The 288,358-nt window shown below is 37.6% G+C and overlaps 3 protein-coding genes and 1 long non-coding RNA gene across 4 annotated transcripts; 2 read left to right on the top strand and 2 right to left on the bottom strand.

Annotated features, from left to right (window-relative positions):
- Positions 1–3,713: 3,713 nt before the first annotated feature.
- On the bottom strand, positions 3,714–7,270 carry LOC149947425 (uncharacterized). The gene is made up of 11 exons (XM_090172261.1): positions 6,522–7,270; positions 6,405–6,459; positions 5,944–6,089; positions 5,808–5,884; positions 5,533–5,702; positions 5,383–5,472; positions 5,188–5,296; positions 4,405–4,477; positions 4,147–4,203; positions 3,991–4,066; positions 3,714–3,913 (listed from the first exon to the last, which is right to left on the bottom strand). The coding sequence occupies exons 1-11, from the start codon at positions 7,100–7,102 to the stop codon at positions 3,779–3,781; spliced, it is 1,569 nt and encodes a 522-aa protein (XP_090028387.1). The 5' UTR covers positions 7,103–7,270; the 3' UTR covers positions 3,714–3,778.
- Positions 7,271–103,510: 96,240 nt separating this feature from the next.
- Positions 103,511–234,239, top strand: LOC149947423 (carbonic anhydrase-related protein 10-like). The gene is made up of 9 exons (XM_090171782.1): positions 103,511–103,778; positions 158,905–158,952; positions 185,494–185,630; positions 196,153–196,344; positions 202,865–202,960; positions 230,146–230,212; positions 231,943–232,097; positions 232,715–232,846; positions 233,880–234,239. Exons 1-9 carry the CDS (start codon positions 103,709–103,711, stop codon positions 233,940–233,942), a joined length of 960 nt encoding a protein of 319 aa, XP_090027908.1. The 5' UTR covers positions 103,511–103,708; the 3' UTR covers positions 233,943–234,239.
- LOC149947424 (uncharacterized) lies at positions 190,193–191,202 on the bottom strand. Its single transcript, XR_016480319.1, has 3 exons — positions 191,114–191,202; positions 190,319–190,448; positions 190,193–190,236 (listed from the first exon to the last, which is right to left on the bottom strand). It is a non-coding gene; the product is annotated as an uncharacterized LOC149947424 (long non-coding RNA).
- A 37,168-nt stretch (positions 234,240–271,407) lies between the features above and the next one.
- LOC149947422 (uncharacterized) lies at positions 271,408–273,515 on the top strand. The gene is made up of 4 exons (XM_090170894.1): positions 271,408–271,482; positions 271,556–271,892; positions 271,946–272,171; positions 273,059–273,515. Exons 1-4 carry the CDS (start codon positions 271,468–271,470, stop codon positions 273,498–273,500), a joined length of 1,020 nt encoding a protein of 339 aa, XP_090027020.1. The 5' UTR covers positions 271,408–271,467; the 3' UTR covers positions 273,501–273,515.
- The last annotated feature ends 14,843 nt before the right edge of the window (positions 273,516–288,358 follow it).

Genomic DNA, 288,358 nt, shown 5'->3' with positions numbered 1-288,358 from the left:
TTTCTAGGTGAGTTTTGATGTTTAGAATCTTGCACGTTACTTTTTAAAATGTTAACATTTTAACATTCTTAATTCTTAAAGGGGAACGGCCAAGCTTTTCCAAATATGGCGTTATTTCCGTATCAAAAGATAAACAAGACGTTCAATATACTAAAACGTACCTTTTTTGCCTTGAAAAAAAAAGCTTTTGGCCCAAAAAGTTGAAGCGAAAAATAACGCCAAGTGTTTGGGTTTGAATTTTCGCCGCCATCTTAGGGGCTGCCGCCAGCGCGCCTAACCCCGTATGAGCGATTTGCGAACTATCCTAATTTTTAAAATCGCGCAATTTAAGCTTAGGTCTCTTATAACTGGAACGCGCCGCGCGTACAAAACATATTTTTGCGTCTTCAGCAGCGTGCGCTTTTACGTTGTTTTTCTGTCTCACCGACTTCTCACCAGGTGTCGCGGCGGACGCGCGCTTTTAGATTTCCCGAAATTTCTTTATTTTATTAAAAATTAACCACTCAATATTTTTTGATGCGGTTTTCGCCATAAATTTTAGTTTTTAATGGGCTATATGGCTATCTAACTGGTTAAAGTTTGACCGTTCCCCTTTAAGAGATGAAAATAGAACTTCCTTTGTCGTGTCTTTGGCGTTATTGCGCGAAGATGCGACTACTCTTTGGTTGAATCCGCATCTTCAGTGAGAACGGAGTGAGAGCGAGGGCGGTCCAATTCAATTTGGTGACCCCAGGAAGGATGGCAGAAGCGGAAATTTCTTACCTGTGGCGGTTTTTGGCAGGTACCTAATGAGGTACGGCAACCGGGAAATGCATCCCGGGAAGTTTGTAATGCACCGTGGGAATGAGTTGATGGCTTCCGCCTACCTCGAGATAACCTCGTCTAGGAAAGGCCCCTCGTTGACCCGCAACGGGGGAAGAAAATCGAACTTCATTCGCTATCTTCTGTCAGCGTTAGCCGCGTGCCAGTTTGTAGCAGTTGATTAATTCTTTGCCTTTCGATCAGAAAACATTCTGAAAAGAATGGCCTTCATTGGTTGCTTAGAAATTGGTTTTGTCTTTTACTATTAAATTGAACCCGTTATTTAGCTCTTACTTTACTTATATCAAAAGTTTATAAAATACCTCTTACGAAAGAAGTTTTCTTCGTTCAATACTGCTAAAAGTTATTCTCTTGAAATACGTACCTTCTCAAGTTCTCAAGCTCCCTCTGAATTTCAAAAAAAAAATTACGAAGAAAAAAAGTACGGTGTTATTACTGAAATAAAATATGATTTGTAAAAGATTAGAGATATATTTAAGAATGTATTTATTTATATTTAGGAAGAATGATTATGTTGCGACAATCGCCGGGCACGTTGAACGCCTTTTCCCCGTCTAGCGCGGGGGGAAAAACAAAACGTCACCGGCGTTTGATTACCATCGCGTTAGGTGACGTAAATTTTAAGCAGCCAATGAAATACCGGGACTATTCGTTTTATTTTAAGCGGAGGAGCGTACTGGGGGGACCAACGGGTGGATTGAGAGAAAGGCTTAAGTAGTACAATGAACAGTAAATTCTTAAATGTTACGTATTATACAGGGTGTCTCAAACGGTTATTCAAAAGATTTAAAAAGTTGTAGAGGGTGAGTTGAGAGTATTGCCTGTTTTTTTCCCCATTTTCCTACGATGAGTTAAAAAAAACGCCAGAGAGCTTCAAAGTGCAAAACCAAGCAGCAGGGACTTTAAATACTGTTTAAGTTTACTTATTTACGCTGGTTACCTCGATTTGTTTACAAAGTCCTTTTTTAACTATCACAAGAACCCAAACCTTAATGTTCGCATTTCACAGCTGATTGGTTTTTCGCTAGTTGCAGCCTACTTCCAGGAGCTAGTAGGCCACACTTTGTAGCTCTCTGGCGCTCTTTTAACTAATCGTAGGAAAATGGGAGAAAACAGGCATACTTCTCAACTCACGCCCTACAACTCCTTCAAATTTTTGCATAACCTTTTGAGATACGTACCCTTTAATTGACAACAGAAACGGATGGTCGCCTTTTTTTCAACCAAATTATAAAGTAAATTTCAATTTTAAGTAATGTTTATAGCAAAAACAACCTCTAATCAAGAATTTCAAGGAAATTATATTAAACGAGGTGATAATAAAATATCATTTAAAGAGATGCGGTGTAAGTTATAAACCTTCTTACAATCAATATTGTCAAACCTTAAATTCTAGGCGTAAAGCATTCGCGTAAATATCTCTACCTTTTGACATTGCAGGTGTTTTCGATATAAGAAATCGAAGCTTTTTTATCCATCTAGCTAGCGTGGATGCGACGATATTCGGATGAGGCTCTGCGAAAGGCGAGATGTCTGTCTATGGCGCGTGAAAGGGGACCAATCGACCGCCGACATTGACCGATGCATTGACCATGGCCGCCTTAATAGATGGCCAATTAGAGGGCTCGGGGCTTCGTGGAAGGTTCTGACGTCATCGGGATGATAGCTCCGCTAATGCCTCGGAAAATTTCCGCCATCCATCATTTAGCGCGCCAGAAATGAAATGTGCCAGAAATTTGGCCAGCTCGCGCCCCAAGAAAACTTAATTGTAATGTATCGGCGCTATTATTTCGCGCCTCATTTTCAATTTCACCCGCGCCTTATTCCCCGCCTTCCATTGTGCGAAATAGGTGGCTATTACCGAGTTATATTTTAATGCATTTTGTCACGGTGGGGAAGCGTCAATTATTTTTTCTCGTTGTTATTATTAAATTGAGGATGACGTAAATGGACGTTAAGTAATTTATAAAGCTTAATGTTTACTGAACGCTTTTCTTAAAACTAAATTATGGAAAATGGAATGTCAAATTGTTTAGGGTTGAATTAGCGCTCATCGAAGTGGTAATCGAGTAATTTATAGTTTATTGGGTGTAGTCGCGCTTAATTGAGGCTCTAAAGAGGCCAGACTCGACCTATTCTTATTTCATATTAATTCGGTTTTCTGTTGAATTTAAAAATTGGCTTAATTGTTGCTGCAGATATCGATATAGTTCGAATATTTTGATCAATATGAAGCGTTAGAAATCTCATTACAAAACGGTCAATTGAAATTAAATTAAGCTTTAATTTGTTCACATTCAACAAGTGAATGTTCGTGTATATGGAGCTCTTGGATAATGCTCTTTTATGGCGACACCTAGGAGCAACAAACACAAGGAGAAAGCAGCTAGCCTTTAAACACGCTAAAGCGCCGTGTTGTGTACCAATTTCATTGGACGAACCTTTACGCAGAACGTTTTACGGCAGCAGGCGCTAAAGCGTCTAACCAATAAAAACTGTACGCAAGAAAATGGACGACTTTAGACGGGTTGCGTTCTCCTTGTGTGGGGTGTTGGGTTTGGTGCTCCTAGGGCGACACAGTGCAGAACGGAGTAGGTACGATCGGTAAAAACACATAGAAATTATTGTATAATTTAATATGTAAATTTTTTAACACTAGTTTTTTTTCCCGTTTTAATAATTTTTCGAACTATGTAGATATATCTGCAAAGTGGTCTAATTTGGACCATTTTCTAGTTTTCGAACTTACCTTGAAATATTTACATTTTACGTGAAATTCCTAAATTACGATCGAGTAAATTGCAAAATCAAATTTCAATTTAGTAAACTAAGTTAAATGAAAATTTTAAAATTTCTTTATTTGTTAAAGCTTTTTTTCAATATCACTCGCAATGTCCTGGAAGTTCTCTTTTGTACACAATCTTATTAACATTTGGAGAGCCCTTCAGTATTTGAATTAACTCTGTTTATTCCATTTTCTTAAATGATGGAAAAAGGCCACCAAGAACGTGAACTTGTCGAATGCCACCGGGATGCTGATGCCCAGCCAGATCCCGATGAACCCTCCGACGTAACTGAATACTTCGATGGGCTGCGCAAAGAGAGATAGACGCTGGCGTTACAAACACCCTGTACATACGGCTGGCCTTGGGTATGTCGGATACTTACGGTAAACTGTGGTTTATGGTTGTATTCTAAGTGGTATACTTGACGTAAATCCAAATTAAATATGGTCATATTTTCGCTAACAACACAAAGAGAAATGGGTCGATTTTATAATTTACTCGTATAAGTGTCTGGAGGTTTTGCTCAAATGCAACTCACGTATTCAAACGCCTCTCGTAATCATTTCGAAATATAGTGAGTTTGTAGAGGGTTATTCTGAAATAAAAAGGAAATTATATTTAAAAGCTTTATTTTGCGGTTTACAATCCGAATGATGTTTGGTTGCGGTTGAAATGTCGTTTTTGACCAAAGTTATATATATCCCTACGGTTGTTCGATAGGATTTATTTTTCTTGTTCCGGGTTTCACGTTGTTGCGTGCCAATAAATGACTAAACTCAATTTTCCTTTCGCTTACCTGCAGCTTACTGGGCACTGAGCCTCGCAACTGTCTCGCAGATTTCCAATATCCACTTCTCGTCTACATTTTGCTTATAAATAATCAAAATTCTATTAAATTATTATAATTATATTAACAGTAACGGCGATAGAAATGTTTGAAAGATAAGCTTAAAATTTTGTGAGTCTTTTATAATCTTATTTTTCTTCCAAATTAAGACTAATTTTTGACTTAAATACATGGAAACTAAGATTAAATGTGCATTTTATTAACTGTACTTTTATTGAGCGTTTAAATTTTTTTAAATTTGTTTTAGTGAGCCTATGTAAATTTCATTAAAACTGAGTGATTTTTTAAATTTCCAGGTATCCTATAGCCTAGCTTAGCTTACCGTTAGCATCGCTACTATAGGTTAAATAATATTTAGCTGATATTAGGCTAAATCGTATCAATTTAATACATGATAATTACTGTATATTTAGTAAAAAACTAAATAAATTGGCACATTCCATTGTAACGGTTTTCTCGTTAGGAATTTAATTAATCCGTATGTCTTAATATTGAAGTTTTTTACTGGCACGGTTCAAGAAAGTTACAACTTTCAAATTTGAAAGAAAATTGTTAAAGAAAATACTACCAAATCGTTAATAAACGAAGGAACTAAAAATACTAGCATTTATATTTGTTCAATCATAATAAATCCGAATTTTCTTTTATAAAATATGCAAGTTTTAAAACATATTGTATCTTATTCGTTAGACAAATGAAATCTGACTTATATCTAAATAGATCGCGTGTTACCTTCTTGACTATTGTTGCAAGCGCAATATTGCTCCATAAATGTTATTGTCTCCGGAATACACCCGCAAGAATCGTTTAGACTTTTCCAAAGACATTCGTGGTAACATAACTAAGTAAAAATATTTTGAACTTGACGAGAAACACTTTTCATTTGGCGCTAGCGCCGATTCCCGAGGTTCTAATTGGATCACTCACTTCTTCGTGTTTTCGTTGACTATCATCCATTATTCTGGTAATGTTTTTGCACTTGGGCGGATATGGTGCCTGAAGGTAGTTGACCACTATCTGCCGAGAAGTGTATTCATGGTTAAAAACTGCACATTATAGCTTACGCGAAAGACTTACTTGTTCTACGAATCCTCTGGAGACTTCCAAGTACGGAATGGACACGCTGATGTCCCTTTCGATGTCGGGAACTAGATATCTGCTGTGAAAATACACCCAACCCGCCGTGGTGTGCTGCGTGAAATCGTAATCATCCAGGTGAAAATCCAAAATTAGTTCGAACAAATATTCTAAATTTGAAAGATAACTTTGTTACAATCTATTTTAACAATAATTTCGAGTAAGTCCGTGCTATCGTTAAAGTTACTCTTCTACGTTCGTTTTGATTTTTCTACCTTCAATTTTTTGGTTGTCAACTGGTGGCGCTATGGTCCAACAGGTAGACGATCCGTCGTACACCCAGTTCGAGTTGCTAAAATACGTCCAATTACGTTAATTATCTGTTATTTCAGGCAGACTAGGAATTAATACTTTCTACACATATCCGTAAACGAAGTGTGGTTATAAAGCGTGTGGATAGTACAAGATTTCAGCAGGTCGTTGATATCAATGGTGTATTTCTTCATATCCTTCGCGACGATGTTCAAAATTGCCGGATCACGATTTGTAAATGAACTCTACAAAGAAAGAAGTGCAGTGGTGGGTTAGTTTCGTTTCTGCTAGGCCCCAGGAGCAAATGTATTTGAAACTCGCAATGTTTAGTTTGTTGAATTGTATGAGAGTAAATCAGCAGTTCAATAACAGAATTGTAATGTGTGCTTAAAATCTTAACCACCTTTATGTGCATGATTCAGTCAGCGCTGCGCTTTGCAATTTAAGTCATATTTAGCGTATACTTAAATAGGGCAATATCTTATGATACTAATACTATAGGTTTACGTAAAGTCAATCGTTAATACGTAACCACCGAAGAAAATGTCAGAAATACGCACCTGAGTGCTCCAGCATAACGAGTCGTTCACTTTGCACAGCAAATTTTTCCTAAATCTGTAAAGATCGTGACAGTATTTCTCACTTAAACGGTACTATTCAAAGAAAATATGACTTACGCTTTGGCGTTGCAGATGGTGACAGATTCGAAGTCGATGAACCTTCTCCTGACCACCTCGACATCCACGGAAGTCGGAAACTCGAAATAGAAACCCAAAAAGTAGACTAGTTGAAAGATGCATGTCCCCGTACACAAGAGCAACACGAGTCCGCGCACCATCCGATTGCCTCTGCTACTTAAGCAATAGTCCACCGGATTCGTGGCGTTTTCGTCGTCATTGGTGACGGAACTTTTCTCGACGACGTTTGACAAGGTTTGGCGCAAGACGCGTTGTCGATTTAGCTGTTCCCGAATTTTGAGACGCAAAGTGCTCAAAATGAAGTTGGGTTCTTCGACCGCGTCACGCCAAGCGTGGTTCGAAGCGGTTTCTTCCGTCGCGTTCTCCACGTTGATTTTCGTGGACGAATTGCGTTGAATGTCCGGCAACCGAACTTCCATTTCTTTTTCGAAGCTAAGTAAATTCGGGATGTTACGCGTATCCGCTTTTCGGATACTTTTCTCCGCATAGTTCGGTCTAGTTGGAGGTTGATGCTGTTGGTTAGGCCGATTTTCCGGTTTCTGCCTCATCACGGGAATCATATGAAATGCACACGCGTGATTCGTTGCTTAAGTCGTTTGATATTCGCTATTTTCTAAGGCAAGTTACTTGCGCGCCTAAAATGATCACGCGATAACTTCTATTAGAGCCTACGAAAAAAAGGGTTAATAAACCCTTCGTCCTATGCGAAATGGCAGCGTCAAACTCGACTATAGCTTTATTCGGAACGGTCATTAACGCCTACTTTTGTCTTTTCAATAGCTGAATGCTCAGAATTCTCTATTTCGCATTAACATTTACAGCTCTACGTTACAAAGCAATCAATAAGAAGTCCTTGAATAAAGACTTTCAGTCGCGTGTGTTCATTATTTATATTCAATTTCCACGAGGCGGTTTTGAAATGAAAACTTCCTATACGTGCCTAAGCGAGTAATAAAAGTATTTATACTAACCTACGTTGTCATAGAAACGAGCTATTGACGAAGCTTATCCGAAGATATTAGATTATATTCTAGTTGTTTTTCGGTGAAATAACGACAAGAGCCATTTCTCTTAATGGCACAAGCTTTGATGATCTCTAAACGACTCGTCAAATATTATCCGAAAGCGTGATAGAAAGTTAGCAACTGTCCATAAGAACACTGATCTTCGTGACAGGCTGCAAATTGGACATTGTATTGATTAATTGTCAAGTGCCTTGTTGTAAATGTTTGTTTACTGAAATACAGATTTATGGCGTAAGCTACCACTATACTCTTTGTTATTCAATATTACCACCACATTCCATTATAAATTGTTACTAAATTCAGTAGCACTCTAAGTTTTGGTATAATAATAATAATCAATAATACGTAGTTGACTTTATTTTAATACTTACTCGGACAAGGCACACTTACAAATATTTATTTTAAGCAAAATTTCTAAAGAACGTCTTGACACGCACGCGCTAATTGTACAAGAATCGATGCCCTTCTAAGTGTGCCATGATAAATCAAATTAAGAAAAATCAAATGTTATTTGCTTTGAAATTGGTGGAAATATAACTTCACTTTATATCAGGGTTTATAAAGTTTAGTTTTCGGTTTTCTAGACAATTTTTTGGAATTCTTTCCTACCGTCTTTTAAACGATCTCTTCCTTCAGAACCACGATGGTTCTACTCGTATTTCATTTTCTATTTCGCGATGCATTGACACCGCATAGCGGTTGCATTAATTTTTAAATAAAAATGCGGGACACGCCATTTCTAAAAGCTGATGATCCCGGAGCACGTTAGACCACCTCTAAAAAATAGGTGGGATTTGTTTGACTTTTCTTTATTCCCGAGATGTGCTCTTTCTGCGGCTTGCAAATAACCTTTGAATACGTCTATACCTATTGTATGGCGGCGAAGAAACGTTACAGGTCATTATTGTGTATAGGTAAACGGAAAAGTGTGCTAGCTTACGCAGGCCAATTTATTGACCGCAAATGGGAAAAAGAAACCAGTTATTTTAATACAATCATAAATATTACGTCGCGCTGTGAAGTCAGAGTTGCGTAAAATAGAAATATTACCGCTACCTGCCTTGAATCTAGTTCGACTAGTTTCCTAGAAAGGCTTTTCCGCGTTCGCTTACATATAGTTCTATTCATGACTCATGCCCCATTTTCAAAGTATTGACAATAATTTCCCTTATTTTTTGTCTATTTCGTTAACAGTGATCCAGAATGTATTTAGTTAGGTTTAACCCTCATCCGTCATACTGGTTGGCCAAAAGGCAATGATGAGAGCCGCCCGGTATACATGTATAAACTCTGTATAAGAAATTTTACCAAGTCGAGCTACCCTTTTACCAGAGAGTGTAAAGATTATGAGAGGCGTCTCTTCCTATTCCCGTAACGTTAAAATTTCGTACAAGATTTTGAGAGCGCGCGCCCATAGGAGAGGTTACGTTACTATCCGACACACGATGTCGCTACTGGAAAATTTTTAAATTTTGTAAACATCCGGAAAGTTTTTCATCAGTCATGGCTGTTAAACATAGTTGAATTATGCTAATTTAAAATTAATAAAATTCAATTCCATGAAAAATAAAGAAACGTAAGTACAAGAAAGCGGACTAATTATAATATTTTGATACTTAAAGAATTATTTGTTTGATTAGCCAAGGAAATTAATTGGAAATTTTATGAAATGGCTGAGGCTTAACGAGAACAGAGTGGTATAAATTAAAAAATACGAGGAAACATTGAAGTTGGTAAAATGAGATTAATGTTGTATTTTTAACAGTTTCCTATCTAATCTTTTCTGGGTTTTCATGTATTCATGGTTGAGATCTTGTTTTTTAAGGGAACTATGTATGCAGAATTCTATGAAAAAAGATATCATGTTTTGGTATGCAGTTGCACATGGAGAATCTTCATAAGCTTTAAAATATTTATTGTCAATTCTTTGAATGATTAATCTCTCCAAACGTCCTTTAATATTTGTCATGTGCGATAAAAGCTTAAAACTGGTGTCAAATACTTCATTTGTCTCCGTTACAAATTTGAAGAAACTACCAGTTGGTACGATGAGGCTGCTGAGCAGCTGATAGAAGAATTCTTTGCTGTTTTGAAAGCTTTAAAGTAAAAGAGCAGATTTGTTGGGTCAACAATTGGATTGTCATTTTTGAGTTGACTTATGCAAGAAGAGCATTGAAGGTTTGAGTAGCAGCGGTGAATTAGATATCCTGAAATGTAACTAAGAACATTTTGTTTTAGCAGGTTTGGACTTCCAATAGAATTGCAAAATTCTAAGTCTTCATCGGAACATTGCCCCTGGCTTTGCGATACTACAAGATTTTCAAAATTAGAATCCGGTGGTTTCAAGAGATTATTCACAGAGGCCGCCCTGTATGCAGCTCGAAATTGTTGTGGATTGGGATGATCACGGTTGCCTCCTTTCTGTCTTATAGATCCAAGAAAATTATCTACAAAATCTTGGCTAATCCTGTCCGTTAATAAAAACTTAAAACCAAAATTATCCTTTAGATCATCCCAGAGGAGTAGCAAGGCTTGAATTGAAATTACCATTTTCTGAAATTTCCAATGGTGTAGAGTCATTAAGACTGAAAATTGTTGGCACAGCGGATGGTGTGAGCCTATTTTTAGTTCTAATATTCATGAAACTGGCAAATTCTATGGTTAACGTGTAAATATTCCGTAGTTTTATTTGTAAGCCCATCATTTACATTTTTCAGTCACAAAATAGAACTAAAATTTATATTAAGTTAATATGCCAATAAGCCTATCTAATGAAAATGCGAATTTACCAGTCTTTTTCTTATGGAAAGTTATAAAAAGATAAACAAGGATTTCTTGTTTTCGATATTTCACAATTTAAAACGGAACAATATACCCCAGACACACTAAATTATTTAAAAACCTTGTAAAACTAGCATTAAAAATCTGGAAAGTTTTTGGGTCTCTTTTAAACCTAACATCGAAACGCACGCGCTGTGAGAACGGCGCCACTGGTGGCGCCATCGCTCTTACGGTAGTAGTGGACATTTTTGGGAAAAAAAAGTTAGTACGCTTTTTTGAAAGAGAGACGCCTCTCATAATCTTTACACTCTCTGCTTTTACCTTTTAATTTATTCATGAACAGGTAGAATTTGGAACCCACAACACAGATTAATCAATTATTTAAACTTATGTTGAAATATAAAACTCTTATTCTGATTTTAACAATATTCTTCTGAAGAAAAGCAAAAAAGAGATAACACCTAAATTTGTGTAATTTGAATTATAAAATTATTATAAAAAATTAAAACCTTTTTACACCATCCCATATTTCCCTGCAACTAATTGATTCACCTTTGAGTTGCTTTAAACAGGACTTGCTGACAAATTATATTATCCAATTGCTTTTGACACGGTCAACCGCTTGAGGCAACTCGATTAAAATAAACTTGTCGATACAAAATTTGTCCCGTGTTAAAGGGCAGGAAGTGACACGCGTGTTGAAGTTAATTGGCTAACATGATCTTGTTGATAATTTTCTAATTAGATCAAACCTTTTTTTTATTGTTCAATAAGGTCAAGTGCTAAAACGTGAGAAAATCCTCGAAATATATTTTAGCGATTCGGCGGAAGTTTCGTTGGGCCAAGTACTCGTATTTGCCTTATTCAGCGTTAAAACTATTAGAAGGAAGAAAATTCCCTTACACCTTGGTCGTCATCAGCAAAATTTGCATAATCTCTCGTCCCCCCTAGCGTTAAAAAGAAGCATTAAGAACTCATCTTTAGTTGCTGCAGCGGGTGAAGAAGATGAAGGCCCAACTTTTCCTTTGAAAATTCTTGGCGACTCTCTTTAAAGAATCTGGGAATCTCTTAACTCGAGAGGACGGACGGCTCAAAAGTTTTTCTCTCTGCCGTTCTTTTTTTTCAAAAAAAGCTTGGCGTCCCTGACCTATAATCTTTTAAATTGTAAATTTTGCTTGTTTTACAAATTACCTTTCTTCTGAAATCGATTTTAGTTTCCTAAATAGGTCCCCTCCACCCTCTTTTCATACGAAATCCTTTTTCGCGGATGAATTTTACAAAGTAACGAAATATAAGTGTTTTCTATTTTTTATCGCAAATTGCTTTTAAGCCGATTTTACGAGGAGTAATTGAACATTTTTGGTATAAACAACGCGTTTATTTGCGAGGCAAATTCTTCACGAACGGGTTTTTCGACGCAATTTATCCTCACAACGTCGGCGTTTGAGCTTGGATTTTTCAGATCACTTTGTACCGGCATATCGTTAAGGGCGCTTAAAAACATCCTAACTTGAAAAATCGTAAAATTTTGGTTAATCTAATTCAATAAATTTTAATATAGGAAATCTTAAAATTTTATGACAAAATGTATCGTAATGAAATCAAGTATATTATGACAAAGATCAACGCCAAATATTCTTAACATAGTTACGATAAAATTAGAGTTACGATGGTTTTACAGTCTGGTAAATTCGGAACATTTTATAAGCGGAGCTGTCGAAGATATTTGCACATGAGATCTCGCTTTGCGAAGAAATCTCTCAGAATTTGCAAGTATGAACTGCTAGTTAGGCCACCTTCAGCCAACGTGCTATATTAACGCATTAAATTTCAATCTCCGCAAAAGGGTATTTTACGTAACTTTCAAATTTTTATTTAATAGTTCTTTTTATAAATAACGTGGCCTTCTTGTTTTAATGTGGCTCTTACGTCACAATCTCTTACTTTTACAAGGCTACGAGCGAGCGCTACAATCGCCAGATGAATATAGGTTTTTCTAGCGCGCGTGCAGATCGAGCGTGCGAAGAATATACTACTAAAGCTGTGTCTTGTGACGAAAGAGCAAAATTTTAACAAGTTGGGGAAGAACATTTTTTACACACAATCCAAGGGATTTGTATGTATCGGTTTCACGTACAGTCTAGCCGGTGACGCCGATGCCGCCGTGTTGTACATACCTATTTACCAGTTAGGGTTATAAATTTCAAAGATATCTAGTTCGACGCTACATTTACCGGCCTCGGTATCCCAATAAAAAGTTAAAAAATTTCCATTTAAGTGGTTTTTCTTGATTTTCGACTTTAAATCTACATACTTTTTTTAAATTAAGACAGACTTGATTGAAATTTATATTTTTAGTTAGTACTGATCTACGTTTTCAGTTTCATTATGAAATTTTAATCTTAAGTGAGATTTCTGGCCAATAGACGAAGTATAAAGTAAATTTGGTCTTAACCTACTGGTTAAAATGGGAAAACAAAATCACGTGACTACCATTTCACAGCCAACTTAGATTCGGTAACCCGTGCTCATAGTTGGCCGTGTGACGGAAAAGGAAAAAAATATTATTTCCAGGTATTGCAGACAGCTAATTAACTTACACCTTTCCATTACAAAATGTTTTAAATAATAATAATAATTATTATTAGATAATTTAGATGAATCGATCCAAATTTAAACCGCTATTAGCAAAATAAAATGAATAATAGTTCGAATTTCGTAGGATAGATGGCACTGCAGTTCTCCACAAAGTCACGTGACTACCATATTTTCAGCCCCCCTGGACTTTACAGTCTCACCTTTTCGCTGGACCTCATAACCAGGGTTGGACGTAAGGATATTTTTTTAGTAGTCAGCCTGACTAGTGAGCCTAATATCTTAATTTATTTTAGTAGTCACTGACTAGTGGGGGTAGAAAGGGGGTATAAAAACAAGAAAGACAGCCAATATTTTGCTTTACCCGTCAGAATTAAAATTGGAATTTATTATAACTTGAGTTACATGACTTTGGCAGATCACATTTTGTTTAATAAAATGGGATTGATGAATGAGGAATTTATGATACGCCATATTCGCCATTATTTATGAATATTTAGGTAAATTTTTCACTAGTCAATTTGACTAGAGAGCCCCCAGATTTAGATTAATTTTAGTAGTCACGAGCATTTATTTTAGTAGTCAAATGCCGTGACTAGTGCCTTATGTCCAACCCTGCTCATATTTGAATTTCGTAACAATGATACAAGGTGGTTTTTTTTCGCCTGTCCTGGGTTTTTTGAGCAGGTTTAAAAGTGTAGCCCTATGACGTCAATTTACTCCAATTAGATCTTGACGAAAAAAACGAGTTGGAGTAAGAAGGGAGTAGTTAGAGGTTAAAGGTTATATATTTGTTTTGTTTTTAAGATGGCGACCGGTGGTGAGATCATCAATATAGGACTCATTTTTCTTATTTATTTAATAATAATAATAATCAGCTAGGCTAATACCCAAGACACCACCTTAGGTCTAAGTCATCAAGCAACTTTTAAAGTCATTAAATAGCATTTAACAATTGGATATTCGTTATTAAAAGCTTGCCACGTGTGAAGATGTTCAAAACCCGTTATGTTTTCGTGAAACAAAATTTAAGCAGTAAAAAGTGTAACGTTTGAGCTCTGGAACAAGCGAACAAAATTCGGGACAGGGTAAATCTTACCCCGAGAACAGGCGAATAAAACGTTTTAGGGTAAAAAGTTTACACTTTTTGTCCTGGGACAGGCGAAAAAAAACCACCTACTGGCAGCATCTAACTCCAACATGGCTACCTTATTTCCAAAACCAGGTAATTCTAAAAATTCGGTATGTCTAAAAATTAATTTAAATTAAATTTTTCGCGTTTCACTACCTTATTTCCAAAACCAGGTAACTCGAAAAATTCCTTTTCGATAAAATTACTGTTGGGGTTTACTTAGTTGATGGAAAATTTGTTGAAATTGAAATTAATATTTAAAATATAGCTTTAACATCGGGGGGATTGTGTATAATTAAATTTCCGTGAAATCTTGTTATTTTCTAAAATCAACTATTTCGATTAAAATATATTGGTTTATAAGGCCAAAAATTTCAAATTTCATAATTTAATATCGATTAAAATGTATTTGTTTACGAGGCAAAAAAATTTCATTTATTGATTACATATTAATTAAGCTAGAATTTAATTTTATTCAATTTCAAAATTCGAAACGTCGCAAACCTAAGCACTATCTGTAAATTCCAAATTCTGAACTATCTAGTAAAATTTCGCAACGAAACTCGCCTAACTTGTCCACTCTTTTAAACTTTTGGCCACGTCCTTATTGTCCTTAATACCGAGCGTCTTTAATAAGTATAATGCTTACCTTTCTAAATCTTCGTTGCAATTGTACCCTTGAACCGCTAATAATGATATCCGGGAATGTGGTTTTTAGAACAAAGGTGTTGCCGCTCAAAACATGCACAGGATTTGGTAATCTGCACCGGCTGTTTCACGTGGCTTACATCACCAAATGCAAATCTAATACTTAAAAGTTGACTAGATACCCTTTTTCCGTAAAAACAAAACATTCCTGACTAAAAATTCCTTCCTGAAATAGAAAAAGTTCGATTGAGAAATTGAGTTCGAGATTGACGCACTTAAGAGAAATGGCGAACTTTATTTTATCGATCACGGGCATAATGTCATGTTGAACTAAAGCGAATCGATGTTCGTTTTCGTCTGTTTGAATTTCTACGCATTGTCTAAGCCGCGATAATATCTTACCGCGATATCAATGCAGGTGGGCTGTCCAGCAAGCGTACGTACTAAAAAATAAAACAAATCGATAATCAGCAAAATCGGAAAGCACAAGAGGCGTATCCGTAAACCGGTCTGCTCTTCGTCCGATTGGAACTAATCGCGGCTTCGATAATTACCCTCCTCATCCGCTTCTAAATAGCCACAAGGTTTGCCGATCGCTTCTAAATACAATAAAACCTTGACCTATCGAAAATACGAAGTCACTATCGATTTCTTGTCTCCTTTTTTATTGAAGGTTAAAGTTGGCATGTAGACGGTTTTAACGCATTATATAGAGCGAAAACAAGACCAAGGAGAGACGTATAAACAGAGTGTTTCAAATACCTTTCTTTAGGTCGAAATGAGCCCAACAACTTATTCACCAAATTCGTTTATTGTTAGGCCCATACCTCCGAAACACATTGGCTCATCAGACATTTTATTTTATAAATTTAAACTTAATAAAGAAAAAGCAACCGAAATCGTGCGAAATGGTTCAGAAACCCCCTGTATACAAAAATACACTTCAGAATGAGAGGGCGGAACACTGTTCGGGATAAAAGTTACAACATATGGTATGCTTTCCCATTCTTCTCAAACAAACACGTTCTTTATAAATATGCAATTTTTTTTATACAACTTATACACGATATACATGTAATTGTCGATCTAACGCAATCTTTACAGTGTTGGCGTGATAATTTCTTGGTGTTTTCTCGAAGCTAAACAACCTTCAATTTAACATTAATATTTTTTTTCATGTCTGTATATACGAAAAATTAGACTCAACAAAAATGTTTTACGCATAAATAATTTCAGGTATTAAGGCAATTAAGACGTCTCCCATAGCGGAAACTCGTTTAATGGGCAAAATTAGCCATCTAAAATTAGAATATGAGTGTTTATGTATTAAATACCAATATTCAAAAACTATATCTTCTAAAATTTTGTATGAATAATGTGAATTCGATAATACGGCAATGAAAATAGCTATTTTTAAACTCTAGTATATTATTTATAATATAATATTGCGCCGGAATAAGTTTTGAAACAAAAGCAAACGAAATTTTTCAAGCAATATAACTCAACGGAGAATCTGTAATATTTTGAAGGAAAAAAAGGTTGGCGCACGAAACAGCTGAGCGATGAAAAAATAAAAGTAACACTCTGTATTTTGCAGCTTTTCCTCTATTGTAAATTACCAATATGGAACGCGAGACCGTATTTCGACCTGTGTGGTTGTTTAAATTATTGACAAATTGATTTTAATCTAGCATAAGCTTTGGCCGTCTTTGGAGAAACTGTAGCATTCATTGATATAATTATAATTTAATATTATCGGTGAAAACTCATGTTTCCTTAACTAAAGTACAAACATTAAAAAAATGTTGAGTCAAAAATCTTGTACAGATATCATAGCTTAATGACAATAGACGAATTCAGAAACTTAAAAACCAACCAATCTCAAGAATTCAAAGGAAATAATGGTGAACTAGATGAACAATTAAAAATAATAAAAAAACGGAAGACCAAATAGGCCTAATTGAAAATCGTCAAGATAGTATAGACCAAAAACTAAGTAAAATGCAAGATACATTAAATGAAGTTCCAGATTTAAAAACAAGGTACGACCAAGAATGTATTTATTTATATTTAGGAAGAATGATTATGTTGCGACAATCGCCGGGCACGTTGAACGCCTTTCCCCCGTCTCGCGCGGGGGGAAAAACAAAACATCACCGGCGTTTGATTTCCATCGCGTTAGGTGACGTAAATTTTAAGCAGCCAATGAAATACCGGGACTATTCGTTTTATTTTAGGCGGAGGAGCGTACTGGGGGGACCAACGGATGGATTGAGAGAAAGGCCAAAAACCGTCTCCCTAGGTATAAATAAATACATTCTTGGTACGACCAATTAGAAAATAACCATATTGCTCTTAAAAAAGATCTAAATAGTAAATTCGAACAGAATAGACTTCAAATAGAAAATTTAGAAATTAAAACTCGGCGAAATAATCTAACTATTAGAGGTGTTAGTGATATCGAACATGAAGATAGAAACCAACTGGCTCCCAAATAACAATAATAATAACAGTAGACTTATAATTTTCAAAGCCGATACGTATGATACCAAAATGAAAATATTACCAAAAATACTAAGTTAAAGGGCTCTAATATATATATAGAACAAGACTACACCCCTAACCAATCTAAAGCACGCTACGAATTGAGAATGTTCGCTAAAACCAAACTTCCGCTGAAATTTAAATGGGTAAATACGAATTCGATTTCTATTGAAAATGAAGTTTTCAGATACGATTTTCAAACTAATAAAATTAACAAAAAATAAAATTTTATAAATTCTCTGCTCTTCTGTTAATCAATTCTAATCTTAATGATAAACATTATCTCCCATAATATTCGAAGTGCGAAAGCGAATTTTTTAGATTTATACTCTAACTGTATAAATCGATAATAAAATAGATATTTTTGTTCTTACAGAAACCTGGACTCACGGGGTCTATTACGACTATTATGAGCGCTATGATTTTGATGGTATTGGTAGAGATGGTCGCCGAGGTGGTGCAGTCGTATTTCTGATTAAAAAATATATACCAATAGAGATAGTGAATTCCTTATGTGAAATTACAGATTCATATGAAATATTTACAATTAAAATTAATAATTTATTTATCGGCATTAACTACTGGCCGAATGGCCCTTCCAAAGACTATCTTCTAAAAATTGAATCTTTCCTGAAGCAAATGGGTACTCATAAATCTACAAAGATACTAGTAACCTTAATCTTTTTGATTCAAACAACGAAACTAATAAATTTAGAGATTTTATGGCTAGTCATAATTTAAACCAATTTTTTAATCAACCAACTAGAATTTCTGGCAAACTTATTGATATGTGTTACACAAATTTGAGTAAAAATTCCATAGTTTGCGAAATTTACTCTGACTGGGATATTTCGGACCACTTCCCAATTTATGCTCTAAACGTAATGGTTTTCGAGAGAATTGTAGTATGACCTTGAAGACATGGTTTAAGGTCATACAATTTTTCTAATATTAAAATCCCCTACCATGATGCGATTGTCTAGCAAATTTCGATAATGTAGCACAACTTGTTTTGGAATAGCGCTGTCTTGCAATTTTCCCTTTTACGGCCTTTGTGATTTTGGTAAATTTTTTCTCAACTTACTATTGATCGAATCCGATCATGTTCACGCTACGTAGGCATAAAACGTGACGGGGAACACTTTTCTATTTGCTACCAACTTTCTAACACTTACGGTTCTCGAGATAGTTTTTGGATGACCTTGAAGACATGGTTCAAGGTCATCGAGGTTATCATTCTTCTTTGGCCCCCTGCACGAGCTACGTAACATAAAAATTTTAAATTCCTAGAGAAAACCGTTTCTGAGATATTCGCCCTGGATCGTTTTTTAGTGGACACCCTGTATAAATATATACCACGCTTATTCTATATCAGGCGCGGTAGGGCTCAAAAGTCTGACTGAAGACTTAGTCCAGCACTACTAAAGCGATGTAAGCAACTTCTGTAAATAAATTATTATTATTATTCAGAAAATATTTATTTAGAAAACTTGATTTGATTAGAAAATTACGGATTTCTATTAGACTTGATTATATTTATTTTACATCATGATATTTGAATCGCGTGACGCTAAATATTATCATCCATAAATAAATCCTTTAAGAGGAAAGTTTAAGTTACATTTCTAAGAACATCTATAATTTAATAGTTGCACTTAAAATCTTTATTTCTACGTATAGATCAATCATTATTTTATTGATTTTTAGTTTATTAGTTAATGAGGTATAAACTCATAATTCAAGGCTAGTTTTGATAGCTGAAATTTGCTACGTTACTTTAAGGTTAAAATATTTTGAATTTAAAATGGTTAAAACTGTTTTAGGCATAAGACGAAGGTCTATTCTACTGATACAAATTAATATTACGAGTGTTTTTAGAATAGTACTTGAATCTTGAAATAATAAGGATACAAATTATATAATTAAATATTAGGTAAAAAAGTACTTTTCCTCAAATGTTGAGCAACAAATGCGTAAAGAAAAAAAACTTTTCGCACTGAGCAAGGTTTGATTTTGATGCTTTTAGTTATAATTTCAACTTCTAACAGAAAAAAAATCGTATAAAAAAGGAAACAGGATACAATAATATTTTCCCATTAGAATTTCTTCTATTCATAACACAAAAATAAACTTTATTTTCGTGAGCCTAGTATACCTCTTTACCTTTGGCTTTAAGACCGTCATTTCTTCAGTTTATTTGGGGGTTTTTTTGAATAAAAAAACAAAGCTTTGATTATCTGGTTCTATCCGTTTTACTTAGATAAAGAGTAGTTCTAAGATGAAAAAACCCTAGTTTTATAAAATTATAGTGTTTTGGATAGAAGCAAAAAATAAGCCTAGAGACGGTTTTATTTTATTCCAGATATAAAAGAGAAAAGAAGCGAAACAAGCGCTGTTGGGAAAGAAGCGATTGAGGGGCAGGGAGGCGGAGGCGGAGGTGGAGGCGGAGGGCTAGGGCCCATTGTTCCGCTTTCTGTCCTCTTTCCCAAGCATAAAAACACCGATTTGGGTTTTGAGTTTTTGCGCCGGGACTTTAAGCTCGTTCTCGGCGTCTGGACCCTTTCTCGGGTCATCTCTCAGTTCAAATCTCACCCCCTCCCCCACCACCGTACGCCCAAAGTTCCCGTTGAACTTGTGGGAAAGGCGCCAGGTGCCGTACGCTCCTTAATTCCCAAAAATAGGGGCCTCCCCGCCACTGCGAGACTAAAGCAATTTAAGCGGAGCCTTAACTGGCGAGCCAGCCCCCGAAACTGGCGCGTGCGGGAATTAAGTTTCCCGCAAAAATGACATCGTTATCGTCACGTGCTCCCTCGTCCCCCCCCCCCCCCCGCTTTATGGTTATGGCCTCTGGAGAAGGAATAAAAGCCTCTCCTCCACCCGGTATAAACCGAGAGTGATCGACTCGTCAACTGATTGCCAACGTCAATACTTGAGCCGGCAGATTTTACCCCTTTATCCGAACCAAGCGGCATTGTCAAGTGAATGGTAATCGTTGAAGAGAACAACGCGAGAAGAAAGAAGTGCAACAGTTGGGCTGACTTCAGTTTCACTCCTTCTAGCTCGGTTTCTCAAAGAAATTGCCTCGGGCCATTTAGATTTGGATTCTTTAATTATTAGTCGAGTCTCGCGTCAAATATTTAGTTCTGTTAGTCCGGGATGAAGTTGAAGCGGCACTCGGCTAGATGGCGCTTTTAATTCCAATCTCATCAAGATTTCGTAAAGGAAATGGGTCGACTTAACCGGATTGTTCGATTTCCAATGGCAAAACGAGTAACCACGATCGGCTCTATTTATGTAAATGTAAAATCAATCAATGGTTAATGTATGCGTTGAAAGCAATATAATTTATTGCCATTCGGTGTATTTCTATTTAGAAATTTCACTTTTAGAAATTCGATTTCTAAAATATTCTGGCATTATAATTTAGGCTGAATAAAAGACCTTTCCATAAAGTGTTCGTTACGGTAAGAGGGGGAAGGAAAACTGTTTTTGCAAGGATGATTAAAATCAACGTTATATATATTACTCCTTGTTTTTACCCTCGGTATGTCGTCTGCTACCAAGTGTAAGTATTTACAAAACACGGCGGATTAAAAATTAATCCAAGTTATATTGTTAAATTTGTTATATCAAATGTTTAAAGTATAAAAGCATTTCGTTTACTTAACTAGTAATACAAGGAGAGGATTGAAATATTTAAAAAAACGAAAAATACAGAGCGGTTTCGATGATGTTAGATGTTTAACAGTTTATAGCCTCGTGAACTAAGGCTTAACATTTCAATGACAGCCACAGTAGTGTATCCGGTAAAATACTAGCTGGTAAATATAAGCATTAACAATACTTTCACAGAGTTGATATGAGTATTGCAATAATAATTAATTTAATTAGTATCGAAAATAAATTAAAATTAGTTTGAACTCCGAAGTCGCTAAGCCTCACGGAGCCTCCGTGTAAAATGTTTGGGGGAAATCTTACCGGAAAATGCCAAAAGTACAGCCAAATTTTTGTTTAGTTTTAGCGAAATTGGTGGTGGGTGACGTAGAAAAAAAGTGAAAGCACGTAGAAATATTTTATGGAACGTTAAGTACTTCTATTCCCCTGAATAGTATTCTTCGGTTTCAATGTTTCGTATTGTATGATAATATCTAGTCACGCCATCTTTCTTCGTAACTAACTATTATTTATTTTATCGTGTAAACCCAGCGCTTTTTATACAAGTATAATATGAAATAAATAAACTGCTTTTAATTTAATAATTATAAATAAATTAAGATTTTTTACTAATATTTCAAAATGTTGCTGCTTCTTATGTTCAAAACTCCTTACAGATGTCGCGCAAAACATGGTAATATCGATATACCGTTCCCAGTATGAACGCGCGTAACGGTATCCAATCGATATATCGACCTAAAACATTTATACAAGGACTAAGCCTCTTTTCGTTTCAAATTATTTATAGGAACCATTATCGGATTAAAACTTATAAATCTAGATAATGCTGAAGTAAAAATATATTAAATATTTTAAATTTCACATTAGCTTTAATAATCATTAAACGTCTCGCCATATCCGTCCGCCGCGAGCCGCTTTCTCTGTGAAGAAAGTGTCGATCGATAAATATCGATTCATCCTATATTATTGGGGTTCTTATAAAGAAAAGGCAATTGGCAAAGTCTGGTATTAATTTCCGAAATTATGTTAAATGTTCGTATTAAACTAAGGTGTGAACGAAAAACAATTAGACTAGTTTTCTCAGTTAATTATCAGGCAAGTTTGGCCGCAATTACGACAAATTTGCATACTGGCCCGGGTAATTTGGCGAAACCGACCCGTTGCGTATCTACTAGGTTGAGTGCGAAATACGGCATTAAAGATCGTAATATCGCGGAAAGAGCACTTTATTATCCATTCAGTAACGGAGCTCTTCCGCGGCGACCTTTGTTGCGTTCGTTTGGGGGGTTCTATTCCTTGAATAACATTAAAGGATCGTGTATCCGCTCGTAATACTAAATAGACTCGAATGACCCCAATTTCGAGTGCAAATTGGATTGAATCCGTGGAAATTGGCGAAACTTTTCCCTTTACATTCGACGCGATTGGTTCGATATCTTTCGGATCGAGCGTCAAAAACGTTCGTTTCGGCGAATCTTCGGTAATTATAAATCGTACGCTCGCTCAGCAGTTTCCCCTTTTAATCAAACCCCCTTTTTTGTTTGCTTACGAATGTTTTACGTCCAACTTTGCAAATTAATTTTGTAACTAACACGATTAAGGGTAATTGGCTAGCCTATTATAATTGGCCGCGATAAAAGCTGATTTCAATAAAATGACCGTTAGACAACGACGCGTCACCTTCTATAGCTAATTTATACTTTGCTGAACATTCTTACGGCGTTAATTAAGAGGTTAAACATAGCTCCGTAAAACTATCAACGATAACTAGTTAGATGGACTACGCGTGTCAGCTGGTTAACCTCTATGTAATGTTTTAGTACATTCGCTTTATATTAGAAATAGTGTTGTAATCTTCATTCGCTTCTTTGTTATTATCAAAAGTAGGAGGCCACCAACGGTCAATATATAAGAATTAAACGACAAAACTGGTAAAAAAGACCGTATATTTAATAAAAATAAATCGCAGTACTTCGGCAAAATATGCCTTCAAGGCGGTACAAGATTTGAATCTTGTACCGCCTTGAAGGCATATTTTGCCGAAGTACTGCGATTTATTTTTATTAAATATACGGTCTTTTTTACCAGTTTTGTCGTTTAATTCTTTGTTATTATGTCAGGCTGGAAATACATATAGCTATACTTTAAAACGCGAGAAAATATTGATTTTGAGGGTGCTACGCCACATTAGTGGCCCACCACTTTACGCGTATTTTTAATGCTTTTTGTTACCTACAGTCACACATATTTTTATTATAAAATATTTTTCATTTTCCTTGAATAAGAGATGTTGGACACCCCGGGAAGTGCTAGTGAGTAATGGTATTCTCATTCTAAAGCGCACCAAAGCCGCGCTAAGCATTCTGGGAAGCCTACGGTGGCATTCATAGAGGAATACAGTCTTCACTATAGAGGTGGCACTGGGTGAAAACTCGGAACAACTTCTTCCGCGTTGAATTTGACAGTTATTTCCCTAATGTTTAAAGGAGTTTTCCGCCAAGTTCTTCAGTTTCCCTTTCCCATAATATATTGTTGACGTTAACGTTAATAGTAAGTGTTGGGAGCTGTTGGCTCGCGTGGCATGAAGTGCTTGCCACCACCCTCCTACGCATTGTCACCCGGCCACCTGAATTAAAGGCATTAAAAGTCGCTAGATGACTTAAGTATTAACATAGCTGATTATTATTATTATTATTATTATTATTATGACGTTTTCATCTACACATTTCTCTCCTCTAAGGATAAGCCAATCATATTGTCAATTGACGACCATAATCTATCGCATTGCCATCTTTCGACGGCCGTCGAAAACATTGAGATGTGACAATATTATCCGCCAAATCGTTAGATAGGTTTTTCTACAGCGGACGTTTCACGCCTTTTGCAAAGGTTGGAAGGTCACCTTTAGTCGGTTGCGAATAAAATAAAGTTCTATATTGATGGTTTAATACCAAAACAAATCATGATATGAACGGATGTATTTTCTTAAACCAATTCATTGTCGGCACTTGATATTTATCGGTCGCTTCGGGACTTCGAATGCCAGAAATCTGAACTCGGAGAACTATACGTTTGCGGGAACCAAAATTAATGAACTTGGATCTCGAGGGCTTACTTTGGTTGCGCGCTGCGAGGCGTCGCAAAAAATAGGGTCACGTTTCAATCTGAATAACTGTTTGGAAATAATAAACGTGTTCTTTTCGTTGTAGCATCTGTATAAATTCGAATATACGAGCGGATCTTTTTTTATATCTTCGGTTGGCAGCGCGGTCTCGCGGGGATCTTCAAAGTCGCTAAAAAATAAACGGCCGATTGAGAATTCTTCGAAATATAAAACTAGCAAAGAGAGATCCTATTCCCTTCGGTGTAATTTATATTACTCAGCGTAAAGCGTGTCTACATTTATATTAGAGAGGTTAAGGGACGAGAAATACGTCCGGAAAATGTCCGGGATATCGGTCTTTTTCCAGCCATTTCCTAAGCCTAACGACTACACGTATTTGACTTAAGCCTTGATAAAAGCCAAAATTAATGGTGTATTTAATTTAACGGTGATCTTATTCTTCCTATTACCAAGAACGTATATATGTATAAGAACGTTGAACAAAAGGCATCGCTTTCAGAATAACTCCGCCCAAAAAACCGCGTGCGGCGTGCGCTAAAGGTTAAAATAGTTTCTAGTTCAAGTGCGCGCTGCACGCGGATTTTAGGGCGGAGTTATTCTGAAACCGATTTAGTCATGGCCAAAGCGATACCGTTTGTTCAACGTTCTTATACATATATACGTTCTTGCTCTTACCAACGTATAGATGCAAAACGTAGACAGGATTAGTGCTCGGAATTGTTAATTCATTATCCAAAAAAAACTCCGATTTATTTAACAAAAGTTGGTAAAAATAATATAATTTTAACTTATTTAATTTGATTTTTTACGCAACCAAGCATTTATTTGAATTAAAATGGTATTTATTTAAATAATTGTTTGTTTTGCTTAAATAATAGGCTTATCCATTTTCGATTATTTAAACATTTTACAATTATTATTCAACTATTGGTTATTTAAATAAATATAATTTAAATATCGCCGAACTTATTTTATCCATGGATAAAAGTTAACCGAACGCCGATCTCTAGACAGGATTTTTGTCGTGACGCTAGAGGAAAAACTACTAATATCTTCCGGGTTTTTAATATCCGTGTCAGTGCTGATATTATTTTTGACTTCGCGTTAAATCGTTTAATTACGGCGGAAATAATTAAAAATTAATTATTCGCAGTTGGAAGTGATGGTCTTCTATCCAATTAGAAATTAGAAGCGCGCCGAGCGTTGGCGTCCCAAAACCTTGAGACATACCGCTTGATGGATGTTGTCATCTGGGAGCGGCGTCTTCCACCTTGGGTCGTCTGCCCAACTCGCTCTCGGTTGATGATGTTGACGGTGATTAAAAACACGCCCACCGAAATTTCTTCAAAGTAAATTAACTCGTGATTTTCTTATTTAAACTCGCGTGTTAATTTTAATATTTGTAAAAACGGTTGGTTTGCGTTCTCACATTTACGAATAAACAGTTAGAATAGTTTTAGTAGACAGTTTGATATTGTAGGTTAGAAATTATACCATGATTGAGTTTCAGTCTGGAAGTCATTTTCGGTAGTGGTAAAATAGATGATTTTATACAATAAAAAGTGGTCTTGCCCAACTTGTTAAATGTTGCTCTTACGTCACAAGACACAGCTTCATTAATTTAGTATACTCTTCGCACGAGCGATTTGCACGCGCGTCAGAAAAACCTATATTCCACTGGCGACGGTAGCTCGCGCGTTCGTAGGCTTGCAAAAGTAAGAGACTGTGACGTAAGAGCCCCATTTAAACAAGAAGGCCGCGTTACTTTATAAAAATAACTATTGGTTTTGTTAAAGGCCAAGATTTTCTTCTGCCTATCACCCTTTAAATTTACTTTCCTTCCAAACAAATACCCTGGTGGTAGGCCAACGTGTTTTGCTGTTGGCCTACCACCAGGGTATTTGTTTGGAAGGAAAGTAAATTTAAAGGGTGATAGGCAGAAGAAAATCTTGGCCTTTAATTAATTTATTTCAAAAGTGACATAATAACCAAATCTTATCCTAAGTTTATTTAATTTTGGGTAGTTCTAAAAAAAATCCTTAAAGTTGACACTGGCTGTCAGCTTGCTAACGGCCTAAGGTTAGCAATTTCCAATAACAGTTTTCGAATATCCTTCGGCAAAGTGGTTGTTTAGATATATATAGACGCTTACCCTTTGGATTGTAATGATAAAAAATATATCTATAATGTTTTAATATCGAAACCATGTTACAAAAGTCTTCGAAAAAGAAATAGGAAAAAATTCCGAAAATGTTTTAGGCGAAAATTTCTCGGGAAGGTGAACGGGATTTTGATATATATTGGCCTTCCGTATGTATTTTTTAAAGTACCGGTACAAAGGATGGGTTGGCTCGAGTGCGGGAGGAAGGGGAGAGTATAGGTAAGTGGGCAGAGTGAGTGAGGCCGGAGGAATAGAATGGGAGAAATCGGAATTGGAAAGGATGGTTGAATATTTCTTCCGCAGTCTCAATATCAGTTTTGGTCCATTTGTCAGGGCTTGCACTGGGGCTGCTAGCAACAGTCGCTTTTGGCGCCAATCTCATCCGCTAGGGGCACGCCGTTTTCTCTCTGAAAAAAAAAGCGCTTTAAAGAGAAAGTGAACGCTTCGCTTGAGCGGAAAACTGCTTGGGAATCCTCTCGCTGCGCCCGTCGCGCCATCTACACTTTAAAACTCTCGCCCTCTTCTTAGGTGCCCCCCCCCCGGACCATCGCCCATCTCTGGTGGCGCCCCCTATTAGAGGTGTGTTTCACGCGCGGGGGGCAGCACCCACCCGCTCGTATTTATGTCTTTATTGTTGCCTATCAAAATATATTTCTTCTCTCTCTATTTCTTATTTATTTTTGAGCCGCTTTCAGTTTCCGCTTCGATATTTTATTGCCCAAATTTCGCTCACTTTTCTCTCAACAGTCTCGGCATGATTACTCGGTATCATTTTCAAATGCACCTCAGTCCTCGCCGACGTCCTTTCGAGCGCTAAGTTTCCACTTGCCTACTTCAATATGCAAGAATAACCACGTTATTTAATACCCCTTTGATGATTTCAAAATTTACCGTCTCCCTCTTCTCACCCACCCCCCACTCCTGGCTACGGATTGGCGGGTAGGGTTATTTCGGGAAGGCGAAAATCCCAGCTTCAGTCTGCCAGTCTGTCTATTCCAATAGCAATATCCAAAAGAAAAAAAACTTTAAATAAGATGAAAATCCTCCTTCAGTGAATATTACGTTTTGTTAAGAACGGGAAAATGCTCAACGTGAGCTACGATTGGTCAACTCGATAAACTATCAATCTAATAAATTCTAGGAATATAAATATGGTAATATTTGGGTTTATTTCCAAGTCTATTATAAAATAACAATTTTTTGCCGAAGTTTACTTATTTTAAATACTTAAATGGTGTTTTTTTTTAAACCAATCTAATAAGGATGACATAAAACCGATATCATATTGATATCGATAATATTCTCTTGGAGAAAAGGACCCACCTTCTCACGATGCTCGAATCTTCGACGAATAAACTACCGGACACTACCGGACCGGAATTTATATTGCGCTGTTGGTTCTTTTAGAGCAGCTTCGCTCGTAGCGCCACGGTGTCGGATATTGGAAAAAGTTCCACCCAAATGTTAAACACGTGCGCGAAATAAACGAACGAAGCTAGGACTAATACCTTTAGCTCCTCATCTGACGTTTTGGCGTACGTGCTTTGTATTTTGGTGGAAACGTTTCGCGATTCTCTCCTTAGAAAAGCTGGCGGCCGATGCAATTTGAAGAGTGGGCTTTATGTTTATGATTCGGGTCCTGTTGTTTATTGGTCTAAACTCGCAGACTGGAACGGCTAGCGCTTTTTAGTGATCCCAAAATAATCATTACAAAACCGCTTTTGACGCCCTCTTTATTTCATTTGACAAACAATGAAACATTTTCTGGTCAGACCAGTAATGGCAACGGGACCTCGACCGTAGACTTAATAGCTCTTTCAAAAGGTAAATATGTAAAATTAATGAATATAAAAACAATTACGAAAATCGGTGGTGGGGAATTTGTCGTCAAAAATGTACATTGAATGTTCCAGCATAGACGTTGTATTGAGGGAACTAGGTACTAACTTAAATTTAAATTAATTTATTTATTTTATATTGTTAATTGAAAATATAGCTGTGTTTCAGTTCATAAGTTATGAAGTTTACTCGATGTCGACACCAATAGAATTTCGTAAGTGACCCCCTACAGATCCCTGAAATTTTTGCATAACCTTTTGAAACACTCTGTATTTTCTTTAGGTACCTGTGATTTTACAGTTGATAGGCGTAGTAATAGTAGTGCGTTGAAACTACCTCCAACATGCGAAGGTACACTTTCTACTTTTATGTCTTGTCTCCTAAGAGTTTTATGATATTTTTATGATTTAACCGAAACGAAGCTCAAATCTACTCTTTAGGTAATACAACTATTTGTTTGAGCAAATCATTTTTCCTACACTCCCTTAGTGCACCGAAAAAACCTCTTTAATGAAAATTCCTCCTCGAGCGACATGGTAGGTTTCGCTTCTTTCGATTTTTGTAAAAGTGTTTTACAGTCAATTTAAGTTTAAAATTAAATCCATTAATTTGGTCTATTTCGTGAAAAATGTCGCGTTTCGTTATTTACTTATTGGAGGCGTGTTTGGTAAAAGGATCTCCGCGGAGAAAGCGAACTTTTTAAAAATGAATCATTTGGCCGTTCGCTCGCTCCTAACGAAGATGAAAGGCGAGGAAAACTAGCAGCGGATTTCATTGCAAAACTTATTTGTGGAAATATTTTATCAGTCGGAGTCAGCTTGAATTTTTTTTCCCTTGTCTCGCTTTTCGCATCGCCGCTCGCTGGAACTCCCCCTTTTTTCACTTCCTTTTCAGAAACTGAAATTAATTTCCAAAATATATTTTTTCCCGGACCCCTTAATGCGTTTTTGTATAGCCTTTGTGATCGAGAACGTTGTCGGTCTTATATCATCCTAAATAATGATCCCTTTTTTATTTAAAAATAATGCGTAGACGCTATTTTACGCAAAGAGCGAAAATTTATTTTAGGGCCGATCTTTCCCAACAGAACTCGCGCGCAGGCCAGCCGGATTATACGAATGTTTCTTATACAATTTAAATCTTTACGCGTTGATTTTATTACATTAGGCGTTATATTCCGATTTGAGTTTGCAAGGTATCTCCCCAATGGGGTTTTCCCCGAGTTCTCAGTTTCTCCTTTCCATAAAAACCTGATAAGGTTAGTGATAATAGTAAGTGAATGAAGCTGTTGGCTCGTGTGGCATGAAGGGCTTGCCACCTTCACATTGTAACCCGTCCACCTGAATTTTGATGGGATTAATGATAATAGTAAATGAATGGAGCTGTTAGCTCGTGTGGCATGAAGGGCTTGCCACCTTCACATTGTAACCCGTCCACCTGAATTTTGATGGGATTAATGATAATAGTAAATGAATGGAGCTGTTAGCTCGTGTGGCATGAAGGGCTTGCCACCTTCACATTGTAACCCGTCCACCTGAATTTTGATGGGATTAATGATAATAGTAAGTGAATGAAGCTGTTGGCTCGTGTGGCATGAAGGGCTTGCCACCTTCACATTGTAACCCGTCCACCTGAATTTTGATGGGATTAATGATAATAGTAAGTGAATGAAGCTGTTGGCTCGTGTGGCATGAAGGGCTTGCCACCTTCACATTGTAACCCGTCCACCTGAATTTTGATGGGATTAATGATAATAGTAAGTGAATGAAGCTGTTGGCTCGTGTGGCATGAAGGGCTTGCCATCTTCACATTGTAACCCGTCCACCTGAATTTTGATGGGATTAATGATAATAGTAAATGAATGGAGCTGTTAGCTCGTGTGGCATGAAGGGCTTGCCACCTTCACATTGTAACCCGTCCACCTGAATTTTGATGGGATTAATGATAATAGTAAATGAATGGAGCTGTTAGCTCGTGTGGCATGAAGGGCTTGCCACCTTCACATTGTAACCCGTCCACCTGAATTTTGATGGGATTAATGATAATAGTAAGTGAATGAAGCTGTTGGCTCGTGTGGCATGAAGGGCTTGCCACCTTCACATTGTAACCCGTCCACCTGAATTTTGATGGGATTAATGATAATAGTAAGTGAATGAAGCTGTTGGCTCGTGTGGCATGAAGGGCTTGCCACCTTCACATTGTAACCCGTCCACCTGAATTTTGATGGGATTAATGATAATAGTAAGTGAATGAAGCTGTTGGCTCGTGTGGCATGAAGGGCTTGCCATCTTCACATTGTAACCCGTCCACCTGAATTTTGATGGGATTAATGATAATAGTAAATGAATGGAGCTGTTAGCTCGTGTGGCATGAAGGGCTTGCCACCTTCACATTGTAACCCGTCCACCTGAATTTTGATGGGATTAATTATAATAGTAAATGAATGGAGCTGTTAGCTCGTGTGGCATGATGGGCTTGCGACCACCCACCTTCGCATTGTAAGTTTGTAACCCGTCCCTCTGAATAAATAGCATTAAAAGTCGCTAGATCACCTGGTCTTAAGATGGTGCCTTGAGCATTAGCCTTGCTGATTATTGTTAACAGTTAGATAATATAACGTACAAGTTTTACAGTATTTAAATACTTGCAAACTGAAATCTTCATTCGATTAATTTTAGCGTTAAAAATTTGGCGAAATTGTTCCAAATTTTCAGTTATTTCTGATCGTAGTTGCGAGACATAGTTGCTATAATGTTAGCGCGCCATTATTAATATTATTTTCCATTCTTTCGTCGAGAAACGGGAGAATTCCCATTTGTTGTTAATTACCAATTCCCATCTCAAACAAAACTAATAAATACGGCTTTTCGGAATAGCGTTGAAGATTGAAATGAAGCTGCCGATATTATTTTTCGTGAATACCGCGTTGTTTTGGCCAAGAAGAAAATATTTGAAATAATGACGCTGTTTCGTTTCCTAATTATATCGTTTCGGCCGCGCGTATAGGTATGAACCCCGGCCGTTTGAATTCTGGGCGAATGACGTACGTTATTCCGGATCCCTCTCGCGCTTCATTCCCATTTCTTTCTCTTTCGGAGAGGTTCATCCACAACGCTCTCTCTCTCTTTCATCCTTCAAGCGGATCGCTCCGGCCGAAATTTTTATAAGAATTCGAAGTGAAAGTGGATGGAAAGACCTTCGAGAGGAGAGGAGAGGTGGGAGAGTGAGAATTGGGGATGGAGACGATACGGAGAGAGGGAGGCTGCTGGGGTGTAAGGAAAAGAGGCTGAAGAGCGCGAGTTATGGTAAGGTGGGCAGCGCCACCGGCCGTCGTATCTTCGCAACACACCGAGAGCGAAGAAATTTAATGAGGCACGCTTGGCTCGTCGTCGGCAACCTTAAAAGAAGATTTGTCAAAAGGAGGAGGCGGGAAACGGAGGAGGGGGGAAATGAAGGGAATCCAGAAATGATCCTCAGAGGCTGCGCGCGTGTGTAGGGCGATGGGGAGGCGCGGGAGGAAGACCAAGTACTCGCGGACAACGACGACGACGCTTTTCGTCGGATCCCTGTGCCATCCTCATCTTCCTTCTCTCTTGATGTTTTTGGTGCTCTCTCTCTCTCCCTCGAAAGTGTTATTCCTCCTCACCGCTGTCTTGTTTAGGCCGCGTCAACTCTTTTCCAGCAGACCCGGTCGCCTGTCCCGCCGGGGCGAGGCGAAAGTTAACAGAAATCACTTGACCAATAACGGACAACAAGCGTAGTTCGCATTAAGGCCATAAGTAGTCTTAACGATATCATCGCGATCGAGGCCCCGCTGAGAGGGGTTTCGAAGAAAGGTTTCATATTTGCGCTGATGGCGAAAGGCCGTCGCCAAAACGAGACAGGGAGCTCATCTAATCCCGGGTTATGAGGCGAAAAGGGAGACGGTGCACCGGGGGGCCGAGGGTGCTTCTCCGTGTCATTGCCTTTATCCGGTATATCCGCTTTCCGGATTGGGGACGAGAGGATATTACGGTCGGCGCGTGTTTTAGAAGTTTAGGTCGTTAAGAAATTTTGACAAGGACATAACGTAGCAATTAGAACGCGTGTTTGCAGCCGACGCTTTTCGAATTCTCTTTTAACAGAGCACCTCTAAATCGGAAACCGGTTCGCGATGTCAGTACCGGGACGCGTGTCGTGTCTAGATTCCAAGTTACACGCGCCACGCTGTTTCGTTTTATAAGCGATCTGTTATTTAGTGTAGCGTGACTGATGTCGTCATTGACATGAATTTCGTAATACTCTCGTTGTTAGCTTTTAATACGCAATTGGTCTGTAAATCCCGAATATTCCCCGATATTTACAGTATCTTATCGTCGAATTTTTCAACATTGTCGATCATTATTCGCAAAAATGGTGAGCATTTACTGATAGCTCAGTTCACGAGCAGCTCATTCTAGCTTGGAATAATTGTTTCTCTTACTCTCTGACCACACCTCAGTTATGACGCTTAACAGCTGGTTTTTTCTAGGGCAAAAACGTGGTATTAGGCTCAATGGAATTATTTTTGCGCCGACGTTCACCATCGTGGTGTTTTAGCCCTAGTGAAAACCAGACCTAATATAGCTGATAGGAACAAAATTTTAGCTCTAAGACAAATTATAAATGGTGGGATTTAGTTGTATTTTGCGGTGAAATTAAACTACGTCGCAAAATCAGTAAGTTATAATAAGGGCATTAGGTTTATCATTAGCATAATTTTTCGAGTGAAATTTAAAGCACTTCTTGATGATTTAATCCTTGATCTATGACGTGTCAAGAGTGTGAACTCGTCTCTATCCGATTTTATTTTTCTTTGGACGGGAAAATGGCTCTGCCGTTGAAGGGGAAACATTAGAGAGAACGACAATAGATGGAGAACGGCGCCGGAGAAAGGGCTTTTCACTCATTGACTCTTATCAGTTTCCATTATCGTTTTAATAAGAGATCCGCGTGGCCCGTTCTCTCCCGAACGGGCCCGATCTGATCCATATTTGGACTGTTCAGCCTCTAATCTATTTCTAAGTCGATTCTTTTTATCGAGGAACTATTTTATACCGCGTCAGCGCGAAAAGGGAATTTTGCCAGAGCAGCTTACCGTTATTTCTGCTTCCAGGCTTGGCGTAAAACACCATCAATAAAAAGAGGCCAGGACCCCTCGCTATAGGAGGTCAACCTTTCTTCCTGAGTTTTGCGTTTTTATTTTTTTTACTGGGATACAAAAAAATAGTTGAAATATATTTACTTTTTCGGGTTTCCGCGAAGGTGACCGATGCCGCATTTCTTCAATAATTGAATCTAAGAGGGTGGTAAATAGGACCCGTATAGGTCAATTTTGGAAGACAACTGCTTCCGAACATTTCTGGTTAGCGAGCAATTCGGTCCGCTATACTCGGTACGGTGTATAGGAACTAGAAAGAGAGAGAGAGAGATAGAGAGAGAGAGAGAGAGAAAGAGAGAGAGAGAGAGAGAGAGAGATAGAGAGAGAGAGAGAGAGAGAGAGAGAGAAAGAGAGAGAGAGAGAGAGAGAGAGAGATAGAGAGAGAGAGAGAGAAAGAGAGAGAGAGAGAGAGAGAGAGAGAGAGAGAGAGAGAGAGAGAGAGAGAGAGAGAGAGAGAGATAGAGAGAGAGAGAGAGAGAGAGTGAAAGAGAGAGTGAAAGAGAGAGAGAGAGAGTGAAAGAGAGAGAGATGCTGGCGTCATGGAGCTGCTTGAGTATCCTCATTTGCATAAATTTTCCTGGCATCCCGGTCCCTCTTTAGGCGGCGGCGCCCCCTTTAATAAAGTTTAATGAGAGAAACTTCATTAATAAAAGTCTGTTTTCCATTTTTCTCGTTGGAGCTCTCTTCTCGCGCTGATCATCTTTCTTATTAAAAAGCTCTTAAGGCTATTCTGGACGATAATTCATCGAAAAGAAAGAAAGCCACCGCAGCGGCAGCGACCACAGCGCCTGCATTCTTCAATTTACTTTCATCAGCCACCGATAGATGGCTCTTCTCTGATGAAATATTGGGCTTGTTCGAATAAAAAGTTCATATCTGTCATTTCCTCTTTTTCTCTTGTCCACCTACTTTCGCTTCTCCGCATTCTGCCGTAGAAGACTCACCCGTCATTTACTTGCGACGAAGAATTATTGAAATTTATGTTATTCGAGGCTCATTTGTCTTATCAGTAATTTTCTTAATATATCCAATAAATTTAAGAAAGTTAAATATTAAATTAGCATTTATTTTCAAATATACTATTATGAAATAAGTTTCATTCGTCCAAAAGTAGCGTTGTTTTAGAATGTAAATATTTAACTGCAAATTATGATTTTATGTCAATTTTGCGGAAATAAAATAAATAAATTCTAATTGCAAAATATTACAGTTTTTATATATTCCCTTATTAACATTATTAGAATTTTTTAATTTAGTACCTATTTCCCAGAATCTTACAATTCTTTACTCCCTTTAAACGGAATGCAGTAACTCTTCAAACTCATTCTTAAACATTTGTTTTTATTTTCCTTTATAAAGCTTCAATTTTACAATATAATATTTTATGTATTTTTTATTTTAAAGTTAACTTTAAAATGGTTTTGATGGTCACTTCTAGCCATGTGTGCTGCGCGTGGGTGCTCTACAACTCGCATACGCGTGCTCCTGACCTCTGATCCTGGGAGTCATCAAAGATTATGTTCCTGCTCTTTTCAATTACAGCCAATGGAAGAACTTATTGGCTGTCCCAATTTACAAACTATTCGACTCGGATGAAATAGGTTACTTGACCTTCAGGTTAAAATCAAAGGTGCGTGGTCTTTGGTGCAACACAGATCAGATCTGATCGGCTCGGATGAAATAGATTACTTGACCTTCAGGTTAAAATCAAAGGCGCGTGGTCTTTGGTGCAACACAGATCAGACAAGATCAGATCTGAGACAGTGAGAGCCGACAAGAAGAATCCTTAAAAGAGAGTTGCTGGTAGTGCAGGTCATGTGGGACTTAAAACTTTAACGAAAGCGCTCCAGATTTGATTATTTTAAAACTGTGCACGAATTCGTGTCACCGGTCACCGGTAATGGAAGACTCAAGGCGTTGAACTTAGAATTCTAAGTATTAGTTCGATATTTTAGGCCTTATGGCCATTGGAAGGAATAAGCTCCCCATGCACTTTAAATTAACCTTTGCTTAAGCTCCTTAAAATATCCTACTAACCTCAATAGTGAAGTTACGCGAGTAAACCGGGAAACTGTCAATTTGCGTATGGGTTTTCGTCTTCCTAATGCTCTGATCTTAGCACAAGCACAGACCACCTACCACGAGAGGGACCTGAATCGCTGGTAGTAAATATTTCTTTATGTCTTGAATGCAATGCAGCTTTTTTCAGAGCGCCTCATCTCATGGCAAGTAGAGGCAGTTTTGAAGTTAAAAGTCGAACACGCGTGAGAATATAAAATGTATTGTAGAAGCTGGGTTGCGTACGACATTTTTATTTTTATTTCGTAAAATAAAGAACTTTCACGCGTTTTTTTTTGCTGCTTGCAGCACTTTTGATACACTTTTTTTTAATGTGGATGCGAGTCCTTCTTGGGGTAGGTGGTCTGTGCTCCAAGTCATAAACCCGCCTCAAAATATACGGGTGAAAATTGTCTACTGCTGGCGTTCGTTCGTGAAAACAACCGATTAACAAGAGCATGTGTGATTGGCGTCTGGGGCTTTTAATATTTAGAGGCGAGTTATTTTCCAATATAGGGAAAGATTCTTAGTTATAAACGTGATGGCCCCATTTTGTTTAATTAAGGTTATCAGTGGATATTTGTTGATGGGTAGAATCGGTTAAGAGAAAGGCTATAGATTCCAGAAACTGGTAATAGACCAATTGCGATGTACCTTCGATACGGTAGTCTTCGAGTAAGTCGCTTTATCGGGCGTTTAAAAGCAACCGCGAAAATGGCCCCAAAAATGATAGTTTGTAATTAATTTCCGCGGAAAATTGATTGTCAAGCATCAGGGAGCAACGACGATCTCCGGCGCTTTTTTAATTTACATAACGCGGCATCCCGGTTAATTTCGACGATGAAAACTAAATTTTCGTCTTGGGACCTCATTACGGTAATTTATAGACTATTAAAAACTCGATTACCGTATAGCTCTTCTCATTGTCACTAGGTGGCACTTTCTGGAATTAATTTCTTCGCGGCAAAATCATGAATAGTAATTAGGCCTAATGATAATAGGTGCGCGATGGCTGATGGAGGCTAACTTTTAATTAGTCATTTGTATCCGCGATAGCGGAAGAACTAGTTTTCGGCCGCTTCAATTAGGGAATAGACAGGCGAGAATTATGACTGAAGAGTGGCAACTAGCGCTTAATGAACGTCTGGTGCGGCGGATACCGCTAACCGCGCCCGCACGCCTCGATCATTTTATATAGATCTAAATAGGGAGAAATTTCTTCACTTTACTTTTAAAACGAAGTCGACCAATAGAGCGTTGCCTAGATAAACATTGCCACTTTCGTCAATTTATGGTTTGACTCAAAACGTATTTGCGAATTATCTCGGCGATCTTTTTGTTTGGTGCCAAACTCTATTTTGTTTTTGGAATTTAAAAGTGGAATGTTTTAAGCGGCCATACTTTTGCAACTATAAATCATTGGCGGGCTCTCCCCCGTTATTATGGAATTTCGCATCGTCTGCTTGTACTATATCTCAACAGTTGAGAGATTTTTCACCGTCGCGACTGTGAAATTCAGAAGCCGTGTAAAATTATCGCATTGCGGGTTCAAATAACTTTAAAACTGTTCCTCTATCCAAAATATTTAATCGGAACCCCAAACTTTCAAATACACTTGTCTATTAAAAAATCAAATCACATCTGAAAACATTTTTTAAAACTCACGTTTTTTAACCTTTTCACGCGTATATTCAAATCTACGATAACAACACTACTCTTTATTATACAATTTTGATAGTAAGCAAATAAATAACGTACCAATATTTTGCCTATTTTAGTAAATAACTACCTCGAATTAAAAATTAAAGTTTTGTAATTAATTGTAAACGGAAATTTACATAATTTGAAAATTTCCTCCTTTCGTTATTTTGTTAACAGACTGAAAACTTTCAAACTTAACGCGAAAAGAGTGTTTCCCAGGTTTTCACCCATCGCCACAAGCTGAGTCAACCGCTTCGGTAATGAGTATTAACAATAATTTGCATTAAATATTGTACTTTTCTTGAAAAATTTTCGAACATTCCCAACAATATTTTCATATAATGTTAGATGTCTGTTTCAACTTACGAAACACTTTGGGTCAAGACACCATTGACACACTTTGTATTAACCATCGGAATATGAAATGAGGTTGATTTGTCTTCGGGCGATAAAGAGGGGGAATAAAACGAGGTTTGTTCTAGAGGTTCATCGAAAACCAGCGGAAAGGAAACATCTCGCGAAGGTAGAAATGATTTTGGATTTTTCGGGTGTTCCTAAAATTGGATGATGGCGGTATAGAAAGGGTACCGCGGCGTGTCTCTGATTCAGGGGCACCGTGGTGCAAAATTACTTTACGTGTAGGGCGAAATTACCAATAAAAGTGCAGGAAAACGGAGAGGAAGCGCAGTAAGGTCAGCGCTTGGAGTCAGTGGGCGTCGGAGCCGCGCTCAAAAGGAATGAAGTAGAATTCGAACTCGTGGAACAAATAGAATTTGTTTTTCCATCTGGCGCGGTTGATTGGCCGGAAATGACGTTTGTGACGAGCCCGCGGAGATTTTCCTCACTCGCCACCAGGTTTCGCGGTTGACCCCGCACCGGCTGAGGAGAGCGCTTTCTACAGAATGTCTGAGGAAGGAGTCCGCATTATACGGAACAGGCGTCGATATGAAAGATGGGAAACTACTTGGTGGCTTCATTTACGTATTCCCCTTTATGAAAGAGCTGGGCTTTATACATATATTAGAAGTTAATAAGACTAGGGGAATTTTCTACGGGGTTCTGGATTGAGCCAATAAGCTATAGTTAAGTGAAAATTAGACTTCTGATAAATTTAATTAATTGTGTAGGAGTTTTAAATATGCATCGGGAAATGTTAAGCAATGCTACGGATTAACGTATTTTTATCGTAGGCTTATTTTGACTATAATAATAGCGTTATTCATTAGAGTGCTCGAAGATTGATCTAGATTATCTGTTAAATCATGGATCTAGCTCCGAGCGGGCAGAGGTTCTAGATTGAACCGATCCCAATAAAATTCGAAGATCTTACAGAGCGGTGTATCATACGCTTTCTTTCGACAGTCAAGCAAAAATGTATTAAGTTCGTAGCTTCGTCTCGAAAGACGGAGCACCTCGAATTAATAGGGTCAATGCAAGACGTGAATCAGTCTCGGAGCAGATATTTTCTACAAAACGGAATTCGTTTTTCTGGATAAATCTGAGAGCGCTTGGTGCAGCGCGATGGATAACTCCGAAGGTGCTTTCAACGTCAAAAGATGTCCTCTGACAGAGTCTATCTTGCTCGGCAGCTTGTGACGCCAAAGAGCGCGTTTCAGCCCACCCAAAAGATTCCCTTAAAAATGATGGTGCTGTAAGTATTTTTACGAACCGAACTGTTGTTACATTCTGTGACATTGAAAGATACCATCTTAAGCAATAGCAGCGTCTGCACTTGATTACCCTACCTCCAGGAGGGTCCCAAAGAGATCCAGCTTTGGGGGCTGGTGGACTATCCGAGAGCTGGTGTGACACGTAGTCTGGAGGGAAAAAGATGAAAGGCGTCCGCTCCTGATGGCAATTAATAATCAGACGAATCGAACAATTGAAACTTTGAAAAGAGCCGCGACGGTACGGGTACGACTGCTAGTGTGAGGGGGTTTATAGTTAAGCAAGATCTCGTCTGTTCAATGATCCAATAGCAGTCTTAGATTAGTCGGGGGCTCTCTCCCCGGCTGGGGTCTCCACGTGTTAGTTGGGGATACGGGAGCGATTGATCTCTCGAAATTTAGAGTTACAAGCGTTAGGCCCGACAGGGTAGTTACCCCTCAATCTCGTTCTCCGGCTTTCCCTACGTCTACCGACATCCCCCCCTTGCCCCCCCCCCGCCAAGTAGCCAGCCAATCTAAAAGAAAAAGAAGCCTCGCGGAACGTATTTGAAATAAGGAGTGTTGTTCACATTGTATTCTTTAAACAAAACAATACCAACTAAAAGCCGCGTTTATCCGCCTAAGCGAACGACCATCCATTTAACTTACTTTAATTTTCCGTAAATAGATCTAGTCAGTTTGGTCGTATCCCTGTAGAAACGTTGAATTTCCAGGGTCCTTACAGGTCCGTAACTATCGAAGGTAATTATACATTTTAGGGGAGTGGTATAGCTCGATTGTTCCAAATCGGGCCCCCGAAGCTGCGCGGGCCCAGGCAATTTGTACTGGCTTCCGCCGTCTCTTGTCGCGCTTGATTGCCAGTATTTCCAATAATGATACGGTTAGATCTACGTATTATTTATTACATCCAGATTCCTTGGAAAGGTAACGTAAGACCATCTTACTCGTTCCATTTCCTTAAGTACAAGTACTTTATAAATTTACCTTTGACTCGGGTCTTTAATGTAAAAGTGACGTATTTTGTACCGTTAAAATTGGTGGGCGGTTTGCGGATGGGAACGAAGCCCGACTCGGCATAGCTCTGTAAAGATTTTATTTCTCGGGCATTATTTTCCCCTTTTGAGGATTCAATTCCGTTTGCCATCCCCCCTGGTAACTTAATCCCCCCTTTTTCCCGCTGAGGATCTTCTTGGGTGTCTCTCAAGCTCACCCCCACCCCCCGGCTTTCTTTAGGCCCCACCCCCGCCGGTGTATTCGTGCCCCTTTTAATACTGAGCCCGAAGTAGCCAATCTAAAATCAATAAAAGACCAATGAAGTGAAGGAAAGAAGTCAAAATCACTTTAAAACTTTTTCCTCTCTGATTTCTTTCGACTCTTACAGGAATTTAGACAATGGCGGAAGGCTGGCAATCTACGGGTCTAACGACGTTTCGCTCAATTCAAATCCGAAACCGAGGTTTCGGATCCCGCTCGGAAGCCGAACCTCCTTCTCGCTCAACTTCCGCCGACCCTTTTTCTTTGGGTGGCCAGAGGGGGGCAGCTTTCTTACAAAGAAATACTTACAATCAAAAAGTATCTATTAAGCCTCATCCCGGCCCTCCCCCATTCCGAAATTTGTCCATTTAGAGATTTCAAATAAATGGAGGGAGACTTTTCCACGTTAAATGAGCCTTGCAAAGGCTTAGAAAGGCTTTCTCGGTTTCGTCTCGAAGCTATTACATCCTCCATTTTCCTAATCTTATTTGCTATACGTAATCGAGAAAAGACGGGAAGACCGTCTGCGCGAAGACGTCTTTTTATTCAAATAGCTCGAATACTTTCGCAATAATTCCCGGATCATCCTCGTACGTCTCGCCATTTATACTTTCCCTCTAAGCCTAGGACATTTTTCAACGTTAAATCGTACCCAGTCTACCGCAACGTTTCGTAAAATGAGCCGACATTTTTCTCGACGTCGTAACCGATAGAGAGCTAAAGTAGACGCGCTACCCCGACCATCATCGTATAACGCCCCCTAAAAATTTAAATGCAAATTATTTAAATTTAAATTATTTAAAATGCTTCGCGAAGTTTTTCTCATTCGGTCGTTGAAAACTACTTTTGTAATAACAGCGATCTATCACGAAACCGCAACGTGGGTAATGGATTAATGGCGCTTCAAAAAATATCATTACGCAATTTGTCGTTTTAAAATTTATTAACTTTGGGTAAAAATTCGGAGCGTAAATTGGCGTCTATGTAATTTGAAGTTCCATCTTTTTCGCTTAAAGGGATTATTATTGGTTTTATAATGGGCTAGCCGCTTTTGTTTTGGGGGATTCGCTGCAATTTGGAACTCAGGGAGGGACGGGTGAAGTAACGCGGTGAAGTGCTACAGCTAGGGGTCGCGGATTCGCCCCCCACAACCCCCCCCCCGGAAGATGAACGAGTTGAAAATAATAAAAAGTGAGTGCTTCCAGCGGCTGCCCTTCCCTCTTATTAGAAATTATACCTGGTGGGAAATGATGATGATGAATTGGGTGCAATCCTCCCTCTCCGCAATCGCAGGCCGAACCCGGCCCTCTTGACAAGATTCAAAAAATCACTCCTTCGCAAATTAAGTGGGTGGCCCCTTTCCTTAACGCTACAACGAATATCTCGAATAACCCGAACATTATACGAGGTATATATAGATAACCCGATCATATATTTGCTAAATTATATCTTTAATATTAATACGCGTCAGGTAGACCTTCGGAAAATGACATCGCCGGAAGGAAATAGCTATACTTTCCACAATATTATCCTCATTTTACAAAGTTTAATATTTTCTAATTATAGTTCCCATTCGCTAAGAGGTAACATTTACGAAATACTGAAATATTCGGTAAAATAGGTTTACATTTTGATATACGCTAATAGGCCTAATTTGGAAATTTATGAAAAATTGAAATTGTGACCCAACCAAAAGTAAATTAGCGGAAGTTACCGTACTGGAGGCATTTTCATCACGAGATTTCCTTGACATGCTCTTTTCAAATTACGCTTAAACTTTTTGAGAACGCAGTTGGAATTGCGTTGAGCCGTAAACTTGAAGTAACTAATTAACTGGGCTTAATTTTGCATGCATTTTTATTTAGTCTTAATAAATAATGTATCAAAAGTCCCCATCATTTGGTGGTACGCACATTTTATATGACGGGAAATAGGTGCAAAGATTTACGGTCATACTAAATCTATTACACAAATGTAGGTCAAGCTATTCAATGAAAAAAGGTACTATTCAATTTCAATTTTAGTTTATTTTATCATAATATTGATGTTTACAAGTCTTAAAAGGCTTTTAGGCCTAGGATATGAACTAGCTCGCATTTTGTAGGGCATTGCCCGGCTTTTATTTGTGTAAAAGGATGTATACGAACGTAGATATTAGTGAATATAAATTTGTCGACGACTTATAACCGCCATGCTTCCTTAGTAAGTTTTTTAATTTCTTCAAATTTGTTTAGGATTTAGATATATTATCCCTTTTAATTATGGACTAATCTACTTTTTCGCGTATTTTATCATCCTTCTCACAGTCCATAGGTGGTCTCTTCTAACTTAACTTATCGTATATACTATTCACCACCACACTCCCCCCTTTTCGGCTTTCCGTTGCTATGCAACGCGTTTTAAAATTTTTAATGTTTAGGCTTAGTTTCTCTTTTCGATATAACAGTCACCAGCCAGATTTCCCGCACGGTACTGATGAGTTCCAAATAGAACGAAACCGGTCTACCGTTGGAATTTCTGGCTATTTTATTTAGTTTTTATGTAGTTTATTACTCGAAGATCTATTTGATCCGAGATTCGCTCGAAGACCTATCGGTACGAGTTATTAGTAAGTTTTTTAATTTCTTCAAATTTGTTTAGGATTTAGATATATTATCCCTTTTAATTATGGACTAATCTACTTTTTCGCGTATTTTATCATCCTTCTCACAGTCCATAGGTGGTCTCTTCTAACTTAACTTATCGTATATACTATTCACCACCACACTCCCCCCTTTTCGGCTTTCCGTTGCTATGCAACGCGTTTTGAAATTTTTAATGTTTAGGCTTAGTTTCTCTTTTCGATATAACAGTCACCAGCCAGATTTCCCGCACGGTACTGATGAGTTCCAAATAGAACGAAACCGGTCTACCGTTGGAATTTCTGGCTATTTTATTTAGTTTTTATGTAGTTTATTACTCGAAGATCTATTTGATCCGAGATTCGCTCGAAGACCTATCGGTACGAGTTGTTAGTAAGTTTTTTAATTTCTTCAAATTTGTTTAGGATTTAGATATATTATCCCTTTTAATTATGGACTAATCTACTTTTTCGCGTATTTTATCATCCTTCTCACAGTCCATAGGTGGTCTCTTCTAACTTAACTTATCGTATATACTATTCACCACCACACTCCCCCCTTTTCGGCTTTCCGTTGCTATGCAACGCGTTTTGAAATTTTTAATGTTTAGGCTTAGTTTCTCTTTTCGATATAACAGTCACCAGCCAGATTTCCCGCACGGTACTGATGAGTTCCAAATAGAACGAAACCGGTCTACCGTTGGAATTTCTGGCTATTTTATTTAGTTTTGATGTAGTTTATTACTCGAAGATCTATTTGATCCGAGATTCGCTCGAAGACCTATCGGTACGAGTTATTAGTAAGTTTTTTAATTTCTTCAAATTTGTTTAGGATTTAGATATATTATCCCTTTTAATTATGGACTAATCTACTTTTTCGCGTATTTTATCATCCTTCTCACAGTCCATAGGTGGTCTCTTCTAACTTAACTTATCGTATATACTATTCACCACCACACTCCCCCCTTTTCGGCTTTCCGTTGCTATGCAACGCGTTTTGAAATTTTTAATGTTTAGGCTTAGTTTCTCTTTTCGATATAACAGTCACCAGCCAGATTTCCCGCACGGTACTGATGAGTTCCAAATAGAACGAAACCGGTCTACCGTTGGAATTTCTGGCTATTTTATTTAGTTTTTATGTAGTTTATTACTCGAAGATCTATTTGATCCGAGATTCGCTCGAAGACCTATCGGTACGAGTTATTAGTAAATTTTTTAATTTCTTCAAATTTGTTTAGGATTTAGATATATTATCCCTTTTAATTATGGACTAATCTACTTTTTCGCGTATTTTATCATCCTTGGGTTTTGTAGTGTTGCTCGGTTGCTATCTAACATCGATGTTAGATCACCCGATCCAAGACTTTTCATCAGTTAAAACAATTGTACCTCTTGCACTGCCACCTTGCATCGCTGACGTATCATTTCAAATTAGCCAATAAAAATCGCAAGTTCAACATCATCAAAGTTTACATTGGCAATTAGCGAAACGTTTTCCCATCTTTGTACACGTAGAATATTTGTGGAATACATTTTTCAGTTTAAACATGTGGTTAGCGCTTTCGCCTCGCAGTAAGAAGAGCTAGGTTCGAGCCCAACTTGTGGCACTGGTTGAAAACCCGGAACTACTCCTGCGTTGAGTTTGCAAGTTCTCTCCCCACTTTTTATAGGGGTTTTTCCCGAGTTCTTCGGTTTCCCCTTCTCATAAAAACTTGTAGAGGTTAAAGGGCAACGCAAGTGAACATGCAGGGGGGTAAATTATCTTATAGATAAAAAGAACGACTGCGCATGCGCTATCTGTCATAGCCTTTCCCTCTGTGAAAAAGCAGAACCATATTTGCCGAATTTATTTGGTATAAATGCGCCTCTCGCGGTTTTTATGCAAAATCCATGCATTCTTTAGTCTCGAAAATGGCCGACGAAAGTGAAATTTCCGAGCTTACCAACAAATCGGATCCTTTACACAAAATATATTTAATAAAACATAGATAAATATTCTGTCGGGGTATAATGATAGGAAAATTGTTAAGGGAGACGGGATATAGGACCAAGTGTGTGAGGCCTTGGATTTTCTTAATCCAAAGTGAGGCTAGCGGCAGAGATTTACCGCGTCCAAAGACTAAGGTTTCTAGCTCATTTATACAGGGTGTCCACTAAAAAACGATCCAGGGCGAATATCTCAGAAACCGTTTTCTCTAGGAATTTGAAATTTTTATGTTACGTAGCTCGTGCAGGGGGCCAAAGAAGAATGATAACCTCGATGACCTTGAACCATGTCTTCAAGGTCATCCAAAAACTATCTCGAGAACCGTAAGTGTTAGAAAGTTGGTTTCAATTAGAAAAGTGTTCCCCGTCACGTTTTATGCCTACATAGCGTGAACATGATCGGATTCGATCAATAGTAAGTCGATAAAAATTTTACCAAAATCACAAATGTCGTAAAAGGGAAATTGCAATATAGAGCTAATAACTCCAAAACAAGTCGTGCTACATTATCGAAATTTGCTAGACAATCGCATCATGTTAGGATATTTTAATATTTGGAAAGTTGTATGACCTTGAACCATTGTCTTCAAGGTCATACTAAAATTTTCTCGAGAACCATTACGTTTAGAGCAAAATTTCCAATTAGAAAGTTGTTTCGTCACATTTTATGTATTAATAACTTTAAATTATAATTTCTAATTGGAATTTTTGATCTAAACTTAATGGTTCTCGAGATAATTTTAGTATGACCTTGAACACATGGTTCAAGGTCGTACAATTTTCCAAATATTAAAATATCCTACCATGATGCGATTGTCTAGCAAATTTCGATAATGTAGCACGACTTGTTTTGGATTTATTAGCGCTGTCTTGCAATTTTCCCTTTTACAACCTTTGTGATTTTGGTACCACTGTTCTCGACTTACTATTGGTCGAATCCGATCATGTTTACGCTATGTAGGCATAAAACGTGACGGGGAACACTTTTCTAATTGGAACCAACTTTCTAACACTTACGGTTCTCGAGATAGTTTTTGGATGACCTTGAAGACATGGTTCAAGGTCATCGAGGTTATCATTCTTCTTTGACCCCCTGCACGTGCTACGTAACAGAAAAAAATTTAAATTGCTAGAGAAAACGGTTTCTGAGATATTCGCCCTAGATCGTTTTTTAATGGACACCCTGTATATAAAAATATTCAATTGGCAAATAATTTTATTCCAAAACATTGTTAAATCAAATATATCAACGTCAAACTCTCGGAAACTAACTCAGATCTTTTCTCCATAATAAATAAATTAAACTAAGGTTAAAATCCTGGGTTCGTTCATGGACTGTAAATTTTAGAGGACGAGTAAAGCGTAGCCTTCCCCTGTAGAATTTTATTTTCCCCGAGCATCAATCACTTCGAACTAGAGAGAGAGAGTCCGTCAAGGTCATTTGTACCACGCATAGAGATAGACCCCCCCCCCCCCGCATTTTTTCTGGAAATCTGGCCGACCGAAAGACACGCCCTTTAGTTTTTTTTGTGACCTTGAGCGACTCCCGTCAGCCTGATCGGTGAACGGGGCGTAAAATACCTCTGGAATACCGGTCCTCTAAAATTTACAGTCCGTGGTTCGTTGGTGGTGAGCTAAGAAAATCGAGAAATTCGCGAATGAGAGCGAAATTGCGCCACGTGGCTACACCAAGGAGAACAAGGTTTTCGCGCTGTATAAAATCCTCCTTGGAAAAGCAACTTACGACTTGTAGAAGAAAACATAGTTCGAAACTAAGCGCCCCCCTACATGGCCCTTTAACGGTAATAGTTAGTGTAGGGAGCTGTTGGCTCGCGTGGCACGAAGGGCTTGCTACCACCCTCCTACGCATTGTAACCCGGCCACCTGTTTAAAAAGCATTATAAGTCGCTAGATGACTTAGGCCTAAGGTGGTGCCTTGCATGGGTATTAGCCTAGCTGATTATTAAAATGTTTCGCTAGTTAATTATTCGTAATCGTAAGAAGAAGTGATACGGGGTGGAAGAAGTGGGAGGCAGTGACATTTTATGGAATAAATGCTTGGTTACGAAACAAATAAGTCGTAACGGGGGGCGCGGTGGAGGCCATTGATAATTTCCTTCGGGTCTCACTCCGAGCCACAGATTGCGCTTAAAACCCGCCAGTGTGTAGTTTCGCAGTCTGACATTATTGCTATACCGAGAAAACGTCTTTGCAGGCGGGCTTCGTTCGCCGGAAACAGAGGGTATTGCTTATGAAAGAGGTTTTGCCTGTTAAGCTCGCGGGAGAGTATTGGTTCCTATTGTTTGACGAATCGATTTTGGCGGGAGAAGGGCCGGGATTGCCGCTGGCGAGTGGACAGGGGTCAAAGCGGTCACCTGCCAGCTCGACAGGCTTGAATGAAATCAATTATCCCCGGATCTACCTTAAGGGGGAACTGACTCCAACGCCCCCCCCTCCCCCCAACTTCCCTTTCAGTCTCGAGCCTCGCGTACTCTCTTTCTCAACTCTTTCTCAGTAAGAAATCGACATTAAGCCCCATCTATTGGCGGAAAAATGCGATGTATCGAGCTATATTCGCGGAATGTTCGTTAGTCATCGGAATGCAATCGGAATTGTATCGACGAAAGAGAGTAGCGAGAATTTTTGGAATTTCATATCCACTGCGTATCGCGTGGATTCAGTACATCCATATGTGAGCTCGGACCCTTTTTGGCGAGGGAGGGGTGGGCGGAATTGGTTTGGATGCGAAAAGGAGCGTTGTTTCGATGGCTCAGTAGTCACAGGCCCTGTTATAATATAAAGGAAAGCAAAATTGAAATTATTGGTTCGCAGTAACAACATGTCATAGCATTTCTGGAAATTGCGTTACTTAGAGCAGAATTTACTTACGCCTACGGAACATATAAACTTTTATTTAAAAATTGTGATTCAATAAAATCTCTGTTCCTTTGAATTTATACCAAATGTGTTGTTCAATTGTGAACAAATCAACTTAATTTGTAAGTTTTTAAGTGTGCTCTACAATGCAGGGCTTGCCACCACCCTCCTACGCATTGTAACCCGGCCACCTGAATTAAGGGCTTCAAAAGTCGCATGATGACTTAGGCCTAAGTGCCTTGGGTATTAGCCTAGCTGATTATTGATTATTATTATATTTTTTTTTCATTGCAATGTTTTGTTTAACACCTTCCGATGAAAAACATAAATAATTTAAAATCACGAAGCTTAGAAAATTGAAGAGTTAACCCATTCTATAAATTTCTAGACCAGCTGGCAAAACCTTTCACAAAGACTTCAGTAGGATTCACAGCTGGACTAATTTTTGGTTTAAAAACTTCGTCTTATGTTCAGTACAAGCTCGTATTTATTGCATATAGCTAATACGTGAAGAAAGTAGTTTTCAAAATATAAATTTAAGAAATAAATAAGGTTTGTCACTAATCCGATCCTCCCTGGTTCAAGAATCATTTGACCAAACCCTCGTTCCTTCTCCTAAAAAGGGAAAGCACTCGGAGAGGAATTTATAGAAAACATGTAGTCTGAAAAATGTTTAATTCTAGATTATTTACTTTTGTGAAAAAATGGCCGAATCGAGAAATTTTAAACGAAGTTCAGCTTCCATTCATTATTGACATTTGGCTTAACTCATTTAAAAATTTTACTAAATTATCGACTGCAGTTATAAATATCATCTGAGTTAACACGGTTTCTTGGTCGACAGACTATATCTATCGCGACTTGTATTAATAATATGGTAATTTCTATATGCTATATTAGAAATAAACCTTAACTGTTACTTATATTAAAAGCTAGACGACCCTTGTATATTTAAGCTTTTAATTTCGTGTAAACTTTATTTCTAGCGATTAATACGGGACAGCCTCGACCCGCGCAGCTTATATCATTCGCGATAAATTACTCTGACTTATTAAATTTTTCGCAAATTTTCAATATATACCTCGTAATCAATTCAGTTTAGAAAGCAATTTTATAAAACCATACACTTAAATTGCCGTATCGCGTCTTTCATAATTACGACGCGTTTAATTACGTACTACTAAAATGAAAGTATAGCCGGCGACGCTTGAATGAAACCCGCGGCGCTTTCGAAACGCCTAGTGTATTTAACTCGAGTAGTTTATCGTGTTTTAATCTTCAAGGTGCAAGGCTTACAAAATATGGACGGTCGCGGACCAAGTTTTCCCAACCAACAGTATATTAAAATAATTAAATAATTTGACCCAGGAGGCTTAAAACGAAAGTTTAAGGGCGCGCTCTTAGTAAAGGACGAGCCAAAGCATCAAAGTTTATAGTAAATGGTTTTAAGAAATCGCATCACTCACGCGTATTGCTCGCGAAGCCACCGCGGATGATCGTAAGCCAAACCGGAAAGACCGCGCCTTTGCTTAGGCTTCGCTTTCCAACGGGAAAGAAGCGCGCTGGAAGGTGCCATTTAGACGTTTCGCAGTGTCGAGGAGAGTGTAGAGCGTGAATGAAGGAGCGTCCGGGTTACTCTCTTCACGAAGCGAGAGACTCGAAATGAGCTTTCGCCTCAACTACTTACACTCAAAACTCAACGAACCTTACAGGGAAAAAACTTTAGTCAGTATACGTATGGGGGGTAAGAGATACAAGCTAACTTGTTTTTTGAAACATTTATCACGACCAGTTTCGCGCTCTAATGGCCAGCTGGCAGTAGCGAGTGGACAGGCGCCACGCGCCGGGGCCGAAGAGTGGGAGGGACGAAAGTTTGAATCATTAATTTGGGAAGCACCCCCTAACGGCCGCCATCTTATAGCTTGTACTAAATTTCAGGCAGCGTTTTCGTTGTTGGTGAAGGTGGATGTGTGGGAAGAATATGCAAATATGAATAATTTTTCACGGAACGTCGAGTGACGGTGGCGCTCCCTATCCACTACGCTGGCTCCAGAATTCCGCCAACTCGGGTTTGGATTAAAAATGTCGGGCGCCTCGTCTTGAATGCGAAATTTTACGGAAATGTAGACATTAACGTTACAAAATTGCCCTCGTTGTAAGATGAAGGGGTCAAAACGAATATTACACGTGTTTTGTTTAAAGTTGCACGCGTCCCTTTCATCGCAGGCAACCAGCTAAGAAATTCTAGCTGTTTGGGAGCGAGGGAGAGAGAGAGAGCGATAGTTATTTCGGCTTAATTAAATCACATTTTTAAAGAATCCTATAAATATAATTATCATACGAACAAAGTCCTATAAATCAAATTTTACAGACATTAAATTGAATATTTTTATTTGAATTTCAGTGGTTTCTGTGAGATGAGATATGTTGATGGTTTTATTTTTGAACCACGCGTAGACTGCGAAAATGTTAAAGATCGATTTGGTCATAAGTTAACAACGGAATTTAATTATGTAGGCAATGATTTCGTGTAAAATTTCTTCGAAAAACAAATGTGACATATAGCTCGTAGCCAACGGTAAGGTAGTTAATGGAGCTGACGTTGTGTCAATTATGAGAAACAAAACAAGGCGGCTTATACGTAATATTAGTTCCACATCGACATAGAAATATAATCAATGACCAAATATCTGGCCCATATTTGCCCAAATTGAAATTGTGACCGTGAATGCTTCACATTTCCTATTTATTAATGTATCATTTATATGTCTCACCTTAACGGTTCCAGGGATATGTAATATCCAATTTTATGGGCCCCAGCATCCAAATGGGTATCACGATCGAGATAAATATTCATACATACTGGATATATCAACGCATCGTTTATATTTGTGGCCTAGGTCATTGCTAAGAAAGCATAGCCCACATTTGTTGTGCCTTGGTGCGATCGAGAGAGATTTTCATACCCTACGTATTGACCTATCCTTATATCTGTCACCTTAGCGGTTGCTGAAAAATCAAGGGCACCATAGGATAAAACTCTCCGAAAAATACGGAGAAGCCACTGTTTTAGCGAATATGGCTGGAGGGACTCAAAACTTCCACTCAGAAAAATGTCGCTAAACGTTTTTACCCATTCTTATGGCAGGCACTCGCACAAAAAAACGCCCGTGACTTATACCACTCGACGGGGTTCGCTGCTACGCTTGAAGGCAAAAATGGGTACATCGGCTTAACTTTCATAGAAAGAAATCGACCCAAAATATTTTTGGGCGGTTTTGGGTACATATAGATTCCCTTCAGCCATTTTTCCCAAAACAGTGGTGTAAAGCCAAATTTTCGTTGCCTTTTTGCTATGGCAATTTTGCAAAGGCGATCATCAAAGTAGGACAGCACTTAACAACAACAAACACAACAACAACAACTACTACTACTACCACATTTCGGGTAAAACAAAAGTCCCATTCGAAATATATTTCGATCTGGAACTAATTAGAGGTTCGAGTCTAATTAATCAAAACGTTTCCCTTTTGGCGAAAATTTTAATTTAAATTTCCACAATTGTCATATCGAGAATCCGTTATCAATTTGTTTATTTCTTGGATATCAATATTTTGGTTATTTAAAACTTATTTTGGTACAAACAGTAACGTATTTATTTCTACTTAGGGATAATAACTAAATTAGGCCTATTTTAAGCGTTGCTCTCCATCTCCCTCATGATCGAAGAGTAAGCAACTTACCCCTAAAAATGCCAGTTATCCCCGCATCCAGAGATGGGCACTTTTTTGCCTATCTATCTTTTTACCTCTCAAAATCATCATTATGGCGCTAATATCACTATCACGATCATTTTTTTAAACCCCGCAAAGTTTAAATATAATTTTCAAATCAAAGATGAATAATTTTAATCGATCAATTTTTTCTCTCAATTTTTTTAATATAACGCGACTATCACTATATTCCGATCAATTTTTCTATCAATAAAAATTCTTGGAATCACAACCAATCAATTTGTACAGAATTGTTTTGGTAAAAATCGTATCAAAATTGAAAGAATTATAAGGTATATTTCTGAAATCGACCAAAAAAGTATCAGTTTCAAAAAGGTATGATAGTGCCCATCTTTGCCCGTATCTCATTGGTTCCGAAACGATGAATCAAACACCGGAGAATCCCAACTTACGACGTTAGTAATTCTTATATAAAGAAATACATTCTTGGAATAAGTGAAACAAAATCTCTTCAAACACATCGTGCATAATATCTGGAGTTAGGTTAATTCAGGTATCTGCTTTTTTACCTTAAAATAGAAAACTTAATGAATGGTCTAAAAATTGTTTACACCATATAATCCACCGACCTTTTCGTAGTTTTTATCTAGCGCAAATATTAATGGCGTTCTAATCATCACATCGCTGGACTATGCATTTAATTTAATTAATTTATTACGATTTTTACACGACTTGCATATTTAATTTATTATTAATGAATAAAATTGGGTTTCAATTTGATAGTAACTTATGTAAACAAGCATAAAATTATTTCCGTGTAGATCTTTCTCTAAAAATTTGTACTCAATTTTATTTTATGCTATACTTTAGATCTAAATGAACGAAAACTGTCATTTATAAGTTCTGGTTAGATTAAAACCTAATACTAACTAATATTAATAATAAGAGCTTAGGGGAATTATCCCTGTTCCAACATATTTTATTTAAAGCCGCGATAGTAGAATTATTAATGATGTAAGGTAAACCTTGTTTTAAAAACTATAAATATACATATACTTTTATCCGAAATATTGTTGCGGGGCTATTTATAATAACTTAATCAGCCTTTGAACTTATTAAACATATCATATTTAATAGCAAAGCACAATCATTAATTTAGATTTTGGACGACAAAAACAATGAAACTATTATAAATATAATGAAAACACTATACGGATCCAAATAGAGGCACAAATTAAACATTTTTGAGCGAAGCGAGCGTAGCTCTCTTAGCAGCGAGTTCTATGGGAAAGTTTTGTCCGTCCGTCCGTCCGTCCGTTAGTTAGTTTCAAAGGAGGGGGGTGGAAGAGAAAGAGGAATGGTATGAGCCACGGGTTGCGAGAGAGCGAGAGGGTAGGGGGCGCTAGAGGGGGATAGGAGCGAGTTGTACGGAAACGTTTTGTAGAGAAGATGGTAGGGGTGCTAGAGGGGGTGTCAGAGGCCAACGTATAGCGTTAGCAGAAGAGAGACAGAGCGAGAGCTGGTAGAAATTTTGTCCGTTCGCGCTCCGAGGAGATGCTAGAGAAAAGACTACATAAAACCATTTCGAATTTTTAGATTTTTATTCTACGATTGGATTACACATTTATTTACACTCTTATCTCAACTTATTTAAAATAAAACTCATGACATCTAAAACTTCAATGGGTATACCACCACAGCAAGTTTCCTCCACCTCAACTATTCTTCTCCCTAATTTCATCACAGTTTCACCAGACATTAAAGCGAACGGTATCGAACTGGCCAATTTGTCGAATTCGTCGTCACTGGCGACGTTAAACTCCAGATCTTCCGAAAGGTTTCTCCTTTTAGAATAACGTTATTTAATAAACAAACACATATTTTAGAAATTCATTAACGGGAAAAATAGTTACTTTACTGGAGGGGCGGCTGCCTTTTTAACGGGCGTCACTGTCGAGCTGGTACGAGATATTGTATTATGTAATCAAGAAAATATACAACTGAATTTTGATATAAATTTCTTTGTCTTTGATTAAGGTATGCCCCTTATTTGATTGAATAAAAAGGTTTTTAGTAAACGACCACTTGAAGAAATGTGTCATGTTGTAGCTAGACTTTCTTTCAAGGGGCCGTTTTCTAGGAAAAATCTGTTATTCTATAACTTTGCAAATTTAATTATTAACTAAAACATTCGGGGAAAAATAAACAAAAAGACTTTTATATTAATTCAAAGATTTTAGTAAAAATTATATAAGAATTCCCGAAGTGCAAGAGACACGAACAAAACAATCTGCAAAGATGAAAGCTCTCCTAACCGAAAATGTTGAAAACAATCAAAGAAACACATCAAGTGAAACGGAAGAGAAACAATCAAGGGAAAAGGCAAAAACAGCCAACAAATGGCAGGAAAGAAAACTGACAATAAACTCGGGGAAGTGAGAAAACAGCCAACTAATGGCGGGCAAGAAAACTGACAATAAACAGGGGGAAGTGAGAAAACAGCCAACTAATGGCGGGCAAGAAAACTGACAATAAACAGGGGGAAGCGAGAAAACAGCCAACTAATGGCGGGCAAGAAAACTGACAATAAACAGGGGGAAGCGAGAAAACAGCCAACAAATGGGATAAATAAAACTGACAATAAACTGGGGGAGGCGAGAAAACAGCCAACAAATGGCGGGCAAGAAAACTGACAATAAACTGGGTGAAGCGAGAAAACAGCCAACAAATGGCGGGCGAGAAAACTGACAATAAACAGGGGGAAGCGAGAAAACAGCCAACAAATGGGATAAATAAAACTGACAATAAACTGGGGGAGGTGAGAAAACAGGAAACAAATGGGGGAAACAAAACTGACCATTATCTGGGGCAGCCAAGAAAACAGTCAACTATTGGGAGAAATAAAACTGACAATAAACTGGGCAGGCGAGAAAACAGATACCTAATGGGGGAAATAAAAGTTATAATAAACTGGGGGAGGCGAGAAAACCACCCAAAACCTGGAGCCAGTAAACAACCAACCAACAAACAGGTTGCAAGAAAACAGCCCTAACAGCCCAAGATAATAGTGCAGAAACTAATCCTTTTGGGTTCCTATAAAATATTCAGAACACATCCAAGTACAAAGCAAAAGAAATGTTTCCACTTCTAGGTAAACGATTGAAAATGATTACCAAATAACAACAGTGTTATTTTCATGATCATTTCATTAACAGCTTAGTCCAAAAGGGGCAGATCTAGGTTAATTTTTCCCAAATACGCTGAAAAGATTTGTGATTTAAAGATTGAAGTCATTGTAATTTTCTTATATGTATCTTAAACTAACGCTCCTTTTTCTATATTTTAGGCATTAAAAATTCAGCAGGATGTTTTAGCCCAAAAAGGTCTATGTGTATCGCAGTAACGTAATGATATTTAATATTTAAATCTATCTATTTTGATCGTCATTCAATTCTTCTGGCAACAATACGATGGTGACGAAATATTATGCAATAACGTTTTCTACTTTTAAAGAATGTAACTGGCGCAAATGCGCGTTACTTTTCATGGTTTTGTATTTACGTGTAAAGCCTAGTTCCCACTTAGCGAAAAAAACAATTTTCGAGCTGAAAATTGACGCTCGCGAATAAAATTTGCGATTTTTTTCAAATTCGCTTCTCCGCGGTATCTAGCGAATGTTCAATTTTTTGACGTCCACACCTTGGCGATAAAAAGCTTCAGCCAATCAGAAAACGCGTTTCCTCGATTTATTCCGCTCCCGTCCGTCACTTATTAAGCCTAGGTCTTTAGAAAAGCGGCTCGGCCAACTTGACCAAGATACTGAAGTAAAGGTAATTCTCTCACGAATAGAATCGTTTATTTATTGAAATTATCAACAGGAACATCCATTTGGTTCATTTGGAACTGATGTTTTATGTTAGGCCTAAAACATTACTAAAAACCCGCACGAGTTGTTTTCAGCGTTTTTAAATTTTCGCGCTAAAGTGAGAACCGCTTCCCCAGCGACCGAAAAAACGCGTCTTTTTTCGTTGTGCGAAAATTTTATTCATCTCGAAAATTCGCCAAGTGGGAACTAGCCTTAAAGAAACGTTTCGAAAGTATCAAAAGTTAAAAATAATTTATTTAAAAATTTAAGGATTAAAAAATTTGTTCGATTGTTTTTTTATATAAACAATGTACGTTGAACCATTTAAAGTTTGAGCTATTATTTTATCAAATTTTATGAATAACTTATAAAATAAGTACCCAGAACATATATTAGCTTGCTTTCGGTGTTCACCAACACCATTATTTTATCTTGATGGTGTTAGATTTTTTTTCATAAATGTTTAGTGTTTGGAGTATTGTTACAATTTTTTTTAGCTCCATGGTCTCACGTTACACCAATGACAACAATTTTAGACAGTAAAATTAGTTAATTGATAGTGTTACATTACAGTAATGGTGCGATTTTTACAACCTTATTTTACATTATTGGCGGTATTTACAAATGCCGATAGTTTTTAAGTTTCTTGGCAGTAAGATTCGAAAGACTAGTAACAAATCGTGGAGATTGGTCAGTTGGTAGCCCCTTAATGACTTATACAGTCATCATTGAAATAGCCTATCATTAAAAAAATTACCTTTGGCTATTTTGTTACTTATGATTGCAATAATATATATAAACATTTTTGGAGGTGTGAAATGTGTCACCGAAAACACTGAATAATACAACACTGTTTTAGACCGCAGAAGCAAAGTATATGGTACAATCAATTAGGATAGAGTTTCGATGGTCATAATCCCGTAGAAACAGCAAACGAGAAAGATATCGGCTGACTACGTAATTTGTTTCGCGATTGTTAGTAAGAGCTTTATCGGAAGAGATTTGGGGATGAAAGGATTTACTTATTCGCTGCTCCCGACGAGTGAAGCTGAGCTACTTTTTTCCAGTGAACTTCTTAACGAACTTACCACTTGAGGGAAATATTCTTTGAAGTTTTGCCAATTAAAAATTAAACGCTAGGGACGAACATTCCACGTTCCGAAGTCCAGTATCTGGAGACTCACTAGAACTTAATATATACGCCTGCGTTATGCATTTACATTATTCAACTCTTCATTTAAAGAGTAAGTTGCAAATTGATTTTCGGAATAGAAACTTAACTTCTTTATATTTTCCTCTTTCATTTGATGATGGGTTTTCCGAAAATGTAATTTTAATATTAAAATGAAATTTACGTGCCGAGCCCCGCTGCGGCTTTTATTCGGTACGATAATTTTATCGCGCCTAGTTTGGACTATGGTTCTTTCTGAATATTTCCCACTGCATCTGGTAGATTATATAGTCCCCACTATCCTACCAAAATTATTCTAATAATATCATTGCTAGATAATATGGCGATTCCAATTTAGCACACACTCTAAGAGTTAAGCGTGAGCGCGTGTTTTTAAACTCTATCCTAATTGATTGTACCATATACTTTGCTTCTGCGGTCTAAAACAGTGTTGTATTATTCAATGTTTTTGAAGCACCCACGTACAAATTCAGTAGCTTAATCCTATAATTCTATAGGAGATTTTTCGTATCTAACCACGGAATCAGTAGCTTCTACATTTTGTATCCAAGCCTAAACTCTATGTTGGGATAGCGGCCTGTGAAAAATAACTTGTAATCAATGACGTCAATCACCACGCTAAAATTATTTTTTTTGGCGTACTACTATTTATTTCTAATTAACTACGAAGCGGAAAGCAACGAAACTTTATATTTGGGTTTAATAACTAAATTAAGGCGGTAACGAATAATTTGCAACTTACTCTTTAAATCGCATATAACCTAACTTAACCTCTCTCCTTGTTCCGTAATTTGGGATCTGTCCTCTGTAAGATCAAAGGAGGCGTAGCGATAGAAATCATTGGTAAAATTAATTATTCGTTGAAATGTATACCAGATATTAATTTGTAAAATAAACACAGTTGATAAAAAAAAATCCACGATTGATTTAAATCGACAAAAACGGCCTAAAATCCAACGTCCTTCGAAGATAAGTGATCAACATCGTGGAGGGCCCTGGATTTAAAATATTAAAATGTACCCTCTCAACGTTTTTTTAAAAAGTAGTCCCGTAAGCGTCTCTCAAACCAGTTCTCAAGAAGAAGGAAAGCCGTTTTAAGATCGGATGAAGATTCTTCCGGAAAACGTTATAACGAAGATTCGAGCAACGACTATAATCTTAGCTTTTAAGTTTGGAAAAAAATAAAATTCAATATCCTAGCCGTATAGAAAGCGCGGGAAAGGAGCGCAACGCTGAATATTTGGACTGTAGTACGAGGTTATTCTTGATAGCCGGATGGGACCATTATATTGGAAAAGGCCGCTGCAGTTGGCTAATGCGCCTCTTCTCGCAGCTGCGGGCTGGCTGTTGGCGGACCCGAAATGGCAATTCGAAATTGCAGCTTTACCCCTTCCACATTCGAAAGCTCTTAACTTGAATAATGAATGAGAAGGAAGAGTTTTTTCTAGCCCCACGCGAAAGGCTCGCTCTCTCTCTCTCTCTCTCTCGCGTTTTAGCCCGCTGGGTCAGAAAAGGGACCGAAATAAAGAATAGCTATATTTCTCTGGTCTTTATGAAGCTTTATTATAATAGGTGTACCTGGATAAGAGGAGGGAAAAACATAAGGCGGGAAGCCTCCTGTTTAAACATTAACGTTGAATACCTCTCAGGATAAATGATCTCGGAGTATACTGTATATGATTATTACTGTTCAGGTATGAAACGTCCACAAATCGACCAACGCTTTTTTTCTTTCCAGTATTTAGGAAAGAGCGATCTTATGTACCCCGTGTTTTTAGTTTCTTTGACGAGTGATTCATTTCATTCAAAAAATCCACTCCAGTTAAATTGTACGGGATTAATCCATCTAAGAAACAATTTCTTTTTGTATCGGTTGAGTCGAAGAAAGTGCTTACTCACACCACATGTAACATAATCACTAGTAAGTGTTCCAAAAAAAGCATTTTCTTTAATGAAATCTTGTTCACGTAAATTATATCACTTTCAACTCCGTGACGAAAAATGCGTCATCAACTTTGTACAAGGGAAACGGAAGTTAGTGAAGCGGATTCAGAAAACCCGCAATTTATAGGTTTGATCATTCCTCACGGTTACGTGATTTCGTTTCCATGGTAACCTTTTCAAGGATTAAAAGAATTTTCCATTTTTGGGTCCGCTTATTGTATGTTCCACGTGAAACACGGTCTCATTGAATTTTTTCTGTGATAATGTTATACAGAAGCACACTTATGAGTAATAATGTTACATATGCTCACACAAGTTTCATTTATTCACATTATACTCGAAAGACAATTAAATACCGACACTCGAGATGTTTAGAAAATAAAACCCAGGGCCACGTTGGCAGTTTTCAGGCCCTCGAACTGTAAGAAAACCTAATGTTCGAAATTGCCCATATTGCGGGTTAAACTAATTTGCCAAAGCAAACCAAATTTGGAAACTTTACCAAAGCTATGCTATTTTCAGAAATAGCCACAGGTTGGCAAACTGGTTTCCGAAAATAGCGAAGTCTGAAAAAGTAGTTTGCAAAAAGGTTCTTGGCAAACTAGTATCTGATTTGCAAACTCTGGTTATGAAATAAGCAATGTTGGTAAAGTTCGCAAAAAGTCTTCGGAAAATTAGTATCTGATTTGCAAACTATGGTTATGAAATAGGCAATCTTGGTAAAGTTTGCCAAAAGTCTTTGGCAAATTAGTATCTGATTTACAAACTATGGTAATTGAAAATAGCGAAGTCACAAACCAGTAGTTTGCAATAAAAGTCTTGCCAAATTAGTATGTGGTTTGCATAACTTTGGTAAAGTTTGCAAATTTGGTTTGCTTTGACAAATTAGTATAACCCCTTAGGCAGTAATGTGGCACTGCTTATACCATAAGTATATAATATTGTTACATAAGTGTGACGCTTCCTATTCTTCACTGAGAGCTATTCACAAGCCAGACTGCATTACGGGCTTCGGCGACGTTTTGCGTCAGCTTGCTAACGCGTTCACGTAGCCTTAGACAGTGCCTCGCCAGGTCGAGATTTCTTCTTTTGATGACGTCACTCCGTTACTAGCTCTCAGTACAATATTCCCCAAAGTGACAAATTTATGAAACAATATTAGAGACTTATTATTATTAGAGATTTGGCGTCTGTTTGTGGTCGTCGAAGCAATGCGGCCAAATCCTTTTGCCCTTTTGTCTCGCTGTTTGTCACGTGGATTCATTTCTTTTCGGACTCGTATTTCTTTTGGTATTTTGCGGCGTCAAATGTCAAGTTTGATTAGTTAGCGAAGTAAGTAATGGTCGAGCGGTAAGTCCACAAAAGCGACTCTGTCCCGATTTCGACCAAACGGATAAAAGACTAAAGAATGGCTTCGCGCAATCTCTTATGTCGAGAGTAAATGAACCTTTCATTTGATTTATTTTCAATCTTTATGTTAATCGACGAGAGGAATTAAGGTAAAGATTTATTCAGGGTATTTACCGAATTAGCAGTGTTTCCTTAAGGTCTGCCCTAATGTCGTGTGGCGTCATCGTACGTCAAGATAATGTTACAAGCTCCTTCATCTTTTGTGTTTGGATTTCGGTTAGTATTATTGCTGTTACTATGCTAAAACATCTATTTATTAAATTATTTATAATATTATAATTCCTTGGAAAATATGATCATTTTGTAATTTCTTTTTAATTAGTTATCTTAGAAAGCAGATTTTAGATTGACTGTTTTCCAAAATCTCAGTTAATAAAGGAAGATGTTGGAAATTATAGCGACGACGACGATAACAACAACACTTTGGGTAAATCAATATTTCAAATCAAAATATATTTCGATTTCAAACGTTTATTTCTGTTCCTCCGATAATTTGCAATTAAAAACTTTTATTTTTAGGACATTCAAATCCACAAATCCCGCGAATCTTGAAAAATATTGCAGGTTTAAAAACTCGAATATTATGAATCCTTTCCTTAAAATCATTTTCAAACTTTGGATAGATGAAGTATATATTTTGAAAACATTATTATTTAATTTGATTTTTCATTAAACACTGATTAAAATTATACTTTAAAACATCCTTTATTTTCTTTTTTCTTATAATTATTCTAATATGAAGGATTTCAGATATTCGAAAGAATTCGTGTCACCTCTACTTATCTCTAAGTAAAGCCTTTTTTAGAGTTTCAATTTCTTATAAAAATATTATTATCTTACGTTATTGCTAATTGGGCGGCAGTCTATCTATCCTTATGTTTATTATTAAATTATGTTTATTTACAAGTTATAACATACAAAATTAATGATTAAAATGAATCTGTAATAAGTAAACATTGAAATGCCATCTATAGTTGATTTATCTCTAAAGAAAATATAATTATTAATTTGGAACTAAATCTAGAGCAGCATCGGGGTATGTAGTTTTTTAAGGACCTACTCAAATGCCAAAACCTAACCAAGATTAAGCTGGATCAGTTAGTACTGCCCACAACTAGTGAAATAGTACTATATGCACGCCGTTTTTGATATCAAATTACACATTGGATAAATTTCATCGTTTTCGAATAACTCGAAGATATTGAATATTCGAACAATCTGTGACAACTTTCTACTATCGAATGTGTTGGATTACTGCCGGAAATATGGCTACCAAAAGGAACCCACGTATTACTTCCGGTACAGCGTGAGGAAACTTGATAGAAAGTATTTGAAATGAAATGGATGAATATAGTCGAGAGCAGTAACTGAACTTGACTCATTATTTTGACAACCTAGAATGGACAACTATTTTAATTTTAAACTCTATAGAAACTAGGCGACGTCTCCAAGATTGAAGAATATTTGATGGTCAACTATCCAATTGTATATAAAAATACCTATGAATTATTTCTGGAAGCATATAACCCCATAACAAAAAGCCAAAGCGTTTAATAAAGCGAAGAAGTGTGAATGGTCAGTTTTTCTTTAATGGAATGGTACCACTCTTAATTAGCAGGCTGGACTGACCAAGACAAGTACTTTTTAGGAACACAGACATACAAGGTTTTGATGGTTTTATTCGGTTGTAAAAGACAGGATTTGTTCGATAACACCGCAAAGCATAGTTGGAAACCTCTTGGATGACTTCACGTCGTAGGCATACTTCTAGCTTTAGGATTCTTTATTGTTAAAGTTTTTGAACGAGTCTCCGACGTCAAACCTGGAACACTTTTGGAAAGCAGAAAATTCTACAGAACAATCGTTTTTCTGAAATAATAGACCAATTTAAAACTAAATGTCACTGTCATCATCGATGAAAGAATTAACATAATTTGGTCCGTCGACCACAGAAGCCAACATTTGGCAGTTGCATTATGAAAAATCAATAAGAATTTAAGTGACGTTTTAATCATTTAGTGTTTATTTACTGTAATAATTCTATTTGAAAGATTAGAAAAACCATAGTTTTCTGAAAGTCAATTTGTTGCTAGTATTTAGATTATATTCCCTTTACGTCACACGAATTTACCTCGTGTATGTTTCAATAGTAGGCGACTAACGTCTACTGGCTAACAAAATGTTCACGCCTACTTTAACCGAGCCACATTCATCCCATGGGCTGTAGCCTCGGATCTGAAATATCACATTATACTTGTATCACGGACAACTTAAGTAGAACCTATTTCTTGGCGAAGGTGGTGGGGGGGATTTTGGGAGGGGAGGGATAAAATCTTTCAGATGTTCTTTTTCCCATCGCTTAGTCCTCCTTCTCTCCCGACCACCCATGAAGAAGAAAAAAAGATTTTTTCCTACGTATTAGCCCTTTCCTTTATCGGCGGCGGCGTCAAAATAACCTTCCATCACTCGGTGCACCTACGAGCATTGTGTCCCTCCGTTCTGTAGCGTAGAGCCTTCACGGAGTAGCGTAGCTGTAGAGCATCGCGCAAAGTGGTCGGCCAATATTTTCCTGGGCCCAAAACAAAAAGAGAAGGACGAAACACCTCCTGGAGACAGGAGGGGGAAATAACAGTTGATATCTAACATGGCGCCCGCTAATCTAGAGATAAATCAATTTGAAGCGATGCCCCGGCTACTCTAATGCTATCTGCCGCCCCCTCCTCCTTACCGTTGGCGAGACCTATTTGTTTTCTTGTCGGTTTTGTTTTATTGGCTGGCTGCGAAGCCATTTCTTTTTGCAAGAGAGCAAAATTGAAAAATATATTCGTCGATTATTTTTAAGCCTAAGAACCAATTTAGAGACGATTCGCGAATGTTATATTGACTTACTAGTTGGCTTAAAAGGTCTTACCGAAATAAACTCAGGCGTACCTAATAATCAGGGGCGTATTAACGTTCTAGAAGTTGGAGGGGGCAAGGAGAAAGGAAAAGGGGTCTGGAGAGTGCTTTTGAATTTTTAATGGCGTGTAGCTTCTCCGAATGCATGTGTACTTTTTACTACTATGTAAGTTGGCGGGAAAAGCCTGAAATTTAAACACAGTTGACGTTCTATAAGCTTTATTTGCTTTTAAAATGAAAATTTGAGCCCTTTGAAGATTTCAACTGACCAAAAGGTTGGAGGGGGCAATAACATTAGTTGCCCCTCCCAGCAAAATTTTAGGGAGAGGCATTGCCCTCCTGCCTCCCCACCCGGTTCCTACGCCCCTGCTTATAAGTAACCATCTACGATGTAAAAGTAAAACGTGTATTTTCGTAGGCTCGAAGCAGTTTTAAAATGGAGCGACTTTTAATTTTGAGGTAGGAGGGTGGTGGAATGCCCCTCAATCCCCCTTGACCCTACAGCTCCTTACACCCACTAGAATCATTAAAGTTTTTATGGAAAGGGAAACCGGAGAGCTCGGATAAAACCCCTTTAACCAGTGAAGAGATAGCTTGCGAACACAAAGCCTGATTATGTAAAATTTGAAGTCCCCAGGGATTTTTATTTCCTTATCCCATATTTGTTATATAACATATTCTTTTCAAAAGGTTAATTTGAAAAATCCGTTGGAATTTCGAACGTACATATTTCAAACGAATACCATTAGCAGTAGAGGATGTAGGATCCTTCGTGAAAATAAAATATACACTTAAACTATTAAATATATATTATATGAACTACTAATTAGGTTACTTAATAACTATAGGTGGCGCTATCTCAAATCGTGACGTTTACGTTTGGTAATATTGCGAGGGAAGATGAAACAATTAAAACAATGTTACACAGGTCGTGAGGAATCCCAATTCGTGAGATTTCACTTCTGATCCGAGATCTAAGACCATTTCAAACAATGAATGTAGGAAAGTTAATAAGATAAAGCTTCTCGATTTTAAAATCTGAAAGACGCTAACGGTTCGATTTTATTATACGAAAGATATATTAATAGATGTTTTTAAAACAATAAAATGAATGACACGTAGAAGTACTTTATATTTATTTGTATAGTCTCGGCACGCTCGATAGAAAATAAGACGTTTCTTGCGAGTTGTAAGAGTTAAGGATAGTAGCGTAAGAGCTACAAGAAAGCTTTAATGAAAGGCCCATTCCATTTGATTTTTGGTCGCGTGCGACGGAGACATTACGCGTTTCGAATAATTATAATAATATGGTATTATGAAGATTCAATATTGAAAGAAGATGAAACTATTTCAATATGATTGGTCTTATCAACGATATCTCATGATACAAACCTCGAATGAATAAAATAATCGAAAATTTGTAGGAGTTTCACTAAATTTAATTAAAGAAAGAACACCGTATTTTGGTCGATAGGCCTTTTAGGCGAACATACGTCTTTCAACTGTGGTTTTCAACAACTACTTTTCTAATTGGCGCCAAAATTGGGTCATAGGTAGAATGCTTACTTTCACCGATGAATTTTTTAGTATTTTAGCTGTAAACGAAGAAATCTGAAATCACACGTAAAAATGTGAACCGACTCAAATGAAACTTCGAACGCAGTAAAGATTGACCAAGAACTAGGTCAGTATTTCGTAGGGAAGTGACAATTTTTAATCATTTCTTTCGAAATTTGAGATGAAAGGTTTAACAAAATATAAGAAAAATGTTTTCAAATGTAAAAATTGTTGTTTAAAGGTTTAACATTCAATTCCGCTCTTTAGTTCAGGAAAGACTGTTTACATTTAATTAATAGTGATAAAATACGCGAAAAAGGATAAAAAAGCTAAACCCTAATCAAAGTTGAAGAAATTTAAAAACTTACAAATAGCTCGTACCAATAGGTCTTCGAGCAAACAAAAAGACGCGAATCTCGGACCAAATAGATCTTAGAGTGAAAAACGTAATTTAACTCAATTTAACGAAACGTTCATTATTTTATTTTAATGAAGTGCCTTTAAACGTTAAAAGAGTCTTATTTAATATTATTAAAACCTCGCTGAATTAATAATAAAGTACTAATTGGAAGAAAATTATGGAACTTCAATATACGTGAGGTACATTTAGTTACGGAAAGGGCCTTTTTAATTAAAAAAAGGATCTACATCCACAACGTATTATTATTTGCTTTCACAATAGCCTCGTTCATTTATGAGTGTACCAAAAATAGCGGCCCCCGCTCAGCGGCTCCTTCTCACCACGATAAACAATATAATCATTATCAGCTAGGAAAATACCAAAGGCACCACCTAAGGCACAAATAATCGAGCGACTTTTAATGTCTTTAAACAGGTACATATTCCCGGTAAAAACTTCATTTAAAATCAAATTTATTAAAAGCAATTGTTAACGCTTAGGCTTGACTAAAAAATATAATTTTCAATGAATCGCACTTGAATTAAGAAACGTGCGTAAATTTCTAATCAAAGATCAAAAATAGCTAAATAACAACTATGAGAAGCTCCCAAGTTTTAGACCCGGTATTGTCTTCGTGGTACATGTAATTAATATCAGAAGCCTATAATAAGAGAAGCCTCTTACTCGCCCAAAACCGTGAAACGTCTCGTTTTCAAACTAGAGGTATTCGGAGGGATACAGATTTGTTAAGGCGATATGTGGCCAGAAAATATAGTCCTCTCGATATATTCATACCGAGGGACTTCAGGTGTACAAATCAGCAGTTAAATCACTTGAAATCAAGTAAATTTAGTAGCTTTAATAACTTTAATCAATTAAATATTGAAATCACTTGAATTCACGCAAATTTAGTAGCTAACATTGGAATGATTGGATAGCCCCTCGATTCATACGCGAGCAGTAGCGGAGGAAACATTTTAAAAATGCAAACAATTCTTTACATTTTAGCTCGTAGAATTCCCATAGGATTTTGCTGGGGATTTTAAATTTGAGAGACTCGCCTCGTTTTGATTGAACTTGGTAATTTCTACAATATAAAGTTAAAAAATTTTAAAACTATTATTTGCTAACCTAAATATACGTACTAATGAACAATAATCGTGATTCTGAAGGCGATATCTCCGTACAATTTTCTCAATACGCTTTGAAAAACCTTAAAGCCTGGTTTTCACTTGCCGGTTTTTGGGCGAAAAAACCTGGCGTCAACGGAAAATGGGCGAAAATTTCCGTCGGTTTTCGGTTTTGTGTGGCGATTTTCATTTCTATTTTTTTCGCTCAGTTGGGCGATTTCGCTCTTTTTCAACCAATCAAAAACCATTATCGAAAGGTGACTGTGACGTCAGGGGGGATGGTTACTTTCCTGCCTCTTGCATCCGGAACTCGGCCACGTGCTTTTGTGTGAATTTTGGAACGTGTTTTTTTATACCCTTATTGCCTTCTTTTCCTGTATGTTTCTTTCACCCAAACCGATCTTTCATAACTCATATTTCTTTAAACACGATAGTTCATGTAAAATAACATTAAATTTAAAAGGCTTACATGAGCTTTAATCAATAGTTCACTATTATGATCAGATAAATCATCCATTTTTAGGCCTAAGCTGAAATCTCCACTATCAGACGAAAACCGACGAGCTCGCTGCCAGAAAAAAAAAACGTTATATTTCCGCCCTAAAAATCGCCAAGTGAAAATGCTAAAACGCCGACAGTGAGCGAAACGTTGAAAACCATATCGCTGACGTCGAACTTTCGGTCGGTGATTTTCCGCCAAGTGGAAACCAGGCTTAAGCCTTGCCCGCCTTTCGCGTTTAAACCGCTCGGTTTAAACATTTTAAACCAAGGATGATCTATACCTACGTTTCAGGTTTGCCAACCGACGTTTTGGAGAGCAAACTACTTTTTCGCTAAAAAGACTAAATATAGCGCTCACTAGATTCGCTAGTCCTAGACCACGTTAAGTTCTTCTTTGCTCCGTGTTGAAAACCAGACGTTTCAAAAGTTTTACGTTGGTGGTATAGGGAGTTAGAGGCTTCTCTTATTATAGGCTTCTGGTAATACGAAAAATTTCATCTGGTATTGCGTGTAAAAAAATTGTATCCATTTAAATGGCAGATAATTAGAACATTTGGCTCTTTGTTTCAAGACTACAGTTTTAATCGTATTCATTACTCCAACAACGTGGTACTGTTCGGGAGGCGGTAATGGCGCGTAAATTTGAACTCCCGAAAGTTAACTTTGCCTAAATAGCCCGTGATACGTTCGACCGATTGCCGAAAAGAGAAACAGGATGAGCGGTTGGCTAAGTTATTTTTTGTGGACTAATTTCTTAATTTCTTATTGAATTAAAACTTGAAAAATGTTCCGAGTTCTACCGGGCCGAAACTTAATTATAAAACATTTTTTCTTCTTTTATCTTTCCCGACTTTCACTCCTCCCAAGATTCTCTCTCGTACTTTCTTTCTCTTTCTAGTTCCCGCTCGCAGCGTGCCGTTAGTTTTCTAACGGTATGGTAGCGGCTAATTGATTTTATTGCTGACCTAAAGTCGGCTTCTCACGGATCGATTAGACAAACAAAAACGCTCCGCGCCCGAGTCTTGGTCACACTCGCTGTACGCTTCACCGTTGAAAAAGAGAGCAAATCTTTCGGCTTTAGCTTTAAGAATATTCTTCATGCCGGTAACTACGCCTTTGGAAAAAATGTTCGGCGCTCGGTTCATATAGAAACCTTTACCGGGTTAACTTGACCTTCGATTACTTCGTGATAGATTAAATCATGTTTTCATTTATATAGTTATGGCGTTAGGAGGATTAAGGCTCTCGTTTACCTCGTAGTTCATTTAAATACGAGTGTTCCTTCATGATAGATTAAATCATGTTTTAATTTATAATGTTCTATGGTTTCAATGCGAGTGTTTAGGAAAGATTTCAATTTCCCTGATGAATCGGGCGTTTTCTCATGTGAAATAACTTGGTTTCTTCCTTGAAATTGGAAAGGCTTTCACAATAGCCTACTCACCACGATATTCAATAATTTTTACATATTTCCTGTAAAAACTTCATTTAAAATCAAATTAAGAAACGTGCGTAAGCTTCTAATCAAAAATGGATAAATGACGAATAGGAGAAGCTCCCACGTTTTGGATCACCTATTGGGACCAGGAATCGTCTTGATAATGTTGATGTAAAGCTTAGGAAAATGTCTTTGAAAAGTGAAACTTATTGCTGAGTCTTTTTCGAAGAAGAGCAGCTGCTGTGAATATATTTTGGGGTTAGGTTACGATAAATCTTCAAATAGAACTTGTTTCGTTACTGTTTAAGTAAAGTTAAGATGGTGTCAGGAGGAAATCATTGTTTTGGTCCATACGGCTGGAAAAGAGGTCTTGGTTTGACCTTTATAGATAAGGTAAAGAGATCTTGGTTTTACCCTAATTAAAATGGACCCGGTAAAGAGGTCTGGGCTATACCCTAAACAGACCAGCAGAGATCTTGCTTTTAGCCCAAATAGACCAGTAAAAGAGGTCTTGGGCTCTTTCTAATAGAGGTCTTGGCTTACGTAAGATGTAAAACTGGGAAAGAGGTATTGATTGGTCTTTTCTCTGTGTAGATCTGGAGAAAAGGTATCGTTCCAAGTGAAGGGGAAATTAAATTGGCTTTCTTCACGTTATCCTACTTGAAGACTTATTTCAGTATCAAGAATGTAGAAGCGACTCGAGGAGATTCCCGGAGGCAATTTTCTAAATTACTTCGATATTTAACGCTTTTGCTATTGGGGTTAAAACACTTAAATATTTGCTAAGAAAGGCTTTAAGTACCGATTTTAGCGAAAAAGAAAAGAACAGTGATGTGAACAAGTCGGATTTCATTCTCTCCTGGTTTTTTTGCGGTTGTCCTGAGGGGCTTTATCCGTTCGCGGGGAATGGTCTCGCTAACCTTCCTTACCTAGCTGCGGGGATTTTGGCCCCGCAAAGCTGACTGAGCACTTTAATTTATGAGTGAAAAAACAATCGGATCCGTTTGACAAAGGAATAAAGAAAATATTCCCGCGCGCACCAGCTCGAACCTTCCGCGTTTACGAAAGGCGCCCACCGTCGCACGTACCGCGCACTCCTTCGAGTGGGTATTAACATTTTCCAGCCCTCTTCGGCTAAAATAACTTTCTAACTTCTTAAACTTGGAAGTTTAGGCCCACATTCAGCGGCCTTCACACCCCCGACCACCTTTTTCTCTCTTAGCTGTTGCAGCCAGCGTCCTTTAACTGTTGCTAGAGCAGTCTCGAGGTCACTACTTGTGGTCAGATTCGCTGGCCTGGCGCGATTTTCATCCTTTTTTGCTAATTTCTTTAGTATTGATTCTTCTCGAGTTTCTGGGCTTGGCAAGTCACCATCTGTCTTCGGGGAATTCAACCCCCTTCCTCCTCAGCGCCATCGGGTGGTTCTTTTTTTGCGGTTTCCGTATCGGTTAGTGCGTCGTTTTCACTATGGCGGTAAACTCTCTCGGTAAATAATACATGTTCTCGGGTCGATTTGTCAAAGCAATTCAATTCCTACAAACTCGATAAAGAATTGAGAATTTAACAAAAAAATTATCTCTTGGGGTTGGAGTCCATTAAGGACTATAGACTGGTATTATTTTGTTGTAGACGACGGGTTTCTTGGGAAATTTATTATGTCATTTCGCAATTATATACTTTGGAGACTATTTTTTAATTTAGTTTATTTTTCATTAAACCGTAACGTTATTAGGATATATAAAAATTTAACTCTATAAAGCGGAACACATTTCACATTATTTGTTAGGGTGAAAATATCATCAGATTTTCATAGGGTGTACTTTCAACTCCCCCATTTCTAATGACCATTAAAGTTGACAGCATTATGAATATTTTAAATATATAGGGCACCCGGGAGTTTTACCGATATCGGCAGATTTCCAAGTAAAGCCAAAGTTCCTACACAGTACTGATGAGCCCCAAAAGTGCGAAACCGGTCTACTGTTGGATTCTCTGGATGAAATTTGGACATTTGGTAAGTATTTTATTTATTACAATAATGAATATTTAAGTATTTTATTTATTACAATAATGAATATTTAAGTATTTGAATTTTTACAATAATGAATATTTAAGTATTTTAATTGTTACAATATTTAAATTTTTTAATTTTTACAATAATGAATATTTAAGTATTTCATTTTTTACAGTAATGAATATTTAAGTATTTTCATTTTTACAATATAGAATATTTAAGTATTTTAATTTTTACAATAATGAACATTTAAGTATTTTAATTTTTACAATAATGAATATGTAAGTATTTTAATTTTTACAATAATGAATATTTAAGTACTGTAATTTTTACAATAATGAATACTTAAGTATTTTATTTTTTACAATAATGAATATTTAATTATTTTATTTTTTACAATAATGAATATTTAATTATTTTATTTTTTACAATAATGAATATTTAAGTATTTTAATTTTTGACAATAATAAATATTTAAGGATTTTAATTTTTGACAATAATGAACATTTAGGTATTTTAATTTTTACAATAATGAATATTTAAGTATTTTAATTTTTATAATAATAAAATATTTCCTTTTGGTGATTGGGCTAGGCAATTTACCTTAGACAATATTATCTAAGTAATATTTTCAAGGAATACGTTAAACTTCCTTTCCAACGAGCGTTGAAAGATTCCGCAGTGTATTCCTCCGCCAGACAAACAACATTGACTAGGGTCCACGCCCGTAATTTCCCCAGGAGCATTCAAGTGATTGCCACGCCTTCCGTAATAGCGGTTTTCTTAGTTCTATCGAGGTTAAGCCTCAAAAAAGGCGTGGGGAAGGAATTACAGAATTGCAATGATAACGCTTATAGCTTTAAATGAGAAAGGCTCGAAAAACTTTTAAGCACATCCATTAAGAAGCGTACACGCCGAGTTTATCCGTTCAGACTCGCCACTTTTCGGGGGTTTTTTTTGGGCGTCCTTTTCACACTTTTTCTCTCTTCCTTTTGAAATCTTCCAATTTTTCAAAGATGGATCTTTTTTTAAATCTGGTTCTGGGCTTATGACGGGAAAAGGTTCCGAGAGGGTGCTACGCGGGGGGGGGGGGCGAACTACGATAAGGGAAGAGGAAAGCAGCGGGGAAAGGGGGAAAAATAGTCTGAGCAAATCCACGGATATTGATCCAGCACTTTTGAGTTCTCGAGCCTCCGTCGGATGTGAAGGAGCAAAAAAACAACCTTTTTGAGAACAGCTTCGAATAATACAGATTTTGTTTGTGCCACGTGCTCCAAGTAAGAAAAATTAAAATAGGAAGATCTCTTCGCCTTTTGTTAAATGTATTTTGGTCTGGCCGTCAATACGCAGCCGTTTTGTTGAAAGTTGGAATCTATTTGTTTAAAACTTCTTTCGTTCGATAGTAGACTGAAAATTATGACCATTATCTCCGTATAACTTAGCTTTCGTGCCCCTTCTCCCAAAATCTTTTGTAAAACGCCATATAAAAACTTTACTTTTAAAGGTTAAATTAAATGGGAATTTACAAAAGCGGGGCTATTGAATTTGTTCTGTATATACAAATATACTTTGCACTTAAACTTTGCCTGAAAATGTGAGCCTTTTAATAAGGAAATAAAAATTGAACTGCGTAACACGACTTCGAGGAATCCAGCACCAAAAATTAAAATATTTAGAAGCCAAAATTAGAAAATCTTAGTATTAAAATCCAATCAAATGAACCCAAGGTAATTAAAAGCTCAACAAATCAAAATATTTATTTTGTCGAATAAAATCCATATAAAAAATGTAAATAGTTTTGTACAAATTTCATATTCATTATCTAAATCTAATTGTATGAGAAATTGCTTTCAAAAAGTTTGGCAGGAATCCATATCTCTACTTGGAATGCTTATCCTGGCGTAACGCGTATGGTAAGATCACTCTGACGGCTTTGCCCCCCCCCCCCCCCCCACCACCAGGGAAAAAATCTCCTCTGCGTGCGCTCCCCTCGTAGTTGTTTGTTAAGTTAACGTAGTTACGTCAAAACAAAAATCAGCCACATCGAGACGAAAATCTGCCGTGATAAGCATTCCAAGTAGAGGTATGGATTCATGAATTCGGCAAATCGCGAGTTTCTTTAACATATTCTTCAATCAAAGATTTAAGTTTCTGTTGTACGTTGGCGTATAGTGACCGTTGTCTTTTCGGCTGCGACCTCCAAGCTCATTTTTAAAAAAAGTGTCCACATTACCGGGTGTTTGTGGGAAACTGATTTCGAGAATATGTGGTTCCACCCGTCTCATTCGTTATTTGTCTTTTCTTCGTCAGTTGGTGTAGTTTCATGAACGTTCCAAAGTTGGGTGTATATAGTGACGAAACATTTCGAAGCTAATAATAATAGTAATAATAATAATAAAAATCAGCTAGGCTAATACCCAAGCGACCAGAAACTACTGCAAGTAATTGACTGATTATAATATTAATTTACAAGTTAGTAAAAATACCACTACATGTAATGAGGAAAAGAGCCCAAAAGATCCTATTTGACTATAGGCGTAGTTTGTATGAACTCTAGGACGAATTAACATTCCCTAATTGAGCTTTCAATATAGTTTTGGGGGAAACTATTTTACCTCCCAACAGTAATGGAAAGTCATATTGATCATGTGAACTTGTCCTAGCTTCTACGTACTGTAAACAATTTGAGGTATCGCGGCGGACTCTTCCACAGTACTGATGAGTCACACAAGGGCGAAACCTGTCAGTTGTTAGAAATTCTGTCTCTATTTCTTGATAGATATTAAAAAATGGTCAAAACGCCTCGTGATAGCCGTAAGGTAGCCGTGTTGCCACTACCAAGTGGTACATATCGTAAATTTTCGCCTCGTGTGGATCATTAATTTTATTAAATAAAAAAAGGCTTTGATCAAAGCAGTTGAAGGGTTGATTTAAGGGGAAGTAGTTGGAATCTATGAACACACAGATATTGGAAATGTTTTAGAATTAAAGAGTTATTTTTTGGAATTATTTTAAAAAGCAAAATATATTTCTAAAATAATTTCCATCGATTTTCCTCACCTTTTATATATATTAAAACCCTTTCCTTAAATTTGAGCCTTGAAACTGTGCGACGATTATTTCCGTATAACTTAGCTTTCGTGCCCCTTCTCCCAAAATCTTTTGTAAAACGACATATAAAAACTTTACTTTTAAAAGTTAAATTAAATGGGAATTTACAAGTTAATAATATTAAAGTGGTAGTTGCACGAATCCCAAACGCAATAGATCTTTATGAATGTAGGTTCTATTTAAAGCGCTGAATATCTTATTTCGAAATATGTAACTTACAAATTAAAATTACGCCGCTAAGTTTTTAATTTTGGATTTCGAAACTGAATTTTCGCTCCCCGAAATCCAAAACATTTGCACTTTCAGAGCACGAGCCTAATTTTCCAACCCCTGACGTCACGGCTTTAGAGTGGAGTCTGAATCTTACTTCTGTCATAGAAGGATATTGAAGTTGAATATTTTCTCCCGAACTAGAAAATTTAAACCTATTGAATACGCGCGAGCGGCGCGCGTAATATTTTGCTTCAATCGCACCCTTTTTGTAGAATTAGAATCCAAAAAGTTTCCGCTTTTCTCAATATCAGAATTATCATTTTCACTCTCACCAAAGGCTGAATAAAACTTTCATTTTCACTTTCAATCTCCATTACAAATAAATTATATCGTAGACGAAAAGTTTCGCTTCCTTAAAAAACCTAATATTTGGGCCTAAAAAGTTGACTTTTCAAAACACGCGTCGTTAGCTTGCGACAGAAAAACAACTTAAAAATTTCCTCTGTGGGTGGCTTTAGGTGAAACTAAAATCCTGTTCTAATATCGGAAATGTATTGAAGTACTATAAGTTCTATAACCAAACATAGGTATCCCATCTCCGGGCGTCAGCGGCCGAAAATTGATTAAATAGCTCCCGAAAACCACTTCGACTTCTTTTGTTAATAAATTAACGGTTCTACCAATTTTTATGAAATTTTCAGTACTCATTTATTGAAATCGGCTTTATCTTATGAACCAAAAATATAAAAAAAAATTATTTTACGTGCAACTACCAATTTAATTTGAAATTCGCGCCATCTCTCGAGAGACTGAACTAAACTTTCACACCTTTTTCGACCCATAAGAACTAGACCCCGACGCCGCGAAAAGTTTGTCGACGGCGGCGGCGGCGGCGGCGTGAGCCGGCGTTTCTTTATAAAAAAAAATATTTTTTCTACTAGAAAGTAGAAATCAACCTACCTGTGGTCCTGCTCCTGGTTTAATTTATTCCAAGTATAGGCTTATTTTATTTACGCTAGTTTAGAATAATAATTAACAGCATATGTAACATAATTACTCATAAGTATGCCACTGTACCTTTATTCCAATCAAAAATCTTCACTAACGGTTTGTTTCACCACGAACCAGTAAAAAGGTGGACTATGTTAGATTTTAACCTTTTTATTCATCCTAGTAATTTTGGGAGTCACACTATTGGCTACTAACATATGTATTTAAGCCAATGGAAAACCTCTAAATTGAGAAGAAATTTTTTGTATCGGAATTTAAGTCAGCCCAATGTAGCTTTATTGAACTCGCTCGGTTTTGGCGGATGAAGTTAAATAATGAGTAGTTTAGAAAAATAAAAGGTTGGGGAAAATGACCAATACGGTTCAGAGATCGCTTACATAAATGGAACAAGTTGATGTTGAAGTGGGATGGATATTCCACCAGCTTTATTAAAACCCATACCAAGCCTAGAAGAGTTAGGCCTAGGCTCAAAAGAATCTGCAAAGACCCCAATCTTGAAGATGTCCCAGAAAAGCTAAACCTGAATTTTAAATATTTTTTCCAGTAAACCTGCTTCTTTTATTTGCCCTTGGATTATTAAGCCAAGATTTGACAATACAAATTTATTTTAGAACCTGAGTCTCCGAAAACTTCATAAATTTGCATATTAATTGTATTAACAGCACTTGACAGTATATTGTAGTTCATTTTAGCTCTTAAGCCTTGGTTGTTCAAACCTGTTTGTTTACTAAAATAGTGGCCGCCGGTTTATCAAACGTAGAGCTAATTGTGCGACGGCATAATCGGCATTTGAGATTCGATGACGTCAAATATTACGTCAAATATTACGTCAAATATTACGTAGGATACGAATGACGCAATATCTGTGAAACAAACCGTTAGTGAAGAAATAGAGCTAGTGGCATACTTATGTGTAATTATGTTACATATGTTAACAGCATATAATAATTCCGTCTTCATAACGTTGCAATTGTCCAAAGTAAGTCCAAGCTTCACTACTGCTGAAAACCGCAAAAACCGCGTGGCAGCATTTTATACAGAACTAATCGGCGTCGAGCTAAAAAGTAATCAAGGCGGCGGCGCGCCAACTAAAATTTAAAATCGGCGGCGGCGTTGAAAAAAATCGGCGTCGGGGTCTACTATGAACGTTCACATTGTTGACTTTGTTGTTGTCGCGTAGGAACGTTTCTGATTAGGGGGGGGGGGGGCGGTACAGTTTGAATATTTAATTTAGTGCTCCATTAAACGTAATAAAAATAACCAAAATAATATATTTTACTATCATTAATTAAATAATAACTTTTACAAGTGTACCTGTGTTTAATTAAAAAATATTTTCAAACTCCTCGTGACGTATCTATTTTATATCGGCGTCATTCATAATTACATGCGCTTCTATGATTATAATAGCAACGGATTCTTTTTCTCAGTAAACAAAAACTGACAATCTGATCTACGTCTATCCGCGAGTTAATGTATCTTCGTGAACTCAAGTGCAAGGGGCGTAGAGAAGCAATTAGGTTTGGGGGGGGGGAGAAGATCAATTTCTGCCAACTCAAAGCCTAAAAATTGCCAACTTCGTGGAATATATATTTCACTATCAACTGTCTAGTTAAATTCATAGTAAATGACTTTGATTTAATAGTTTCCCTAAAAATAAAAAAAACTAATGGAAATATTTGGTGTAAGCCCAGTTCTAACGCCTATGGTTTGATAGAGCATTTTCGAGGTATTTTGGCGCTAAACCAGGGTACATGAAGAAATGAAATGTGCTTAGACGAGGATAAAACAATTATAATAAAAAGCTCATAGGACCCTAGCCCTCCCCCTAGGATAACATTAGGCTCGTGCCACTACTTTCAATTAAGTAATATTACTATTGTTTTAATAGCTATAGTCTTAAACCCATTTCAAGCCATTTATTTTAGTCTCTCATATTATTGTGTGTGTCTTTTATGTAGTCGAAGTAGCCGTACACGGTAGGCCTACATCTTCTATATAATGGGCTCAAATTTACTTGATACGACCAAAAACAGTTTCAACGATGGTACTACTTTGTCTATGGAAATTAAATAAAAAAATAAAATTTGTACCCAACACTTTGTTAGCGTGTTAAAAGACTAGCTGCGTTCTCCTTGTGTTTGTTGCTCGTAGGTGTATGGAGCTGTTGCCTCGCGTGGTATGAAGGTCTTGCCAACACCGGCCTATGCATTGTAATCCGGTCACCTGAGTTAATGGCTTTAAAAGTCGCCTGCGGTGGTTATTATTATTATTAATTTTTATGCACAATTAAGTAGCCACAAATAATTTTGTTATTAAAATGTACTAGCTTTTTCTATCAAATGTTATGTTGTTTTCTATAAAATATACTGTTTTTCTATAGACTATACTGGTTTTTCTATAGACTATACTGGTTTTTCTATACAATATACTTGCTTTCCTATAAAATATACCAGTTTTTTCTATAGGTTTGCAATGAAAAGTGTATAGAAAAATTACCCAAATTTTTTATAGAAAAAATGTTTGTATGGATTTATAGATGTTATTTTCACATCTAATATATATCGACTTTCGAAGTACCTATTTTGCAACGAAACTACGCGGCGCGTAAAGTTTAAGTAAACTGATTTTTATTTTAAAAACATGATCGCGTAAGGAAAAATCTCCGAAGAATACTTCAATATAATGCCAATTCGGAAAGAATAGCTAAAAAATGAGCTATGAATTGTGACAGAAGCGACTAACACCATCTACTGATCATTTAATGAAGCTCAGCGGAATTTTTATAATGATAAATACCCACCATTTTAGTAGTCTAAAATAAAATTGATTTCGAGTTCGTAGGGAAATATAAGGCGGTATAAGCCTTTGACTGACCGGGACTATTTGTTTGCCGTATTTATCTCGTTTATGGTTTTATTTTTTGTTTGTGGGACGTTTATTAGGCCAAAGAGAAGATGTTATTCACCATAAATCGAGGCCTACCGAGACCCCGCCCCTCCGGTCAATTAACCAATTAGATCGGGCCATTCTAATTTCACCAAAGGCGCTTTCCTCGCCGAGCAGATAAAGGTTTCGGCTGGCGCTCCTCTCAGCATTGAAATTCGATTAATGTGGCGGACGGGCAGTAAATTTGCGAGGCCTCTCTTATTATATCGGTCTGAGCGCGATCCCCGGTGGCCAGTAAACTGCCCGTCGGACTATAATAAACGTGACCAGCATGGAGACTGACCGCTGAATATCATCTAGCCAACCCCAGCTCGCTATCATTTCTAGCGTTACGGCCGCTTTTAGCGCTAGCCTTTTTCTAGCCCTCGTATTATTCCGTTGTTTATGAGCGTTATTGGGAATAGATGGTAATTAGCGCTATACCGCCAGCCGGATACGCGTACCACGGACTTACGACTATTGCGACCTAAATTAGATATCTATGCGAACGGATTTATAATTATATGTAATTTTGAAACGACGGAAACTTTTTACACTTCTGACGTTAGAACACGTAGCTTTTATCTAACTACAATTACACGTATATGTATTTATAATCAATTTTACTCCGACTTGTCAAACTTGTTACAGTGGCATGTAATAATAATAATTTTTTAACGCAAAAGAGTTCCGTGGGATTAAGTTGTTACATTGTCAGTTATTTCTGATGACGCGGCAAATAAATAAAAATATTTTCCGATGAAAATTCAATGATTTTCTCAAATCTTGTCATTTTAACTACTTAATAGACAATAATTAATATAATTATAGTTTCTAATCTGCGGCAATTTGAATGAATATAAAGTAGTTTTGAACTGGGTAGGATTTGTTACTTTGTTAACTTTGGCTACAAATGTATTTCAAAGTCAGTTGCTGAAATTTAATAGGGTGGGTTGGCTAGTTATGTAATTTTTTTACGTACTGCAAATTTTTATATTCACATTAGGGTTTTACATTACACATTTAAAATAATGGGAACCGGAGCGTGCATGATTATAATTATCTAAGATTATTAAGCTTTTAAAACGAAGTAATAAGCTTTGTAAAGCATCAAAAGTAACCTCGCTTAAAAAGTATGAAACTGAATATTAAATAAATTAAATAAAATAAAATATTTGGTTAAATAAAAACTGCTATACCACGAGTACAGCTTCACAAAACTATCCATTTCAAAATTTAATTTCTTACCGGATAACATTTAATCGATTGCTACCAAAAATAGAGTAATATTTTTTTTCCTCATCGTAGGTGCTTCAATAAAAAACGTTCGCAGGGGATCGCTGAATAAAATGTTTCCGGTTATCGGCTACCAGATTTACCTGGCTAGTCAAAGAAGCCTACTGCGATCCAATCCCAAGCCAAACCAAGACAACTAGGTTGAACATTCACTTTATAAACACCATTTATACTTATTTCTGGTTTTAATTTTTCAATATGAAAAAACGGCGTGACGCAAAAATCGCCGTTAGGCCTAACACAAGTTTTCGCATCAGCCTTTTGAAAACGAACCTTGACAAGGACTATATAAAGAGTAGCTTGCGCGCCCAGGCTCTTTGTATTAATACTCCCTAGCGAATCGCTGAATGGGTTTTATGGAATCGTCTGTATGGGAATTTTACATTGATAAAATGTATTATCGAAAACGAAACATTTAATTTCGAAGGGCGAGTAGTTTCCGAAGTCAATAATAAAAATACGAATGCGTATTTTGCAGTGAATAAATGATTAAGGAATAAAATATTTCACGCGGTACGCGAAGATGAAATATCCCGAATTTAGTCATTTGAGCTTGTTTATATAAATCGTTTGAAAAGTTCCGCACGTTCTAGACATGTATGACGTATAGAGTGCCTACCAACCCGGGAGAGGTAATGGGGGCAAGACCCCCGAAGCAGTGAAACGCGTCTCTCATTCTGTTAAATAAATTAGGGTTTTCGAGATATATTTTACAAAATACGAGTTCGTGCCATATTTATGGCCCCTCGCGCGATGTTTTTCCTTCTCACTAAAAGTGCCTAGTACCGACTCTCTCTCGCGCCGCGCTCTATGTAGAGAGAGTCCCTTTTGAAAACTGGCGTTTTGATATGCGTCTCACGGCGCTCTGATATAATAGAAGGGAATCTCGCTTCTGGAATGGCGCCGGTGGATCCCTCCTGTTTCTGATGTAATAACTAGTTGCGCAAACAGGGAACGCCATTCTTTAAGCTGTCACGTGACCGCGGGCTATTTCGCGCTTGAGAGAGCCCATTGGTCAGCGCCCTCCCTAAAGTTTCACGACATTCGCGCCATCCAGCGTTTCAAATTTTGCTCTCAATCTCTTTATTTCTCGACGTCCCACTCGATTTTCGACAGCCAAATTTTGGTATGTATTACGACCCCGTACTCTCGTATTTTTTTGTTATTAATTTTCCAAGTTTACTCTCTGAGTTTAAAAGGGAACGAATGAGCTAGATAGAGAGAGTGAGTGGTCCCAAAATCCCCGAGGCTCTGGTAGCACGCGAAACTGACTAAGGCGATGAACCCGCCTGTAAATCCCAGCTCGCTATTTCCTCGTCCGTTTCAATATAGCGACTTTTATCAAGTTGCGGGTTAATTAGTTGAGAATAACTTTACAGGTTGAAATTTAAATATACACGTATATCTATATACTCCCGCTGTAACGCGCGCGGTTACATCAAAGTGAAATTACTAAAGATTTATTTTTACGTATTCGAAATCTTTGGACCGGTTTATTTTTGCATAAATTCGAAAGGTTAATTTCCATCAATAAATTTTCACTCCGCTATGAAAGCACTATCGTGATTAAACACTTCGAAATAACAATCAGTTCATATTTCTTTCTTATGAAAATGGAAAGTTAAAGATGGTATAGCGAGTTTTTAGTTTAAGTAGTTTCCCGCGCCAACTCCGGAATAGGACTGAAAAAGCATAAAATATGATTAGTCGGATCTACTATCAAGAGGTGTACTCGGTTTTAACTCGGATTTTACAAACAAAAGTGTGGTCCTTTAGATATTAATACAGATTATCCATTAATTCCACCTGCGTTTTCCCTTACCATTGTTGCATTTCGCAACATTTTTAAATTTGGATACAATATTTCTTTTAAATGAATTCAGTATATCCTAGACGTTTAAGTGGATTTTATAAAATTTTCTTCATTGTTATATCTTCTAAAAACAAGTATACAGGGTGTTTTAAAAGGTTATGCAAACATTTTATGGAGTTGTAGGGAACGAGTTGAGTAGTATGCCTGTTTTTTCCCATTTTCCTACGATGATTTAAAAGAGCGCCAGAGAGCTTCAAAGTGTGGCCTACTAACCCCTGGAAGTAGGCTGCAATAAGCTCAAAACCAAGCCGCAGGGATTTTAAATACTGTTTAAGTTTACTTTTTTACGCTGGTTACCTCGATTTGTTTACAAAGTCTTTTTTTAACTATCACACGAACCTAAACCTTAATGTTCGCATTTCCCTGCTGCTTGGTTTGCGGTTTTTGCAGCCTACTTCCAGGGGCTAGTATGCCACACTTTGAAGCTCTCTGGCGCTCTTTTAACTCATCGTAGGAAAATGGGGAAAACAGGCATACTTCATAACTCACCCTCTACAACTCCTTAAAGTTTTTGTATAACCTTTTGAAACACTCTGTATACCATACGTTATTATCGTAGCCCCAAAAATTCTAAAGCTTGTTTTCCACTTGCGCGTCATAATGTTATTTTCTTTACGCGCGTAAAAGCTGAGAAACGCGTCGTTCCGCGCGCCAGTGGAAAACAAGCTTTAAGGGCCATTTTCATGCTCACTGGTAGCGGATAAAAATCGTCAAAATTCGCATCCGCCACTCGCAAGCGTGAAAATAAAGCTAAAATATCTGTTTGTAACAGATCGACGCGGAAAGTGAAAAAGTGTGTAGCGGAAGCGGATTTTGTCGATTTTTACCCGCTACCAGCGAGCATGAAAATGGGGCTTACAAAGTATTATTTTTATGCAAATTTAAAAGCATAGATGGTAACATTGGCTCGGTTCTTGGCACCGAAATACACGAAATAACAGAATCTTAAATTGATTAGTCTAATTTGTGGCTATTTGATTTTCGTTTGATTTGTACGCCATCTATTAACCAAAATATAAACAGGATAATTAATAATTCTAAGTAATTTGATCCTTACCGAAAATTTGGCTGATGCTGATAACTTTCTTATGGTACCAATCTTTTCGAGAAATTCCATAGCGAAATTATGGAAATTTGTAAATTTATTAATGCGCTATGAAACTAAGGTTATTTAAATTTGGGAGTGCATTCAATTAAGACGCTCTTACCGGGAATATAAAGCGCGTAGGCCTGTAATTGCGTTTGTCAAATGGATGATAGCGTATAGGCTGCAGTGTGCGCGTGGAGGGGCTTCGAGAAAAAGGTAGACATCGAAATTAGGCTGCCTTCTTTGCCTACAGCCTCAACTTGAAAGTGCAAACATTAATTACCAGGAACACGCGGAATTTTCGGAAAAATGCGAAAAGTTTATTGCGAACGTATTTGAGAGAGTTTCGTCGTGGCGGTCGCTTTACCTTTGTAGGTCCCCCAACTCGCCCGTTCAGTTTATTTTCATAAATTATTTCGTTTAACTGCGAAAGTGGGTTTGGTCCTCCAGGTATAAGCTCGTCGAACGCTTCAGTCTCGCGGGCTGAACCCCCGCTCGGCACACTACTCGTTCTAGTCGGCTCCGTACTCGGAGGAGCCCGGACCGTAATACAAACAAGGCCAATTTAATTCAGGGACTTTGATCCTCGGACGCGGCAGATGGGACCAGCCCTACAAGTACGAAACGCCTCTCCTCCCGCGGAAGACCCGACTATCTCGGCCCACATACGACAAGCCAGGCCCCGACGTCATTTTGCATTCAACGGCCGCCTTAAATATGGCTCAAATCGATCACCGGACATTCTAACACTATTTTCCAACCACCCCGAAGGGGTCATCCCCCAAGTTCTCGCGATTCTCAAAGGGACCGAGTATAAAATTAATATGGCTTTTGGAAGGATTTACTTCGTAACCTAGCTCGTGTAAACGGGCCAAAATCATCTTCTTGATTGCCGTGTCGAGTGCAGGAAGTGTCATTACATTTGATGGTAAAAATAAGATCATCAAATGATTATAATAATCAGTTAGGCTATAGTGCCCAAGGAATCACCCAAATAATCTAGCGACTTTTAATGCCATTGATTCGGGTGGTCTACTTGGTAGCTTGGTTGATGGAAAATTAATATTTAAATTAGAGTTTTTAATATTACGGAAAAATAAAATGCGGAAAAATTTCCAGAAAATTTTCCGCAAATCGGGAAATAAAACAATGAAACATAAATTACTTTTTAAGGGTTTTTAATGTTTTTAACTTTTTATCGATATAAAATGTCTAATAACAGTAAACATACTACAAAACATTAATAGTGTTACATTGTTAATCAGTTTAAACTAGTCTAAAGGTTTAGTTTTACTTTTAGATTCGAAAAAACGAGGTGAAAATGACGCTTTATATAAATTTGCAAACAATATTAGACTAATCATGAAATGAAAACTTTTTTTATTTCTTTCGGAAAAATACGGAAAATTTTCCGATTTACAACACTAATTTAAATAGTGACCTAAATAATAAAAAATAGGAGAATAAAGTTTCTCAGGAATCGAGACAGGGAATACCCAGTTATCAAAAACGTAGCCTCTTCCCGCGGCTTTGAAAATCAGCAGAGTTTCACCGTCCTAACAGATTTTTATCTCAGTCAAATTGAGCTGAGTCAGCTGATCGTGCTTCGCTCCGAGTCATTGTTTGGCAAATATTTCCTCCGAAATTCTTATACTAAAATACGGTTTGGAAATAAAATTTACGTTGATGATTTTACTCCGTGAAGGGGTCTACGATGATTTTATTACGCCAATTTTACAGTCGGACTTTAGCAACCAGCTGCGCTTCATCGCGGCTAATTTATAATTATATATTTAGAAAACAGAGAGATGCTAATTTATAATAAATTTCGACGCTAAAACGCAGATGGAAGGAAATTAGGTTACGCTATTGGGTCTATACTATATTGAGCCGAATCAGTCTTTAAATTAAAAATTATATGTATAATATGTGACCTACGAAAAATCGGGCACCATCGGTCGCTTTACTGTCCAACACGGCCAACTTTGGTGATGCGCTGTTGAGTGAACAGCCCGTCATCCAAGTTGGCCTTTGTCTAATCCCTAGTTGGCTACCGTGGTAACAATGGAGCTATTTTTTTTTGGAGTTCCTACAGGAAGTGGGTAAACGCTTTTGACCACGCGCGAGGCTATTATTGCGAATCTAGGGTACGTTGTTTATTTTATCTTGGATATCAATAGGAAGGTTTTCAATACACTTTATTTCACGTGAAATAAATTACACGAATTTTAATTAAAAACATTAGTGAAGAAATAAACTAGCCGTTAGAAATTCAATTTTGTTAAAAGGACTAGAAGGGAATGCGAAAATATTTTATGACATAACCAAAGAAATGGTCGCCAATTTTTTAAAACACGTGTATCTTGAAATCTACGTAACCCAGTGAGAAACTGAGTTTTTAATCACTTTCTATGTGTAACACCAGGAATCCATACTTCTACTTGAAATGCTTATCACGGCAGATTTTCGTCTCGATGTGGCTGACGTTTTTTTTGACGTCACTATGTAAACTTAACAAACAACAACGTGCGAGGGGAGTGCGCGCTAAGGGTAATTTTTCCCTCGTAGGCGGGGTCAAAGCCGTCAGAGTGATCTTACCATACTCGATACGGCAGAATAATCATTCCAAGTAGAGGTATGGATTCCTGGTTGCACCTTTCACCATAAGTAACATAATAACAATAAGTATGACAATTAACGAGATTTACAACCAAACTGATTTTCATAGTTATTGCGAAATCAAGATGTTTTCTCAGCACAGAGTTCTCTAGTGTCTAAAAAATGCGAGACTTCCGCTAAGCCGAAATATCTGGTTTACGATAGATAGGCGGAATATTAGGCTAAAATGATTAAAATGAAAAATGTTTTTATCGGCGCCACGAGCTCATGCTTTTTTACTACGCATGATTCACACGCGGGCTTCAAAACAAAGCCAAAGCCCCTCGCGACTCCAATAGTTGGCTTAAATTTTTATCAAAAAGGAGTCATCCAAAACGGTAAGTCGCGAGTCCAAGTCACAGCTTGAAGAGAGAAAAAAGGTTCGGTTAGAAAATTACCATAAAGCAATAGGAAGTGTCATACTTATTGTTATTATGTTACTTATGCTATCACTAGAAAGTTATTACACCTCCGTATTGTATAAATATCAAAGGTTTACAAAATGGGTTGTATGGGATATATGTAGTTTATTAATTTAAAATTGAAATAATAGATTTTTGAAATTAAATATATCAACACGTCGTTTGATCCAAACTAGCAAATGTGCTTGGCACTTTGACCTTCTACAGGTTCTTTAATCAACAAAACTAACAAAACTCCACTTTAGTGGGATTCCAGGCCACATCTACGCGATCCCAACCCACTTAAAGAGCCAATTAAGAGCTAACAAATTGGTCTTAAGACTGAATGCACGTTTACAGAACGTGTTAGAATAGTCAGAGATCTTCCTTCAGGATTCATAGAAACCTTACATGGCCTTCAAGACATTGTATCACTTTTAACTATTTGCATGGATCTTGTTCTTTTCAGTAGTTGACCACAGTAAACTGTTTGAGTGACCACAGAATAATATTTATTAATCAACATTTTTTTTATTTTTTAACAGAAAAGCGAACGCAACATAAAATGATCGGTGAACCAATTTGTTAATATTGTATTTTTTGTCAGAGCAGCGTGATATTCTTCAGACAGCCAAGACAGCCATTTAAGTTTAATGTATTAATGAATAAAAATATCAGTAAAATAAAATTAAAAACAAGCTGTGTTATTGAAACTTATCTTGGTACTTTTTACGTGTTAAGTATTGCTTAGGAAAATAACGTAGAACACGTTGATTTTGAGGTATGTTACAAAATGCGAATAATAATATCCGAGTCATGTTTTGTGACCAAATATTTTCGTACTCCCTTACAACCATTTCAAACGATCAAAAAACTTATTTATAAGCTAGTGGGAGTTTTTTGAGCTTCTACTTCTTTTTTCATTAATATTCGTATAATATTTGACATTAAAATTGAAATATTTATATTCCTAAGATTTATCTAAATGATAACTTGATTCACAGGTAGGCTGTTGTCGTATTAAGAAACAAGATTTCATGGTAATTTAGGTACAAAATCCCACGATGTATTTACTATATTTCAAATATTAAATTTATATTTGAACAAATTTCCAATCATCTTGTACATTAACTTCATAAACCAAAGAGGATTTTTATCGAAAAATAATTTATCGATTTACCTGGTTTTAGAAATATGGTAGCGAAACGCGAACACGCTAATTTAAATTAATTTTTTAGACAAAACGAACTTTTCAAGTTACATGGTTTTCGAAATAAGATAGCGAAACACGAACATTTTAATTAAAATTATATTTTAGAAAAACCGAATTTCTTGAGTTTCCTGGTTTTGAAAATATGATAGCGAAACGCAAAACACTTTAATTTAAATAAATTTTTAAACAAAACGAACTTTTCGAGATACCTGGTTTTGGAAATGACGAGTAAGATGGCGCCTGTACCAATCGGCACGAAATACAAATATTCCAATACGCGGGTTGTGGGGTTCCGCGAACTGGCCAGAAATCTCACTTAAAAACTAAAATTTCTTAATGCAACCGAAAACTTAGTTCAGAAATGATCGGTACTAACTAAAAATATAATATTCAACCAAGTCGATCTTAATTTAAAAGAGAGTATGTAGATTTTAAGGCGAAAATCCCCAAAAACTACTAAAATGGGAAAATGCCCCCATTCCGGGGCAGTGATTTCACAAATGTTAACAAAGCCGACGAGGGCATGATATTTCCGTTTTGGGTACATTTGTTCGATTTCATTCGTCCGAACGGTGGTACAAATGTCCGAATGATCATTTGTCCGAATGCCGGAAAACAGGATCGTATGTCCGAAAACGTATTTCATTTGCCCGAAAAATTTATCACAACTTTTGTTGGTGATTTAGTCGTTCAATTTATGTTAACTTTACTTTTCATTTGTTCGAATAATCGTTTGTCCGTTTTTTCGAACATTAGAAATTGGTTGTTTTTTTTAAATATTGTTAATATAAGAAAATAGTAACATTAACGTGAACCTAACCTAACCTAACCTAACCTAAAATATCCACAACATTCAACGCAATTTCCACTTACCATATCGACCAAAGGAAAAATTGACATAATAGGACAGCAATAAGAAATACTAATTTAGCGACAGAATTCGGACAAGTGATGCTACCGATTCAGACGAATGAAACAAACAAGTTGTCCAAATCGAACAATTTAAACATTTGTTATTTCGGCGGTTCGGACGATTGAAATTCGAACATTTGTCCCACCGTTCGTACGATTGAAATTCGAACATTTGTCCCACCGTTCGTACGAATGAAATTCGAACATTTTTTCCACCGTTCGTACGAATGAAATTCGAACATTTGTTCCACCGTTCGTACGAATGAAATTCGAAAATTTGTTCCACCGTTCGGACGATTGAAATTCGAACATTTGTTCCACCGTTCGGACGATTGAAATTCGAACATTTGTTCCACCGTTCGTACGAATGAAATTCGAAAATTTGTTCCACCGTTCGGACGATTGAAATTCGAACAAATGTTTCACCGTTCGGACGATTGAAATTCGAACAAATGTACCTACCCCATATTTCCAATCGATTGATGTGACATGTGTCTTTGTACCTTTAACGTACCGCGAGAAATCGTGCCAACACAGGCGGCGGCGGCGGACACAATACGTGGAAATAATACACACAAATCCTCTAGGATCATATGTAAATATAGAATAAGTATTATTGTAAAGCGGTGGTTTAAATAATGACCGGAAATGTTCATCGGAAAACGGGTGGTGTTGATTTGATATGGGCGTGTCTTGAAAACCGCTAAACGTACAGAATGACATGTAATATAATGGGGTAGGTACATTTGTTCGAATTTCAATCGTCCGAACGGTGGAACAAATGTTCGAATTTCATTCGTCCGAACCGCCGAAATACCAAATGTTTCAATTGTTCGAATTGGACAACTTGTTTGTTTCATTCGTCCGAATCGGTAGCATCACTTGTCCGAATTCTGTCGCTAAATTAGTATTTCTCGATGACGTAAAGCACGTGCAAAATTTGGATATAGGACAACCACCAATGGCCAAGAAAGATCACTGTAGTTAAATTCAAAATAATGTAAAATATTTCAATAATAAACGGATATAAGCATTATTATGTCTAATCATTTTATCCTATTATGTCCATTTTTCATTTGGCCAATATAGTAAGTGGGAATTGCGTTAAATGTTGTGCATATTTTAGGTTAGGTTAGGTTAGGTTAAGTTCACGTTAATGTTACTATTTTCTTATATTAACAATATTTAAAAAAAAAACAACCAATTCCTAATGTTCGAAAAAACGGACAAACGATTATTCGAACAAATGAAATTCGCCAGTAAAGTTAACATAAATTGAACGACTAAATCACCAACAAAAGTTGTGATAAATTTTTCGGGCAAATGAAATACGTTTTCGGACATACGATCCTGTTTTCCGGCATTCGGACAAATGATCACTCGGACATTTGTACCACCGTTCGGACGAATGAAATCGAACAAATGTACCCAAATCAATATCATGTATCGCAAATCCTTTTTATTGCTGTGTAGGACAAACAGAACCTGAGATGTTTTAAATTTTGTTATAACATAATAATTAATTTTATCATGTTTCCTGCGAATTGATTTATAAATAAAAACAGAATATCTAATTTAACTTTTAGAAAAAAGATTTACTTTACTTGTACCTTCGCAGGTTTCTGTTGAATTTTCAAAATACGTTTCTAAAAAACCTATAGTGCGAAATACGCTATTAAATTGGGAAAAATATGTTTTAGAAATAAATATCATTCTGCATTTTAAGTTTTATATTTTCCGTTGCTAGGTGGAGTAGAACACGTGATGCAATAAACGTTTCCCAGGAAAATCAGACCCACCGATAAGTTGCTGGAACCTGCCAAGGTATGTGTTCATTCGTTTTCCTTTAGACCTACTATCTACTTCTACAAAAAGGTATATCATTGAAAACCTTTAAAATAGAAAATATCTAAAATGGAATATAATTAATTATAAAATATTGTTCCCTTAACCAGAGATATTCTCCACAATTCTTTATAATTGTTATAGTTACTATAATAACTAGATTCGTAGCAGTCTAGGAAAGTTTTTCGCGAAGCAGAATCGCTCTATCGGTGATATTTTCTATTTTTGCTCGACTGGAGAGTTATGAGCGGAGTCCAGCAATCTTGGGTTGAAATCGGGGACACACCCCCATGATTTAGTTGCCTTGATTTCTGTGGAAAGGCCTTCGTCCAAATAGACGGAGGGTAAAAGTAAGAATCGCGTACTCGGCGTCAGTTATCGGCCCGACACAAGAAACTCGTTTCCCAACGATAAAGGTTTGACAGTCCTTGGCGGGAAGGCCTTCCACACTATACCCATTCCGTGCGTATTGGACGCCGCTTAATAATTCCCTTTCATTTGAACTCTTCGCTTTAGTTTTGTCGATAATTTCAGGCCCGCACGATGGCGCTGACGTTGGTGCCGTAGAATCCGCGTGTATTTATATAGAGTATACGTGCGAAGCGGCCATTTGAAGCGCCGCTAAGGGATCTTTATTATCTCCGTATGAAACAAAGCGTTCCTAATAGATTTTCGGATAAAGTATATATACGGCCGTATAGTAGCGTCGAGGTTGTAGGCGTCTACATTTCGCGAAAGCATTAGTTACCGCGCGTACGCGTATAGGCGGTCGCCAATTAGAGTCCGCGACTAAACACGGGAGGTAGACCATTGTCGACTTCCTGTCTAACCGGAAACGTGACGTATTGGCAGGAAGACGCCATCTGCTGGGAAGAAAGGGCATTAAAGAGTAGCCCAAGTCGGGCTTATTCGCGGCAGTTGATGGCTCTCTTTAATTAAAAGAAAAAACCCCTTTTCATAACGGCCCTGGCGCCGCGTTCAGCCGGGGAACCTTCTCCTCGGAGATATCCCTCCGCCATAGAGAGATGGAATAACGCGGCTAGAGACTATCGGAAGTGTGGGGATTGGTCCCTTTCATATTTCGCTCTTCGCTTGTAAATGCAGCTCGGGGTTTAGGGGGGAGGTCCCCGCTTGGTTTATCTTGTCACGCTTTGTTCGCATTCTCGTTTGGAATGACACGCTCTAAATAAGAAACTGACGCGAATTCCTCTGCCAAACGAAATAGTGCCCAAATTTAGAAAAATGAAAGTTTCTTTCGTAAAAAGAAAAAGCTTCTAAATATTTCTTCGGGAAACAATGCTTTAGTCTTCGGGATTTTGATGAGCTCGCGATTTTGTTAAAAATAGAGAAAATAGCCATGAAAGTTCAACTTTGGAAGAATACCAAAAAATTTAGTTTCTCGTACTTAAATGTCTAAAAGCAGATAGGTTAAGCCTCGTAAGAGCCGGATAGAACGGATAAAATTATAAAAATATATTTTACGGCTTGTCTAGATGAAGGAATTCTATTGGAAATTTCCGACGGATTATTGAAAGATATTTAGTAATCCGAGAGATATTTTTGATATTCAACTTGGCAAATCACTTTCTACCTTTCTCCTCCGAAATTAACATTACTAATTAGACTATTTACAATTGCATCTACTTCGACCAATACCGTTTAACTCATATTTCAAAGGTTACCTCCCATTTCGCCGAAAAAAGTTATCCAAATTCTCATTTCACCCAATCCCATTTTACCCAATCTCATTTCACCCAATCCCATCTTGCTCAATCTCATTTCACCCAATCCCATTTCGCCCAAAACGAATAAAATATGAAAAAAAATGTATTTAGTCTATATTGAATGTTCTTGGTGTATCTAATATAATGATTCGAATAAGTACTAGATAAGGTAATTAAAACCCAACCTAACTCAACGTAACCCAACCTACACCAACCTAACCCAGCCTAACCTAACCTAACCCAACCCAACCTAACCTAACCTAACCCACCCTAACCTAACCTAACCTATAAAAGTATTGTTCATATCGATATACTATTTAATTTTATTTAAAAATTTAACGATATTTAAACTTACTTTGTTAACAGATTCTAATTGTCTTGATGTAACTCTTTTAATTTTATTTGTTTTTTGTTTTGCGAGAAAAGGGAATAGGATGAAAAGGTCAATAGGATAAATTATTTTGGATGAAAAGATCAAGATTGGGAGAAATGAAACATATCATTTCAGATGGAAATAATTCATATGAAACAAGTGAATGCGAACATATTTTCCGAAATGCCTCATTTGTTGTTGTCATAGAAGCTTGGTTTTTTTAACGTGGAATGGTCAAACTAAAGGCACGACTATATCGCGGCGGCATCACGCGCGCGTGCAAATTCGCGGCACGCTTCGAATCCCTCGCCTTTCCTCTTACACCCATTTTCCTTTCCAAACCCTTCCTCCCCCTCCCCTTCCCCCGCCGCGGTTTGCCTTTGCCTATCAGTCAGAAACGCTTTTACCCCTGTTAGAAACCCCCTCGATGAAAAATGGCTGTAATTATTAAAAGACTAGCCGTAGAGCGCAGATACGGGGGATCTGCGGGGGATTAGCATATTGGTTCACCGACGCCGCGGTAAAACTGGGACATTATCTTTCCCCAATTACCCGGGATTTGATAAACTGGACGAGCAGTGGCTGCGGGGAGTCCTTCATGGATGACCTTAAATATTTAAAAGTCAAATTATAAAATTAGAGTTCTTTTTATCGATTATGGGAATTTGAACGACCCATCTATGGCGTGTAAGTGTAGCTATGTATGAATTAGTTTCATACTATACTACGTCCCGTTAAAGAACTATACTCTTAGTTTAGTCATAATTTTTAACCGTGAATAATGTATGGTGAAACTGTTCGCCTACAGTCAAGTGATTTTTTATAGCGGCTTTTTTGTTATAAATTTTTATATAAAGTTATATAGTTTCGAAACCATGTCATCGAGAAAGTTCGTAAAAGTGAAGATTGTAGATATAAATTACCGTCGCTTATCTTCAACTTTGTCTTTAATATATTATACTAAATATTTTACGATTGGTTATTCTTCCCAATTGTTATTTATCTTTTCACAACGCTTGACTATAGGAGTTTGTGGGCTTTTTTGGGCATAGAATCGAATATCAAATATTTATTTTCTAGCCACGACGAATATCAAATATTTGTTTTCTAGCCACGTCGAATAACAAATCGAATATCAAATATTTGTTTTCTAGCGACGTTGAATATCAAATCGAAAATCAAATATTTGTTTCTAGCCATGTCAAATATCATACATTAGTTTCTAGCCATGTCAAATATTAAACATTTGTTTCTAGCCATGTCAACCATCAAACATTGATTTCTAGTCGAATGAAATCAAATATCAAATATTTGTTTTCTAGCCATGTCCAACATCAAACATTGATTTCTAGTCGAATGAAATCGAATATCAAATATTTGTTTCTAGGCACGTCAAATATCAAATATTTGTTTTATAGACACGTCAAATCAAATCGAATATCAAATTTGTTAATATCTAGCCACGTCAAATTACAAATCAAATATTTGTTTCTAGCCACGTCAAATATCAAACATTTGTTTTCTAGTCAGGTCGAATCAAACCGAATATCAAATATTTGTTTCTAGCCACGTCAAATATCAAACATTTGATTTCTAGTCACGTCGAATCAAGTCGAATATCAAATATTGGTTTTTTAGCCACGTCAAATATCAAATCGAATATCGAATTTCAAATATTGGTTTTATAGCCACGTCGGATATCATATATAAACGTTGAATAGTTTGACTTAATTTTTTTAATGAAAAACAAGGTCAGTATAAATAGTATTTCGATAAGAAAATAATTTTATGTAATTGGTTTACAGTTTTACTTTTACTACACTCTTTCCAGGAAATTCAAAAATACGCCAATGCTCAATAATCTACGCAATAATAGACAGCTAACTGGGTAGCACCACACCACCGTGTTCTCCTTGGATGACCTTAAAATTCCACAAATCAAAAAAAACACCGATTTTATTCGACCAATTTTGAAAATATTTTAAATACCAAAGATGATCTATCACTCTTTTCGAATATTCTTCTATTTCATCATTAAAAATTAATACCTGTATTATCCTATTTAATGAGTAAAAATTAATATCTGTATAATCCTATTTAATGAGTAAAAATGACTATCTGTATTATCCTATTTCATCAGTAAAAACCAATATTTGTATCATATTTCAACAGTAAAAACGAATACCTGTATTATCCTATTTCATCAGTAAAAACAAATTTTTGTATCAGCCTATTTCATCAGTAAAAAGAATATCTGTATTATCCTATTTCATCAGTAAAAACTAATATTTATATTCGACTATTTCATCAGTAAAAAAAACGAATATTTGTATTCGACTATTTCATCAGTAATAACGACAATTTGTATTCTCCTATTTCATCAGTAAAAACGAATATTTGTATTATCCTATTTCATCAGTAAAAACGAATATTTGTATTATCCTATTTCATCAGTAAAAACGAATATTTGTATTATCCTATTTCATCAGTAAAAACGAATATTTGTATTCGACTATTTCATCAGTAATAACGACAATTTGTATTTTCCTTTTTCATCAATAAAAACAAATATTCGTATTATCCTATTTCATCAGTAAAAACGAATATTTGTATTCGACTATTTGATCAGTAAAAACGAATATTTGTATTCGACTATTTGATCAGTAAAGAGGAATATATGCAAACATTTTCAAGGTCTACTGGATTCGACAAATCGAAAATTATATTTGGTATTCCACCGCATTATTCCGTGTAATAGATTATTTGCATCTAAAATTCCGTTAGTCTTAACTTGTAACTTCGCCTTGAAGACCGAAGTACCGCGAATTGGTTTTAAATGAATAATTATATGTGTCCCCAAACGTTGTTGGTCTTTCTTACCTCTTGAAAATAGTAGTTTTTGGTTTGTCATGGTGTTAAGTTAAATCTAAATTGAACTTCTGCGTCGATAAATCCGAATATTGGAAAGCTAAGCGAACTTCCGGGAATCCAAGTGGACAACGTCTAATTCTAAGTCTCAGACATTCGTACTAAAAGCACCTATAGTTGTCGAAAGCTCCTGTTTCCGGAATCAATTATAATTGGGTGACTGCCAGATTTATTATTCAAGTAAATGAAGATAATTACGTTTAACAAGAGTCGCGCTCTTAAGAAAGTTCTAAACGGGCGAAATGAAGGTAACGCGAGACGATGACGATTCCGGGATTTTCAAAGTCGTCGAATCGTCTGGCCTTTAATAAGGCGTCTCGTCGCGCTAACGGTTAAATATCGTTAGTTAATAGATGTCGCTGTAAGAAAGCCGCTTTTCGTTATTCGAAGCGGGACATGTGGGAGAAATTTAATCCTTCTAGTTGAAAACGCGTCCACTGAGGCCGAAGAACCCGACCGAGCGAGGGCGGCCCCGTTTCGAGGCGCACCCAACCAAGCCTTAATAGCTTAATTATGCCACGGCTTTCGCGATCAGCCTAGCGACGCATCCTGGCGGCCGAATCGTGCTTCATTTCCCGCCAAAAATTCACTGACGTCCCCCGGATTGTCACTGAGATATTAAAATTTACAAGATGCCTCGTTTAAGGACGAAACCCTCGTGTTCCCGTTGGAAAAATCTCGCCTTCGAAATTGCTCATTCTATCCGGAATTTAGTCGTAAGCTTCCAATGAGAACCCCGCGGAGAGGTTTGAAGGCTTCTAATTGTTCTTCAAAATAGATAATTAAAAAAAACATCTATCTGCCATAATAATTGAATATTAAGGCTCATTTTCAGGGTCCATTTTCAGCGGAAATTTTTAATCTTAACAGAAATGGGGTATATCTCAAAAGGATTTCGTTTACGATTCCACGTCACTTTTCGAATTAATCTCGAGCTTTGCTTTTTTCGTAAAATTTCCGTATTTGGTACATTTTAGGTTGAAAAAATGGAGGTGATTACTCCAATAAATAATGAATATTTAGCAAACCAAATTTAACACGACACTATTGGTTATTTAAGGCTCACGCTGTCAAGCGTAAAATTGAAGATAGACCGAGAAATATCAAATACATTCTGATCGGCGATTTGATTTCTACGTTGAAAATTAACCATGAAAATGGGGCTTAAATCTAAAAATGTATTTTTTCACAATAATTGTAGATTGGCAATTCACGAACGTCCTCTTAAATGAAACTTAAAATTTGGTGAAATTCTGTAGAAACGAGGCGAGTCTATAGCCCAAACGGATCATAATTATTAATCCAGCACGAATAAAACAATTTTGGGACGTGACGAGATTGTCTTCGCCACCAGCGGCTTAAGGGTTAAGTGGAGCGAACGGCGTCGCGCAGTAGCGGTGTTCCTCGACGCCATTACCCGAACTAGAGTTCCAATAAGTCGGCACGTCATAACAAGAGCTCGTTTCAGACTGACCACTTACAGGCCTAATCTGACTTGAATCATCCCCCCCCCCCTTTGGTTCTGGCAAATCTGCGTTTGAAAGGCTTGATTAATTCGAGTCGCAGTCAGCCGTCACCTCCCAGCCACTGTTCACTCGCGACAGAGTACCCTGTCCATTTCAACTGCTTTCGTGTAAGTTGTAAGCTATCAGCGACATAGCTTTCGGCCATTTCGAGTGATGAATTTTAAGAGCGGAACCGCGCGCCGGGAGAGAGAGAGAGAGAGAGAGTGAAACTCGAGGTTTGATAACCGAAGCCGACAGTCCTCGGGGCTGGCTTTCATTTAATATTCGGGAGGGGGAACAACCCGCCACGTAAATATAATTGTTTGTTCTCGTGACAGAGGCCGCTTTTAACTTAATTTAGTTTTCCGCGCGCCACCGCCGTCGCCGATAAAATCTACTTTAATGCGAAAATTAAAACGCGTCCTCTATAGATATAACTGATATAAAAGTTGGAATTTACCGCCGACAAAATATTTCGCCAAACTATACGGGCGCTTAGGTCAGAGGTGACGATTTTCTATCACGCCCTCTGACGGCCGTACCCCGAATTACCTTTCGCAAAATGGAGTAATTACTAGAGAGAGAGTTTTATCTAGGCTGCTAAGCCTTTCCTCCCGTGATAAGTGTCAGTCTCTCGATTGGGCGCTTTTAAACAGCGATTGTTAGCGGATGTCAGCCGTTTTCCGGCGCGCTTAATATTTTGTTCCACGTTTTACTGGACAGTCGGCCCATTGTTTGACTCGCAATTCGCGATAAGGGAAGCTGCAACGCCGCTGCGGGGGAGAAGGAGAAGGTATATACGCCATTCTAAAAGCTAGCGGGGGGGAGTTTCCGGAAAAACACTGAAGTTAAGTGCTTTTAAAATCGACTGCAGGCGGACTGGATCCCACTCGCTTCATGCCGCCCTCGCCCACTCGTTCTCTCCTAAAGTTCGTTCACTGTATATCCCCCTACCCCAGGTTCGCGAAACCCCACTAAACCCCTTTTAGTTTTAACTTAATGCGCTACACTATGAGAGGTGTTGAACTTATATATCTGTAGCGACTTACATTTCTCTGTTCGATGAAGTTCGGTTGGAGTCTAGCCTTTTCGCAATCCGTCCCTTCCCAACAACGTTCTTTTTTTATACCATTCCTTTCGCGGAGTTTCCGCTTCGACTTTTCATTCGCCTGTAGGTCATTTTGCCTATTTGCACCTGTAGAAGTATACCACACGCCTTACTTCCGTGTTCAGGGAAAAGCGCCTTACCAGGGGTATGTTGGAAAAAATACAGGGTGTTTCAAAAGGTTATGCAAAAATTTTAAGGAGTTGTAGGGGGCGAATTGAGAAGTATGCCGGTTTTTCCCCATTTCCCTACGATGAGTTAAAAGAGCGCCAGAGAGCTTCAAAATGTGGCCTACTAGCCCCTGGATGTAGGCTGCAACAAGCGAAAAACCAAGCAGAGGGGAAATGCGAACATTAAGGTTTGGGTTCGTGTGATAGATAAAAAAGGACTTTGTAAACAAATCGAGGTTACCAGCGTAAAAAAAGTAAACTTAAACAGTATTTAGTCCCTGCTGCTTGGTTTTGCCCTTGTTGCAGCTTACTTCCAGGGGCTAGTAGGCCACACTTTGAAGCTCTCTGGTGCTCTTTTAGCTCATCATAGGAAAATGGGAAAAAACAGTCATACTTCTAAACTCCCCCCTACAACTTCTTAGAATTTTTGCATAACCCTTGAAACACCCTGTATATCGTTGCTGGCTCGTCATCCTTGTAATTTTCCGTGTTCAGATTATTTCTTTCGATAAATCTGATACCAATAAAATATGGAAGGCATATTTATATGGCTTATAACTCGCGAAACTGCCGCATATCCCAAGATCTAAACTAGTATATATTTGTTATAACAAGCACCTTAATGAAATAGAAAGAGCTACTTCGTTTGACTCCGACTGAATATTTTAATTTACTCGCTTAGAGTATGCTTCAAACGAATCGATGGAGGGGGTAATTATATATTTTGAAAAGTATCGTGAAAAATCTGTGGCCGGCGGGTGATAACCCTGGTGAAATTGATACGAACGTCGCAAACAGATTAGATACGATATTTAATTAGCTGTTTAAAATGAAAATGGAGAGAACCAAGCGTGAATAAATTCGTCGAATCTTGAAAAGATGGCATCTCGAAAACGGGCCTCATTCTCCTCGCTCGCTTACTTAATAATTAGCAAACTTAAAAGTGATCGAATAATTTCAGTATTTCGTCTCGCTTTCGCTTCACTCTTCGCCGTCAGCACCCGCTATCTCGAAGGCTGGCTAGAAAACTTCCGGGATTTTGGAAATATATTTCCGCGCGCCCCGAAAACTTGCGAATGCTAATTCGAATCAATCGGCCTTCATTCTAATCAAAGCCTCGCGCCCAGTTCCTGATTATTTTTTTGTTAATTTCCGCGGAACCATTCCGGATTCCCTCGGCGTCGGTGGCGCTCTCCGTTGGCCTTCGAGTTATAAATTAAGCTATCAGTCTGAAGGCAAAACGGATCATTTCGTCAATTAGGAGCGATAGCTTATATTTCGCCTATCCTGGCTCCGCCGCTACGGGCCTCCAATCAATGGTCGCCGGAGCATTACTCAGTCCGAACCGCGCGGATATATCTGACGGATCAATATTCCCAAATTGGTAAACACCTCGAATCGGCATATACACCTAACTGTCCATTTCCGGTCGCGTGAAGAGGGGGAGGCGGATAGCCGAGTAGGACCCGTGCTCCTGTCTCCCCCCCCTTTATTTATACCTTAATTAAACCTCGGACGCGCGATACATGTATTTTTGGTCAGATTCCAATATGCCTAATTATAAGCGCGGATTAAGCGTGATGACTAATGCTCTTAGCGTTTCCTCCACAGGCTTCGGCTATTTACAAGCATCGCGGCTCGCTCCGAAGCTCTCTGGCTTTAGTCGGGAAAGGGGTTTTCGCGGAGTTCGGCCATCTAGCTGACTAGCTACGCGTTTAGTCTGACGTCAGCGCCGTGGACACCGAGCGCGGATAGGGGTGCTACGTTTACCCCCCCCCCTTGATCCCGTTCTTTGATTTATCGTTGGTCCTTTTCGCCGTGTTTGACACGCTGATTGCGACTTTATGTTTAATTAGTTTTATCGCTAGTTTGGGCTTTTTTTTTGCGTCTCCTCCTTTTCCCATTCGGCCATTTGTATCCGTGCTCGGATTCTATCGGCCCTGGGGATTAATTTTCTATATGCCGAGACGTTTCCTCCGGGGACTGTCCGCCTCTTCCGCTCGCTTCCGAAGATGTTTGTTGTTTTAGACGTCATCTTCTGATTAATTGAAATGTTTATAGACAAACTCTTCAGCCAAAAGTAAAATATCAACACCGATCAAGGGAGTTGGAAAAGTCGAAGCAGCTTCGAATTCTATCTATATTTAATACGGGAAATTTTTGTGAAGCCAGTCACGTAGGTAGTATATTGAGCACTACTAACATTTTTCAAAATATTGAATTTATAAATGATTAATTATGATCTTTTAGTGATTATCTACGTTAAAATCAGTTCATTATTTAATACGCTGGATATTAACATACCAATACCAAATTAAAACATATTGAAATTGGCCTAATAAGTTATCAATAGATTTAATTTAATAGATGTTAATGAAATGAAATGAAATGTTTTATTTAATATTTATTTTATATATTTATTTATATATTTTTATATATTTTATATATTTTTATATATTTTATATATTTTTATATATTTTATATATTTTTATATATTTTATATATTTTATATATTTTTATATATTTTATATATTTTTATATATTTTTATATATATGTATTTATATATTTTTATATATATGTATTTATATATTTTTATATATTTTATATATTTTTATATATATTTATTTTATATTTATTTTATTTTATTATTATATAATAATAATTATAGTTATCATTTTAATAATAATAATAATTATAGTTATCATAATTATAATAATAATAATAATAATAATAATAATTATTATTATTATTATTATAATAATTATTATAATAATAATAATTATAATAATAATTATAATAATAATTATAATAATAATAATAATAATACAATAATACAATTCAATACAGTTCAATCTTTGTTTATTCTCTAAAATAACATGTAAGTAAAAACACTTTTTTAAATTTTACAGAGTTAGTTATATTAATTTTTTATATGTATATATATATATATATATATATATATATATATATATATATATATATACTTTAAAAAAAATAAAAATAAACTTGTTACAAAAAAGAAGCACAGGATGTACCTGTTTTGTTTTTATTGAAGCTAGACATAATAACAAAGATTGCCTGTCAAACCTAACGTTATACAATTTAAAAGCCATTCTGAACAAATTTTTTTCGTCATTTAAAATCATTATTTCCGAAATACTTTACAGGTTTCTGAATACTCGATTTATAGAAGACCATCCGTTAAAAATTAAAATTGCGAATGAGTATAAATTTGTAAAAGAATGTAAGAAAATGGATTTGTTACAATTAGTTAAAAGTGTAAAACAGGATGATCAGGCTTTAAAAATTTTCAATTTAAGTAACAGCGACGTAAAAATTAACTACAAATGTATATTCACAATATAATGGCAAAGTATGCAATATTTTATATCGGATACTAAAGGGAAACATAATTACTCCTGATATTACCGCACTTTGGATGTATCAAATCGGTGCCCTTTGTGCATAATAACGTACTCTTTTTTATTAGAAATTTCAAACATTATAGCAATGTTTGTTCCACAATTCAACTTAAGAGATAATTTATACCTATACTGGATTAAAAATTGTAATTGTATAATTTTAATGTTGAATGTGAGTAAATTAATAATATATTTCGCTTATCACGAAGCGATGAAAAGTAATAATAATAATAATATAAATGCAAAGATGAAAGAGTATTACTTACTGCAATTACTAAGATGGTGTGTGTATTAGAGCGAACTTAAAAAACGGAATGAAACAGATATGTTAAATGAATTGATTTCTGCCAAAATTTGTTACGTAAATTCTGAGTAGGGAATTTCTTAAAACCCAGGGTTTGGATAATTTTGCTATTATTGTTACGGTTGTGGATTGTTTTAAAAGGAAACTTTTATTTGTGTATCGGGCTATTCGTTGTTTGTATTTTTTACAAGATTTTTAAATAAACGCTTTCTCCTTGTTCGAGAAAAAATAAATAATAATAATAATTATGTCACTGACAAGGTCGAGAAAATCCCGAAAATCATACAATATGAAAAGGGAGACCCAATATATTCTGTTCTTACTGTTGGTCCAATACTTACAATTTACAAGAGAACAATTTAATTTACCGAACCTCTATCAACTTATACTTTAACTGCACAGCTACGAAAAATTTCTTAAATTTCATTAATGACTCTATTAAAACCTTTGATCCGGATTTCAATCTAAATATTATAATTTATTGGCTTCTAAGTAATCGGAAACATTCCTACTTATCTACAAAATGTATCATCTTATCTATATCAAAATTGACCTTATATTCCTTAACTTTGTGTAATAATATACTACAAAATCCCCTTCAATGTTTAAAAAAACCGATTTAATGAAAAATTAATCAACTATGTTAACATCGAAAAACAAAAGAAAAAATAAACCTTAAAATTTCTAGAATGATTTGAAAAATATAAACATATCCGAAATCTACCCGGGTTAAATCGGTTTTATTTCTATCTTTTTATTAAGCCAAAGAAATGGAAAAAAGTTCCTGAATAACCGACGTCATGTAAAAATAAATATTTATATATAACATGTAATAGCGTGTGATAAATAACCAAAATGTAAAAATATGTATCTAACCTTTTGGTCCTGATTCCTAAATAACTACTGTACGGCTTCAACAATGAAATAAAAGACATCCTAATAATAATCTAATATATAAACACGAGTGTTTTTATATATGTTTGTACGCTATTGGTTATACAAATAGCCATATTTCCCCGGGAAATACTCGCTACCCCAGCTAAGCGGCAAAACGACTTTAATTAATGGAATTAATTTAATAATATATACAAGATACTACACTTTGATCTTAGCCAAAAAACCGAGTTTCTTAATTCGGAGTTTTTCCTTGGTTATACAAATAGCCATATTTACCCAGGTACCACAGCTAGTAATAATAATAATAACAACAATAATAATAAAAAAATACAAAATAATAATAATATTAAAAATGAATAATAATTATAATAATAACAATAATTATAAAATTAATGATAATTATTATATTAATAATAATTATAGTAACAATAATTAACATAATAATAATTTTAGGAACAATAATTAACATAATAATAATTTTAGTAACAATAATTATAATTATAATAAATAATAAGGCAGTACCCCATGCCGAAGTTATCTAGCGACTTTAAATGCCATTGTTTTAGGTAGCTGTTTAAGGCCTTCGTGCCACGTGAAAGAACAGCTCTCTACACTTACTATTTCCGCCATGAAAATGAGAGAGTTTTGATATTTCCTGACTCATATTCTAGGATGAACCAAAAAAAACCTTGAGATTGAAGGTGGTAGGTACTATTAAGACATAACAGTGGTAACATAGTTAATACCATAGTTAACAAATAATCGTGGTCAAACATCAGCTCGACATCTCAGTTAAAATTTTCTTAAAATATTCTTCCCATCCGAATAGTCTCGCTTTTCAGCATTCGCAATTTAAATTTCAAACCAGCCAACGATATAAAAGGCTTCAAATTTATGAGCTCCACGCATCCCCGCAACAAAGTGGATTTTGATAATATTTTAAATTCCTTCTCTCCGTTACTCCGTCATTGGCCATCGCGTTACCTAGTAACGAGTGCCCCCTTTTATATTACTAAATACCCTTAGTAGGCTATAGTTAGAAATTTACAAGCAGTTCCCTGGTTGCGAAGTCATATTAAACGGGCGAAAGAATTATCCTCGACGACAGCCACCCTAATATGTCACTTAAAGCGAGCTAGAGCGACACTACGAATTTATATTTAAAATCAGCCTTCCAATACATCATCGCAGGCTCGCCAGAATCCAACGACAGAAAAGTGGGAAAAAACCAATCGAGCGGTGTGTTTTTATAGTCTCAATATAACACGGGCGAGATATAAAAAAACGCAACTTTCACGAGTAGCTGGCTATTAAAGTTTTTTTTCGCCCGTAAAAAAACCCGGAGATAAAATTTAGCGAAAATTTATAACTTTAATCCTCGCAAGATGGGGTTAAATCACTGTGACAGAAGGGCCGCCATTTTGCCGAGCCGCGTGCTATCTATTTAATGACCTATTCTTATGACTTTGAAGAGAAAAGGCCGCCGTGAGATGGGCTTCCACCTCGGAATTCCTCCTTCGCCCGAAATAGGTCCGAGCCACTCTCTCGTCGCGCCTGGATGCGCCTCTTTATTGATTTTCAGCTTTTTGCCGCTCCTACACACCTATAAACACTTTAGAGTACACCACAGATCGACCACTATCATTCTCTTGTCAGGAGCACCGACGCTGCTGCCAGATTTGCGTCTTCGTTTTTAGAATTCTATCAGCTTTTCGATCAATTCGACCTTTATTTGACCCTCGGCCCTAAACTATAGACTCTTCTCTTCGAGTACCAACTTTGCCGTTTTCCTAACAGAAATACCACTTCGCTCAACTTTTTTTACATATAATGCGCCGATAATTATCGTATTTTTATAACGAAATCGAATAAAAAACAAAAAAACAATAATGCTTTCCTTAGTAGAATTTATTAATTAATTTAATGCTTTATTTTAAATAGTTTAACTTGCAAATAAGGAGTGAAATATCTTTTTTTTATAAATTTTATTATTTAAAAAAATTGTCCCGGTATATTTTATATTATTTATAATTATATATTATATAAATATATATTTTATGTTCTTATTCTTTCGCGGGATGTCAGTAATATCACCTTATTTGCCTCCTGCGAAACGAGACAAAACAAAATTTTGGTTTACACAAATATAGCAACATCTTACATCTTGCAGTGATAATTTAGGGACGATGCAGCAATGTTTTTAATGGAAAACATACATACAAGTACATTGTAGCCATATCTCATTTAAATTAAGATAGTTGCAAATTTAATATTTTTAATCCGAAAGATCAGCAAATGGGTTTCCAAAATAATGAAATCCACCGTTGTAAGAATTTCCAAATCAGCACTCTCAAAATACAACATCAACCCTTTGATGGGAAAATTACGCGATCGAATGTTGCTGCGACGAAGTGGATACTAGCATCGGGCTTACCTTAGCAATACCATTAATAACACGCAAGGACGTTGGACCCTGGCTTCGCGCAGCCATCCCATTTAGTTAACAAATTGCTCGTCAGAGGTCGCTAGCTGCGCCGTTTTCCGATTTTCTCGGGGCGTGTTTCGGGCGAGGGGGGGGGGAAATATATAGTCGAATTTCCTCAGTGCGGCGCTTTCAGTTGAGGCGCCGGGTCAGACACTTCCTGACCACGACCAGAAACCGGGGCTACTTTCGAGGTCAATTCCTTCGGCAGCTGCTTCCAGCTTTTTCCGCGCTATGATATCTCGGTTACCCATGGCCGAACCGGAATCCCCGAAAAGCGGTCAAGACTGCCCACTTCGCGAAAACCGCGGTCAACAAACCCGAGTCGCGACTTTAAACTCGATCAAAAACCGCTCCTAAGACGAAAGAGAACCGGACGATGGATATTGGCGAAGAAACTTAGACGAAATTACCTTAGATTACTCCAGAAAAAACTTTCCTCTAAATCCGTGTTTTAGCTTAGCATAAATCTATTTATAATATTCATCATATAAAGTTAAAAAAGTTAAATGTTTCATGTTGTACGGTGAAATATCAAGTTTCGAGCACGGAAAAGCTATCGTGAAATTGACATAAACATTAAATATCATCAAAATTTACATATTCTCAAATTATTCAGAAAAAAAACCTCGATTTTTTACAAATATATAAATTATAACTTCGCGCTTAACTAAAAAGAACTGGACAATGTGTAAACGAATTGTATTTGAAGTGGGATATTCGGCTTCGCTTTGAAGTTACTGGTACACGCCTATAGAATGGTCTCCATTCTTACCGGCAGGACATTCTTGTCCAGAATTCTTCTGGTCAGCCTGAAAATATTTCCTCGTAAGTTTTTTTCGAAACTTTGTTACGTTATTCAGTTTGAGTTCATCATTTTTAAAGAAAGTCAAACCATTTTTTGTCGTCTGTCCGTAACGTATAATATTTTTTTTGGAACTTCGTGCCTTAGATCGCTATACATAGAGAGACGCTTTATAGGGCAGTTGCTTACGACTTTGCGCAATAACGATCCTATATAGTCCTTTTATGGCGAAAAAATGGAAGGTTTTTTTAAGAGGAGAAAAAAATGTATAAATCTATTTTTTGAGCTTCATCAGCTATAAAATCAATACTGGGAGCATATTTCAAGATTAACTTTTTCTTTATACTTTCCGTTAGTAGACCCGTTCCTATCTTTAAATCGCGTTTTCCATCCAATCCGTCACGTTCATTTGGCAGAGAATTTCTCTATCCGCTTACGAGATGGGCGCAATTGTACCCCTTTCGCGTTGACCCTCGCTGTGCCAACTGAAATTGCCGCTTATTTCGGCCGATGCTTTTATCGTAAACCTTTCTTTCATTCTTTATTTTTTTAAATTCACGATGCAATAAGCGCGAAAGATTTACTCGATTCGATTGAGCCTCTTTCTTAAAATATGGCCACTCATTTCGAGTTACTTCCGAAGATGCTAGTTATCGAGTACTTTTTGAATTTAGGTTATCTTCGTACGTAAGACTTGGTTATTCTTGAGCTAATCGTATTCGGATATTGGAGAACAATCCGGGGGCGGCGACGAAAGCGAGGTTTTGGGAGGGGCCAGGCCCACTTCCCTAGAATGCCAAAATACGTAATATTAGGTTTTGTTTTTTGAAAAATATATCGGGCGGTACCGATATTCCCAAAACCACTTTTAATATTTAAATACTATAATTAACTTTAATATTAATTATATAAATATTTTTATCTCCGCAATGCGTCTTCCTCCGTTTCTGCGGGGAAAGGGATTGAACATCTTAATGGGATAATCATAACTTGTATTTGAGGTCACGATAGATTACGAATAAACCTGGAAAGCTAATGAACAAGAAAGTATGAAATAATGATTTCCGTTGATAAATGCGTAGAAATAAACGTAACAAGGTTTTATCCCTTATTTGGTTTCAACAAAATATAGCCTTGACTATTTTAAGGAGGTAATGTGGTGGATAATGCATTTTTATTTTGTTTCCAAGAAAAATAAGGTTCTCGACTTTATGCCCGCTATATTGATTTTATTGTGTTTCTTACGAATGTTCAAACCGAATTTTACATGTCTTTGTTTTTCGTTTTAGCCCTAATCGTTTTTTAAAGCGCTCCTTTATCAAATATTCCATCCGAATAAAATGTTAAAATCGTGCTTATATATCTATAATATATTATAATACTATATATAATATATACTAAATATAACTTAAGATTTTACGCTTTCTATATGTAAATAAGTCATCGATTATTTTTCGACTCTCGCGTGTGTCGCTATTACGTCCAAATTCCACTAATTTTGAATAATAATAATAATTTTACTAGTCAATGACAGATTACAGAGAAAGTTTCCGTTACTATATCGCCGTGCACGTCAACCGTTTAACCGTGTTTCAACCCGTAAATTAGTTTATTATATTTAAGAGGTTAAATATATCCCGTCAATAATGTGAACCAGATCGAGTCATTCTTAAATTGGATGTCCGAGGCCTGATTATTCGTGGCCTCGGTAGTACAATGGTAGTAGCGTTGGGACGATAACTCAAAGGTCGCAGGTTCGGTTCCTGCCTGAGCTGATGTGGTTTTTCTCAGTCACTCTGGTGTGGAACAATACGCAGAAGTATTCCTTGATTTAAATGAAACTTCGAATTAGGTTTTTATAAAGTTATCATTAAATTAAGAAAATAATTTGAGATAATAGGTATATTTAACGTTGCTATAAACTTTTATTTTAATAATATTGAGCTAAAATATTCACGGAAAAGATTGAGAAATCCGAAATCTCATTTTGTATCGAAATGAGCACCATCAGAAAATCAGGGAAAATCTGGAAAAATTTGATACCAAAATAGTTCCCAATCATTATTTTTTAACTGGCCCGGCTCTAGGATGACTGCGAAAGGATCTTTGTCCTATATAAAGAGTTTTCTCTAGCATTCGGCGAAATTTATGACGCTTATACACCTTAGCTAGCAGCTGCTCAAATATTTCCGAAACCTCTATAGGCTCTATACCATTAACGATATAGCGAATTCCCGGACTAAATCCACTGTCAAACGCTCCACGGAATAACGGACGCTTCCCCGCCTTTCCCTCTACCGTCTCGTCCTCGTGGTATGGCTATTACACGTAGTTTAAGCCCCCTAAAAAGGGGCGGGTAGATAAGGGGGCAGTTTCGAAAGTTTATAACGCTGCACCCGGAAAATTTTCTTAAAATATCTAGAAGGCGGGAGTCGCGCGCCAAGTGGCTATTACGTATCTTTTTTTAATTACAGTTACCTGAGATGAATTTAAGTTTAGTCCGCGAGCGCCTAAGCCCTCGAAAACGTAGCTTTTAATGGAGTATAATACCGCTATATAGCGAAATTTCAGTTTACTCGTAATTTCCGCGGCCACAATTATAACTTTGAATCGAAGCGCGCCCCGGCAAGCTGCTCTCGTATTTTCCCAGACGTTGTATTAAAACTCCTTTTTACTATCGCGCTTTAATAGGGAGTTTTGATCCCTTTTAGAAGTTCCTGTTTACACCTATCGGAGGTTTTTGGCGTAATTTTTTGACCTGAAGGATTCGGGCATAAACAGCGAAACGTTGGAATTTCGCTTTGTTTAACTTCGCGAGTTGTTTTGTAAATATTTGCTGTTATGTTACGAGATAATCTGTTAGAACTAAATGACGTTTGTTAGAGTTAAATTAGTCTTAATAATGTTTTCGAGCAAAAGCGGAAGCCCAAAGGAATTGCATGTTAAGGTTCCAGACTTACAGATTACGACTGAGATCATTTATTTTTTAGACGGTCTAATTTCTAACGCTTACAAAAAGGCTACCCGAAGTGTAACACACCGATTTTGTTCAAACTCGGGGGTGAAGTAGGCCTTAATGAATCATGAAAATTCCCAAAAGGAAAAGTTTCAACCGGCATTAGTTTTGCCATGGAATCTAAAAATGTTTTTGACAACTAAAAATGGAAAATTCCTTCCCGAAAAAAACATGGGATTTTGAAAATTTCTAAAAGTACCACCTTGGAAAATTTGATCAATTTAATTTTTTTTCCGTCAATTTTGATAAATTTTTTTCTAGTTTTTGCATCTTAAAAAATTTCGGTAAGGCATTTTTTAATAAAATAGTTTGTTTAATTTGACTTAAGCCTCTCATAACTGCGTTTAAATGATTTCATTCGTATGACCGGGTTACAATTCTTAGAAGGGTGGTGGCAAGCCCTTCATGCCACGCCAGCCAACATATTTTTACGCTTACTATTAACGTTAGCATCAGGTTTTTGAGGAAAGTGGAAACCGAAGAACTCGGGAGAAAACCCCGTTATGTATCATTTATAGATAAGTATTCACCTTGCCATACTGCAAAAGTAGCATAATAACAATCAGTATGACTCTTCCTATTGTTTTCCTGACCGAGTTGACATAAGCGCAGACTTTGACTTGCACTCGAGCTGAGTCCTTGGTAATAGAATATTTCACCTTAGACGTATTTAGACACTATTGCGATAACTAAACCTAGATTTCGCAATTGTTCTGAAAATCAGTTCGGTGATAATTTAAACTTTCTAAAAATGCTACATCGGTAAAATATGGTTTGTAAATAAATACTTATAAAAGATTGAAGTCGGATAATTATGGCGCTTCGCTGTTACTATAACCATAAGTAGATAATTCGGTTAATGATAGTCTGTCGTGGAGTGATTGCGAAATAGGAAGTTTCCGAACAGGAAACTCTGTCCCTTTCTACTCTTTCCGTTGGCAAAATAGTTGGTTAGTTGGATGGCGACAAATACGAACGTACACGCGTTTAGGTTTGCAATTCGAAAAAAAAACTAACTTTTGAAATGGAGCCAGTGTTTATAATAGTTATTTTTATCTTCCGTTTCAATATTTCATCATTTGTTTTCAAAAGTAAGCGTTATTTACACTTTTGAAAGCATTTCAATGTTTCATAGGCCTTGGCTGGTCCTTCGAAAAGACTTCCGGCGGACCGTCGGCGATTTTCCGGGCATTCTCCAAATACTAGGAGTAGTTCGCGGAGAGTTGTCAGTCTGTCGGTACGTAATGGTTTACGTTGTCATTGGAGAAACAGACTATCATTAAAAAATTTGCATTGGGTGAATAGGAAGTGTCATACTTATGTATATTATCATCCACTTATGCTATAACTACTCAGGCGCATTCGGACAGAGCATCCAGTCGTTTGTTGGATATCGCGGGCTCTCGAGTTATCATCACGGTCCGCTCTATCCGGGACATTGGTTTTTGGGATTACATGTACGTCAGAGAATGGGGTAAATATAGTGGAAAACATTCGGGGCAGACTACGTCCTCTACGACTCCCCGGGGCCTACTGACTCCGCGCTAAGGACGCTATCAAATATAAAACTGATCCGCCTTAATGGCGCCCAATACAAGCTGACCAATTTACGGCAATATTTTCCAAATATATTTTATTTTGATTCAAAGCGCCGTGGCTAAAAGACGCCTTAAGTTATAAATAAACGTACTTAGATTAGAAAAGTAGCCCTAAATACGTAATAGCTTAATAACTAAGCCATACCGAACGATTAATCATTTTAAGTAAAAACATCCATAAATACCGTTCTTCTTTTTGGCGGCTAAATTACGAGGTTGGCCCCGAGACAACTCCCCAAAATGAGTCCGCAGTCGGCCGAGATATAAAGACTTCTACGTAACCGGATTATCATTATATTTGCCTTTAAATAAGCAAAAACAAGCTTATTATATTCGCGTCTTAATTTAGAATCAGCTATGACCCGGACTTTGGTGGAATTTTTTTTGGGCGCGCGCGAAGAGAATTGGGCGAGAAAAATGTCTAAAAAATAAAGCTAAATCGTTCTCGGAATCCTTAATTACGCGTTTCGTAGTTTCCCGCGCCACCGTCAAACTAAATCGCTATAGTCGTGTCGAGGCTTAACTGGCGATTCCGCTCAAAGGCGTAAGACTAGTTCTACAGTCGCCGCGCGAGATTGAAAGGGTAAGCCTCGCTAGCGTAGTTCTCCCCTTACCACGTCGAAATAGGAGATTTTTACGTGTAACGCGAACAAAAAGGCATCGTACTCGGACAGTAAGATAAGAAGCCATTGTCAGGCAGCTCACGTAAGGAGCTTCCTGAATCTACTTTCTTCTCTTTTTTTATGCCGCAGTCGGTTCCCTTTCGCTTTGCGGAATTTTACTGTGGGGAAATGGAGCACTCCTCCGCCAGAAACTATAGTCCCCGCATTTGGAAACTAGTTGGCGTATAAGACTCGCCATATTCTTAGTCCCACTAGCTACGACTGCCTTTCCTCCGTGGCCTTTTATCTCGGTATTACTTTAATATGACTCTGGGCCTTCGTCGAAAGTTCTTTCGGGAACTTTCAGACTCGGAAAATAAAAGGAAAACTCTGTCGCTTTTTCTTTCCGGATTGAAATTTTGACGTCGAGTTTCGAGTGACATCTAGTCGGCGGCTTCGGCGGTTGAAATTTTATTTTGGGGACGTTGATAGAAATTGTAACGTTTGAGTCCTATTTTATACGTATAAAAGATCCCTTTAAAGAGCGCTACGTTCGAATGGATTTTGGGGGAAAACAGGCTTTAAGCATTTCGGATCAAATTGTAGTGCGTTGGAAATAGCGGATGAATACCAATCCTGTATTAAGTAGTACGTATTAAAAAATAAAGTTAATTATATATTATTTGAGTAATAGACTATTTGGTCTATTTGCACCTGTAGAAGTGTTCCAGCCGCCTTACACCGATGTACAGGGTAAAGCCCACCCTACTCCGTTTCCCATTTTCAAACAGACTAAGGTTCATACATTGAAAAGTTGGGTCTGTTAAGTTGGGCCCCTAATTACGCGTAGGTGGTGCCAAATTAATTAACATTTTAGTTTAAAGCGAAATATTTGTGAAATAGCCTTCACTACTTGTTAGAGTTGTTAATTTTCCGGAAAAATTAAATTTATGCGGTAAAATTTCCAGAAAATTTTACGAATTGCGAAAAAAATTTCCACAATTCGGCAAAATAAAAAATTGAATCATAAATTACTTTTTAATGGTTTTATCGATATAAAATGTCTAATAACAGTAAACATACTACAAAATGATAATAGTGTTACATTGTTAATCAGTTTAAACTAGTCTAGATGTTTAGTTTTACTTTTAGATTCAAAAAAATTAGGTGAAAATGCCTATTATTTAAATTTGCAATCAATATTAGACTAATTATGGAATGAAAACTTTTTTTATTTTTTTCGGAAAAATACGGAACATTTTCTACCTTTACAAGTTCATCATGAATGTTGAACAGCCAATTAACTACAATAATATCATTCGTATAGTAAAAATTTTCGTCTCCCACAAACGCGTCTTAGCGTACAGACTAGAATATTATACCGGGTGTTTGAGATTGATCGATACAAGCGTTTTTCGCAAAAAATGTGTATTGTAAAAGTCCAAAATTTCAGGGGGTATTCGATGACTAGTAATCGTTTTAAAGTTTAATTTTCACGAAAATCGATGCATTTTTCATGGTTTTGAAAAAAAATTATTAACAAGTTTCAATGAAAATTGAAATCGCAGACTCTAAAAGGTTAGAATAATTTTTTTGGTTAAAACCCGCCTATTTTCCACTGAAATATGAGTTCATGGAAAACACAAGTTGGTCGTAGGAGGCATTATGTTGGAATTAACCACTTGGAATTTCCAAAACGAATATTAAATTTGACATTTTTAAATGAAATGAAGAATAAGTGTAGACTTAAAGTTATCTGTTGTCATACTTCTACAATACATAGTTTTTGCGAACGGTAATAGTTAGTGTTGGCTCGCGTGGCTTGTAGGGCTTGCTACCACCCTCCTACGCAATGTAAACCGGCCACCTGTTTAAAGGTAAAATAAGTCGCTAGATGACTTGGGCCTAAGGTGGTGCCTTCGGTATTAGCCTAGATGATTATTACTATTATTACTATTATTATTATTAACCCTTGTATATTACGTTATGTTCTTCGGAAATTTAAAAAAAAATGTTTATGTCCGCGATATACTTTAAAATCAGCCTAATATGATTAAGTTTTGAACATACGTGGCTCTTCCATTTATCATTTTTGATGATGAGGCGCTAAAGCGAGGAGCAGATTAGGGATAATATCGTCGATATAGATTGTGGAAACCGAGGCGCAAAACGTGTTTGCGAGGCAATCTGCGGGCTGCGATTTCGGAAAGTTTTTCGTGCGAGTGACGCTTCCTGAGAGACTCTGCGGATAACGCCAAAGTAGAAAGTTTCCCGCGAATCTCAAATTCTCGCTCAACATTTTTTTTGCTATGGAAGATAGCGAGTTTCTGGTCTGCCGTATGAGAAGAGAGGGATCGGGCAGTGGGCTCTAAATGGGCGCGTACCACCCCCCTCCTCCCTGGGTTCCCTAATTAGGGCTGCCCCCAAATCACCGCCCTCATTATATACCTAACTTCGGTTCCGGCTCATTTTTAATCCTTTTCGGCTAACTGATAAAACTCGCGACGTGTCGCGCTAGATCCGACTTTTTTTCGCCAGAATCTGATATTATCTCTTCGCCAACAGTCAAATTCTCGCCATTCCGGGAACTTTCTGTCTTAATAATTTCTATTAAAGTCCTGGATGAATATGACCAGTTTGATTCCTCGAACGTACGACGAACATCGCCTTGCAGCAAGCGACCGAGAGTAATTTTCTCTTAAACGGGTACTTCATTCTTCGCTACATTATTTCAGCAAATTGCGCGCGTGATCAATATTTAGACGCACTTGGCGGCTGAAGATAGTAGCCTTCCGCTTATACAAGTTTCCAACCGCCAAGTCAATAATCATTATTGAGGATCATTAACTTGTTTGTGGTTTTCCCTTCAAATATATGGGCATGTTGTTAACGAAAGAGAAATCCGGTTCACTATTTGGACGCATAAATCCGTTATTATTTTCTTGGTCATATTAGAAAAGACGCCTTCCCGTACAAAAGTAGTTTATAAAATTTCTATGCCATCCTATCGAAACCATAAAGTTTCTATAAGATCCTGTAGAATATATAAAAATGTTATAGAAAAGACAGAGCCTTTTTATAGAATAAGAGCCGTTATTTTCTAGAAAAAAACCACATAAATTTAAGTGATTTTTCTATAAATGTTTCATAGATTAAACCTTTAAAAAAACTGGTATATTTTATAGAAAAACCAGTATATTTTATAGAATAAAAACAGTTTATTTTAAAGAAAAAAATAGTACATTGTATAGAAAAAAGCCATACATTTTATAGAAAAAACTTTGCAGACGAAAACAATAAAATTCATAGAAAAAGCCCACCCAAGATCTCGACTCTTTACATTTATTTAAAATGTACTAAACTAACGGTAATAGTTAGTTGGTTCGCGTGGGATGCCGGGCTTGCCACCACCCTCCTACGCATTGTTACCCGGCCACCTTAATTAATGGCTTTAAAAGTCACTTGATGACTTAGGCCTAAGGTGGTGCCTTGGGTATTAGCTTAGCTGATTAGTATTATTATTATTAATATGTACTAGTTTTTTTTATCAAATGTACTGTTTTTTCTATAAAATATACCGGTTTTTATGAAAAGTTTATAGAAAAATGACCCAAATTTTTGTATAAAACTCCGGTCTTTATTCGATAGAAATGTTATAGACACTTTTTGTACTGGTTAATTTATAGATGTTATTTTCACACCCAACATATTTCGACTTTTGAAGTAACTATTTTGCTACGAAACTACGCGGCGCGTAAAGACGACGATCAACTGATTTTTATTTTAAAAACATTTAAGGAAAAATCCCCGAAGAATACTTCAATATAATGCCAATAACAATTTTAGTGTTAAATCTATAATAATTGCCATAATTATCTTATAATTTAAATATACTAAAAGTAGTTACAGCTACATTAAAAACTAAGTCTAATGTAAAAATACTTGATAATTTTTATTTTGAATTTCTTTCAAACTTAATGTATATGAACTTGCTTGACCTTCACTCTCATCGTTTAAATCCATAACATAAGTCTTTAACATTGCTCCATAAGTTTGACACTTTGGGGAATATTTTACTGAGAGTTAGTAACGGAGTGACGTCATCACACGAAGAAAATATACCCCTAGCGAGGCGCTGTCAAAGGCTACCTATGACGAGGGAGCAAGCGGACGCAAAACGGCTTCGAATCCCGTAATGCAGTCTGTCTTGTGAATAGCTCTCAGTACAACATTTGCGTGTGAAGAATAGGAAGTGTCGAACTTATGTAATCATACTATATACTCTTATGCTAATACTAATTAGGTAGGTTGAAAACCGTTGAATTAGTTTTCATTCGAATGAAAAAAAAAGTAAAATTATAACGTAACTAAACGTGCGATCTGCAGTTGACGTAACGTAGCAAAATGAAACCTAAAATCTGTAGCGAGCGATCTGCAGTTTTTCGAAAGTTCTTAAGCGTCCCGATAAAAAGTACACGACCTGTTTTGGGTAAAACTGATCAAGGATTTTGGGTAAATTTTATAAATTTGGTTTAAATTTTAACAAAATTTGGGTAACCGAGAAAATCCCATGCTTTTTTAAATGGAGAGGTCAAAAAACATTTTCGGTTGCCATAGAAAAACTAAAGTCCTTTGCAACTTTTCCCTTTAAGAAATTTTCATACTACCATAAGATCTAACTAACCCCCGAGTTTCAACAAAATCGCCTCGGGTAGTCCCCTTGTCAGTAAAACTTTTGCATGTCACACTTATGAAATAATATTATACACTTATGTCCATACTCATTCGAAAACGAGTTGAGAGACTGTGTGTATAGCATTATTACGCACAATCTACACGTCCTCGCAACCCTTTTTCCAGCGAGGGCTACGCCTCTCTATTTTGCTCATCCCGAGAATGCCTGATCGCTGACGTAGTTTTTACGTCTAAATCCAGTCCCATAATTACTCTTTAGCGTGTAGTTAAAACAGAAACGTATATCTGATAACTAGATAAAATATCTCATATCGACAGATACAATATGATCTAAATACAAAGGTGGAGCTTAGCCGATACTGAAAAGAACGCCTCTATCGGTATCAAAGCGAAACCCACTTTCGAAAACGGGTCCGGGATATAATCAGAAAATAACTAGACGCAAAAAAGGGTTCGAGAGGCCGGATCGACATCCTTTTCCCTCTTACCTATTTAATTAACTGGGGAATAAACTCATTTGCTCGGACAATCAATAGTTTATAAAACACAACGCTAATTCCATTCCGGCGTTTAGGGGAGAAATATTCCAACCGGGATTTATATTTTTTCTCTCTCCGCGCGCTGTTTGAAGATATAGCCTCCTTCGGCTGATTCCATTTCACGTGGCCTAATTAGAACGGGGAGTTTCGCGGAGGGATGAGGTTGTGGACGGCCTTTTCCTTTATTAGTCCCGAATTACTACTACGCTTAGGCCCGCTCCGTCGCTACACCACGCGTGGCCCCCGTGTTCGGTTTTTCCCTTAAAGCCGGCTCGCCGCGACGCGTGAGCACATCGAGCGCCAGATTAGAAACTATTTCGCCCCCCCCCCCCCCCACCGCCGTCCTTTTCGCTACCGCAGTTCACCGAAGAGAGACTACCTCTGTATAAATGTGTTTTGGTAGAATATCGGCGGCGTTAATACGTTGGACCTCGCAACGAGCAATTGGGAAGCGGGAGCCCGAACCTCGCCCCGTCCGCCGTACCTCAAACCTCCCCCCTCTCTCCCCAAAGTTCGATCCCTTAGGAGTATCGGTGCCGGGAGGGGTAGAGTAGGGTCTAGCCTTCCTCCTCTTCGCTTGGACCGTGGATAAAGTGTCCAGGTAGGCTTACCTCAATTTATCACGCGGGTTAATGGCTTAGCGTTTGTCACTTAAAAAGGGAACGGGTGAAGAAAGAACGGGCAACGTGGCATCCTGTTTGTTTAGTGAGAGGAAAAATTTTATTGCCTTTTTGCGAAGGCTCTCGCTTTCATTTTGCCCGCTTTCCCCAATCCTCTCTCGGCGCGCCAATTTTTAATCTGATGAAAACGACGTATTTCCAGGCAGCGCCCTTTTAAAGTCCCGGTGCCGACTAATGAATGATTTGTAGCCCGACGACCAAGGCGATTTTTACGCGGTTTGCCGGAAACCCTTCGTTTTGGTTTAAGACGTAAGCTGACAGTATTGCGTTTTTGATTTGTTTTAAAACTAATCTGTACACTACCATCTCATCGGGTCTTGGATCAATTATTTATTGTTTGAAAACCATCTGGTTTTTAATATACGTAGCCAGGAATCCATACCTGTACTTGGAATGCTTAACGTGGCAGATTTTCGTTTCGATGTGGCTGACGGTTTTTTTGACGTCCCTATATGTTAACTTAATAAACAACAACGTGAGAGGGGAGCGCGCGCAGAGCGGATTTTTTTTTATCTCGTTGGCGGGGCCAAAGCCGTCTTACCATACGCGATACGGCAGGATAGGCATTCCAATTAAAGGTATAGATTCCTGATGTAGCTGAATCAGTTAGATAATGAATATATACGTAAATATTTTCCATCATTAATGTTTAATTCGTGCTTTGATATATTTGACCTATTTTGCAAATCATTCGATTTTAATATATTTCAATTGGGTTAATATTTTAAATATGAATAACACTACAAAAGAAAATGGTCTTTATTCGGGGAATTATTAATTAAAGTTTTTAAATCCAGGCTATTCTAAAACTTAGTTAGACTCGAGTACGTAAAAATTGACTAAAATATTTTTAAATATATATATATAATATATATATATATAGATATATATATTTAAAATATTTTTCTTTGAACGTTCTTAAATCCAGTTATTTCTGAATAAAAAATAAATAAAGAAACGTAACGATTTTTCGCTTAGAACATTTCCAAGAAAATCGTGGTGTATATATATAGGCCTATATATAAATATATAATTGTATATATAAACGTAAATTTCGTTTCTAAAAACACTTATCAACACTTCAGTTTGGTATTCTGGGCATTATTTTCACCATGCCCTTCTTGTTGTTTTTAATTTATCAGGCTTCTGATTGGCCATTTGACCTTAAATTGTCTTAGGTCGCACACTTTTCTAATTGGAACCAAGTTTCTAAATTCAACGGCTCTTGAGATAATTTTCAAATGACCCTTAAGACATGATTCAAGGTTATTGAAATTTTCTGTTTCATAAGACTACCTGCACGAGCTAGGTGACTTGAAAATATCAAATCTTTAAGTGCTTAAAAAAGATTTCGACTCATTAGTATTTTATCGTTTTTTTGTGTGTATATTTATTTTATTTTATATTTAAAAAAGGGACGATTTTAAAATTTCAAAAGAATTGGTGTCAATACGGTAGAGATAGCCATTACCTACCACCTCATTAATTTTGGAAGGATTCCTTTTTCCTTGATAGAAAACGCATCTTTACGCTGTCTGAACATTTTGGAAATTTACTTGCGGATAGGTTTTTTGAGCTATTCCCTAGATTAAAAAACGCCGAAGCCTTTATGTCCGTCTGAGAGGATAAAAATGCGTCTGAAAACTTTATATTCTCTCTTTTTCTTTTATCCCGAAGCGTGGCTGGATATCAAAAGGCGACGAGTGGATATTTTTTAAGTTTTAAGGCGAGCGCGTGTGTTGACGTTGATAAAACGCGACTGTTCGAAGTTGTAAATACAAATGACGCGGGGTGTCCGGGTCTCCAACCGCTCTCGTTCATCTTGGCTCGCTTCAGTTCCTCTTTCGATACGTCAGGGACCCACTCGCCACTCCCCCCCACGTTCCTCCTTCGCAAAAACGACCCTGGCTAGAAAAGGAAGAGGAAAAACAGTCGGGGTTGAGACGGAGCGAAAAAATCAGACTGCCACCCCAAAAAGTTATTGAGTCTTGCTTTTGGAAGTTAGCCGGTGAGTTTGACGTCTACCAAAGGGTCAAGAGGTCAATTCCCAACTGCTGATTGACAGGTCGCTCAAAAAGATATTTACCTCTTTCCCGCGAAATGGAAAAACAGGCGATGGCGTTGTTGAGGTTTTGTCGAGGTTTTCAAATTTTCGAGTTAAAGAAAGCAGGCGCCTTAAATTTTCAATGCCAACCTTGCCATTTTATAATATCATTTTTGTTATTTTATCTCACGTCCCAGTATGTATATTTATTTTATTCTCCACAAATCATTTTGAAGGGATTCGCCTATTCCAAGGAACTTAGGAACATATATTAAGATATGGCTTAGAGAAAAATAATTGCCATTGAGTTTTCTCTCGTTTTTGAAAACTTAAAATAATTGCCATTGAGTTTTCTCTCGTTTTTGAAAACTGAAAGTAATTGCCATTGAGTTATCTCTCATTTTTGAAAACTGAAAATAATGGCCATTGAGTTTTCTCTCGTTTTTGAAAACTGAAAATAATTGCCATTGAGTTTTCTCTCGTTTTTGAAAACTGAAAATAATTGCCATTGAGTTTTCTCTCGTTTTTGAAAACTGAAAATAATGGCCATTGTGTTTTCTCTCATTTTTTAAAACTGAAAATGATTGCCATTGAGTTTCCTCTCATTTTTAAAAACTGAAAATAATTGTCATTGAGTTTTCTCTCGTTTTTGAAAACTGAAAATAATTGCCATTGAGTTTTCTCTCATTTTTAAAAACTGAAAATAATTGCCATTGAGTTTTCTCTCATTTTTGAAAACTGAAAATAATTGTCATTGAGTTTTCTCTCGTTTTTGAAAACTGAAAATAATTGCCATTGAGTTTTCTCTCGTTTTTGAAAACTGAAAATAATGGCCATTGTGTTTTCTCTCGTTTTTGAAAACTGAAAATAATGGCCATTGTGTTTTCTCTCGTTTTTGAAAACTGAAAATAATGGCCATTGTGTTTTCTCTCGTTTTTGAAAACTGAAAATAATGGCCATTGTGTTTTCTCTCGTTTTTGAAAACTGAAAATAATGGCCATTGTGTTTTCTCTCGTTTTTGAAAACTGAAAATAATTGCCATTGAGTTTTCTGTAAAGGTAAAATTATTTGAGAAAAAAATTTAAACCCACAGAGTTCAAGGTGGTAACTCGGCATTTTAAATACCTTTGTACTTCGTTCCAAATAAATTAACATTAAACTATGGACTAAAGAAATGTATCCGTTACAAATACGCTATAAAATCTAGCGTTAAAATTTTATTTATATTCATTGTTTAACCTATGAGCAACAAACGCAAGAAGAACGCGGCTAGTCTTTAAACTCGCTAACGCAGGTTTGTGTGTAAATTTCATTGGACGAGCCTTGAACGGTTTACGGGGAAAGGGGAAGACATTTCCGACGGCATCAGGTGATAATGCGTCTAACCAAGAACTAATTTATGTATAAGAACGATCTAGAAGCCATATTTTCTCGGCTTCAAGTACTGCTTGTTTTTATTTTATGGGCGGAGTTTCGTATTTGGACTTTCGACATCGCCATCTACTGAGGTATTATGGCCGCCTTCCACACAGGCATTCTTTACTGAGCACGCGCTTCTGGCAATCTAAAGATCGTGAGTTCGCGCCCGACTCCGGACGGAACGGTTTTCACTATAGAGTTTTAAAAATTAAATTTTACAAAACTGAAATTTAACTCTAAATAATTCATTATTATAATTCTCTAAAATATATTATGTTTAATAAATGTTAAATTTGTTTTATAAAATATAAATTAATAAAACTCTATAGTAAAAACCATAGACATAATAAAGAAATAGACCCAAGATTCTACGGGGGGTAAATACGGGAGCGATAACTAGCAGACAGCCGGTATTTGTTCCGTATTCCTGTGGTACCACGTTTAAGCGACGCCTGTCGATTAGGCGAGAAAATACAAAATCATCACGTGACACGTCACACATGTTCGTGTTTGTAATCTTTTAGGTACTCTGACGTGATTCGCGAATATTTTGGCTGTGAGAATTTAAAATAAGGTAAATTTTTATTATAATTTTTAAATAAGTCAATTAATTCTTTCAAAACCCAAATAAAAAGCAGCAGATGATCTTATAATTAAAAACAAAAAATTCTATTTGCGAAATGATATTTTGTCAAAGGCTTAAGTAACTATCCGGTTTGTTGTGGAACTTGTGGTTATGGCTTGTTATGGGAATATTCTGAGATTCTAAATTGTAAACAAAAGTAAATGGAATTTTGATGAAAAGGATGATTCTACCTTGGATTAATAATGATTCTACTAAAGGTATGTAGCTATTGTCCTTGAAAAAAAATTAGCTTTGACAATTTAAGTCTGATGGCTTGACCCTTCATTTCTAGATTTTTGTCCTTCGCTAATTTGTGGAGTCTGAGCTTGCAATATAAATTAATAACTTTCTTAATGATGATGTTCGATTCCAACTTCAGGATCAAACATGTTCGTGATGATCTGGTAAGATGTCCATGCCAACAATATTTCGTAATACAGCAAGTTCTAACAAGACTACATTTCTTTTATAGAGAGAGGAATATCTCTTCATAACAACTAAACAAAATTGGGTAAAAACCAAGGAGATCTTACTCAAATTATAATAACATAATTAAACCTACACGAAATGATCCTTGGTCAAAATTTAAAGGTGAGAAGTTAGCATCACCGGTTTTTTCTATTTCACTTTCAACTGGATGTAATTTCTTTAAATTAAATAAAAAAATTATTTTGACTATTTTGACTTGTTTTAATTCTATGGAAACCAAACCAGAGTTGGAATGGCTTTTGGTGTGACCCACCTTTTGCCATTTACAATTTGTATATCCCGTTCTAAAAAGTGATCATTACAAATTAAATCATGATTTGAATGTGTCGCGATTTACAGCAATTGTCCATTTGTCTATTTCTTTATTATGTCTATGGTAAAAACTGTTCGGTCGGGAGCCGGGCGCGAACCCACGATATTCTGATTTCCATAGGGAAGTGAAAATGACACCGAGTTGTTATTATTATCGCGAATTTGTTTGGAATTTCACTTTTAAGAATTAACTCAACATTAAATATATCACCTTTTATAAAAAGAAATGATAAAGCTGGAGTTAACGGAATTAAGGATCTACGGATCCCTCCATGTTAAATCTTGTTTAATAGTTTCACAGTGGCTCGGCAGATGGCGGTCTGTACTTAAAATTAAAAAAAAGGGTGGAACTACAACGTACACGAGTGCAGCAGGCTTCAAAGCTACAGTAGATCGTTCTTATACATAAATTAGTTCTTGGTCTAACCAATGAAAAATGTACCCAAACAAATACACGACATTTGACGGGTTGCGTTCTCCTTGCGTGGGGTGCTGTGTTTGTTGCTCCTAAGTTTCAACAAACCTTCGTATTGTTAAAATATTCCGAGACTGCAGTCTGTTCCATTATAAAACAGGTATATCTAAAGGAATATCTAAATATCCGCGTATTTGAAATACTCCAGCGTATAATGAGCATTTCGTGTATCATCTGTTTATTTCTATCGTCCATATAAATTCCTCGAAGCTCGCGAGACCTTCGTCCAAACCGGGGCTCTGTATTTCGAAGCACGCTCGTTCCCAATAATCCGAACCGAGTGACCCGCTACCTCTCTATACGAAACGGAGGATGGGCGAAAAGTTCGCGTAGCTTCGAAGAGGACGCCACTGCGACCGAGGAACGCTGTTACAAACGCATTAAAGTCCCTTTAACGGAATGCTTCTTTTGTAATGGTTGGCGGTAATGCGAGCCTTTGACACCTCCGCTAGACCCGAAATTGACCCTGTCCATGGCGAGTTCATTATTTAAAGCCACGGAGGTATCCTCTTTATTTTTTGGCGTCCTTCCTTGGCGCCGATAAAAAAAACGGTTTCTCGACTCTCGTCCTAATGAGAAGGGGACCAATGTACGGCTGTCTAATTAGAAAAGGCGGGAACCAGCGGGGGGGGGGGGTTGGAAGGGGTCAGGCTCCCGAGCTTGATGTTTGTTTTACATTTACCGAAGACCCTGTCCCGCTTTTTACGACCCTCGCCAATAAAATGGGGGGGACGCCATCGCGTGACGTCACCAGAGCAAATTCTCGTTAAGCCTTTGCCTTTCCGAGCTCCTCCTTTTCGGGTGTTCTTCTTTTAGCCCGGAATCTCTTAAATACGCGGTTAATGGTGATGCGACCAGCTATTACTAGGGCTATTTAATCCGGGTTTCCAAATATCGGCCCTTTCCCCTCTAACCGGATCCTTGGCGGCTCTCTTTACTCCTTTCTCCGTCGCTGTCATGGCTTCGGACCGTTGACTTTTTCGTTAAGGATACGCTCGTCCTGTTCGCACTACTTTCGCGGTACGAAGGAGATCAGTGCCTCACGCGATAACGCGATGCTCCGTTTGGGACGTCATTTCGCGCCAGTTTTAACAAACTGCGTTATAAGGAAATCGGTGAGAATTTGGCCCAGGCATAAATCATTTGGCGGTAGTGGGCGACTTTCGACTAACTTTCTTCGAGCGAAGCTAGACCGCCGAAACTACTGACACGCGAAGTAGGCTATTACTAACGTGTAATAACGGCATCCAACGAGTGAAGCTCGTAGCGCCGCGGATTACGGAATTTATGATCCGTTCTTTTGTAGTCGCGATGACTGATTTTATGACGCGTATCAGATACTTTTAAATTCCGTGATTCTAATAGATTTTACTAGGACAAAGCCGTGCGCCCCGGAATCTATTGGTCAATTTTTTGTAAAGTGTAACACTAGTGCCGCACCTTTTTTGAGAAAATCCACACTGACGCGTTTCTATGACGGAATATGGGGGCTTTCAAAACCATCATTTCACCACTTAAAAAGTGTTTTCCATTTTTAACCGATTGAAACTATGAAACTTATCTGCCACTGAACTACTATAGAGGTAAATAAAGTAGTTAGTGCTCATTTCTGAGCAAATTTTATTACATAACTTAAAAGATAAGCATAATTACAACAACAAAGTTGCGTGTGCTACACCAGAAAAAAACAATATAAATATGAACTTCAATAGCTTCCACTATAAATATATCATACGATTGAGCTTTTCGATGCAGTGACGTATCTCTGACGTAGTAAATTAAACTTAATAAGCGTCGTTACGCATTGCCGGGATATGGGTCACATTGTCAAATACAACACTAACATTCCCTTCAAAGGCGCGTTGCCGTACTGAAGCTACGGCTTACTCTGATACTTCCTACTTCTTGCACCTCTCTCGCCCCCGAACGGGTTTCAATATTGACCCTCCCTGACGTTATTGGCGCTGCTTAGTGGTTTATTTCGACATTATTCCCTACAATTGTTCAGAAACCGTTAGAAGATATATTCCCTTTAAGGAAGTGTATACCACCATAAGTTTATAATATAATAGCTCCCTATAAGTTAGAATCGTACATAGACCGTGTACATAATAGCGATTTCTCCCAAGACGTCTAAGTCGCGACGTGTCGCCATCTGATTTTGAAAAAATCGAAATAAAAGCTTGCCTGTGAAATCCGGTTTCGTTTCAACGACGAGATTGAAACTTGTTAAGTCTAACGCGAGTTGTCGCGAAGAGATAAGCTTTAAACTACGAGTATTTTACGACAATAACTGTTCATATGGAAATGAATAAAATATTCTTCCAAAATCTTGACACATAGTGGTTTCGTTTAAATTTTCCCCCAAATCAAGGATTTCACCCGCCAACAAACTGATCGCCGCCCGTGTTAAATTTAAAACGAGCGTCGTTAGGGCTAACTCCGCTGTAAGTGCTAGCTTCGCGCGCTTCTGTTCGTCTCGTATCCATGGAGATAGCCGTTTCCGCCATCGACGGAAGTTGAAGAAGCTAAAAAGATAGGGCAAAAGTCGGCGCCGGGAGTCACGTATACCGATTCTGAATTTTGTTTGGGTGAAATCGCTCTTAGCGTTAGACCTATGGCGGATTCTAACTTATAAAGACCTAGTATATTATAAACTTATGATACCACGGTTTTTAAGTCAATTGACGAGCATATTATTAAATGCAAGCACTCAAATTAGGTTCACACGTGTTTTAACTTGTAAATGTTGATTTTCGTCTTATTTATAAATCAAAAGGGTTTGGTATTAGAAAATGAATTACGCTATCCCGGGTAAAACGTAATAAATAATTCACTTCAATGCGAATTTATAATGGAATAAATTTTCATTTTTCGGTTCGGTAATGCGAACGAAGTACGTTTTTCCAGCAAATACTTATTAGGATGTTATTTTTCTGTCGGCGGGTAAAGGTAGCGAGTGTGTAAATAAAAGACACGCGTACCGATTTAGGATTCTTTAGGAGTAGTCAATAGTAACGTTCGTGTTCGCTTCTTTCTCAAATTACCCTTTTTTAAAGTAAAAATCCTTTTTTCTTTTCTCCTGACGGCAGAAGAAAAACTTAAGCGGGGAAGACATTAGAGCCCAACGAAAGAATCTTCCTCACTCGTTTCTTATGCTAATTTCCACTTAATTTACATGTTTCTCAACTCGTTCGAAATTTGCCTCCTGCCCTATCTAAGATACTCTCTCTCTCTCTGGGCTTTCTTATTTCGCCGAGAGACTCTCTCTGACTCTAAGTCCGGCGCTCGACTCCGTCGGAAGGAATCTCGCATCCATAAATAATACAACAGGACCAGCTAATGGGTCAATATACTCCTTCTAATCGAGATTATTGTTAATTATTTATGGGAAGAACAATTAACTAAGCGAAGGTTATTTTTTCCTTATTTCTCTTTCTTCATTGATTTTGTAATCTGGGAAGCGGAATGGCCTTCATTACGGATTAAACGGATTAAAGATAATTAAGGCTTAGCATTAAAGACCCGAATATGAGAATTATTGATGTATACTTTGGTTTGAAACGATGTACGCTCGCTTTGAGTTGTGGGGTTTATCGTATTTTTACTTAGCATAAGCTATCACTAAGCCTCCCACGTAAGCTATGGAATTAAAAGCAACGTTTTTAGTTTGAGAAATTGAAAATTATAGGCATACATTTCGACAAATTTCTGTGCTAAATAGATCACAAATATTTATATCAAAGGAATTAAATTATCGTCAATAAAGTCAGTAGAGGTAAACTGTGATTCCCACAGCTCAGACCAAACTATAATCCCAATAAATATCTTTCGCCGGACTTACAAGGAGACGACCCAAAGTGTAACAGACCAATTTTGTGGTAGACCTTCATGTTACTTAAAAACCCTAAAGGGAAATGTCTTCATAGGCAACCGTTTGGAAATGGCAACCAAAAATGTTTTTGACAATACAAAATAATTGAAATTTTAGAAAATGCTAAAAATAGAAAATATAAATAAAAAATAATGAAAAAGTTCGAAATTGATTAAAATGTTTACAGGGGGTACCCTTAAAATTGGTCCGAATCCCATGTTATATTCAATGGGAAAATTTCTATTTAGTGTTGTTAAAAACATTTTTGGTTGCCATGACAAAACGATTGCCTATGAACACATTTACCTGTAGGGTTTTTCAAGTTACATGAAGGTCTACCAAACCCCCGAGTTTGAACAAAATCAGTGCGTTACACCTCGGATCGTCTCCTTATTAGTTTAAATCGAAATTCTTTTAAACAGTCAAATTGAAGCAAACGCTATCAAAAAAAAGTAAGCGAAAGTGGGTTTATATTCACCTATATTCGCCGTATTTGGCAAAACCCTTTAGGCTTTGAATTAATATAAATTTCATATTGAAGTAAAACATATAATAATTCAGCAGAGATAGTCATCTATAAAAACATTTTTTCGTGAAGAAATAATTTTACTGAAAATGAAAATTCCGCATCTTTCTCAATTCTTAATTTGGAAAATAAACAGTGTCATCCTCGAGCGTTAAGGTAATCCGCAAACCCAGATTTCCCCCTCTTGAATCGTCTCTAATTTGATTAAATTATGTATCAGGTACTCTCGTAAAGCGTGTTTACGAAAGAGTATTCTCGAGTAGTTGGAAGTTGGGTTCATCGAAGAGCGAAATAGTTGGTCAATATTGAAAATGCAAATCCTCGTTAAACTTTTCAAATATTACTCAAAGTATAAAGGATGAAGATCTTAATAAAATGGTTCGTATAGCGAAGTAGAGAGAGAGAGATAGAGATAGAGAGAGAGAGAGAGAGAGAGAGAGAGAGAGAGAGAGAGAGAGAGAGAGAGAGAGAGAGAGAGATAGAGATAGAGAGAGAGAGAGAGAGAGAGAGAGAGAGAGAGAGAGAGAGAGAGAGAGAGAGAGAGAGAGATAAAGGGGGACCCGAATCACGGTGAGGTGTTCTAATGGAACACAACAGGGGTGGTGATAATTTTGACCTATTTTGTGTCGAGTCGGCAGCGAGTATCGCGCGTATCAAAAGCGTGGGATGGCGCGGCCACGGATCGATCTCAAGCCTTCCCTCACACACCGTTCGTGGCTATATAACCAGCGAGGCTCTAGCCAGCGAGCGAACCAGCGGCAGAGAGAGCGCGGTATGTGTGTGCCCGCGTAGCCGGAAGCCGTGATTAAGTTAGCCATTACGCGCCAAGGATACAATCAATATCCGAGCTTTAACTATCACTAGTTCACGTGAATGCCCACTAATCAAGTTTTGTCCGTCCTATAAAAGAGCCTAATGGCCCACGAACGGCCGAGCCCCCCCTATCGGCTTCCGAGCGAGACAACGTGGCCACTTCATTAAAAATACAACCAATTTATAAATTCATAATTCGGGGGAGGACTCGATCTTTTGCAAATTTGCTGGCGTGTCCAAATTCTTACTGAACTACCTCGTTTGATAGTCTTTTAAGTCGTTCCGCGATGTTGGCCCGAAAAGTACCGAATTCTTAAAGTCAAGTTGAGACTAAGGTTCAAAGTGGTTATCTCATGAGAAATGCTTGGTTTTACAATTTACGCTATTATCTATTCTACAGTACATCCTAATTTTACGACTATGATTTTTATTTTTATTTTTATTTTGTAAATTTTCTTGAAAAGATTTATATTGGTTTTTAATTTTTACCTCTCCGAGGGGACTTTGTACCCTAGGAGGGGTTATACAACCACCGTGTCAGTCTGTCTGTCTGTGGGTCTGTCTGTCAGGCCTGCGAACGCGTTCGCATTTTCGGGGCAAAGGGTAATCATTGCGTACTCAGTTTCTTGGATCACTGCGTACGCAGTCGAATAACCGTTTTAGCAGTTTAAAGGTTGGCAAAACCACCGTGTGACGGTAAGCGTTAACGGCTAAATTTGCGATTACGTTGCATTGGTTTTCGTTTACGCTGACCGTCGCGCCAGTTGTTTTGGGTGCGTTCTCTCCAATTCCTTCTTATTTACTTTGAGACGGACCGAGTGCTGAGTGTTATGGCAACCTCTCAACGTCCAATGGCAGAGTTTCCACCAATTGTTTAAGGTATTCGTCTTAATATCAATTTGCGATCGCATCGGGCGGGTTTCGAACCCGAGACCGCCTGCTTGACAGGCGGACGTTCTACCACAGAACCACCGACGCTTATTTAATACAGTATGAAATTTTGGTTTAATTGAAATAGAACAAGATTTCGTGTAAGATTTAAATTATTACATCGAAGAAATTCTAATTTAGCGTTTTCTCTATTGATTAAAAACAAATGCGCCACCCAGGTTTCGAACCCAGGCCGTTCGGCTTGGCAGTCGAGCGCTCTACCACAGAACAACCTACGCTTATTACGCTTCATTGAAAATTAGTGGCAAATATTAAAAAATGTAAAAATTTACTAAATTTTTCCAAAGAAATACGTGAAAAATAACTTTTGGCTATTTCTGTAATTATCCAAAGCAGGCTTGCCAATAATTGGGCAATTTATTATATTTTTTCCGTAAATATATGAAATATTTGTCTATTTTTATCACTTATATTTTTATTTGGCGAGTCGTCTGCTTCGGTTTTCGGCAATGCTTGTTTTGGTCTCAAGTGAACTTACACTGGGTTTCAGTGAATTTATAAACGTTGGTACGTTAAATTCACTAATATACATATTTGCCACTTTATACCATTATTTGCCATATTTTATCACTACATGCCATTATTTGTCGTTATTTACCACTGACATGACCTTTATTCCAAAAAAGTGACATTTTAGGAGTACATTTGAGTACAATAAAATATTAAACAGTGTCGATAAAATAAAGAAAAAATTAATTAAACTGTAACAGTAGACGTAGTTCATTCCTAATTTCTAACAGAGTATCGATAAACAATGAGATAAAATTAATTAAACTGTAACAGTAGACGTTGTTCATTCTTAATTTATAACAGAGTGTCGATAAACAATAAGAAAAAAAATAATTAAAATGTATCAGTAGACGTAGTTCATTACTAATTTCTAACAGAGTGTCGATAAACAATGAGATAAAATTAATTAAACAGTAACAGTAGACGTTGTTCATTCCTAATTTCTAACAGAGTGTCGATAAACAATGAAAAAAAATTAATTAAACTGTAGCAGTAGACGTTGTTCATTCCTAATTTATAACAAAGAGTCGACAAAACAAAGATAAAAAATAATTAAATTGTAGAAATTGACGTAATTCAATCTTAATTTTTAACAGATTATCGATAAAACAACGATAAAAAAAATGGATTAAACTGTACAAGTAGACGTAGCTCATTCCTATAATTTCTAACATGAACCTCTAAAATCGAGTGGAGCGTATCTGTTTTCGCAACGGGCAAGGTGCCAAATGAGTTGCGTCTCGCCTTCGAACGCGCAGTGTCGTTGGTGTCGTTATGTTTACGAATAAAAATTCGCAGTTTCTCAAGCTTGAAAACGAAACGCACGTATCGCGCGATGTATTTACTCGACGGATCGTATCTGGGTTGGCATCTGCGCGCCTGAAATCACTGTTTCAATAATAAATTCAATTAATAGCGCAGACCGGCCTTCTGCTGGAATGTAATTTCGGAAATAAAAGCGTGTGTGCGTGAGAGAATGTGCTTTGGCAAAATACAATTGGCAGCGCGGAACTTACTTAGGGGGGAGGGGGGCAGGGGGGGGGGGCAGAGAAAAAGGAAGGAAATAAATTAATATTCCCGGGGCGTCTTTGGCCGCAAAGTTAATTAACATTTTTCCTATCTCAATCGGTCTCTGCAATATATTCCTTCCCCTGCCGGGTCATTCAATTTTAATTGGAAGTGATGAATTCTCCACCCGAGAGAATATCTCTAAACGATATCACTTTCCAGCACTACCCAATGGCCCACTTCCCACGCTGAAGTTCCCCCCGTTAAACGCGATGTAATGTATATAAAGTGTTTTCTCACAAAGCACTGGAATATTCGCCTTACGATCGGAAATCATTAAAAAAAAAGAATTATACGAAATCAAGATCGTATAGTTCAAAGTCGTGTCCTTTCGATTCACTTATAAATATTATGACACTTTATTTAGTTTTCGGTTAGTAATAATAGTTTTTAAGAAATAAATTACCATAACGATAGGTTTGGGAATCAGCCCCTTTCAAATCGTGTTTCAAAAAACCGCCCCATCCTGCATATGCATGCGCCAAGTCCTCTCCGATAGTGGTCGAAAACCCTTAGAAAGGATATCCTGTCAAGTAACCAGGGTGGAGGTCGAACGGGTATAAACACTCTGAACCATTACTAATATTCCCAATTTTGCATACACCCATGTATATCACGCTTTCTTAAATGGGTCTACGATTTTTTATTTTATTATTTTTACATTGGCGAAGTTCAGAGCGTCCGAATTTTAAATCTCAGTCGGATAATTGAATTTCAATAACCGCACTGCCACCTATCGGTGTAAAAATATTTCCCAGAGTTTCTTAAAAAAATAGAACCAATTATGGGTTTATTAATGCTAAGGTATAATTTCGATTATTCCTAAACTGTTTATTTATGGTTATTATTCGCGGTTATAAAACGATTTAATATGCAAAAAATTAATTTTAATTGGGATAGTTTTCGGTTATGGATAAAAAGAAATAAATCATAGATGTCGTATCCAAACCCCGAGCTCTAGTATGGATGTTTTTATATATTTAGACGTAAATATTTCATAAAGGTGGGTACAGTGCATAAAAAAACTCGGCACGTTTATTAAAGTTAATAAAAACCACCTTTGGACTATAATGCAGTAAATTTACGCGAAAAGGTTGAAAAATACATAATAAAAAGGGGGTTAAAAAATCTAAACCCTAACAAATTTAACGTAATGATAAAACTGACGAAATGCTCGAAACAAATTAGAATGGAATTAAAATAGCCAGAATTTCCAACGGCAGACCGGTTTCGTCCTAGTTGGAGCTCATCAGTACCACGTGGGGAATCTGGCTGGCGACTACCTAAACCAAAAACAGAAGCTAAGCCTAAACATAAAAAATTTCAAAACACGTTGCGTAGCAAAGGAAAGCCAGATAGTGGTATATAGATGTTTCCATAAAGTCCCCATCAAAGTCAAATATAGAGTTTGTGGTACCTAGGAGCAAAAAACACAAGCAGAATGCAACTAGCCTTTAAACACGCTAACGAAAGGTTGTGTATGAATTTCATTGGAAGAGCGTCACGAGCCTTTACGCTGAACGTTTTACGGGCGGGGGGTAGACAATTTCCGAATTTCCCCTTCCAACGACAGCAGGCGCTAAAGCGTCTAGCCAATGAAAAATGTACGCAAGAAAATCCACGACTTTTGACGGGTTGCGTTCTCCTTGTGTGGGGTGTTGTGTTTGTTGCTCCTAGGTGGTACCAAGACTGGACTTTAAACCAGTTTTTCATTGTACTGCCAAGGCTATTGTCAAAGTTCTGGCAGCAACGTTCAGCAAGGGGGAAAGACAGTCTGGCCCTCCTGCTGAACGTTGCTGCCAGAACTTTTACAATAGCCTTGGCAGTACGATGGAATGAACGATAAGTTAAAGCATAAGTGTATAATACTTTACATAAGTGTGACACTTCCTATTCTTCACATGCAAAAGTTTTACTGAGAGCTATTCACAAGACAAACTGCATTACGGGCTTGGTCTCCGTATTGCGTCCGCTTGCTAACGCGTCACACGTAGCCTTTGACAGCGCCTCGCTAGGGGGATATTTTCTTCTTGTGATGACGTCACTCCGTTACTAGCTCTCAGAAAAATATTCTCCAAAGTGACAAACTTTGTAGAATAATATTATAGACCCATACTTAAGACATTTAGAATCACTTTCATCATCAAGTTTGGGTAAATTAGAAAAATGTTTTAGGTAAAATTGTAACAACTTATATAGTAATATGGTTAAAGTTTATAAAAACCACCTATGGACTATAATGCAGTTATACGTGAAAGGGTAGAAAAGACCATTTCAAAAAGGAGGAGAAAAAGCTATACAAATTGAAAGTAATGAAAATATTACGAACTAAGACTTTTCTACCCTTTCGCGTAAATTAACACTTATTTAACACTAACTGATATAATGATTAGAGTGGTAATATTCTTCCCAGCGTTGTAAATATTGTAATTTTCGCGGAGAAATTGTAGCAAATATCGCTCTCGGAGACGGGAGTATCACGTCTGAACTTTGAAAAAGTTTCTTTCGATATTGGAGACGGCGACGGGAGGAGAGTTGCAAAGATTGAAGAAGCATCCGTCCTTTCATATTTGGCTTCAATGGTACGTTATAATGTATTATTATTCAATGACTTCGGCAAAATTCGTCGGATATAGAAAAAGAGAGAGAGGACCCAGCCGGTGTTTTAAGTATTTTCGGATACCCAAATTCGTATGAAAAAGCTTTTCTGATGTTCCCCTTTTTTTCCTTTATCCGAATATAAGAGGACAGATATATCGCCTCTTCTCCCTCTTCAGAAATTCTTCTTCCGCGCTCTGTGTGGGGGAAATTACATTGCATTGGGAGTCCCGCTATTCCGTATTGAGCGCCTCGAGGCTGCGTGTACGCTGCTTGGGACGCCAAAGGAGAGCTTATATCGAGAAAGGAGAGAGTAGAGCGTATAGGAGTGTATGGTTTTCACTATTTTTTCCTCCTTTGTTAAATTGACTCCCTCTCCTTCCCGCACCTCGACTCGAGTTGTTTGTGGTGGGCGCCCTCTGGTTTTATTTTTTCGGTTGAACTCTCTTCCGTAACACGCGAACTTCTCTCTCAAATCCATAACCCCCGCGAGTCCGCGTCCCAGTCTGCGCGCTTAGATCAAAGGGAAGATGCGGAATTTTTTGCCTTTCTCTCTCTCTCTTTCAGTTGGTTTTATATCGCTTGAGAATGAGAAGAGAGAGACGCGTAATGCATCAAAGACTGGGCCCGTTGATAGGTCTTTCGCTAGTCGAGGTACGTTTTTATTTCGCGATAGAGTTAGGGATATCCCGAGGAAGAAATTGCAGCTCGCATTCCCATCGCCGCCGGCGTAATTTCGATTTGCAAAGCCATATAACAACGCGCCGAGAAACACGAATAAATAGTTTTGCGTCTTCAAACGATGCCGAGTCTCGCGAAGTATTATCGCCATCGTTACCTGGTTATACTTTCTCCGAGATAGAAGGAAGTAGCGCTTTCTTATTCGGCTTCGGCAAATGCTCTTTGTTCTTCTTCTTCGTAACGGCGTAATATTATTCCTTATACGGGATGAATGACAAAAAGAGTCGTTACGTTTTGCCTTTGACTAAATGTAAGATTATATAGCTTTTATCTTTCGCGGTAATGACAGTCTTCTTTATTTAGAACTTTTTGGGAATACCAGATACCCTAAGTATATGAGGGAGGTTATCTACTACTTCGTCTTAAATGGAACTTCAAAAAGCTTTGACGGCGTAACGCGAGAATTTTTCTAGCATTGTTTTACCGGTATTCGGTATGCACCTCGTCGAAGAATATATTTATAACATTAATGTGGAAATAATAAGATGGAAAAATCATCTAGATAATTATCACGTTTATCGATTAGTCGATGCTAATTTAAGTCTGTTACTATAGTTTCCTTTTTAAAGAGCTATAATTACGCTAATTGTTCAATTTTGATATTTTCATAAACCAATAAATAAGTCAATTTCAAAATCGAATACATTGAAATCCCTTTTAAGAAATTCGATTGTGGATCGACGAATATGGTGGTTTTTCCATTAGGAACGCTGTCGATTGTAATTTTGCCCTGGGTGGACTATAGTGTCTATTCCAACCACTTTACGCCAAATTTGGGCACCTACGTTGAAGAATATTAAGCTTAAAGTCGAGCTTGGGTCCCAACTAGAATTCTGTTTCAAAGGTGACTTACATACAATGAGAAACGAAACTTTCAATTTCACAAAACAATGCAAAACATTTTCTATGGATGGAAATAGCAAGTAAAGCTTGTAATAAGTTTAGGAATTTTAGCGTTGGGTAGTTGCAACGAAAGATTTAAGGTTAAAGTCCGTTTATAAATAATGAAAATTAAAAATAAATATACACCAATAAAAAATACAAACCAAAACATCAAATAATTTTTTCGTATTGGTGTGAGCTGTTAATTTTGTCTTATCCAACGTTTTTCAGTGAAAAATAGATCTTTTCCCTCAGCAAAGTTCGGTTAATTTCCAAAATAAGTTGCCCTTAAAGAGTAAGACCACTTTGACTGGCGGAAGTGTGGTTAAATTTGTGTGTTTTAGGGGAACCTACACCCTTCCGAAGGTAAACAGGCGAAGGCGATAAAAAAAAGTTTACGCTCAACCGCACCAGATTATCAAAATCCGTTTCAAACAAAAACTTCGAAAGAAACTATATATGGGTTCTCAGTGGGGCTCTATAGAGTTCTCTATAGAAAATTCTACGGAGGTCGCTCCGTGTTTCTTATGTGGTTTTTTTGCGTTGTCTGTTGTAATTTACAACTTGTAAAGACTTTTCTTTATGTTTATCAAAGATTCAGTAAAATCTCTTTGTGATATTTTCCATTGCTTTTCATATGTTGTAAAATTCCATTATTATACAGAACATCCACAAAATAATAACTTATTATCGCGGGCCTTGCAAATCGCCCCTATTCGAATAGCAAATCGAATACCAATTCGAATACTTAATCGAATTTCTAATCAAATATCTAATCGAATACCAAATCTAATACCAAATTGAATATCTAATCGAATACCAAATCTAATACCAAATTGAATATCTAATCGAATACCAAATCTAATACCAAATTGAATATCTAATCGAATTTAGAAACCAAACTGAATCGAATAATAAATGAATCGAAATAATCAAATACTAATCAAATGTTCGAGCAATGAATTTAACCTCCGTCGAATCAAATATCGAATCGGAAATGATTTTCAAATCCCGAATCAAATTGAACCATGAAACTAGTTTCCCGGTCAAAGATTTGACTACAGACTTTACCCTTACTTATTTTAACATCTTGAGAACCACTTGATGCATTTGGCGGCTCAAGTTCAAAAATTCAGCCCCCCGAAATATTTCAAATCATCGTTACAGATTGTAAATGACGACACGAATCGCAAATTCGAGAAAATATTCGCTTTCGAATAGTAAATCGAACATTCGCAGGGCCCTTATAGTCTCCACACAAACCGTCATGAGCTTGCACACAAAATTTATAGTTTCCACACAAACCGTCATGAGCTTGCACACAGACTTTAATAGAACTTCCACTCAAACTTTAAAGTTTCTACACAAAATTTAATAGAGATTCTATATAAATAAATTGGAAAAATGACCCAAAAAACACCTAAGACAACCACAATTTTCTACTAAAACTGAGTGGTGCAATTTAGTGTAATTTCTGTACGGTGAGTACGCTATGAAAATTTAAACCAGATGTTACACTTTTAGGTGACGTTGTTGCGAGAGCTAGACTAAAGTAAAATAAAATAAATAATAAAGTAAAATTTTAAGAGAATGGTGCATTACAAATTTATCGTGTTTTGAAAGATATATTTCTGTCTTAATTTTACTTTGATCTTCCTTTTAAAATTCCTAGCCCAATCCGCTTGGTTTTGGCGTTCGAGAAAATGGTAATCAAAAATTAACCGTATTTAGTTCTCCGCGGCGCTTTTAAATAAATGATCCCTGCTAATGGTTTGCGCTTTACAGGGCACACTTAAGCTTCGGAAAAAACATCTTAACAGCCCCGAAGAACTCATTTCCGGTTCTATATATAGCTACCCTGGACCCCTTTTCACTGCGATGTTTACCGCTGATGACACAATCGGGAAACCAGTTCGAAGAAAGTTCATTAACTTCAGGATATTTTCAAAATACGATACACGCTACCGGTTATATATTTGAAGGATCTTGAAATTTACTTTGTGATTTTTAAATCTGATTGAAATTTAGCGCCAAATTATCTATATTCTAGTATTAAAATATCTAAAAACAAGATTTAAATATCGATACTCACCTAAAATTAATTTTTAATTTATATTTTAAGACTTTAACAAGTTAGGCGTAACAAATTATGCTTTGCAATGCAAATAAATGTGTTACCATTATCAGAACATTACATTTCCCATATTGGAGGTATTTTCATCGTGTAACTTATATTTAAATACTCATTTCAAAATTTGCACGAGGCAGCCTAGGGCAAAGCTTTATTATTGTCCCTACTGGCAATTCCCACAATTCCTTAGTGCACCCAAATATATAATAATATAATAATAATCATCAGCTAGGCTAATACCCAAGGCACCACCTTAGGCCCAAGTCATCTAGCCTTAATGCCTTAAACAGGTGGCCGGGTTACATTACGTAGGAGGGTGGTAGCAAGCCCTACATGCCACGCGAGCCAACAGCTGCCTACACTCACTATTACCGAAAACATCTAAAAGTAATTATGAAAAGTGGAAACCGCAGAACTCGAGGGAAACCCCTTTAACCAGTGGGGAGAGAACTCGTAACCTAGATTAGAAATCATTGACTCGAGCATAGTCAATAGAGTTTACCTACTTCCCGCCGAAAAATGATCCAAAGTTACCATGGTAACCCTACAGCAACTTATGGGGGTCGATTTTTCGGCGGCCATGTTCCGGAAGTTGGTAATCGCTTCGTAATAAAACCGTCAATCGGAATCACGTTGAATTTGAGTCTAGGGTACGGAAGATGGCTCCAGCAATAAAGACCAGGATCTCTCTTATCTTAGTTATCCTTTCGGAATATAGATGGCGCTAAGCTTGTTTGAACAAGTCTTCGATGACAGATTTCCCACATCGGATTGCACGTGTCATTCATAGACCGTTGTAATAATAATAATAATAATCAGCTAGGCTAATACCCAAGGCACCACCATAGGCTTAAGTCATCAAGTGACTTTTAAAGCCATTATTTCAGGTGGCCAGGTTACAATGCGTAGGAGGGTGGTGGCAAGCCCTGCAAGCCACGCGAACCAACAGCTCCCTACACTCACTATTACCGTTAACCTCAACAAGTTTTTATGGAAGGGGAAACCGAAGAATTCGACGGAAAACTCCTTCAACCAGTGGGGAGAGAAGTTGCAAACTCAACGCGGAAGAAGTAGTGTTATTTCTCTGAGCTTGAATGTTCATCGAAAATACAAATTTAAAATATCACGCGCTTACGTTTACCCTCCATCATACAATTGACCTTTGATACTTAGAATAGAATAAAAAAAGATTCCAAGTGTATGTCCCCAATCTCTTTTGGATCTCAAGTTGAACAACAGTTTAGGAAAACCGCGATCGAAGGGGTACAATATTTTATTGCCAAAGTAATTCCAAATACCGAATTTTGTGAGCTTCGGATTTCCCAAATTGATATCGACACCACTTGGGTTCCATATTTCTTATCACTTACAATTTTCGCACAGATTTATGTTTCCCGATGGCCCAAATTGATATTGCAACCGAATTAAAATTTAGAACAAACAAATCAAATGCTGTGTCGTCTTATGGCAGATCGGGAGAATAAATGAACGACTTCCCAATTAAATTCCAATCAAATCCCGTTCGTTCAGAAAAAATTGACGTTTCGCGGAGCATTTTGATATCCGGTTTGCTTTCAGAAAAGGTGGTTTGACGTGTTGATATGGAGAAAACTAATAAGCAATCTAACGACGTCTCAATTAAATTTATATCAAATCCCGTTGAGAAGAAATCGACGTTTATCGAGGACCCATTCCCCACGACAACGTCGCAAATAGGTGTCTCTCATTGTCATCCTGAAAAGATGAGGTCATTCTAGAGAGGAGCTGAAATGATAAGATTCAATCGTCTATAGAATGTGGTGACTCTCACCTCAATCTATGAAAAGTTTCATATAAGAGTAGGCGGAGTGTTTCGCTGTTTTATTGGCCAACATAGATAGCGGTCTTCTAGACAGACGATGGCATGGGGCATACTGTAGCAACCAATCCATTTAGTCATTGGTTAGGTCCCCTCACATTTTCACTTGGTGAAAGCGGCAATGGACGCTTCTAATTCAACATATCTGCACTTCAAAAGTTGGTTTCCACTTTTTACCCATAGACGGATCAAGGGAAGATTAATAATTTTGTTTTGAATCAGTTTTTTACGATTGACGGATAAAGGAGGTAGTCTTTTCCTTTAGGAATGACATTTTACGAAATATTCGGTTTATAACTGTGTTTTAAAATTGAAGTTTTTAAAACTCATTAAATGGGAAATGTCGCTTGTTTATGTACACTCAAAGTGATTGTGATTTCATTTCTGGTCAAAAGTTTAGTTTTTAGTAGTATTTAAATTTTTAAGTTAGATAATTTACAATAAGTTGCATATCGGATAGACAGAAAACCGTCAATAAACTGATTCAAAACCATATTCTTAATCTTGCCTTGATCCGTCTATAGGTAAAAAGTGAAAACCAACTTTTGAATCTTATCTAATCAGCTCCTCTCTGAGCTCGTGTGGGTGTTTATATATATATATATATATGGGTTTATATATTATGCCTACTACATTCCTGATTATATTATCATAGAAATCAAAAACCTTTTTGAATAACTCAGAACCATTATCACTGCTTGATCATTTTAATATACATTTTTGTTGAAATTAACAACTAGTCACTCGAAAATCAGAAACCAACCAGCCAACAGATATCAGATAATTACTTAGACATACCTTTCTTGATTTCCAATTAAAGATCTGTAGGTTTTTAAAGTTTAACACAAAAATAGATACATTTCTAACGCATCAATTGAGTCGTCTCACGAAGTCTAGAGTCGGCTTTAGTGGGTTCTACATAGTGTTGTAAGTCGGAAAGGTTTCCGCGGAAAATGACCGAGCCCTTTTTTCCGAAAAAAATTAATAAGTTTTCTTTTCATTATTAGTCTAATATATTATTTGCAAATTTAAATAAAGCGCCATTTTCGACTAATTTTTTAAATCTAAAAGTAAAACTAAACCTCTAGATTAGTTTAAACTATTTAACAATGTAACACTATTAATGTTTTGTAGTATGTTGACTGATATTAAACATTTTATATCGATAAAAAGTTAAAAACATTAAAAACCCTTAAAAAGCAATTTAAGTTTCAATTTTTTATTTTTCCGATTTGCGGAAAATGTTCTGGAAAATTTTTCGCATTTTATTTTTCCGGAAAATTAACAACTAGTTCTACATGTCAATACAAATTAGATAAATAAAATTCTATCCAATTTCTATTTACATTTCCAGGCACTTGTTGAAATAAGTCAAGTTGACTTTATTTGGCTCTTGAAACGTTCGGTAGTGGTAGAATTTAAAGGTACAAGTTTGGGGGTCAGTGGCGTAGCTAGGGAGGGGCGGCGGGGGCGGCCCGCACCGGGTGACACCCGTTTGGGCCGTTTTGGGGGTGACACCCGACCGTGAAAAAAATAAAAACACAAACTAGAGAAATTCAAAAAACCTTTTTTACACGTTTTAACTAGTATCACACCATGATATCCGCCCTTTGTGTCACCCATTCTAGCTACGCCACTGTTGGGGTAAAAATAAAGACATACACTGTTTCGAAACGGTACTCTACGCAAGAGGAAGATCCTGATTTTTTTCCGACTCGTCCAACAGCGAAATATTTTCGTTCAAGATGCTACCATGAGTGTAAATCCCATCTGTAATAGTAAATATAGTATAAGGGGGAACGGGCATGGGGGTCGGAGGGTGATAAGACGCAAGAAGTAGAGCCGTAGCGCGTACACGCCAAAGAGAAAGTAAAAAAAGGACTGTAAGAATCCGAGCTCGCTTCTTCGTATATGAACTCTAGAATGTTTCCTTGTTTGCTCCCCAGTCGGCTCGCTAGGGGGCGTGATTGGCGTCTCTTTTGTTTCTTTCGCCTTTGTCTGGGTAACAAGCTTAGGCCTTGTCCGTCTTCGCGGCTCGATACATTTTTCAATTCCCGAGAGATGGCGTTGATTTCTCGCTTTCTTCCCATTTTCGCCCCTGCCCCGGTCCGGCCCATCATCGGCGCCCCCCTTACTGCCCCCCTCTCTCTTACGCCTCGTTCTTCCCGGCAGACACTCCCGCACCCCCATCTACCGGTGAGGGTCCAGGTTATTTCGATATTCCGAGAAATGGCTGCTGAAAGAATGAGAGGGGAAATATATTTTTCACTTTCGTGTTTTTTTCGCTTCCGAAACGCGTTCTCGATAGAGAAGTTATATTAAATTTATATTTTCCGAAAAGTATTCGCTATAGTTTGTCTTCTCGCGTACGTGAAAATCAAATACGTTCCTTCCAGTCTCGTTTCGCTCACTACTAATTTTTCCGGAGTGTATATCCACACGGCCGACTGCCAAACTTTAAAGCGACCAGGCGATAAATTCTCGACTCTTGAGGGTCGAATGATTGAACTCCGTTCCCCCCTGGTATACGCCCAATAGTCACGGTTGTTTATAGTTACGTGGAAAATTGCAAATCTCTCTTTAGAGACAGTTGCGGTAGATTGGGCCAATGCCAATCATTCGTCTAACAAATCCGCTTGATAATCTCGACTTCAATTATCCACCATTTTCGAGAAAAGGGATTTATCGAGTCAGCTTGCTGGAGATAAGGTGATTACCGTGATAAAGCAGTCGTCAAATTAGGTTTCACCTTTACGAATGTGATCTCGAAGGTAACGCGAGAGGTTTATCTCTTTTAGAAAGGTATTTGATTTAAAGGTGGAATAAATATGTTGGCGAGTTAAAATATAAAAGTGCCAAAGCAAAATTCAAAGTATTAAATTGTACAAAAATGACGTATAAAACAAGAACGTAAATGAATTTTCGTGGTATGAATATTGTAGGGGTCCCGGCAAACGTAGAGTTTATTCAATTTCTAACACAGTCGATCATGTTCCGCATTAATATTCTAATAAATCGTTTTTGAATCTTAGTTAGAAATAACAGTTTAGTTTTAAAAGGAATTATGAATAACGTATATTCAATATTCACATCCCATTTTAGCATTGAATCGATATAAAATTGGAGATATATTTGCGTTTGGATAAAAATATATATTTTCGGAAAATACTGTTGGACAACACGATTTGCAAACGGAGTTGCTTCGCGTGTAAAAATAAATATGTTAACAACGATTATGTTGAACCAAATTGGAAGAACTACCGGTTTTTCTGACCAAGGCTTGGTTCCAAATATTGAAATCTAATAATTTTTGTACACATCCTTTTAATTACAAATATCAATATCAAATACCATTACGAATATAAATTGACATATTTTAAAAATTACGAGTCATTTTCTTAGTCGGCTAACGAGTGAAATCACCCTAAAACCTAAAATTGTTTTCCCACTTACAAGCTTAAAAGGTTTCTATCTAAACCAGATTTTACATAATCTTCAAAGAATAGTTTTTCAATCGGAAGCCAAAAATAACAACAAGGTTTTATTGACAAAAGAAGGCATCAAACCAGTTCACATAATGGATTTATGTACAATAAAAATAAAATTGAACCCACGATCACCTCAACTAATTATTTCATTTATTAATTCCTACCCGAGATATTTTGAAATATAAATAGCAACGGAACCATAATACCTGCAAACCTAATTTTTCTAGTTAAACTAATAATTCAAAATTACTTATTGAGTCGAAAGCTTTGACTCAGTTCATAAATATAACACAGACCTCATTTCCTTTATCAATCTTTATTCACATAAATATTTCAAATAAATTCAGTTTATTTCCAGCTAGAGCTCGGGGTTATCCATAACTGAATGTTATCCGAATAAAAACTTATTTTATGCATATTAAATCGTTTTATAACCGCGAATAATATCCATAAATAAACAGTTAACCGAAATTTTTATGAATAATCGAAATTGGCGGTTAATTTATCTGCTCTATTTCCAGATAATATTAGATTAGAGCCAATTATCGATAAATAATTATTAAAAAGTTGGTACATTCTATAGGATATTCATTATCATTCACCGTTTAATTTTTTGTTAGATCAAACAGAATTTTGAATAGTGTTTTAAGACGTAGTGTCTCGCAAAACCTACGAACTACGGCGAGAAATCGAAACGACGCCAAACTAGTGTTGTAAGTCGGAAAATTTCCGGAAAATGACCGAGGCCTTTTTTTCCGGAAAATTTTCCGTATTTTTCCGAAAAAAAATAAAAAAAGTTTTCATTCCATGATTAGTCTAATATATTATTTGCAAATTTAATTAAAACGGCATTTTCGACAAATTTTTTCGAATCTAAAAGTAAAAATAAACATCTAGACTAGTTTAAACTGATTAACAATGTAACACTATTAACGTTTTGTAGTATGTTTACTGTTATTAGACATTTTATATCGATAAAAAGTTAAAAACATTAAAAACCCTTAAAAAGTAATTTATGATTCAATTTTTATTTTTCCGAATTGCGGAAATTTTTTTCGCAATTCATAAAATTTTCTGAAAATTTTACCGCATTTAATTTTTCCTGAAAACTAACAACTCTAACAAATTTTAAGTGAAGGCTATTTCACAAATATTTCGCTTTAAACTAAAATGTTGATTAATTTGGCACCACCTACGCGTACTTAGGGGGCAAACTTATGTGTTTCAGCTAGGTTAATACCCAAGGCACCGCCTTAGGCCTAAGTCGTCAAGCGACTTTTGAAGCCTTTAATTCAGGTGGCCGGGTTACAATTCGTAGGAAGGTGGTGACAAGCCCTGCATTCCACGAGATCGAGCCAACAGCTCCCTACACTAACTATTACCGTTAACCTCAACAAGTTTTTATTGAAGGAGAAACCGAAGAACTCGGGGGAAAACCCCTTAAACCAGTGGGGAGATAACTTGCAAACTCAGCGCAGAAGGAGTTGTTCCGAGTTTTCACCCAGTGCCACAAGCTGGGATCGAACCCGGCTCCTCTTGCTGCGAGGCGAAAGTGCTAACCACTCTGCCAACCTACTTTTCAATCAATGAACCTTAGTCTGTTTGACATTTTATATCGATAAAAAGTTAAAAACCCTTAAAAAGTAATTTGTTTCAATTTTTTATTTTTCCGATTTGCGGAAAATTTTCTGTAAATTTTTCCGCATTTTATTTTTCTGGAAAATTTAAAACACTAATTTTGAACAGCAAAATGGATAAAAAAACGCAGTTTATTTACGACAATTTAGGAAATTTAGTCTCACGGCATCAAATTTTCAAAGCAGTCTTACAATCGTAATGGTAAAATATTATCCGAATTCGTACGCCGTGACATTTTCCGTATGAAATATGTCAAGCGGTCCTTTATGCCGATATAATTCTCGAGAGTTGTTAATAACAATCACTATCCGAGATATCCGTTTCCGCGACTCTCCTATTTATTTTTACGACGCCCTTCTACACTTATCTTTATTTATACGAATCTTTAACAAAGCTTTTATCGCGCTTACGAATAAGGGGACGAACAGAAACGCGTTTACGCCATCGAAACAGTTGAAAGCCCTTAAATTTCACGCTCCAGTTCAATTTAGAAACTTCACACCGAGAAGCGCCCCCTCCTCTTTCGAGTATATTGTATTCGCTTTTCTCTCGCTGCTCGTCAGCTAGAAGTACCGCGCAACGCTTAATATACGTTTTATATACTTCTGTAAAAGATTTCGACGATCAACAAAGATATACGCCGAGTTAATAAGTCGCGGAGCTAGAATCACGGCAGAGCGGTGGTAACTTGGAAAGGCGTAGACTTTACGGGTCCTTGAGACCTCAGTCGTACCATCCGGGTTAGTCCTATCCCCGGTAATAGAGACCAAATTTTGAGTAATATGACAATTAACAGGGCCCCCGCTCCCGGGGATCAAAATTTTCGCGTCTCAGCTTTTAATGGTTTAACGCGATAACGACTGGCCGAGCCCAAATTGACTCGTATCGTATTTTAATTAGCAGATTCGCCTCCCTCCCCTCAATTTAAGAGCGGCATTGCGGAGAAGCGCCACTGAGAGAGAATACGGCTTTATGTCCGTACGCGTAATTTCGTACGTCAATATCAAATCATACTCTTCCCCTCCTTCACCCCTACAGTTGTTCCGCTTCGCCGTCTCCAAAATATCATCTCTACGAAATCGCCCTCCCCGTTAAATTCATTATATACACCTAAGACGACGGCTACACCGAACCGTGCCTGGGTTTGGCCAATTTGCATATTCGAGAAAGATTTTATTGTATGTGAATTGCTACAAACGGAATATCTATATTTTGGTAAATATTTTAAAATATTTGTGGTTTTTCATAAAAATTTCGGTCTTGCGGTCATTGGCAATGATGAAGATTTTATTACGGAGTGTGACAGCCTCAGTCGTACTGCCATTTAGCATCTTCGTTGAATCAACTACGCTTTCGTGATTGCCAAGTAAAAACCTTCATATTTTACCGATTTTTGTAGATTCCAAAATAATTTAAGAAATTACATTTGACTAAGGACTATTTTCATATGATATTGAAAAGTTGGTTCCTATACCAGGCTAACTCCATTATTTTACAAAGTGTCAAATACGAAAAAAACTAGCGTTTTATTTAGGACACGACAAATAGTTTCAAGACACGAGCGGGTATAACGAATATTTAAATACAATAGTAGAATATAGTTGAATATTTAAGTTCCCACCAAAATAGACCAAAATTAGAAATATATTTATGTTTGAATTCTAAGAAACCACTCTGGGGCTTCGGGGAATAGAAGCTGCCTCTTGGTCGCCTGTCGGTATCAAGCGCCCCCTATTTTGGTCGCCTGTCGGTATCAAGCGCGGCCAATTTTTCTCCAGAATATTTTCTCTCGGACAATGGTCATACCCAGAGTTCGGGTCGGGAGCTCTACCGTTTTATTTAGGAAACGACAAATAGTTTCGAGACACGAGCGGGTTAATAGAAATACCACTTTGGTATTTAGAGTAAGATATTTTTTATGAATGCCACATAAAAAATTGCGCACGAAGGGACGGCTCCCATATATAAGGTTTTTAAAATTTCGCCAAAACCCTGTCTGGGGTAAGAAAAAAATAGTGGAAACCCACCCGAACTGAAAGTGTTATCTTTTCATCAGTTATATAGTTAGCTTATACAAACTCGTTGGGAAGGGGCTTTTTTTTTATACGCGAACGAGTATGAGAATGCTTTTCTTTTGGAACGAGAAAAGGAAACCTTGCTGGGAGATTTTTTCCATTTTGTCCAGTATAGGGAGTTTCCTTTTTCCTGATGTGTGCGGGCGTCTGCCCTCGAGGGCTCGCGCTATTTTTTTCGCGCGCTCGCGGAAAATGAAGCGACGTTTATAGGAAACTGTTGAAGAAAGGAAAACGCGGAAGAAACCGAAGCTTCCGCCTCCATTTCGTTCTCTATTTTTCAGTATATCGTTTTTTCCCCCGTTTTTTTCCCTCCCAAGCGAACCCTAAGCTAACCACAGTCGCTCGCGGCTCCTTACCGTATCCGAGCCGGGCTTCATTCGACACGCGGCGAAAGCCTCGCGGAAGGCGAAGTGTATACGTCAAGGAATGTCGGTGGTGGCGTACTCCGCGACTATAACTTTAGCCACGGAGTTCTCAGTTTTCCATTTTTACGCTTCTCATTTTTTAGGAGATTTCTTTGGGAGTTTCTTTTTCATTGTTAGAGCTAGGTAGGGGATAATTCATTTGTATCCCGCTCTCCTTTGTCTCGGGTAACAAAAGAAATCTGAGCGAAAGAAAGACCACTAGAAAGCTCGCGGCTGCAACGAAAGTTGATTTGTGAAATTTAATTTATTTCTTTGAATTGGGTTGTTGGGGACACTGTCTGCTTTTTCTTCGCTTTTCTTCGGATTTTCCGGGTTCTCGTATTTGCAACGTATTTTTTATAATATTGTTTAGTTAAAGAATGTTTTGTTGTAAGACTACTCTCGTATGTCGCTATATAATAGTCTATTTTTGACCTACTAGCGCCTGTAGAAGTGTTTCACACGCTATACGGCGCTGTTCAGGGAGAAGCGCGTTTTACACGGAATTTTCCGTCGACCAGTAATGTTTAATATGAACGGGAGTATTCCAAAAACCATGGTATGAAAACCGCTCTGGGACCAGATGTAAAGGAGGGCTTATCTTTAATGCAGTCTTACCAGAGTAAAAAGAGAACCGAACCTTTTTGTGTAATCTAGTCAAAAGCAAGGAAAATCAAGATAACCATCGGTAAATAAATAGGGATATAAATGTTTGGTTGTATTAGGGTGGTAGGAAAGTCAATAGATTCCATCTCTTATACCACTGGCAAAAATAATAGCATCAAACGTACAATGTTTGCCTTCAAAATCAAAATGGCATCTCCCTGTAGAGAGAGGTTAGCCAATTAATTTGAGTTGTATTTCACTCCGGATTTGTGATGAAAGTTCGGCGATTGTTTGCTCCGAGTTGAAGAAATAAAAATTATTTATTAATGTTCAATTATTTCAGCGTACGATAACGCGGGAAAGTCTGACATGTCAAAAATGAGCCAGTATAGGCTTTCAGTTATTTAAGAAAGGGTCAGTTAGATATTTATGGACGATCCCGGAGTGTATTTCTACGGATGGCGCTGATATCTATACCTGCTGAGAGAGCAGAGCGAGGGCAAAGAGGTGAAATAGAGGCTAAGAATCCCGAAATATTCTTAGGGTTTCTGTTTGTTCAGATACTCTATACACCGCGAGCGCTGGTGTAAGACTCGGCTCTCGGTTTTAAAGAAGTTTGTTTGTTCAGTCTTATACGAAACGTATACAGACGGGTGTGTATATACGAAAAGAAAAATACGAAATGAAGAGGAGAAAAACTTCATTTTTCGGCTATTTTTCTTCCTTAAAACCGGGGTTTGCTTTGTGATCTTCTCATATCTGAAGTGTTGGCGAAGCATAACGGTCTTCTTCCTCGACGCGCAGACTTCACCCCCGCGCCTAGTCTCGACACTAACCACGTTTTAAGGCTCGCCGCAAACAAACAAAAATGGAAAAAGAAAAGCCGCCCGCGATTTCCCCGCGTGTTTTTCTCGCAGCTAGTGATTAGGGTGGAGGATTCCTTTTTGCCGCGAGGTTTGAAATGTAAACAAATCGTTTCCACCATCTTTCTCGGCACAAAGGGCCATCTCGTGTCTACCTTGTGTACTATATCGGAAAGCCTTCTCTGTTTATCTTCTATTACTTTTTGGCGATACCTGCGCCGCTTCGTCCTCTCTATTACACACGGCAGCTTCACTTACCACCGGTAGCCCGGCTACAGGCCCCCGCAGTTGGAGTAAAGAGAGTCATTTTCCAGGGAAGAGGGGTCGGCGCGAAGGGGGAGGAGTCGCGAAAGCCTGGACGAAAAGTTTTTCGATTGAATTTGGGGCCCGGTCGAAGTTTCGTCTAGATTAGAAACGATATTCCCCTGAGATATTTATCCCGGATACTATTTTTCTTCACACTTATTCGCGGCTGATTTTGGGATAAGGTTGTCTTGGAAGATTTTATATAACTTATTAAGGCTGTTGCGAGAGAAATTTCGTTTCAAATAAATCGATTTTTGTTCTCCGTAGATGAGGCGTCGTATTCGCGTAAATACAGAGTCGCCTTAACTTTGACCCCGTGATGGGGTTGTATTCCTCTATCATGGAAAAACATTTAGCAAGAACTGGGAACGCTTCATAGTGACGTCACCATTGCGTTAATATTGAAAATATTCGAGGTATATTAAGCTGCTAAGACATTTGGTCTTTTGCAAGAATGCCGGTAAGAAATCCAGCCTTTGCCGAAACAACTATAAATTTCTTTCGAAGGTTTTTAATAACGTGCGTGTATAGAACTATACAGTTTTGGGGTTATTAACCTTTAGTATATTCCTATAAATTTTAAAAAAATATATCAATTCTGAACATACGCGGATATATGCAGGTAAACTCGACGGAATTCAGAGAGTAAATATAGGTTTATACGAGATAAAGGAATATTTGAATATTTTACCCTTAAATCTTCGTCCAGTCGTCCAGAAGAGAGAGGAAAAAGGTTTTAACTTTGCCGCGCTCGTTGTCCGCGAGATATTGGCTCATATGTGATCAAATATTGAAAGGAATAATAGAGGATTTCGTCGAAGCCCTACGCGGATCCAGATCCATCTATCGTTCCTCTCTGGAGATTTGGTTATTCTTTTTGTCTTTGTGAAAACGTGCCTCTTTATTTCTTTCCGTGTATATCGTAAAAGGAAAAAAACACACAAACTATTTTAAATCAACAATCTCTTAGCTTTTATTCATATTTATAAAATCAAAGCTAAATACGTAATTATTAATAAAAACTAATTCAAATATTATTTAAATAATATTTGAATTAGTTTTTATTCCCTGGGACACTTGGTTTTATTTCATTTTACTTCGCAATAAGCGATATTAAGGATGTCCGTTGGATCGTCATAAAAATTTCACACGCCCTATAAATACAGAAACGGCGACTTAAACAGAAAACGTCAGATAAACTAGCCCGTTTCCTGATTTATATTTACACAACGAGAATAAAGCAGTTTAAAGCAGCAAAAAAAACCTGGTGGTATTCCTAATTGACGCTGTCTGTCGAAATTAAACCAAGTATTAGATATCCGCCAGGCGGCAAGAGGAAATCAATTTTTGAAAAGACATTCTAAATAATGGCGTATTTCATTATTCATACCCTTAAAAAAAACACCCGAGAGTGATGGTATAGTATTAGTGGCAGTTTACTTCCTTAAATCAATAGAATGTTCTGCCAGACCAAAAACAATCGTGCGAGAGAGAGAGAGCGCTGTTTTACAGCCAACGTATTAGGCAAATACTAAAACAGGAGCCGTAGCTTAAATAATACGCGGACAGAAGAGGGAAGGATGGCTTTTTATGGAGAGAGGAATCGGGCTCTGTTGGAAGGTGACTGCTTTATTAAGACTCGGACGTCGGAATGGAACGTGGCTCAGTGTCGAACGTAGAAAAAAGAAAGAGAGAGAGAGAGAGAGAGAGAGAGAGAGAGAGAGAGAGAGAGAGAGTGTGTGTGTGTGAGAGAGAGAGAGAGAGAGAGAAAACCATCATTTTCCGTGCCGATTTAGGGTGTTCCCCATTTTTTTTTATTATAAGCTACCATTTTTCATTAACCGAGGCCTAATGGCATCCGGCATAAACGAAAGGGACCCGATCTATTCTCTAAATAAGTTTTTCCCCTTTTTTCCCAAGCATCGAGCGTGGGCTTTAATTTTAGCCGAAGCCGAAACCAAATTCTCTGATAAACAGCTAGATTTTCCCTTGATTGCGTTTTTATTTTATTGTTTTTTTTCCCTCGGAACTTGTCGAGGTAAATTGGACGGTACCAGCGGACGTTTAAGGCTTGTAATTAAAATACTTCGTATTCACGGAAGAAGAGATATTAAGCTACTATCCTCCGCGTCCCCCTGCGGCCAGGTGCGCTGCTTTATTTACCTTTTTTACCAGGGAATATTCTGTCACGTATCGTTTCAAAGTTGGCAGTCGCCAAGTTCTTTTCTTTACGCGTACCAGTGAGTTTGCACGGAAGGTACAGCGGGCTTGTGGTGTTTTTCACTTTAGGTATTAGCGGGATTGCCCACTAATAAAGGAAAAGGGCTGTTTTGTGTTAAGCGAAGTGTACCTATATATCATTATTAGAGTAATCTGGTTAATTATTTCGCCACTTTTGTGCTTTTTAAGCCATGTAGTGGGAAATTGTTTAGCAGTTTCCGAGATCTGCTATGAATCCTAATCGAAAAAATATAAATTACTTACTTACGATGAAATGCGTAAAGGGGCAACAATTTTATAAGTATAAATAATCGTGATAATTATCAAATCAATTGATTTTGTTAATATTCAATGTTTTGCAAAACAAGGTATTTCTAATTGCTCGCTCATGCTATTTTTCTCAAACATATACATCCTAAAATTGTAAGATTTTCAGGGAATACATTTTAATTAATTTGTAAATTTTCGAAATTTCAGAGAAATAGATTATTTTTTATGGAACGCCATCCAGATCAAATTATAAATAAAAAATATGAACTATTTTCCACACATTTTGCAATAAAAATAAAAAAATGCAAAAATCGCTATTTTTAACGCCTTTAATTTCAAAATTAAAAAATAAAAATATTTTGTGGTGAGAAAAAAAACTTCTGTGAAAAAAATATTTCGAGTTGAGAAAAAATATTTTGTGTTAAGAAAAAATATTTTTTTCTTAACGATTCGGAATGATCATCAGTTATTCATGGAAATCAAATATGCCTTGTTCTCGTGAACAGAGCATTTTTATGCTATAATATTTTTTATGAATAAAATTGTAGCGCTATTCGAATTAGTCAGATATTTGACAATACTGGAAATGTCAATCAGATTTTCCGTGGACAAAGGCGTCATAACATCGATATGGAAGACACTGTCCTCGCCAGCTTTGTTGTATACCACTAGACTAGAACCACTAGCGACGACTTAGGTTTGACTATGGCCTATTTTTAGTTAGTTCTACACTGCCAAATTTTCATACGTACCGCGCGACTTCACGTCATGATGCAGATATCTAACTTTTGTAACTGGCTCAGAAACATGTCTCACGAATAGCCAGGATTTCCACGTCTACTCCAATGAATGTTGTTTCTCGAGACATCTTCCATTTAATCTCCAAAACAATAACATCTGGAAACTACTTCAAAACGAAGTAGCGAATAATTTAGACGACATTCCTTTGGCAGATTACAGATGAGGGTGCACCAACTCATCAACATCGTGATATTGTGGAATATCCCACCACCAGATATTATATCCAAGCTATTTTGTAATATGCATTATTGTCCTGAGATCTGTATCGAACCACATCAATAAACAACTTTGATAATTTAAAGTCTTTGAACCTTAGAAATAATTAAAACATGTGCCGTAGAATATTGTAACACAAGAACAGGCATGCATTCCAAACTTTTCTAACAATATGCTATTTTGGATAGTTAGAGCAAAAACACGAGAACCACCAATGGTCTAGAGAGTGAGGAGTAAAAACGCGAACAAGTAAAGAGACCAAGAAGTGGGGGAGAAAACTAAGCTTTATTGGGGAAAAATATGTGGTACTTCGGCCGATAGGCCTTCAAGGCGAAAAACTTTATTAGAACAAATAAAGTTTTTCGCTTTGAAGGCCTATCGGCCGAAGTACCACATATTTTCCCCCAATAAAGCTTAGTTTTCTCCCCCATTTTGGATAGTGCCACCTTGTTTTTTTTTTCATGATCTCCTATCAAAGTGCAAAAAAGGTAATTTTCGATCAAAACAGCTTCATTTTTAAGCTTATGAGTGTGGTCTTCGACTTTCTCATTGCAACGTTTTGTCTACCACTTACCGGTAAAAATAATTGAAAACCTTGATCCCTTTCTTAATTTCCCTAAATTTTACGAATAAGCTAGTTGCAATAACCTCACTGAGTCACTGCCATCTATCGGATTTAAAAATACCTATTAGGATGGTACTGGTCACAACAAAGGGAAATCTAAACTGACGTCATAGGTCACTGAGGTCACGGTGGTGTTTGGCATCAAAGTATTATCCTCGTCTGCTTTTTGGTCTAACTGATCGTGTGTCAAATATTTTGAAACTCGCTTATTCTAGGTTATATGTACTTTTTGAGAAAAATATTTTTAGAAACACGTAGTCTAGCTATATAAAGATGCGACGGAGTAGCAAAGACCAAGTAGTTTGCGAGAAAACTAAGCTTTATTTGGGATTTCGGCCACGACTAACGAATATTTAGAAAACTTTAATAAAGCGCATGACACCAGACGTTAAAGACAAAACGCGACAAAAAGGGGGCAGAGATGAAAGAAACCACTACAAAAGGACTGTCATAAAAGAAGGGATTAAAGGAAAGCGGAAAGAGACATCAAACGTTGGCAAGCAAACCGGCAACCTTCGAAATGTCAAATGTGAACAAAAGAAACACGTAGTCAGGACAGCAGCAACAAAAATTAAAACTAACAAAAATAGCTAAGCACAAGTTTATCTTTAATATATGGTGGAAACTCAGTTCAGGATTACAAATTAATATATTTTCTGCAGTGCGACATTATTTTGTTGAAGAATTAATTAATTAATATCCATTGTTTTAGGTCAGTTCCCTTTAAAGTTTTTAGAGGTGGCGTTAACTTTAAAAATTTGCATGTTCATTATTTCTTAAAAAAAATATAGTTGAAATTCCCTTTGAGATTTTCCTATTTTATTACGAAATTTAGAGGTGATAATCCGTTTGATAATGTTTTGAATAGCTTCCCATTATGTAAAAACTTTGGACGACATTATCTCATTACGTATTGTTGTTGACAACTTTGCACGTTACTATCCTTTCACGAAAGTTTTCCGGTATCTATACTCTTCGTCTCGCGCCACCATTCCTTAAAAAAACTCATTTTTTTTATCTAAACTAATATACATTTAAAATATCAATAGTTAGGTAGAACAACTTCTTTACTTCATAGCATGTCTAGTACTTTTAAGAACTAGTTGACTTGAGAGATAACTTTTAAAAGAAAAAAATTTCTACGTATTTAGCTTAAAAGCCCCACGATGTTTCTATCGAATCCAGAAATATCGATTGAAAAGTTTAAAAATATAACTTCCATAAGGCTTACTACTTGATTAGTCATTAAAACCCCTAAAACAACAAAGTACTGTTGTTAATTATATTCTGAGGCCGGTACAAATACTTTATATGCGCTATGAAACGAAGTCGAGTCACTAAATTTCCCCATACACTGAATTATATCTGTGATAAAATGCTTTTTCATTTAAAAATCAGTTAATTGAACAGATATTTGCTAAAAGCCTTTGATAAATATTTTTATATTTTATTGTGAAGCAACTTTTATTAAATAGCATTGTCTAACTTGAAGTAAACGTAACGTTTACTTTCTGATTTGAAATAGCGGATAAAAATCTGAAAATAAATTTGGTTTAAGAACACGGTTGCATTTTTATTTTTACGATATTATTCAGTGAACCAGTTAAGCGTTATCCGCAAATGGTTAAAAATAGGATTATTATACGGTTGAAAAAGTTTCGATTTCGTAAGAAACTGCCAAGCTATAAGTTGATGTTCCAGTTCGTATCGTTGGGTGAATCAGTCGCTCAAATTTTATTCCACTTCAAATTCCATTGGTCCTGTTAAGAACGAAAATGTAACAGAGTGTAGAGTTCCTCCTACGGTGTTAATGCCGCGATTTTAAGGTATGTTCAAATATAATGAAATATATCAAAGATAGGCGTTACGTTAGGCTAAATATCGGTAGATCTGATTGCGTAAATATGAATATTCAATACGGGTTCGGGATATTTGGGGGGTGTGAGGTAATGAATGGGGAAGGTGGCTGAAGTAATTGAGTCGTGGAGGAGTTGCCGGAATAACGCGTCATGGCCGCGGCGGAATCGGTCTGCGAGAGAACTTCCTGACACGGTTTATTCCCCGACAGTATTACCTCGGTCGCGACTGTGTTAATGTATTATTTAGTCTAGTGGAAGTAACTTTTAATCCAGGTAATAAGTCGCGCTCGCTTCGCCAAGATATTAATTTATGCCTTATTAGATATTCCCTTTGTAGGCTACCTTTGTCGAGGAATATCGTCGCGTGATGGGGTTCGAAGCGTGAAAAGCGTCCGAGCTCGCGGCGGCTTTAGTAGGAACGCGACCCCCGCCGAATATTATAACGTGGCGCTTCACGCTCCAAAAGTCCACCGACCAGAAACTAAAATTGAACTATAAATCCAAGTCGGAAAATTCTCCCGCGGATTTCAAATTTACATTTTGGTCCAACTCGGAGCTCCGTCCACCTGCAGGGCCGTTGGGGCTTTTGTCTCGCTTTGGAGTTCGGCGCGGTTGCGTTACCATATTTACCTCTGGCAAACAGTCGAGAAATCTAGGCCTTTTACGTTTGAAAGAGGGCTACGGGAGCGTAGAGACGCTCTCGAATATACCATTACATAATTAAAAGCGCCTCTCGCCAGCCCCCGCAGTCGGCCACCGTAAAAATTTTCAAATCTGGATGAAAACACTATTAAAAGCGAGAGCCACCTATAAAACAACACTCCGGCGCGCCGGCTGAAATGTTGTTCTAGCCTCTAAAGTAATAATCGTACCCGTATGTAGATTCTCGAAACCGCGAACGTGGTGACGTGACTTTTAGTATCGCTAAGATCGGGCAACGATTTACGGCGTCGATCTCAGTGTTAGGTGATGACTGCTTTCACGCGGAACTCTTAACTATTATTCCAGCATCGAATTAAATTCCGTTTCAGGTTTAGACGTCGTAAAAAGAGGAAGCGATATTATCCCGCGTCGTCCGCTTAGCGCTTTATCCCTTTTAAGTGTCACCGCGTAATTTTAACGATTACCTTCAACCGCGCCACCGACTGTCTCGCGCTTTGATAAAGTCAAAGACGCTCCGTCCGTTCGAGTGGACCCCGGCCGCAGTTTCGTCCACACTGTCCGCCCAGTTTGTCGTCGATTATAGCCGGAGAATGAATTGTTCCGAGTCGGCCCTCGGGAGTTCTTTCGGCGAAAAGCATTTACATCAGAGTCAGTGAGAAACTGGCGAAACCCGGGAGACTTAAATTGCGGCTCTCCGTCGACGTTCCTCGCTTCGCCTCTAAAGTGCCCTCTTCATTTTATTTGTCGGATTTGTTCGAGAAGCCCGCTTTGGACCCCTCCATTCTGTCGCGGTCGTGTGCCACTGAAAGATATTTTAGCGAATAACTCGAATACTTTTCCCAGGGTTATTGTTGAGATTTATTAAAGGGGCTCGTAAAAGAGTTTGCCTAATACCGCGGGATTGTCCATCGCTTCTAGGCCTACGAGCGTTGACTATATATCCCCTTAAAATTTCGCGCGCCTTATTTTTTACGCATTATCCTTTGTTGTCTTCATTGGCTTGATGGCGGTTATCCGCCCAGGGCGCCAAATTTATTCCACGCATTTTACTCTTAATACGGTCTTCGTTGGTTCCCGATTGGCTTCGCGTTCTCATTTCTCTAGTTGGGATTTGTCCGTGATGAAAAGGTATTCGTTTTGAAGTTCCATTCGATGACAATGCAATCTCAATTGGGAAATATCACTTGTGGTCACTTCAAGAGCAATATAATTAAACATTAGCTCTGTGTTAAAGCGAGTTTATTATTAAGTACCACGAGTGTGTCAGTTAAATGAAAAAAAAGCGCGGTGAATTGACGCTATACCCTAAAAAATAAGCCCCTCTAGCAAGAAAATACGTGACTTTAAAACCAATTATCCTTGTACTCGGCCACCATGACGACGAAGCACTTAGACTCAAGCCTAAAGTATCACAAAAATGTTTGGTCTCTTTAGAAATGGCGGATGATACGTACTAATAGTTAATTTTATAAATAACTTGTGGTCTAAGCCATGGTCAACTTTGATCACGCGCTGTTCGAGCTATAGCGGCCAACCCAATCGCCTTATTTTCATGAACAAGGATTTTCCCGCTAGGTGAATTTTGGCGCTCCAACCATACAGATTTTTTATATTGGCTTCAAAGCAAAACGGGTGTTATTAACTCGTCTTATACGCTTAATTTAAAATATCACATATATATCGGCAACATAAATGGTAATAATACATGTTACTTTATTCATATTTACAAGTTTTGTCCAAGGTAATTGCGTAAAAATGACAAGAATACAATTTTAATATGAATAAGTTTGAATTCCCAGCCTTTGGTCTGAATAAAATAAACTATTCTAAACAAAATATTCCGCTAGGGGTGCTCAACTCATACAGGTATCTTGGCTCTTAGGTTAACATAGAAACTTCAACGAATGGGCTGGCCGCTATAGCGTGAACAGCGCGTGATCAAAGTTGGCCGTGTCTAAGCCAACTTGTTAAAATGTTGCTCTCTACGTCAGGAGACAGAGCACTGCTGAATTCAAGGTCTCTCGCGATTCTAGCTCGCGCTCGTAGACTTATTAAAGCTAGACAGTGACGTAGAAGGCCATATTTTCAAGCTGAGCTCCTCCCCTTTTAGAAAATCAACTATGAAATATTTTCCAAAAAAAATAACCACTAAAATTTCGATTGGTCATAAAAATTTCAGCTAAAGGGAATATAACCTTAATATAGCAATCATATGGAAGACCCCTTCAATTTTTCAAATTACCCTGTACAGTGGCGCCAAACATTTCTTAAGCCAAAAGCAAGAGCGGCCAGAACTGCCAACATAGTTTATCCACACCAAATACCTGAGGTTATATTCCCTTTAACTGTTTATTTATGGAGATTATTCGCGGCAGGAATCCATACTTCTACTTGGAATGCTTATCGTGGCAGATTTTTGTGATATCGCTATGTTAACTTAACAAACAACAACGTGAGAGGGGAGCACGCGCAAAGGGGATTGTCTCTCGTAGGGGGGCCAAAGCCGTCAGAGTGATCTTACCATACGTGATACGGATGGATAAGCATTCCGAGTAGAGGTATGGATTCCGGTTCGCGGTTATAAAAAGATTTAATATGCCAAAAATAAGTATGATTCGGATAATTTTCGTTAATGGATAAAAACAAATAATTCGGAGATTTCTTATCCAAACCACGATCTCTAGGATCACTTGAGCCATCCACTATTAATTATTATCTTAGTTATTTTAAGTTAATTTTGGGTTATATAGTACTAATTAAGTGACTGGATAAATAATCTGACATCCCAATCTTAGATAAATTCCGCGGATTATCAACCCTTTGGAATTTAGGGCATCTTAATGTCACCCGGGCACTTCCACGGGAAACTAGTGTAATAAAAACTATAAATTGTCGGAGTCAGTCTCTATTTGTGAACCGTCCGGCATACCGCTTGAAGAAAGTAAGGAGGGGTTGGTTTGTTTGAGTTTATTTACCATCGCGCGCCGGCGCGTCTATATTACAAACGTTCTCTTTTGGGTTCCACCATTAGGAAAGTCCCCGTCCATTCGCTATTAACTCTTCTTAGATAAATCTTTCCACGTTTTCTACTTCCTTCCTTTTACAAATACTCGGATCCTTTTCTCCTTCGTTATTTTTCTATTTATCGTGGCGCCATCCACCGGCTAATTGCCGAAGCTTTTCCGGAGTCTTAAGCCCGCTTTCCCTAAATTTCACCTTAATAATTTTCTCTCTAATAAATCGCCGAGTACCCCCCCCCCCCCCGCGTTACTCCATTCCCAATTGTCCACATTTCCGTCCTCTCTAATTCTTCGGACTTGGCGTGCGCGAAAGTCTGTTCGCTCCATTTGACCCTCATTTGCATAACCCTTTTAATTCCTGGCCACTGGTCATTAATTATCGAGTTCAGTTTATATTGCTTCGTCCAGGCCGCACCTTTCTAATTCCCTCCACTGGCGACCCTCCGGTCGGCCTTTGCCCTCTTACCGCTAGTATTCCATTCTGGCATAGGGCGCGGGGGGTATTAGGGAAGAGGAACACCTTCCGATCTCCTTAAGCCTAAACTTTATTCTAATTGAATTCATTTTTACCAATGGAAGCTAAACTCGCCGAGTCCGTATTATTCGAATGTGGCTTTTAAATAAGGAACGCTTTCTCCGGGGCTCTTTGTCCGCGGATGCCTGTTGTGGAAGCGTTTACGCCGTCTAATGGTGGCCTTTTCCTGTTTTCGCCGTTGCCTCGCGGCCAATATTCAGGCCAATGTCGCGTCAGAGGCCTCCTGTCTCTCTGGATCGCTTAAGCGCCCCAATACGACGCTTCAATGGAAATGCAACTTAACAAAGGGGCTTTACGCTATTAGCCCGCTTTATTCGCATCCGGATTATAAATACGACTTGAGATTTGAGTTTTACTCGTCAATATTTGAACAGTTTGTAAAACTTACACCTACAAATGTCGAGTACATTTAAGTAATTACCATATTCACTGTACGTGATGCCCTCTCAATTCGTAACCATGGCTCTTATTTCCACCATATATTTCGTTGTAACAAATTTAAATTAAAATAAATTAAACGGTATTAAATTTCATCTAAGCGAGAGTAAAGCTCGATTTTGGGCTTCCCAGTAGAATTACTAAATCCGTAGGTTGTCAACGGGAAATTAGACGTAATAATTAGCCGTGAACTGTGGAAGGCGAGTATGAAGGTACAATACAAGGGATATTTGTTAATAGTATTTTGTTTTAGATATTATATACAGGGTGTTTCAAAAGGTTATGCAAAAATGTTAAGGAGTTGTAGGGGGTGAGTTGAGAAGCATGTCTGTTTTCTTTTTCCATTTTCCTACGATGAGTTAAAAGAGCACCAGAGAGCTTCAAAGTATCGCTTACTAGCCGCTGGAAGTAGGCTGCACAAAGCGCAAAACCAAGCAGCAGGGAAACGCGAACATTAAGGTTTGGGTTCGTGTGATAAGTAAAAAGGACTTTGTAAGTAAATCTAGGTAACCAGCGTAAAAAAGTTAACTTAAACAGTATTTAAAGTCCATGCTGCTTGATATTGCGCTTGTTGCAGCCTACTTCCAGGGGCTAGTAAGCCACACTTTGAAGCTCTCTGGCGCTTTTTTAACTCATCGTAGGAAAATGGGGAAAGAACAGGCATACTTCTCAAATCACCTCCTTTAACTCCTTAGAATTTTTGCATAACTCTTGAAACACCCTGTATATCGTTGCTGGCTCGTCATCCTTGTAATTTTCCGTGTTCAGATTATTTCTTTCGATAAATCTGATACCAAGAAAATATGGAAGGCATATTTATATGGCTTATAACTCGCGAAACTCTAAAGTCATTCATCACAAGCTTGCACGGGTTTGCTGTATTTGACCCCATACAATTGGTTTCAAATAATAAAATTAATCTCATTAATAATTTCTAAACTTTATTGAAATTATCGATTTAATTTAAAATTTAACCTCATATTTTCTTTTACATTTTACTGGAAAGTATATGTCTGTAACCTACTTTTCTCAAAACAAAATGGCTTAATGATAAAATTATGACGCTGTCTTTAACTGCTGCTGGCTTCATTTCAAAATGTAACACCACTTACGCGGGGGGAATTAAAGAGAATAGAGAAAATGGAATAAACTTTAACCTTACAACTCAGTTTAAGAAAACTTATTTCAAGCAATGGTTTGATCGTGGCTTTAGTTTTCGTCTTATAGCGTTTCGAGAAATTTAAGCGTCTAGATTCTTTTGGGAACCCGAAACTTTTCGATTGGATACAAGCTTGTTCGCGCACACTGCGCGTCTCTCAAATTTCTAATTTAATATAAATCCTGGAGGAGGAATGTGACGGCCAACAGCGAACAATATAAATAAATTCAAAGGTAAAGGTCATTAATTTTTATTAGTCTGGGACCTTGTTGCTCCAGGTGGATTGGAAGAGGAAAATTCAATTCGTCTTTGCCACAAACAGTAGCGAATTTTAGAGTGTCACCTGATGACAAGACTTTATATTTTCGCCTCTCTTCGGTTTAAATTCGGATTCTAGGGAAAATCTAATCTTCATCGAACACTTTTGCGGCTTGACTTCTTGAGATTTCATTCTCTAAAACTACCCTAATATCAAATAATGTGACCCAATTTGTTTAAATATTTTGGTAATATTCAGTTATTGGATCAGCGAAAATATTATCGCCTATCTTGTCGATTTCTTTTTCCGATGAAATCCAAAACGAATTTACTTCGATTAGTTGTATTTCGAGAATGTAGTTGAAATTGGTCGTGACTTGGTGTTGTCTAAGAATAGCTCGTTTGTGGTTTAGTTTTAGACTTTATTTAACACGAGGGAGTCGCCATTTCCGCTCTTTATGTTGGCCATTCTGCATCACCTAGGGGTGATAGTAGGTTTAGATTTATGAAAGTTCCTTTCTTGTCTCTACAATCATCCTAGAGCGCATCCCCTTTTTTGGTGAATATGGAGTTTATGGACTAAGGTACTGGTCAAATTTGCAATACCCCATTGTATACAGTGTAATTGATTTTTATTTTTTATTTATTAATTTATTTTTATGGGATTTATAACAATAATTAAATAAGGATGATACATTTCATTTTATAAATAATAGGTCATCTACATAAGCAAAACTTGTGAGTAGAGGAAATTCATCACGTTTCATATAGGAGCATCGATACCAAATTACAAATAATAATACAACCTATACAGTGTTTTTATTATATGCTCACTTGATTTTATCCATATTATAAGTTTATTTTTAAGCCGTACAACATTAGTTTCCTGTTTGAGCGCTAACGGTAATAAATTAAATAGTTTTGGTCCTATACGTGAAATATGTTTTAGAGTTTTATTTTTACACGCTCTTGGTATAACCATATTTATATTATTTGGGTAACAATCGATTTAAATTTTGTTTATATTTTGAATAACGTAATAACTATATATGACGTTTTAAAAAATACAAAATTAAAGAAGCAAGTGGTATTTTTTTCGTTATAACTAGACGCAACCTAGATTTCCGTATCGAATATGTTTTGATAGCGCGGTATATCATCATGCAAATTCAACGTGTGGTCTTGGTCTTTTTTGTGTTTTGTCGTACGTAGATATTTTATTCGGTGGTCGCTAATGGTTGTCTTTCTTTCGTTCGCAGCTGTGTTCTGTAGCTGGGAGGAATGGTGGACGTACGACGGAATTTCAGGTAAAAATACACTTCATATTTTTTAATAATTTTATTGAAACAATTTATTATTCGATCAACATCGAGCAACAATAATGCAATAAATTATATTTCGGTATCAGTTTCTCAAAGACAAACTTGTAAGCCTATTGTTCTAATCGAATTCAATTATTGAACTATCTCGAACAATTGACCTTTGTCGAAAACCTTTCGGAAGCTATATCATTTTTTTATTAAATATGGAATGATACGGTCCTTTTATTATTAGTATTAGAAGTATATCAGTTTCGGTAATACGCGTATATTATTGATTTAGTCAGTTAGATATAGGCTAAACTAATTTCGAATACAAATAGTGGCGCAGCGTCAGTCTTGTTTGCTTAGGCGAACGTAAATAATCCGAAAATTCATTTAATCTTCGCCACTGATGACCGGGCGCCGAGTATTGTCTTATAACAATGTGTATTATAGATGTTTTCCCCGATATTTCCGTGAAACGTTTTGCGCGTTTTCTTTAAAAGGATTCTCGTGTAGGACGTTCCGTATTTGCTTGATATTCCCCGGACGATATTCGCCCGCCCCGAGTAATAAAGAATGTAGACCAATATTTCAGTGTACGGGGCTATTTGTCAGCGGCGAGCCCTCTCTGATTTGTACGGGCCTGTCTAAACTTTACCGCGTTGGGGGCCTGCCCTATCCAAATAAATTTGATCAATGAAACAACGGGCCTCTATTAATTCTGGACGGACTCCCCTCCCAAAACCAATAGCCGGAGGTATTCGGTCGGGGGCCACGACCACCACGGGAGCCTGCGAGGGGCTCATTTTATTGTTTGTGCCTGGAGACGGCAGCCACGATTCATTCAAATGATGGTTTTCCGTGGCCCGCGTCAACTTATTATATTCTGACCCCTTTCGCCGTTAAGTTTGTTTTTCCGCGTGGTTTCCTCACGTGTAAACATTGTAGTTTCTCCCTGGTCTCCCCTTAATATCACGCCGTTCAAAATTTTGCCTCTATGACTACGTTGTTGAAACACCACGACCTACTGCACCATCACCCTTCAGTAAAACACACATTCGTACCGCGTTCGTCTGGCTAGGGCTTAGAGGCTTTCCAAAATACAGGGTGTTTAAAAAGGTTATGCAAAAATTTAAAGGGGTTGAAGGGGGTGAGTTGAGAAGTATGCCTGTTTTTTCCCATTTTCCTACGATGAGTTAAAAGAGCGCCTGAGAGCTTTAAAGTGTGGCCTACTAACCCCTGGAAGTAGGCTGCAACAAGCGCAAAATCAAGCAGCGAGGAAATTCGATCATTAAGGTTTGGGTTCGTGTGATAGGTAAAAAAGGGTTTTGTAAACAAATCAAGGTAACCAGCTTAAAAAAGTAACTTAAACAGTATTTAAAGTCCCTGCTGCTTCGTTTTGCGCTTGTTGCAGCCTACTTCCAGGGGCTAGTAGGCCATACTTTGAAGCTCTCTGGCGTTCTTTTAACTCATCGTAGGAGAATGGGGGGAAAAACAGGCATACTTCTCAACTCACCCCCTACAAATCCTTAAAATGTTTGCATAAACTTTTGAAACACCGTGTATATAGGTTGTAAAACGAATTAAGGGAAGTGGTTCAAAAAGGTTTTAGGCCTTGGAATCAAATATGGAAGTTAAGGGTTTTTTTTTAATTAAACCCTTTAATTTGGGTGAACACTAAAAATCAAAATTGACTATTCAAGAACGAAATAGTTAAAGGGCCACACCGGCGTTTGCAAAAATCTTGGTAAAAATCGAATGGCGCCTCCTCTTCCTTACCTTGTGATGACAGATGCAGCCTATCGGATTCTGGGAATTTTTCAACCCTATTTCAAGAGTTCAAACGCTGGTGTCCCTTTAAGGAAACAATGAACATTCGTTGCAAAACGCATTCAAAACGGTAGTTTTGAATCTACGATAAAGATGTCAAAATCCCGCAGACAATCAGAGGGAAACCGGAAACGGCTGTCGTAGAGTTTCCTCGCTTTTCATTTGGCACAACAATGACTTCAACGAAGAATCTTGTTTGGTTGAATTTTTTGTAAAAAAAATGTTTTAAAGTTCTTTATTACGTACGTCACCCTACCTATTTTGTTTTTCAGAAACCACACCCGCCGAAAATTGTTGAAAATCTTTAAAATTTATGACTTTTAAACGAACCGAAAACTTTAGGAGGATATTATTTTAGACGCGAAATTTATCGACCCTTTGTCAAAACTTTTATCTCGTAAAAGGCGACTATAAATATATATCACTTTTACGCGTGATTAATCGAAATATTCTTTTATAAATTTATAGCGTTTCTCAAAGCCTATTTATAATATCCGTTTATTCTTCTAAGCGCCTGGTTTCGCAAATTAGAATCCCCTTTTTTGTCGGGAGTTCGTGGCTGCCTGCGCGTATACTATATATTTATATATATCGCGGAGATGGGGAATGGCTAGATATTGTCATTCAAATGCAAATTAGCTCAATGGGAAATCCGTCTAAAGATGTCTGAAGCTTAAAGATTTTTAGGCGCGGCGGCGGGCTCCTCCATTCCGGACACGTTTTTCGCTTCCTTTCAACTTTTTTTCTTCCTTTTCGGCTTTCAAGTCGCCGCTTCCTGGCTTGAACTAACTCTGAAATATGGACGCGTAACGTAGGTTTTTCTAGAAATACCCTCATCCCTGTTTTCTCGGTACGTCCCCCCCCCCCCCCGGGCTCTTTTTCTTCGGCGTAGGTTTAAAATTGGATTTTGATTTTGGCCCTAGTTCGAATCGTTAACCGGTCTTCCGATAAATTTAGTTTTTAACTTTTTCTTCCGAAATGTTTGAATATCTACGCTTTCCCCCTCAAAATTTCCTCGCGCGTATTCTAAGCGATTATTTCATTTTTAATATTTTTATTTTTACCCGGTATTTTTCTTTTTGAATATCAAAGCAGCTTGATTATATTCAAAAGACCGAAGTAAAAGATACAACCTAATTTCAAAGAAAAACGAGTTCTTAAGTACGTGAATATTTATAAAGATTACTTACTTTATGATCTGTTTATTATGCATTGACGTTGAAATTTTTAGCCAAATTTTCGTTCGTTTATGTAAGAATTTCGTTATTTGGAAATTTTGGTTTAGTATTTTTGCGAACAATATTTTTCAATATTTTCCTATTTTCTGTATTTTAAACGACATTTTCTTAAGATTAATGCTTAAGTTTGATTTAGCGTAATATTAGCTGAAAGTGTACCATTACCGCTTGTGACGATAAACGATATCATCACCTTTTTTATGTAACGTAGAGAGACAAACGTTAATTAAATTGTTGACGAAATATAACGTAATTAGAAATGTTGATGAAATATTTTAGAAGGTTCCAAAAAACGATTACGAAACCTAAGCACTACTTAGGTCTGAAATTGGCTTAGACAATTATTCAACGTTATAAACTTCCCTAAGTTGAAATTTAATGTATATCTACATACTGAATTACAAAGAATCGGTAAAAAAGTGTCTTGGCAGGTTAATTTCGGTGCAAATTTAAGAGAAAAGCAACAGTAGGTGGTTATCATGTACTAGTCAAGCTAGCTTCTCATATAACGCCAGAGATTACTTCAGATATTCTGAGCTCTGACATTTAAAATTTTATTTAACATTAAGTCACGTCAGTGACATTAGAAATGTTGACATGAATTTAATGTTACACCTTAAAAATGAGTAGTTTTTCATTTATTTTGAATTAAATATGCCAGAGAACCTTTAAAATAGCCAACAGTAGGATAAGGGTCTAGATTCTATTACAAGCCTATTATTTATTATTATAATTGTACTTTTATCAATAAAGTTATCAAATATATTTGCCAAACTAGCCATACAAGCCATACAAGTAGGACGTGTTAAGAGTGGTTAATACTAAACAAAAGTTAAAATACCAAAAACAGATCATATTGGGAAAGAAATTGCCTAAAACACATAAAATCATTTTAAGAAGAATTGCTACTAGAAAAACCAAAATAAACGTTATTTTGTACCTAATATTTTAACAAAATATGGAAAATAATGTGATATCTACGTAGATTTAAATAAATATACCAGTGGTTAATGTTATAACTAATGAGTAACCTGAAAAGGAATATTAATCATAAACAAAAAAAATCTAAACGTATAAATGACATATCTACCTAGATAGTGCATCAAATATTTTCTACTATTTAATTATTGTAAAATATAAATAGTGAAATCCAGCTATTATTTTGTAGGGGCGCATTTAAAATAATGTCAAACGTTTATCGTACATGATAAATCCCTGAAATGTTTTGTATAGAATCGTTATATATATATATATCTCATTATTATCAATTCTGTTAAAAACATTGATAGGTGTTGCCGGTTTTTGTGGTTGTAGCTGAAAATGCCGTCAGCAAAACTAGATATGGTATCAAATTATGTTCGGCGTTTAATATTTAAAAAAATAAAACTTAAAAAGTGGTCGTAATATTAAGGAGCGCGAGTTTTTGGCTAGATATTTGCTTCTTCCTTTCCCACCCACTTCGAAAAGCTGCATTGCTTCATACCTCGGCAGTTGCGCGGCGCGAATAGCGCGCCTAACGGGAAATCACGACATTGATGTGCTAGTGCGCCATCATGTTGCATGCGAAAACGTCTGAAATCGGAAAACAACTGATTTTTGTCTCAGATAAAAATATGAAAATGATTATAAGTTTTTTACAGATAGTTTAGAAAACTTTTGAGTCTTTGGTTGTCTTAAAATAAGTTTTATGAAATTCACAGAACTGACATACATTTCAAACATTTCACTCCCAAAAGCTTTTTTAGGTAGTAACAACTTGTTTTGTTATGACTTATTACTAAATTTTATTTGTTAGTTTTAGACTGTGCTCTACAACTTCTTCATTGAAACGTTTTATCTGCCGAATACCAGTCTAAAATTAGGTTTTCCAAACCCATAATTTAGTTTTCGATTTTTCTGAAATTAATATTGAATAGTTTCCTCATTATGAAACTAACATAAAATTTTAGAATTCTAGATTATATAGGCCGATCAAATTAAAACACCTTATATACTCAACATTAATTTGGGGAATAAGATTCATCTTCGTAATAATGAATATTTCTAAATCACAAGCGTATATTTATAGTTTTGAAATCTTCATGTGAATTATTGGCAATCCAATTTGAAATAATGAAAAACCTGATTTGGTTATCATAATTAACGATGGTTAATTAGAAATATTCCCGCTCTATTTCTATACAAGGCCTAAAATTAGGTCTTTGATGATTTCATAAAGCGTTTTGATATTATCAAAATTAGTCTTGTACTTCGTGGCAGATGCGTGATTTCATTTCATCAATTGAATAAAATTTTAAGGTTCTCGGACGCGCTTCCATAATCTGTTTTAAAAAGCTACGCTCCTCTTTAAAAATAAAGTATTTTCTACTACTAGATCCAATTAAGTTCTTTAAGCGCTTAAGCGTTTTTATTCTACGGTTCATTCTACTTTCAAGTTGATATAATGACGCTGGTATTCTGACCATGTCCTTGGTGGCGACCGCGCATAACGAAAAGAGGGGAAATTTGAAATGCGGAACTTTTATTCGATTCTTTATCTCAAAGCTATACGACTTGACATTTTCTCCTTATTCCTTTCGGCAATCCATCGAGAATTCGCAAATCGCGAGGACATTGCACAGCGGAGTTCTTCTTCGTTCATTGATTTTATTTCTTACCGCAGTCGCGGCGCTGGTAAGGTGTGCACCTCGGTCAGAGCGGTCTTCCGAGAGCGCCTATGAAAACGCTTCTAATCTGAGACCCCGTGTTGTTTCTTTCTGAATGATGGTCACCCCCTCCGATCAAGACCCCAACTAGCACCCCTCGTTCTCCAGATTTTCCTCCGCGCTCAGCCGGTTTTTATCTTTCTTTTCTCCTACTCTATGACCATCAATCAACATCGATGACATTTTGGTGGTGTCATAAACCATAAACCCCTAGCCCCGGCACCCGCCCTCCTCAGCCCCTTATTTAACCGAGAGAGAGAGAGATAGACACGCGAAGCTGGCCTTTTCAAAACGAAAGGACCACTCTATATCTTTCCCCTTCAATGGCGCAAATATCGCCTCCTCTACAAAGGGCGCTGCTCCGAGAGCCGGAATGTACGCACCAATATGGACAAGTGGCGCAGTTACGGCGCGTCCGTTTCGTCTCGCGAAGTCTTCGGTGGCGTGCCGAGCGCGGATTTAGGTTCCTTTTACCTCGATCCGGTTCTTCTCTTTCAGTTTATAACTTTTCGAGTCCGATTTCAAATTCCGCTCTCGGGATTTTAAAAGATTTCTGAACGACGCTCTGAATCGTGTATCGTACTATTGAATCGATAGGATGTCAAAAGGTGTCTGAAGAAAGTAAAAACATATCGTGTTTGATTAAAAAATCGGACTCTACAGGCTGAGATCCTTTGCTCGAGGGGCTTTCGGAAAGGAAAACGTGTTCTCTCGGGTTATCGGTCTTCGGAAATGCTTTAAAAAAATTCGACTGGGAGACGGAAATACACGAAACGTCCTTTTTAACTTTCTCTCTCTCTCTCTCTCTCTGCCGCTCGCAGAAAATAACGTGCTAAAAAAGCAGGAGCCGATAATTTGGTATTTCTAGAAATTTTGCTAAGTTACGAAAAAAAATAATATTTGAGGTTCGAAATCCCCGCTTTATTCTAAATGTTTTTATCCCGTGTATAGATTCCGCCAGTACGTACATATTATGTAAGTCTTAGAAATAATTAAAATTTCAACCTAATATACGGCAAATAGAGATTAAAAATAGCAAACTAAATCAGATTAGGGGACAATGACTTCCTTTGCACCCTAATGCTACTTGATTTTTGATCTCGCTTTGGTTTATTTATTATATTTTTCTAACATTAAATTTTCCATTTAACGTAGACTACGGGTAAATGGCGTTTCCCGTATTAGTGCTTATTACGTCTAAAGCTATCTTCAATCGGTGGAAGGTTTATCCGGGATAAGAGATAGAGGACTACCACTTGGATGTTTTGGTCCTGGACCGCGTATGATTAAACAATCGCTGGGGACTCCGGATTCGATTTAAAAGTATATGAGGTTTCATTTCCGTATTCTCCTTAATATTACTCTGGGAGGAATGAATTTCACTAGATGGCGACACGCGAGGGAGTGACACATTCAGCGGACATCTATATATTTTAAAAATAGATTACTAACAACAAAGACGCGACGGGCGCGAAACGACTGAACCGAGAGCTTCTCTCCTTTATGCGTTTGTTTTAAATGGCACCTAACAGGCTACGCCCAGCACGCGGGCTCGAGAAGAGTTTCCACTTCAATCTAATTTATAAAACACTGGCACGCTGTTTATTGTTTCTCCCGCGACGACTTCGAACAAAAGATTTTTCCCCGCTTCTTCGAAAAGAATCTATCCAGCGTCCGCCTTTAAAAGGCCACGTCGGGGCTCGGGCCCAACCGAAACTGTCGGGCCTCTCCATTTTCTCTCTTTGAATTGAGAATTTTGCAACGAAAGGCGAGCCTCTAGAACGCGGACTTTAGCCTGAATGGAATCAAATTCTCGAATGTGGCCTGGCGAACCCCTTTTATTCGCCCCCTCCCGCCCGTAACTTTTGGAGTGCCTAATAGATCAATGGAGACGCGATTCACGCGAGACTTTGGTCTATCTATGGAAAATGAAGGAGGCGAGGGTGGCCAGAAGGGAGGTCGATCGGAACGCCATCCGACGGCTGTCCCCTAAGGTGAAGGATTGGGGGGGGAGGGGGTGCCCTTAAAGCGCCGGACTTCGATGGTCACCCTACGTGACTCGAATAACCAATATAAATCACGAGGAGCAGTAATGTTAATTGACATTTCCATCAGCTTTGTTTATTAAGGCGCGCGTGCTTTCTATTGACAGCGCCACGGCGGCCCCTAACGGTTAAAGGCGGCGTAATTAAAGCGTGTAGATAGAGAGGGAGAGCCAATCGAATTCGCGCGTAAAATGATTAAATTTAAAACGTGGGAGAGGTTAATTTGCCAGATTCGTTCTCTTAATTATGTTTCCTTTTGATGTTCGAAGATGGCGCCACCTTACTTCGGTTCTCCACCTCCTCAGTATGACGGCCGTATCATTCCTTTCGCATCTACCGTCGTACTAGATGGACTCTCTAACGGGAGGGGGGGGGGGGAGACTACGGTCGGGGAGGGAGACGAGATCCCAGTACAAAATTCGCTTTTCAAAGAATATATTGTCAACTTTTGGGGAAAAGGCGAGCGCAACTCTCTCTTCCTACCACTGTTAGAAGCAAAGTTAATTAAAGCGGATTTTTAACAAATTAAAAGTTTTCGTCATTAGGATAATTAAGCGTATTTCTAGAGCGCGACGCCGGCCAACTCGGGTTTTATGAGGCTTTGTAGCTATAGCCCCGAAATGCTCGTCCCACGAATCGCTATTAATTAAACTAGTTTGAAAATATTTTCCTCAATTTAATCTCCCGAAAGCTGAAAAATGCAGGCAATTACCTTTTGCCGTTATTTTGAGATTGGAAAGTGAACGCCGCAGCGCGGCATACCGCTAATTCTCTCCGTTTTCTGTTTAGGAATTAATGTCTTTTCCAGCGCCCATAATCCCGACTATTTGTTCTCTAAGTTGTACTCTTGTTTTTGTTTAACCACGTTGAAGTTATAAATTGTTTGTACGAAATGCTTAAATATTTAAATATATATAAATATATATATATATTTATGATCATTCACGATTTATATGGCTCGCAAGTGACGGTAGCGTTATGGGTTTCGTGAAAATAAATTGTAAAATATTTTAATAGACCTTTTTGTACGTGTGAAATCTTTGTCGCCATATATTGGCGAAAGTTTCAAAATTTGAAACTTTGTACCTCGCACGTCTACTTACGACTAGCAGTCCATGGCGTTAGATGGTCAAGGAAAGATAGTAATTCTTGACGTATGAACTGGACCTTACACTTTGAAAAAAATAAAATCTGAAGTGAAAAAAGTAGTTTATTAAAATGAGTTTGAAAATCCATAATCTTCGGGATTAAAATTAAATTACCGGAGTTAATAAAGCGCGAAATTTGAAACAATCGTATCTCGGCTGAAGCTTTTTTATTTTTATCCTCGTCCATTCTTTCGGTAAAACAGTGAAAGAAACGGAGAAAAGGATTTTTTTGGGTCTTCGCCAAGAGGCTTTGCCAATTTTGAATTTCGTTTCGGCACCCAGAGGGCGTAGAAATGAAATAGATCCCTCTATGAAAGGAGGAACGAGCCAGAGAGAGGCATTGCTTCATTTAACTTTAGATGAATTACGGAGCCACTCTGCCTTTTCAACTTAATTCCCGAAAAAAATATCTAGACAGATATTTCACGCGATCTTTCCCATTTGTTATAAAACGAGAAATTGTGAAGGGGCAAAAGAAAAGCTTTCGAGAGAGAGAGAGGGTTGAAAGAAGTGTGATCCCAAAAGCGGGGGCAGCCTTCAAAAATCCTAGCTGAATTTTCTTTTAAAACGAAATCTCCCTTCATTTCAGAATGATAAACAAAACGTATGGTTCATATTCGCACTTATTCCCTTTTCAGCAAAGGATATTTGAGAACCAATGCTTTTCCAAATTCCAAAGAATCTCCACGGTTTCCGAGTAAAATGGTAGTAAAGGTTAGAACTATAATATTGATTATCTAAGCTGTAATTAACAAATTTTTAAATTACGTTTCAATTCAGTTCTAAAACATTTTCGTTATTTAGTTTGGTGTTTCCACGGCTCAGTTTCATACATCGTAGATAATTAGTCCGTAAGTAATTATTTAAAATCTAAAATCTCTTATTCACTTGAATAAGATCTAGATTACGTTGAAACATTAATTATTCAAAAATAATAAAACAGCAAATTAATGTAAATTAATCTGTTGCTTCCGCATTTAAACACACGTTGTAGTAAGAAACCTTTTAAAGATTTAATCTGCGATATAATATTTCCCTTTACGTTATCTTTCTATACAGACAAGGCTGGAATTAAGCTTTTAATTTCATAAGGCACGATTATAAACGGTGCAATCGCTGCCAGGCAACTCTTCCAATAAATACGACCGAGTCACGACTATCATTATAGATTCAACGCTATTTCGCAGTACAATATTACGTGGGAGTTACGAAGAAGAAAAGAATGAAAAAGTTAAGATAAGGAGATTCGAGAAATACATTTTTTCTTTTCGAATCGTTTGGAGAAAGACCCGAGGCATTGATAGCGAGCTTCTCCGGCTCTGTTCCGAGTAAAGAAGCACGTCTCCAGCTTCTAATCTCCCTAGGAATCTCATTTTTCCTACGGCGCCACCTAAGAAGATTTTGAAAGGGGTCACCCTCCTCTCTTCTATAAAGAGACGAGGCAAAAAATGGAAAGAGAGTTTATTTCCACCTGCTAGGACTCTAATTGGAAGATCGTTTCATCGAAATTGGCCCAACCGTCCGCCCTCCGTTCTTTCGCTCCATTCACCCCTTCTCTACATTTTCTTCTTCGCCGCGTTTCGAGGTATAGAAGAACTATACTTCCTCGCAGTGGCGCTTTGCATAGCTCTACTTTTTCCCAACGAGAGATTACTCGAGGTATCTCTTCGGCGTAGCTTCGGGCTTGTGGTAAAGCGCCGCTGGAAGGAACTTTACGGATAAAAGAAGGGGATTTTCGGGATGGTTCCATGCCAGATGAATTGTATAAGCACACTTTATCCCGGCTCGCGGCCTTCCAGTCGCCGTTCAAAGTTTTCACTTAGCTACCTAACCAACTTTGTTCCGTGTGAACGGGCATTTCTTTAGGCCGATACGTTGGGGTGCGCCACTTTCGTCGGGATTTCCCCGCCTTACAGCTCGCTTTGTCTAGGTCCTGCTAGTGGAAACTATACGCGCTAAGATATTTGCTTGTTACGCCTACCTAATAAAAAGATCGCTCGATCGTCTTTTCTGAAATTTTATTTCGTTGCCAGGGGAGATGCTCTTTAAGTTCGCGTATCCACTCCGCTCTCGATTACTATCCGGTAGGGGGCCAGTTATTGCATTTTCGACGGCGGAACTGGTTCTACGTAGGTATGACCTATTAGGCGAGGCCTAACTTCTACCTATTCCCCGCTGACGATGTTGGGCGCCTAGTGCCCGATGCCAACCCTTCGCCGGATTAAGTCTCGTTCGCGTGGTTTACCTTTGATCCGCCGCGTAATTTCATCTTTAGTTACCTCTTATTCGTTCGATGCCGGCGCGCTCTAGGCCCCACCGAATACGTGACGCCTTGTTTTATTTGGTTAAATTTGCGCTTTGAAGGATGGAAAAGTTGTAGAACTCGGAAGAAATCGGTTTAGGCTTACATCTGTCTAATAACCCAAGGGGTTCTACTTCGATGCTTTACGCTACACGAAGATCGCGTTATCTTTTATCCTTGTAGAAACCGTTGTTGCCGTTAGTGGATTTAAATACGCTCCTCGCTAAACCCCAAATAAGTTACGTACCCTTGGATATCCATTAAAGTTAAAATTAACTTAAGGTTTAAATAAAAGCTCTTCGCGGTATTAGACACTACATTAAAATATTAAAATTATCAATGCTAAGTGCTACTTATAATTATAATTGTAGGGTCAAGTTTGAACGTATTAAAATATATTAAATAAATACATTTCTGCTAAATTTAAGATTACTTATCGTACAATTACAGTTATTACGTACAGCTCGAAACATTAAAAGAAATGCAACGAATGAAGTGGCGTAAGCACTCGGCCATATTTTCAGTAGTTATTTCAGTAGAAAGGAATAATAATAATCAGCTAGGCTAACCTCTACAAGTTATTATGGAAATGGGAAACCGAAGAACTCGGGGGAAAACCCATTTTATCAGTGGGGAGAGAGCTTGCAAACTCACCGCAAAAGGATTTGTTCCGAGTTTTAACCCAGTGCAAGGGGCGTGCCAACGTATTTACGAGAGCCGCGGTAAAACAATATTATAAGCGCATACCTTGTTAAATAGGCTGCGTCCGAAAAAATGACGAGATAGAAAACTAAACAAATGGGTGCCACATTTTTAGTTGACGTGTCAGGTTGGAAAATAAGAATCCAGAGTGAACTATACCTCAGCGCCAGTCACCCCCGCTACCCCCGTGCTTGGCACACCCCTTTCCAGTGCCACAAGCTGGGAACGAAACCAGCTCCTCTTGCTGCGAGGCGCATTTGGATTCAACTGTAGGTAATGTTTTTCATATAACACCCCGAAATTAGGTAGATTGAAAAATGATAATATCAGGATCCGTGTAGTGAAGTTTAGCAGCATAATCCCTCTCTTTTACCGATGTCCTGGCGCGATCACTCAAAAGAGCGCTCTTTCATTGAATGCCATTACCGGTGTTCTTTTCTATTATTAATATTTCCCCGGACGCTGTAAACCTAGACCCATAGCGAGGACTTGGTCGAGGAGTGGTGCATTTGTAACGGGAGGTAAGCGCCTTACGGGAGGAAAGGTCTAGTCGCTATAGCTTCTATCTCTCCTTGTTTTTTTTTCGAGAATCCCTTTTTTCTTTTGGCCTACCCTACCGAGGCTGGTGAGGCGAGTATAGGCCGCACCGTTGAAAAGCAGCGCCCTTCTCAACCCTGGTGGTGGTGGCGGTAAAAGGGAACTGCAGCTCGCGTTACGATCTAACCCTGGGCCTTCTTTGTCTTAGAACAAGAATGCAGAGGGTGCGGGGGGATGTAGTTGCGAGCCTAAAGCGTGTCCTCCGACGTATCCATGCAGCTCGTCTTTGGAAAAGGCACGTTGCGGCGTTGGAGAGCGCTGGCGGCCCGTGCTTTAATAATTCATACGTCAAATGCTTTCGCTATGGCTAACTAGTGATGTTCCGAGTGATTTATCACTATAGTACGTGTGTAGCAATAAACTGATCCTGTCGATCTCGCAAAATGGCCGACCTTCATTTATGCATGAGCTTTACACCAGGGAAAATTCCGGCCTACTTCTTCTATTATGTATACAGCCTTTTCTCTCAACTTTCGTCGCTAATTTTCGGTGATGCGCTCATTTTCGTTTTTTCTCTCGACTATAAGCTCTAACTCGATTAGGTCTCCGGCGATAAATAACTTCTCGTAGTCTTCCTTCTCTCTCAATTTAATCCAATCCCGAGTTTATCCTATCCCTGGACCTGGGAGTGACGCCAGTTTCTCCCTACACACGCGGGAGTTCTATTTTTCATCTACAATGCGCGCGTTATATCTCTCGTTTTTATTACTTTAACAAAATAAATAATTACGAACAGATAAATACACGAGAATGAATCATTCACTTAAATTAGGAATAAATGTAAATTTCTCCAAAATGAAATTTAATGAAAGTGATTTAAAATATGTAATACCGGAAGCGTATGCCTACGTTACGCAACATAACATTTTATACAAAAGGCAATCGGGTCTTATAAATCGAGGCTACTCTAAATGGAATGACACTAATCAGGCATAAGCAAGGCCATCATGTTGGACTTGTCTTTGTGGACCTATCGAAGGCATTTGATACCTTTAATCATCTATATTACACCAATAAGGCATAAAAGGATTAATAATAATAATCAGCTAGGCAAAAACTTTTAAAGCCATTAACTCAGGTGGTCGGGTTACAATGCGTAGGAGGGTGATGGCTAGCCCTTCACGCTACGCGAACCAACAGCTGTCTATACTAACTATTACCGATAACCTCTACAAGTTTTTATGGAAGGGGAAACTAAAGAGCTCGGGGGAAAACCCCTTAAACCAGTGGGGTGAGAACTTCCAAACTCAACGCGGAAGGAGTTGCTCAGAGTTTTCACTAAGTGCCACAAGCTGCGATCGAACCCGGCTCCTCTTTCGGTGACGCCTTAATTAGCCCTAAACTGGTTTAAATCATATCTAACGAATAGAAGTCAGTGCGTAGCACTAAATGTATTTATTTTAGCCGCTTTTTCTAATGGCAATGGAGTGCCACAGGCAGGGTAGTCCTCTCCTCTTCAACATCTACACAACAGACATACAAATATGTTTGCAAACTAGCATAGCGCAAATACGCTCTTCAACTCATCAAATGATTTAAACCAAATAATGTCCAACATTGCAAATGATCTTCTAAATCTGAAATTAAAACTTAAAAAGGGCCAACTTGTTTTAAACTAAAAGAAAACTAAATTAATGTTATTTTCACCAAAATTTAAACATAGTCATCCGGAGCTTGATCGAGGATTGCGATTGAAAGAGTAGCATCTTTTGAACATCTTGGAGTCTGGATCGATGAAAAATTAGCGTGAACTGATCATATATATTATAAAATAAAGAAAGAAACAGATAATGGTTAATTACTCATAAGAATTTAATCCTTCTAATTATAACCTAAGGAATTTTTTTCTACTTCTTATCAAAAGTAAAGGATATTATGAAAATGAAATCATTTTATCACTATGGGGTCCGTTTTGTAAAAACAATTTACTAAAATTACGACATAAAATATGGTCCTTGATGCCCTGAAATGGTAGTCCTTAGACAAACTCTACTCACAAACTGTTTTACAGATTATGTTTACAATCCATAAACCGGCTCACTTACTTTATGGATCTATTCCGAAAACCAAATGAAACTTCCAAAAGAAACTTATGTAATAAAAGTATATTGTATGGCTTTTGTAAATAAAAGAATATCTCAATAAAGAGCTTTTATTATTATTTATTATTATTATAATATATTTCTTAATTAAAAACAAATTGAACAATTGTGCATACAACGTGCCCCTGTGCCCCCCCCCCTGGTTACGCCACTGTATACACTTCTGATAATATCAAACGCTACCAGTTTTGTTGGACAGTTTCATGTTGATTTTCACCCGAATTTTTCACCCAAAATACGCTAGAGTTGCTTGTTATATTAGTTTCATCGTATGAAATTCAATTAAGGAGCGCGTTAATTTCTTATCATTTTAGGGAACGCTTTCGAAATAGCTTGGCGCTTAAATATTAAGAAGCGGACGCCCAAACAAATAACACTTTCATACGTGTATTTCTCTTTAATGTATTATAGAAAGGGCTATGGCCCTCGCATTATATAGTAGACGAATATTTTGAGGATTTCTGGAAGTACCTTTATTTTTTTCCAATTCTTCTCGGATCCGATTTCCATATTCTAATCATGGACAGTAAATTAAAGGGCAACGCAAGTGACCATGCAGGGGGGTAAATTATCTTATAGATAAAAAGAACGACTGCGCATGCGCTATCTGCCATAGCCTTTCCCTCGGTAAAAAAAGCAGAACGATATCTGCCGAATTTATTTTGTATAAATGCGCCTCTCGCGGTTTTTACGCAAAATCCATGCATTCTTTAGTCGCGAAAATGGCCGAGGAAAGTGAAGTCTCCGTGCTTACCAACAAATCGGATCCTAAACTTCTACAAAATAAATGTAATAAAAAAAGATAAATATTCTGTCGGGGTATAATGATAGGGAAATTGTTAAGGGAGACGGGATATAGGAGTGTGTGTGGTGTTGAATTATCTTAATCCAATGTGAGGCTAGCGGCAGAGATTTACCGCGTCCAAGGCCTAATGTTTCAACTTCCATTATTAAAAATATTCAATTCACAAATAATTTTATTCCAAAACCTTGTTAAATCGAAAATATCAAAGTCCAACTCTCGGAAAATAACCCAGTTCTTTTCTCCATAATAAATAAATTAAGCTAGGCCTAAATTCCTGGGTTTGTTGATTGCGAGCTAACTCAGCGAAGAAAATCGAAAAATTCGCGAATGAGAGCGAAATTGCGCCACGTAGCTACACCAAGGAGAATAAGGCTTTCGCGCTGTATAAAATCATCCTTGGAAAACCTACTTACGGCTTGTTGAAGAAAACATAGTTCCCCCCCTGCATGACCTCTTGCGTTGCCCTTTAAGAGGACAGGTTTTCGATACCCTTCCACAATGCATTTTATTTCTCCCCGCGAGAGACTCCGAGGGAGTCTTGCAAGGTCGTTTGTACCACGTGATCTTAAAATTTCAAAATGGCAATATAATGCGCTTCATATTCTTACGTAATTTTTTACGCTTTATATTTTAGTAATTTTTAATTTTGGTTTTTTAATTCAATAAAAACTATCAACTGATATTTAGTATATCATATTTTATCTATAAAAACGTTAAAAAATACCTTTTGGCGTAAAAATGTACTTCGTGTTTATCTTTTTTCTTTTTTCAAACAGTATCGTCCACTCTTAGCGATACTTTTTTTTTTCAAATAACCTTGGACGACTCCCTTAGTGTGATTGGTTTACGGGGTCTAAAACCCAGGCTTTTTACCAATCCTCTAAAATCTACTATCCATGTTCTAATGGACCAAAAAATAAGTCATTTCTTTTAAAATTAAATACTATGGTTTGTATTAAATAGTAGGGTTTGGATTATATACTGTCGTTTGGATTAAATACTATGGTTTGAATTAAATAGTAGGGTTTGGATTATATACTATCGTTTGGATTAAATACTATGGTTTGAATGAAATAGTAGGGTTTTTATTATATACTATCGTTGGGATTAAATAGTATGATTGGGATTATATACTAGTGTTTGGATTAAACACTATGGTTGGGGTTAAATACTATGTTTGGGATTAGGTACTATGGTTTGAATTAAATAGTAGGGTTTGGATTATATACTATCGTTTGGATTAAATACTATGGTTTGAATGAAATAGTAGGGTTTTTATTATATACTATCGTTGGGATTAAATAGTATGATTGGGATTATATACTAGTGTTTGGATTAAACACTATGGTTGGGGTTAAATACTATGGTTGGGATTAGGTACTATGGTTTGAATTAAATAGTAGGGTTTGGATTATATACTATCGTTTGGATTAAATACTATGGTTTGAATGAAATAGTAGGGTTTTTAGTATATACTATCGTTGGGATTAAATAGTATGATTGGGATTATATACTAGTGTTTGGATTAAACACTATGGTTGGGATTAAATATTATGTTTGGGATTAAATACTATAGGTTGGATTAAATACTAGTTAAAAAAACCAGGGTCAATCAGTACCTTCTTAAAAAAAATGGGTTGAAAATCTGACATTGATAAGAAATTAGAGTCGTTGCTTTCGCTTCCATTTCGGGCTATTTTATAGTAGTTACGAGTGACTCACATAGATAGCGTTATTAAAGTTTTTGACGGGTTTAAACCCGCGGAATTATACTGAGTCTAAAGCCTTTGGGCCTTTTCCTTGGAATTCCCGGAGAGCCGGCGACGCTAGGCGGAGTGAGGGGGGAAATCGTTTTATTCCGCTGTCCGGCTCTGTATAAACCTTTGGAATAAAATGGAGCAAGAAAAGACGAAATTTCTAGAGAGAGAATAAAAAAAAAATAACCCTCTCCGGTTAGAATTGTGAGATTCCAATTTCGGGGGGGGGGGGGGAAGCCGGTTGTAGAGTGTAGGGGTTTGGAGGACGAAACTTTAAGACGGCCCTCTAGCGGCGGAAAGACGAAGTAGAATGGAATTTTTTGCTGGCGATGTGCCGGCCTGGTTCGCTATTAATGACCCGATTTTAAGCTTCCCTCTGGGAGGCAGCCCGGAAATAATTTTGACCGATGAAAATGGAGGTGAAACCTTAAAGGAAGTTTTTTTTGTTTGCCCGGATAACCTCGCGTTGAAAGAATAACCGAAATTCAAGTCCAGGGCCCGGTCGCCTACAACGATCGCGACCCGGATAGAAGAAAGGTGTTATACTCGTAATATTCTTTAGCGCCCGGTTTCGGTTTTTTTCTATTTTTTTTTCTTTCGAGAGATGTCGCCTCATTAGCTTTCTGTTTCAAAACTGATAACGTTGAATCTGTTTCGTATATTAGCCATTTGGTGCCATCTCCCGCTGTTTTGAGGGGAAAATGCGTAATCAGAAAGCGGTATTTCATTAAACAAATTCGCTTCATTTTTTGCTCATTCTAAATTAATTATCTACCCGATGTTTCGAAATTTACGATTTTACAGACGGTCTGTATTAGAAACCTAATTACTGAAGAGTGCTGGAGTTTCGAGAGGAATTTTGAAAGTTGATCTGAATTCATGAATCCATTTTAATGGAAAGTTTGATAAAAAAATTCATAATAATTATGACGTTACATATTTTAATATCGAATTTAAATATATTTGATCTGTTGGGAGTTGAATGATAAATTTTTACTAGAATCAAATTTAATTTAATTCGAATATTTTAAAATCCAATGCAATCCAAGAAATGAGGTGCCAGCGGATCATATTAACGTAATTATATTCCAAAAGAATAAAGAAATACATTAACTTCGGAAAAAAATCAAATCAAACGCGTTGTTCGTTTCATTTAATAAAGTAGTTCAATTGAGGCAATTTGGATTAGGCTTCTTTAGATTTGAATCTTGATGTATTTCGACTGGTTTTCGGAAAGATTCAAATTACTCGGAGATTTCTTTGAAATCGCTGAAACATTTGACTTCCGAAGAATTCCTTTGCTAAATTGCTTTTAGTATTACATTAGCTCGAAAGAAAATTTAAAAAATCCTTAGGCTAAGAACTTTCTAGTTTTTACTCTCAAATTTTTTCCCTATAAGCTGCGAAATCCTGAATCCGTTCATTAAATTATAATAAGAAATATGAAATTGTTTAATGTAAATACCTTTCGGGAACACTTAGCCTCGCCAGAGAAAATCCTCAAAGCGCAAATCGTATTACAAATTTATTTCGATTTTCTCGTTAGTTTTAGTGATGGGGGTTTACGGTCTTTTTCTCGATCTTTGCTATTACAATTTAATAAAAGGGATTTAGACGCGCCAGGTCCCCCCGCTAAAGAACTCCGAAGAAAGCAAAATGTAGCGGCATACGCGTTTTAGCCTTAAGCGGCACTTTGAAAGGGTTTAAGAGATTGGCAAGAGAGCAAAAAGCGAGGGCAAAGTCTTTATAGCTCCCCGCCATCTTTGACCTTTTACTCGACCTCTGGCACCGCTAAGTGTCTGCGGGCCAATTGAATTACTTTCCCCCGAGCTTTTAATGGACTCGGATATACCGCGAAGAGACGCGAACAAATAGTTTCTCCATAAACCCAATTACCTTGCTCCCAGCGATCTAAATAACGTCCTACCTTGTTCTCCCCCCGGAGCAACTTTGACCAAAAAAACAGCTTGAAAGCCTCAAAATAAAATACGTCAAAGTAATCGTACGATATTGAACGATAACGTTGTTCACATCTACTTTAATAAAAGACACCCACTAACAAAAAATAAAACATTGCTTGTTTCTCCCTGTGGGTGATGTCACTCACTTTTTATATAGACTTCGTTTCGAACCTAAATGGGGATATTTTGTACAAACCATGACTGGCAACACCACTATGATGGTTTCTTAGCGGGCAGTATATTTGTTACATCTAATTACAGCAAATAGAATATATACCCTAGATTCGAAATCAGTGCCTCGCGCGTAGTCAGTAGCGTTTGCCGACTTCCTGCTGGAGCTCCGAAAACAAATTAGCTCCAAAGAAACCTACCAATAAGACCACGGCCAACAGCGCGTCATCATAGTTGGCCGTGAAAAGACAATAAAGCGACAATGGACTGAATGGAGGCCGATTTTTCGGAGGTGACGTGACGGACAAAACCGTCAATCGGAAAGCTCTCGGAATTCGAATCTAGGGTAATTTCCAAAATTATCTTTGGTTAAAGCTATATAATTTTTATCTAATTTGGTAATTTCTAATGGGGGTAGGTACATTTGTTCGAATTTCAATCGTCCAAACGCTGGAACAAATGTTCGAATTTCATTTGTCCGAACCGCCGAAATAACAAATGTTTCAATTGTTCGAATTGGACAACTTGTTTGTTTCATTCATCCGTATCGGTAGCATCACTTGTTCGAATTCTGTCGCTAAATTAGTATTTCTTATTGCTGTTTTTTTTTTGGTCCGGATTTTTTTTAGTGCAAGAATTCTGTTTCTGTGGAACTGAAGTCTCGTGTCTTTTCCAATCCGAGAGAGTCCGTTAAACGTACCTACGACAAAGTTGTGGATATTTTAGGTTAGGTTAGGAAATGTTAGGTTCACGTTAATTTTACTATTTTCTTATATTAACAATATTAAAAAAAAAACAACCAATTCCTAATGTTCGAAAAAACGGACAAACGATTATTCGAACAAATTAAATTCGCCAGTAAACGACTAAATCACCAACAAAGGTTGTGATAAACTTTTCGGGCAATTGAAATACGTTTTCGGACATACGATGCTGTTTTCCGGCATTCGGACAAATGATCATTCGGACATTTGTACTACCGTTCGGACGAATGAAATTCGAAACAAATGTACCCAAATCTCTAACGGTCAGCTAAAAAGTCCGATTTTCGTAAGCTACGGTTAATAAATGTTAAATGGAATACAAAACATTGAGAAATCCATATTTCACTGAGAACAATGTTCTTTTTATTATAACCTATGAATGAGTTGGGTTTCCCACTCACATCTACATATTTAAAATCTGGTTAAGCCCATTTATACTCAAAAAGGAAATAGCCCCATTGCAGAAGCATTTAAGGAACATGGACGGAATTTTTCTATATCACCATCAACATTCACTGTTAGGTGACGACAGAAGTAAATGAACCGTAGTTATCGAAATAGCGCTCAGAATCGGAGGGCGTTTTCCTTATGAAAATGATGAGAAAATCGAATCAAATAAAAGCTAATTTCCAGCCCAGTCTTTTGACGCGATAAATTGCACTTGTTTGTAAAGCTATTTCTATGTATAAAAAATTGTTTCATAAAAACTAGGAGCGCGTAAAATTTCATATTCGAGGTCAAAATGTAACTGCTCCAACATGGGGAGTATAGCAGTCTGATAACTGCGGTTCATTTACTTTTGGTAGTGCTCGGCATTCGATTAATTTTTATCCATGAATAAAATAAGCTCGGCGATATTTAAATAATATTTATTTAAATAACCAATAGTTGAATAAAAATTGTAAAATGTTTAAATAATCGAAAGTGAATAAGCTTATTATTTAAATAAAACAAACATTTATTTAAATAAATACCACTTTTATTCAAATAAATGCTTGGTTGCGTATAAAATATAATTAAATAAGTTAAAATGATATTCTTTTTACCAACGTTTTTTAAATAAATCGGAAAATTTGTGGATAATGAATAAACAATTCCGAGCACTAACTTTTGGTGACGACCTATGGGAGATATAGTCAGAGGAAATAACGGCAATGGTGGCGCTCACGTTTTCTATTTGCCACATTTATATTAAATTACAATTAGTAGCGGAAGTAAATGAACCGAAGTTATCAGACCGCTATATCTCTCATTGTGAGCGCATTTTCCATATGAGGTCTCCCTTTAATCGACGTTTTCAAATTTATCGCCTTCATAGCTCCACTTTCGCCATCTATCGCCTAGTTGGTGATGACGTGTTTATCGAATGGGATACCCACAATTCCCTAGTGCAATTTTTGGTGGGAACTAAAGGGAGTGGAACTCCGATGGATTTTCATCTCACCACGTTAAGGAAAATGCCTTATAAAATTTTGGCCCTCTCCTATAATTTCGCTTCATTTACTTCTGTTAGTAGCAATATATTTTTAATTATCGAAATATCTAAAAAAACTTTCGCAAACGCTGATTTATTCAAATGGTATAAAACACGATTATATTTTCATCTATCATTGCTTTAGCCTCATTTTCGGTATCTCGTCACTCTCGCTCTAAGTTATTTATAAGCTTCCGGTTAAACGATTTCTTCATCCCTTTAAATACAAATTAATTTATTATGTTGATTTTCATACGCGCTTTGCAGCCTCCACCCCCTTCCCCCTTCGAGTTTAGAGATGTGTTAGAGGTCATACCGCCACTCAAACCCGCGCGTGCCTTTCGGTGGAAAAAAACCCAGTCAGATAATTATAACTTTTTCCACGAGCCTTTAAGCCTTGGCCCTTTGAGTTTGCCTTCATGACACCCCGCTCTTCAAAAACTTCATTCCGAAAGTCTCCAAATTTTGTTAGCTCTGAAAAAGTGTCGGGGTTGGGGTGAGGGGTCGGCCCATCTCCACTTTCCTTTACTGCGGAATGAGGGCTCCGGCACCCCCTCACCTCTCTAGGATTGTCATGAAAAAAGTAAGACACATAAAAGAGAATCTTCTTGCCGAAGTATTTTAATAAAACTCTAGACGTTTCGATCCTGCAAAAACTTCATCAGTACCTCCCCCCCCCCCTTCCCCCCTCCTCCTCACAAAAACAAACTTCCAGATATCAGACTTGTTCGCACAGTTTAATATTGCAAGATTTATAATATATAGACCAAAAAAGAGTAACAAAAACAAATTTAATGGAGACAACCTGTATTTCAAACATTATTACGCGCTACTCTCAGTTACAACAATTGTTATAAGTAAATTTGTCAAAGTGCACATTTTAAAATTGTATTTCATTTTATTTTAGTACAAATTAAACTGAATATCTCTATACATATTTAACACAATTCTCAGGATATGTTTAGCTTATTTTACCGCGAAAATATAATTTAAAAATAAATTATAAAATTAGTAAATAAAAACACGAATTATTGCGTAAGTTTAAAAATACTTTTTTATTACATAATTTAAATATTCATATAATAAAATTGGTCGACTAGTTACGGAATTGCTAGTGCCATTGTCAAGACTGAACCGGGATGTGTGAACATAAAGGTTATATTAATAGATCCGAATGGTACAAATCAGGAGTAGCACAGCACTAAAAAGAAACAAAACACACAATTGATTTTGACAATTCTAAAATAGTAGCCCAACCAAATAAAATTGGCCAACGAAACTCACGTGAAGATATAGAAATATCAAAACGCAATAATCTAATGAATCTAGATGAAGGTCCCTATTTACACAATATTTGGAAGAAATTCTTTAAAAAACAATAAATTTAAAATACAATAACGATAAATAGAAAAACCCCATCTATAGTATCCCCCCTCCCCACCTAATATAAAAAATGTTTTTGAACAATACTATAAAATGATGTAACGCGACACATCCCGGTACAGTCTTAAAAATGGCACTAACAATGCCGAAACTAGTCAACCAATTTTATTATTTAAATTTTGTAATAAAAAGTCTTTTTAAACTTTCGCAATAATTCGTGTCTTTATTTACTAATTTTATAATCTGATAGCGTAATGATAGAACAATTTTAAACTGTTTAAAAAATAAAAATAAAAATAAAAATAAAAATAGAAATAAAAAAAAATAAAAAAAAAAATAAAAAAAAAAATTATTAAAGATTGCTGTCTACAAATTAAAGAAAATTTCCATCTTAAATTTAAATAGCTTAATTACACTGGCGCAAAAGAAGAGAGTTTTAACTGCGATTTGATCTACCGAAACTAGTCGGGTTTTGTAATAAAATTTTAAATAAAATAATAAAATCCTGTAGGTTTAAATAGCTGTTAAGCTAAGTAAAATGTAAACTTATCCAACAATATTTTTTTGTTTCGAGGTAATAACCGAAAATATTTTAAAATTGATTACAGTGCATTTGATTCTTTAAAATAATACGATATTATTTATTATAAAATTACATTAACCTTACGTAACAAATACGCTCTAAGATCGAACTCATTACAAACTCTAGATTTAGATAATCCTAACTCTGTAAAAGGGAAAAGGGTTTTCCATTTTTAATTTATTAAACCGAGATAGAAGTGGGAAACGAAATCAAGCTTTAATATTGGAAATTTACAAGTAAGACACCGCAAAAAAAGAGGCGAAATGGGAGAAAAAGCCTCCGAAAGTAAAAGAAACGAGAGCGAAGTAAATAGTTTCTCCTGCGCTTTTCTTTTTAACAAACTGGTGTCTCCTTTTATGACTATCCCCGCCAGCGCGAGTGCCGTTTTTTATTGAAGCAATTTGAGGCTCCTGTAAAGGGAACTTCATCCCCCCTCGTACTATCTCGCTCTTTTTCGTTAAGATGGTCACCTTGGGATCGAGAAAACGTTGTATTTTATCACCTTTCATTTTCTTTAACGGTTCCGCCTTCCGACAAAAAATGTCCATATCCCGTATTTTTCTCTAGATCCGTCGGGCGTCGCGCTTGGCCCTTCGAAAATAGCCACGCCGATTTAGCCACAACTCCCAGGCACATATCCACGAAAACTCCACCGAAAAGAAACGAAAAAAATTGCGAATTTCTTTTCATTATCAATACTGCAGCGAGATCATAAATTGCTAGAAAAACACAACACTGGATTCTTTTTTTTTTTCTTCTTGAGGGATTTTTTCCTTCTATATCAAATTAAAGCTTTTTTATCCGGGCATGCTCCTCCAAATTGTTCCCGATAGAATTTTTACATTTCCCTTAGAGAGGAAATAATTTATATTTGAGGCCGTAAAATTTTAGCTTTTTTTTTTGGTTCCTCACTTTCACCGTACTATATACTAGCGTTTATTCGAAGACACGACAGCCTTTACTGCTTGACAAATTTGCCCTTCAAGATTCCGGTGTGCATTAGGCTGAGGATTTAGTGTCGCGTTGGCGGACGCTGTTAAATAACGCGGCCATTGGGAACTACCGCTTTTACTTATTTCCGACAAATCCTTCACATTTTGCGACGAAATCTGTCAACTTGAGTCGAAAATATTTTTTTTATATATTTAAGACTTCGGATTGCGTTATTGTGATTTACTTTGCATTTTATTGTAACTTCTTATTTTATTATACCATATTAATATCACCGTAAGGAAGTAATCCAAAGGAATCTACGAAAAAAAATTATTCGTATTTCCTCCAATAAGTAAGCGTTGACGAAATGCTTTTACCATTTAGTTTTGTCTCTTGATTTCTATTTTCTGAATCGGCGTAATTTTAATCCCGCAGCTCGTAACTTTACTGAAATGTGTTGATAAAACATTTTATATACGTAAATTAGATTTGGTGTTTTATATATACGTGTCCTATATGTAGGATAACGATTTTGTCGTGGGTACTATAAAGGGTTTTTTGTTTGTAAAATAAAGATTTACAGCGAAAGAGGCTTTAGGGTTAAGCCCCGGCATTCGATATTCCACACGTATCTTCCTCCTTAAAAAACCTTTGCTTAAAAATTGCTCGACTTTAGCTTACTAACGAAATCACAAACATAAAAACCTCTCTCGACGCGTAAATCATGTTTATACTCTTAGAATTACCGAACTGATAACGGAGTCAGCTTTCGGTTACAAATAAAGTATACCCATTCCTTTTTGGTAAATGCTTTTACAGACTTGCAGGTTTTATTGAGTTTAGTAGCCCTCTACACCTCAAAAATATCTAAAAAAAATAAAAATTATTTTGAATTTGAATTTTTTGAATTTGAATTTAAAAGTAGTAGAGAAAAACGATTAAAAATTGCTTCTAATTAATCCTATTTTTAAGTACATTTTAACCATCTGCGGATAACAATTAGCACGAATAAAAACAAAAATAAAATGAATCTCATTTACCATCATCTGTTTTTATGCGAAATATCAGATCAGAAATTAAACGCTACATTTACTCTCAGTTTAAAATAAAAATTATTTTTATAAATGTTTTTATTATTTACTAATAATCCAACGTAATATTATTCAAAAATCTATAGTAGAAAGCGGTTTGATTAACAAATTTTTAAATTAAACAGCAGATCAGCTAGGGCTTACCGATTTTATCTCATCAGATAAGGTGCTGTATTATCTCTATATTGCTCTTGACAGTATAGTTAGAGGGGTTTGCCTTCGAGTTCTTCTGTTTCGCCTTGCTATACAAATTGTAGATGTTAACGGTAATAGTGAGTGCAGGTAGCGTGAAAGTCTTTCCACCACCCTCCTACGCGTTGTAAGCCAGCCACCTGATTTAATGGCATTAAAGGTCGCTCAATGACTTAGGGCTAAGTTGGTGCGTTGTGAATAAGCTAGCTCATTTTTATTATTATTATTATTATTATTATTATTATTATTATTATTATTATTATTATTATTAGTATGCCGTTTCCTGTAAGAGATAACTTAGTTAAATTTGCCTCAGTGCCCAATATTTTAAAATTTTATTTCCTTTTTTATGCTTTGTATGTATCGAATAATTTGAATATGAAAGTTTGTAGTATGAAAATTTCGTAATATTCTGTTGCATACAAAAAGAAAGAAACAAGTCTAGATCCAAGAAATTTCAAATATTAACTGGTTCTGATATTTTTATTTTTCAAAGACAAATACATTTTGTATATGTTACATTATTCAAACAACACGGGTAGCCTAATACCTTAAGTCTCAGCTCGCAGTGAAACGATAATATAAGTTCTGTTTTCGAAATTTCCCGTTTCCTGGTTTTATCAAAACGTTTTTATCAAATAGGGCTTCAAGAAAAATTAATCTTACTAAATTATGTAAACTTCATTAATTCTATATATTTTTACTTATATTTTATGTCTTATATTTATTTTTAACGAATGTTGAATGTTTATGTCGTGCAGGTCCTGATTTCTGGGGTTTGTTAAATCCCGAATGGAGTCTGTGCAGTAAAGGGAAAAGGCAGTCTCCAGTCGACATCAAGCCAGAACACTTACTATTCGACCCCAAACTCGAAGCCTTTCACATCAATAAAGAAAAAGTAAGATTTCCATTTCCAAGATTTTCAAGAAAAATATCTTTGACATTTTATTAGTTCCTATAGTTTACATCCATAAGACAAACTTACAAGGAGAGTACCCGAGGTGTTTATTGCCGATTTTGTTCAAAGTCGGGCGTAATGTCGGGCGTAATGAGGTATCAAATTTCCCATAAGGAAACGTGGCACTACCCATTCGATTAACTTAAAACAATAATAAGATTTTTTTCTTTATTTTACCCAAAAATGTTCCAATTTACTTAAAATTGATGAAATTTACCTAAATGTGGTCCCAATTACCCATTTCGTGATTTTCAAATTTTTAAAAAAATTTCTTAAATCCAATGTTTTTTTAAATGGATATTTTTTTGTTTTAAGTGGTTGACATGGCAAATCGAATGGGTAGTGCAACGTCTCCTTATGGGAAATTTGATCATTATCCACGGCTTTCTTTTATACTTCGGAGTCGGAACTTTTTATAACTGGAAGGCGACGCCACATTTCTGTAGAACTTATGTGACACGTTGTATAATATCATAAGTCTATCATAAGGTCCCCATAAGTAAAGATCTACCATAGGGGCCCATGGTAACGGCGTTGTCCTGGAGAGAACAAAATGAACGTACGACGATAGGGCAGTAGTGACATCTTCTTTTACAAAATTTATACTCCTTAAATATTCGCTGCCATATACACCAATAAAGTCTTTCTTATTTTTGAAAAAAAAAAATAATAAATATTATCTTACTTGGTAGAGCAGCCACGCTCGGGTTGATAAATGCCACACGCGTCTAAATCTCAAATTTGAAAAATAAATACCTTCAGAAACACAACTCTTATTTCTAATAGCCAGTTTTAGGTTCGGATTAATCATTTTGCAAAGATAAGTGTTAATTTTAAATTTTTAAGCGATAAAATTGCGAATAAGCCTTGGCTATGGTGTTAAGGTCTCGCGGCTGAGATTTATCCCGCGTGGTTCTAAGTTATAAAACGTTCTTCGCACGGCTTGTGCGCAATCATCATGCATTTCGCAAAATTTATTTCAGAAATCCGTGGTTGAGGACGTAGCCACTAAGAGGTGCAGATTTTGAATACCTGTGATAGTAAAAAATTTATCCTAGACCTTTGCTTATGGGGACCTTATGATAGGTTTATGATAATTTATAGAGCGTTTAAATAAAAAATACTGAGCATAACAACTTTCCCGCTCAGCAAATCGAGAGATAATTATGACAGGTGTTTCCTTTTCTAGCAACGTGCGTTTTAGCAATCGTAAATATTGGTTTAAATTGAAATTATCTTAAGCCTCGTATATTATAGGTGAAATTGGACTACGGAGATGCATGGGTACACGAAAACATGTTTGTCTTTACAAAATGCTCTCAGCCATACCTAAGGGGCATTTTTGCGCATATTTCAAAATTGTGTTAAAAAATGTATTGTAACTGTAAAGGTTTTCTTTAGCAGTCAAAGCGAAAGCACGCTTAACTGAATTAAAGTAATTTAATTTCACGAACCGATTTAATTTCGGTTGGTGGCGGCGTTTTTGAAAAACCACTTCGGCGGCGTTGATTTTTTTCGGTGGCTTTCAAAATTCCGAAATGTTTTTGTAAGTAAAAAAAGTAAAGTTACGTAGGAAAACTCAAAATATTTCGGCGGCGGGAGCAAAATTTATTGGCGGCGGCTTTGACGGCGCGCCGAAAAGTAAATGATTCGGTGGCGGTGGTTTGGCGTAAGAGAAAATATCGGCGACGGCGGCGTTGGATCGGCGGCACTAGGCTCTACGAGTAGATACTCCCGACGTTTTCGTTCAAACTTCTAGAGTGACCTGCTTAACCTCTCTATTGTACACATTCTTGACGATTTGGGTACATTTGTTCGAATTTCATTCGTCCGAACGGTGGTACAAATGTCCGAATGCCGGAAAACAGGATCGTGTGTCCGAAAACGTATTTCATTTGCTTGAAAAATTTATCACAACTTTAGTTGGTGAATTTATGTTAACTTTACTGGCGAATCTCATTTGTTCGAATAATTGTTTGTCCGTTTTTTCAAACATTAGGAATTGGTTGTTTTTTTTTTAATATTGTTACTATAAGGAAATAGTAACCTTAACGTGAACCTAACCTAACCTAACCTAACCTAAAATATCCACAACATTCAACGCAATTCCCACTCACTAACAAACAAAGATATTTACAATGTATAGTTTTTTAGTTTTAATTCTTGCACTAAAAAAAATCCGGACCAAAAAAAAACAGCAATAAGAAATACTAATTTAGCGACAGAATTCGGACAAGTGATGTTACCGATTCGGACGAATGAAACAAACAAGTTGTCCAATTCGAGCAATTGAAACATTTCGGACGAATGAAATTCGAACAAATGTATGTATACCTACCCCTTCTTGACGCCTCAATCATTATTGCATTTAATAGTCCACCTACCAATGTCAAGTTTAAAATATACTTATATAAAAGCCATACGTAATTGTCTTAGAAAATCACAATTTGTTTATTTTGCATAGCCTTATTTTATCAGCAGTGTAAAGTTTCTGCAAGAGGTATTTTACATATAGTTAAATTGCAACAACTCTAAGGGAAAATCTACGTTCCCACCGAAAACATCAAACTATTTTAATTAAATTTTAAACAGAACTTTAAATTTTATTTGTAACTAGCTAACGTTTGCCTTTCGTCCGAGTAGAAAGCATATTAATCATCAATCATCTTGATTAAAGCTTCGAGCTATAACGAAAGAGACCGACCGAGGGAAAGCTTCAATTTTAAAATTTAATAGCTAACCCAAGATATTTGAGGTCAAAGTTCACCATTATTAATCGATGAGAAAACAGTTACAAGCTAAGAATCAGTAATAATGAATGAAGGGAAAATAAATATTCGAAACCAACGAGCATAATTTCCCGCAAACTTAATCTACGCGATTCTTTTATGTTTACGAAAAGTCTAATAATATCCATTACATACGTGCGTTGTTTACTTGGAATTGCGGTAAAACTTTAAACCTTAACAACGGGAAATTATGATTCCCATAGAAAGGGGCGTGGTTTATAGCCGATATTTACCATCTCTCTGTGGTACGCTAAACTCGGCACCTACTGGTTATTAAGCTTGGAAACTGAGTTTCGGCTCAGGCTAATGAAGAGGGTCCAGGCAAACTGGTCACCTCGGAGGACTGGGTAGCCTGCTGTGGGACGGTGTGTCTCCGTATGAGGCTCAGTGGTCCCGTTTCCCGGCCTTTTAGAGCACAACGGGATTTCCGGTGCCAGCTGTGCCGGGTTACGTGGCCCGCTGTGTGCATTATGATGAGACCACCGGTGTAGTAGGCTTTTGATTCGCTTGGAGCACCGGTATATAAATTTCTGAGTAAATTCCGGTAAATTCTGACCAAAAAGTAATTAAGCCTTGGCTAGAATAGAAGTTAACTTACCTCAATTTATCTTTTTAACCGTCGAAATAGGTGAATTTACGCGTAACTAAAACAATAAATTCTTCGAGAACTTCAGTGTGAGAACGAATAGACCATTTCGAAAATTTCCAACAGGGAATCGAGCATTTAAAAGTTCGATTTTAACGCTATTACTAGATGGCGCCAATTTAAACTTTATGGCGGGGAAAATTAATTATTTATTTATTACTCAAACAACCGCGCAATATTAAGCGGTATATAACGTAAAAACTATAAACATAAGTTTAACTCGTGAAATATTCACCACAAAAAAATTCGTTGAATTCGTGGCTTTTATATTATTAAAAGATTCCTACATTTCAGACTGTTTGCTATTAAGAATTTAAAAATCTGCCTGAAATGGCGTTTCTACTTTAAAGGATATCCTTCCTTTTCAAACGTGTAAGGGTCTAATGGGATTTCTTCAATTCTTATTCTCTAAATTGATTTACTTTGTAACTTCGACAAGCCAATGAATTTCAAATTACGCGTTGCATCTTACATTTGACGTAGTTTAAGCCCCGCTCGTTTTAACATAGTTCTAAACATTTCTAGTGCACTCCTACATAAGTTCTAGTTAGAAGTATATATATCAGCGAGTGGAAATAAAATGTGGGTCGGCGCATCGAATTTTACGACATTATTTTTACGAGTTGGGCCTATTAAAGATCCATAAAAAAACGAAGATCATCAATGTCCATCTTTTTCCGTTTTTTATTCCCTTTTTTCCCGCTATTGTTATTGATCGACGCTTCTGAGCAAATGTTGGACTCGCGGCTAGTTCCTTATACGTATTTTACAAATAATTCATGGAAAACAACCGGCCAGCAGACTTCACCAAAAGAAATGGATAGCAAAAAAATAGATAGCAAAAAAATCAATAGAGCGAATGGAATATTTTTAATACCCAAAGCGGAAAGAATGTACTGAGGGAAAAGTCTGAAAGAGGTTTTTTTTTTGTTTTACGCGACTCTCAGTTTTTTTTCTTTATATTCCGCAATCGATTTGCAATAAAATCTTCGAAATACTTTTGGCATTTCGATTTCTGAGATCCCCTTCGCTTGAACCCATCCAGGCTTTACATAGCGGGTGCAGCCTATACGTTTCTCGTAACATTAAAAGAGTCTTGTTTTTCTTATGTCTAATGATCGGTAACAAAATTTGGTAAGAGAAAAATCTTCGAAATCGTCGAGGAAGTTTCCTCCGTGGCCATCATTACCTACCTCCGCGCTTACCATCGCTGAACTAGTAGGCTTCCCTTCTGGGATTTTGGTGAAACCTTTCTCTCTTTATATATGTGATATATTTATTTTCTTCTTTGGGTGGCTTATGCTAGTTGTCAGAGATATCTGTCTAGGAGTGGAACATCAAAATTCGGAATAAGAAAATTTTCTATTTAGAAGATTCGTAAAGCCTTGCAAAAACTCCCTGTGAATCTAATTACAAAAATTTATATTTAGAAACCTCGTAAGGGCTTGCAAAAACGCTCTGTGAATTATAATATAACGTTTGCAGGCCTTTACAATGGTTTTGTAAAAGTAGGTTAACAAATGGCATTGCATATGCAAAATTATTTTGGTAATATAGTATTAGTTTCATTTAATTACGTGGTTGCGAATCATGAATGGTAATTTTGCGTTTGCAGACTTTTGAAATTGTATTGTAATAGTATTTAAAATTATTTTTGATATTAGTAATTTGGAATTTGCGTAATATTTAAATGGTTTTGTAAATATACACACATACTGTTAATAAATGTCACTGCTAAATTATATTTAAAATAATATTTTAATTTTAAGCCTTCATTTATTAAAATAAAATGAATATTAATTCAACGTGAATCATTCGTAAGAGTCGTTGTAAACGCAAAATTACAATTGTTTATAGTATTCATTGAATGTTCGTGTAGGGAATTACCCCTTGGAGGTGATTATAGACATATGACTTTATTTTTAAAATGGTTAATTTAACTTTTTAAATGAATTGCACTCTTAGGTGCCAAATAAATAAACACTTACATTTGAGCCTTATTAAGGCAGATTATTCGAATCAAATGAACCGTAGACGGGTACGTGAAATGTTGTTTACTGTTCACGGGAAATTGCTACTTCTCACTATTCTAATAGAGGTAATTAGAACAATCTTTTAGTGTTTATTTTAGTCAGTCAATTATTTACATAAAATATTACCTGTAGAGTCGTAGCCAGAGTTTTGGCAAAATCAATTTTACATTCTGATTCCATATTTTCTCAATATTTCCTATTGAAACCGTTGAAATTTTTCTAAGCCAATAAGACCTGACCCTCAATGATAAGCAACTGAGACGATAAGGTCACCCGAAGAACTTCATTACCGGGTGCCACTAGTTCTCAATTAGTGTCGTCACTGGTAGAATGGACGCGGTAAACAATTTGCTAAGTGTCATAGCCTCGGTTATTACGTTACCTATATGGTAAAATATATGATAAAATAGTTGGTCTTACGACTATAACGCTAAATATAAAATGGACTTTAAAATTGATCTTCTATCTCATTTCAGTTTTTTTTAACATAGAATAATTTACATCGACTACCCTTGGGAGTTGGGCTACTGTATGGGGCGCCAAACCAGAAAAAACTAAATAACATTTCTAGAAATATTTTAACATTTCTAGGAATATTTTAACATTTCTAGGAATATTTTAACATTCCTAGGAATATATTCGATGTCCGAAAAATATTCCTAGAGTTTAAAAATATATTCCTAGAAATGATAAAATATTTCTAGAAATGTTAAAATATATTCCTAGAAATGTTAAAACATTCCTAGAAATGTAAATATATTCCTAGAAATGGAAAAAATATTTCTAGATATGTTATTTAGTTTTTTCCGGTTTGGCGCCCCATACTACTGACCATCCAAAATGTCCGTAGTCTGAACGAAATTGGAACCACGAATGAATACGGCTCCGCGCGACAAGTTGAAGAATGCGAATGACGCGCGATCTTGTTTGTCCTAAAGTCAATATATCCGTTTCTGGGGTTTGTCGTTAGCTCTTTTTTCGTTGGATGCGCTCGCTTCGGAGGGGTTAATCTAGCTTCTTTAGATTCAGTAATGACCAATATATTTGCTTCATGTTATTTTTAAAGTCCCCTATACCCTACTGAGAATCATTAAGGAGAAAACAACATAGTTACTCTCTCTAATGATTTAGCTTTTATGCCTTGTTAGGCTTTCTAACCCTACTCGTTTTTTGGCTGCCTCCTTTGCTACGATGCCGCCATCCCAGCTCCTCTTTCTGAAAGATAGTTATTTAAATTAAAAAGGAAGGCGCCCCCGTTCTTTCTTTTATTTTTCTTCTTTATGAACTCGGAAATTTTTAACGCGCGCTAATTTTTTTCTCGGTTTTCTCTTTAAGCGACGCGGGAAATGTGTTCGCGGGAAATGGTTCGAATGAAAATAGACCTTTTTATTGATAAAGTCGAGCTGAAACGGGAAGGCGGGAAACTCCAGACGAAAGCTTGGATCTTAATGTTTTTGAAAAAAGATATATAAAAAGTCAAAAGACCAACTAATGGCTTTTTTTATTTTGAATACATTTTTAGTTGTCGGGCAGCAGTGTGTCTTTATAAACCTCGTTGCAAAGTTCCGAGCTACTACGTGAAATATCCGGGCTGTATGCTTAGCAAATTGCCATTTATTTAGTTTTCCACCTTTGGACCGTCTAGATCAATGTTTCGGTTAAGATCCGGGTTCGTCTGGAACGGAAGTTCGATTGTGAAAGGGACAGACTCGCCGGCACACTTACAAAGAGCTTATTCAAAGCCTTCATGCTAGAAACTGTTTCATTTTTAGTTTCAATAATTTGCGAAGTTGAATTAAAATAGCGTACACATCAATGACAGATGATGCTGGATTTGAGAAAAAAATAGCATTTCAGATTTGTCCGAGATAAATTAAGTAATGATTCGGTTTTTCAAAGCACAGTTTTTGACAAACTAATTCCACAAAGTGGCAGCTACATTTATTATTTGATATCACATAAATTTAAAAATTAAATTTTCAGATTGTTTTATTACAAAAAGTCACTTTCTAAATCACTGAAGTATAATCCTTTAAATTAAATATGTAATATTACAAAAAATAACACGATAAACAAGTAGAGAAAATGTACGTAATTTTAATCGTTGATTCCTTGAGCACCAAATATTTTCCTATACGTTCAAACTGCACGTTTTCAAGAGCGGGCATAACTTGTAAGGATAAAACTACTATTTTACAAATTACCGTTTAAAAATCAAAAATATTAGGCTAACTAAATTGGGTAATCTAGATGAAAATTATCGTTAAACTTCTTGATCGTGGTTAAATATAATAATTTAAATCAGGTTTAGTGACACAACTGATACTTTAACATGATGAAAATAATTTTATTAAAAACTTAATCACTTTAAAGTTTACACAAGCTTCCGGGTTCGAGAACTTTTTTGAAGCGGACCGAATCTGTCGCATATTTCAAACAGACTAATTTCAAAATTAAGTTTTTCATAAAAATATTTTAACCATGAAGTATCAGCCGTGTCACTAAAACTCATTTAAATTATTGATGATTCTTAAAGCTGAAGATATTTATTTTAATATTAGTATGTGACGATATATACAGCTCTGTAGAGTACCTGACTCGTCAATATTAGTATATAGAAATTAAATTTTATTATTTTATGCAGGGACACGATACTACACGACTGAAGATTTAAAAACGTTTAATTAATACTTGATTTCAAGATATTAAATTTTAATATTTTAAAAATAAGTTTTAATTAACCGTTTTTAAAACTTTGAACAGTCATGTAGTATCGTGTCTCTGCATAAAATAATAAAATTTAATTTCTAATATTGCAACCATGACTTTGAATGCTTTTAATATATATAATATTAGCATAACATAATTACTCATAAGTGTGCCTCTGTTTAACATCTCTGTATTGAAAATTTTAATGAGACCTTGTTTCACAACCACCAAATAAAATACGGACTAACGTCGCGTTAAACTGGTTTTAACTTCCTTCCCTCCCCGCCAGAACTAGTTTTGATGACGATAAAACCGTCATCGACTGGGAAGTGACGTCCTTGCAACAAGGTCTTATTGAGAAAAAGTTATTTCTGGCACACTTATGAGTAATTATGTTACATATGATATAAGTATATGTCTCTAGCGTAACGGTCGATTCTCCTATGGGTTTACTACCTATATTTACACTTTAATAATAATATATATTATTTCAAGAGTTTAACTAATTCTATTTACATATTAATTTAAATTAAGTTCAAATATTGGCTATATTTGTAAATATTTTTCTAAATAAACCTTTCCAAAAGTCGATTATATTAGTTTACGGCCTGATGAGGCTGGTTCGTACTCCTCGTCGGGGAAATTGCAACAAATGGTGACTTTCCCGAGCAAATGGGTCAAATCCTTTAAGCAAATAGAGCTGGAAATATTTGTAAATCGGTTCGCCAGGACCTGGTCACGCGTTGGTTGCGCGCGGAAATTTGATCGAAACAGTCCGAATTCGTGAGAGGACGGAACCTCTATTGGAACTAGCAGCCACGGCAAATTTGGAGGGCTATCCTCTAATAATTCCTGAAAAGTAATTACCGGGTTTCACCCCCGTTTGAACGTGTCTGGCGCTAAAGGCACGAAGCCCTTCCCCAGATCGACCCCGTCGAAAGCTTACACCAAACACCTAGAAAAAGGTCCGCAAAAATTCCTTTCTCGCCGATGGAATTTTCCCGTATGTTGTAGCCGGATACCGACAGTCTTTCTCTGGCTGGCTTCTCTTTAACCCCTTTACGTGCCTCTATTTCAAGTATCGAGTTATTTTGATTGGGCCTACCTCATTCCGCTAGCTCGTTTCTAGCCGGAAATGTATTGAATTTGGAAGTTCGCGACCGTCTATTTGAAAGGTTCGAACTTTCGGGTCGAATGAGGTGCCTCCCGCGCCATTCGAGCCCCGAGTATCGAACCGCAATCGCGTGATATCTTCGGCAATCGACGCCGAACGTGGAAAGTAGGTGTCATACTTTAGGTTTCCTATTAATCTTAACGTTTTAAGATGTCTGAGAAACGTAATTTTGTGGCCGGAAAAGGCAAGCCTTTTTCAAAGCTAGGGAATTGTTTCTGGACTATTGGACTCTTTGTTTTACGTAATACTGGGCTATAGCGCTGTGACGTATATAAGAACACGAAAGAATCTTTATATTATCGAATGGATCGCGAGTAGTAACTAGTACAACCCACAAACCGATGACGATGCTCTGGCTGAAGGTACTAGAAAAGTGTGGAACTGTACACGACAATAAACTGATTTCAAAATTACGTTTTTGCGCGTGACACAATCTTTACATTGTGAGGTATAGCAGGCTTATTTACCTGCTTTTATACCCTAACGTTGTGGGGTATAATGAATTTTAAGATTCACCAAATTTATTAAACTATTTTGTTTTTACGTTTGACATGATATACGTATGATATTGCACGTGACTAACAACTAATTAACTCACAGAGAGGCTACTCAGGTGTGTTTTAGTTGGTCGGAGCGCTACCTAGTGGGCGAACTGAAAAAATTGTTTCAAAACATGAAATATAAATAGATAAAATTGACCTCTGAGGTTTCGCGTCTGCGTACATGGCTAGTGCACGTGACTAAGGGTAGACGAATTCAACTTCCGGATTTGAACAAGAAGGAGAAAAAGGTGGTGGATTCATCTTAAAACGAAGAACCTTGTTAAGAACAAACTTTAACCTGAAATTTATATGATACCTGGCCGTAAAAGAAGCTCCCTGCGATTTAGTTAGTACACGGTGTGACTAGAATTTTGATTTGCGCTCTTTGCAATATTTGAAGAATTGTGAAGATATTTTTCCACTTTGCGGAGGGAATTTTGCTTCTGTTACCAAATTTACATCTATTAGAAACGTTTTCAACCATAATAATGGTCGATTTTATCACAAATCGTGATAAAATTAAATATCTATCTTTGATTTTTGAACATAGTTTTTTTTCTCTATCGTAGGTGAGCGGAACAATCGAGAATACGGGTCACAGCGTTGTCTTCCGAGTCAGTTCTCAATACGGACCACCGGTCAACGTATCGGGTGGCCCGCTTTCCTATCGTTACCAATTTCACGAAATTCACCTTCATTACGGACGAAGTGACGACAGGGGTTCCGAGCACACCATCGCTGGATTTGCCTTTCCCGCTGAGGTAAGGCCGCCTCTCTCGTCTTCATTTCCGCCATTGATACTTTAGTTTCTGGAAACCTATAAATCCCTTCCGTTGAAATTAAAATCAAAGGATATCGCGTCGCTTTAAATAAGCCTTTCTATCGTTAGCCCTTCGCCTCTAGATGTCGCTACTAGTCGTCTACCGCGGGGTTTTACGGGCCGTTTACCTTTCCGCTAAGAGTGCTCTATAAACTCCATAAATATCTTCGGATTTTAGTGGTCCTTCGAAAAACCTTTAAAAGCGTCCGTCGCATCTCCTTCTCTCGCGTTGTGTCGCTTCTTTTTCTCCCCAGAGGTCCTAACGATCGTTCTTTTCCCTCCCTCCTGTTCTAATAGAAGTCGGATCGGACGCCCTTCCCTTTTAGATTTGGCTTTTCGCCTTAGCGCAGCCTAGGTTCTCGCCACCCTCCCCCTTCCGTCTCTACCTTTTTTTCGTAATTTACGACTTTTCCTTTATCAGTCCAATCGGGGTAGGCTTATTGTACAACAAGAACACCATGGTAACAGCTAACTTAACCGGTGATGGCGGGGTATCGCATTCCTACGAAACACCTTATGTCAGCTACTAAAATGCTTCTATTTTCTACTAGCGTGATCGTAAGGTGACCTAGACCCAACTTCTTTCTAAATTTTCTACTTCTTTAATTTCTACTTTTCAAAATGCACATTTTTTCATCTCAATTTTATTTTATTCAAAGATAATTGGTGTTTTTATAAATTAACGAGGCGGAAATACGCGAATAAGTAGATTAGTCCATATTGAAATGAGATAACAAAGCTAAACCCTAAACAAATTTTAAGAAAGTTAAAACTTACCAATAGCTTATACCAATTATTTCTTCGAGCAAACATAAAGACGCGAAACTCGGACCAAATAGATCTTCGAGTGAAAAACTAAATCACAACTTTAACTTTGGTAATATTACGAGCGCGCGCTTGGGGCGCGAGCTACCTCGGATTTTCAAGTACGCGTGCAAACTGCGCGTGTCAAAACTTTTCTAATAAAACTATGACATCGTGACGTAAGAGCAACATAAAAAACAAGTTTGGCAAGCGTAGCTGAATTTATAAAAAAAAATACTATTGTAATGGAGTGGCTTAAGAACGAAAAATACGGTGACTACATTAAAGTAATTTGTAAGAATAATAGATCCTGAAGTGTAAAGGTTTAAGAAATATTCAGAATAAGCCTTATATATGTTGACGTAGTCGTGGCGTATGAACCGCTCTGTTGGTGTAGACCAAATCAACTTTATTTATATATATATATTTTTTGTTATTAAAGGATCTAAAAGTGGCATTAGGTTAGTTTCCCCTTATCAAATTAGTCTTCAAATTGTTTATAATAAATTTCTCCTAAAGGTCCCTTAACGCGTTTGACGTTTCAAATTAATTTGCACGAGGAATCTAGTAAACTTAAACGTTATTTGTCTTATAAATAACCATTTAGATTTTTATTTCATACCCAAACACCTCCCTGTGAAGGGGCCCCTCTTCAGTCTTTAGCCGAGGGCCCCCAAAGGAGCCACTCCGGGTCTGTCTTCAAAGTGTTCAGAAATACTAGAGGTTATATTCCCTTTAAAATCTCGTGCCAAGCGGCTAAATCGCAATTCAGCATGACGACATCACACGAAACAACTTTATTTCGCCTACTTAATCAACACTAAATTTAATAAGCTTAAATTTTAACGTAAAACCAAATCGAGTAGGTGCTCCCGAGGGGTAAGACACTCAAGAACTCAGGTGTACATTTGCTGTTGGAACTCTTATGAACTCCCCTGAACTCTAGAGAACTCTCAAGAACTCCCGCGAACTCTCAAGAACTCCCGCGAACTCTCAAGAACTCTCCTCGAACTCCCACGAACTCTCCTCGAACTCCCACGAACTCTCCTCGAACTCTCCTCGAACTCCCACGAACTCCCTCAAACTCTCGAGAACTCTCCCGAACTCACCAATGAACTCTCCCGAACTCTCGAAAACTCTTCCGAACTCTCGAAAACTCTTCCGAACTCTCGAGAACTCACCAATGAACTCTCTGGAACTGACCCTTGAACTCTTTCGAACTCTCGTGAACTCTCACGAACTCTCGTGAACTCTCGTGAACTCTCACGAACTCTCGTGAACTCTCGAGAACTCTGTAGAGTTCCAACTCCCGGTGTACACAAAAATCCTAAGTGTCTTACCCCTCGGGTGCTCCTTATGGCGAGGCAGTACGCGTTGTTGAGGTATGGTGTGACGTAGGTCCGCGAATTCCCATTAGAGTTATCGTCTCGGGAAGAAGCAACAATTTCTTTTTTTTCTCCGGAGCTCCTTTTCGTCTCGAAGATTTTTATCTCATATCGTTGTCGTTTGCTTTCTGTACTCGAGTGGGAGGAAGAAAGGCCAAAAAAGCGCCTCGGATGAAGAGGGAAAATAGCTGCCATCGAAAACCGCTTTGCAGTCGCTGAGAGACTGAACGGGGTATTTCAAGAATTTCAAAGCGCTTTCCTCTTTCCTACAAGGTGACACTTAAATAAAAAAAAATAGAAAAATAAAATACCGGGTGGCCGCCCGAAGAAAAGGGTTCCCGAGCGCCGATGAAATGTTTTCGATTATCGGAGAAGCGCTTGTCTCCGCCCGACCAGAGCAGCGCGCTAAATTTGAAATGAATAATACTTTTTTTTTTGGAAAAAGGTCTTTCTATTACTCTATATCTCGGAACTGCGATTGGAATGTTGTATATAAGGTAACGTTTAACTCGGTCAGTGAGCTCGCTTCGGGAATCCAATATTAGGAGCCTTTCTCTTCTTACACGCCATTTTCGAGAAAGGGTTCTTTGGGATTAGGTGATTTGTTACTTTGCTTATGCCGCTTGTCGGAAGTATACGACGTTGTAAACTTTGCGTCGTTTTGGAGACGTACTGACAGACGCCTTTATCGGCTTCAGCAGACTCCCGCGTCACATTTCTGAAAGAGGGAATCGCTTTGATAGTAATCTTAAAGTTATCGTTTAAATTTGTTTGTTTTATCGAGTTTTTATTTTGCACACGGTTTACAATTTTATATATAGTTGTACGTTTGGAAATTGTATTATTTTAGTTAGGTGAACGCGGCACTTTTATGCCCCTAGTGGGGCGTAGAAGAATCCGCTACCGTTACCTCAACGCTACCTGGTGGAATTGCCAGAACTTTAATTTTTCCGATTCTTTCCGAAATAAAATTATATCCGGTAGATTAGCCAGGATCTCTTTATGGAGAGGTCAGTGAACTCCCCCTTATTTGGCGAGACTTATTCTCAACTTGCTGTTTCGAAACCTCTATACTGGTATCCCTTTCAACATATAACAAACTATATAAAAGAAATTGTTTTATGGTAGGAAAATATTTTTTTGGTCTCCTTAATTATTTTAATAAATATCATAATATTTAAACAAATAATATAATAAAATAATATTTAAAAATATGTATAATAAAATAATATTTAAAAATATGTATAATAAAATAATATTTAAAAATATGTATAATAAAATAATATTTAAAAATATGTATAATAAAATAATATTTAAAAATATGTATAATAAAATAATATTTAAAAATATGTATAATAAAATAATATTTAAAAATATGTATAATAAAATAATATTTAAAAATATGTATAATAAAATAATATTTAAAAATATGTATAATAAAATAATATTTAAAAATATGTATAATAAAATAATATTTAAAAATATGTATAATAAAATAATATTTAAAAATATGTATAATAAAATAATATTTAAAAATATGTATAATAATATAATATATATAAAATATTTAAAAAATATGTATAATAATATAATATATATAAAATATTTAAAAAATATGTATAATAATATAAAATATATAAAATATTTAAAAAATATGTATAATAATATAAAATATATAAAATATTTAAAAAATATGTATAATAATATAATATATATAAAATATTTAAAAAATATGTATAATAATATAATATATATAAAATATTTAAAAAATATGTATAATAATATAAAATATATAAAATATTTAAAAAATATGTATAATAATATAATATATATAAAATATTTAAAAAATATGTATAATAATATAATATATATAAAATATTTAAAAAATATGTATAATAATATAATAAAACAGGGTGTTTCAGTGGTGAGTGCAATAATCAAATTTGAGGTGTTATAGGGGTTGAGTAAAGATGTTTGACTGTCTTTGTCGCGATCCTACTACCCCTTTAAAACCGGTTTTCTATCTGGGTTCTTATGTTCGTTGAAGACTTACATTTAGGCGTTTTTAGGCCAAACTTTAACGCTCTCTAGCGCTTTTCCTATTCGTCGCAGAGGATCGCGACAAAGACAGTCAAACATCTTTACTCAACCCCTATAACACCTCAAATTTATTGCACTGACTTCTGAAACACCCTGTATATAAAATATTTAAAAAATATATATAATAATATAATATGTAAAGTATTTAAAATATAAATATAAAAATATAATATATATAAAATTTTTAAAAAATATATATAATAATATAATATATGTAAAATATTTCAAAAATATTATTATAAAAATATATATATAATAATATCATATATAATAATATAATATATAATAATATTATATACAATAATATTAAAACAAATAATATAATATATAATAATATTTAGAAATTATGTATAATAATATAATATATAATAATATTACAACAAATAATATGATATATAATAATATTAAAACAAATAATTTGATATATAATAATATTAAAACAAATAATATGATATATAATAATATTAAAACAAACAATATAATATATAATAATACTAAACAAATAATATTATATATTAATAAAAAAAATTAATAGATTTATTCAGTCTACTACATTTTCGCCCTAAAAATAATATTATTTCAACTAGGGGTCGCTAGATATTTTCCACTCTACAATCTCCTTGGAGTAGACTACACTTGTAACGAACAGTTTGCAAGAGACAAGCACATACACTGATATATTCCTTCTTCCTAAACTTTGATAAGGGGTTTCGTCTTCGGTTTCCCTTCCATAAAAACTTGTAGAGGTTTACGGTAATAGTTAGTGTAGGGAGCTGTTGGCTCGCGTGGCATGCAGGGCTTTCCACCACCCTCCTACGCATTGTAACCCGGCCACCTGAATTAATGGCTTTAAAAGTTGCTTGATGACTTAAGCCTAAGGTGGTGCCTTGGATATTAGCCTACCTGAATATAACGCTAAATCGGTAATCAGCTACGTAACCATTTCAGTACAATCAGAGCTGCTACATTAAGAACTACAGGAAGGGATCGGAGCCTCGGTTGACTTCTCCATAAAAAGATCTTGCTTGTAAAAAAGACCAACATAATTTGGGGAAACTAAAATATAGTTCGTTATTTAGTTTTAACTTGTAACTTCGCCTTGAAGGCCTATCGACCAAAGTACCGCGTATCGGTTTAATTTAATAAATATGTGTGTTTTAGTTTCCCCAAACGTTGTTGGTCTTTTCTACCTCTTTGTCGTTGTTCAATGTTATCTTTGAAACAATAGTGGTTCTCTAGTATAATTGTATATATTGTTTGACAATAACCTAATTAATAAATAGTAAGTTGCTTATGTTATTGCTTCAAACCCGTTATTTTATTGCCTTAGTACCATTCAACCGAATGATTTTTAAAACCGTCTCATTCGTATTTAATAAATATATACATTGTTGTACTGATGAAACGTTATTTATTTACTGTTTCCACTAATTCCCCCAGTAGTACATGCTTATAAACCTAACCTAACTTGAACTAATCTATTTGATCTATCCTAACCTTCACTGTTCAACCTAACCCAACCTAACCTAACCTAACCTAACCAACCTAACCTTCACTATTTAATCTATCCCAACCTAACCTAACCAACCTAACCTTCACTATTTAACCTATCCCAACCTAACCCAACCAACCTAATCTTCACTATTTAACCTATACCAACCTAACCTTCACTATTTAACCTAACCCAACCTAACGTAACCCAACCAAACCAACCTAACCTAACCAACCTAAGTACCTAACCTAAGGGCTTCAAAAGTCACATGATGACTTAGGCCTAAGGTGGTGCCTTGGGTATTAGCCTAGCTGATTATTATTATTATTACCTAACCTAACCAACCTAACCAACCTAACCTTCACTATTAAACCGAACCTAATCTAACCTAACCAACCTAAACTAACCAACCAAACTAACCAACCAAACCTAACCTAACATAAACTAACCTAACAAACCTAGCCAGCCTGAACTAACAAAATTCTGAATTAGGCTATTTTTATACCATTTTATCGTAGCTCGAAAAAGCAGACCAATAGTCGAATTAAAAAGCTACGAACATCCTATTTCCGAATAGTGTTTGAAACATTTTGGTAACATCGTTGTTTTATTCTGACGCGCGAAGGAGAACACATTCTATACTAATGATTATTTCCCTTTTTTTTATTTCCAATTTGAAGATTCAAATTTACGGCTTCAACAACCAACTGTACGAGAGCATGGAGGAGTCACTGGAAAAGACGCAAGGCCTGGTGGGCATCGCGCTTCTGCTTCAGGTATTTGGCGCAGTTTCACTTCTCGGGCGCGAACCCGCCCTCAAACTGCCTCGTATATTTGGCTCCTTACGTCGAAGAGAAAACCAAGCCCCTTTTTTATTATCGAGCTGTATCAACTTGGCTATCGATGGCCGCTCGTAAAAGCGAATTCCCGACCCCCTTGAAGGGTATTTAATTGCGACAGGCCCGCTCCTAGCGGCGATATACCGAGACAGGAAATAAGGAATAAGCCGCTTGTCTATTATGTAGGTCGAAATAAAACGCTGGATAAATATTTCCTTAGATATTTCTGGCGAAATCTTCTAAGAAAGAAAAACGCGTGACACTATACTCCCATTGGGACTCGGAACGAGCTTCGACGTCAGCTTAGATTATATTTCTCCTAGGTGGCGTTAAAAACGTTCTAGGTGGCGCTTTAAAGCGATTGTCGTTGTTAACCTCCCTTCTCTCCCTGGGTCGACTCGGAAAACAGGGTTTGCGTGGCTAGGCATCGTTTAGCGAGCTCACTAACGCCCTCCAGTGGGTCGAAATAGAAAAACGAACGGCGGTGAGTCGATGCCGCACCGCTCAGGGGCTCAAAATAAGGACGAACTTCTCAGCTATTTTTTATCGCGTGTCCTAAAATATAATACCTATAACCAATATCGCTATAAATGCGAGTTTAAACGAATTCTTAAATGGGAATAAAGATATATTTTGATTTAGTAATTTATACTTATTTCCGATATTTCATACGTAAACGTTCGCGAATATTTCAGCACATTTTTGTGATGACGTCACTCCGCGACCAGCTCAGAGTTAAAAGTTTTCCAAACAGTCACACTTGTTCGTATCTTTTCGATATACGGTCATACGTAATTTTTGTGATGACGTCACTCCGCGACCAGCTCAGAGTTAAAAGTTTTCCAAACAGTCACACTTGTTCGTATCTTTTCGATATACGGTCATACGTAATTTTTGTGATGACGTCACTCCGCGACCAGCTCAGAGTTAAAAGTTTTCCAAACAGTCACACTTGTTCGTATCTTTTCGATATACGGTCATACGTAATTTTTGTGATGACGTCACTCCGCGACCAGCTCAGAGTTAAAAGTTTTCCAAACAGTCACACTTGTTCGTATCTTTTCGATATACGGTCATACGTAATTTTTGTGATGACGTCACTCCGCGACCAGCTCAGAGTTAAAAGTTTTCCAAACAGTCACACTTGTTCGTATCTTTTCGATATACGGTCATACGTAATTTTTGTGATGACGTCACTCCGCGACCAGCTCAGAGTTAAAAGTTTTCCAAACAGTCACACTTGTTCGTATCTTTTCGATATACGGTCATACGTAATTTTTGTGATGACGTCACTCCGCGACCAGCTCAGAGTTAAAAGTTTTCCAAACAGTCACACTTGTTCGTATCTTTTCGATATACGGTCATACGTAATTTTTGTGATGACGTCACTCCGCGACCAGCTCAGAGTTAAAAGTTTTCCAAACAGTCACACTTGTTCGTATCTTTTCGATATACGGTCATACGTAATTTTTGTGATGACGTCACTCCGCGACCAGCTCAGAGTTAAAAGTTTTCCAAACAGTCACACTTGTTCGTATCTTTTCGATATACGGTCATACGTAATTTTTGTGATGACGTCACTCCGCGACCAGCTCAGAGTTAAAAGTTTTCCAAACAGTCACACTTGTTCGTATCTTTTCGATATACGGTCATACGTAATTTTTGTGATGACGTCACTCCGCGACCAGCTCAGAGTTAAAAGTTTTCCAAACAGTCACACTTGTTCGTATCTTTTCGATATACGGTCATACGTAATTTTTGTGATGACGTCACTCCGCGACCAGCTCAGAGTTAAAAGTTTTCCAAACAGTCACACTTGTTCGTATCTTTTCGATATACGGTCATACGTAATTTTTGTGATGACGTCACTCCGCGACCAGCTCAGAGTTAAAAGTTTTCCAAACAGTCACACTTGTTCGTATCTTTTCGATATACGGTCATACGTAATTTTTGTGATGACGTCACTCCGCGACCAGCTCAGAGTTAAAAGTTTTCCAAACAGTCACACTTGTTCGTATCTTTTCGATATACGGTCATACGTAATTTTTGTGATGACGTCACTCCGCGACCAGCTCAGAGTTAAAAGTTTTCCAAACAGTCACACTTGTTCGTATCTTTTCGATATACGGTCATACGTAATTTTTGTGATGACGTCACTCCGCGACCAGCTCAGAGTTAAAAGTTTTCCAAACAGTCACACTTGTTCGTATCTTTTCGATATACGGTCATACGTAATTTTTGTGATGACGTCACTCCGCGACCAGCTCAGAGTTAAAAGTTTTCCAAACAGTCACACTTGTTCGTATCTTTTCGATATACGGTCATACGTAATTTTTGTGATGACGTCACTCCGCGACCAGCTCAGAGTTAAAAGTTTTCCAAACAGTCACACTTGTTCGTATCTTTTCGATATACGGTCATACGTAATTTTTGTGATGACGTCACTCCGCGACCAGCTCAGAGTTAAAAGTTTTCCAAACAGTCACACTTGTTCGTATCTTTTCGATATACGGTCATACGTAATTTTTGTGATGACGTCACTCCGCGACCAGCTCAGAGTTAAAAGTTTTCCAAACAGTCACACTTGTTCGTATCTTTTCGATATACGGTCATACGTAATTTTTGTGATGACGTCACTCCGCGACCAGCTCAGAGTTAAAAGTTTTCCAAACAGTCACACTTGTTCGTATCTTTTCGATATACGGTCATACGTAATTTTTGTGATGACGTCACTCCGCGACCAGCTCAGAGTTAAAAGTTTTCCAAACAGTCACACTTGTTCGTATCTTTTCGATATACGGTCATACGTAATTTTTGTGATGACGTCACTCCGCGACCAGCTCAGAGTTAAAAGTTTTCCAAACAGTCACACTTGTTCGTATCTTTTCGATATACGGTCATACGTAATTTTTGTGATGACGTCACTCCGCGACCAGCTCAGAGTTAAAAGTTTTCCAAACAGTCACACTTGTTCGTATCTTTTCGATATACGGTCATACGTAATTTTTGTGATGACGTCACTCCGCGACCAGCTCAGAGTTAAAAGTTTTCCAAACAGTCACACTTGTTCGTATCTTTTCGATATACGGTCATACGTAATTTTTGTGATGACGTCACTCCGCGACCAGCTCAGAGTTAAAAGTTTTCCAAACAGTCACACTTGTTCGTATCTTTTCGATATACGGTCATACGTAATTTTTGTGATGACGTCACTCCGCGACCAGCTCAGAGTTAAAAGTTTTCCAAACAGTCACACTTGTTCGTATCTTTTCGATATACGGTCATACGTAATTTTTGTGATGACGTCACTCCGCGACCAGCTCAGAGTTAAAAGTTTTCCAAACAGTCACACTTGTTCGTATCTTTTCGATATACGGTCATACGTAATTTTTGTGATGACGTCACTCCGCGACCAGCTCAGAGTTAAAAGTTTTCCAAACAGTCACACTTGTTCGTATCTTTTCGATATACGGTCATACGTAATTTTTGTGATGACGTCACTCCGCGACCAGCTCAGAGTTAAAAGTTTTCCAAACAGTCACACTTGTTCGTATCTTTTCGATATACGGTCATACGTAATTTTTGTGATGACGTCACTCCGCGACCAGCTCAGAGTTAAAAGTTTTCCAAACAGTCACACTTGTTCGTATCTTTTCGATATACGGTCATACGTAATTTTTGTGATGACGTCACTCCGCGACCAGCTCAGAGTTAAAAGTTTTCCAAACAGTCACACTTGTTCGTATCTTTTCGATATACGGTCATACGTAATTTTTGTGATGACGTCACTCCGCGACCAGCTCAGAGTTAAAAGTTTTCCAAACAGTCACACTTGTTCGTATCTTTTCGATATACGGTCATACGTAATTTTTGTGATGACGTCACTCCGCGACCAGCTCAGAGTTAAAAGTTTTCCAAACAGTCACACTTGTTCGTATCTTTTCGATATACGGTCATACGTAATTTTTGTGATGACGTCACTCCGCGACCAGCTCAGAGTTAAAAGTTTTCCAAACAGTCACACTTGTTCGTATCTTTTCGATATACGGTCATACGTAATTTTTGTGATGACGTCACTCCGCGACCAGCTCAGAGTTAAAAGTTTTCCAAACAGTCACACTTGTTCGTATCTTTTCGATATACGGTCATACGTAATTTTTGTGATGACGTCACTCCGCGACCAGCTCAGAGTTAAAAGTTTTCCAAACAGTCACACTTGTTCGTATCTTTTCGATATACGGTCATACGTAATTTTTGTGATGACGTCACTCCGCGACCAGCTCAGAGTTAAAAGTTTTCCAAACAGTCACACTTGTTCGTATCTTTTCGATATACGGTCATACGTAATTTTTGTGATGACGTCACTCCGCGACCAGCTCAGAGTTAAAAGTTTTCCAAACAGTCACACTTGTTCGTATCTTTTCGATATACGGTCATACGTAATTTTTGTGATGACGTCACTCCGCGACCAGCTCAGAGTTAAAAGTTTTCCAAACAGTCACACTTGTTCGTATCTTTTCGATATACGGTCATACGTAATTTTTGTGATGACGTCACTCCGCGACCAGCTCAGAGTTAAAAGTTTTCCAAACAGTCACACTTGTTCGTATCTTTTCGATATACGGTCATACGTAATTTTTGTGATGACGTCACTCCGCGACCAGCTCAGAGTTAAAAGTTTTCCAAACAGTCACACTTGTTCGTATCTTTTCGATATACGGTCATACGTAATTTTTGTGATGACGTCACTCCGCGACCAGCTCAGAGTTAAAAGTTTTCCAAACAGTCACACTTGTTCGTATCTTTTCGATATACGGTCATACGTAATTTTTGTGATGACGTCACTCCGCGACCAGCTCAGAGTTAAAAGTTTTCCAAACAGTCACACTTGTTCGTATCTTTTCGATATACGGTCATACGTAATTTTTGTGATGACGTCACTCCGCGACCAGCTCAGAGTTAAAAGTTTTCCAAACAGTCACACTTGTTCGTATCTTTTCGATATACGGTCATACGTAATTTTTGTGATGACGTCACTCCGCGACCAGCTCAGAGTTAAAAGTTTTCCAAACAGTCACACTTGTTCGTATCTTTTCGATATACGGTCATACGTAATTTTTGTGATGACGTCACTCCGCGACCAGCTCAGAGTTAAAAGTTTTCCAAACAGTCACACTTGTTCGTATCTTTTCGATATACGGTCATACGTAATTTTTGTGATGACGTCACTCCGCGACCAGCTCAGAGTTAAAAGTTTTCCAAACAGTCACACTTGTTCGTATCTTTTCGATATACGGTCATACGTAATTTTTGTGATGACGTCACTCCGCGACCAGCTCAGAGTTAAAAGTTTTCCAAACAGTCACACTTGTTCGTATCTTTTCGATATACGGTCATACGTAATTTTTGTGATGACGTCACTCCGCGACCAGCTCAGAGTTAAAAGTTTTCCAAACAGTCACACTTGTTCGTATCTTTTCGATATACGGTCATACGTAATTTTTGTGATGACGTCACTCCGCGACCAGCTCAGAGTTAAAAGTTTTCCAAACAGTCACACTTGTTCGTATCTTTTCGATATACGGTCATACGTAATTTTTGTGATGACGTCACTCCGCGACCAGCTCAGAGTTAAAAGTTTTCCAAACAGTCACACTTGTTCGTATCTTTTCGATATACGGTCATACGTAATTTTTGTGATGACGTCACTCCGCGACCAGCTCAGAGTTAAAAGTTTTCCAAACAGTCACACTTGTTCGTATCTTTTCGATATACGGTCATACGTAATTTTTGTGATGACGTCACTCCGCGACCAGCTCAGAGTTAAAAGTTTTCCAAACAGTCACACTTGTTCGTATCTTTTCGATATACGGTCATACGTAATTTTTGTGATGACGTCACTCCGCGACCAGCTCAGAGTTAAAAGTTTTCCAAACAGTCACACTTGTTCGTATCTTTTCGATATACGGTCATACGTAATTTTTGTGATGACGTCACTCCGCGACCAGCTCAGAGTTAAAAGTTTTCCAAACAGTCACACTTGTTCGTATCTTTTCGATATACGGTCATACGTAATTTTTGTGATGACGTCACTCCGCGACCAGCTCAGAGTTAAAAGTTTTCCAAACAGTCACACTTGTTCGTATCTTTTCGATATACGGTCATACGTAATTTTTGTGATGACGTCACTCCGCGACCAGCTCAGAGTTAAAAGTTTTCCAAACAGTCACACTTGTTCGTATCTTTTCGATATACGGTCATACGTAATTTTTGTGATGACGTCACTCCGCGACCAGCTCAGAGTTAAAAGTTTTCCAAACAGTCACACTTGTTCGTATCTTTTCGATATACGGTCATACGTAATTTTTGTGATGACGTCACTCCGCGACCAGCTCAGAGTTAAAAGTTTTCCAAACAGTCACACTTGTTCGTATCTTTTCGATATACGGTCATACGTAATTTTTGTGATGACGTCACTCCGCGACCAGCTCAGAGTTAAAAGTTTTCCAAACAGTCACACTTGTTCGTATCTTTTCGATATACGGTCATACGTAATTTTTGTGATGACGTCACTCCGCGACCAGCTCAGAGTTAAAAGTTTTCCAAACAGTCACACTTGTTCGTATCTTTTCGATATACGGTCATACGTAATTTTTGTGATGACGTCACTCCGCGACCAGCTCAGAGTTAAAAGTTTTCCAAACAGTCACACTTGTTCGTATCTTTTCGATATACGGTCATACGTAATTTTTGTGATGACGTCACTCCGCGACCAGCTCAGAGTTAAAAGTTTTCCAAACAGTCACACTTGTTCGTATCTTTTCGATATACGGTCATACGTAATTTTTGTGATGACGTCACTCCGCGACCAGCTCAGAGTTAAAAGTTTTCCAAACAGTCACACTTGTTCGTATCTTTTCGATATACGGTCATACGTAATTTTTGTGATGACGTCACTCCGCGACCAGCTCAGAGTTAAAAGTTTTCCAAACAGTCACACTTGTTCGTATCTTTTCGATATACGGTCATACGTAATTTTTGTGATGACGTCACTCCGCGACCAGCTCAGAGTTAAAAGTTTTCCAAACAGTCACACTTGTTCGTATCTTTTCGATATACGGTCATACGTAATTTTTGTGATGACGTCACTCCGCGACCAGCTCAGAGTTAAAAGTTTTCCAAACAGTCACACTTGTTCGTATCTTTTCGATATACGGTCATACGTAATTTTTGTGATGACGTCACTCCGCGACCAGCTCAGAGTTAAAAGTTTTCCAAACAGTCACACTTGTTCGTATCTTTTCGATATACGGTCATACGTAATTTTTGTGATGACGTCACTCCGCGACCAGCTCAGAGTTAAAAGTTTTCCAAACAGTCACACTTGTTCGTATCTTTTCGATATACGGTCATACGTAATTTTTGTGATGACGTCACTCCGCGACCAGCTCAGAGTTAAAAGTTTTCCAAACAGTCACACTTGTTCGTATCTTTTCGATATACGGTCATACGTAATTTTTGTGATGACGTCACTCCGCGACCAGCTCAGAGTTAAAAGTTTTCCAAACAGTCACACTTGTTCGTATCTTTTCGATATACGGTCATACGTAATTTTTGTGATGACGTCACTCCGCGACCAGCTCAGAGTTAAAAGTTTTCCAAACAGTCACACTTGTTCGTATCTTTTCGATATACGGTCATACGTAATTTTTGTGATGACGTCACTCCGCGACCAGCTCAGAGTTAAAAGTTTTCCAAACAGTCACACTTGTTCGTATCTTTTCGATATACGGTCATACGTAATTTTTGTGATGACGTCACTCCGCGACCAGCTCAGAGTTAAAAGTTTTCCAAACAGTCACACTTGTTCGTATCTTTTCGATATACGGTCATACGTAATTTTTGTGATGACGTCACTCCGCGACCAGCTCAGAGTTAAAAGTTTTCCAAACAGTCACACTTGTTCGTATCTTTTCGATATACGGTCATACGTAATTTTTGTGATGACGTCACTCCGCGACCAGCTCAGAGTTAAAAGTTTTCCAAACAGTCACACTTGTTCGTATCTTTTCGATATACGGTCATACGTAATTTTTGTGATGACGTCACTCCGCGACCAGCTCAGAGTTAAAAGTTTTCCAAACAGTCACACTTGTTCGTATCTTTTCGATATACGGTCATACGTAATTTTTGTGATGACGTCACTCCGCGACCAGCTCAGAGTTAAAAGTTTTCCAAACAGTCACACTTGTTCGTATCTTTTCGATATACGGTCATACGTAATTTTTGTGATGACGTCACTCCGCGACCAGCTCAGAGTTAAAAGTTTTCCAAACAGTCACACTTGTTCGTATCTTTTCGATATACGGTCATACGTAATTTTTGTGATGACGTCACTCCGCGACCAGCTCAGAGTTAAAAGTTTTCCAAACAGTCACACTTGTTCGTATCTTTTCGATATACGGTCATACGTAATTTTTGTGATGACGTCACTCCGCGACCAGCTCAGAGTTAAAAGTTTTCCAAACAGTCACACTTGTTCGTATCTTTTCGATATACGGTCATACGTAATTTTTGTGATGACGTCACTCCGCGACCAGCTCAGAGTTAAAAGTTTTCCAAACAGTCACACTTGTTCGTATCTTTTCGATATACGGTCATACGTAATTTTTGTGATGACGTCACTCCGCGACCAGCTCAGAGTTAAAAGTTTTCCAAACAGTCACACTTGTTCGTATCTTTTCGATATACGGTCATACGTAATTTTTGTGATGACGTCACTCCGCGACCAGCTCAGAGTTAAAAGTTTTCCAAACAGTCACACTTGTTCGTATCTTTTCGATATACGGTCATACGTAATTTTTGTGATGACGTCACTCCGCGACCAGCTCAGAGTTAAAAGTTTTCCAAACAGTCACACTTGTTCGTATCTTTTCGATATACGGTCATACGTAATTTTTGTGATGACGTCACTCCGCGACCAGCTCAGAGTTAAAAGTTTTCCAAACAGTCACACTTGTTCGTATCTTTTCGATATACGGTCATACGTAATTTTTGTGATGACGTCACTCCGCGACCAGCTCAGAGTTAAAAGTTTTCCAAACAGTCACACTTGTTCGTATCTTTTCGATATACGGTCATACGTAATTTTTGTGATGACGTCACTCCGCGACCAGCTCAGAGTTAAAAGTTTTCCAAACAGTCACACTTGTTCGTATCTTTTCGATATACGGTCATACGTAATTTTTGTGATGACGTCACTCCGCGACCAGCTCAGAGTTAAAAGTTTTCCAAACAGTCACACTTGTTCGTATCTTTTCGATATACGGTCATACGTAATTTTTGTGATGACGTCACTCCGCGACCAGCTCAGAGTTAAAAGTTTTCCAAACAGTCACACTTGTTCGTATCTTTTCGATATACGGTCATACGTAATTTTTGTGATGACGTCACTCCGCGACCAGCTCAGAGTTAAAAGTTTTCCAAACAGTCACACTTGTTCGTATCTTTTCGATATACGGTCATACGTAATTTTTGTGATGACGTCACTCCGCGACCAGCTCAGAGTTAAAAGTTTTCCAAACAGTCACACTTGTTCGTATCTTTTCGATATACGGTCATACGTAATTTTTGTGATGACGTCACTCCGCGACCAGCTCAGAGTTAAAAGTTTTCCAAACAGTCACACTTGTTCGTATCTTTTCGATATACGGTCATACGTAATTTTTGTGATGACGTCACTCCGCGACCAGCTCAGAGTTAAAAGTTTTCCAAACAGTCACACTTGTTCGTATCTTTTCGATATACGGTCATACGTAATTTTTGTGATGACGTCACTCCGCGACCAGCTCAGAGTTAAAAGTTTTCCAAACAGTCACACTTGTTCGTATCTTTTCGATATACGGTCATACGTAATTTTTGTGATGACGTCACTCCGCGACCAGCTCAGAGTTAAAAGTTTTCCAAACAGTCACACTTGTTCGTATCTTTTCGATATACGGTCATACGTAATTTTTGTGATGACGTCACTCCGCGACCAGCTCAGAGTTAAAAGTTTTCCAAACAGTCACACTTGTTCGTATCTTTTCGATATACGGTCATACGTAATTTTTGTGATGACGTCACTCCGCGACCAGCTCAGAGTTAAAAGTTTTCCAAACAGTCACACTTGTTCGTATCTTTTCGATATACGGTCATACGTAATTTTTGTGATGACGTCACTCCGCGACCAGCTCAGAGTTAAAAGTTTTCCAAACAGTCACACTTGTTCGTATCTTTTCGATATACGGTCATACGTAATTTTTGTGATGACGTCACTCCGCGACCAGCTCAGAGTTAAAAGTTTTCCAAACAGTCACACTTGTTCGTATCTTTTCGATATACGGTCATACGTAATTTTTGTGATGACGTCACTCCGCGACCAGCTCAGAGTTAAAAGTTTTCCAAACAGTCACACTTGTTCGTATCTTTTCGATATACGGTCATACGTAATTTTTGTGATGACGTCACTCCGCGACCAGCTCAGAGTTAAAAGTTTTCCAAACAGTCACACTTGTTCGTATCTTTTCGATATACGGTCATACGTAATTTTTGTGATGACGTCACTCCGCGACCAGCTCAGAGTTAAAAGTTTTCCAAACAGTCACACTTGTTCGTATCTTTTCGATATACGGTCATACGTAATTTCTAACTAACGATCGGTCGATTCCTACAAAATATAAACAATTATCATTTATTTCGTGTCTTTTACATCCCCAAACGAAGCTCTACCGGGCACTCTGTAGATGCTAGTATTATTTCCTAGAACGCTCTCGAATCTCGCTAAAAGTCAATATATCCGAAACCGGGAAGACTAGCGCATTTTTTGTTGCGTAGCTCCCTATCGACAGAGATGCCACACCCTGGCGGCCGCTCAAAGAACTAAATATTATAAAGCGTAAATTGTGTACTTAAAGAGGCGGCTGGTGGGTTGGGTTCTCTCTCTCTGTCGATCTCACCGCGAGGCCTTCTCGCGCTTTTCTCTCGCCCTATATAATAAACTTGACAGCTTCTCAAATCACTCAAACTGTATTAGCCACTTGGGTAGCTCTGGAAGCCATATATACGAGAAGTTGGTTCAAGCCCCCCGTCCTCCGCCGTCGGTCCAACCTTTTGATGGTTGTAATAGTTTTGTCGTACGCGTCTCGGCTGCCGGAACTTAATTCCCAAACCTCCCCAATCAAGTCTATTATGATTAAGCGAACCTTATTAAAATTCCTTGACCATCAGCGTCTAGGCTAGTCCGCCGCTCGCGTAAAAAGCCCCTCTCGCCTTATTGATTAGACGAAGGACGCTTAAGTTGACTTTATTTTTTTATCATTTGAGCAGCCTCTGCCCTCCGTTCTCTCCGGACTAGAATTAATTAAATCCTTTATTGAGGGTGATTTCAATTTGCTCGAGTCCCTTGTTAAAAATAGTAACGTTTTTCTTGCCTTAATTTGGTTGGTTGAGTTTTCTAGTACGCTTGTTTAACAGAGCTTGTATTCCCCGACGCGTCGTAGCCTTCGGAGAATCCTTTCACGTGGCGCGCGCGCGTAAAAGCCGGAGAATTGACTCTCCTTTTAACGAGCTCCAATTTTTTTCCCGTTTTTCGAACGTTTTTATTATGGCTTAGAATTTTTCGTTTTAAAGTTGGTTTAATACTTGTACGAGTTTCAAAATGAGTTTTATCCTCTCGCGCTCGCTGTATGAAACGCGTAATCCCCTCAGGAAATCACGGTTTGTTTGTCGCTTGTTAATATTTTCTAGCCGCGTGAAATATAATTAAATATTTACAATTAGGAGTTTATTTTCGCTTAGATATTTTTACGAATATCTTTTCATTTCAATACGTTCAAAGTCTTCGTATAATGTAGTTTTCCAACCGAAGGCGCTCCAATTCACTCATCCGACGGTTGAAAAGCTACGTAATTTCGAATTACAAATATTTTCTTTATTTTTGGGAGTCTTATTAACATAATTAAATTAATTCGCGTTTCTAAGTATATAAAGACTTTTTGGTGATTGCGTTTCCATCATCCCGAGGGAGGGGGCGCTACGGACGTTACGTACGTAATTTAAATAAATCTCATTTACATAGCTTATTTACGTTTTGTTTTATTAAAACATTCTCGGTCACATTTCGTAAGAATTTTCTCACAATCAAATACGTCGTTTTCAATGAATTCGGAATCGATGAGAGTGTCATTCTGGCAACGGCGGAGAACTCGTAGGGCGGACTTTGTCTCTCGAGATGTGTGTTGCCAAATCTTTTGATCGATATCGGCCGCGTTGCGCTATAATTAAAATGTTGTAAAACTCGGCTTGTAATGTTTCGTACAAAACAAAAATAAAGGGAGACGGAGGAGAAGCGCCGTGTTTATGAGAGAGTGGGTCGCCGCTGTCTTTCGCGAGAGATTTTTTGTCCAGGGAACGCGTTTTGGCGAGACAGGTGCAACCCGGCCAGGTAAGGGAATAAAGGTGGGAGGGGGGAGGAAGAGGAACCCGAGTGGGGAGGGGTGCTCGTCCCTTTTTATGGATTTCTATATGGCCGAAGACATTTATGATGATAAAGTATTTTTTTAAATACATCAAAAGTTAATGCCTCGACAGCTGTTTCTTTTCCGATTCACTGTAAATATTATTTATAATAAAAGCGGGGAGCCACGCGGAGGGGAAAAAGCTGTAATTTGGGTTGTTTATTCACGGTCTTTAATTTGAACGCGTTTTGTCGTACGATACCTTTCCTCTTCTTCAATTTATCCGTTGTCTATTTTTGACCTACTAGCGCCTGTAAAAGTGTTCCACACGCTGCGCTTTAATGCTCAGGGTGAAGCTCGTTTCCAGAAAGTCAGGGTCTCGATTCCTTTATTGAATTTGGTTTATTTAGTGTTCTAGTCAGTAAATTGACTGGGTATTTAGTACCAGCTTTTACTGTCATATTTTCCGTTGATGCTCTTTTCTTTTTTGGGGTACGGTTCGGGGTCTTATTATGGCGGGCTGGGGTATTTGCCTCACTCGCTGGCAGTCCTCCTTTTGGTTTATTGAGCTTCGCCCTTCCGTAGTATTATTTGAGGCTTAAGCGGTGCAGTGAAATCTGAACCCCATTGAGTGCAGCACCATCTATCAATCGGGCGCGTCATTTTTGGCGCCAGCTTCCAACTATGGAGCCACAATACAGCCTCCATCGCTCGCCTTTCTCGTCAAGATTTACGAGGCTACGACGCGCCAAACCAAACGCCGAAATGAATTGGCTGGAGCGTTCTCATTCTTATCGAGCAAGGACACTGTGGGGCGCTGGCGCTACGATACCACCCCCCCCCTCCCCCACCCGCTTTAGGAACCGCAGGGAGGTGACACCCTTTGGCGAGGCCGCCAGACTTAGACAGCGCGAAACTAATCAAAAGGAATATTGTCCTTTTCTATTACGAGAGTTTGGACATTTTTGTTACAAATTGGTTCTTTTCGATTCACTCGTGTAAAATCAACGAACTTTACAATACATTACTAAATTAATATACAGGGTGTTTCAAAAGGTTATACAAAGATTTTAAGGAGTTGTAGGGTGTGAGTTGAGAAGTAGGCCTGCTTTTGCCCCATTTCCCTACTATGAGTTAAAGAGCGCTAGAGAGCTCCAAAGTGTGGCCTACTAGCCCCTGGAAGTAGGCTGCAACAAGCGCAAAACCAAGCAGCAGGGATTTTAAATACTGTTTAAGTTTACTTTTTTAAGCTGATTACCTCGATTTGTTTACAAAGTCCTTTTTACCTATCACGCGAACCCAAACCTTAATGATCGAATTTCCTCGCTGCTTGGTTTTGCGCTTGTTGCAGCCTAGTTCCAGGGGCTAGTAGGCCAACTTTGAAGCTCTCTGGCGCTCTTTTAACTCATTGTAGGAAAATTAAAAAACAGGCCTACTTCTCAAGTCACCCCCTACAACTCCTTAAAAGTTTTGCTTAACCTTTTGAAACACCCTGAATTTCCAACACTAAATTACAATTAAATCAATATTCGTACGTAATAATAACATCAGTATCTTTAATATGTAAAAATTTCCTTTCTATTGGAAACAAATGTCCCAACTTGCCAAGAAAGATCTTTTGGTTGTCTGCTAATAAAATTATCGGCATTCCTTAAGTAAGAAAGATGCGACAGTACATTCCCAAAAATATGTTGGTAGACTTCCTTTCAGTCTGGTGACCTTTTTCTTATATCAAGGATTACGCAGTTTATCACTCTGCCGTTGATGAATTGCGGAGCAAAGTGTCTTCGTAAAGTAAAATTACAAAAGCCAACACAAACATATGGGAAAATTCGAAATAGGCCAATATACGCGTATCCATCTGAATCTACTCCGTAATAAAATGTCGCGTCTAATTGGGGGCTTCGGAGAATGGCTGGCCGGACCCGATGGGCGCCGATATCCGAAGCTCGCTTGTTAAAATCGAGTGGTTCTGCCACTCGAAAATTTTCGCCAAATTTTCCCAATGAAATTTTCCACTTGGACGGTTCTGGCAGCGCACAATGGCAAACACCTGTTAGAATCATTATTGGTTTTTCTCTCTTTTTTGGGGGGGGAGGGGCTGCCAACGCTCTCCTCCCCCCTCCTGACGCCACTCTTCGCCCCTTTGGCCTCGCTGCCATAGCCTCTTCCTAATTCAAATGGCTTATTTTTTTTTCGTGGTCGCCATTGGTGATGAGAGTGCCCTAGTTAAGATTTCTCGGCCTGTTCCGCCTTAACGCGCGGTTTGATTCGGGATTGCTAGAATCAATTAGAGGCATAGACGACAAAAAGAGAAGCGGCAGGAAGAGATGGGGAAAGGGCGCGTCGCCATTGATTCGATTAATACGGGGTGTCAATGAGAACGCAGCCTGGACGGAAGATGGCGCTCGCTGAGGCGATGGCGGGGAGGAAACAATCGGCGTATCGACCTCTCATCGATTCTGGCCGTCTTTTGTATTCGGGATTTGCCTCCCCCTCGCTTTTTTTCATTCTCTGGTATGCGGGCATTTCTTGTCAAATGGCTACCCCTTTACGTCCCCAATGAGTTGGGCCTGTCAAACACCAGATGTCAGCTCCGGCGTCTTTCCCCCCTCCCGCCGACTCTCTCTCTCTTTGTTCTCCCCCCGCGAAAGTTCTCTTACTTGTCTCCCCAGCCATCTTCCCTCTTACTATTTCAAACAACTCTTATTGTGTGTATTAAAGTGGACAGCTAAGCCTAGTCCTCAGCCACGACGAATCCGACGTCCTCGATGGCTCTCCGGCCAATAAACAATAGAGAAAGGGGGACTCGTCTTTAATACCAGAGGTCGGGTTCCCACTATAGCCTGGTCAACAACGCCAGCCGCGGAAAAGATAACCCCCAAACTGCTATTTCCTCCGAGAAGCACGTAATGGTTTTATCCGTTTTTAGTTCCACGTCCGACGCGCCCTCTTATTGTTGAATATTATACTATTGTCTCTTTCGTGGATGTAGTGGATGACTGTGTGAAATGTACGTTATCATCTTAACACCTAAACTATATGTTCAGCGCAAAAATTCTACATGTCTTGAATTATTTACCATTAAGATATAACTCTTGAATTATTTACCATTAAGATATAACTCTTGGATTATTTACCATTAATATATAACTCTTGAATTATTTACCATTAAGATATAACTCTTGAATTATTTACCATTAAGATATAACTCTTGAATTATTTACCATTAAGATATAACTCTTGAATTATTTAATCGATTACCAACAAATATTTTAAAATTTCGACCTGAATTAATAACCCGAACAGCTGGCCGTTGGTAGCACTATTTTAACTTGACCCGAATCACAGGAAGGTCAAAGGTCATTGTATGGAATGATATTTTGTAAATCATCATCCACATCTACGTACCAACGAATGTGACAGGCGTAAGTAGGTGAAACGGCCTCGTGTCGATGGCCAGCTTGTTTTGCGTATAATTTTTTCGTAGAGACGATCGTGTAGGATTAGGAATGATGTCCAGATAATGGTCAACTGAAACCGGGCAAATAATATTTTTGGGGACAAACCCTTCGGTCGAGTCTATTTTCCTTAAGGCGCGTGTTTACCAATGTATCTGGCTGACTTGATCGTCTATCTCGTCTCGTTTCAGCGCGCTATTTCTTCTTTATATTTGGCGGGCTCGTATCTGTAAATGGGCTCTGGCACCTTCGTGGTAAGCGCAGGTTCGCTTAATGCGCGGCTGAATGTCGTTGCCGAGAGTGTTAAGTACTTATTCCATTTTCTTCTCCCACAGTGAGCGCGTCACCCGCGAAGGATTAAACTCTTTCACCGCTGTTTGGAATGGATCGCCTTCGGAGCCTTTTGCCTATTACCGCTAAAACTTCTCGATTTTAGCCGTTTTTCTTTCGTATTCGTCTACTTCCCGCTGTCTGAGGATTTCTTTTCACCGTTCGCGAAGTTTTCGAAAACCGCATTTAGTATATTCCGTTTATTTTTTTTTCTTTCCGCGCGTTATCTTGTAGGGTGTAAATGGTCTGAAAATTTTTGGAATAGTACCCTTAAAAAACACACCCGTCTCTCTTCCAAAAGTTTAAATTCTTTATTTTTAAATTTTATCGGTTGACTAGCGTATTGCCAGCCTAGTTGCAAAATCACGTTAAACTAATCAAACGATTGAGAAAATTGTTTTTTAGAAATAAAATATGATTCTGTAAAATCGTTACGTATAGTGTCAGATACTTATTATTATTATTAATTTATTAAAGCCATAGTGATAGGACAATAATATAAATTAAATAGTTAATCCCCCTCAGTCCACAAGAGTAAAATAATCGTGCGTGGGAGTTGTAAAACATTCAAATTAATCCCAAATTGACTTCAGCATGGTGGCCATAAAACAAAACATATCCGTAAAAAAAGAAAATTGAAATTTTAAAGTTAATCCAAGTGTAAATAACTAAACAATTCTTGATAACCCAAGTCTATAAGCCATTTACAGTTTTTTTAAATGAATACATTAGAGCTATTTTTAATATCAATATGCAACAAATTATAAAGTTTGGGACCCAAAAATTATGCGTGTCTCTGGCCGCAAAGATTTGGACATTATATTTACGTTTAGATTCATGTCGGTAACAAAACGAGTGGCATAAAAATTACAAAGTGTTATCGAATCTCTATTTTTAAAGGTATAAATTAAAAAACACTTAGAGTATAACTGTCTGACCCTTTGTAGCAAAATAGGGTCGGGTCGACGATCAAGATAGATGGCAGTGTTCGCCGTACGTCCCGCCACCTCTGTTGAAACGGTCGAAGTGTCCTACCCAAAGCCGGGTCCTTGATGATATTTTATATGACTCTAAAATGACCACGAAAAGCCGTAAATATAGCTATATTCATGTATTTAGTTGCTGTAGTCCCATGAACGGGTGTGAAACAATGTATTTCTCTCCGTTAATCGGAAAGCTCTAGAATCTAAGGTACGGTGTTCTATAGTTTCTTGGGGTTTAGAAAAAGTAAAACAAATAAATCTTCATTAATAATATATCACCCCAACATATTTAACTACTTGAGTTGAGAGATTTTTAAAAGGAAACGTTTTGAGATTGAATATATGATCTTTTTCGAAAAAGTAGAATACAGAAAAGAAGTTATTTAAAAAATATTTCAGTTTTGTTTTATTAAATCGCAAAAGTTTCACAGTTTTGCGCGATTAATTGGCAAATAAACTGGCGGATATAAGTCGGCCGTTGATCGGGCTATAAAGGTTCGAAAAAAGTATTATAATGTAACTATTTCGACTAACTTATTTCCTTATTATTTATCTACGAAAGAAACTGGCTATTCCATTTAATTTAACTCTTACTTAAAATCTATAAATAATAAATGTTTTGAAAAGAGTTTCGCCTTCGTTGGCATTGCCGGTCGCCGCCACTGAGTAAATTTGGATGTTCCTTCCGTTGAAAGTTTTCCCCCTTCCACTATGCACGTGGCGCGCGACTGGAATAACAATTAACGAGCTATTAGCAATTAGTTACGTGTCATCCGTCTTTTGACATGAGCACGCCTACCTACGTGATTCTATTACGGTATGGCGAAATGAAAAATGGAAGAGACTCGGGCTCCGTAACTGACAGTTAGTTTCTCCTTATTTACCATAAAGCGATTTAAAATCGTCGTCTCCGGCGGCGGCGGCGACAAGCATCTCTCGGTAAGACGACCTTCGAGATCCCTATCTCGACGTTTACAGTTCGTCTTTATCTAGCAATCTCGATTCGACGGCGTGTTTCTCGGCTATTTAATACCTCGTACACGACAAGCTACCCTTTTTTATCAGTCCTTTTTCGCTAAACGATTTATTGTCGTTTCTTCGGGGTTGTCGCGGAAAGAAAAGGCTGAAAATCATTTTCTATAATGTATTACTCCATTAAGTCGAATGGCCGGCAAATGCAATGCGTGTGTAACATCTCTACAGGCGTTCTACGGGAAACCCGGGTTAAACGATTGTTTCTAGAAGTTAGCTTCTCCCTGAACGGAGGTGTACCGCGTGTGGAACACTTTTACAGGCGTTTGTAGGTCAATTATAGACTTTGCGGAACCGAGTATAAATTAAAATTATTTTATTTTTCAACGTATACTACAATGAAATTAATACTAAATATTTAATACTACAGAAATAAAAAGAACTTCATTACAATCGGAATATCACCATGAACTAGTTTCTCAATAATAACTAAATAAAAATAATAATAATAATTAAAATTAATAAATAATATTTAATAAATAAAAACCATAATTAATAATTAGTAATAATCATTAATATTAATAACTTACATTTAATAATTTAAAACGATCATAAATTATTAATAATAATAAAAAATATTAATAACTAATATTTAATAATTAAAGACGATCATTAATAAATAAAAGCGATCATAAATAATTAAAAATTTAAGAACTATCATAAATAATTATTAATTAAAAACGATCATTAATATTCCTTATAAGTAATTAACAACTAATTATTAATAATCACTAATATTCCTTATAAGCAGTGGCGGCTTAAGAAGGCTGGGTCCCCGGGGCGGCGGCAGTGTTTTGTGACACCCACAGGACCGTGCAGCAGTTTTCACGTCCGTCTTCTTCAAGTTTAATCCTTGCACCCCCCCTCGAGCTTCTCCGATGGCACCCCTGGCTACCCTGGTACCCGGGGCGGACCGCCCCCTCGCCCCCCCCCCTTACGCCGCCACTGCTTATAAGTAATTAACAACTAATTATTAATAAGCATTCCAAGAATATATTTTTTAAAGACCGCTTTTATTTTCTAAATTCCCAATTAATACGTCTAAGCTTAAGCGGATGACGGATATGAAAATCTAAACTATACTTGTGTAGACAATTAAACGATCACGCTACCAGATAGAGCAACGGGGTTATCCACCATTTTCCCCGGAAGTAATGCGTTGGAATGTACAAGTTATCTCATTCTGGTGTTGACTCCATCGAATTAACCTTGAATAGAATCGAGATTAAATAGGCCCGGCCAACTTAGTAAACTCGCACAGAAGGCCCACCATATTAAATTAAATGTTAAGTAACGTATAAGAAAATATTTAAAAGAAACCATTGTGAAGGTTGTCCCGTTTACTGGCGCACCAAGCGGCGAAAAATTTAGCTTCCAGAACACTGCGCGAGTTTACGAGAAGATCTAATTTGGCCGTGGAATTGGTCACTGACATATATTTTTCGTACCAGGTTTAATTTGCTTAAATTTATTAAGCGACGTATAGAATTAATTAATTTAGGCATTAATCACGATTTTAGTGCTCCCTAACAAGTCATCTTATAGTTCGTAAAGAGAGGACGCCATTATTTAGATGTTAGCGCCATCTAGTTACAAGCATTCCGTTCATTTCCCCACCGAATACTCCATTTCTCCTTAATTCGCGCGTAAGACCTCTTGATGGGTTCCGTTTATTTCGATAATAATAGAGAGAGAGCGAGAGAGTGAGCGAGAGAGAGAGTGAGAGAGAGAGTCTCCCACATGGCCTTCAACGCGTGCCTCTTCACGAGCCTTTTCTGCGAACGCGCATTTATATCAATAAAGGTCTCGAGTCGCTGACAAAGTTTGCACTTTAGTCCACTTAAGCTTCGTGTTGCGCTCCCTGTTTTAGTACAAGACGTGAGGAAAGGGACTGGAAGGAGGCCCTCGGATTAAAACGCGCTTCCCCGATGGCCCGGGCCCGAAGTGACGCCACTCGATGTCGTGGCTTTTAAAACGGACGAATTAAAGTCGCGTACACTTTTAATTGACCGATTACTCTCCCGGAAATATACGCCTCCTAGTTCTCTCTTTCTTACTTTTATAACAGCGTCGCGTAACCCGTGAACTCTGACCCGTCGTCGCAAATGGGACTATTCCCCAGGTAACTATACAGCTATTCTAATTCGTAAGCGGATAAAAGGGTTCGCGAGTCACTGCCGTCGTTGATAAAATTCCCTTTTCCCAAAGGTTCTTCATTTCAATTTTGTTCATATAAGCCGTTCCATATTCAGGTTTGTTCATTCTTGTTAATTATTTTGTTTTAATACTTACGAGGTGTTTATTGCCGATTTTGTTCAAAGTCGGGCGTAATCTAGACCTATATGAGATATGAAATTTGCCAAAAGGAGACGTTGCACTACCCATTCCATTTGACATGGCAACCGAAAATGTTTTTGACCACTTAAAACAAAAATATCCATTTAAAAAAGCATATAATATTCTCGGTTTTACGATTTTTTTTGTTAATTTTAAAATCGAGAAATGGGTAATTTGGACCACATTTAGGTAAATTTCATCAAGTTTGGGTAAACTGCAACATTCATGGTGTAAAATTGTAACACTTTTTGGGTAAAATAAGGAAAAAATCTTTTTTTTATATTCAAGTGGTCAAAAACATTTTCGGTTGCCATGGCAAATCGAATGGGTAGTGTAACATCTCCTTTTGGGAAATTTCATATCTCATATAGGTCTACATTACGCCCGACTTTAAACAAATTCCGCCATAAACACCTCGGGTACTCTCCTTGTTAGTGTATTCTAATTAAATTATACGTAATGCGCCACAATAGCCGATTTTCAGTTAGTTTTCCAATATCGGTTCCCGATATTGTTAAAATATTTTGACGAATTTTCCAGGCAGAATACAAAAAGATTGTGGCTAGAAATAAATTTAATATAAAATTTAAACTTCGCGCGAGCAACGAGAATATTTCCCAAGCAGTGGCGAGTCTGTAGTTTTGTCAGTATGTAGCCGAGTGCATTCGTCAATGTTCGGAGGGAGATCGGGAGTCGTGGAGCGGGGTTCTAAGTCGTGGCAGAGGTGGGAGAAGCGAAGATGGCGATGAACGGATGACAGCCGTCGAGTCCCGGGGCAAGAAGCGCCGGAGTTGTAAAATTGAAAAGATGTCATGCGTGGACGTGTCGCGAGTCTATCTCTCACGGCCAGGGCCCCCCCCCCCCCCCCGTCGCTGCACTGTATCCAGAACTCTCTCTTCCGCAGCTGCACAATGCCCTGGGCGAAGGGAGAGAAAAAATAGTCCGGGTCTGGAATTTCTTATCATTCTGTATAACTCAATTCAGCCAGATGCGATAGGCCCACCTAGCTAACGTTATTTTTAACCTTCGCCCCAGCTGGTTTTCTTTTTCAATGGAAATATTACAATCAATACGTCACATCGCCGACGTTCCATCATAGAGATGAAATGGATCTTCATCTCTCTATTCGACGTTTCGAGGTTATTAAACGAGATAATATTCGTAAGTAACGCCCAAAACCAAAATTACGCCCGACCCTTTTTCGTTCCAAGTGAAACTCTACACTACGCACTTTGGCGGTCTTGTTTTTATATAGAAGAAAAAAGGGAATTACGCTTGTATAGCGTTAAACTCTTCATTTTTTCCACGCGCCCGATATCGAAACAGGGGATCTGTACGGCAGTAAGACACGATAAAATTGCCAGTAAAATTGACCCCAGGCCGTTTCCCCGCTCTGGCGGAGTTACAGGCGGCGAAACGAGTGCCATTGTATTTTCCATCTCTCTCAATTGGTTTGAGTGAAGCCGTCTTGGGAGCTCTCTAATTTGATTTTGCCAGATTTGAACTAAACAATGGACGACTTGGCCCGAGTTTCGCCCTACTTAATCGGCGACTCATCAAAAAGAATTTCTCTTAATACCGAACTGACCATACTCCAAAACCGGTGTCGACGCGCTCGGTAAAGACCAAAGAGGCTTTTAATTAAGTTGCAGGAGCTCCGACGAATAAATGGCTGATTAGTTTGTTTGAACAAAAAGGGAGAGTGACCCACCTATGTACTCGCTTTCCGCACACCCACGCCCTTCGCCGCCCTCAAACTATATCCGTTGATTTTCTATTCAAAACCGTGTTTGCCCACTCTCCGCTCTTAGTCCACTTCAGGCGTTCACGTACGGCCGATAATAATGAAGAAGAGATTAGCCACTTTCCAGTTTTAGGCAATACTCGTAATTGAGATCGCCAAATCCGGTATTAAATTCGAAACCGACCCGAATGTTTTACTTTATAATTTTGACAAATGAAAGATTTTAATTTTTAAAGACCGCAATGGCGCTCTAAATTCTTTATTGCAATTTCAAGTAGGTTCTCGAAATGCGTAAAACTACAAAGTGGGCTTAAGCAGTACCTTTTTTCCCCTTACCTGATGATCAGATTATTAATCATATTTTCTGGTAGTGGTATTGTCTTTTAATTCATCTCTCATAGTAACGCAAACAATGCTAATTCCCAAATTATACAGTTTTAGTTAATGATTTATTCCAACAAAAAGGACTTTAGTACATTGTTTCGCTACGCTTTTAGTCTACCAGTTGATTATGATTCTTTTTTTTTCATATTTAAGTAAATAAGCCATACGATTAAATAAACTAAGTTAACTCACGTCCGTAATGCAATCATAATAATTTCAAATGAATCGTATTCATTAATATCTTAAGAGTATTAGACCAACGCTTATATCTAAAGAATTCCGCGACTTAAATCTAAGCCTAAGCGAATAAGATTTCGGAAAAAAATGAAGGAGAAAAGGGGAATTTTTCAGAAGGCCAGCACCGGGGTCCGTCGTACAGACAGACACATTACCGGGCCTTCGTTCTCGCCGGTAATTTATTCAATTCGAATCTTCCCGTTTTTTATCTCTCAGCGGCTCCTTTAGCGCGACTGTAAAATGGGTTCGCTATAAGCTCATTCTAAAAAGATCTACCCTCTAGCCTAATTAAATTCCGTAGCCTTACTGAGTAAACTAATCAGCTAGGAAACCCTCCTCTTCGCTAATTACTAGGTCCGTTCTCCCTTTCGTCCAAAGGACGCGTTCGCCAAGAAGGGGCTTAAACCAGGACGGATCCCAATCTAAGTCTGTTTGCTTTAAGTTGTAATTTTTTCCCCTTCTCTTCCAGCGGCTCGTCGCCTCCTCTCGCCCGCTACCCGCGAAAGGGAACGAATTGTTACCCCCGATTTAAGAAGGTTTTAATTATCTTTTACCCATACACTTTTACTGCTTAATTGGAGATTCTCTACCCGCTCCTACACACAACCCCGGAATCTATTTCCGCGAGCTCTTTTCATTTCTATATATTCCCCGAAAATTGTTAAAATATTCATACCATAAAGAAATTACTTTTCGAATCTGTGATTAAATCTAGAGGTCGGGGACGGTTAATCATTCTCCATGTTTAAATTGATTTTTTTCGGAAAAAAATGTAAACAAAGAAATTTACCGGTTAATATTTCGGAAAATGATTAAAAAACATGTGTTATTCGTAAAATTTGAGCTTTTACAAATTTATCAAAAGATTAATCGGATAATTCAGAAATATAAATTACTTGATCAAAACGTTTTACGAATAATTTTGAGAGCTTTATCTATTGAATAAAAGTTAACCATCCCCGACCTCTAATTAAATCTTTCCTTTAAGGAGATAAATTCTTTATTTTAGTGAAATTCAATATAAAATGTTAATATTATTCAACCAAAATTACTACTTTAAGAAATGTTAATATTATTCAACCAAAATTAACAGGTTGCCATATTATATTTATTAAACGGAATTTCCTATCAAATCTATTTTAATAATAAAATTTAGGATAAACTTAAATGTGATATTATAATAAAAGGTTTTAAATATTTATTATAGTCTAAATTATGGCGATCAAAACTAGAACCGTAATGCTATCTTCGATTAGTCAAAGTAATTTTCACAAACTTTATATTTATAAATTCTCGGAGATATAGGTTTTTGGATATTGCTTCACCCCTTTGGCATAAAGGGGAACTGCCAAAAAAAGAACGCAATCTCCTTAAGAAGAGGGGCCCTTGGCCATTTTCCCCCGGTCCCACCTCGGTATAGGTTCAAAAATAATAGGCAAAGAAAAGTTGCCAGAGAGAGAGCGAAAGAAAACAAAAAAGTTGTCGAGGGTGGCTGAGTGGGTGGCCGCCTCTATTACCATTTGGGAACGCCAGGAGGAAGCTAAAACGTTTTTTAATGGAGTAGCCGCCATTTTGTGGCAAATTTCACCTCTGGTCGCGATCTTTATCGATATTTTTTTTTCGCTTTCTCCAACGCTCGTTGGCCGCGTCTTCTATTTTAGCTCGAAACGTGCCCCCGCATCGCCTTCGCTAAGTTTCGGGCCCAGCCGAACGTCTTTAAAAACATTATGCTAAAATTATAAGTTCAAAGAGCCGCGGGCCCGCGAGGTCGTGCTAAGAATCATCGAATCCCCCCTTTTTTCTTTTGGTCCCCTCCCCCCGGGCAACGCAGACACGCGCTACAACTGCGAACTAAACTTTCTTTTTGGCGACTGTGGTCATTATGAGATATAGATATACGCGGAGCCGCTGAGGGGTCTTCTTCCGCGAACTCCCCAGTGTCCGCGCGATAAGCAAACAGGAAACTGGAAGAGAGAGACCGAAGTGTACGTTTGCCTGGTGCGTCTGGACAGTTGGCGACGACCATCCGAGCTACGATGTATCCGAGCTATGCCGGAGTAGGAGGAGCGAGTCGGCTTCCGGTTTCTGCGGGATAAAAAATAGAGCTTTCCGACGACTATTTTTTCCCGCCCTTTTTTTGAAGGAACATTTAATGGTTTTGTTTTCCGCTCACTGGAGTATACTCTTCCCGATAAAAGTTGGCTGAATTCCTTCGCGGTTAGGCGTTATATCGACTTTATCAAAAGGCAATAAAAACAAAATATAAATATCTATATTGCTGACTTCAAGATAATAGTGAAGTAATTAAACTCGAATTTTAACCCGATATTTCCAAAAGTAGGTAATTTCTGCTTTCGATATTTTCAAGGCAAGAAATTAAATGACCGCGGAATGCTTCAAATTGTACTAGATTCTGAAAAAAGGGCGGGGAAAATATCAAGTTATTTATTGTCAGAATTTTCCATATGATTCTGTTGCCCTTTAAGCTTTATAGTTTAATCTAGGAGCATCAAACACAGCATCCCACACAAGGAGAACGCAACCCGTCAAAAGTCGAACATTTTTCATTGGTTAGACGCTTTAGCGCCTGCTGCCGTTGGAATCATTGGCTAGACGCTTTAGCGCTTGTTGGCGTCGAGAAGGGGAAAATAGTCTTCCCCCTTTCCGTAAAACGCTCAGCGTAAAGGATCGTCCAATGAAATTTGTACGCAACACTGCGTTAGCGTGTTTAAAGGCTAGCTGCGTTCTCCTTGTGTTTGTTGCTCCTAGGTTTAACGAAATAATCGAGTGTTATCAAGACGTCAACACGTATACGGGTGAAGTCATTTCGCGATCTTGGGTGAGATGGTCAGTGTATAACGACCGCGGTTACGATGACCTACGACCAAATGTATGGTAAACATTTAACCCCCAAGTTGCTTAAACTCCGACAACGTTAATTTATTTAGGATTGCGCTGGTATTATTATCGATTATATCTACGGCAAAACTGAAGGTGTGAAAGTACAGTGCAAGTCACCGTGGGGTTCTTGCTAGACATTTTGGAAATAGTCTCGCCTATTTTGTCCGTCTCGATGACTCTTTTACGGGGACAAAGTGGAGCGAAATTCGCCGAAAGGACACGTGGTAAAGAGAGACCGAATGGAATAGGGGGGGGGGGTGGGAGGGGGACGTGGCAGCCTAACTTTGATGATGAAATCGGTCAATAGCTCCGTCGGCGAAAATGAAAAAAGTATCGCCATCGCTGGCCTAATGCTGGACCTAAGCCTATTCGGTGACTTTGGAAGGAGCGCGATACTTTCTTTCTCTCTTTATGCGGTGTCTGGGCCCGGGACCCCGCTGGAAGCTTCGCTCGAAACAGAAAGCGCGTCGAGCTAATCTTGGGTAATTGGCGCCTAAGGCTTAGACTTTGCCGCGGTATATTGCCTTTCCTTTGTGGCGTCCTTCGCTATAGGCCCCGCTGCGGCGTGAAGCGTCGAGGTTATGGAACCAATTTCGTTCCTTCCCGGCTCTCGCAGCCACGTTCCACTACTACGTTTTGAGACACGCAGACTTTCCCCACTTCTCACCCTGGACACGAATGTCCGGGAAAGCTGTCTCGAAAAACTGCGGCGCCTAGCTGTTCCCTATTGTGTAGAAGCATTCTATGGCTTCTCTCATTTTCCAACCAACGCTGGTTTCTTCGTTTTCGCGACAAAAAAAAAACGTGTACGACTCGCGAACCGAAATCAAATTCGGAAAAATCCTACGCTACAATTTCCGCCAACTTTTGACCTACAATCGTCAATTTCGAAAGTAAACTAAGTTGTGGCGCAGTTGCAATCGCTGGGGTCAGTTTGTTAGAATTATATTATTACGTAGATTTTCAGCATCCTTTTAGCGATTTTGTCAAATTTTATCAAACATCTTTTAATTTCTTTATGGTATTTATCTTAATTTCGATGTCCCGAAATGACATTGATTTATAAAATAAATAAATTGATTTATTTTTCCACAGTGAAAATCACTTGAGAGTTTGTTTTGTTCCTTACTTTAGGTGACGAGTTTCTTAAAGCTGAAAAATATTATAAAATAACTTAAAATGTACAAAAATAAAATATTTATATATTTTTTTGCAGGTTGGAGAGAAGCCAAATCCGCAACTGGAAACTCTCACCAAATCTTTAGAGAAAATAACCTACAAAGGTGAGATTCATCAACTGTGACTAATACGCACCAGCTGACAGCAAAGACAAAGCATCAAGATTTCAATTCGTTTTAGGATTTTATTTTATCATACACGTTTTTTATCCGCTTGAGTTTTGCGCTGAGTCACCCTTTTTGGGTTTACAAAGACTTTGAATCTTAAGAAATTATAGAATCCACTAGCTAGAAACCAATCACAGATCCATTTTTCGTAATCTAGAGCAGTGATAGCTTACTGGGTAATTGTTTTTGACCTCCGTTTAGTTAGAAATGTAACTTAAGTAATAGCCCACCGTCGAATGTTTGTTGACCCATCTTCAATTATATTTTGTTATAATTCACCAGAATCGGTAATTTTTTCGTTTTTGCAGAAAGAGTTTTTCGGTGTACGTTTAAAAAACTTCAAGGTCCGAATAAAGAAAGGCCAAAGAAAATAATATTTTCAGAAAAGTGGCCCCAACTACTCCTTTGTATATATATTTTAGAATAAAAACACAAAGAAATGCTCTGCTGCACAATTAAAAGTTTAATGATTAAACCTGGACCCAGGTTTCGGTAGCCTTCATCGTACCTTTGTCAAGATTGACAAAAGTACCATGAAGGCTACTGAAACCTGGGTCGAGTTTAAATCATTAAACTTTTAATTGTGCACCAGTGTTTTTATTCTAAAATATATTATTTTGCGGAAGCTTAAGCTCATTTTAAGTAATTACTTATTTGTCTATTTAAGTTATGTAAAAAATCGATTGTGGCTTTAAAAAATATAATATTAAGAAACAAAATGTTGATGAACTCAATAAGAAAACCAAATTTATTTTTTATCCCAAAACTTATACATTTTTTTTATTAAATCTATAACTGTTCTAAATTTATGCTTTGGTCCCATTCGACCGAAATCCCATTCGTTCGAAAACGATTTAACATTGAGTCCCAATCGATCGAAAATACCCCAATTGTGCGGTTTACGGCCCAATTTTGCACGTTTATATTATTTTTTTTATAGTACATTGAGACGTTTTTTAAATACGTTTACTTCTTATATAAATAAGTGTTGATAGTCTTATTGGAGCCAGTTAGCTAAAATGGAGAAAATAGCTCACAAAGGAGGGTTCGAATGAAGAAGTCGCGTTAGCCTTACTCGACGCAATTGCTACAAACTTAACCATTCACATTAAAAAATGAAATTGTTCGAATTATTGTATTCTTGATATAAATAAAAAGTTCAAAGCATAAATATATTTATAAAAGCGCGCCACCCTAGGGAAGTGAGAGACTAACCTAACCTAACCTAATATAACCTAACCTAACCTAACCTAATATAACCTAACCTAACCTAACCTTACCGTTAGTACACCTGTAGCAATTTTGTTTAGGTATAACGTTTTTTGCGTACCCTGCTATATCTCGGGGCAGAAGTAAAAAACAAAACAAAAGGTCCCAATGAACCGAATCCGCCTTTTGGGCTATATTTCGGAAACATATTGAATTCGGTCGAATGGGATTTCGATCGAATGGGAATATACCAAATTTATTACTGTAGAAAGTGTACATACATAGAATAAAAATGGACTGCTTAGTTTGTGGAACACCATCCAAACTAATTGTCCGCCCCAGATCTAGTTTCGCGTTTCAATGGAGTCACGAATATCTTCCACAGATTTAATTTTAGCCCTACAGCGATATATTTTCTAATAGCCTCGTTTATGTAATTATCCGTTATTAAATTTCAGGTATGCAGTCAGAAATAAGTCTGATCAGCATACGGGATCTGTTGCCCGACACTTCGCATTACATCACGTACGAAGGCTCAACCACAATGCCTGGCTGCTTCGAGACAGTCACGTGGATTATTGTAAATAAACCCCTGTACATTACTAAATATCAGGTTAGTCATTGACTTCCGATATTGTTGCGTGAAACCTACCTACAGAAACATCATTATAAAGGAATTACAAGAGTAGATGCTAAACCTACCTACACCGACCTAATTATAAACGAAATACAAGAGTAGAGGCTAAACCTACCTACGCCAACATAATTGCAAGCGAACACAAAAGTAGAGGCTAAACCTACCTACACCAACATAATTACAAGCGAACGCAAAAGTAAGGGCTAAACCTGCATACACCAACATAATTGCAAACGAAATACAAAAGTAGAGGCTAGACCTACATACACCAACATAATTACAAGCGAAACACAAAAGTTGAGGCTAAACCTACTTACACCAACATAATTATAAACGAAATACAAAAGTAGAGGATAAAACTACATACACCAACATAATTGCAAGCGAAACACAAAGGTTGAGGCCAATCTACATACACCAACATAATTCCAAACGAAATACAAAAGTAGAGGCTAAATGGATGTTATGATCCAGTCGATTTCATTATTTTGTCAACAATTTCAAAAATTAGTTAATTTTAAACAACCCAATGTTTTAATTTTTTGTCGGGCAGCAGTTTTCTAAAGTAAAATATAATGTTTTTTTTTTGGCAGTTGAGCAGTCTGCGCAAGCTAATGCAAGGTGAACCCTCAAATCCCAAAACTACTTTAGCTGATAATTTCCGTCCCCCGTTACATCTGCATCACAGGCCCGTCCGAACTAACATCGCCCTGACTAGGAATCCCGTAAGCTCATTTCTCTTCCAAATTGAAAAATAAACCACATTTTGCTTCTTTCACACTACGGCTTTTGATGTACATTACAAATTTAGTTATCTCGTTTGGAGGTACGAACTCATTGAACAGTAAAAGCTTTAATGCAATACAAAGCTCATTCTATGAATTGATATTAAGGTAATTAGCTGCAGGTCGGCTGTTTCATAGCAAAACGTAGTAAACGCAAATTTTGAAAATGTCGAGTTAGTAATAAATTCAAATACATACGAAAATTCTACAGCTACTGGAAAGATTAATACTAGTAAATACTACGTTACCATAAGAAATAATGTTAATCAAAATAAACGAATTGGACAAAATGGCGATTACAATCGAGTTAGACCTAGCTTTTGATAAGCCTAGTGACAGTTAGTTTAAAATAGGTGATATGTCTATAATTGGTCAAAGATTATTTGTTTTTTTACTTTGAAAACATAGTATCTTGACAGCGAAATTAATTCACAGTCATTCATATTTTTGTTGTACGTCAAAAGCTGATAGTTTTAATGCGAGGAGCCAGCCACTCGATAAATCTAGTGTACATCTAGAAAATAATTACAAAATAATAAAATTTATTAAATTTCCAAAAAGATTTCTAAATATTAAGAAATTTGTGGAATTTAAGAATTATCGAAAATAATGGGAAAAATCCTTAAAAATCTTTAATACTTATCTTAAAAATCAGATTATTTTAGAAATCATAAAATCAGTTGGAATCGAAAGAAGTCATTAATGGAAATCTTAAAAATTCAAAATTATTTTCGAAATCACTAGGAAACGAAAGAATCCTTATAAATCGGGGAAATCTTTGGTAATTAGTAAAAAAAATAGTAAATCTTTTATGGCAACATTGAAATTCCAAGAAATCGTAAAATCACTGAGAATCGAAATTGACAGATATTTTTGGTAATCAGAAATCTGGTGTAAAATTTTGCTGAATTGGCTGGTCCCTCGTTCGAATAGTCTTTCAGTCTTTGATACGATATCCTCTTTCCATTTTCAGCCTTGTCCCACCACTGAACGTTCTGTATTTTATAAGGCTAATATCTATCGCCCAAGACCCTAATTATCAGGATAAAAAGTTAATCCAAGAAAAAAAATATTAATTTGGGGAACTCTGTGGGAAATATCAGCAAACGCGCTTTTGCGCGGTTGCAACAACGCCGCGCTCAAATTTCCGCGTTATACAGTAAACACTACATTATATCAACTCGGAACAAATCCGTGCTAAAATTAATTTCTACAAAGAAAAATAATAAACTGAACAGTGATGAATGACAATTAAGGGAGAGAGAACTAAAAGTACCGCTGATCAATCCAAGAATTAAGGACCCGTCGAACATCGTGACTGTTGTATAATATAGATTTTTTTGTGGCGAAAATGAATTTGTCATTTGTAATAAAAAAATAAAGTAAGATTCGGATCTTTTTTTCTGAATGTCACGTGTCTTTTTATTCAAAAGTGTAATACAGATACGCTCGTGAATAACGAGTATTTTGCTTACGAGTATCGTCAAGTGCAAACTGTGCAAATCATGTACAAGTCTATTATTATCTCAGTTTTTATCCACTATAAATGGATACTGATAGTATCTCCCTCGATATAAAAGATAATTCGCTATTTTATTCATGAGAGTCTAGCAGCTATACAGGATGTTTCGGATAAGCATGTCGTGAACTCGAGGACTTGTTGTTTGGGTCCAGATGGGTCCTACATTTTAGTTGTTTTAGACGGTACTTCTTAGGGGCCCATATCTCTGACACGAAGCAATTTAAGACCCATGTTCATTAGACATTTTCGACTCATCTGGCCCTTGAGTTCACGACTTGCTTATCCGAAACAACCTGTGAATAGGCTTCGAGCTTAGGAAATATAGCGCCATCTGCCTTAATTTGCCACTTTTGAATTTATTTTTCGGTTGAACTTTCAGCTGTTGCGCAGAGTGAATTTTGAAAGAGCAGACAGCTTTCATATATTCAATTTAAAACTCGATCGGTAGGTGGCGATACTTAAGACCAAAATTTAAACTACACCCGAAGCCTATAGATTATTTCGCTTATTTAAATGATTGTGTTGTGTTCAAACTAGAGATCGGCGTTTGAATAAGACATTATCCAATTATTTATTTTTATTCATAACCGCAAATTATCCCAAAAATATACGAAAAAACCGTTTATTTTTGCATGTTAAATCGTTGTTTATTCGTATAAAATGTTCATAAAAAACAGTTAACCAAACCTTTTATTGTTAATCGAAATTTTGCCGGTTAATTTATTCGTTCCGCCGACCTCTAGTTGAAACTAATTAAGTACCTTGTTAGAGCATTCTTTTAAACCTAACTAAGTACCTTTTTATGGCATTCCCGAAAAGGAAGATTAAAGGCTGGATCTGAGAGAGTAAATTTCGCCAATATTAATCAGTATTAATATTCACCACTATGAACATAAATTTGCCGGAGACATTTTTAATTTAAATGTGTTAGTATTAAAAGAGCACGGTGGACTGGATTGTGTAGAATCAGAAATCTAGTAGTGCCTCGTTATTGATACAACGAAGGTCAAGTTTATAGTAGTCTTCCAACATGTTAATGTAACTTTGTTTCGACATCGACCTCCGGAGCGTCGCACCGAAATACGAAGACATATTGTGATCAGACTAGATCTAGCGTAAACATATCCTAGATTCCTGACACGGTAGACTAATGGAAGCTGACTTAGTCTAGCTAGGTGTTTGCTAGTCCAGGCTGTTGTAAATTTGCCAACCCCGATCTTAATGTAGCGGCAATTGGTTCAAAGGCTCAGGACTAAGCCGTGGGAACAAAGCCAGATACTGAAAAGCTTTGTTTCCAATGTTAGTCAAATACAAAATTATCCCAATACTTTGGGTACGGGTTTGGGTTTGGGGGCTCGGTGTGGAGTGGTAAGTTGTTAAGAGTGTTGAGCGCGACACTTCCCCAACTCGATCTGCTGATGATGCGATGGGGGTTCTTATTTCATGAAGGTTTTACAGTTTTACTTCATATCAATTGGTGGTTTTCTAGGCAAAGATTTTTTCTCCACACATCGATTGAAGAAAGATTATGCGAGGATTACTCGCTTCTAAAGGTGAAAAAATTTATAAATAAGACCTTATTAAACATTTCTGATTATCTAGAAATTAATTACCTGCTCAATCTTTTGATCGATAATTAATGATTATTTAAGCCAATTAATCATGATTTAATCTGACTTTTTCATTTGAGGCCGTCCTATTAATCATGATGGTGACTTTCCTTTCGATACATCCTCATATTTTTAGAAACTCCTTTTGTGTTTAATTTTGTAGATATGTTTATTTCGAAAATATAATAAAAACCGAAAATTGTAATGTTTTAAAACGCGATAATAACCCTTTGAGTTTATACTAACCTTTGGAATCTTTGGAATGGTTGCATCGGGTTTACTTATTTTTTCCGCCCAGAGTGAAAAAGTATATCACCATTATAATATAATTTACAGCTTGTATTACCGTATAAAATATGTAAATTATTAAATGACGCGAAAGCTTGAGTGTCCATGTGGCGTGGTGATTACTTTGTGTTTTCCAGATGAAATGAACTACCACGTCATTCAGAAAAGTAATAGCTTTGTTGTCTCGTTCAACTTTAGATCATATAAGACCAAGTAAGTACACACCAGTGGATTAACCGTAGACTGGATCGACTGTAACGCCACTCACATGTCAGTTGTCGAGGTATTAATTGAGAAACTACTTCGGGCTTTGTAAAACGTAAAACAAAAAATAAGTATTAGTTTCCTTTGGTGATTAAAAATACTAAAGAAAAGGAGTAGGCCTACTTACTTAAAAAAAGAAATAGTTTACGTAAAACATTTGTAGACCAAATGTCCATCTGGGACTTTGGAATACCGCAAAGGAGGCGGGGATTACAAGGGTTTACTTGAAAATCTAAAGGCCTACAGGGAAATATGCAAAAAGGGGCGAAATCCACCCGAGGTACCTTCCTATTTAATAATGTTTGAGGTAGATGACGACACTATAAAGTTTATTAAAAATAAACTTTTTTTAAAAAGTTATTTATTAATTACTAAATTAAAGTACTTTAAATTCTTAATAAAATATATAATTTTCGTAATTTATATTAACAATTAATTTTAACAGTAATTAACACTCTCCGCCATAGATGGCACTATAATACAATTTTAAACTATCCAATCAGGGAAGATAATTTTGTATTTTAAATCTCGACAAAACCGTTCTCCACTAAAAACTGAAATCTTTCAACCAATCGTGGAAAAAAAAATTATGACGTCATGTTGCTATCAGAACGCCATCTACTAACAAATAACGCCATGACCACGTTACCTCGGATGAATTTTACCCCTTTAAAGTTGTCTCTGCCCCTTAAAAATTGTAAATCGATCTATCCAAAGAGTTCGTTTGCCGTGACAACTCGTTAAATGATCGAGACGGATATAAAAACCTAAATAAAACTTTAATTAAAGGAGAAAAGGGGGAAATTAATTAAGAGAATAAAATGGGTTACCAAATATTATATCCCCGCGACTTGGTTATAAACGTACCAGCGTTGCCAGATGCAAAAATTTAAACTATGGTATACAAACCCAAAAATTATTCAATTCTTCGTAAAATTATTTCACTAGCATTATGTTTCGAGAATTTGGCGAGTTTAAAAAAAATAAAAGTTAATATTAAAAATCAAACGACCAAAAATTGCCGTTATTGACGTCAAGATTTATTTTAAACAAAGGCGACTAATAACCTATTTGGGCTGAACATGAGAACAAAATGTTAGTGAGTTCGAAAATTATTGAAAATAAGCTGTGTCCTATATCAGAATTATTAAAATTATAGTATGGTCTGTTAAAATTATTGCAAAAAGGCGAACCATATGGTACACTGGTTAAATTATGGTACGAGCAAAATTCGTAGCTAGAATTATTGAATTATACAATAATTACGGTACGTCTGGCAACGCTGAAACGTACGAAATTTGTAATTGCGTTCAAAAACTTGCGGGATCAGAATTCCGGCATTGTTGACCCGTTGGCTGAGAAGATAGTGTAACAACGTTTTTGACAAAGACTATATATACGCTTTGCGAAGCGTATATATAGTCTTTGGTTTTTTACAAAAGGGGACTCTCGCAAGGAGGTTTACAAAAAGTGGGGCAATCTTGGCTTTTCTGGGAAAAACACTGGCTAATGTACCGGCCAGCGAATGGTCTAAAGTTTGCTCGACGAGTGGGCAAAAACAGGGAAAACACGAGGAGGAATTTGGTAGTCGGTCAAAACGTAAATAAACAAAAAGTAATAAAATTAAAAGGGGGTTTTTGTGATTTAACAACACCGTAAATATTTCCTACCCACCTACATACAATCCAATTGTTTTTTTGTTTTGTTTTTTTTTAGTCGATTGTGACGTGGGGGAAAATTCAGTCCTCTCGCCCATTTGATTAATTAAATAAAAAATGCTTTCAAATCAAAGTATTTTATTTTTTTTGAGTTAAGTCGGTTGTCAAGGGGCCAAGTCTTCAAGCGACTTATAGCCCCTTAATCAAAGCAGTTGGAAGGTTGATTTAAGGGGTAGTTGGGATCTATGAAGGCACAGATATTGGAAATGTTTTAGAATTAAAGAGTTATTTTTTGGAATTATTTTAAAAAGCAAAATATATTTCTAAAATAATTTCCATCGATTTTCCTCACCTTTTATAGATTTTAAAACCCTTTCCTTAAATTTGAGCCTTGAAACTGTAACAGTAAACTGAGAAAATTTTAAATTCTAAAGGATTACGTGTAAAATTACAGCATTTAAATTCCTGAAACTCATTATAGAAAGTTAACTAGTAAAAAAGTCATCAATAAAAGGGATTTGCAATAAATTTAATCAAGACTGTTCAAGTTAACTATCCCGCCGTGGCGTGGCCGTTACATATATCTCACCCTGATTAATCAGTTATTGTGTGTGTGCTGGTGTCTAAGGCCTAGGGTCGACACCGATGTGTGTGAGTCTCAAACAAAAAAAAAACAAAAACCCTGTATAGACGTCTGCTATGCTGTCGTAACTGGATTCTGCAGTTTTGTGTTTCAAACTACTACCATGCTACTACTCGGAAAATATTATAACCTTAATTAACATGCTGTTTTATATGTTAAATTAAAATTTTGTATAAATACATAAGAAATTAAACGGTTAAAGGAGTTTGCAACTTTCTATGTAAGCTAATTCTCTTAATGAATTTATAAAACAGACATTTACTAAATTATATCTATCCAAGTCTGCACTTATTTTTTTAATCTTCTGGTTTAAAGTAGAATTATACATCAGTATTTAAATTTGGCATGCATCATGAAAATCTAAAGATCCTCACAAGTCAAGTAAATTTTCTCAGTTTACTGTTACAGTTTCAAGGCTTAAATTTAAGGAAAGGGTTTTAAAATCTATAAAAGGTGAGGAAAATCGATGGAAATTATTTTAGAAATATATTTTGCTTTTTAAAATAATTCCAAAAAATAACTCTTTAATTCTAAAACATTTCCAATATCTGTGCCTTCATAGATCCCAACTACCCCTTAAATCAACATTAAAGCATTTTTTATTTAATATCTGTCTCTTTGCTCTGCCTCAGGGCATATTTTTCCTAAAATTAATAATTTAAAATAAAAGCCATAGGTTTAATTTTAAATATATTTTGAACAGAAATTTTAATATTATTGAATGTAATTTAATATATTGAATATTATTTTAAATATTTTACTTAACATTGGGAAATAATGATGATAATTGGTTATGTTAAATTGAGTTTTAATTTCCCATTAAGACTTAGATAACAAGATAATAGGTGTATAACTGGTTCTAGTAAGCAAGTGCAATATGCTAATTTTGGTAAAACTTTCAATAAAAAACAGACCTTTGATGAGATAGTGTTTATGGGTAGCATATCATGATTTGTGAAGAGCTTTTAATCGTTTACTTTTATCTCAATCATGTATCAAGAGTTTCCGACTCTGCCGAACTTTCAAATTAAAAACCAACCACGTGTAATTTATATTATATTCACCGAGGCAAAGTGTAATTTATATTCACAAAGGCAAACATTTATCAACAGTACTTGAACTTAACAAGACGTTCGATATACTAACACGTACCTTTTTTTGTCTTGAAAAAATAGCTTTTGGCCCAAAAAGTTGAAACGAAAAATAACGCCAAGTGTTTGGGTTTGAATTTTCGCCGCCATCTTAGGGGCTGCCGCCAGCGCGCCTAACCCCGTATGAGCGATTTGCGAACTATCCTAACTTTTAAAATTGCGCAATTTGGGCTTAGGTCTCTTATAACTGGAACGCGCCGCGCGTGAAAAACAATTTTTTTGCGCTTTCAGCAGCGCCCGCTTTTACGTTGTTTTTCTGTCTCACCGACTTCTCACCAGGTGTCGCGGCGGACGCGCGCTTTTCGATTTCCCGAAATTTCTTTATTTTATTAAAAATTAACCACTCAATATTTTTTGATGCGGTTTTCGCCATAAATTTTAGTTTTTAATGAACTATAGGGCTATCTAACTGGTTAAAGCTTGACCGTTCCCCTTTAACTACAAAATTAAAAATTGAATCGAAAATATTTCCCCTTTTTATCAGTGAATAAGTGATATGGAAAGCCAGGTAATAATAATAATCAATTAGGCCGAAGTCATCCCCTTACACCCAAGTCTTCAGCTTAAGCACAAGTCATACTGTGACTTTAAAATTCCCAATGCTATAATTCAGGTTGCCGGCTTATAATTCGTGTGCCAACACTATCCTAAATATTACCGTTAACCTCAACACGTTTTTATGGAAATGGGAAACAACTTCTTGTATTATAAAAAAAAGTTGTTTAGTATGACTATTTTTACGTAATCTTGCGTTTACTACTGACTAAAATCCGAAGGGTCGACTATCTAACAAATCTCGTAGATTTTTTAAGACATCCGAAATCCAGCGTGGATTTCATCAAAATCCGGAAATTTATTGAAAATCTCGAGATTCGGCAAGAAATCCGACGGGAAATCCCGAAATCCAGCAAGAAATCCCAAAATCCGTCGAAAAATCCCGAAATCCAGCAAGAAATCCCAAAATCCGTCGAGAAATCCCGATATCCAGCGAGAAATCCCAAAATCCGTCGAGAAATCCCGAAATCCAGCAAGAAATCCCAAAATCCGTCGAGAAATCCCGAAATCCAGCAAGAAATCCCAAAATCCGTCGAGAAATCCCGATATCCAGCAAGAAATCCCAAAATCCGTCGAGAAATCCCGAAATCCAGCAAGAAATCCCAAAATCCGTCGAGAAATCCCGAAATCCAGCAAGAAATCCCAAAATCCGTCGAGAAATCCCGAAATCCTGCAAGAAATCCCAAAATCCGTCGAGAAATCCCGAAATCCAGCAAGAAATCCCAAAATCCGTCGAAAAATCCCGAAATCCAGCAAGAAATCCCAAAATCCGTCGAGAAATCCCGAAATCCAGCAAGAAATCCCAAAATCCGTCGAGAAATCCCGAAATCCAGCAATAAATCCCAAAATCCGTCGAAAAATCCCGAAATCCAGCAAGAAATCCCAAAATCCGTCGAGAAATCCCGAAATACAGCAAGAAATCTTGATATCTAACGAGAAATCACGAAATCCGGGACAAAAGTTAAGAAATCCGAAATCCAACAAGAAATTTTGTAATCCAGCGTGAAATCCCGTACACATTTCTGGTGAATGTTCGACCCCTCGCTAAAATCGGACCGATTAGTTGACCAGACTAACTTTTATCGTTAGCCTCAAGAAGTTTTTATGGAAAGGGAAAACCGAAGAATTCGAGGAAAAAGAAGGTGCTATGCACTTTGACACCTAACTTTACAAGAAAGGTGAGACTATTTTATACAGGAAACTCACTGAGAATGTAGGAATTATTGTAGTTCTTTTTATCTAATAACTTAATTGGGTTCATTTTTTCTAGTCTTCATACCGTAGATAAAATTCCTAAAAAAAAAACTGTAACGGCATTAAATATATCATATTTTATAATGATTCTAGTCATACGGTGTGCTTTAATACCGGTGAAAACCAATACGTATGTGTCAGTCTTACTTGTCTCTATTAGTACGATTGATGGTTATAGATAGGTCGATATTATCTGTAGCGTTTTTATTGATTTTTAGTCCGGTGCCTAAATCTATCTGGGTGTGGCGCTAGACTACTAAACGTGATAACGCTAACATAAACAGGGGGTACAACACGGAACAACTCCTTCTGCGTAGAGTTTTCAAGTTCTCTTCCCACTGGTTTAAGGGGTTTTCCCCCGAGGTCTTCGGTTTCCCCTTCCATAAAAACTTGTTGAGGTTAACGGTAATAGTAAGTGTAGGGAGCTGTTGGCTCGAACTTTAATGGCTTCAAAAGTCGTTCGATGACTTAAGCTTGTTTTTCACTGGCGCGCGCAACGACGCGTTTCTCAGCTTTGAAACGTTCAAACGTTTTTACGCGCGTAAAGAAAATAACATTATGACGCGCGCTAGTGAAAAACAAGCTTGAGGCCTAAGGTGGTGCCTTGGGTATTAGCCTAGCTGATTATTATTTATTATTATTTTTATATGGCCCACCCCCGGACGCCAACCAAATGCAAGCTCTTCATAATTTTTGTCAGGGGTAACCAAATTTGGAAATGATGACCAATTTTATAATTTTTTGTTAGTCCAAACAAAGAGTCTTTTTCGGGATTATCTCTGGCGTTTCTAGGACGCGTAATTCGAAATTGTCGAATAACCTGAATTTTTAACGTTTTTAAACGTATACAGATTGTTTCAAAAGGTTATGCAAACATTTTTAGGAGTTGTAGGAGGTGAGTTGAGAAGTATGCTTTTTTTTTCATTTTCCTACGATGAGTTAAAAGAGCGCCAGAGAGCTTCAAAGTGTGGCCTACTAGCCCCTGTAAGTAGGCTGCAACAATTGCAAAACCAAGCATACAGGGACTTTAAATACCATTTAGGTTTACTTTTTTACGCTGGTTACCTCGATTTGTTTATCTATCACACAAACCCAATTCTTAATGTTCGCATTTCCCTGCTGCTTGGTTTTTAGCTTATTGCAGCCTACTTCCAGGGGCTAGTAGGCTCATCGTATTAAAATGGGGAAACAACAGGCATACTTCTCAAATCACCCCCTACAACTCCTTAAAAGTTTTGCATAACCTTTTGAAACACCCTAAATTTCAAGTATAATCCAGGACAGGTGATAAAATAATCATTTTCGCTTGGGAAAGGCTGGTGGCTAAAATGATAGAAGGATGTCAAACCAGACTTTATCTTTCCGTAAAGTGACCTTTCGGTCAGTGTCAATATCTATTGCTGAAATCTCTCTTCTTTGGCTGAAGGGAATAAAACTTTGGAAGCGTTTTTTCAATATTTATAACATTAATTTTCATTAAACGCCTGCCTAAATTTTGCCTATTGAAAAGTTTTCATTTGAACGCGTCACCGGGGCCGTACAGGGGTTCGACACCGTCGCTTCCCGCGCGTGATAGCTTCAAAGCCTGATTTATCGTCTAAAAAAGACCCTTGTTGTCAGTACCAATTCCGACTCTGGAGAATGGACGCGATAAAATTGTTTAACAACACCACTCCTGACTTTTTCTTAATGACGAGTATTGAGTTGGGGCTAAAGCTGCAGCGTATGCTTGGTCGCCACAGGCCAATTGCGCTCAAAAACGAGGGGGAAATAACTCGTTGAAAATGTGTACACCAGATTATATATTTCTAGAGATTACTTAAAAAATTACAGATTACCAAAAATTATATGGGATTACTTATTTCGAGTAATCCAAATAATATTATTAGATATTATTTTGAGATTACGCGAGATTACTGAAGATTACTAGAGATTACGCGAGATTACTGAAGATTACTAGAGATTACGCGAGATTACTGAAGATTACTAGAGATTACGCGAGATTACTGAAGATTACTAGAGATTACGCGAGATTACTGAAGATTACTAGAGATTACGCGAGATTACTGAAGATTACTAGAGATTACGCGAGATTACTGATATTACCCGAGATTCATTGAGATTTCTGATATTACGTTTCTTTTGGTCGTCACGTACCTATTTTACCCCCAATATTTCAATTTCCTTCCAAATATTGGTTCCAGAATTGGTTCCATCAAAAGGCAGCAGAATTACGGATATTACTTGAGATTATTTTGTAATTATGGATATTACTTGAGATTATTTTGGATTTACGGATATTACTTGAGATTATTTTGGAATTATGGATTTTACTTGAGATTATTTTGGATTTACGGATATTACTTGAGATTATTTTGGAATTACGGATATTACTTGAGATTATTTTGGAATTATGGATATTACTTGAGATTATTTTGGATTTACGGATATTACTTGAGATTATTTTGGAATTACGGATATTACTTGATATTACACAAATTACCTGGGATTACTATTTTATCCTAGGGTTACCCGAGGGATTACCTAACGAGTGTACACCAGATTACTTAAGTTATTTCCCCCTCGCACAAAAAAGGAAACTTTATCATTCGTTGATGGCGCTATCTGCCTTAGCAATCGGATTTTATTATTTATTTTGAGTGAATACGACAACGTTCATGATCCGCTCGCTTTGATGCGACTCATCTTCGATAGAGCCACCACCTAATGATAAAGATGCTCGTTCGTGCTTAGTCTTCAGAACGTATCCCGCAAAATAGTGATTATCAAAGGCTTATGTGGAGTTCTAATAGTAACTTTTACAATGATGACGAGTCACAACACAATCCCATTACAGTGTTATCAGATACTGAAAATTATATTATAGCCAACTCGTAACGCGATGAAAATTGTTATTAAATTTTTTTATACAAAAATAATTCAATTAAAAGGTAAAAGTTAAAGTTAACAATAACATTTTTCTATTTCTCCAGCTCCGGATAGAATAAAAGACTGACAGAGTTTCCACTTTCAATCGTAACATTTTTCACTAAGGCAAAAACGCCACGATGGTAAACGTCAACGCAAAAAATATTACGCGTAATGCTTCGTTTTCATTAGATTAAAGATTAGTTTATACTAGCGTGTCACTGAACTTTTGAATGCAAAAACGTGTTTACCCAAGTATAGAAAAATACAATATTACACCTGCTAGTGGAAACTCAACTTAACGGGAATTTTTTCGTCACCTCTCGCCGATACGGCGTTTTGGCCCTATAACCAGCCCTACCTTTTTCAACGACAGTTTTGCTCTATTGCTACTTCGAAATCTTTCAAATGGGTCAACGAAAAAAGGAAATTTCGAAAATTATTAAAAAGGATTATTCCGATTAGTAATAATAATGAGTGGGGCTAATACCCAATGCACCTCCTTAGGCCCTACTTATAATGCCATTAAAATTGCATGAGTTAAAGTTAACTTTAACTTATCGTGAATTTCATTCTTCACCAATATCCCACTATTTGGCTTTTCGATGCTACGCAACGCCTTTTGAAAATTTTAATGTTTAGGGCTATCTTTTCTTTTCAGCTTAGATAGTTGGAAGCCAGATTCCCCGCGCGGTACTGATGAGCTCCAAATAGGGCAAAACCGGTCTCGCTGGAAATTCTGGCTATTTCGTAAATTTTATCATTACTTAAAATTTTTTGGGGTTAAGCTTTTTTCCCCCTTTTTATTATGGACTTTTCTAGTTTTTAACGTAATTTAATTTTAAATAATTCTAGTGGCTGGCTTACAATGTCTAGGACACGTGAGCCAGCATCTCCCTAAACTTACCATTATCGTTACCCTCAACAATATTTTATGGAAGGGGAAACCGAACCACTTGAGACGAAAGTGTTAACCACTCCGCCACCTCACCTTCACTCCGCCACCCCACCACCCCACGTTCACTCCGCCACCCATCTTCACTTCACCACCCCACGTTCACTCCTCCAGCCCATCTTCACTCAACCAACACGCCTTCACTACGCCACCCAACGTTCACTCATCCACCCTACCTTCACTCCGTCACCCCACGTTCACACATCCACCCCACGTTCACTCCCCCATCCATATTCACTTTACCACCCCACGCTCACTCCTCCAGCCCATCTTCACTCAACCAACCCGCCTTCCCTCCGCCACCCCAAGTTCATTCATCCACCCAACCTTCACTCCGCCAACCCGCGTTCACACATCCACCCCACGTTCACTCCGCCACCCATCTTCACTTCACCACCCCACGTTCACTCCTCCAGCCCATCTTCACTACACCACCCCACGTTCACTCAACCACCCCACCTTCACTCCGCCAACCCACCTTCACTCCGCCACCCCATCTTCACTCCGCCACCCCATCTTCACTCCGCCACCCCATCTTCACTCCGCCACCACATCTTCACTCCGCCACCCCACCACCACTCCACCGCCCCACCATCACTCCACCACCCCACCATCACTCCACCACCCCACCATCACTCTGCCACCCCACCATCACTCCACCGCCCCACCATCACTCCGCCACCCCACCATCACTCCGCCACCCCACCATCACTCCACCGCCCCACCATCACTCCGCCACCCATCTTCACTTCACCACCCCATCTTCACTTCGCCACCCCACCATCACTTCACCACCCCATCTTCACTTCACCCCCCCACCATCACTCCGCCGCCCCATCTTCACTCCGCCACCCCACGTTCACACATCCACCCCACGTTCACTCATCCACCCCACCTTCACTCCGCCACCCCACGTTCACTCCGCCACCCATCTTCACTTCACCACCCCACGTTCACTCCTCCAGCCCATCTTCACTCAACCAACCCGCCTTCACTCCGCCACCCCACGTTCACTCATCCACCCCACCTTCACTCCGCCACCCCACCATCACTGCGCCACCCCACCTTCACTCCACCACCCCACGTTCACTCATCCACCCCACCTTCACTCCGCCACCCTACCATCTCTCCGCCGCCCCATCTTCACTCCACCACCCAATCTTCACTTCACCACCCCACGTTCACTCCTCCAGCCCATCTTCACTCAACCAACACGCCTTCACTACGCCACCCAACGTTCACTCCGCCACCCATCTTCACTTCACCACCCCACGCTCACTCCTCCAGCCCATCTTCACTCAACCAACCCGCCTTCACTCCGCCACCCCACGTTCACTCATCCACCCCACCTTCACTCCGCCACCCCACCATCACTGCGCCACCCCACCTTCACTCCACCACCCCACGTTCACTCATCCACCCCACCTTCACTCCGCCACCCTACCATCTCTCCGCCGCCCCATCTTCACTCCGCCACCCCATCTTCACTTCACCACCCCACGTTCACTCCTCCAGCCCATCTTCACTCAACCAACACGCCTTCACTACGCCACCCAACGTTCACTCCGCCACCCATCTTCACTTCACCACCCCACGCTCACTCCTCCAGCCCATCTTCACTCAACCAACCCGCCTTCACTCCGCCACCCCACGTTCACTCATCCACCCCACCTTCACTCCGCCACCCCACCATCACTGCGCCACCCCACCTTCACTCCACCACCCCACGTTCACTCATCCACCCCACCTTCACTCCGCCACCCTACCATCTCTCCGCCGCCCCATCTTCACTCCGCCACCCCATCTTCACTTCACCACCCCACGTTCACTCCTCCAGCCCATCTTCACTCAACCAACACGCCTTCACTACGCCACCCAACGTTCACTCCGCCACCCATCTTCACTTCACCACCCCACGCTCACTCCTCCAGCCCATCTTCACTCAACCAACCCGCCTTCACTCCGCCACCCCACGTTCACTCATCCACCCCACCTTCACTCCGCCACCCCACCATCACTGCGCCACCCCACCTTCACTCCACCACCCCACGTTCACTCATCCACCCTACCATCTCTCCGCCGCCCCATCTTCACTCCGCCACCCCATCTTCACTTCACCACCCCACGTCCACTCCTCCAGCCCATCTTCACTCAACCAACACGCCTTCACTACGCCACCCCACCTTCACTCCGTCACCCCACGTTCACACATCCACCCCACGTTCACTCCCCCATCCATATTCACTTTACCACCCCACGCTCACTCCTCCAGCCCATCTTCACTCAACCAACCCTCCTTCCCTCCGCCACCCCACGTTCACTCATCCACCCAACCTTCACTCCGCCAACCCGCGTTCACACATCCACCCCACGTTCACTCCACCACCCCACGTTCACTCCTCCAGCCCATCTTCACTTCACCACCCCACGTTCACTCCTCCAGCCCATCTTCACTCCACCAACCCGCCTTCACTCCACCACCCCGCCTTCACTCCACCACCCCACGTTCACTCATCCACCACACCATCACTCCGCCACCCATCTTCACTCCGCCAACACATCTTCACTCCGCCACCCCACCATCACTCCACCGCCCCACCATCACTCCGCCGCCTCATCTTCACTCCGCCACCACATCTTCACTCCGCCACCCCACCATCACTCCGCCACCCCATCTAAACTCCACCACCCCATCTAAACTCCACCACCCCACCTTCATTCCGCCACCCCACTATTACTCCGCCACCCCCTTCACTCCACCGCCCCACCATCACTCCGCCGCCTCATCTACACTCATCCACCCCACGTTCACTTCACCACCCCAAGTTCACTCCACCATCCCATCTTTACTCCACGAACCCGCCTTCACTCCGCCACCGCACATTGACTCCTCCACCCCACGTTCACTCATCCACCACAACATCACTCCACCACCCATCTTCACTTCACCACCCCATCTTCACTCCGCCGCCTCATCTTCACTCCGCCACCACATCTTCACTCCGCCACCCCACCATCACTCCACCGCCCCACCATCACTCCGCCACCCCATCTAAACTCCACCACCCCACCTTCATTCCGCCACCCCACTATTACTCCGCCACCCCCTTCACTCCACCGCCCCACCATCACTCCGCCGCCTCATCTACACTCATCCACCCCACGTTCACTTCACCACCCCAAGTTCACTCCACCATCCCATCTTTACTCCACGAACCCGCCTTCACTCCGCCACCGCACATTGACTCCTCCACCCCACGTTCACTCATCCACCACAACATCACTCCACCACCCATCTTCACTTCACCACCCCATCTTCACTTCGCCAAACCACCATCACTCCACCAACCCATCTTCACTCATCCACCCCACCTTCACTTCCCCACCCCACCTTCACCCCGCCACCCCACACTCCACCACCCCACCTTCACTCCGCCACCCCATCTTCACTCCGAAACCCCACCATCACTCCACCACCCCCCTTCATTCCGCCACCCCACCTTCACTCTGCCACCCCACCATCACTGCGCCACCCCAAGTTCACTCCACCATCCCATCTTTACTCCACGAACCCGCCTTCACTCCGCCACCGCACATTGACTCCTCCACCCCACGTTCACTCATCCACCACAACATCACTCCACCACCCATCTTCACTTCACCACCCCATCTTCACTTCGCCACCCCACCATCACTCCACCAACCCATCTTCACTCATCCACCCCACCTTCACTTCCCCACCCCACCTTCACTCCGCCACCCCACACTCCACCACCCCACCTTCACTCCGCCACCCCATCTTCACTCCGAAACCCCACCATCACTCCACCACCCCCCTTCATTCCGCCACCCCACCTTCACTCTGCCACCCCACCATCACTGCGCCACCCCACCTTCACTCTGCCACCCCGCCATCACTGCGCCACCCCACCTTCACTCCGCCACCCCACCTTCACTCATCCACCCCACCTTCACTCATCCACCCCACCTTCATTCCGCCACCCCACCATCACTGCACCGCCCCACCTTCACTCCGCCACCCCACGTTCACTTCACCACCCCACGTTCACTCCTCCATCCCATCTTTACTCACTAGGTGGAAATATACCTAGTAAGACAGTAACATTGACTCAATCTGGTCTATAAGCATTATGATAAAGTAAAATAACTGTAACTTTAAAACCTTTTTCTTTATTTATTTTATAAAGAAAGGATCTCATGGATAATAAAAACTAGGTTAGATTTTATTAATTGCCAGATCCGTTCTAAAATATTTATTTGCTGTATCTAAAGGAAATGTTTGACAAAGTTGAACCATTTTCAAAAGCTTTGGAAGCGCTTTAACTTCGGTAATTAATGGTTGGGAAAACGAAACATTAAGTCAAATGGCAATGGGAGTGGTTGGTATTGGAAAATTAAAGAACGTTAACGAGTGGGAAAATTTTCACGGAAATGGGATAAAAATGACAATTCGATAGATTTAGTAAAATTTTGCTATAATCGCTACAAATAGCGATTATAATTTGATAAATAGGACGTATCTATTGAAAACATTGACAATTGTCAAACTGACTCCTAAAAGTATAATTATGTGGTACGTTTTATTAATAGGAGAAAAGTGTTAGTCGCCTTTTTTAATATTTCAGTTTTGTAAAAAAGTTGCTTTGTATTCCTTCTGTTACACGGGCTGATTTTGTACAAATTTGGAAAATATAAACCTTTAAAAATGCGTAGTTTTTATTATCAATTTTCCTTGAATTTCATTTTTAAAAAACCCGTAAAACGTTTATATTTAGTTGTTTTTTTAATTTATTTTTTCATTTATGGGCGAAAGTTTCGTCGTAGATTTATTCCGACTCAGTTTTACATACACTTTTTAAGTTACCTTATTACAAAATTTAGTAAATCTATAGAAAAATCAGTGAAATGTTTTAAGGATATAATTTTAAATATTTGTAAAAAATCCTTAGTAATTAAATTTTAACCAATCGAAATAATAACCCTGCAAAGGAGAGCGCATAAGTTTTTATAATAATTATTGTTTTATCATAACTTTTAAATGTGGGCGAAAAGTTTCTCACGGCCCGAAATATGTATTAATTAAACCTCGATTGTACATTTTAACAATGATGTATAGTTTTATAGCTTTAAACCTGTTTAACGTATAATCGTATATAATAAAAAGAATCATTCATTGTCTTAATAAATTTGTATAAAATACTTTATTCGGTGGTCAATAAGTACCTTACATTTGACATTATTATTGATAACCAGAATTCTGTCATCTCCAATAATGAAATTATTTATAATTACATTATTTGGTTGGTTAAATCAATCGTTGTATAATTCCGTAACAACGGTTCGCTGGAATTCGCGACTAACAAATTTCGGAAACTCGTACATCCGAGCGGAGATGTCATCGACATAATTTAAAAACAATGGGGACTTTCTTCGAAGACGACAGAACTAGGCCGTTTGCCCCCACTGTTTACGGTAAACAAGGCTATTAAAACTTCGTTAGATATTAAATTTGGGGGAATGGGTACAATCCGTTATCCTCCCTCTACAAAGGCTGTCTCGTACACTCGATTACGGAATCACCGAATAACGACTTTAAAGGGCCAAGAGCGAGTCCAGTTTGCGCGTTCCACAACGTTTCGAGGCTTGCACTAGCCGTCTACTCGTATGGTACCGCTCCGGGTCAAAGCGACGCGAAGGAAGATATGGCTGGCCATGCGTGAACTTGGGGGGCGATTCACGGATAAGTAATTCGTCATAAAGAAGGAATCATTCGAAGGCGCATTTTTATTTGCGCCACGGATTTCAATTTGGAACTTTCCCAACACGATGTAGCAGCCTAGCACCCTCCTCCACGGATTCGCGGATATCGGTCGATCCATTTTCGAACAGAAGTAATCATTTTTTTACCTCATCCCGATTTCCGAACATTGTCAGATTCACTCGGAAACCTTTAACATGGCAGCAACCAAGACCTTCCTATTGGTAATTACAAATTCAATGCAATTTCGTTAAGTGGCTATAAAACTAGCTTGTATTATTTCAAATCATTATTATTCGAATGGTGTTTGTTAATTATATCAAATTTAGTTAGAATCTAGTGAAATAGTATTCTTGATTAAATAGTCTTGATACTCATTTTTTAGTTTTTTTTGTCATATTTATCGAAGTGCTATTAACAACTCTTCCGTAACTTATCTTTTAACAAACGTTTAATTTACGTAAAGCGTGATTTCTTATTTTTATATGTTTACGTAACGGATTTAAAAATGTCATATTAAAAAATTTTAATTTTAATATTTCGCCTGGAAATATAAAAATTGCATTTTAATAATAATTAAATAATAATAAATAATTTAAATTAAAAATAATTACGCAATAATTTTGGAATTTCGCGATATCAATCAGAAATATTAATTCCTTTAATAGTTGTTTAAAGCATGACTGATACTTCATGGTATTTTTGATTTTATTAAAAACAGTTAAAATTTACATGTTTCCGAAGCTTTCGGGTTCGAGACCAATCGTCAAGCGGTATTTAAACAACTATTAAAGAAATTAATATTTCTGATTGATATCGCGAAATTCCAAAATTATTGCGTAATTATTTTGACTAAGTCAGATAACAGTTCAGCTAACTGAATCTGATGATATTAGCGGATAAGTTCAGATCGGTTTCATAAGATAATGAATCAAATTCTATTTGAAATCAGATTTCCGCGTGAGTGGAATATAAAAGATTAACCTGACCCGACTAACTAACCGTTATCAGTCATGTAAAATATTTCGCCGGTGGTAATGCGTAAAATAAAATAGGATCTCAGTGACCCCAACTCACCAACCTTCGATGAGTCCCAGAAACGGTATAATAAAAGGCGTTATTCCAAAAGTGGTTATAAGTTATATTTAAGGCTTTTAAGCTATTGTCATGCAAATGGGGTAAAAACCTTTTGCATAACCTTTCAACAGATAATAGAAAAATATTCTCAAACATCGTTTTTCTTTTTAACAAATGTAGAATAATTACCGCGCTTGAGCCTTTCTTTCGTTCTACCAGCACGAAATATCTCGCTTCGTATTAACGGAATTGGGGTTTGTAGAGCGATCTTGAATAAGCGTTCTGGAATACGCGCTCTTAATATAGAAGAACGCAAAAAGAAAACATTGAAGACGCGGTGCTGTTTAAAAATCCATTTATCGCGGCGAAATCCTGACTACCTTTGTTAAGTTTTTAAAAGGTGCCGCTATGTTTAATGGACTAAATTTCTGGGAATTTTCATTATTTTCCCCCATTTTTCATTTTTCAGATTTTCTTTTTGAGCGTCACCTTGGTTGGCTTAATTCGGGCCAACGCTAACAGTTCCGAATCCCGTCCGAGAATAATTAGAATTAAACGTATCAAAATCGAAACGACAACCGAACCAATTAGCGAGACAATATCCGAGGTCACTTTGGTTCCGGAGCCCACAACGCCAGTAGAAGAACCTCCGCCCGCGCCAGTCATCAAGAAGAGACGCAAAAAGGTCAAGGTTCCCGGAGAGTATAGGAGCAAAACTGTTTTCCGAATCAAAGCGAAAAAACCCCTTCCAAACGGCCATAGCTATGACAAAGTCGAAAGCGAAGAAAAACCGAACGAGCCGGTGTTATTGAAACGCCAGCCTTTGGTGTTGCCATACGACGAAAAAGCGCCCGTTAATTTTAGACACCTTCATTCGGGATACAAAGACACGTCGGGCCCGGGCCCCGTCGTTGACAGGCCTCCACCCGCGGAGTACGGCGCGAAATTAAGCCCTGTCACTGCTCACACTGTGTATGTGAAGCATCCATCTGTAGGCATTCGACGCAAACTCAAGGCTGGTCCAAAACGTTTGCGCAAACCAATTGTCAAGGAACCCATTGATCAGAAACCAATACACAACCATCAAGTTGAGGAGAAACCAATATACAGTCATCCAGTTGAGGATAAACCAGTATACAGTCAACCACACGAAGATAAACTTGTATACAGTCAACCACATGAAGGGAAACCACAATACAGTCAACCACACGAAGGGAAACCAGTATACAAACAACCATACGAAGGGAAACCAGTATACAAGCAACCACACGATTTGAAACCATTATACAGTCAGCCATATGATGGGAAACCAGTATACAATCAAGCATATGATAATAAACCAATATATAAGAAACCAAATGGTAAGATACCAATGCGAAAGGAAATTAAAGCGACAATTCAGGACGGACGTGTCTCCAGGTTGGTCGAAAATGAACCCCCCAAAAATATCCGTGATGAAGAAGTTTCCAAAAAAGTCAAAGAAGAATACGAAAGTGACAAACCGTTTTTTCCCAAAACCTACTATCCCGGTTTGGATTACTTTTCCAAGGATGACGCCGAAAAACCAGAACCTGCACCTAAGAATAAAAATGAGAAACCTGTTGGGGGAAATAATAAACCACCAGAAACATTCAGCGATAAAGACCCAAATGATTATGAGAAAGGGAAATACAAAGGACAAGTGAACGATCTCGAAAATGTGCCCGACATACCACGGGTACCTACTTTAAAAAAAGGTCGCGCTCGAGGGCCCAGGTACTTACCAGAACCACCTCCTCCGCCTCAAGCGAGACCCGTCTACAGAGTGGAGCGACCTCCGCAAGCGTACTATTCACCCCCTGAGCCGCATTACTACTCGGCTCCGAGATCCACGAAACATTACCCTCACGAGGAACCGCTACAGCCCAAAGAACAAGTTGTCCCGTCGGTTCGTTCTAAAGGTTACTTATCCTTACCACCTCAACACAAACCTTACATTCAGCCAGCTCCACCACCACCGAAACATTACAAACCACCGCCGTTACCATCCCAACATTACCAACCACCTTCTCCGTCCAAACATTTTTACCACGAAGAACGGGAACCCAAAGTCCTCGTTCCTCTCATTCCCGTTCCAATGTCCAAGCCTTATATGAGAAATCCGAGCCCCGACTTCGAATCTGAGTCTGAACAGAGACATTCGGGACCATATCGTCTTCCGAGCTTTCATGCCAAAAACCATTACAGACCTAACGTCGAAAGTGGACACCGATCATCCAGAAAGCCTTACTACCGCGGAGCCGATGGACCGGTGTACACCGCTCCAGGTTACGGTCGAGCTGACCCGGGCGAAGAGCGCCGAGAAAAGAAAACGGACAAGGAGGAAGAAGACAATAATTCCTATCACGGACAATTACCGAAGGACGAATTCGAAAGGGATTTTGAGCGCGTGAGGGGTGGAGAACCAGAGGATGACCATAAAGAGAAGGACGGTGAACGATCTTACAAACCTGTCCATCAAGCGAAGCTCATTCGTAAGCCCGAGAACGAAATTCCCCACCACCATGCGCCTTTACGACCCAAAGAAAGAACGCCAGTGTATTACAGCATGCCAAGAATAGTGTACAGACATAAACCGATTCATAAGGAACCACACTATAGCCCTCTACCACATAAGGAACCGCATTTTAGCCCTCCACCACATAAGGAATCGCATTATAGTCCTCCACTACATAAGGAACCACACTATAGCCCTCCACCACATAAGGAACCGCATTATAACCCTCCACCACATAAGGAACCACACTATAACCCTCCACCACCCCCGTCTAGGACGCCGGTACAATACGAGGAGCCCAGAGGGTACGACTCCCCAGAAAATCGTAGAGTCATCATACAACATAGACCAATTGATCCCGAACCGCATTACATCGCGGAGCATACACGACCACCGCCACCTCGGCGACCTAGACCATCAGCTCATTACGAAGAGTCCAGAGGATTCGAGCCTCCACCGGATATGGATCCGAGAGCATTAGGTTTTTCCTCTTCTTTTATGAACTTTATAAATAAATTGAAACATTTCGAGCGCTTGTACATTTAGACCCAAATTCAATTGAACGATAGTTTGATAGAAGTAATTAGTTTTCTTTCAAATTGCATTGACCCAAATGTCGAACTTATATAAAAGTATATAGAAATTGGTGGTCTTGAGTTAATAGCGCTAGAGGCGGAGATCCACCGGCAACGGTGTATACATGTAGCCCAAATATAACTGTAAAATACGGTCCAACTCGAACATAATCATGGGTAATCGAGTTCAAATCATTTGAGAAAAAAAAAGCGAAAGTAATTGACTTTCTTTGGCGGGCCAAATTCACTGAACCGTTTGCTTGGCGTACGGGCAAAAAGATAAACACTCTCTACGCGTTTATAACTTTCAGGATGAATGAAATTTTATTCAAATTTCCACTTGTTAAAAAGTTTTGTTTATATGTAAAAACAAATGTTCTATAAAGTTTTCTATTCACTAGTTCATTTTCACCGAGTTATTTATGTACGTGCATATTCTACGTATGCAAATAAGATCGTCATTTTTAGATACTCACGACGTTAGTGAAGTTGCAAATCAATAAAAGTATAAATACTTAGACCGAGACATTTAAATTGGCGAGTGATTGGCAATTGTAATTAGAAGACATATTTGAAACCACGCTATGGACTCTAGTATAATATAATATATAAATTGGGCTAAAATTCCCTTTTAGCAGAAAATGAGCGAAACGTTTTCAGTATAGAATTCTAAAAGTATGTCTATTATTCGGAATCAGCGTACCGTGATAACGGAAAGAGGCACTTAAAAGTTCATTTCCCCCTAATCTGGTAAATCTCCTAGTTCCCCATTCTTCTGTAGCGTAAGGATTCTCGTAAAGGGAAAAACGCGCGTTATTCAATATTACGTCCACCTTTAGAATGTTTTAAGACATATAATCATTTTTATCCTCATTTTAACGGAATAATAACAATATTGGAAAATATATTTAAATAAACTTGTAACTAAATAGTTCCTATTAAATTAACATCAGTTTTGTTTGAAATACGTTCAATTATCTTTCTGACATTATGTCATTTGTAATTTCCCTATCCTCTTAAAGGAAATATAATCACTACTTTTTCAGTATTACGTCCATCTTTTGAATTTTGCAGGACCTAATAGATTTTCCTCATAAACAATAGACAAAAGATTCTTTTACCTATTTAATTATCAGCCGGGTTTGTTGTTATTTTATTTTTTATCGCTTATCTACATGTATGTAAAAAACTAAAAAACTCCTGATTCAAGAATCTGTTTTATTCGTTTTGTATTATATTCGAGCTGTAACAGAACAAAAATGGGTTCATTGGTTTGGACTTAATAAACTAATTTAATCTCGACCTAGTTTTTTTAAATAGTTGTAAAAAATATAATTTTACTAGTTTTTTGCACCTTTCATTTGTTTTCCAGTAGGGTATTATTTTTGACGTACTCTGATATAAGAAAAATAAAATATAATTTGAAACTAATAGAAAATAGAGATATATTAAAAAACTAGGTCGGCTCTCAATTGAAGTTGATGTAAGCTTTTCAACTTACCATTAGATACTTTTTTAGCTCGAAAACAAAACACGACCTGTAACACTGCTATCATGGTTGTTTGTTAGTAAGCAGTATATTTTCTTTGTATTTATTTACATCAAGAAACAAGATGTCACGGACATTTAAGTACACACAATCGCCCCGATGTATTAACTATATTTTATATATTCAATTTGAACAAAATTTCCAATCATCTTGCACATTATTTAATAAACCCAACCACAATTTTATCGGAAAATAATTTTTCGAGATAAGTGGTTTTGGAAATAAGGTACCGAAACTCGAACACTTTAATTTAAATTAGTTTTTAGACAAACGGAAAGTTTCGAGTTACCTGGTTTTAGAAATAAGGTAGCGAAACGCGAACTAGTTAGATGGCGCGGTATCAAGTTGCACGAAATTCAAATATGACAATAGTGCTTACGCACGTTGTGGCCAGAAATCTCACTTAAAATTAAAATTTTTTCGTGCAACCGAAAACATAGTTCAGAAATGATCAGTACTAACTAAAAATAAAATATTCAACCAAGTTGGTCTTAATTTAAAAACAGTATGTCGATTTAAAGTCGAAAATCACCAAAAATCACTAAAATGAGCAAATGCCCCACTTCCGGGGCCCCGTTCTCACAAATGTTAACAATGCCGACGAGGGCATGCTATTTCCAATCGATTGGCGTATCATGTGTCTTTGTTCATCTAACTTACCGTGATAAATCGTGCGAACAACGGCGGCGTCGGACACAATACGTGAAACCAATACACACAAATCTTCTAGGGATTGTGTGTAAAAAGACATTTGTTCATTTAAAGGGGTTTTAAATGTCGTATACATAGACGAATGAGTATAATTTAGCTACAAGCTAGTAGTTTAATCTCTTTTTCTTGGCAGAATGACTTAGCAGCGCCAAGTTCGCTTGCGGTGTTAACGAGGTTTATAGGGCCTATCACTCGGTGCAGTGGCGTATTCAGGAGGGGCACAGGGGGCACGTGCCACTAGAGACGTATAGTTAAATACTATTTTTTTTGGTTTTAATTCAATTCTGGCTACGCCACTGACTTGATGATGTCTAAATCGACCTCCATAAGGCTGATGTAACAAACATCAAGATGTATACAATGGTTTATTTAATCAATAAAAATACTTGAAAGTACCCTAGCTGAAGCCTTACTATGACCATAGGACACGAGAGTTGCCATAGACCATCAAATAATGAGAGGTGATGACGAAACAAAGACTGTTGATATTGAATAGAGGATGACATAAAATTAGAGTTGCAATAGTTGATTTAATAAAATAAAAAAGTGGTCTTGCCCAACTTCACACGCGCCACTTTCACGCGTGCTAGAAAAAGATATATTCCTCTGGCGAGTATAGCGCGCGCTCGTAGACTTGTCAAAGTAAGAGACTGTGACGTAAGAGCAACATTAAAACAAGAAGGCCACGTTTCTTTATAAAAATATCTATTTAAATTATTTGAAAAATTCCTGTTACACATTAAATTAATTTAGAATTGCGTTTCAAACATTTCGAAAAGTTAGCGTCACATATTGCAAACCGAGTTGTCCGACATTCGTACAAATCCAGTACACTCTAGAGGAAAATGATTTTAGAAATCTTGAAATCAGCTTGAAAATCCCAAAATCTCGGCGAAAATCAGCACCAGGATATCGAAATCAGCCTAAAAAACAGAAATCAACACGTAAATCGCACTCTGAAATCTCAAAATTAGTTTCTGATTTTTGAAATCATTTTGATATTCAAAATACCGTAAGTAAAATTTGCAAACAGGCTGGAAATCCTAGTCACTTTGAGTTTATATTAATGTATTAAAACCTTCGGAACCTCAAGGAACTTGCATCAAAGACCAATAATTTACAAGTAGTCACGGTTGTCGGTTATTTGACACGGTAAGTGTGGCGTGAATAGGAAGGCTTGCTACTATACGTCATTCTGTTTAAGTTAAGTCGACAAGCGTTTCAACAATTCCTATCAGCTATAGCAACGCAAGGTGGTCAGAAAATATTTAAAAATTCGCCGTGATTCCTCGATTCCCCGGAATAGACCTTTTTAGCCTAAACAAAGTTTTCCGTGCAAACCTATTTAAAATGTAAGTTCTATTTAATTTCAGTGTTAAAGACAGATTGAATATTCTGAAATGAAACGTGAATGTTAGTAGCTATCAATTGATAAATTAACAAAAAAAACAAATTAAATAAACAAAAAAGGTATAGTTTTCCTTGATATTTTGTTTCAGATTTCATGCAGACATTAACTTCTAGAATAGCAACGTGATAGCCTACACTTTTTCGTTCAAAGCGAATAGCTTAATATCTCCAATAACGTATACGTCAAGTCTCCTAAAAACGTCACCTTTAAACTAAAGAATTCGACGAAGATTGAGACCGGCGGTACGTAAATATATTTTCTGGAACAACGATAATGTATATTTAAATCCGCCAGGTTGCTTTGTTTCTGGTTATACGTACGGGAAGTTTCTCGAATATGGAGATAAACAGGACGCTTTTCCCGGCGATTTGGGAAAAATACTGGGGCTCATTGTTTAGCAGGAAGGGACATTTTAAAGATATATTCGCTCAAATGAAAAGGAGACGACTCGACGACAGTGTCTTCGAAAAAGCAAACAACGAAAAGGAAGCGAGAGAGCGAGTTGTGCCCGAGAAAGTGAAAGCCTTATTAATTTATCCGCGCGGTTCTCCGCGCGAAGGCCCTAATAAACTTTTCACCCGGCTTTTAAAAAGTTAAAAAGTTTCTGAAGGCAATTTAATACTACAAGATAGTCTTACAACGACAGCGAAATGAAATTAAAGCTCCCAGAAAATTGGTACGTTCAACCTCGGGCCACCGTTCTTCCTCGAGAAACTTTTACGACGAAATTTTCGGTGGTAAAGTTCGGAGAAAGGTCATCTTTTTTATTCTTTTAAGCAAAATTTTAACTACCCTTTTTAAAAATTTAAATTAAGAGAAACTTTTTTTATATAATTAGATCATTAGCATATATTATGGAAAAACGTGATGAAAAGTAGACCAAAAATTAATTTAGTAAATGGCAGGTTTATTATCATTCTTCATCTTGTAAAATAATAAGATAAATTGGACATTAAAGGATTTGTCTCACGTATCAGGAGTATATTATAATATTTATTATACTGTTAAAATTTTGAAGCTTTTGGCCAAAATTACGAATAGACCCATAACCAAAGAGGGGCCGCAGACGAGGCTTAAGTGAGACCTCTGGACGGAACATCCTGTTTGTGTTGTTTTGAACCACGTGACCGCCATTGAAATATACAGGCGGAAGTAAGGAAACGGATGTTCCGTCCAAATGCTGAGTTGCCAGGTAAAACTGTTAATTTTCGGCCCCCCCAACTTTCATCATGGGTCTATTAAATCTATAAGAACTTTATAACTGTACAAGACTACAATAGGCGCTTCAATAAAATTATCTCCAATAAGGGTTCGAAAACCAAAAACACGACCCAAATAACCCAGTTGGTTTTTTTGGACCCACACAAATCAAAAAACCCACCTCAGAAAAAAAACCACTTTTAAATCTCGTTTTAAATGAAAAACCAAATTGCTCAATGTGCAATGACCACTTTAATATATATCTTAGACTCAATTGTAATGCGATACAAACTTTACAAAGTTGACTTGAAATTTATAACTCGGTACTTCTACTAGTCTTTTGGTTCAGCTTTGCAGTATCTGTATACTTTTAGCTTTTCTGCTTTTTCGGATCCAAGTCGGTTTCGTAGTTTTGACCAAACGTGGCTGAACGATGAAAATATTCTTTATTTAGCAGGGCTAGTCATAAGGCATTTATAATTTATCTTAGTTTAATTTTTTTCGCAATATTGTCTAATACAAATATGGTAATAGTAAACTAAATTAAAAACCCCACTAAAATTAAACACCCATTGGGATGGGCTTTTTGGAAAAATCCCGGGTTTTTTCGAACCCTGTCTTCAATTGTCTTTTCCACCGTGATTATAAAGAGAAACTACAAACAAACAAGTTTTATGTCCGGTTGCAATAGCACAAACTCCATATTTGACTTTAACGATGTACTTGATTTTATAGGCCTAATAAAGCTATGATATCATTCCAAATATGATTTAAAGGACCAGTGTCGTTTAAAATCAACTTTTCTAACTCTTTATGTGAAGGATAGGAGTCTTTAGCATGACATATAATTTGACTAATCAAAAAAGAGCACCCGAACTCCTAGCGCCAGAGATATATAGCGGTCGGCTCTAGAACTACGGTAACCAGAGAGAGCGGGTGAGGTGAAACAAGATGTCACGGACATTTGGGTAAGTGCACATCTCCAATGTGTGGGACTACCTATAAAATAATTAACCGGACAAATACCAAATACGAGCTCCAACTTGACATAATGCCAGCAAAGGTTCGATTGATCAATACTGATCATTTTCTTTCCTATTTGTAGTGCCCGAAATTGAGACAGTAGCTACGTTCACACTAGGCACTTTGGAACCGTTTTAAAACGGTTTCGAACGATTAATTTGTAAAATTTTGCTTTCTAAAGTATTTATCGTATGGCTATTAATACAGATAACAACGAAAATATTCAATATTATCTTTCGAAACCGTTTAAAAACGGTTACAAAGTGTCTAGTGTGAACACGGTTAATGACGTTGAGGGCACGTTATCACCTATCGAGCGATTTATCATTTTTCTTTTCATCTTAAGCTTGCTCTGCCAGACAACTGCTGTAGATTTTTAATCTTTTCGTTATCGATTTTTAGGTCGGAGGTCAAATGATTTTGAGACAAATAGCGGGTGTTTCTCAAATATCACGATAATGCATACATGGATTGTGGGGTCCGGAGAACTGCCAAAACATTTCACTTCAATTTAAAACTTATTGATACAACCATTAACATAGGGTGGAATTGACGAGGGCTAACTAAAAATATAAATTCCAACCAAATTGATCTTAATTTAAGAAATGTATAATTCAAGTCGAAAATAATCGTAAAAACGTTGGCGGTGGCGGCGGCATCGCCTACACAATACTTGAAACTAATACGCACAAATCCTTAGCAATTGCGAGTAAAAACGTGATTTATAACGCGTTTCGAGAGGCCTTTCTCGCCACAGGCGATAGGTTTCTCAGCTGCGTTACCGCGGTAGAAAAGCATTCATTACTAACATTCATTTATTAAATTTATAAATTAAATAACTATTATATTTTAACTGGATTTTTTCTGAAAAATTAAAAAAGATTTTTAATTCCATGATTAGCCTAATACAGGAATCCATACCACTGCTTGGAATGCTTAAAAATCCCTTCTGCGCGCGCTTCCCTCTCACGTAGTTGTTTGTTAAGTTAAAATAGTGACGTCAAAAAACCGTCAGCCACATCGGGACGAAAATCTGCCGCGATAAGCATTTCAATTAGAGGTATGGATTCCTGTCTAATATTGTTCTCAAATTTAAATTTTTTCGGCATTTTCGCCTCATTTCTTCGAATCCAAAAGTAAAACGAAACCTCTAGACTAGTCTACAATAACAACCTTTAAAAAGAAATATATGTTTCAATTTTTATTTTTCCGATTTGCGGAAAATTTTCCGTGTTTAATTTTTCCGGAAAATTAACAACTCTATTTTAAAATATAACGTCTTACACGTTTTATGCAATTAAATACTAATGAAGAAGGCTTACGAGTGATGATATAATAAAAACCACGTATAGCCTTTTCCAAATGATTATTCGGAGGTGTTACACAGGGACGCAAATATATCGCTGAGAGGTTATTAGAGTAAACGTTGGCGGGTGTGGGGGGGGGGGGGGTTGAAATGGCGGGGGTTCCCTATAGCGAGTAGATTTCGCAGACGCCCCTTCAAAGGGCGAATCCTCCCTTCGTCTTCGATTAGGGAGACCCTGCCTTTGAAGTCAACCGCCCTATTGTAATGGCATCGGCCCCTCGCGAGGGCCTCCAAATTCAATCCATACCAGAGCGTGCCTTGTTATGCCGTGCCATACTCTGTAATCTCTTTTCGAAAATTTTTTAAGAATACGGTTAAGCTTACCTAAAAATATAGTTCAATCTATTCTTGTGACCTCCTTAAGGTGGAAGACTAGTGTGGCCATTGTCTACTTTCGCGCTATTTCAAGCTGAACTCTTTAAATTTTGTATTTTAACTTATATAATTAATATTTATGTGTAGAACAGCTTCTTGTTTAGGGATTAAAATAATTTTGACAATTTTAAATTTATAAGTAATTAAGTTATTACGTTTTAATTCGGACCCCCGGAGCTAAACAAGTTAGGCAAGCGCTCAAACTACCCTTTAGTTAGGACCTTATATCTGGTTAGCTATTAATATTAGAATTATCAAAATTATTTTAAGCACTAGAGGAAGGTTTAGCATAATAAGAAAAATATAATTCAATTATGTAATTGTTAAAACAGAAACGTTCAGCTTGAACGAAAAAGAGGCTTTTACTGTATTCTTCCCCTTAAAGGGAATATAACCTCGGGTATTTGGTGTGGAACTACAACAAATAATTTTTGGTCACTCGTTGAGCTGACGCGTTCGTGTTAGTAGGTTTGCAGTTACTAGACAGAAGTGTACGACTCATCTTTGTTACTATAATAAAATAAAATATTGAGATCTGTTTATTAAATAATTAATGTAATTTTTTACCACCGTTAATCAGTTTCTTCAGAAATTTTACGGTTGACTGCTTTTTGCAAGTTGTATTGTATTTGATTTTATACTTCATATTTAGTTTTTATTTTATTTTCTACAAATAATAATTTGTTGTTCTACCTGCTTGTTTTATTTTTCACTGTTGCGCACTCTACGGAGCATTTGTTTGGTTGAAATAAATAAATTCATTATTATTACGGAAAACCGAAACTGTGTGGGAAGGTGGGACTCCCGACGAAACAAATCTAGCTTTAGACTTGACTAAAAGATTCATTTTAAAGTTCGATAAGCATGAATGTATTTAGGTAAACGTTTTTGGGTTCAATGCCCACCTTTTACTCCTAAAGGGGCATTCAATACAAACTTTCTGAGGGCTAAATAGTACTAAAATCTTGTACCAATTTTAATAATTAGTTAGTTTAAGCTATTGTTCCCACTTTTTGAGATTAGGCCTTGGCGAAACGTTCGTAATAAACAATTACATATTTTAAATTAAAAGTCTATATGATAATTCTGATCATTTTCCTCAAAAAAAAATAAATACATAATAAAATAACTAATTTAATTAGTTTAAATACAACACCACCTGTTAGGTATAGGGCTAATTTCCAATATTTTTTTTTAATTCATTAGCATGTATATTAAAAAAATATGGAAATTTTAAATTTTAAATTTAAAACGATTTTATAACAAAAATTACTAGGCCTATACTATAATTTGAAATTTACCGCGATGTTAAATTTAACGCATTTTCATTGGTCTGTTCAAGGACGTTGGGTAGTTGATATATGTGGGGTGGCGAAGTGGTTAGCATTTAGCAAAAATCGTGCAGTGTGAAAGGGGTTTGAAAATATATTATGTAAAAATAGTTATTCTAAACAACTTTTTGTATAATATCAGAAGTTTTTAAATAAAACCATTCAATCACAAATAAAATCTAACTATACATTTTTCTTCTAACATTCTTTCGACAGGTGGATATGCAAATTAAAGCTGTTTGGAAACTTCCGAGGTATCACCAATTCTTCCTGTGCATTATCGATACTTTCAATCATATTTAACGTGCACTAAAAATGCTTAAGCGTGATTTCAAAACGACGAGGTTCTATTCTAAGTCACCATAACAGACGACCTTGAATGACTATCGGTCAAAAGTTCTGTGAAAAAACATTTTATAAAACATAGAAACTTTACCCTTTGCACCCATCTCAGTTTGAATTACAAAACACCAAATTGTGCAGGGTCGGGTAGGGCGAAAATACCAGGTCAAACAGATTCTAAATAAGCCTTTCTGACACGACCGGAAAAATAAACGACGCGACCGGGCGCCGTTAAAAATTAATGTTTTGTGCACGATCGGGCACCGAAAAAGCTCGACTCGATTGTACATGTTTCAAGCGAATGTGTTGATAATTCAATTCAATTCATTTATTTTATAGATAAAATTTTGGCGTACATGTTTGTATTTATTATAGGGCCAAGTCAGCTTGCGACTTATCCATTATTCCATACTAAAAATAATTTAGAAGTAGGAATAAAAATTATCAGGTTGTTACAGAATTATCAATTAATTAACAATTAATTTCTTCTCGTTTTCCTCTTTTTCAAATTATGATCGTTTGCCTTACATTCGCTCAAATGCCAAACGACCCGGCACCAAAAAAGCTCGACTCGATTGTACATGTTTCAAGCGAATGATTGGAATACGTATAAATAAATTTCTGGTCACTAAGATAAACTTTTACTAGGGATCGTACGGGGTAAGATTTTAGTCGGGTACAGTTTACGGGTCGGGGAGAGAAAAAACCCGAAAACCCGGGTCGGGTCGGGATTTACTAAAAAAGATTTTTTAAAAGAGCAAATAAATTATAATTTAAGGAAATAGACTACTTAAATATTTTTAACTTCAAAACGTTTTATTAAATGTCACCTAATTTTACAATAGAGGCACATAAGCCACACTCATTTCAAATTTAGGGTATAACCACTTAATTTAAAATGAGTCTTGCCCATGTGCGGGGATTGCCTAGAAGTAGTAATACAGAGAGCCAGGACACACTTGTAAAAGCGTTATATTTTCAATATAGAAGGGCTCGTTTAATTTCGCACTTGCTCCTGAAAGAAAACTTTAGCCTTACAAATAAAACTAACATAAACACGTGACGTTTTTATGCGCATAGGGGATTAAAGAAAAAGAGAGTGGCATTTATTGAAGCGTCTTTTACTAAAATGAACGCAACAAATTTTTTGGAGTTCTAAGATTTTAAATTTTCTTAACGTTTTTTGAAAAAAACGAACCGGGGTCGGGGTCAAGGTCTCCGTACGATCCCTAAGATATACTTCTGGTAAAACTTATTAATCTATTTCATCATTCTTACCCTCAACATTATTTTCTTTAATGAACTACGAATCTAGCACCAAAAACGTGCTTAGTTATTGAGAACCGTTTACAGCTAGGAGCGACAAACACAAGGAGAACGCAGCTAGCCTTTAAACACGCTAACGCACTGTTGTGTACAAATTTCATTGGATGAGCCTTTACGCAGAACGTTTTACGGGCAGGGGGGAAGCTAAAGCATCTAACCAATGAAAAATGTACGCAAGAAAATCCACGACATTTGACGGGTTGCGTTCTCCTTGTGGTGCTGTGTTTGTTGCTCCTAGGTTTACAGAAGCAAGAAACATTTTACAAAATTCACACTGAAAATCGCGATTCAAATTGAGCCAGTAAAAGCATATGTTCGGGGATTTGTTTAAAAACAATTCCAAGACACAATACGAGATGTGTGATAATATAAAAAAAAAAACATTTTATAGTTTGACAGCATTTATATTTATTTTTTTTATTTTGCCTTCATTTATTCATAAAATTCAGCTCTTATTATAGTTACTCGAACTAAATTAAAAATTAAAATCTAACTAATAATGGACATTTTCTAGAAAGATAAAAGAATATGTCCATACGACGATGGCACTATGCAATTGAGAAAATGGAGGGTTTCAGTTTGAAAGGGGAACTTAGGTAGTACATCATGTTACCAACAATAACTTCGAAATGTTCGGCGCCCGCAGAATAATAGTAACCGGATACGTGACACAAAATAATATTAAGTCTAAAGGAAACACTAAAACCTGTGATGCACCTCCAACAAATTCAAATCATTTTAATGAATCATTCCGTATGTAAATACGACAAACGATTGGCTGTACAATTCCGCAGTCGAGTAAATAATGAAACGCGCAAATCGATTCTGCCTATGTTTTCCGAGCGCTCTATTTATTGACATAATTTATCAATTCAAATTTGCCGAGTGATTTGCGAAGAAGGACGAACTATCACAAATTTACTCATCTGTGGACGGTAAAACGCGTTATTTGGCGAAAGTTAATAAAAAATAAATATAATTTTATAGACTGGTACTATCTCCGTTGCCTAAGCAATGGCGGCCATTTCGGGGGGTTCTTTTTTCTCTATTAGAAAAAAAACATGGGTGACGCGTATGACAAGTATATTCAGATACCACACTGCTTTCGCATCTCTACAAGAGGAGCCGGGTTCGATTACAGCGTGTAGCACTGACAAAAGGGAGTACCCGAGGTGTTTATTGCCGATTTGGTTCCAAAGGAGACGTTGCACTACCCATTCGATTTGCCATGGCAACCGAAAATGTTTTTGACCACTTAAAACAAAAAAATCTCCATTTAAAAAAGCATGGGATTTTCTCGATACGAATTTTTTTTTAAATTTGTAAATCACGAAATAGGTAATTTGGACCACATTTAGGTAAATTTCATCAAGGGTAAAATTGTAACAATTGTTGGGTAAAATAAGGAAAAAATCTTATTTTGGTTTTAAGTGGTCAAAAACATTTTCGGTTGCCATGGCAAATCGAATGCGTAGTGCAACGTCTCCTTTTGGGAAATTCCTATATCTCATATAGGTCTTCATTACGGCCGACTTTGAACAAAATTTGAAATAAACACCTCGGGTACTCTCCTTGTGAGTGAAAATTCGGAATAACTCCTTCCGCGTTGAGTTTGCAAGTTCATTCTAGTTAAAGGGGCTTTTCTCGAGTTCTTCGGTGTCGCTTTTCAATAAAACTTCTTGAGGCTAACGGTAATAATTAGCTGTTGGTTCGCCCCAACTTTCCTACGCATTGTAACCTGGCCACCTGATTAAAAGGCATTAAATGTTGCTAAATAACTCGGGTATTAAATTAGCTTTTTCAGAATGATTTGGTAACGAGTACCAAAGAATAAAAAAAGTGAAAGTGTATAAAGAGACTGACTTCTTGGCAAGCGTTTACGGAGAAATATGTTGCCTGTTGCCACGAGGTCAACTAATTATTTAAATGACGAAGAGAAACAATTGCGAAGTAGGGAAGGCCTCTTTTTCTCTGGAAGACTAATAGCTTCGTCATCAAGTGATACGCAAGAGCACCCGCGTATAATATCTACAGTTTTATGATAGACTGAGTAAAATAAGAGAGAGTGAAATGGGGAACATTTCATAATTTGGTCACGCTGTGTCGGCTTCGACTTTCTCTCTGCTTTTATTATCAAAGTTTATTTCCACATTCAGACCTTTCCTTTGTGCGCGTCCGTTATGACTGGAAATGTAGGCCGTTGCCACGCGTAATTTGAGCCCGATCAAAACGATAATGGTACGAATTGCCGTCTTACGAATAGTCTAAAATTCACATCGTTTCGACCACCTTCTTAGGAAAGGGTAGGAAGACCTTTATCATAACGTACGCGGGGTACCGTCAGATTTAGGGTACTTTTGTGACGAAATGTTTGACAAGTGTCGTGAAAATCAAGCCTCAAATTATGACAACATTTCGAAACACCCGTTTACCGGCAATTAACGAGACGATCGGTGACATCGCCACGAGTAGCATTAAGCGTTCCCGATTTGAATCGCTTCGAATTACGAAAATCCTGACTAGCAGTCACTTTTGTACTCATGGTAATTTCATTCTCGTTCACTCAAATCTAATTCATGTTTAAAAAATATTGATTTAACTGGTACCAAAACTCGATGTACACTATTAAAAAAAAGGTTTATTTTCAAACCTTTAAGGGTTTTTTCTTGTCCCATATTTAACACCTTAATAGTTTTATAAAGGATGTTATTCTACACCTTAAAAAGCAGTTTTCCTGCTAGGGTGTTTATTTTCACTGTTTAAGGTGATTATGCCCTCCGTTTTGGTTCCTTTGTTAACAGTTTGTGGTATAAAACTATTCCCTTCAGGGTGTTACACTACCCCCTTAAGGGTTCTATAATACTCCCTTTAAAGTTTTAAGCTACTCCCTTAAGGGTTCTACAATACTCCCTTAAGGGTTCTATAATACTCCCTTTAAAGTTTTAAGCTACTCCCTTAAAGGTTCTAAACTACTGCCTTAAGGGTGCTACAATTATCCCTTCAAAGTGTTAAAATACTCCTTTTAGGGTACTAAACTACTGCCTTAAGGGAGCTACACCCTTACGATGTGTTAAATCACTCAATTTATGGGGTAATATAACACCCTTTATACACCTTTTCAAGTTTTTAATTTGGAACAATAAAAATCCCTTTAGTGCGTTTAAATTAACATTAAAGAGTGTTTTTTACAGATATTACACCCTTAATATACCATTAAAAACCCTTTTTCTAAGGGTGTATAATAAATCAACATGGTGAATGTAACGATTGTAATTTTTGCTAGAATAGTTCTTTTAGAAATAAAAATATACCTATGTAAATGTTGTCAAATTTGTTCAAATCATATTTCTTATTAACCTGGTAGTTATTGCTTTAATAATTATTTTTTCCTTCCAAAACGCCTTTTGAAGCAACTCAAAAACATATTTTTTTTGACAATAGCTTAAAATCCGAGGAGCCGGGATCGATCCCAGCGTGTAGCATCTGGTGAAAGGGGTTTCCTCCGAGTTCTTCGGATTGCTATCACCCTCCCACGTGGTATAACATGACCACCTGAATTAATGGCATTAAAACTCGCTAGCTGACTTGGGCCTAGGGTGAAACTTGTGTATTAGCTTACTTGATAATTATCTGTTCCGAGGACATTTCCAACTTAGACACTTAATTATTTTAAAATGTTTTAAGTCACACTTTAGTCATCTTCATCTGATAGATCGTTTTAAAATCATTTATTACAGTTTCAACACTTCAAAAAGTGTAACAACTTTTAATTTTTAATTTATTTTACTTAGGGCGAGGTACGAATTAATTAAAAGACGATGTTATTAACCTTTGGTAGGGTTCCACTTTTAAGGTTTTTTTAGAAAATTTTACATTATAATTTATCCGTTGTTTTTAAGTCGTAGTTAATTTATCTATAATGCCATATAAAAGAAGTTCATCCATTATTCCACACTAAAAATAATTTAGAAGTAGGAATAAAAATCATCAGATTGTTACAGAATTATCAAATAATTAGTTAATTAATAAACAATTAATTTATTCTCTTTATCTGCTTTTTCAAATTATGATTGTTTGCCTTACATTCGCTCAAATGCAAAACGTTAAAAGCCATAAATATAATTCCGAATTAAGAATTTTATTCAAAACGAGATTTGGTAAAGAGGCAAAATAAAGGTTTCAAGATATCGAGGAGAGGCAAATAACGCTCAATTTTATTCCCATTAACGGTATCTAGTATTACTTAACGTATTTTTTACCGTCTTAATCGCGCCACGTCTTTCAATGTGGTGCATAGGGAAATATATCTAATTATTAAAATACATAATGAATTACTTTCATCGACAACCGTAACTACAGATCGTAATCGTATTCTGTTCAATCTCCCGTGATGAGATTCCATTTCCACGAGATAGGTAAAGAACGTGGTTGCTGGAACGAAGTGCGTTCTAAGACGAGTCACCTTAGTTCGGAAGCGTGAAGGAAAGGGAGAAGCGTAACAGTAACGCCACAATGGGATTACACGCCGCTGTGACTTCGCTCTCGCTATCAGAGTAAATTGACCGTTTTGGGTTCAAATATTAGAAGGCAGTCTAAAAGCGTCTCATCCAGCGAGAGTAGTCTTAAGAAAAACTATCCAAGGGAGAGAAAACGTCGAGAAATCGGTCGCAGTAACTGTCACTGGTTGGCTTCGGGTCCCTTCCCCGCCAAGAATAAACAAACAGAGAGCCGTCTCTTAATTTCGAAATGACGGACTTAATCCGCGCGTGCTGCCGCTGTGACGTCAAGCGTGTTCCGAAACGGAAGCCGCCGAGATGACTTTAGTGGTGCGCGAAAGGTCAAAGCGATTCCGACAGCGCCAATCCTCCCTTCGCTCGCGCTTTATTTAATACGGCCCAAATTTCAATAGGAATTTATCCCTAAAGACTCTCATTGAAACGTCAGAAACGTGTGCCCTTAAAAATGACCGCTTTCTTAGAATGGGCGATTAATTGAGATTGGTGGGTCGGATAGGCGGGGACACCCACTTTTCGGTTTACGCAATAATATCTTCGCGTATATAAGGTACTTTCATCCCGGAGGAACTTCAGAACAGTCTCGACCATCATCCAGGATAATACGTGGTGCCCAAAATGATTAGAGAAATGGTACGTTCGGAGAACAATCTTTAAAAATTTCAGTCGGCAAATTACGTGAAAGGATTAATTCGCTTCTTTTCAGACCCTCTGGTCGTTGTGCACGCTAGCGCTCTTTGCAGTGGCCATTTGTCAACAGGTTCCGGATCAACCCCAAGTAGCTTTAATCCCGATCAATTTGGAGGAATTGTTAGCTGCCGAAAGTGGCTACGCTCCGGTAGCCGTCGACGACAGCTACGGAAGTTACGGACATTACGCGCCCGTTTACAGTGGCCACGCCCACGGACACGAAGCCAGTGGTCACAAGGGATACCACAAAGGTTACGGAGGCGAACACAAACACCACGAGGATAGCGCCAAACACGGAGGACACCATCACGAGCAATACGGCAAACACGGAGGCCATCACTACCAAAAGAAAGGTACCGCTCTCCAACTTACAATAGGGCCTTCACTTACGATATTTTAACCGTAGGAGGTCATCACGAGGACAAATTTGGAGGCGACAAAGAAGGACACACAGCCCACGGTGGTCACAAGAAGGGTCAACACACCCATAAAGTTCACGGCTCTCACGGTCACGCCAGCGGAGTAGCCGGAGGCGACGTACACAAGGACAAAGGACACAAGAACTTCGGCAGCAAGAAAGTCTACCACAAAGAGGAATACGATAACCATAAGACCTATCACGACATCTTTAGGTATACGTCGTTTAATAGGGAATCTGGTAACTTAACGGCTCCGTATAGCTTTCAGGGCGCGTTATTAAAATTTGATCTTACGAAATGATAAATACGACAAGCCGTTAAATATTTGAATAAGCGGTAAACAAGACTCGCGTTGCTCTTGTAAAAGGGGAGGGTTACTCGAAACAACAGCGCGCTTACAAATTCCAACAAGTTAAACCGGGAAATAGCCTTCTGTTTAGAAAGTCAATTATATCTGTATCGGCGAGACGTCCATATTGCAGTACCTGGGCGCGGCAACCAGGGGCTCGAGCGTAATCAGAGGCCAGGATGCCGAGATACGGGAGAACGATAATCCGGCCGTCTGCGTTCTCGGATTTTCGACGGATTAAGGATTTTATACTCCGTACCTAAGCCATCGCGCGGTACCGAATCCTCGAGTTAACGTCGTAGTCCGGTTTCACCGTCGAGACGACGACGCCGCTGTTAGGATAACCAGCCCAATTTTATTTTCGCCAGTTTAACGATTCGTATACGGCTCTCCAATCATTAGGCGGAATAATTGGAAATCCGTAAACAATTAGCAAATGATTGGAATTAAAACCTGTCATTAAAATCTGCCTTCCTAAGCTCGACCCGATTCCGCTTAATCCCTTTTTAATAACTTCCAAAGAATCAAGTCTGGGGATTAAGAGAGATTTTGAAGGCAAACGCGTTGAACGAAAGCGAGAGCGCTTTCTTGACGTAACGACGTTTTGGATAAACATTTGAGTTTTAATCTCTCAATTAAGTACGACGACCTAAATCATTAATCTTAGAGAATAGAAACTAATAACAATTAGATGGTCTCGAATGAAAATAGACGAGTTAGGAATATAATAGGAGAACGTTTCATTTGTCAGGGATCGGGACTACTCCAAGAAGCACAAGAATTTCGACGAACATTACGGAAAGAAGGGCGCCAAGCACAGCGACGCTCACCACGGTGACGAATTCTTTAAGCACGGACAACACGGTGACAAGTACGGCAAACACGGTTACGGCAAATTTGAAGACAAGCACGTAGATCATTACAACAAGGGCGGCAAGCACTACAAGGACGGCCACGGACATCACCACGCCGGAGGCAAACACGGAAAGCAATTCGGAGATGGAGGACACCACGAAAAGGCCTACAAGAAGGACTACGGCAAAGGACACAAGCACGTCGGAGGAAGCTACGGCGGTTACGGCCTCGGAGGATACGGTGGTCATCACGGAGGTCATCACGGAGGTCATCACGGAGGACAAAGTGGTCATTATGGAGGACACGGAGCCGGATACGGTGGATACGGGTACCATTAAACGTAGCGCGGTAATTTAGAACGAAAATTACATTTGGCCATATTCTGTTGTATTACTCGAGGATACATTTTACAGTTTTATGGACATACATGTAGGTCAAACGATATAAGCCGATCATATTTATTTATACCTGTTAATACGATGATAATTTGTGAAAAAAAATCTACAGCTCTATTAATTTTATTATTGTACAGTTCCATCGCTACCGTTTTTAACGCTCTTATATATTGTCCGTAATTGTTTTGTATAGATTGAAACGCGCGTCTCCATAAATAAAAACGCAAACGATTTAGCTTGAATTTCATACGAAAAGTACTTGGTCGTTGTAATTTAATTTCTGGGGAAAGTGGCAAATACACGTCCTCATTCGAAAATATAGTCGTATTTTAAACAAATAGAAAGGCATCTGTATTCCGTGGACAGGAGAAAACGCAGTGTATGAATCGCAAACATAAGATATATAATTCATCATATTATTTTAAATCTCATACGCTAACAAAGGGTACACAATATCGATCCGGGGAAATTGTTATTTCGCCGATAACAAAATATCTGTCTATTAGAGTTTTCGTGTATGGATTTTATAAGCCTTATTGACTCCTGACATTTAAGTCGCTCGAATCATTGCCGGATAGAAAAGTTAAACCTTTGAAATGTCTCTAATCACCGCGTTATAATCAATCGTATAAAACCTAAGCCTGAGCCCTTTGAAGGCTTATTAGAGATTAAAGTTGCTTAGATTCGCAAAACGTAAGACCGTAAGTGACCAAAGGGTTGTTTAGTTAGATTTTCGTCGACTTCATTGCGGAGCCTACATTAACAACTCGAAAACTATTTATCTTCCTCTATAGGCGAATCTTTTTAAATATCCGAACGTATAAATTTCCGGGGACCACGCTACTAGAAATTACCGTTGAGACTCAATTTGGGCGAGTTAGCTCGAATCCAAATTGAAAATAACTGACGAGCAAACACTACTTAGAAGATCAGGCGTTAAGGACTACAGTAACTAAGCTTATTTGAGCAGCATTAACTCTGCCCTATATATATACGGCAAGCGAGGACTCCCAGGCGGTACAACAGGCAGCGGCCAGAGAAGGTCCGTGTATTTATATCGTTAGTCGGTGGGCAAATATGGGTGGGCGAGGGCAACCGCCTTATGATCACACGCTGGTCATTAAGAGACGCGATACTATATGTGGACATTAGGTCAACTCGAACCGGCCGAGATAGAGTTCGGCGTTCGCGGCAACTAGGAGATCATCCGTTCTGACTTTTCGGCCCTAGCGAGGATCGCGTTACGAAGTATCCATTGGCGACAAAGTGAAGTTTGGCGTCCGATAAAGTGCTTCAGAGTTCGAACGCCGCCTGCAGTATACATATACCGAGTTTAGCAATCAGCCTAGATAGAAGATTCTCCAATATTCTTAAACATATCGCGGGTCGAAGCTGATAGCGTTAATAGCTTCGCCTTAAGGCTGCAGTTGGCCAATTTTAGGTCTAGACCAATCGTAGCTTTGGCGCGGACTCGATAAATTTTAACTATAGCGATTATTGATACGCGTATTCGATAAGATTGGAAATTAATATAACGCTGACGGAGTAATCGGCTTCCGAGATCGGCAGAACTCGTCGTGTTCGATTACCTTCCAATCTTGGTATTATATTTCCTATCGATGAATTTATTATTTGGAAATGATACCAGCGTTCGATCCGGGTTGAAGATAGCGCTGACGAATGAGCCTGACAATTATTGTTATTTTATATTATTCGCAATTTACCATACCTAATAGGTTAAAGATAAGTTTCCATTCCGACAATTTCTATATCGAATATGCAATATACAGGGTGTTTAAAAAGTTATGCAAAGATTTTGAGAAGTATGCCTGTTTTTCCCATTTTCCTAAGTTAAAAGAGCGCCAGAGAGCTTCAAAGTGTTGCCTACTAGCGTCTGGAAGTAGGCTGCAACAAGCTCAAAACCAAGCAGCAGGGAAATGCGAACATTAAGGTTTGGGTTCATGTGATATTTAAAAAAGGACTTTGTAAACAAATCGAGGTAACCAGCGTAAAAAAGAAAACTTTAACAGTATTTAAAGTCCCTGCTGCTTGGTTTTGCGCTTGTTGCAGCCTACTTACAGGGGCTAGTAGGCCACACTTTGAAGCTCTCTGGCGCCATTATCACTCATCGTAGGAAAATGGGGAAAAAACAGGCATACTTCTCAACTCACCCCCTACAACTCCTTCAAATGTTTGCATAACTTTTTGAAACACCCTGTATAGATGCGTTTAGTTTCGCTTCGACATCTCGTGGAGTGTTGTCGACATTATTTGTCAGCGTTCTTCAAAAACAGTCTTTCGCGCCTTCGTTGTCACATAAAACATTCAAATGAAAATGTAAAAAATTACAAAAGGAATCAAATAGAAAAATAATTTTAATTAATTTTCTTTTAAATATTTTAAATAACGAAAGGAATGTTGAAATATTTAATGATATTTCTGACGTTAATGTATTCTTTGAAGGAGCTAACTCGTATTACAAAAATAACCGTTTAATTCAAAACTTTCTTAAATATAATTGATTCGCGTAAGCTCTAAAGAAACAAAAAAAGACCACATCGTTTGCAATCTCGTACATCAGTTCCATCGCCTGTTTAAATGACTTTATTTACGATAGAGGTAAAGTGGCGCCGACAGACCTACTGAATTAACCGGCGAATGGTACACAAATTAATTCAGAAACGGAGCGAATAAGGAGCGAAAGCATTCATCACCATTTCAAAGCTCCCAATTACGAGAACGGAATAGAAAAATCGCGCTTGCACGCGCCCACTTTCAAGAGACAGACTTTTGCTTTCTTCCGCCGCGCCCTTTTAACGGGGTCCATTTACTACTTTACGCGGATCACTCGGTGCCAACTGAAACAGACGCAACCCGCGTAGCCATAATCCTCACCTTTAACACGAGCTAACGGTAAAAAAAAGTGACATTTTCCGCTAACGGCAGCTCGAGCAAATAAGGGAAGTGAGAAGAAAGGGAAAGCGGGCATCAAGGCGAAGGATGAGGGCGCGCGGGAAATTCTCGATAAGGCTCATTTAGGGGTCATTTAGCCTTATCTAATGCTGCCGAATAATGGCAAAACCCCCTTATAGGAGCCCGGAAGAACACCCGTTAGTGTTAATTAGTTCACAAGTCCACGGCGAAAGAGCCGACAATAAACTAACTGGGGAGCACCCAGCCACTGCGCGGACAGAAAGAGAGCTGGAATCGCCGAAATCCGACCATTTTTATCACAACCGCGAAGTCCCTCCTGTCGTTCGGACATTAACACTTATCTTTAAATAGAAATAATTAAACCCCCTTCCTGTAATTTATACCTTAAGTTCCTACGCTCTACCGCGTAGGGACATTTTTACAAGGCTTTATCGTTGATTTATGCAGATTTTTTCAGTTTTTTTATCAACGGCGAAATGTCATCCAGGAAAGGTAGCTATTAATGGAATGGGAATCTCTCCAAATAGCTTATCTTTTCGGTTCGAGGTTTCTTCGAAGTACCAGATTACGGGACATATCGATACGTATATACCTACGAGAGAGAGAGAGATAAATATATTGATGCAGCATATTTTCGAAGTCAAATAGAACAAAGATTGTTTGCGTAAATACAGGAATGAAGCAAATTATATTAAAATTCTTAGAAGTTAATTTTAAGGGATAAATGAATTTTTATCCGAGTAACGCACATTTTTGATAATGATATCAAGAATATCAGTTTCAAACTAAGAAAAGGTAAAACTTTAATCACTTTAAAATTATACAAGAAATTATACTAAATTTTGCTGACAAGTATAGGTGGTATTCACGGATAAAATATAGTCAAGATAGCTGCCAAGGCTCTGAGGCAGGGCCTTGTGGAGGAGAGAGCGATGGCACTAACTTCCCACCACAGCGATGGTGACGTCACGAGAAAACTCCCCATTAATATTTCAACCAAACTGAGTTATAATTTATCCTGGCTAAGATTGCAAACTGAGTGTAAGAGACACAACGTCATAATCACTCAGCTGCGCGACTTTTTCAACTTGGTTTGTATAATTAAGCTATAAAAAAGAAACTAAATTACCATTTTTCACGAACTAAGAAAGTGGTAGCTAGCCTAAATAGAGCCACCCTAAAATTCTGTAGGACCGAAGTTGCTTAGCTACGGCATATTTACGAGTCAGTGATAGCGCAATTTTGTTTATCAGGCTATTTAACCTCGCTCAAAATTTACGTTGAAATTTTTAGTTTCGGCAATAAGTGTGGTCGTAGACGTAAATGTTTGCTCACTCTTAACTTTACTAAATCTTAGAAAAAGTCATATCAGAAGCATATAATACGAAATAGTTTCCATACCACCAATGTTATAAATATTCAAATCTTTAAGGCTCACGCTATTAAGATAATTGCCATTACGAAAATGGTAGTTCAAATTTTATTTAAAAATAAAAAAATTACTTTGATTTAAATGTGTTATATTTGACTAAATTACAACGCATCAAATTCAAGATTATTCCGAGTTGTTAAAAAATGATTTGATTAAACAGAATTGGATCCAAATTTGGACATTAGATCAAGTCGTTTTCGTTATGGTCAGTACTTCTTTTAAAATGCTTAATTAACGCTAATGTTTTCCTCTTGAGATAGGTAAATTAGGCATCCGTTGAATATTCAAAACACGTTTCAGAAAAAATATGTTATTAGGAGAAAAATATAGTAAGTTTCTAAAACTATTAAATCGAAAAAATATGATAATTTGTAAATTAGTACATTGTTAGGCGAAGTAATACCCGAGGTACATTTTCAGTCGTGATGCGGTATACACTGGGTAGCCGATAGCGGGCACGGGCCCCGGGAAAATATAAGTTCCGGTCCCCGAGAGAGTGGTTACAACTGGAGATACGTTTCCAGAGATAAACCCGGAAGAGGAATACCTAGTTTCTTGAAACCCGGGCCCCTAGGCTGCAAGGGCCCCGGGAATTTGTACCGGCTTCCCCCCGATCTTGTCGGGCCTGGGTGTACACATCCACTGTTTACTGGAAAACTAGTTCTCATCTGAATCCGCGTTGAACCCGCCAAATTTCGCGGGTCATTTTTAAATCGTAGGTGGATACTGTTATAAACTTCTGGTCAAACGTAATATTTTTCAATAAACGGCGTGAAGGGGCTAATTTTGTTAAATACAAAACAAACGGTGGAATGGCTAGATCTTTAGGTACTTCAACCAATAAATGAGGTTCGTCACTAAGATGGCGCTAAGAAACGCCATTAAAGGGCATGATATAACGTACCGGTACCGTCTCGTATAGTAGAAGGTAAGCTAGTATAAAATCTAGTGGCACCGCAAAATCATCACTTAGGGGCCAGTTATAATGGGCTCCGGTAGAGACGATAAAACTGGCCGCTATTATCAACAACAACAAAGAGGAGATGGCTGCCCCATTAGAGTACGTAAAAAATCCGAGGATAAAAATCAGAAGGGCTAAAAAGCGGCGCATCAGCGGAAAAGGGCCCCATAAAAACAGTAGCTCAATTTCAGGTTGCACTTTTGGCTCGAAACGAGCGGGAAACGCGCGAAGGGACTGCCAGGCCGAGAGGTCAATAAAAACCAATTGGATAAAAACTCCGGGAAGAAGTGACCATCAATTACACGAGCTAGGCTGGGAAGTCTAAAACCAACAATAAAGGGTAAAACTACAACGGTTAATGCCGAGCGAGCAGCGAAACTAGGAGGAGGTAAACTCGGCTTGCCGGTTTCTCGTTTACACTGCTAATTAGTCCTGGGCGCTGCTTCACTGCCATTGGGGGATTCCCTTCTCTCTCTTTCTTCGAAGACAGCTTTAATTTGATGAAGAGCCTTAATGGTAGTTCGCCAAGACGTCGTCAGGGGGAACCACTATCCCAGGGTTAAGCCGTGTACAGGGGTGTAATGGCGCTGCCTGTTTTTCATTTCATACACCACGTCTAAATCCAACTGCGTAAGATAATATTCAACTCGTTATGCAAGATTAATTACAATTTTAACGGAGGAAACACATAAATTTATTACAAAATTAAAAATCAATCTCAAGATTGATACGAACATTTTTACCTGGCAGCTCAGCATTTGGACGGAACATCCGTTTCCTTACTTCCGCCTGTATATTTCGATGGCGGCCACGTGGTTCAAAACGTCACAAACAGGATGTGCCGTCCAAAGGTCTCACTTAAGCCTCGTCTATATGGGTCTATTTGGATTGTAATAATACATTTCTGACAGTTCACTACCTGAGAGCAAAAGTCAAGTAAGTCGAGATACGTGACTATTGAAAGAAATTCAAAATAAGAATCCTTGAGTGTTTTTATATTAAGGTGACTCAGTACAAAATTTTCAACATATATTTTCACTCTATTGTTATAAATTTTCATTATTGTTATTACGCTAGATTTCGAACATAAAACTGGTTTTTCTCAAATAGGGATTTTCAGACTTCCTTGACTCTTGCTCTAAGGTAGCGTGGTGTGGAATGTAAAAGATAGTTTAACGTTTATTGAATAATAATAATAATAATAATAATCAGCTATTCCAAGCTTAGATAAATAATACCCGAAACGATAAAATAATATTAAAAAAAAATGTAACATATTTTTTTCGGTCACTTCTGTGAATTTTCTCAAAATAAATCTATGGGACTTTACTTTTTTACTTGTTCGTAAATGAATTGAGTGATCTCAAAATTATGTTTTTGCGCGGTATACAACCACTACATATTTGATTCTAGTAGAGTTAGTTATTAATTTATATATAGAGGTGCAAAAATGTTTGGGCAATCAATACATAATGATATTAAGACTACCATTAAGCTTAGCCAATTATACGCTGAAATTACACGGTATAAACCACGTTAAGACGACACGAAAAAAATGTGTTAGGACTAAGGAAGATTTTTTGAGTCAACGCGAAAAAATTGTGTTAGGCCCGAGTTAGGCCTAACTGATTTTTTATTGCGTCGAGACTTTCTCTAGCGCACCGTTTTTGCATTTTTAAAAATGAAAACCAGTCTTAAGGAACAAATAGCGTTAATAAAGAGAATCTAGAACCTAATTGACTTCGTTGTGGCTTGAATAAATGGAGGTCTTTTTTTGAAGCGCGGATTCCGAGAAATTTGTTGCGGCGGGCTTGAGTCAACAACCCTGTACAAAGACTTTCCTCTGGTGTTTCTTAGAAAGCGACTTTGTCGTAGAAGAAGCGAAGTAAGCCGGGTTGGTGTGTCCTCTTGATGCCTTTAATTGTTTGCCGCCAATGGCCAACTCTCTCTTTCACTCCCCGCGAGAAGAGACCATATATGCCACTTGGCCTTCCTCCACCCACGACGTAATTTACCGCTATATTGGCGCCGATCGATCCTATTGATTGTCGAAGAGGCGACCGAAGCGGCATGGCGCGTTTGCGTGAGGGTGACAAATACCTATTTAAAAGTCGTTATGAGAGGCGACTCATTTGAGTAATTAGCGGCGGCGGCCGAAGAGAGGAGAGAGAGATTTACGAGGACGTGCTGCGGTATTTCTTGACGCGTCGCCGACCCTTTAATAACGCCGTAGTAGGGACGGGGAACCTTCCCCCCGACTTGAAAATGTCGTTACGAAGACGCTAAAATCGTTTGATGGCCTCTAATTTCCGTAAATTTTAAGTAATAACCCGAGCCAGGTCTTGGCACGATTCTAATTTGAGTTAAATTATTATTGGTTAATTATGAAGGAATTTATTCGTAATTATCTGTCGGGCGCGCGTCTCGGCGAGCAGCGTCGAGTCTGCGGCCAGTAACGCCCTTGTAATGGGCCGAGTCGGGAAATTCACCTTTCGCCGATCCGGATAAAACGTGCCTCAATCGCTCGATTATAGTCTATAGATGTAATTAAAATCATTCCCGAAAATTAATCCATCAATCACGAAATAACTAAGATTATAGTTACCTCGTAAGAAGAAGAATTCTGATGCGCTGAATTAGATCGTGTCAGTCAGTAGGTGTTTCAATAATATGTCACCATGGTGTCATAAATTAACCTCAATTGAAGCTGAATCTGAGAGGTCAATTGTTCCGTTACGCGTGGAAATATTCTAAATTAGGGAGTTATCTCAACAAACTTCAGACGCTGTTCATTATACCATAAGTAACATTTTACCAAGAAGTATGACACATTTTATTTTTAATAATTTTTTATATTTTATTAATAATTTTCGTAACTTAAGACCATTGTAAATAAAAAAATTTGATGAATAATTTTCTCCAAACTTTTTTTTATGAGATATTCTGTTATTTTATATTTTTTATGTTAATCTGTTGAAGATATTTTTGAATTATAGAAATATCATGGCATTAAATTTGGAATACATTTATTTTGGTTATTTTTAGTACCATAAGGCTATCATAACCCCCCCCCCCCCTAAGTTTGAATTGGGCATGAAGGCCCGATTCTAAACTAGGCAGGCGCGGGGTAAATCAAAATTAGGATCTACGCTACCTGGCGGATAAAAATAGCAAATCTTACCAAACACCCTCATCCCTACCACCTCTTGCCATCTACGAAGCATGCATTGGGGGATTTGTGCATACGTTTCAGTTTTTCACCACCAGGGGATTCATGTAGCCAGTTTGGCCAGTCATTAGCCTAACTTGAAAATCCCATTCGTTTCAAACTCAGGGGCCTTGATACTCTTATGTTAGTACTTACAGGAAATATTTAGTTTTTTAAGAAAAAAATATTATTCTATAACTTCCAAAATTTTGAACATATTATCCAAAATAAGCGAAGTTTATTGATTAAACTTTATTAATTAATACATTTATTGACAATTTCTAAATCTCAATCCCCCGTTGTTTCTACGAAAGTTTTGATACGTTCTATAACCTCTCCGCAAAGACCCTTTTCACCAACAAGCAATTGTAAATATCATTGATTTTAATTAAATATGTAAATTTAACGAAGTCTCTCCTTTTTTATAATCATTATCAGCATATTGAACTTACAAGAATTTATTGTATAATATCAACACCTATAATAAATTACAGATATTATCATAAGTAACATAATCACAATAAGTATGACAATTCCTATTATTTTAATGCTAATTTCCAGAACGAACCTTTTTTCGACACTAACATTCTCGCCAATCTCCAAGTTGGACTGGTACTCGAACTGAGTTATCGTCTTTGGTAGTACTAGATTTCGACCTAGGCATATTTAACAACTATGGGGCTCTGTGCCGAGAACTAAATCTAGATTGCGCAATAACACTAAAAATCAGTTCATTGATAATTTTTCGTAATTGACATACTTATAGAGTAGTATCGCTCTGTAGCTTTGGGCTATGGCGGCCATTTTGAGGGCCGTTTTTTATCTATAGGAAAAAACATGGGTGACGTCGACGTACGTCACGCCGATATTACTCTATTGTTATTATGTTACTTATGATAATACTTATGTATCAAAATCATTTGGCATTAACGCAGTCATGTTTATCAGCTAGTTTATATAACTTAACAAAACGCAGCAAAAATATGAACTGCTAAAAACGAAATTAAAATTCTATATCAATAGTTAGCTTAGTTTAACACAGGGCCGTGTCAAAGGCGATAGAATTTAGGTGAAATTTCAATTTTGCAAACTCGTGCTTGATTTGTTTATGTCATTAGTAAAACTTTACTTAATAAAATGGGTTTAAACAAAAGTTGTTAATATCTTTATTTTGCTAACTGATCCATTTATTCCACGACATCACCCAGTTAAAGCTGTAAAAATAAATCACTTAGCTGTGATGACATTTATAAATCCTACCTTAAACGTAGCTCTGGAATTTTTAAATTATAATTTTAAAGTGAAAAGAAACTGCCATTGCAAATCAAAATATAAATTTCCCCGTGCCCTTAAAAAGCGTCGACCTTAAGTTTGATTACAAATTTAACGGTTCGTCAGTCGAATTGTTAAAGGGGAACGGTCAAGTTTTAACCAGTTAGATAGCTCTATAGCCTATTAAAAACTAAAATTTATGGCGCAAACCGCATAAAAAAATATTGAGTGGTTAATTTTTAATAAAATAATGAAATTTCGGGAAATCGAAAAGCCGCGACACCTGGTGAGAAACCGGTGAGACACTCTCGGCTCGATTAAAATTGATAAAAAAAAAGCTCCCGCTGCTGTAGATGCGAAAGAATTTAGTTTTTTTTTATTTGCACGCGCGGCGCTTTCCAGTTATAAGAGACCTAAGTCTAAATTGAGCGATTTCAAAAGTTACGCTAGTTCGCAAATCGCCCATACGGGGCTAGGGGCGCTGGCGGCAGCCCCTAAGATGGCGGCGAAAATTCAAACCCAAACACCTGGCGTTATTTTTCGTTTCAACTTTTTGGGCCAAAAGCTATTTTTCAAGACAAAGAAAGGTACGTGTTAGTATATTGAACGTCTTGTTAATCTTTTGATACGGAAATAAGGCCATATTTGGAAAAGCTTGGCCGTTCCCCTTTAAATTCTGGCTTCGTAATGACACGGAGAACGCTGAAAATGGTTTGTGTCCGATAATTGACCTTTATTGGTCCGAAATAGTTTCCGAAATCTTTGCTCTATTGAAAGATTGACCATAGAGTAAGTTTCACATCCACTTAAGATTTAGTTGAATTTCATAATAATGTGAGTCAGCTTACGTTTTTAGAGAAAAAGCCTCAAGGTCTAATTTCGTGGAATTTCCGCTATATTATAAGTCCGCTATAATTTGACCGCGAAAAATAGCAATCCTTCCTTACGAAAATTTCTTGGTCCAATTTTCAATTTTTATCCAACTAAAATCAAGACACATCCAGTTTGAATCCAATTCTGTTTGCATCAAATAAATATTGATCAGATAGGAATAGAGTAGAATTTCATTCATTTTAATTGGATGAAATATAACCCCAACTGAATTCAAACCTTTTGGATGCATTTTTTTAAATCCAGTTTGATTAAAGAGTATAACATATCACATTTGATCAGATTGAAGAAAAATGTATCCCAATCAGGGATAAATTTAATATTACATTTATTTTCTTTAATTGAAAAAGAACCTCATATAATTTGTTTTAAAGGAAATGTTACACAGAGTAATGATGTTTTATATGGTTTCATTAACCATTTTGTATTATATATCTCATATTTTGATTTTTATTGGCTTGATCTCTTGGTATCGCTAGAGATCACCTAGTATTAATCTAAGTGATGGTAGTGACATCTATAGAAACGAATAGGTGATACGATGCTTTACTAGGTAGATCAAATTGGTGCATATCCTATCCTTCGAAATTGGGTTACAAACACATATTTGTAATTCACACAAAAGAGGTCAGATATAAAGTTTAACGGAGACAATAACAACACTAGCTGAGGAGGCAAACCTCGATTTAAAAGTTTCAATGATATCTAACAAACTCTTTAATCGGGCGAAAATCGCGTGGAAAACCAAAACTTTCGGGGCAAAATCAATTACATTGAAAACTATTGGGGCGAATAGCGATTGAGCTCTTAAAAGTTTTTCGAATAGCTCTTTGGCCGGCACTTTGGATATAGAAGGCGAGGTCTCGTAAAACTGCCGCTTCCCCGCCTTCATTTCGCCGCTCCGAACTCTAATATAGAGAGAGCCCCTTTTAAAATCCCGTTCGGCTATTTAGAATCGGCTCGCGGTCGCTTAGCCTCAGCCGAAAGCCACCTCGCCATACTAGACACGGCCCCGACCGATCCTTACCCTCTCTCCCTCTCTTCAAAAGTAATATAAAAAGTAATTTGAGCGGGTAATCGATCTAATTAAGCTTAATTATCTGAACAGAGGCTGCTCCCGGAGAGGCGTCTTCCCAGCAGCACCGCTAAAGGAGTGACTCCTGGGGAATTCCTCGGCCTGAGAAGAGGAGGCGGCCCGTATTCTAATTAAGCCCAATAATATGTCTAATTAAGCGTACCATTAAAAAACGGGGGAACCGGAGATAATTTTTCAAACGTTACCATGAAAACGAAAAATTGAAATTTTTTCCGAAAGAGTTCTTCCAACTGGAATTATGACACGAGGTTACGGTAACTGTTCAGTAAAAATGGTCAGGAATTCATACCTCTACCTACTAGCAACAACCGCGAGGAGAACGCGGCTAGCCTTTAAACACGCTAACGCAGTGTTGTGTACAAATTTCATTGGACGAACCTTTATGCTGAACGTTTTTCGGAAAGGGGAAAGACAATTTCGAATTTTCCCCTTCCGACGGCAGCAGGCGCTAAAGCGTCTAACCAATGAAAAATGTACGCAAAAAAAGCACGACTTTCGACGGGTTGCGTTCTCTTTGAGTGGGGTGCTGTGTTTGTTGCTCCTAGCCTCTACTTGGAATGCTTATCCAGTCGTATCGCGTATGGTAAGATCATTCTGACGGCTTTGGCCCCACCTACGACAAAAATATCCCCTTTGCGCGCGCTCCCCTCTCACGTTGTTGTTTGTTAAGTTAACAGTGTAGTCAAAAATAATGTCAGCCACATCGAGACGAAAATCTGCAGCGATAAGCATTCCAAGTAAAGGTAAGGATTCCTGGAATGGTTGATATGAACTTGTATCTTCAAGGAGGTAAAAATTAAATGTTAAAATGGTCCTCTAAAACGCGTTACGACTGGTTTTTAGTCTAAATAGTTCTTTATTATGTGAATACGACACCTTTTGATATAAATTCAAACTATTCTGAGAATTATGGGAAATTATATTTTACAAAGAATTCTTCGAAATTTTTCCAGCATTATCGTCGGCTTAGGTTTAGTTTGATAAAATACGCGAAAAAGTAGATTAGTCCATAATTAAAAGGGATAATATATCTAAATCCTAAACAAATTTGAAGAAATTAAAAAACATACTAATAACTCGTACCGATAGGTCTTCGAGCGAATCTCGGATCAAATAGATCTTCGAGTAATAAACTACATAAAAACTAAATAAAATAGCCAGAAATTCCAACGGTAGACCAGTTTCGTTCTATTTTTAACTCATCAGTACCGTGCGGGAAATCTGGCTGGCGACTGTTATATCGAAAAGAGAAACTAAGCCTAAACATTAAAAATTTCAAAACGCGTTGCATAGCAACGGAAAGCCGAATAGGGGGGAGTGTCCATAGGTGGTCTCTTCTAACTTAGGTTTAGTTTGTTTTGGAATCGTTCCGGTTTTATCTCAATTGTTAAAGGGTTATTTAATGATAAAGAAAGAGTAAAATACTTAAAACAGGTAAGAAATGTATTCCTAAACTATTCTATTGTTGCAGTTTTTTCCACAACCGATAACACAACATCTGGTCCCTTTCCTTTTGGGAGTTTCTGAAGACCTGAAAATAATATACTTGCACATATAAGCGAAAATATTTAACATTTAATTACCTGTTTTGTTTCTCCATCGTAAAATGTATCTAAACTGATTAAGCCTTTCCGATAACTTACGGAGCTGACGATTTAAACGGTCCGAGCTAAGCATTTTCGGTTGCCATGGCAAATCGAATGATTAGTACAACGTCTCCTTTTGGGAAATTTCATATCTCATATAGGTCTACCTTACGCCCGACTTTGAACAAAATCGGCAATAAACACGTCGGGTACTCTCCTTGTTAGACATTTCTAAATTATTTTTATTTAATTCATTAAAAAAGTGATTCTAAATGTCTTAAGTATGGGTCTATATAATATTATTCTATAAGTTTGTCATTTTGGGGAATATTTTACAGAGAGCTAGTAACGGAGTGACGTCATCACAAGAAGAAAATCTCCCCCTATCGAGACGTTGTCAAAAGCTACGTGTGACGCGTTAGTAAGCGGATGCAAAACGGCGACGAAGCCCGTAATGTAGTCTGTCTTGTGAATAGCTCTCAGTAAAACTTTTGCATGTGAAGAATAGGAAGTTTCACACTTATATAAAAAATTATACACTTGGAGATAATTCGTAAGATATGCTCGCGTATCGAACGTTTACACTGTCGATTATAAACGCGTTTAAAGAATTTCTCGGAAGTTCACGACGTTCACTATTTACTTTGTCATTTTTTTGACCTCAATATAAAATGTAAAGCGGTTTTTGTTTTATGTTTCATCTCTCGAGAAGAAGCGATTGAGCTTAAAATGAGATACGAAATAAACATGGTTGAAAAACTATAGAGCTAGGAGGCCTGGGATAATAAAACATCCCCGTTTCAAAATCGCGTCCATAAAAAGAGCCGTATTTTGTTTTAGAGGCGATGCCGCCATCTACGGTAAGAAATATCAACTAGAGGGACGGAAGTAAAAAGAAGGTCGCGAGGCTGTAAAAAATTCCCTCCAAAGAAGCTCCTTTCCGCTCGAGAAAGTCGCCGTTTTCAGCGTCGAAATAACGAATAAAGAAACAAGACCCCGAAAGGAATCGAGCAAAGGGAAAGCTTATAAACGGCTAATTTTTTACTGAAAAAAAGCGAGAAAATTTCCCGTATAAATTCTACGGCTCGCTTTTGCCTTTTCTCAATACCAGAGGGCTCTCTTTCTATTATCGCGCCTGGCGAGCGAAGAAGGAGAAGAGGAACAAAAATTTAATAGGTCTCGGATTTAATCTGTAGGAAAAATATGGAACTTATTCTCTTAGAAGTGTTAAAAGGCGGCCGCCTCAACGTTAGGCCTAATGTTGCGTTCGAAAATGGCGAGGAGCATTATAGTTTCCATTACAGCAGATAAGAAAGGATTTACGGCGCGGGAGCGATACGCGCGCCGCCTAGAAGTGGAAAGAGGCGGCGAAATGTTGAAGAGCCCCATCTCGCGTAAAAAATAGCATTTAAAATATAGGA

This window comes from Leiobunum rupestre, chromosome 4 (assembly GCF_980474605.1).
Source record: "Leiobunum rupestre chromosome 4, qqLeiRupe1.1.hap1, whole genome shotgun sequence".
Lineage (NCBI taxonomy): Eukaryota > Metazoa > Arthropoda > Arachnida > Opiliones > Sclerosomatidae > Leiobunum > Leiobunum rupestre.
Note: the sequence above shows the minus strand (reverse complement) of the source record. Positions and strands in the feature narration are given on the sequence as shown.

Bases quoted from the DNA above. Each gene is read 5' to 3' on its own strand.
- LOC149947425 (XM_090172261.1), bottom strand. From the start codon at position 7,102: ATGATTCCCGTGATGAGGCAGAAACCGGAAAATCGGCCTAACCAACAG. The intron at 5,885-5,943 runs GTATTAATTCCT...GACGTATTTTAG, and splicing joins TTTACGGATATGTGTAGAAA to CAACTCGAACTGGGTGTACG. The intron at 4,067-4,146 runs GTGAGTTGCATT...TTGTGTTGTTAG, and splicing joins TACGAGAGGCGTTTGAATAC to CGAAAATATGACCATATTTA.
- LOC149947423 (XM_090171782.1), top strand. From the start codon at position 103,709: ATGGTCTCCATTCTTACCGGCAGGACATTCTTGTCCAGAATTCTTCTG. The intron at 158,953-185,493 runs GTAAAAATACAC...TATGTCGTGCAG, and splicing joins GACGTACGACGGAATTTCAG to GTCCTGATTTCTGGGGTTTG. The intron at 232,847-233,879 runs GTAAGCTCATTT...TTCCATTTTCAG, and splicing joins TCGCCCTGACTAGGAATCCC to CCTTGTCCCACCACTGAACG.
- LOC149947422 (XM_090170894.1), top strand. The intron at 271,893-271,945 runs GTACCGCTCTCC...TTTTAACCGTAG, and splicing joins CCATCACTACCAAAAGAAAG to GAGGTCATCACGAGGACAAA. The intron at 272,172-273,058 runs GTATACGTCGTT...TTCATTTGTCAG, and splicing joins ACCTATCACGACATCTTTAG to GGATCGGGACTACTCCAAGA.